The 219,340-nt window shown below is 43.5% G+C and overlaps 6 protein-coding genes across 14 annotated transcripts; 4 read left to right on the top strand and 2 right to left on the bottom strand.

Moving 5' to 3' along the window:
* Positions 1–24,344: 24,344 nt before the first annotated feature.
* CLIP1 (CAP-Gly domain containing linker protein 1) lies at positions 24,345–147,114 on the top strand. The gene is given in 26 exon segments (XM_067700999.1): positions 24,345–24,502; positions 59,244–59,438; positions 62,968–63,539; positions 77,994–78,118; positions 80,187–80,409; positions 84,057–84,254; positions 84,883–84,986; positions 87,071–87,131; positions 95,567–96,511; positions 98,068–98,184; positions 100,545–100,602; positions 101,126–101,209; positions 102,118–102,274; positions 104,145–104,310; positions 104,409–104,624; positions 107,088–107,510; positions 107,512–109,356; positions 110,519–110,635; positions 112,753–112,859; positions 117,473–117,593; positions 135,495–135,547; positions 141,453–141,570; positions 141,648–141,798; positions 142,334–142,383; positions 144,486–144,610; positions 145,403–147,114. Coding segments are annotated over 25 exon segments (6,447 nt in total). The 5' UTR covers positions 24,345–24,502; positions 59,244–59,353; the 3' UTR covers positions 145,629–147,114.
* A 1,821-nt stretch (positions 147,115–148,935) lies between these two features.
* Positions 148,936–174,492, top strand: VPS33A (VPS33A core subunit of CORVET and HOPS complexes). 3 transcript variants are annotated; one of them, XM_067700982.1, is made up of 13 exons: positions 148,937–149,131; positions 151,604–151,669; positions 152,272–152,399; positions 153,280–153,466; positions 160,177–160,307; positions 161,195–161,403; positions 165,006–165,199; positions 166,624–166,750; positions 167,633–167,700; positions 169,021–169,158; positions 171,588–171,725; positions 173,597–173,765; positions 174,160–174,492. In XM_067700982.1, the coding sequence occupies exons 1-13, from the start codon at positions 149,030–149,032 to the stop codon at positions 174,339–174,341; spliced, it is 1,839 nt and encodes a 612-aa protein (XP_067557083.1). In that variant the 5' UTR covers positions 148,937–149,029; the 3' UTR covers positions 174,342–174,492. The 3 variants fall into 3 exon arrangements, with proteins under 3 accessions (XP_067557085.1, XP_067557083.1, XP_067557084.1); XM_067700983.1 differs by having other exon boundaries at positions 148,938–149,131; positions 160,177–160,293; positions 161,229–161,403; XM_067700984.1 differs by lacking the exon at positions 151,604–151,669 and having other exon boundaries at positions 148,936–149,131.
* Positions 174,493–179,163: 4,671 nt separating this feature from the next.
* On the top strand, positions 179,164–179,597 carry LOC137203922 (uncharacterized). Its single transcript, XM_067700998.1, has one exon. The coding sequence runs from the start codon at positions 179,181–179,183 to the stop codon at positions 179,313–179,315; it is 135 nt and encodes a 44-aa protein (XP_067557099.1). The 5' UTR covers positions 179,164–179,180; the 3' UTR covers positions 179,316–179,597.
* A 93-nt stretch (positions 179,598–179,690) lies between these two features.
* Positions 179,691–195,772, top strand: DIABLO (diablo IAP-binding mitochondrial protein). 5 transcript variants are annotated; one of them, XM_067700996.1, is made up of 6 exons: positions 179,691–179,811; positions 180,661–180,787; positions 183,919–183,960; positions 185,794–185,838; positions 186,023–186,119; positions 194,964–195,772. In XM_067700996.1, the coding sequence occupies exons 1-6, from the start codon at positions 179,762–179,764 to the stop codon at positions 195,158–195,160; spliced, it is 558 nt and encodes a 185-aa protein (XP_067557097.1). In that variant the 5' UTR covers positions 179,691–179,761; the 3' UTR covers positions 195,161–195,772. The 5 variants fall into 5 exon arrangements, with proteins under 5 accessions (XP_067557097.1, XP_067557096.1, XP_067557095.1 ...); XM_067700995.1 differs by having other exon boundaries at positions 185,728–185,838; XM_067700994.1 differs by having other exon boundaries at positions 183,829–183,960.
* Positions 195,773–195,869: 97 nt separating this feature from the next.
* B3GNT4 (UDP-GlcNAc:betaGal beta-1,3-N-acetylglucosaminyltransferase 4) lies at positions 195,870–200,340 on the bottom strand. 3 transcript variants are annotated; one of them, XM_067700992.1, is made up of 2 exons: positions 200,250–200,340; positions 195,870–197,217 (listed from the first exon to the last, which is right to left on the bottom strand). In XM_067700992.1, the coding sequence occupies exon 2, from the start codon at positions 197,207–197,209 to the stop codon at positions 196,136–196,138; it is 1,074 nt and encodes a 357-aa protein (XP_067557093.1). In that variant the 5' UTR covers positions 197,210–197,217; positions 200,250–200,340; the 3' UTR covers positions 195,870–196,135. The 3 variants fall into 3 exon arrangements, with proteins under 3 accessions (XP_067557093.1, XP_067557092.1, XP_067557091.1); XM_067700991.1 differs by lacking the exon at positions 200,250–200,340 and adding an exon at positions 199,736–199,935; XM_067700990.1 differs by lacking the exon at positions 200,250–200,340 and adding an exon at positions 198,418–199,879.
* On the bottom strand, positions 200,238–215,781 carry LRRC43 (leucine rich repeat containing 43). Its single transcript, XM_067700989.1, has 13 exons — positions 215,663–215,781; positions 214,359–214,619; positions 213,633–213,743; positions 209,916–210,055; positions 207,635–207,873; positions 206,758–206,945; positions 205,817–206,040; positions 205,463–205,604; positions 205,130–205,297; positions 204,859–205,044; positions 204,521–204,557; positions 204,353–204,400; positions 200,238–200,368 (listed from the first exon to the last, which is right to left on the bottom strand). Exons 1-13 carry the CDS (start codon positions 215,756–215,758, stop codon positions 200,265–200,267), a joined length of 1,944 nt encoding a protein of 647 aa, XP_067557090.1. The 5' UTR covers positions 215,759–215,781; the 3' UTR covers positions 200,238–200,264.
* Between the last annotated feature and the right edge of the window lie 3,559 nt (positions 215,782–219,340).

Here is a 219,340-nt window from a genome sequence, read left to right as displayed (position 1 = left end):
AGCAAAGGTATTGTAACAATCGTGAATTTGTAAGGTAGGACTCAGTTCCCAAGAACTCGTGTCCACACAGGCTGTGTTTTTCTTTAGCATTTAAGAAAATTATTTTTTCTTCAACTTAATATATTCGTTTGATTTACTGGTATAAACTCACTTTTAAATGTTTAGGATTAAATTATTTGGTTAAAGGGTTTCTAAATAGTTCTTAATTACAGAGCCGTTTCTATAGTCTTAATAATGTGGAAGTCTCTGAACCAAGCATGTTTTGAAAATCAGAAATCTAGCTAGAATGTTTATATTGAAATATTGGAGTGGAGGGGTAAAAGTGAAAGCTGTCTTAAAGGAAATATCTTTTTTTGTCTCCTAAAGAAATAGCTACATTGGAGAGGAACCAAGATGGCGGAGTAGAAGGACGTGCTCTCGCTCCCTCTTGCGAGAACACCAGAATCACAACTAGCTGCTGGACAATCATCGACAGGAAGACACTGGAACTTACCAAAAAAGATACCCCACATCCTAAGACAAAGGAGAAGCCACAATGAGACGGTAGGAGGGGCGCAATCACAGTAAAATCAAATCCCATAACTGGTGGGTGGGTGACTCACAGACTGGAGAACACTTATACCACAGAAGTCCACCCACTGGAGTGAAGGTTCTGAGCCCCAGGTCAGGCTTCCCAACCTGGGGGTCCGGCAATGGGAGGAGGAATTCCTAGAGAATTAGACTTTGAAGCCTAGTGGGAATTGATTGCAGGACTTCAACAGGAATAGGGGAAACAGAGGCTCCACTCTTGGAGGGCACACACAAAGTAGTGTGCGCATCGGGACCCAGGGGAAGGAGCAGTGACCCCAGGGGAGACTGAACCAGACCTACCTGCTAGTGTTTGAGTGTCTCCTGCAGAGGCGGGGTGGGGGTGGCTGTGGCTGTGGCTCACCGTCGGATCAAGGACACTGGCAGCAGAAGTTCTGGGAAGTAATCCTTGGCATGAGCCCTCCCAGAGTCTGTCATTAGCCCCACCAAAGAGCTGAGGTAGGCTCCAGTGTTGGGTTGCCTCAGGCCAAACAACCAACAGGGAGGGAACCCAGCCCCACCCATCAACAGTCAAGTGGATTAAAGTTTTCCTGAGCTCTGCCCACCAGAGCAACAGTCAGCTCTACCCACCACAGTCCCTCCCATCAAGCCTCTTAGATAGCCTCATCCACCAGAGGGCAGACAGCAGAAGCAAGAAGAACTACAATCCTGCAGCCTGTGGAACAAAAACCACATTCACAGAAAGATAGACAAGATGAAAAGGCAGAGGGCTATGTACCAGATGAAGGAACAAGATAAAACCCCAGAAAAACAACTAAATGAAGTGGAGATAGGCAACCTTCCAGAAAAAGAATTCAGAATGATAGTGAAGATGATCCAGGACCTCAGAAAAAGAATGGAGGCAAAGATCGAGAAGATGCGAGAAATGTTTAACAAAGACCTAGAAGAATTAAAGAACAAACAAACAGATGAACAAAGGATACAATAACTGAAATGAAAACTACACTAGAAGGAATCAATAGCAGAATAACTGAGGCAGAAGAATGGATATGTGACCTGGAAGACAGTATGGTGGAATTCACTGCTGCAGAACAGAATAAAGAAAAAAGAATGAAAAGAAATGAAGACAGCCTAAGAGACCTCTGGGACAACATTAAACGCCACAACATTCGCATTATAGGGGTCCCAGAAGGAGAAGAGAGAGAGAAAGGACCAGAGAAAATATTTGAAGAGATTATAGTTGAAAACTTCCCTAACATGGGAAAGGAAATAGCCACCCAAGTCCAGGAAGTGCAGCGAGTCCCATACAGGATAAACCCAAGGAGAAACAGGCTGACACACATAGTAATCAAATTGACAAAAATTAAAGACAGAGAAAAAGTATTGAAAGCAGCAAGGGAAAAACGACAGATAACATACAAGGAAACTCCTATAAGGTTAACAGCTGATTTCTCAGCAGAAACTCTACAAGCCAGAAGGGAGTGGCATGATATACTTAAAGTGACGAAAGGGAAGAACCTACAACCAAGATTACTCTGCCCAGCAAGGATCTCATTCAGATTCGATGGAGAACTCAAAAGCTTTACAGACAAGCAAAAGCTAAGAGAATTCAGCACCACCAAACCAGCTCTACAACAAATGCTAAAGGGACTTCTCTAAGTGGGAAACACAAGAGAAGAAAAGGACCTACAAAAACAAACCCAAAACAACTAAGAAAACGGTCATAGGAACATACATATCGATAATTACCTTAAACGTGAATGGATTAAATGCTCCAACCAAAAGACACGGCTTGCTGAATGGTTACAAAAACAAGACCCATATATATGCTGTCTACAAGCGACCCACTTCAGACCTAGGGACATATACAGACTGAAAGTGAGGGGATGGAAAAAGATATTCCATGCAAATGGAAATCTAAAGAAAGCTGGAGTAGCAATACTCACATCAGATGAAATAGACTCTAAAACAAAGAGTGTTACAAGAGACAAGGAAGGACACTACATAATGATCAAGGGATCAATCCAAGAAGAAGATATAACAATTATAAATATATATGCACCCAACATAGGAGCACCTCAATACATAAGGCAACTGCTAACAGCTATAAAAGTGGAAATTGACAGTAACACAGTAATAGTGGGGGACTTTATTTTTTATTTTATTGTATTTTTAAATTTTATTTATTTATTTATTAATGACTGTGTTGGGTCTGTGTGTTGCTGCACACAGGCTTTCTCTAGTTGCGGTGAGCAGGGGCCACTCTTCATTGTGGTGCATGGGTTTCTCATTGCAGTGGCTTCTCTCATTGTGGAGCACGGGCTCTAGGCGCGCGGGCTTCAGTAGTTGCGGCACGTGGGCTCAGTAGTTGTGACTCACAGTCTCTAGAGCACAGGCTCAGTAGTTGTGGCACACGAGCTTAGTTGCTCCATGGCATGTGGGACCTTCCCGAGCCAGGGATCGAACCCATATCCCCTGCATCGGCAGGCGGATTCTCAACCACTGTGCCACCAGGGAAGCCCTACTGGGGGACTTTAACACCTTACTTACACCAATGGACAGATCATCCAAAATGAAAATAAATAAGGAAACAGAAGCTTTAAATGACACAATAGACCAGATAGATTTAACTGATATTTATAAGACATTCCATCCAAAAACAGCAGATTACACTTTCTTCTCAAGTGTGCATGGAACATTCTCCAGGATAGATCACATCTTGGGTCACAAATCAAGCCTCAGTAAATTTAAGAAAATTGAAATCATATCAAGCATCTTTTCTGACCACAACGCTATGAGATTAGAAATGAATTACAGGGAAAAAAACGTAAAAAACACAAACACATGGAGGCTAAACAATACGTTACTAAATAACCAAGAGATCACTGAAGAAATCAAAGAGGAAATCAACAAATACCTAGAGACAAATGTCAATGAAAACACGCCCATCCAAAACCTATGGGATACAGCAAAAGCAGTTCTAAGAGGGTAGTTTATAGCTATACAAGCTTACCTCAAGAAACAAGAAAAATCTCAAGTAAACAATCTAACCTTACACCTAAAGGAACTAGAGAAAGAAGAACAAACAAAACCCAAAGTTAGCAGAAGGAAAGAAATCATAAAGATCAGAGCAGAAATAAATGAAATAGAAACAAACAAAACAATAACAAAGATCAAAAAAACTGAAAGCTGGTTCTTTGAGAAGATAAACAAAATTGATAAACCATTAACCAGACTCATCAAGAAATAGAGGGAGAGGACTTAAATCAATAAAATTAGAAATGAAAAAGGAGAAGTTACAACAGACACTGCAGAAATACAAAGCATCCTAAGAGACTACCTCAAGCAACTCTATGCCAATAAAATGGACAACCTGGAAGAAATGGACAAATTCTTAGAAAGGTATGACCTTCGAAGACTGAACCAGGAAGAAACAGAAAATATGAACAGACCAATCACAAGTAATGGAATTGGAACTGTGATTAAAAATCTTCCAACAAACAAAAGTCCAGGACCAGATGGCTTCACAGGTGAATTCTATCAGACATTTAGAGAAGAGCTAACACCCATCCTTCTCAAACTCTTCCAAAAAATTGCAGAGGAAGAAACACTCCCAAACTCATTCTATGTGGCCAAAACCAGAGAAAGATACTACAAAAAAAGAAAATTACAGACCAATATCACTGATGAATATAGATGCAAAAATCCTCAACAAAATACTAGCAAACAGAATCCAACAACACATTAAAAGGATCATACACCATGATCAAGTGGGATTTATCCCAGGGATGCAAGGATTCTTCAGTATACACAAATCAATCCATGTGGTACATCATATTAACAAATTGAAGAATAAAAACCATATGATCATCTCAATAGATGCAGAAAAAGCTTTTGACAAATATTCAATACCCATTTATGATAAAAGCTCTCCAGAAAGTGGGCATAGAGGGAACCTACCTCAACATAATAAAGGCCATATATGACAAACCCACAGCAAACATCATTCTCAATGGTGAAAAACTGAAAGCATTTCCTCTAAGATCAGGACAAGACAAGGATGTCCACTCTCACCACTATTATTCAGCATAGTTTTGGAAGTCCTAGCCACAGCAATCAGAGAAGAAAAAGAAATAAAAGGAATACAAATTGGAAAAGAAGTAAAACTGTCACTGTTTGCAGATGACATGGTACTATACATAGAGAATCCTAAAAATGCCACCAGAAAACTACTAGAGCTAATCAGTGAATTTGGTAAAGTTGTAGGATACAAAATTAATGCACAGAAATCTCTTGCATTCCTATGCACTAATGATGAAAAATCTGAAAGAGAAATTATGTAAACACTCCCATTTACCATTGCAACAAAAAGAATAAAATACCTAGGAATAAACCTACTTAGGGAAACAAAAGACCTGTATGCAGAAAACGATAAGACACTGATGAAAGAAATTAAAGATGATACCAACAGATGGAGAGATATACCATGTTCTTGGATTGGAAGAATCAATATTGTGAAAATGACTATACTACCCAAAGCAATCTACAGATTCAATGCAATCCCATCAAATTACCAATGGCATTTTTTACAGAACTAGAGCTAATCATCTTAAAATTTGTATGGAGATACAAAAGACCCCAAATAGCCAAAGCAGTCTTGAGGGAAAAAACGGAGCTGGAGGAATCAGACTCCTTGACTTCAGACTATACTACAAAGCTACAGTAATCAAGACAATATGGTACTGGCACAAAAACAGAAATATAGATCAATGGAAAAATATAGAAAGCCCAGAGATAAACCCATGCACCTATGGTCAACTAATCTATGACAAAGGAGGCAAAGATATACAATGGAGAAAAGACAGTCTCTTCAGTAAGTGGTGCTGGGAAAACTGGACAGCTACGTGTAAAAGAATGAAATTAGAACACTCTATAACACCATACACAAAAATAAACTCAAAATGGATTCGAGACCTAAATGTAAGACCGGACACTATAAAACTCTTAGAGGAAAATATAGGAAGAACACTCTTTGACATAAATCACAGCAAGATCTTTTTTGATCCACCTCCTAGAGTAATGGAAATAAAAACAAAAATAAACAAATGGGACCTAATGAAACTTAAAAGCTTTTGCACAGCAAAGGAAACCATAAACAAGACCAAAAGACAACCCTCAGAATGGGAGAAAATATTCGCAAAGGAATCAACGGACAAAGGATTAATCTCCAAAATATATAAACAGCTCATGCAGTTCAATATTAAAGAAACAAAAAACCCAATCCAAAAATGGGCAGAAGACCTAAATAGACATTTCTCCAAAGAAGACATACAGATGGCCAAGAAGCACATGAAAAGCGACTCAACATCACTCATTATTAGAGAAATGCAAATCAAAACTACAATGAGGTATCATCTCACACCAGTTAGAATGGGCATCATCAGAAAATCTACAAATGACAAATGCTGGAGAGGGTGTGGAGAAAAGGGAACCCTCTTGCACTGTTGGTGGGAATGTAAATTGATACAGCCACTATGGAGAACAGTATGGAGGTTCCTTAAAAAACTAAAAATAGAATTACCATATGATCCAGCAATCCCACTACTGGGCATATACCCAGAGAAAACCATAATTCAAAAAGACACATGCACCCCAGTGTTCATTGCAGCACTATGTACAATAGCCAGGTCATGGAAGCAACCTAAATGCCCATCGACAGACGAATGGATTAAGAAGATGTGGTACATATGTAAAATGGAATATTACTCAGCCATAAAAAGGAACGAAATTGAGTCATTTTTTGAGACATGGATGGATCTAGAGACTGTCATACAGAGTGAAGCCAGAAAGAGAAAAACAAATATCGTATATTAACGCATGTATGTGGAACCTAGAAAAATGGTACAGATGAACCAGTTTGCAGGGCAGAAGTTGAGACACAGATGTAGAGAACAAATGTATGGACACCAAGGGGGGAAAACCATGGTGGGGTGGGGATGGTGGTGTGATGAATTGGGCGGTTGGGATTGCCATGTATACAGTGATGTGTATAAAAGTGATGACTAATAAGAACCTGCAGTATAAACAAACAAACAAACAAAAAAAAACAACTAATACTAAGGTTTCTTTGGGTTATTTGTATGGAAATATGTTAATATAAATGTTTCAGACATTACATGAAATTTCTAAAAATCTTATATGTTCTGGTGTAATGTTATAAGTCATAATTCTAGTTATTACTTTAAAATGTATATCTCAGAAATAACTAAATTTCCTTGTCAATTGCATTATTATGAACTTTCATCAAATCTTTATCTGTGGTCATTTTTAAGTCTTTTGTCATTTACAGACAGTTCTGGGTGTACTCTGATGCTTTCGCAAAAATGTTCCTATAAAAGGGTTTCATCTTCAAGGAATTCATGGAAAAGACTCTGACAAGTACAGGTTTCTGGTAACTGACTATACTGCTGAACTGAATGAATAAGCATTTTCAGAACTCGAATGGAAAACTGATGAATTCATAAAAGTGCTAACAAAAGATCAAGATGAAAAAAAATTAATTACATGGGACTGAGTGAACTGATGAAGATGATTATAATTTTTGTGACTTTCTGTTTGAATAAAAAAAAAAATCCCACAAGGACTCAGAGGCAAAAAATATGCAAATCGGGGCTTCCCTGGTGGCACAGTGGTTGAGAGTCCGCCTGCCGATGCAGGGGACACGGGTTCGTGCCCCGGTCCTGGAGGATCCCACATGCCGTGGAGCGGCTGGGCCCGTGAGCCATGGCCGCTGAACCTGCGCGTCCGGAGCCTGTACTCCACGATGGGAGAGGCCACAGCAGTGAGAGGCCCACGTACTGCCAAAAAATATGTATACACAAATCAACTTTCACTGCAGAGTAAAGGAGCTGTTACAGTGGAGGATCACTGGACTGAATGTCAATATTATGACATGTATGAGTGTGTTTCGTGTTTGGTAATTGCAATCATTGTTGCTTTCGTTGTGGTCATCCATTTACAATGCTTGGTGTCAGTTTATTTATCTCTTGTAAAAATAAAATACAGTGTGTGTGAAAAAAAATTACATTTATTGTGGGAAAATACGTCACATAAAATTTACATCTTAACCATTAAAAAAAAAAAAGAAATAACTGCATTTTGTGGGAGGGAGCTGGCGGAAATGGAGTGAGGCCGTAAAATGAGATTTAGCTAAAAGTTCTCCCTCTTATCGATGAAAAAAGTAATCAATAGTCAATCTAAGAAAGAAATGGAATGTTTTATCCAAGCCAACCTGAGGACTGTAACCTGGGAGACAGTCTTTCAGAAAAGCTCTGAGGACTGTTCTAAAGAGGTAAGGGGAGAGGTCAGAATGTATGTGATTTTGGTGAAGGGGTATGTGCACACATCTTAGTAGAAGTTTCCTGCTATTCGAAAGGCACAGATACCTTAGTTAATGGTTTTAGTGCTTTTCTAAGTGTGGGAAGATGCAAGAAACTGGGTTCATAACATTTTCTCCTGAAAATCCCTATCCAAGAGCTAGTTTGGCCAGTTTTTCCAGAGCGCAAAGTGTCTCATCCTGATCTTTGCCCTGAATTCCTTTCAGGGTATATTGTAGGTCGGTGACTGCAGTGGCCAATGACTTGGTCCTTGTAGAACTGAATGGTGGGCAACATTCTTTATTTTACAATCCCCTCCCTGTTGGTCTTAATTTTGACTAAGGTTTTGGGGGGCATTTTTTGACCACTTTGTCCCATGGCACTAGGAATGCTCATTTCCAAGTCAGGTGAGGATTTCGTTGATAAGCCACTCGATGTGCTATTGCTGACCTAGGCCCCTGTTAACGGTAACCAAAGGCCTCTGGACCACCTGCCTTAGTGGTCTGTTATGGTCCAAGAAATGGTTCCTTCCTGTTGCTTCTTCCTATATCTAGAGCTACACTATTACAGTCATTGATCTTATCAAACTATATATTTGATTAATCGTTTCAAGTCACCTAGTCATTATTTTTATCAGAGGCTGTCACACATTTGGTAAGGCAAGAAACAATAATCTTATAAAATAGGCAGAATATAAATAATACAGCTTATAACATTAATAAGGTCTTCAATAAGTAAAGTGATCTAAGGAGTTACATGTTTGGAGCCAGAAGAAGAAACACTGATCTTTGTAGTCGAGCAGGTATTTTTTGTCATTGTGAAGGCCTGGTTAATACACAATACGGATACACAATACACACGAGAGGGGAGGGAGGAGACCCAAACCAGCAGAGAAAAATTTTATGTTTAAATTTTTCTTGTCTTGCCTTAAAATATGAATTTTATTTCATCACTCCCTATTCATACTCTGGCTGAGCATGTCTTTGTCATCCACCCTTGGAATTAGAATTTGTAGATTTTATAATTTAGAAAACAGCCTCTCTGTAAAATTCACCTCCCATACCCTTCTATTAGCTGGCCTTCAGTGTCTGCATTAGATCCAACTTCTAAGACATTTTTACTTGCAATTAAATTAGATCCTTTCATAACCATTTAAAGAATAAAATAAAATACTTGATTTCTCTGTTTAAAATGTTTACTTTTGGAACTTCTGTGGCAGTCCAGTGGTTAAGACTCCACGCTTCCCCTGCAGGGGGCATGGGTTCGATCCCTGGTCGGGGAATAAGATCCCACATGCCATGCAGCACGGCCAAAAAAACAGTTTACTTTTAGAATGGTAAGCAGAAGGAATAATAAAGCCATAAATTTGAAGGAAAATAACCCATAGAGAAAGCATACAACATTTTTTCTTCATACTGCATAGTAATGTATCTTCTCACCAGATAATTTTCTAAACCCCCCGGTTTTTTTCTTTCCCAAAATGGAAATTCTTGATTTTGTTGTGGATTATAAATATAATACATATTTGTTTTATAAATTCAAACAAAACAGGATATTATAAAGTGAAAGTCCTTTATAATCACCACTTTCAGAGAAAACTGTGTTCAGAGTTTGGTATATCTTCTTCCTGAGCAAATACATGTAACTAAGAATTTTTTATTAATGTGTTATATATATAAATGTGTGTTTTAACAAAAGTGAGATTATACTATACTTTCCTTGTCAGTATTTAAAATCTAAATTTTTATTATTAATGGATGTGTAGTAGTATACTATATTTTATTAAATACTGTTTACAATATTAACAATGCTGCAGTGAGCACTTTTAGAGGTAAATCTTTGAATATTTATGGAAATATATGCATAGGATGCATTATTTCTGGATTATAAATCTGATTTATTCTCAGTTTTTATTTCTTCTGTGAAATGTCTATATCTTTTATTCATTGTTCTTTTTTTTTTGTTTGTTTGTTAGTGTTGGGTCTTCATTGCTGCACACAGGCTTTCTCTAGTTGCGGTGTGCGGGGGCTACTCTTTGTTGCGGTGCGCGGGCTTCTCATTGCAGCGGCTTCTCTTGTTGCAGAGCACGGGCTCTAGGCACGCGGACTTCAGTAGTTGTGGCTCGCAGGCTCTAGAGCGCAGGCTCAATAGTTGTGGCGCACGGGCTTAGTTGCTCTGGGGCATGTGGGATCTTCCCAGACCAGGGATCGAACCCGTGTCCCCTGAATTGGCAGGTGGATTCTTAACCACTGCATCACCAGGGAAGTCCCGTGATTTTTTTTTTTTTTTTTTTTTTTTTTTTGCGGTACGCGGGCCTCTCACTGCTGCGGCCGCTCCCGTCGCGGAGCACAGGCTCCGGACGCGCAGGCCCAGCGGCCAAGGCTCACGGGCCCAGCCGCTCCGCGGCACGCGGGATCCTCCCGGACCGGGGCGCGAACCCGCGTCCCCTGCATCGGCAGGCGGACTCTCAACCACTGCGCCACCAGGGAAGCCCCCGTGATTTTTATAATATAAGGAATTACTGAAAAAGCAAGGGTCTAACCCTGACTCAGGTTTCTATCACTGTGGACAGCTGAGATTGCTCCTCCAGAGTGGTGACATCATGCTAGAGTGAGTCCTTAAAGTTTTTGGTGGAGGCTAGTTCATGAGTCATAAGTGAGAATGACAAATGAAACTGGATTACGACAGGTTGTGGGATTAGACCTGGGGCAAATTTCTCACAGGCTTCTAACAAGTGTACTTTGGTTCCTACCTTGAGCCTTTTATGCCTGTCCTGATCTTTGACTTTCTGCACCAAGTACAATTCTGTTTCTTGTACTGGTTCAGTTTACTTTAATGTTTATTGTTTTGGTGGGGAGTGCACCGTGTGGCTTGCGGGATCTTAGTTCCCTGAGGAGGGATCCAGCCCATGCCCCCTGCAGTGAAAGCACAGAGTCTTTTTTTTTATTATTATTTTGAATAAACTTTACTAAGGTATAATTTACATGCAGTAAAACACAGCCATTTTGAGTATACCACTCTGTGAGTTTTGACAAATGTATACACTGGTGTAATCAAGACATGGGACATTTTCAACTCCCAAGTTTCCTCATGCCTTTCTGCAGCTGCTCCAGCCCCTGCCCCAGGCAATCGCTGACCAGCTTTCTGTCACCACAGATTAATTTTGCCTGTTCTAGAATTTCCAACATAAAGCATAGAGTCTTAACCACTGTACAGCCAGGGAAGTCCCTCTGTTGATTTTTTATTTTATTTTTTTGAAGTATAGTTGATTTACAATGTTGTGTTAATTTCTGTGGTACAGCAAAGTGACTCAGTTATACATATGTATATATATATTTCATATTCTTTTCCATTATGGTTTATCACAGGATATTGAATATAGTTCCCTGTCCTATACAGTAAGACCTTGTTGTTTATCCTCCTTTAATGTTTTTATATGAGAACATACGGCACAATCCTGAGGCCCTACTATGTTAGGGTGGTTGAAACGTAATGTGCCCTCATGACTTAGAGAATCAAAGGTCAGGACAGGCACAGCAGGCACTGGTAGGAGCAGAAAGTGTTGCCAGCGTTCATAATCGAAAGAAATGTTAAGTTTCCCTGAATTCTATCCAACAGGTGTGCAGACTCACAGTTAAGAACCTCACGTTAGAGCAATCAGAGGAGAGGTGTCTCAGGCCTGCCTTAGGGAATTTGTTCCGGCTGTTTCCTCTGCCTGGAGTGCTTTTCCCCTGAAATGCAATTGGCTACGTTCCTCAGCTCCTTCAAGTCTGTGCTTAAATTTCACCTTCTCAGTGAGGCCACCCTGACCACCGATTTAAAAGTCTACACCCACTCACACACACACCACCCAATTGTTCCCAATTTCCCTTGATTTACTCTCTTCTCTGTAAGCATTTTTCACTTTCTAACGTATTATACAATTACTTTGGTTATTGTTTACTTTTTATACATTTATTTATTTTATTTATTTATTTTTGGCTGCGTTGGGTCTTCATTGCTGCGCACAGGCTTTCTCTAGTTGTGGTGAGCGGGGGCTACTCTTCATTGAGGTGCGCGGGCTTCTCATTTCGGTGGCTTCTCTTGTTGTGGAGCACAGGCTCCAGGCACACAGGCTTCAGTAGTTGTGGCTCATGGGCTCTATAGCTCAGGCTCGGTAGTTGTGGCACATGGGCTTAGGGCTCGAACCTGTGTTCCCTGCATTGGCAGGCGGATTCTTAAGCACTGCGCCACCAGGGAAGCCCTTGGTTATTGTTTATTGACTTCCATCTCCTATTAGAATTTAAGTTCCACAGGCGCAGGGATCTTTTTTCCACTGATATGTCCCAAGTGCCTAGAACATTGCCTGGCACATTAGTAAATGCTCAATAAATTCTTGTTGGTTAAGTGACTAGATTTGGAAGTTGAAATATCCTACCTGTTTATTACCTTTTAGAGATTGGCTGGCATCTTGGCAGAGAAGTGGATTCATGCACAAGGTAAGAGTTTAAACTCTGATCTCTAAGGTCCCTTCCGAGTCGTGAATGTCTGTGTTTTGTCCTCACTTAGGCTTCCTTCACCATGAACTGTGTTTCATTTTTGAGGAACCAAAGCAATCTCCTAAACTCATTCTTTATTTAGAGCAAAATTACCCTCATGTTTAATATGCTTTGTGTGAATGATTCACTCTCAGTTGTATGTAGGGTGTGTAGGCAAAGATAGACCCTATTGTGCTTTGAAGAAGTTGCAACCACGTGTATTTTACAAAGGAATACGTGAAAAACTGCAGGCACAAAACAAATGATCTACTGAAAATTCATCAGTTATGGTGGGATGGGTTATGTTGATTTCCTTGTTCATTGAATGTTTTCTCATGAAGCAGTATTGAATTTTGTCAGATACCTTTTCTGCATTGAGATTGTGTGGGGTTTTGTCCTTTATTCTATTGATACAGTGTATTCCATTAACTGATTTTCAGATGTTAAACCAACTTTGCATTCTTGGGATAAATCCCACCTGAACGTGATGTATAATCCTTTCAATGTATTGATAGATTCAATTTGCTAGTATTTTGTTGAGAATTTTACATCTATATTTATAAAAATATTGGGATGTAGCTTTCTCTTTTTGTTGTACTGATTTTTAAAGTACAGTGAAGATTAATGAGTCTGTGGGTAGTAATCCAATCGTCTAAGAACTTACATCCTTGAATTATTATTATTTTTTTTAATGTCTGAAACATTTATATTAACATATTTCCATACAAATAACCCAAAGAAAGTTTAGTATTAGTTGTTTTTTTGGTTTGTTTGTTTGTTTGTTTATGCAGCAGGTTCTTATTAGTCATCAATTTTATACACATCAGTCTATACATGTCAATCCCAATCGCCCAGTTCATCACACCACCACTCCCACCCCCCGTGGCTTTCCCCGCTTGGTGTCCATACGTTTGTTCTCTATATCTGTCTCAAATTGAATAATTTTTTTTTTTTTTTTTTTTGCGGTATGCGGGCCTCTCACTGTTGTAGCCTCTTCCGTTGCAGAGCACAGGCTCCGGATGCACAGGCCCAACGGCCACGGCTCACGGGCCCAGCCGCTCTGCGGCATGTGGGATCTTCCCGGACCGGGACACGAACCCGTGTCCCCTGCATTGGCAGGCGGACTCTCAACCACTGCGCCACCAGGGAAGCCCCGAACTTTGTTCTTTTTCAAGATTGTTTTGGCTGTTCAGAGTCCTTTGCAATTCCATATGAATTTTAGGAACAGTTTTTCCATTTCTGAAAAAAATCCCGTTTGGATTTTGACAGGAACTGCGTTGAATCTGGGGAAATTTGGAGAGTTTTGCCATCTTAACAATATTGTCTTCTGATGCATGAATATGGAACATCTTTTCACTTATTAGGTCTTCTTTAATTTCTTTTAACAATGTTTTGTAGTTATTTAGTGTATAAAAGTCCCCCCTCCTTTTTTTTTTGGCCAAGTCATGTGGCATGTGGGATCTTAGTTTCCCGACCAGGGATCACCCCCTGCATTGGAAGCATGGAGTCTTAACCACTGGACCACCAAGGAAGTCCTCCCTCTTGTTTCTTTTTTTAAAATGCCATTGACTAGTTGAAAAAACTGGGCCAGTTGTCCTATAGAATGTTCCACCTTCTGAATTTGTTATTTAACTTTTCCTCTATCTCCTAGATTTCTTGGAAACTAGAAGATAGCCCTAAAGGCCGGATTAGGTCCAGGTTCAATTATTTGGGCGAGACTACGTCATAGATGGTGCTGTGTGCTTTGTGTTGCATCCCATTTAGATACACATAAAGGCTTGTTGTCCCATGGAAAAGTTTTAAGTAAGAGTTATATTGACTTTGCCTTAGAAAACGACCTCTCAGGGGTCTTCCCTTGTGGTCCAGTAATTAGGACTCTGAACTTCCAATGCAGGGGGTGCGGGTTCGATCCCTGGTCGGGGAACTAAGATCCCACGTGCCGCGCAGCGTGGCAAAAAAACACAAAAAACAAAAAGCAAAAAACCTCTGTGATAACAAGGCAGGGATGGGATTGCAGAGCAGTAACACAGAGTCAGGAAGACCAATAATCATATGTATTATTTTATCCAGAGGAAAGGGCATCATTTTTTGTGTTGCAACAATCCGAAATTGATGGTGGTTTAGACTAGAGTGGCAGTAAGTATAGAGAAGGCTAGATGGATTTACAACAAATTTGATAGAATTGGCAGAACTTGGTGACTAACTGCATGGAGACAGGAGATAAGGAAATAAGGAACCTAGAGGAGGAATTAGCAGTTCAGTATTGAGTACATGCCGTTCGTACCCATGACACAAGCAATAAATAATTATTGAATAAATTGAAGTGGAGATGTCTAATATTCATTTGTATATACTAATTTGAAAGTCAAGAATTCTGGGCTGGAGATGTAGATTTGGGAATTATTTGTATATAGGTAGTAACTGAAGACTAGTGAACTGGTGAGATTATCCCAAGGAAAATGATGGGTGAGAAGAAAAGAGGGAACTCAAACCTAAGGAACATCAATATTAAGGGGTAGATAGAGAAAGGCCTGCCAACGAGATTGAGACGCAACAGCCAGAGAGCAAGGACTGAGAAGCAACAGCCAGAGAGGAAGGAGGAGCATAAGAAAAGTGTGATGTTATAGAAAAGAAAGGATGAGAAGGGGATATGGAAAGAGGATGTACCAGTTAGCTGTTGCTGAGTAACAAACCACCCCAAAACTTAGTGGATTAAAACTTCAGCCATTTATTTAGCTCATAATTCTGTAGACTTAGACTGTGCTTAGTTATGTAGCTCTTCTTGTCTCAACTGGCTCCCTGATGAGTCTGAAATCAGTTGCAGGTTATTTAGGTAGCTCTTCTAATGGAGTTTGGCATGAGTAATTGTAGCCACTTTTTGCAATATACCACAGAGGGAATAGACAACAGTGAAAATGCTAAAATGTTGAGTAGGTCAAATTCTTGCTTCCACTGCTCAGCTGAAATGACTGTTGCCAAAGTCATCCATGAGAGCCATTTCACTAAGTTCACTAAATGACATGGCTGTCATGGATGATGTTGGCAGTAACAGTTTCCCAGATCGAAGTGGGAAAACAGAGACCTCGGGCATAGAGAACTTGTTCAAAAGCTTGGCTGGGAAAGTGAAGATGTGTAAAGGGAGTCCTGCTGCTCTGGGTCTTCGCTGCAGCGTGCAGGCTCCAGAGCACGCGGGTTCAGTAGTTGCAGCCTGCGGGTTTAGTTGCCCTGCCGCATGTGGGATCTTAGTTCCTATATCAGGGATAGAACCTGCGTCCCCTGCATTGGAAGGTGGATTCTTAACCACTGGACCACCAGGGAAGTCCCTGTTTCATTTTGTTTTTAAGAGAAGCTTGAACATATTTACATGATAATGAGGAACTGGTAGAGAGAGACAGGTTGAAGATGCTGAGGAAAAAAGTGGATAATTGGTGGGGGAGGGCAATATGAGGGGAGAGTGAGAGGTACAAACTATTGGGTGTAAGATAGGCTCAAGGATGCATTGTACAACATGGGGAATATAGCCAATATTTTGTAATAACTGTAAATGGAAAGTAACCTTTAGAAATTGTATAAAAATTGGGGAATTCCCTGGCTGTCCAGTGGTTAGGACTCCGCACGTCCACTGCCAGGGACCTGGATTTGATCCCTGGTCAGATAACTAAGATCCCACAAGCTGTGTGGCATGGCCAAAAAAACCACCATATAAAAATTAAAAAATTGGGCTTCCCTGATGGCGCAGTGGTTGAGAGTCCACCTGCCGATGCAGGGGACACGGGTTCGTGCCCCGGTCCGGGAAGATCCCACATGCCGCGGAGCGGCTGGGCCCGTGAGCCGTGGCCGCTGAGCCTGTGCGTCCGGAGCCTGTGCTCCGCAACAGGAGAGGCCACAACAGTGAGAGTCCTGCGTACCGCAAGAAATAAATAAATAAATAATAATAATAAAAAAATTATTTTAAAATGGATAATTCATGGACTTCCCTGGTGGCGCAATCGTTAGGAATCCGCCTCCCAATGCAGGGGACATGGGTTCAATCCCTGGTCTAGAAAGATCCCACATGCCGCGGAGCAAATAAGCCTGTGTGCCACAACTACTGAGCCTGCACTCTAGAGCCTGCGAGCCACAACTACTGAGCCTGCATGCCACAACTACTGAAGCCTGTGTGCCTAGAGCCCATGCTCCGCAACAGGAGAAGACACCGCAGTGAGAAGCCCACGCACCGCAATGAAGAGTAACTCCTGCTCACTGCAACTAGAGAAAGCTCGTGCACAGCAGCAAAGACCCAACACAGCCATAAATAAATAAATAAATAAATAAATAAATAAAAATGGATAATTCATACACTTGGCATCAGTGTTCAACCTGAGATCTACCTAGGTATGCAGAAAGTTAAATAAAAATATGGTAAACTACCTTATCTGGCAAAGTCCAGACTAATGAGAGGATTTATATGTGAAAATACTATTTGTGCTTGTATTCATATATGGATGATATACATTACAGACCATGCAAGTGTCATCTGAGGACTCTTCACTGAGGAAAATCTCCTATACGTAAATTTTGGTTTCCCCTGAACCCACGTCTACATTGGAGAACGACTCAGGACTACATGGCTTTTCCCTAAAAGCAAATTCAAACTCATAGAGACATACATTTTCTTAAAAAGTTGGAGTAATACACAGCTACACACAACATATAGTAAGACAATAAAAATCCTCAGTAGCCATTTCTGTTTTCTTCACAAAGTTCCTTTTCAACAAGTCTGTTAGCCTTCAAGTATTTATTTTATCATTCTAAGCAGCTCTATTGTTTTTTTTTTTTTTTTTGCGGTACACGGGCCTCTCACTGTTGTGGCCTCTCCCCTTGCGGAGCACAGGCTCCGGACGCGCAGGCTCAGTGGCCAAGGCTCACGGGCCTAGACTCTCCGTGGCATGTGTGATCTTCCCGGACTGGGGCACTAACCTGTGTCCCCTGCATCGGCAGGCGGACTTTCAACCACTGCGCCACCAGGGAAGCCCGAAGAAGCTCTATTTTTGTTCTTATCAAATATTTGCCCCAGATAAACAGTTCTTTTTCTAGGAGAGGAATTCTGTTCTTTCAGTCTTTCTTCTCTGTCACCTTGGCCTGTTGGTTTTTGTCTCCATGTTCACTACCTCGGCATGACAACATAGCTGCTTTGGCTCCAGACAGTACATCTGTGTCTGTCTCCATTTATCGGAGAAGCAAAAGCTTTCCCAGAACCACCTCTAGCCGAATTTCCTAGGAAAAGCCTGAGTAAGTGAACATAAATTGTTGGGCACATTGTCATGTCAAGTATAACTGGGGTTTGTTAAGTCAAAGGAAGGGAGAGGATCTCAGGGTGGTAATCAGCAATGTCAGACACAGCTGAGTTCTTTGAAGGCAGCCGTCCTGATTTTGTGTCTCAGTGTTTGTTTGGAGTCTGTTCCTAACATATGCTCTTTCTTGGCTCAGAGCCTCCTCCTGCTGACTCAGCCTTCCCTCCTCTTTCTGGCACAGCTGGCACCTCTGAGTCTCTGCCATGATGCTGCCACAGTGGGTCCCAGAGCAGGTGCACAAAACTCTTAACCAGCCGTTCATGTCTAAGGGAGGCTCAGAAGTGCAAACTAGATCTTACCTATGCCTGACCTTGCCACCCATCTTCCTAACAACGTTGGCATAGAACAACCACCCTGGCTAAGGGTTTTCTTCCAGACTCTAAATGTGGAGTAGGGACAAAGAGTCTAGTTCTGGGGGCCACCCGCCTTCCCTGCCCCAGATCTCAACTTGTAGATCTGCCTTCCTTATCTGCTCTCTTTTTTTTTTTTTTTTTGCGGTACGCGGGCCTCTCACTGTTGTGGCCTCTCCCGTTGCGGAGCACAGGCTCCGGACACGCAGGCTCAGCGGCCATGGCTCACGGGCCCAGCCGCTCCACGGCATGTGGGATCTTCCCGGACCGGGGCACGAACCTGTGTCCCCTGCATCGGCAGGCGGACGCTCAACCACTGCACCACTGGGGAAGCACCACTTACCTGCTCTCTTGATCTTTTCCCTCCATCAACTGCCAGGCCTGGAAGTACAGCATTTTCTCTTATTTCTTTGATGCCATCTTTCTTCCCATGTCCAGCCTCCTAAGTCTTAATGTTGGACAGGAGTTTCTTCTGTACCTCATAGCAGAAACTCTGGTCTTCCAGGCCCTTGGTCCGACAAATGGGAGCTAAACAAATTTTTAATAATCCTTTCTTGCTTGACAGTGTTGGAATACCAAGCCATTATTTTTTCTCTACAAAATTCTATTTTAGGTTGCATGACATTGTGAATGCAACTAATGCCACTGAATTGTACACTTAAAAATGGTTAGAGTGGCAAATTTTGTTATATATTTTTTACTACAATTTAAAAAAGTTAGTCATGTAACATACCAAAAACCATTGATTTGTACACTTTAATGAGTATGTGAATTTTCAAGACATCTCAACAAAGCTATTAAAAAGATCTTATTTTTTAAAAAATATTTATTTATATATTTATTTATTTGGTTGAATCGGGTCTTAGTTGTGGCATGCAAGCAAAGATCCTATTTTGAACATCAAAACCTGCATATAAACTTCTTTTCCTTTTCTCTTCTTGGGCAACAACCCAACCTCACTTTCTCTCCCGCCTCCCAGTCATGGCAAGTGGATGCCTTGCGCTGTTTAGGGTCAAGGTCAGGTGTGAGGAACATGACAAGAAATGTGCATTAATATTTTATTTAAAATGAATACTTCCAGAGACTTCTCTGGTGGGCCAGTGGTTGAGACTCTGCACTTCCAATGCAGGGGGCGTGGGTTGGATCCCTGGTCGGGGAACTAAGATCCCGCATGCCAGCGCGGCCAAAAAAAAAAAAAAAGACAACTTCTATTAAACAAGTATGTATGTATCTCTCCCTTGCTTATTTAAGGAAAAAACATAGCATATTATGCACACTGTTTTGTACCTTCCTTTTTTTTATAATGATAAAATATTAATTTATATTAATATTAATATATTTTCCACAGAAAATCCTGAGTCTCATTGACAACCATTAAACCCAAGTGTATCCAATCGACCTCTTCACATGTAATAAATGTATACTCAGAAAGACATACACACATACCCACACAGACTGTGAGGCATGAAATCAATTATGTTAATTTAGTACTAATGAGTTAAACTAGTTAATCTAGTATTAATTTTTTATTTGTTTTTTAAAAATTAATTAGTTTATTTTTGACTGTGCTGGATCTTCATTGCTGCTTCCCTAGTTGCAGCGAGCGGGGGCTACTCTTCATTGTAGTGCGCGGGCTTCTCATTGTGGTGGCTTCTCTTGTTGCGGAGCACGTGGTCTAGGCGCACGGGCTTCAGTAGTTGTGGCACGTGGGCTCAGTAGTTGTGGTGCACGGGCTTAGCTGCTCCGCAGCATGAGAGGGACCAGGGCTTGAATCCGTGTCCCCTTCATTGGCAGGCGGATTCTTCACCACTGTGCCACAAGGGAAGTCCCTTAATTTTTTATTTGAAATCAATTAAAAACTATTTATTATTTCCAAGATGTAAGATTGAGGATAGTATTAAATCTGCCTATTTAGTTTGAGCCTTTCCTTCTAGAAGGTGTCTAAATGAGATGTAGTCATTTTATTTGAATACAAGCCCTGGCAGAAGCTGACAATTCCCTGTACACATTTCCTTAATTTATAGTTCAAATTTAATTTTTATCTCTTTTGTACAGTTAGACTTTTTAGAGCTAATATGGTTGTGATTAAACACTAAGGAAGAGCTCAGTCTGTGAAATAATAGACTCTTAGAGTTGGGAAGGACTTTAGTCCAAACAGCCTCCCAATTAAAAAATCTCTTTTCCAAAATCTCCCACCTACCTGGTTATCATCCATTCTCTACTTGCCTTTTTTTTTTTTTGAGTGTTTATTACTTTCATTTATTTATGTATTTATTTTTATTGAGATAATATTCACATAATATAAAATTAATCATTTTAAAGTACACAATTCAGTAGCATTTAGTATGCCACAACTGCCTCTATCTAGTTCCAAACTTTTTTTTTTTTTTTCCGGTACGCGGGCCTCTCACTGTTGTGGCCTCTCCCGTTGAGGAGCACAGGCTCCGGATGCGCAGGCTCAGCGGCCATGGCTCACGGGCCCAGCTGCTCCGTGGCATGTGGGATCTTCCCGGACTGGGGCACGAACCTGTGTCCCATGCAACGGCAGGCGGACTCTCAACCACTGCGCCACCAGGGAAGCCCCAGTTCCAAACATTTTTTCACCCCAAAAGGAGACCTGTTGATTCCAACTTCCCTCTCATTAAACTGTTGATTCCAACTTCCCTCTCCCCCGTGTCACTGGCAACCACTATCTATGTTCTGTTGCTATGGCTTTAGATATCTCTGGCTAGCTCATATAAATATCCTTTCTGGATATTTCGTATAAGTGGAATCAGACAATACATGACCTCTTGTGTCTGGCTTCTTTCACTCAGCATAACATTTTCGATGTTCATCCAGGTTGTAGCAGGTAGCAGTACTTCATTTTTTTTTTTTTGACTAATATTGCATTGTACGTATATACCATTATTTGTTTATCCATTCATCTATTCTTGGGAATTTGGCTTGCTTCCACTTTTTGGCTGTGAATAGTGCTGCTGTGAACATGTATATACGTGTATTTGTTTGAGTCTGCTTGATTTTTTGCTGAAGGTAGAATCAACTTTTCATGCACTCAACAAATATTTGTTGCATTAGATTAAAACTGCTGCAACAACCACTGATTTCACAAATGTTTTGCTTCACTGGATAAAAGTCACAGAATCTTAAAAAATGTTTGTGGTAGGAACTTCATAAGTCATCTTGTTCAACCCCCTCATCATGAAAGTACACGCACTCAAAGCAGTAGTGTATTTAGAAGTCCTTAAATACAGTTTACATCATGATGTGTGGTGCCCTACTGATATTGTTCTTTGTTAACTGAATGTGTACAATACGGCTTTTGTTGTCATAAGATGGGTTCTCCTTGAGAAGTGATCTATGCATTTAAATTTAGTAGCTTGTCATTCTTTCATTGTTTTGCTTCTTGAAAGAATCCACAAAACCACCACCGTCAGCATTGTTTTTATAAAGTAGATATGGCAGACAGTCTTAATTGGTTTCAGTGATAAAATTAATTTTTGGTCCAAAATAGTCTGAATGCTTCATGCTGTGTTGTGGGATTTATTTTTGGGTTTCCTTTCTTTGCATTTTAAGACACTGTCTTGCTCTGGGTTAGTCACTTGTTGATTAAATGAACCAGCACTAGCTCCTTACCTTTGCAAGGAAATGTTAGTATCTCCTTAAACACCAGAGTTAACTTAAAACATTTTTCTTGTATCTGACTTTATAAATCTCTCTCTCAATTTTTAGCAGAGTTGAATGAAATTGACAAGGAGTATGGTCTGGTGCATTATATCCACCGTGGGCATAAAACCAGTGGAATTCACGGAACAGAGATTATCCCACCTTGATTTAGCAAAGCACATAGCAGTAAAAGTCAAGGTTGGAGGATAAGTACTTGATCTCCACTGCGTGCTCTCCTAATACCTGGAACAGTGCCTGGGACACAGCAGGGGGCCAGTAAATATTTGATGGATGAGTGAATGAAATTAATTTGACTCTAGTTTCTGAAACAATGCTAATAAAAGTAGATGTAATTTTAAAAATAACAGTGAAAATGAATTCCTATGTCTTCTTTATAAAGATTATTTTAATTATGGACTATCTCTTAGGAGTTACATTAAACATTTTTATTGAGGTATAATTGACATATAACATTATATTAGTTTCAAGTGTGAAACATGATTCAATATTTGTTTGTTTGTTTGTTTGTTTTTTGCCGTATGCGGGCCTCTCACTGTTGTGGCCGCTCCCGTTGCAGAGCACAGGCTCCGGACGCGCAGGACGCGCAGGCTCAGCAGCCATGGCTCATGGGCCCAGCCGCTCTGCGGCATGCGGGATCTTCCCGGCCCAGGGCACGAACCCATGTCCCCTGCAACGGCATGCGGACTCTCAACCACTGGGCCACCAGGGAAGCCCCAGTAAACCTTTTTTTTCTAGCAAAAAAAAAAAGTATTTAATGACTTCCCCACTTTGTAAAATGAAGATTTGGAACCTCTACTGGATTTCAACTTCTGTTACTTCCCTCCGTCTTCCAAAGTTTTCTCCATTGAGCTGTTCCAATACTTTTACAGCAGATATACATTTTAAAAAGCTCAGTGGCTCAGCTCTAAAAACGGAATGTGAATGCTAATTTTGAAATAGGACTGAGCAACTTCTTTAGTCCTAACACCAGCCACACCGTGGGACTGAACACAGTCAATGCCCTGGTTGTAGGACAGGGACTAGGCCTTGGTCACAAAATTTAAGTGGGCGCTAAAAACTCAGTAGTCAAGAAGAATACTATTTTAATATAATATTCTAAAAATCAAAAATAATGCAAAAAAGTCCATAAGGAACAAAATATAATTTAGAAATAAAAATAGGCTCGGCAGAATCAGTAGAAAAGAGAAAATCGGAAGTGTTTATATTTGCACCCCACGTTTAACAGTGGTCTTTGCCTCTTTCTACGGCATCTGTGATTACACAGGTTGTGTACGAGAGCTGAAAAGTGTTTCAGATGAGAGGGTGAGGTGTGCCTTTCAGATTAGGAATATCGATACTGGATATCCGGGTGCCACCACACTTTGACCTCGCAACTTGCAAGCTAATGTTGAATTAGGAAACAGAATTTTTGTGACTTAAAAGGTGAATCGAGGGGAGGGGCCGGCAGATAACGTTACTTATTTGTTCAGAATTCCATGCATTTTCAATGTCGTTTGCTCCCCCTGCTCTGTGCACGCCTGTTGGTCCAGGCAGGACGGTGCTTTGAATAAAGGTCAGCAAAGGGGTCACCCTCCTGATTATTCCCTTCTACCGGAGAGGAGGAGGAAGCCCCGGGCCCCTTATCCACCCCTGAGTCGCTGCAAAATCCTGGGCATCCCTGACAGCTGCAAATTCCTCCCAGGAGCTGCCAAGCTTCTGGGGTTGCCATGGTCCATGGGAGTGAAATGCTGGCCGCCCTCGCTGCACCAGCCCGGAGCAGGCTGTTGCTGCCTTCCCTTCAGTCCCTTTCAAAAGCTTTTAAAGGAGATCCCTGGGGGGAGGTGGGAGGACGGGACATCAACCAGGGCTTCCGTCCAAGCGGCTGGGGCGAATAAAAGAGGCTTTTCTCAAACTAACGGTGCAAGTGCTGGGCTTGTTTCACGGGATTTTTAACCCTCGTTCTTTCCCTGGTGGGAAAGGGAGAGCAGAGATGGTTCTTCCCAAGCTTCACTTGCTGTAGGCAGCGCCTTTCAGCGTTTCCCCCAGGGATTCCTCACTCTGGAGGGCGAGGAGGGCAGAGAGGATGCTCCCTAAACTTAACCAGCTGTGAGCAGCTCCTCCTAGCTTGTTTCAAAGGGTTTCTCACCCTGGGGATTTGGGGTGGGGGGGGAATCGGCTCCAAACTAACAGGCTGTGTGGTCAAGACTGAATGGAGCTATCGGGTGTGACTTGCAAATTTGGGGAACACTTTCAGAAAATGGGGAACTAACCGTGATGATGAGAAGCCCCTTAGTCCAGGCCTCTCGGGTTTCCCTAGCACCTTCCTCCCCATCCCGGTCCTCGTTAGGGTCTGAGGGCCGGACGGCGGGCGTGCCGGCGGTCTGGGGTTCGCCTCCCCCGAGCCGCGGCGGGTGCAGACAAAGAGGCGGCGGTGCAGGGCTCGGGCCCGACGCCGGCCGCGGGGTGCGGGCCGCGAGGTTCGGGGCGCGGGGCCGACCGGGTTGGGCGCGGCGGCCGAGCGCGCGGGGAGGAGTCGCCGCGGCGTCTTCTCCAGGCGGCGCGTGCCCGCCCGGCCCCGCGGCGGCGCGTCACGCTCTCCCCCGCCCGGAGCAGACGAGCCGGGAGGCGGGAGGCGGTGGCGGCGCGGCTGCTGTTATTGCTACTGCTGCTGCTGCTGCTGCAGTGGGGCAGGTGGCGGTGACTGGCGGCGACCGAGGCGGCGGCGGCGAGCGGTGAGCGGGGCGCGGCGCGGGCCCTCTCCCCTTCCTCGTCCCCTCCTCACCTTTCCCCTCCCGCTCCGCCCGGCCAGCTCCTGCCCGCCCGGCTCGGGGCCGGGGGCCGGGCCCGGCGTCCGAGAGGGGGACCGAGTCCCGCGCGCCGGGGCGACCCCGAGGGGCCGCAGGGAGCCCCAGGGCGATGGCCGTGGAGGCCGGCGGTCCCTGGGGTGCTCCGCCCGGAGCCGGAAAAGTGGCCGGCCCTGTCAGCGCCGAGCCCGGCCTTCCCTTCCTCCGCCCGCCTCAAGATGGAGCTTGGACTCCTTGCCCCTGCGCCGCCCCAGGCGCCGCTCCCTCCCCGGCACCCTTCTCCGCTCTCCTCAGCCCCGGAAGGGGGTTGTGGGGGGCGGACGCCCGGGGGGCCGAGGCCCGGCGGGACCTGTTGCCCCGGCGGGCACCTGAGTGTGCCTCGGGCCCTTGGCCGCGGTGCCCGCGAGCCGGAATGGAGGGCAACCTGGCCGTGGCCTCCGTGGCGGGCGCCGGCCGGCGGGCTGGCCTTGCTGGCCTGGGGCCTGGGCGGCCGTGGCTTTTGTCCCCCAGCCCCACCCCCTCCTCCGAGTGGGACTGTGATTCTTGGAGAAGGTGGATGACAAGAGGTGACAGGGATTTCTGAAATAACACCGCTGCCGCGTAACCCGAACCTTCTGCCTCGGCGGGGCATTGGCTCGGAAGACAGATGACACTTGTTCAGAGGTTATTTTAAAAGCAGAGCCTTCTGATTCCCCTCCTTTGGAGGTCCTGTGCTTCAGAAATCTGATTTTGATCTGGGGAGAAACCTTGAACTCGGCTGTTTCTCCACTTCATGTGGCTTTTCCATCTGGCAGGAGCCGAGCACCACTCCCTCCCTCCTCCCTTCCCAGCCCCACCTCTTTGATGTGAAGAAATTGCACGTTAAGTCTGTAATCTTCAGTTACCTGCTTTTAGCAAAACCTGGGCGCCAATTACCGTTTTTAAGAAGGAGGGTGGGGAAAATGCTGCTTTTTGTTGTTATTTTTGTTGGATTCAGCGGCCTTGCCTTCTTCCTGTTTCAGGTTAGGACAGTGCCTGGCCAGTAAGAGCTCAGCATTAGTGTTACTGCTGCTGCTCTTATGGTTCTGGTTCTGGTGGGTGTTACTGGGTTTTATTTTATTTTATTTATTTAATTACTACTGTTACCTATAGTATGCACAAGTCCGGAGACCAAATGTGTTAGAATTTTGGGTTTAATGATAATCTTTTGCAAGAATCCTCAGGTATGTGGCTCCTCAGCTTTGGGGCATTTTTCTCTGGAAATATTAACATTTATTGAGGGCTTCCTGTGCTCATGCCCTGGGCAAGTCTCTTATATGTTTTATCTCATTAATTAACCTAACCCAGTGATGGTGCTGTTATTATCCCCATTTTACAGAGGAGACGTGGAAAGGTCAGGAACCTTGCTCAGGGTCACACAGCTGATAAGTGGTGGTGTCAGGATTTGAGCTCAGGTATTCTGACTCCAGGTGCTGAGTAATTAAATTAGTATAGTGCCTCTCTGGCAAGGAGCAAGGCTGGCCCTTTTTATAGGGTCTTTTTAAAAAAAACTTACATATTTTTGGTTGCCTTGGGTCTTCGTTGCTGCGCGGTGTGCGGGCTTCTCACTGCGGTGGCTTCTAGTTGTGGCATGCGGGCTCAGTAGTTGTGGCGCACAGACTTAGTTGCTCCGCGGCATGTGGGATCTTCCCGGACCAGGGCTCGAACCCGTGTCTCCTATGTTGGCAGGGGGATTCTTAACCACTGCGCCACCAGGGAAGCCCAAGTCTGGCCCTTTTAATTTTTATTTATTTATTTACTTTTTTGCGGTGCGCGGGCCTCTCACTGCTTGTGGCCTCTCCCGTTGCTGAGCACGGGCTCCGGATGCACAGGCTCAGCGGCCATGGCTCACGGGCCCAGCCGCTCCTCGGCATGTGGGATCTTCCCGGACCGGGGCACGAACCCGTGTCCCCTGCATCGGCAGGCGGACTCTCAACCACTGCGCCACTAGGGAAGCCTGTGGCTGGCCCTTTTTAAAGCAAAGAAAGTGGGTGATTGCTTGGCCAAGAGCTTATCCTAGGTTTTTGAGGTTCAGAGAAAGTGGTAAAGTACAGCTTAGGCTTCCCCACTAGGCATTGTTTAAAAGGGTAAAAAACGGAACTGGGTGGACCTTGCAAAGGTATTTTGTCTAAAGATAAAGATCAGCCCTTCCCTCTTTTTTTCAGCAATTGCTTAAACTCCTAATTGTGCTTCAGTATGACGTAGGCAGATCTGGTTTCTGTTCTTTAGGAGTTTAGAATTTGGTGCTTCTCTTACTTACTTTAAATTTTTTTTTTTTTAGCCTAGTGTCTAACGTTGAGTCTGTCGCGTGCTATGTGACTCATTAAGTCAGTCATGTTTGACTCTTGCTTTTACGTGCTGTCTCTTTTGGGATTCCAAACCCAACTCATGGGTGTGTAAGAGATGACTTGGGCCTCTTATACTCCATACAAAGGTAGGCACATTTGAATTTGTCACATATTGGCTGCCAGATGTTCTTCATTGTTTTTTACAGATGTATTTTCTGTTCTTCCCAATGTGTGTGTGTGTGTGTGTGTGTATGTGTGTATATATCTCAATGATATGTGTGTGTATATCTATCTATCTATCAAGGACCTTGTATTTCACTTTATAGCACCCTCTACAGAATTCTGCAGAGTCCCATGTGCTCAGTAAATACTTATTATTTAGTTAATTGAAAGTATGAGGTCCATAAGTTTCAGGACTGGCTTTATAGAAGTTAAAGCTAAAGAAAAAAACTGAAAGTAGTGTAGTAAAGTCACAGGAAGACGGCTTAGTATTTGTTAACATTAAAAGAAGACTTTGTGCAGTGTTAACTAAAGTGAGACTTTTCACCTCATATAATTTTCCACTTTATCTGAATTATCAGCTTCTTTCCCTCTCTTCCTTGTACAAATGAGGTGAGAGGTTGAGTGTTTTTCTCTGATATAAAGAATGGACACTGTTGTTTACTAATCATTGCAAACCAGTAGTTCTTTTCAGTAATTTTGAAATCTGTGGGAGTCTTCCCAAAGGGAGCTTGTGGGGCTATGGTGTACTTATATGTGGGCAGTACTTAGGGTCTCATTTGGTATTCACTCAACAAATATTTATTGAGTACCTACTGTGTGCCGGGTGCTGGTGATACAACAGTAAATAAAACAGACAGAAATCCCTGCTCTCTTGAAACTCCCCTTCAAGTAGGGGAGGCAGACAATAACCATATTAAAAATGTTGGAGAGTGGTACATGGTAAGGAAAAATAAATCAGGAAAGGGGGAATATGAAGTTTGGGGGACAAGAGTTAGGGTAATGGAAATTTTAGATAGGGTGATAAGAAGAGACCTAGCTGAGAAAATGACTTTTAAATAAAGATCCAGAATAAGTGAGGGAATGTAGATCCCAGAGGGAAGAGCATGCTAAGAAGGGGTAACAGCAAGGACAAGGGTCCTGAGGTGGGAGCTTGGGAGGAGACAGATAATTTAAGGCCATGCAGGTTGTAGCCCTTAAAATATGTATTAAAATATTTTAAAATAGTGAAAGATGAAGAATTTTGTGCCATGTTATTAGTGATTTTGATGAAGAAAAAGTTAAAGATGGGGCAAGTAAGGCTTAAAGAATTTCACTAACTTCCCTAAAAGGCCGCACAGCCAGTGAATACAGAGCTAGAAATTGAACATAGTTTATATTATTTTAAGCAATGCACAGAATATGTTGGCAGTGGAACCTTGAGTAAGTGGCTGGCAGAAAGGCCAGACCAGTACTTGATGTTCAGACTTGCTGTTAAGTGTATACTTTCCTGTTTGTATGCAGGATTTTTGCTCAACCCTGGGAGGCCTTGTAACTGACATTTGCAAATATAGCTTTTTCCTGGAATTGTGCTCCTGGCAGTAAAGCCTTCCTTTTTAGTCTTAAAAGCTTCATGGTTCAAAATCTGTGTTTAATATAAACTTTTATTTAAGTCTCTTCAATCTTAATTGGAAGGCAGTGACAGTATTACTCTGAATATGAATTTTTTAGAGAACTGTTTAGGCAGGCTTTAAACTAATATAGCATCTTATATATTTTTAATATGCATAGTATATGTTTCCCATGTAGATGGAACTCAAGGAATCCATATGCTTTAAGTCAGTATTTGAATTACAATGCACTTTTAAGGGAAAACATATTGATGGTGCTGTACAAGAATTTCAAGAGTGACTTCTTCAGATTTCAAATCAGGGGAACAGAGAAGTTGGTTTTTTTTTTTTTTTTTTCTTCCCCGGTGGGTTGGCAGACTGTAATTAACCAACCTTGAATTTGGCTAGGACATCTGGGTTAATATCCTGGCCCTGGCACCAAGTACCAAGGAATCTTGGCCACAATTAGTAAAGAGCTTTTTTTTTTTTAATCTCCATCTGGCACTTCCAGAAGGACAGATTCCACTAGCACTAACTCAGTGGGTGAGTCTGTTTTTTAATTGTCTGTCTTATGGTGGTTCAGCAACAAAATCTTAAAAGTGTTCTTTGCAAAATCTTAGGAAAGAAGTACTCCTATTACAGAATCCCTGTTGGGAACCCTTTCTGCTGTCTCTTTCCTCGGGGAGTTGTATTCTCATTTGCCTCTTAGGAATTCCAGTGAGACTACAGACAGACATTTTGCTGCCCTAATGTTTTATATAAGCATAAGGTCTAATATATTATTCTTCTAACTTGAATTAAGTAGTTTGATATTTGTATTCTCCTTTGCTTACTTATGTCTAAGTATAGCTTGGGTTAGATCCCAGTTTTAACTCTGCCCATTTTTTACTCTTAAAATTGCCGAGTCCTTGATTTACTGTATCTTCTCTGAAGTTAAAGGCCTGAAGATCCGGATGTTCAGGAGGTGCAAATCATCCAACATTTGTGTTTGTTGTAAAAGGGAAGACAACTTTAATGAGTTTTTTTTTTTCCTGATTCTACAGATCCCTGGTCAAGTAGTGAGCTGAAATATTTGGCATAATTTTTCCCTGTCTTCTCAGGAAAAATAAGAGATATTAGGGAAATTTCCCTAAAAATCTTTCAATCAAATCATTTTATCTCCTGCCTTCTCTCTTTATCTGGTTTCCTCCATAGAATGATTTCTTACTGGAGACATTGCCTTCTAATATCGTAAGGCAGGAAGTAACCTATTTAGACTTCTCTTTTCCACACTATAGAAAAATAAACTTTATAGGCAGGGTAATTTTTTTTTCTTTTACAGCTTAAGTGAAAGAAAACTTTTATCACTAAGTTTCTTTCACACATGGGTGACTGGAAAAAAGTATTGCTAATTTCTGTTGTAAGGTATACGTGGCTTGCTTCGGTTGTGACACTGAGAATCTAGTATCAGAGTCAGATTCAGATTTTAGAAAATTTTTTCTAGTGAAGTTGTTACTTTTTTAGGTTCTCAGGTTTATTTTCCCCTTATGTACCAGTTTTACAAGGGCTCTTACATTTTAATAACATATATTGGTTATCCTATAATATGTGGTTTCAATGAGTAAGATATAAAGCACACATATTAAAAAACACAGAAAAAAGCAAATTATCCATAATCCTATTTCTCAGAGAAGATTATTTCAGTGTTCTAGAGTATGTCCTTCTAATCTTTTTTTCTTTATACTTAAAAAAATATATTTATGGCTGGATCTATATTTCTATTTTGAAGTAATTAAAAGTGTAATATTTTCACTGGAAATATTCTGGGTAAACCAACATGGGGAATCAGAACTACTGTTAAGAAGTTTGAGGGACTTCCCTGGTGGTCCAGAGGTAAAGACTCCACGATTCCAATGCAGGGGGCATGGGTTCCATCCCTGGTCCGGGAACTGAGATTCCGCATGCCACGCAGCTCGGCCAAAAAAGAAAAAAAAGAGAAGAAGTTTGAGGTCCTGGATTTGCTTCAGCCCCAACTCCATGAGTCATGTGAAGTTGGGCAAGTTGCTTGACCTCTCTCAGTCTGCTTCTCACTCTGTCAAGTGGGGTAACACCTGCCCTATCCACCTGCTGGGGTTACTCTGTTAATGTAGGGATTCGGTGATAGTCATAGTGCTAAGGGAGTCGGCGCTTTCAAATACCAAAGAGACCGAGGAGACAGAGGAAAGACTAGTCCGGGATCACTAGTTGCCTGTGAGTCACCTGGCTTATTTTGCGAATGGTTACATTTTTAGTAAAGCTTTTCAGATGAATGTGACCAATAGAGAGTGTCCTGTGGGGTGGGCGAAAACCCCAGAAATACCGATTTATCAAACATTTGTTGAGTGCTGCAAAGACTCTGTCTCACTAGGTGAGACAGCTAACTGTGGGCCAGGTGGAGGCTAAGGCGGAGACGTGCTGGGGCCCTGGAAGAGGGTCCGCTCTCTTGGCATGGGTGTGTGTGTGTGAGAGGGGATTAAGGAAGCTTCCGAAGTGGGAATTAGCTCTTGTGTTTGGCATTGATGGAGACGGAGGGTGTCTAGGCAGGGGTGGGTTAGAGAAGACATTCTAGGCCGGATTGAGCAAAGGCATAAAGGTAGTGTGTTGAGATGATAGCAGACAGTCTACTGCTCTGAAGTTTGAGGGCAGGTAACAGGAAGTAGAGCTAAGATGTCTGGGTTTATGTCAGGCAAAGGCTTCCCTGTCCTGAGAAGGAGTCCCTCTTACTGGTCTCTAGCACTTTATAATCATTAAGTTTTTTGGCAAGTTTTTTTTTATGATGTTTGGTCAAAAATTTCTGGTTGTAGGTGGTAAATAGGAAAACTTCTGGGTATACCAATTATCTTTTTTTCCCCCAGTTATCTTTTTTGCATAGAGTTGTGCAGCCATCACCACGCTCAGTTTTAGAATATTTTCTTCACACCAAAAAGGAGCCCTGTACCCACTAATAGTCACTCCTCATTTCCTCCTTACTCTCCCAACCCCTACTCTCTATCTCTAGAGATTTGCCTATTCGGGACATTTCATACAAATGGAATCATACAGTGTGACTGACTTCACTTAGCAAAATGTTTTCAAGCTTCATCCATGTTTTAGCATATCAATGCTGCTTCATTCCTTTTTATGGTTGAATCACATTCCACTGTGTGGATATACCACATTTTGTTTGTTCATCAGCTGATAGACATTTGGGTTGTCTCTACTTTTTCCTGTTAGGAATAATGCAGCTGTGAACATATGTATATTAGTTTTTGTGTGGACATATGTTTTCATTCATCTTAGGTACACACCTAGGAATAGAATTGCTGGATCATGTGGGAACCCTACCTTTTGAGGAACTGAAAAACTGTTTTCCAAAGTGGTTGTACTGCCAGCAATGAGCGAGATTCCAGTTTTCCCACATCGTCATCAACACTTGTTATTATCTTTTTGGTTACAGGCATCCTAGTGAGGATGAAGTGTGATATCTCATTGTGATGTGATTTGCATTTACCTGATGGCTAGTGATGTTGAGTACCTTTTCATGTGCTTAGTTGTCATTGTACGGCTTCTTTGGAAAATATCCCAGTTATCATTTTTTTTCCCTTTAAAATATTAAGTATAAAAGCAAACCGCAGAAAAATAGTATGTTACCATTTAGGATAAAAAGGGCGTACAAAGGCATACCGGTTATCTTTTTTTTTTTTTTTAATTTATTTATTTTTCGGCTGCGTTGGGTCTTCGTTGCTGTGCGCGAGCTTTCTTTAGTTGCAGTGAGCGGGGGCTACTCTTCGCTGTGGTGTGTGGGCTTCTCATTGTGGTGATTTCTCTTATTGTGGAGCATGGGCTCCAGGCATGCAGGCTTCAGTAGTTGTGGTCCATGGGCTTAGTTGCTCTGCGGCATGTGGGATCTTCCCGGACCAGGACTTGAACCCATGTGCCCTGCATTGGCAGGTGGATTCTTAACCACTGAGCCACCAGGGAAGTCCCCAGTTATTTTCTTTAAAATTGTTTTTATTGTGGTAAAACATACATAACAAAATTTACCATCTTAACCATTTTTAAGTGTACCGTTCAGTGGCATTAAGGACATTCACGTTGTTGTGCAGCCATCACCACCCTCCATCTCCAGAATTCTTCTTATCTTACAAAACTGAAGTTCTTTACCCATTAAACAGTAACTCCTCATTCCTCCCTCCTTCAGCCCCTGGCAGCCACCATTCTACTTTCTGTCTCTATGATTTTGACTACTCTTAAATACCTGATATAAATGGAATCATATGGTATTTGTCTTTTTGTAACTGGCTTATTTCACTTAACATAATGTCCTCAAGGTTCATCCTTGTTGTAGCATGTGTCAGAATTTCCTTCCTTTTTAAGGCTGCATAATACTCCATTTGTATGGTTACACCACATCTTGCTTATCCATTCACCTCTCAGTGGACACTTGGGTTGCTTCCACGTTAGCTATTGTGAATAGTGACGCTGTGAACATGAGTGTATAACTATTGCTTCGAGACCCTGCTTTCAGTTCTTTTGGTTATATACCCAGAAGTGGAATTACTGGATCATATGGTAATTCATAATTTTTTGAAGAACCACTAGAGTGTTTTCCACAGAGGCTGTACCATTTTATATTCCTATCAACAGTGTACAAGGGTTCCAGTTTCTCCATATCATTACCAACACTTTTTCTTTTCTTTTTTATAGTAGCCATCTTAATGGGTGTGAGGTCTTATTTCAGTGTAGTTTTTTTTTTTTTTTTTGCTGTATGCGGGCCTCTCACTGCTGTGGCCTCTCCCGTTGCGGGGCACAGGGCTCCGGACGCGCAGGCTCAGCGGCCATGGCTCACGGGCTCAGCCGCTCCGCGGCATGTGGGATCTTCCCGGACTGGGGCACGAACCTGTGTCCCCTGCATCGGCAGGCAGACTCTCAACCACTGTGCCACCAGGGAAGCCCTCAGTGTAGTTTTGATATGCATTTCTCTAATGATTAGTGATGTTGATCATCTTTTCATGTGTTTATTGGCCATTTTTGTATCTTTGAAGAAATGTCTATTCAAGTTCTTTGCAGAGTTTTGAGTTGAGTTTTTTTTTGTTGCTGAATTTACCAATTATCTTTTTTTTAAAAAATTTATTTATTTATTTATTTTTGGCTGTGTTGGGTCTTTGTTGCTACACGCAGGCTTTCTCTAGTTGCGGTGAGTGGGGGCTACTCTTCGTTGTGGTATGCGGGCTTCTTATTGTAGTGGCTTCCCTTGCTGCAGAGCACGGGCTCTAGGCGCGCAGGCTTCAGTAGCTGCGGCACGTGGGCTCAGTAGTTATGGCTTGAGGGCTCTAGAGTGCAGGCTCAGTAGTTGTGGCGCACAGGCTTAGTTGCTCCGCGGTATGTGGGATCTTCCTGGACCAGGGCTCGAACCCATGTCCCCTGCATTGGCAGGCAGATTCTTAACCACTGCACCACCAGGGGAGTCCTACCAATTATCTTTTAATTCATACATTCATCAGGCATTTTTGAGCACCTGCTGTTGCGAGGCACTAGCTCAGCTGTTGGAGATACAAAGTTCAGTAAAACAGGCATGCATTCTGCTCTTGGAGAACCCAGAGCTGTTAACGGAAGTAAGGTTAAGGGCAAGACTTCAGTCCTTGCCTGACAGCAAATCCCAGCTATGTTACTTTATGGAAGATCCTGTACAAACTGCTTAACCTTCTGGAGCTTAGTTTTCTCATCTCTAAATTGGGGATAATAACTATTTCACATAGCTGTCGTGACTATTAAATGAATTAATGTCTGTAAAACTAAGTGTCAGAACTCTTCTCTCCCCTTCCCTTTAATCCCTTGCGTCTTCCCGCCCTCCCATCCCTAAAGGAAGTCGGGGTTCAGCACCTCAATTTTCTTCTTTCATTTAAGTCAGAATGGGGGAAAACCCCACTTCTACTAGTCTGGGAAATGAAAACCTTTTTTCTGTCATGTTTTAGAAAGTTAATTTGAGGAGGAACGTCTTGCCACTATTGAAGGGCACATTTTTAAAAAATATTTTATTTATTTATTTATTTTTGGCTGCGTTGGGTCTTTGTTTCTGTGCGCGGGCTTTCTCTAGTTGCGGCGAGCGGGGGCCACTCTTCATCGCGGTGCACGGGCCTCTCACTGTCGCGGCCTCTCTTGTTGCGGAGCACAGGCTCCAGACGCACAGGCTCAGTAGTTGTGGCTCACGGGCCTAGTTGCTCTGCGGCATGTGGGATCTTCCCAGACCAGGACTCGAACCCGCGTCCCCTGCATTGGCAGGCAGATTCTCAACCACTGCGCCACCAGGGAAGCCCTAAAGGGCACATTTTTAATGAACAGCTTTCCCTGAAGAACTTGAATTTATGAGGAGCTAAATATCCAGCATGGAAAAGGAACTCTCGCTCCCCATGTCAGAACTTGTACCTTGCTAAACCTCAGGCCCTTTGGTATATTTGTCAGTTTTGTTTCCCACAGTTTAATTAAAAGGGGTTTCTTTCTTTCTAAGGTCTGATAGAACTAGCTGTGTGTCTGTGTAGAAGATTACCTAAACGGGTAAAAAATAACCAACAATGAAGTTGGGTGTTAAGATCCAAATGAAACAATTCCTAGTCTCCTTTGACAGCATCTAGGGTGGTTGTACGGAAAACTGTCGTAGGGACTTATGAATAAATTCGAAGTAGCCGAGTATCCTTCAGTATTGTGAAAACAGAAATGTGGTTGTTTTTTCCATTTGCTCTAAAGACCTGCAACTATTTTATTTTTCTTTTTTGGCCACACTATGTGGCTTGTGGGGTGTTAGTCCCCTGACCAGGGATTGAACTCAGGCCCTGGCATTGAGAGGGCCGAGCCCTACTCACTGGATCGCCAGGGAATTCCCGACCTGCAACTATTAAACTTGCTCATTTGCAAAGTAAAAGCAAGAAAATTTTTATAAAGAGGCAAAAAAACCCAGTAAGGAAGTCATTGATTCTTCTTTGTGTTGTCTTTGTGCCCTCCCGCCCCCCCCCCCCCCCATCAGAACAAACAGTTGCGAAGTGTTTGCTTTTGGTATGGGCAATGTGTGGCTGTTTCAGGGCAAGCGAAAATATGCTTACTTTTATTCCTTTGTGAAGACTGGAAAGGGAAACGAGTTTTAACTTGCCTTGAGATTGACTCATCTCACTGCTGTTTATAACAGATCAGAAACTTTTATTCATCAGTATTGTTTAGCGTCAGGAGTCTTTAAACTGGGGACTGGGGTTTAAGTCCTAGACTCTTAAGTAACTGTGACCTTAACAAGTGATTTCACTTTTTAGAATCAGTTTCCTCAGTGGTAAAATGAGGAAGTTGAACTAGATTGCAGGTCTCTTCTGATTCTAAAATTTTATGATGCTATATTAAGCACATTTGCTCCTTTTTACATATTAGTATAATTGACTGCTGCTGACCTATTAAGTTCTTCTGGGAGATACTAACCAGGCCTAGTAATTTCAGTTCCTTTCAAGATCCCGTCTCTAAGCTGGTGGTATTAGACTTACAAAGTCACAGGAATTTTGTCAAAACTTGTGTAAATGAGCAGAATAGCTCAGCTTTACATTCCCCTCCTTTTTTTTTTTTTTTTTTTTTGCGGTACGCGGGCCTCTCACTGTTGTGGCCTCTCCCGGTGCAGAGCACAGCCTCTGGACGCGCAGGCTCAGTGGCCATGGCTCACAGGCCCGGCCGCTCCACGGCATGTGGGATCTTCCCGGACCGGGGCACGAACCCGTGTCCCCTGCATCGGCAGGCGGACTCTCAACCACTGCACCACCACGGAAGTCCTCCCCTCCTTTTAAAAAGAACTCTTTTGCAGATGGAGGAACTTTGGGAGGCTGCTTGTTATCTGCTTATCTAAGTAACAGGAACAGAAAATAAACCTTCACTCAAACTGAGCTGTACAAAGACACTCATAATGGCAGGCCGATGCATCATGGCTCAGTGTTCCATCTTGAAGAACTTGCCGAATGCTCCAGCTCCTTTTGCTTTGGTTGGGTTTTGGCACCCTCCCCCTCCTTTTAAAAACTGCTGTAGACTTCGAAACTGTGGGTACGGCTTGTATTCGGTACTGTGTCATATACACGTCAAGTTTTAAAAACATATGATTTTCGAGCACAGAATAATTTTTCAAGGGGTTATGTCTCTCTGTTGACATCCAATTCTGACTTTATTTGGCAAACATCCTAAACTGAGTCTTTAATCATTTAACATTCTACTTCTGACTTTGATGGAAAGATGTAAAACTTTCTGTTTACCTTCAGCACCTTATTGTGTGATATGCTCAAATGAACACTTTGAGAATATTGTGTGATATTCTCAGACGAACACTGACTTTATAAATTGCCCTGTAAGGGCTCTACCAGTTAGACATTGGAAGTGCAACTTCCTTGTAGTACCATTTGAATTGAGCCAATTCATTTTCTGACCCTTCCTGGCTGTATCGCCCTTTAGTGTCTAAATGTGGGCTTCTCTCTCTTTTTTTTTTTTTTTTTTTTTTTTGCGGTAAGCGGGCCTCTCACCGTCGCGGCCCCTCCCGCTGCGGAGCACAGGCTCAGCGGCCATGGCTCACGGGACCAGCCGCTCCGCGGCATGTGGGATCTTCCCGGACCAGGGCACGAACCCGTGTCCCCTGCATCGGCAGGCGGACTCTCAACCACTGCGCCACCAGGGAAGCTCTTGTGTCATGCTTTGTAATGATTTCTGAAAAGTATAAACTTAGCACTCCAGGAATATCAATTATTGCTAGCTCTGTCTTCAGCTTGTGGATTAACTATAAATTTATCAAAAGCAGTACCAAAATAACGTGAATGAGTTGTGAGAGAGATATCAGGCAACTTTCAGTCCTTAGAAGGTTCTGTTTCTTTAGCCAGGTGATTGTTGGAGAATGCTAGTAATCTTTAGGCTAGACTGAGATGCTGCTTTTTCCAGTGTATACAAGAAATTAAATAATGAACAGTGGTTTTCTTAATTTCATTTTTCACCTTGTATAGGGCTTCTTAGTTTGTCTTAGTCTTCCGCTGCTGTGGATACATTTAGATGTTTTAGACTTTGTACTGTATCTCAGTATTTCATGGTATTCTCTTAAGAACACCACTGTTTCCAGATGCCCTGGCCTCCTGAACAAATTTGACACACTGCCCCACCCTTTTAGGCATAGCACGCAGAAGGACAGTCACCTCTCTGGAAGATGGAGTCTCTCATTTTCTCTCTTTCACTTCTTGTGTATGTTTATTTCTGAGAGGGCTGTATGACCTTTTCCCCTGGCTAATCTCTCCGTTATTCCTGAGTATTGGAATGCTCTGCTGAAGATGGTGGAATAAAGAAACAGAGGGGCCGTCTGGATTTTCCCTCTCTGTCATCAGCCAGCCTCAGCAGACTTACCTCTCGCTTTTTACCCTTTAAGCCAACCACTTAGTTGCTGCTAAAACCAAATGGCTCCAATTCCCTGCTCACTCTTCACTTTAGTTTATCTCACTTGGTATCACACTAACTTGAAGCAGTGGCTCTTTGGTGGCCTGTGCCCTAAACTGTGTTTGTGACATCACACACATTTTCTGTGTTCAAGGGGCAAAGCTTCTGGGAGACCCGGACCTTAGGCTGACCTTAGGTGGCTTCACGTCACTCATCATCGTTCCCTCACACTGAGCCCTCGCCCTGGAGGAGATGCTCCCCTCTTCATCCCCCAAGGAGTGTTCTGTGTCTCCATTAAGTAGACTGACATGTATCCCAGATGTTCAAACTTGGGACATTGCTTTTCTTCCCTGGGTCTTATATTTTAAACTCTAGCCATTAGACTGTTTCTAAGTCAAAGCCAATTTACTAAAGTTTGGGGGAAAAAAATAACAAATTAGTAAGAAATGAATAACTGACAGTGTGGTTTCATCCTGAGCCCCTCCTTCTCTCCTATAGTTTTCCCCCCAGTCTCCAGGCCTGTCTTTCCACATGTTCTTATTTTCACCCTTCCTTGACTCCATGTTGGTTTTCTGCAATCAGAAAGCCAGAAGTAGCTGAGCGTGATGCCACTGCAGTAGAACGATGCTTTCATGCCCCTCTTCGTGCTTGAAACGCTGCCTCCTGCTACATCGCCCTTAAATCTGCCAGTCACTACCTCTCAGATTCCTTTCTTGTGTCTTGAGACACACTTATTAAATTTTCATCTGTAATTTAATCTCTGTACTTTGCTTTGAGTTTTGTATGGGTGTGTTTTCAAACTGTTTGCATTGAGCTATCAGTTTTACTGGGCAGTGCCTTGTGCTATAAGCAGGGCTTCTTTGTACATCGTGTATCCCTGTCAAATAGATATTTTAAAGGTCCTCTTACAAAAAAAAAAAAATTAAAAAAAAAACAGGTCCTCTTACTAGAAATGTTATTTTTTCTTTTTTTATCTTAAGAACAATTAAATTATTCAGTTTTACATTCAAGAGTTTACACATTTTGGGCTTCCCTGGTGGCGCAGTGGTTGAGAGTCCGCCTGCCGATGCAGGGGACACGGGCTCGTGCCCCGGTCCGGGAAGATCCCACATGCCGCGGAGCGGCTAGGCCCGTGAGCCATGGCTGCGGAGCGTGTGCTCCGCAACGGGAGAGGCCACAACAGTGAGAGGCCCGCGTACAGAAAAAAAAAAAAAAAAGAGTTTATACATTTTTTCCTTTTCCTCACCTGTGTGTTGTAATGAGATAGGAAAGACGAATGTTGCATACCCACGGGGACTTGGGGTATCTGATTGGCAAGTTCATTATCGATGTCAAGAGGAGAGCTACCTTATAAGCTACCTTAAGCGTATGTTCTAGAGCTGCACCGTCCAGTACAGTAGCCATAAGCCACATATGGCTATTGGCAAGTCCAAGTTGAGATCTGAGTATAAAATACACAACTGCATTTCAAAAACCGAATAGGAAAAAAAAATGTAAAAATAGCTTATTAATAATTTTATATTGATTACATTTGAAGTAACATTTTGCATATATCAATATTTGGTTAACAAAAGTAGTTTATTAATTTCACCTGGTTTTAAAAAAATTTTTAAACATGGTTATTAGAAAATTCAAAATTACACATTTGCCTCGCATTGTATTTCTGTTGGACAGAGCAAGTATCTCTGTGTCAACAAAGGTAATCTAATTTTAGAGACTTACAGCTCTTACATAGCATTCACTGGAGGTGGTAATTGAACAGTTTGCCCATAGCCTCATTGGCCTACTTTTTAAAGGAGGTTCCAGGCTTGGGAAACCTTATAATATTGTCACCTTCATCAAATGCGTAGAAGATGATGCTTTAGTTTGGAAATTGCATCATTTTGGGGGTTCTTGTTTTGTTGAGTCAGTTCAGGACTTTTTTGAACTCTTGCTGAGTATCAGATACTTTTTTTACGCCCGTTGGATTCAGAGGCAAATTTCATCCCCAACCAGGAGAAACTTAGTCATAGGGTGATGTGCAAACCAAACAGGAGTGAGTATGATTCATCATTCAATTATAGCTGACTGCACGGTGGCTAGAGCAGTCCTGAGGAGGAGATAGGGCAGGAAGCGCGGTCAGAAAAGACCTCTGAGGAGGCGACGTGTCTGCTTGTATTCTTCTAGAGTCATTCATTTCCTGTGTCCCCCAGAAGCCCTTACACGTGGGGGGGGGGTGCCGCGTGGAGCAGTGGAATGTGGGCCTTGGGTGTATAAATAGGCATGACTGTGCAGTTCCCACACGAGGACTGTCAGCTCTGTTCACCTAGGAGATGAGTTATGTTTAACTTGGCCCCAGGCAAGCCTGCCAGCTTATTGATTGTGCTTTGCTATCCTGTGAAGTTGAAATACTTGACCTTCCTTGTTTTACTCAGAAATTGAAGAAAATACGAAAATGATCTTCAACTTTGTGTTTTACGTGTGTACAGAAATATCAATGTGAATGAAACTTGAAAGATGGGAAAAAATGGAATAACTTGGCTTTCCTTAGTAAAAGTACAAGTCGGTTTGGAAAGCGACCAGGGTGTTGTGTAAGTGTTTTCAGTGACTGAAGCAGAGGAGCTCAGGTTACAAGGCGTCTCCTGTATTGGGGGTGGGGGACAGCAAGTGACACAGCAGGCAACAGACACTTATGTAACCGTGACTTCAGGGGAGGGGATTAAGCTGTGAATGAACTTCCCAAATTCAGGAACATGATATTAGAACACAGCCTTTGAGTTTTTCTCTCTAGCTTGACTTGAAAATCAGCTTCAGAAATATCTTTCTCTCAACTAGACTTTCCATTAAACCAGAACTTCTTTCTCCCTTCCTTTCTATTATAAAGTGCGTGGACTTTTAACATTTTAGAAATAGACAGGAGTTCAGAAGTCTCAGAGTGCAGCTGTCTACAGGTAAGTCACTTAACCTGTCTGATGCCCGGTCTCCTCGCGGGCACCCAGCAGGGTCGAGCAGAAACCTGAGCATCCAGGAAGGTGCTCACTCTGCAGTCGGGGGCAGCTTGTTTTTGGAGGCTCACTGTTAAACTCCCTCTCCTGGCAGATTAAATTCATTGCAAATTCTTCAACTGTCCTTTGCCTCCAGATAGAATTTCCAGATTTAGTAAATAGAGGAGTATTTTCATTTAGCTGATGGGGCAAAATGGACTGTGAAGGGACTGAGGGGGAATGTGGAGATGTGATTTGCCTCGGAGGATGCGGTGCCGAGCTGGAGAGCAGCAGGAGACTCTGCGCTCGTTGGAGGCCGATCTTATCAGGTGTGGTTCTTCCTTCCCTCATGGCAGAGTACTCTTACTTTGGCAAAGTTTGAGCCACAAGTCCTTTCACTTGTGAATCCTTGCCCTTTCACTTAGGGAGTTTGGATTTGAAATCTGAAACAGTGGAACTACGAAAGGACGGAGTTAGAAACTGATCTTATGTAATGAGTATCCTTAGGTTATATAGATGAGAGTGCCGAGTTCCAGGAAGGGGTTAAATACTAGTTTAAGGTCATCCAGCTGAGACAGAATCCAGGTGTTTCATTTCCTAATCTAACCCTCTTCCTACTTTTTTAAAAAAACACATTTTTTATAACAGTAAACAAAACCCACAAAACAACCAAAGTAAACAAAACCTTAGGAAATCAGAGAAGAATTATGAAGACTATTATTTCTTTTCATTTGGACGTAATTTATACCATGCTTGTTGTGGGGAACTGCTTATTTTGAGGAACCTCTCATTTCTGTAAACTGCTTAAGCTTTTTTTAGGTTACAAGGGGTGAGGAAGAAGGTGGAGTTTGGATTTCACTAAAATATCTTCTATAATAGAAACTTTTTATTATGGGAAATTTCAGACATTTACATAAGTAAAGTGAGTAGTACCATCACCTAACTCTTGAACACTTATCAACTCATCATCAGTCTTATCTTACATACAGTCAGACTTATGTGATGTTTAAACATATTTTGCTCTTGCCAGTAAAATGTCTGGGTTTTTTTTGGCCGCACCACGCAGCAGGCAGGATCTTAGCTCCCCGACCAGGGATCGAACCCTCGCCCCCTGCAGTGGAAGCACGGAGTCTGAACTGCTGGACCTCTAGGGAAGTCCCAGTAAAATGTCTTTTTGCTTTAAAAAAAAATACAGTACATTTATTTATTTATTTTTAATAAATTTATTTATTTATTTATTTTTGGCTGTGTTGGGTCTGCATTGCTGTGCGCAGGCTTTCTCTAGTTGTGGTGAGCAGGGGCTACTCTTCCTCGCAGTGCGTGGGCTTCTCATTGTGGTGGCTTCTCTTGTTGCAGAGCACAGGCTCTAGGCGCGTAGGCTTCAGTAGTTGTGGCACACGGGCTTAGTTGCTCCGTGGCATATGGGATCTCACCAGACCAGGGCTTGAACCCGTGTCCCCTGTATTGGCAGGTGGATTCTTTTTTTTTTTTTTTTTTTTTTTTTGCTGTACGCGGGCCTCTCACTGTTGTGGCCTCTCCCGTTGCGGAGAACAGGCTCCGGACGCGCAGGCTCAGCGGCCATGGCTCACGGGCCCAGCCGCTCCGCGGCATGTGGGATCTTCCCGGACCGGGGCACGAACCCATGTCCCCTGCATCAGCAGGCGGACTCTCAACCACTGCGCCACCAGGGAAGCCCGGCAGGTGGATTCTTAACCACTGCGTTTATTTATCTTTCATATAATTATGCTTTTTGTGATGTGAAGCATTTCTGTCTCAGGTGCTTATCCTAAAATATTCTTTGAGTTTACTTAGCTGAGATGATTCCAAAGCTCTTAGCAAGAGTTTTTATCTCATTGCCACTGTATTAGGTAAGAAAAGCTAGCTGCTGTAGCAAACTCCATTAATTTTAATGACTTAAATGGATGAAAGTTTATTTTCAGTTATGGAAAAGTCCAGGGTAGGTATTTTCTGATGGGGGAAATGAAGAGAAGTGATACAGGGATTCAAGCTTCTTCCGAGTTGTGATCACATTGTCTTCCATCCATGCTTTTGAGGTTGCCCTGCTCATCTCCATCAAGCCACCGGAAGGGCCAAGAATGGGAAGATATTATGGGGGAGGCCTAGAAGTGCACACAGCCCAGGCACTGCTCTCATTCCATTGGCTAGGACTCAGTCACGTGGTCACCCTGAACTGCAAAGGGAGCTGGGAAACGAGGTCTGTGACTCCTGGAAGAGAAAGAAGTCGGCTTGGTGAACACCTAGCCTCTCCCCATGGGTACCCACTTCTCACTGCTGACACTGGCCTGTTGGTTTCATGTTCCTGTGCACATAGCACAGTAGAGTCTGCTTCCTCACTCCCTGGTTGCAGCCCATTTTACTGTGGCTCCAAAAAAGTCATTAAAATTTTTTTTCCTGCTTCAGAAACAAAGATTAAAAGCTGCCAGTAATCCCATCACCTAGAGATAATTACTGTTAATCCTTTATTACATTTCCTTCCAATTTAAGAATGTTTAACCTCTTAGAAGTAACAATAAAATGTCACTAATTCTTATTGTGTGCTGGCTTGAAAATTCCAGAACTCATGGGGGTGGGGGGAGGGAACCACAGCAATGACAACAATCTGGCGATTTTGACTTTCTCAGCAAAGATACACTATCGTGGAGCTGTGGTGAGGCTTTGTACTTGTGGCATTTTTGAAATGAACCTCTAGCTTACACATTATAATCCTTATTCCTCTTAGTCAATAAATGTTGGGATCGGTGAAGTTAGCGATGTGGTAGAGTGGCAAGACCAAGGTGATATCTTAAGTTTATGATTTACATCCTACTCAGTTTTCAGAATTCTTAAATATAGCTTAATTTTCCAGGACAGAATACTAAGGAAAGGTGTTTGAAACTGAACTGAAATAAAAACTTGCAAACTTGAAGTATATAAAAATACCTTCCTGGTGGTGAGCTGGATACTTAACTTTAGGTGGATGAGCTTTTCTCTGCTCACCTGCATTGCCTGTGCTGGTCAGTAGTGGAGAATGATGCTGCTTAATTTTACATGGGAGGATACTTTCTTGGGAGAAGGTGCATGTTTGGGGTCATCAGCTCCAGGTTCAGGATTATGGAACCTTCTGGTTTTTCTTTAATGTGGTGAGGTTGCATCCTAGAGGCGGACAGGCATCAGAATTGCTGTTTGTGATGCCGGCATTGTGACCTCACAGCCAGGATTGCTCACAGTGTTTGCCCAACTTCTGCCCGGTTATGAGGTGAGGCCTGGCAGACAGTGTGCAATTCTGCAGACGCCATGAGGTACCAGTTTGTCCCATTTTGCTAGATTTGTGTCGACTTTTCTGCAACTTCACTAGATAAAAAGTAAAGATATGGACATTGGGCTCTCTGTATTTTATTGAAAAATAATGTATAATGATAAGAATATCACTGTTTTAAAGTATCCTCTGGCAGGAGATTTGAAAATAGAAAACTCAGCAGTAGAGCAGAAGTATTTTGCTGTGTGAGTAGGTATGTAGATAACCAGTGGCTCAATCAGCTATGAAATTTGCTGTCAATTTTCCCGTTCCCTGCAAATAAACATAATATTTTTGCTCTGTGAAAATGTATATATAGCACTAGACAAGTAACAATTTGGAATGATTAGACTTGGTTTGTCAGTGGTATAAATTAATCACCCAGAGGCCTAAATTCTGATATATCACAATTGAGAGGTTGTCACCATTTGGTTTTGAATATATTGTTTTGCTCTTTTTTTTTAACTTTTAATTTTTATTTATTTATTTATGTTTGGCTGTGTTCGGTCTTCGTTTCTGTGCGAGGGCTTTCTCTAGTTGCGGCGAGCAGGGGCCACTCTTCGTCGCGGTGCGCAGGCCTCTCACTGTCGTGGCCTCTCTTGTTGCGGAGCACAGGCTCCAGATGCACAGGCTCAGTAGTTGTGGCTCACGGGCCTAGTTGCTCTGTGGCATATGGGATCTTCCCAGACCAGGGCTCGAACCCATGTCCCCTGCATTGGCAGGCAGATTCTCAACCACTGCGCCACCACGGAAGCCCCTGCTTTGCTCTTTGTACTTGTTTTAGTGGAAGTTGGAAGAAGAGGTGTTGGTTCACACAGATATCCAGAAATCTAGTCTCTGAGGGTTAATACATAATATAATTTCTTAAGGATTGTCCTCCTTTAAACAAATTTCAAGGACCTCTGTGTTCCTGTGTGCTGGGTGCAAGCACTTGATAAATTATTCCCTCCTTTTTTTTTTTTTTTTTTGGCTGCACGGCATGTGGGAATCTTAGCTCTCCGACTAGGGATTGAACCCGTGCACCCTGCATTAGAAGCGTGGAGTCTTTAACCACTGGACCGCCAGGGAGGGCCCCCTCCTAGTTTTTTATTTAAGTAGATATTGGACCCTTTTCCTAAGTTTGATTCCCATGAGTTGAGCGATGAAGTGGGCAAAATCTTTTTGTTGTTGTTACTGCTTTTTTCCCCGAAAAGCATGTCAGTATTCGAGAGACTCAACATCCCGGTTTCTGAAGTAGACCTCTTTTTTAAAGCATTGTCCTATGTATTCCCTATTTTTTCCCCTCTGTAACAGTCACATGTCCCTATTTTCCTAAACACACATGACCTAGAGTCTTAAAACATTTACTTTCTTTGAGACTAGGAGGCTTTTGTAGATGTGCTTGGTGTGTTCCCTTCCAGATGTGTCGGATAAGTCTCTTTCAGTTCACTTTTCAGAAATGAGTCGTCCTGTACACGTAGGTCATAGACACTCAAAATTGCCAATTTAAAGTCAGTTTTATCTATGGGGACAATATTTAACTGCTTTAGATCAGTTTTCAATATTGAAAGCATTTCTGTGCTTTCAGCATATTTTTAAAAAATAAATTTATTTATTTATTTATTTTTGGCTGCATTGGGTCTTCGTTGCTGTGCGTGGCTTTCTCTAGTTGCGGCGAGCGGGGGCTCCTCTTCGTTGCGGCACGTGGGCTTCTCATTGCGGTGGCTTCTCTTGTTGTGGAGCACGGGCTCTAGGCGTGTGGGCTTCAGTAACTGTGGCACGTGGGCTCAGTAGTTGTGGCGCACGGGCTTAGTTGCTCTGCGGCACGTGGGATCTTCCCGGACCAGGGCTCGAACCCGTGTCCCCTGCATTGGCAGGCAGATTCTTAACCGCTGTGCCACCAGGGAAGCCTTCAGCATATATTCTTATGCAGGGAGAATAGAACTGAATCTTTAACTTTTGAATTTTCATTCACTTTGCAAGACCTCTTCATGTAAGGGTTATCAGGATGGGGTCTGAATGGTGGTGGGTGTTAGCAGACGGGGAGTGATCCCAGAGGCATCTTGAAATGACACTGTGGCAGTTTCCTGAGGTGGCTGGAGCAGTACCTGCTCTCTGTGTCTTGCATAAAGTGTTAGGTGGCAGTAGCGTCACCTCCAAACTGGGGCTTCATTAGTAGGGTCTTTTCTCCCTACTAACTAACTAACATCCTAACTAACTAACATCCAGTTAAACTAACAACCAGATAAAGTAAAATTTTTCTTTATCTGGATGTTTTCAATGTTCTTACCTTTATGAGGCAGATGATAGGTGATTGCTTATTAAACTGCTTATTAAAAGGGATAACCGCAGTAAGCATATATTCTGTGTTTTGAGAAGGTTATAGTCTTGAACAGTATCTTTGACCTCTGAAAATTTGTTTGTTTAGAATGGGAGAGTGATTTGTATGTAATTTCCTGTCCAGTGATGGGTCGTGAGAGAGGTTCTTTCTGAGAGGAAAGTGGGGTGCTTGGACTCTTAGAAATAGTAATAGCTAGTATCTGTGGCGTTTTCTGTGTCGCGGCATTGTTTTAGTCTCATGAAACCTCCCCAGATGCCTGTATTTTCTAACACACTAGACAAATGTGTACCTGTCCTTGACTTCATAGAGGGTAGAAGAGGTTTTTTTTGGCCACACCCCTTGTGACCTGCGGGATCTTAGTTCCCGGACTAGGGATCAAACCCGTGTCCCCTGCAGTGGAAGCTCAGAGTCCTAACCACTGGACCGCCAGGGAAGTCCCAGAAGACAATTTGTTTGTTGGGTGGAAGAATAGTCCTACTTCCTGAAATCCCAACTTTGAGTAAAGCTGACATTCTCAAGAAATACAACGCACATTTCTTTTTAAGAAATACCAAAGAGGATAGGTCTTTTAAGGTTATTTGCTTCCCTGAAATAAATATCTTGCCCTTTTATATTTGTTACTTAGATCAGATCTCGGAGTTAAATCACAAACAGAGGCTGTTACTCTAGTTCAAAATTTTTGCTTATTCCAGGCTTGGCTTTATTGTCTTCTTAAAATAAACCTGTAGGTTACACAGAAACAACAACAACAAAAACTGTTCCTCTGGTGTTGATGTTTGTCAACAAAGCTTCCAGTTTTTAGGTGGAAATGTAACCCTTTCACTGAGAGGGGAGGGAGGCAGAAGGGACTGTGTAGCTGAGCTGCCTGTGGCCTGGGGCTCTTCTCCCTGCTACATAGTTGGCTCTTGGAAGTAGGTCTCTCTCTGTCTCCCATTTGAGAATGTACAGAGCAAAACAGTAGCTATTGTTGACTATTCAGAAATGAGTTGTTAAGTTCTAGAGATGAACATTTTACAAACGGTTTTTGGCTTGAAAAATATTAGAACTATGGCATCAGTCAGTGGTGTAAATAAAGGATTCTGGGGGTTCGTGTGTGTGGTATATGTTGCAATATTATAGTTTGGAAGGTGGGATAATAAAGTGCTGTGACTGCCTTAAAAATAGATGAAAAAAATACACCAGAACTTAGTTTTTTCATTTAGGGAGGTGTTGTTCATTAATTATAGTGATAAGCCATTCATGAATTCTTTTTCGAACTGTTGGAATTGGCCCATATGCCTTGGATAAATTTTTGCTGTGTTCAGTAGCTGCACATCATTATATTTTTGAGGTTATTGGATTCAAGTTTTGGAAACAGCTAGTAGTGTTTTAAGAGCCAAGTCCAAAGAAGAGTTTTGAGATGGTCACTGTCGCCTTGGTTCACTAATAAAGTGAAACTTATAAACTGTCTCTGAAGTTATTTCTAAAAGAAGAGTTAAGGGGGCTTCCTTGGTGGTGCAGTGGTTAAGAATCCACCTGCCAATGCAGGGGACACGGGTTCGAGCCCTGGTCTGGGAAGACCCCACGTTGCCGCGGAGCAACAAAGCCCGTGCGCCACAACTACTGTGCCTGCGCTCTAGAGCCCGCGAGCCACAACTACTGAAGCCCGCGAGCCTAGAGCCCATGCTCCGCAACGAGAGAAGCCACTGCAGTGAGAAGCCCGTGCACCACAACAGAGTAGCCCCCACTCGCCGCAACTAGAGAAAGCCCGCCCGCAGGAACGAAGACCCAATGCAGCCAAAAATAAATAAAATAAATTTAAAAAAAAAAAAAAAAAAAATGAGAGTTAAAAATATTTTGACCAAAGCAGTATTATTCAAATAAACTTGCCATTTCCTCAGGTGGTCACTTTGAAGGACACTGTTCATTTGGCAGTAGAGGGTTCCTGGAGGTTCTAGCACAGTGCTATCCATTAGAACTTTCTGTGATGGTGGAAATTATTCTATACGTTGCATTGTGGCTCTTGAGCACTTGAAGTGTGGCTGGTGTGACTGAGGAACTGAATTTTTAACTTGATTACATTTTAAAAGAATTTAAAGTGGCTAGTGGCTCCCATATTGGAGAGTGCAGACCTAGAATATTTAGCTTTCAGCCTGACTTGTAAACTGGGGTGAGCAGCTTATGCTAAGATACCAAAAGTTATCGAGGCAAAGTAGGCTGTGGAATATCTGATCCCCCTCCCCTCCCGCAGTGCGAAGAGTAGTAGAGAAGTCTGCAATTTGTCATTTGTGTTCAGTGGTATCCAATCTTTACAGCCTCTCCAAATTTATCCTTGCTAAGGTGTTATCCGAAGGGTTTTAGATGAGAACCTTTCTTTGTATTTGCAATTTAATTATCGTCTTCTGATGCTCATGGTTCTTCCCTGAAATTTAAGACCTACCCCCGCAGCCAGCCCCCGGCCGTTACAAACAGCCATGGTTGGAGTGAATAAAGACTCGGCATGCCACTGGAAAAGGGGCTGCCAACCTTCAGTTTAAATCTTTGCTTGGTAATGGTGGTTAGGTTAAGATAACTGAAATGGACAAATGGAATACATATAGGGCCTAAAGGGAAACTGTAGACATCTTTTATCTTGTACCAGTGGAGTCTTAAAGGTTTGTTTTGGTTTTTTTTTGGCTGCACCTCGTGGCTTGTGGGGTCTTATTCCCCAACCAGGGATTGAACCCCGGCAACGGCAGTGAAATCTCAGAGTCCTAACCGCTGGACTGCCAGGGAATTCCCTCTAAGGCTCTTTATTTATTTATTTTATTGGAGTATAATTGCTTTACAACGTCGTGTGCATAGTGAAGCAACCCAGCCATATGCATACACACATCCGCTCCCTCCCCACCCCCCCAACCCACCCGACTAGACCATCACCCTCTAAGGCTCTTTAAAGTCTCCTTTTCATTTAACTTTCTAAATTGATTTCTTACAAGAATCTAATGTTAGCCATGCTGAGCGTCTCATTGTCTTATTCACATGCTTTATACCTTTCCTCTCCCTTCCTCGGTCTTTTCTGAAATTTTTCTCTCTGCCTTTTAAAAATTCCTGACTGCCAACAGCTGTTGCTTTCCTTTGACACACAAGTTGCATTGTGTTCTTAGTTATTTTTCATATATGTGGGTCTTTTCTCTCCAACCGCATCATAAATTCTTGAGCTTATGCCTGTGTCATATATTTTTCTGTCACCTGTAGCAAGCACCAAGAATAACTTTTTAGAATATTGGGGAAGACATATGGGAACATATGTATATGTATAACTGATTCACTTTGTTATAAAGCAGAAACTAACACACCATTGTAAAGCAATTATACCCCAATAAAGATGTTAAAAAAATATATATATATTGGGTATATCCCAACTGGTTTGTAAACTCATTTAAACAATTGAGACTATTTTTCTCATTTTTTTTGTAGTGAGCATAGTTTATAAAGTGTCATGAGGGATATAATGACTAAAATACAGTTTCTCCCCCCAGGGCGTTTGTAACCTGTAGAATCAATAGGCCGTGTACAGCCAGCTCAATGTGCTAGGTGATAGGAAAGAGATACAGACTCAGCTCTATGGGAAATTGAAGGAGGAACACATTTTCATTGGAGAAGGTTTTGTGGGCTGGCTGTATCCCTGAATTTGCCCTTGAGTAAAGTTTCAGCAGATGAAAATAACTAGGCTTGGAAAGGGCATTCAAGGCTGAGTGAAAAACCTGAAACAAAAGCATAGAGTGAAAGCACCAGGGCTTCTGTAGGGGTATTTGCCAAATCGATCATGTGGGTGATTCATGTGCATGTAATTGAGAAAATGAACCTCTGATCTTATCAGTTGTTCAGCAGTGTTTCTCCAACGTTAGCCTCAGAATTACCAGAAGGGCTTAAAATGCAGATAGCTGGCCCCCCCCTCCAGAGTTCGTTTCAGTAGGTTTGGGGAGGGTCCCCAATTATTTGCATTTTTAGTAAGTTCCCAGGTGACACTGCTGCACATTTTGAAAAGTGCTGATTCAGAGCTCCGGTCCATCTGATATCTGCCTTAGAGAAATGTCTGTCTTACGTATGCAAATACCCCAGTGTCAGTGCATCATTGTGTTCATGTTGCTCTATGTACACACATCTGGTCTTCCTGTAGATTGTAAGTTCAGGCTCCTTACATCACTCAACCCCTAGCACAGTGCTGTATCAGTGGTAATACAGTAGTAAATCCTGTGCTTGCTAACTTGGCATCCAGATCTAAAATTATCCGAACAAGAAGCACATGCTTTTGGGAGGCCTTATAAACTGGGAAGCCCTTTGTGACTCAAAATGTAAAGCAAAAATGCCTATAGCAGCAGTTCTCAAACTTCTTTCCTTAGGACCCCTTTACATCCTTAAAAATTATTGAGGTCTCCAAAGAGTTTTTATTTGTAGGTTTTATCTATTGATATTTACCATACTAGGAAGTAAAACTGAAAATATTTTAAAGTATTTATTAATTCATTAGACATAATAATAAACCCATACATGTTATATTTCTTTAATGAAGAATAACTATTTTCTAAAGTAAAAAATTTAATGAGAAGATGGCATTGTTTTACATTTTTGCAAATCTCTCTAAATGTCTGGCTTTAACAGAAGACAAGCTTAATAGAAGTGAACTCCTGCATTTAATCTGTAGTGATACTTTTTTTAAAAAATAAATTTATTTATTTATTTTTGGCTGTGTTGGGTCTTTGTTGCTGCACGCAGGCTTTCTCTAGTTGAGGCGAGCAGGGGCTACTCTTCGTTGTGGTGGGCGGACTTCTCGTTGAGGTGGCTTCTCTTGTTGTGGAGCACGGTCTCTAGGTGTGTGGGCTTCAGCAGTTGTGGCGCACAGGTTTAGTTGCTCCACGGCATGTGGGATCTTCCCGGACCAGGGCTCGAACCCGTTTTCCCTGCATTGGTAGGCCGATTCTTAACCACTGTGCCACCAGGGAAGTCCCTATACATTGTTTTGATTGAAGTACATGAAGAAAATTGGCCTCACAGATTTATAGGAAAGGAAGAGCATTTTCAGATAATTATGGATTTTCTTCTTTAATACTACTCCAGGGCTTCCCTGGTGGCACAGTGGTTAAGAATCCGCCTACCAATGCTTCCTGTTCCAGGAAGATCCCACATGCTGCAGAGCAACTAAGCCTGTGCGCCACAAGTACTGAGGCCCACATGCCACAACTACTGAAGCCAGCACACCTAGAGCCTGTTCTCTGCAACAAGAGAAGCCACCGCAATGAAGAGTAGCCCCTGCTCGCAGCAACTAGAGAAAAGCCTGTGCCCAACAATGAAGACCCAACACACCAAAAATAGATAAATGAAATAAACTTATGTATAAAAAAATACTACTCCAAAAACTTGATAGTCTGTAGTTTCTTAAAGGTGGCATCTCAAACTGTATGAATGAACTTTTATTGTTACGTAAAAATCCATTGGTCTAATTTGTGCTTTGAATGAACCCTTAACCCATATGGGATTTTGTAACATTATACATTTCTGGTTGGAAAATATTGATTTACTGAGTTATGAGATCTTCCAAACATTGGCACATTAAAAATTATGTTTGTTAACACCATCGATCTCATCAGAAAAATCTGTAGTATTGCGAAGCTCTCAAGCTCACAGCAGAGGATAGGTTTTCCAAAATTCTTTCTCTTGAAAGCTTAAATTTTATCATTGTCAACAAATAGTTGTTTTCCTTGAAGTGACAGGCTCACATAGTTCATTTTCAAGAAAATGTCTGCTGGAGATACCGAGTCTGAGTAACCACAGCTTGTCAGGGATTCTTTCAGGTGGAAATGGTGTTCCGTGAACAGAGTGGCTGGTTGAGCTTGCCCCTCAGTTGCACGTGTGCTTTTTATTGAGACGGTCATTGTGCAGGGGTGTGCAGCAGAAGTGGTTCACATGGACTTCCCATTTTGTTACTCAGAATATTAAAAAGGCACATATTCAAGGTTGAAATTTAATAAAATTATTCATTTTTATGCTTTATCAAGTGCTTTATCACATTCTTACGTGAAAGTAGTTTTTTTTTTTTTCCTGGAAGCACTGAATACAGAAAAGAACAGTACAGTGTGCCTCTACTGCCTTGCTTATGGCATCTACACTTTTTACCCACCATTGCTTCTGTAAATGTCAACATTGCAGGAGAAGGCAAGTCACGTCTTAGCAATATTATGAAAATAGTTTTGACTCCCTGAACGGGTCGCTGGGTGCCCTAGGCATGCAGGGCTCACACTTGGAGAACTGCTGCGTTAAAGTAACAAAAATCAGGGTTGGCAGGACCGCCTGTCTCTGTGTCACTCCTGTCTTAGAGATCTTACCCTCCACTTTGTAAGCTCAGAAACTCTTTTTTTTAAATCCATATAGTCAGAGATTAGACTCATACTAACAAATTCAGAGATTGAAGTTTATAAAATGTAACTTTGTGTATTTATAATGAGTGAAATGCCAAAAGGCACAGTTCCCTTTGGTCGCTCTTAGAAACCCAGCCCACACGTGAGCAGAGGATTTTGGAGCACTGTCTCAAATGTCCTTCAATGCTGATTTTCACCCAGCTCTTCCAAGTCTGCTCCATAGACGCCCTATGTTTATTTTCCAGAGAACCTTTTCCCAGGGTGAGTAAAATACACATTTTCTTTTTAACTCTTTCTCTAGACTTCTTGGGCTGTGCCTCTTTTTAATTTGGCAATGCACAGTCACCTTTATTCCTCCTTCTGGTGTATTTCACGTTATGTTCAATTACTCAACATGAAGTGTATGTGTATACGTATATAAGAATCTGCAGTTCAACAAGATCCCCAGGAGATCTGTGTGCACACAATGAACAATGGAGTGAATACCCATGTACACCCCACCCAGTTTAAGACATTGAACATTACCATTATGTTGACTTTCGATGTTGTTTTTCTAACTGATTATTACAAAACATAGCATCATTTTTTGGTTAAATTTTAGGTTCATCATGTTTAGGTTGCTTTCTTCACAAATCCACTTTTTTTTTTTTTTTTAAGTACACTGCCTCTTAACTACAATGTAAGACAGATAATTTTATACTTAACTATTCATCTCTGTACTGCTGGGTTCATCTGCTAATGGAGCCCAATTCCAAACTCTTTAACTTGGCCTTCTATAGTTCATGTTTGTGATTATCAGTCTTCTCTCTCTGTCACCAGCCTCTTCTCTGAACAGTCTCTTTCGCTCCTTGCCTTGTGTAGAACTTGGCTGGTCTCTGAAGACACTGTTTCCCCTGCAGCCCTCTCAAGGGCCTACCTCAGACTTGACCGTGTTGTTTGATGCTGTAAATTGCTGCTTCTCAGGCCTTCAAAAACCGCAGCCCCTTCGAGGCTCTACCATGCTGATATCCACTGGCCTCCGCCTCTTCCCTTCACTCCTTATAGCTTCTGCCTCCTTCTTGCTATCCACGTCTCCTCCTCCAGTCCCTGTATTTTAGACTCCCACAGTCCTACCAGTAATCCCTTCAGCACTCAGGCCTCTGAGTTCCATCCCCATGGTCAGAGCCTTCGAGCTTCTCACTCTAAACACCACCTCTGATCCACTGACCCCTTGCTACTCAAAGGGGAGGGGGTGTCCTCAAAATGGCAGGATTAATATCCTCTGGGAGTGTTGGAAAGCAGAATCTGAGGCCCCGCCCCAGAGTTACCAAGTCAGAATCTGCAGTTTAACAAGATCCCCAGGAATTCCCTGGTGGTGCAGTGATTCAGAATCCGCCTGCCAACGCAGGGGACATGGGTTTGAGCCCTGGTCCGGGAAGATCCCACGTGCCGCGGAGCAGCTAAGCCCGTGCGCCACAACTACTGAGCCTGCACACCTGGAGCCTGTGCTCCACAACAAGAGACGCCACCGCAATGAGAAGCCCGAGCACTGCAACGAAGAGTAGCTCCCGCTCGCCACAACTAGAGAAAGCCCTCGCGCAGCAGTGAAGACCCAACGCAGCCAAAAATAAATAAAATAAATACATTAAAAGAAAAAAAAAAAGATCCCCAGATTTGTATGCACATTTGAGTATCCAGTGTCTTCATTGTGACAATCCTTCATCCTCTCTGAGACCTCTGATCCCATTTTTCACTCTGACCCCACGCTGTCTTCACTTCCCTTTTCACTCATCTCAGATTCCCAGTGCCATTTTAATCACTCCTAGAAAACACTCCTTTAAAATCACCATCACCTCCCTTGCTTTTCCCTTCTATTTTAATTTAACTGGCAGAATTTTGGTTGTAGTTGAACTTAGCTATCTACCTTCCTCATATCTGTGCCTGAGCAGAAGCTTGTTATTAGAGGAAAAATAACGGGAGACTGGTTTCACTTTAAATTCATGACCACGAGCCTCACGTGTACTTTGGGCTGCTTGGCGCTCCTTCTACATTTCCCTAGTAAGCTCCTGTTTCTCTGCTCAAAGACAAATATTTTTGTGTGTTCAGCACTCTCTCTGAGCCTCCCAGCGGTTTCTCCTTTCCTGCTTACCCCACCGGCCAGTGAGAAAATGGAAGAGTACCTTTTACATAGTAGTTTCTCAGGAAATATTTGTTGAATGAATGGATGACCATCTTGTGGGAAGATTTCCTTCAGAGAGTGAATCTGTTCAGCAAAGTACCAGGTCCCAAAAGCGCCAGCACTAATTTGATTGACCTTGGGAAAGTCACTTACCTTCTCAGACCTTAATTCTCTTTGTCTGTGAATGGGCATAAAGATATTTGTTCACCTACCTTCACAGCTATTTTGAGACACAAATAAGGCAGGGTTTTTTTTTTTTTTTTTTTTTTGCAGTACGCGGGCCTCTTACTGCTGTGGCCTCTCCCGTTCCGGAGCACAGGCTCCGGACGCACAGGCTCAGCGGCCATGGCTCACGGGCCCAGCCGCTCTGCGGCATGTGGGATCCTCCCGCACCGGGGCACGAACCCGTGTCCCCTGCATCGGCAGGCGGACTCTCAACCACTGCGCCACCAGGGAAGCTCCAGTGAATTGATTTTTTAAAGCAAGCCTGACTTGGCATTCATTAATAATGCATGAAGAAGAAACTTAAATTGGAAGATTTAAAAACCAACATTGTTGGGTTTTAGTTTTATTTATTTTTTAAATGAAGAATTTTTATTCATCAAAAAACCATGACGAGAAAGAAAAATAATCAGAGAAGGAGAGGATATTTACAACAGATGTAACTCAATAATGATTAGTGCCAAGAATATATACAAATCAGTGAGTAAAAGACAGCTGACATGAACACAACAGAGACAAGTTTTGAATGGGCACTTTTCAAAAGAAGAATTGCAGTGACCAGTGAACGCAGGCAGATGCTCAAATTTGTTCCTAATTAGAGAAATGCAAAATAAAACCACAATGAATGTCTCAACATCACACTGGCCAAAGTTATTAAAGTCTGGCAATATCAAGTGTTGGTGAACTGGAACTCATACACAGCAGGGGAAAAGGAGAGGGATATTAAATGTTAAAGATGTGCCTACCTCATAATCCAGCAATTAAACCCCTAGGTAAATGCCCTACAGAAATGTGTTTATGTGCACAAAGATGCTCGTTGCAGCATTGCTTACAATAGCCAAAAGCTGAAATCACTATAGAAGTATCCGTCGCAGTAAAATAAAGTGGTACTGAGGAAATGGCACATCATACAGTAATGAAAATGAATAAATCACACCAACACGCAAATTGTATAAGCAATGTTGAGTGAAAGATACCAGACACAACGTACAGTGTGATTCCATTTTTATACGTCAAAAGTAGGCAGAACAAACTAATCATATTGTTGCACAGATAACCGGTAAAACTATTTTCTAAAAGGGGAGTATTGCCATAAAGTCAGAATAGTAGTTACCTCTGGGAGACAAAGGCGAGGCTGGAGGGGACACACAGGGAGATTTTGGAGTGCTGGCAGTGGCTTTTCTGCATCTGGTTTGTGATTACATAGCTGTTTGCTTCACCCATTAAACTGCATATCTGTTTTATGTACATATCTGTTTTATGTACTTTTCTGTATATTTTACAAAATTTAAAAGAATGAGAGAGAACTTGTACTATGAAATATTAACAGTGATTAGAACCATAATTATTAAAATAGTGTGGAAAACTAGAAGGCCCAGAAATAGGTCCAAGACACAAAAAACACAGAGTGTTTTTTTAAATTGCTCCTAATTCTTTTATTGAGACAGACTAGATTTTTCTCCTTCATTAAATCTTGGTCACAGTTCCCTGCTTTGGGATTCAAGTAGCTCAGATGGACCAAGAGCTAGAGGCATGAAGATTAGACAACAGAAGACATAAGACTTTGGGTTTATGACCATTCCTGATAACCACACACGCCTCTGTTTCTTAGGCCGAGGCTTTAGGTTGGCCAGTGTTTTGTGAGCTTAGCATGTTGAGCTGCAAGGTTTGAAACTGGCTGAGCCTGGCTTAGTCGCTAGTGGCAGTTTTCGGAATTTCTCTTTAGGGAGGAGTGCTTGACCTGAGCCCAAGAATTCACTGTTTAGCCCAAGTGAAATATTTTAAGGAGTACTTCATCCTCTCTTCTCACCGCTATAGTAGCTTTTCCAGGACGATCGTGCCTCCTTTGTTCTGTTCTTAACTACCTGACCCTTGTCACTTTATGATATTGGACCAGGGTGAAGAGTAGCCAACACACAAGACCCCGTGGTAATCTCTGCACTTAGCTTGTCCCCAGCCTCCTCAGATATTTTTGCACGAGTAAATAGCCTAGAGGAGACTCAGCGAAACCCTCCACCTGTCTAAGGCAGGAGCAGGAGCAGGTAGCTCTGCTTGCGGCTTACACGCTGTGTATGGTGAGGGTCTGGCAGTGAGGCATGTGGTTTCAAATCCGACTCTGAGTTAGAACCACCTGGCCTGGCACACAGACTCCCAGCACACTGCCACCGTCCTGGCAGTGAGGGTGATGGTGGTGACAGGAGCCCAGGAATTTTGTATTAATACCCAGGATCGGCAACCCCTGTCTTCAGGCACACAGCAGTGCTTTCTCTGTTAATCCCAGTCTTCCCCCAAGCCACACGGCTTACCTTTGACTTTGTAAAAAACACTTTGTGCTGTTTTGGACCCTCTTGAGAACCATGGGGAGTCTTCAGAGTGAGCCTAATGAGGCTACTGTCTTGGTTTGATTTCCATTCAGTCTGATTATCTTTGGTTTTTTTGTTTGTTTGTTTGAAGATATTTTGATGTGGACCATTTGTAAAATCTTTATTGAGTTTGTTACAGTATTGCTTCTGTTTTTATGTTTTGGTTTTTTGGCCTCGAGGCATGTGGGAATCTTAGCTCCCCGACCAGGGATCGAACCTGTACCCCGCTATTGGAAGGCAAAGTCTTAACCACTGGACCGCCAGGGAAGTCCCAGTCTGATTATCTTTGAATAGAAAAACTTACATGGCTATATTAGTTTCCTGGGGCCGCCATAACAAGTGACCACCACAAACCAGGTGGCTTAAGACAACAGATTTGTTCTCTTACAGATCTGGAGGCCGTAAGTCCGAGATCAAAGTATCACCAGGGTTGGTTCCTTCTGGAGGCTCTGAGGGAGAATCCGTCTCATGCTTCTGTCTTAGCTTCTGGTGGCTGCTGGCCATCCTTGGCTTGTAGTCACATGGCTGCAATCTCTGCCTGGGTCTTCACCTGGCTGTCTCCTCTGTGATCTCCTCTTCTAATTAGGACACTTGTCATCAGATTTAGGGCCCAGGCAGGTGATCCAGGACGAGCTAGCTCATGTCAAGACACGTAACTGAATTAACGTCTGCAAAGACTCTTCTTTCAAATAAGGTCACATGCATAGGTTCCAGATGGACATATCTTTTGGGGAGGCCACCATTCACCTCACTACAGGGACCATGGCAGCTCCTCTGTTAGCCCTGGCCAGATTGTTTACTGATGCTTGGCATTGCTTGTAAGAGAGCCAGAGTGAGGTCTGTGCGTCATCATCCAAGCTCGACTACCAGAAAAAAATGCAAAATGCAGCCGTTTGAGAGAGTCAGTAAATAGCATTTTTCTCTTTGAATTTTGTTTTATTGGGTATTACGTCTAGAAATATTTTTCTGTATTCCAAAATCCCAAGGTCTTCCTCCTCTCTTAAAGAGCAAATGGCAAGGTACTGTTTTGCCTGAGCCAGAAGTTGTAGATTCATACTTGGTCTTGAGTAAATCAGAAGTTCATTGTGTTTCTGTAGATAAAACAAAGATAACTTCCTTTTAGTACTTTCCAGGTACGGCTTTTTCTTACAGAGTTTGAATTTGAACGTTTCTCTTGTTTAACATATACTTGGCTTTATACTGAGTTATTGTATAATTCTGTGGATTAAACAGTATATACAGTTAATACGGGCTTGTGGTCATAAAACTTAAGCAACATAGAAGTCAATGAAGTGAAAACTGAAAACTCCCTTCTCTTTCCCCCATTTAGTTTGGTGCACATTTTTCTGAACCCTCTTCTATGGATTGTGTGGTTTTTAGGCACTGTACTGATCTGGTATTATTAGATACTATAAAGAAAAGTGAATATATTGCCAGCCTTAGCTACTTGTCTTTAGGATAGTAAATTGCTTTTAAATCTATTTCAGCAGCATCTTCATATTTTTGATATTTGGAGTTTTCTAGGTTCCTAGGTTCATTGTGGAGATGGTTATCATAAGGAAAAGTTTAGGCTGTGAAAGCTACTTTCGTTAACTCTTTCTACTTTGTTTCTCCTATAGATTCTAAACTCTTTTTATATTTTTCTCTTTGCAGATTTAACCCAGAGACTGACTCCACTATAGAAACACCCACAGTTCTATCAATGACTGGGGAAAGATAGTGGCAACAGGCAAAGGAAAAACAGCTCTGATATACTAAGGACAATGAGTATGCTAAAACCAAGCGGGCTTAAGGCCCCTACGAAGATCCTTAAGCCTGGAAGCACAGCCTTGAAGACACCTGCTTCTGGTAATGCTTTATGTTTCTTATTAACAGCAAGTTTTTCATCATATGTGAAGACTTCTATTTGAAAAATTTAAAAAGACAATCTTATAAAACTTCATATTGTTGAAAATACTTGAAAAAGTTTCAATTAAAAGACATAGAATTTTATATTTAGTAGTCTTAATCAGTGAAGAGTCTATTTCATTGATTCAGTGTAAGGTTCTGAAATAGTTGTCAAGTTAATTTCAGTGTTTGATCCTTACAGTGTTAAAGTGTTTCTTCAGTTTTTCTGCCCATGTGTCTTCCTGAACTCATCAGGACCTTTCTCTTGGGGTTTAGGGATATATAGAGAAAACAAAGACTAATCTGGCTTAAAAGATATGATGACAGTCACTGACCTGAAATTGGCCATCATCATCAAGGGAGCAGGTAGTACAGTAGCTCAAGTCTGGCTCATGAGGGAAAACCTTCCCCATTTTATAGATGAACTTGTGTCTTTTATAATCGTTAACAACCTGTTCCTCATCTGTTCTCCATCTCCTCCTTCAGCATTTCCATTTCCATCCCGTAACGATCACCTAAGGTCTTTAGTAAGAGAGGCAGGAGAGAAGCATCTGATGCTTGCTTTTACCATCTTTTTATGTGATTTGTATACTATTAGATCTTATGTTTTCAGCCTTTCCAGACAGGTGCCCACCATAATCTATTAAGTACAACATTGTTTCTTCAAGTTCTTCCATAAAGACATTCATAGGTCTTCCTTGAGGGAAGGGATCTTTGGGTTTGCTTTTTTTTTCTTTTTTTTTCACTGCTGTATTCCATCCACACACCTAGAAAATTGCCTGGCACGAAACAGGAGCTCAGTAAATATGTGTTGACTCATTGGAGATCCTGAGTTATTTACATTTTATGTATCAGGATAAAACCTTTTCAGAGAGGCCATAAAACATTGTAATAGGGAAGAACCTTTTGTATTCTATTACAAGTTACTCACTAAAGGGATGTTGCCTATAAGTTTAAATTATACATAATGGCCCATCTCTTGGAACCCTGCTTCCCAGGTAATGAGCATTAAGCTAAAATACCTTTGTGTTCAGCTCACGGGAAACATCCTGACCAGGCCCACCTGTGAATGACTGCAGGGAGGAAGAAATTAACCCATGCCCTCCGGAGGCTGATGGGAACCAGGAAGTGTTTGACTTTACCCCCCTCCCCTTTTAGTATAAAAGGAGCCCGAATTCTAACTCAGGCAAGATGGTTCTTTGGGGCCCGAGCCCGCCATCTTGTCGGTCTGCTGGCTTTCCAAATAAAGTCGTTATTCTTTTGCCCCAACAATTCGTCTCTTGGTTACCTGCCTGTTGTGTGGTGAGTAGTACGAGCTTAGACTTGGTAACAACATCTTAGAGGAAAGCTTTACTGATAAAGCAAAGGACTGTGAAGAAATGGGTTTATTTAAGGACTATTTAGCTTTGGGGAAGTCAGTCAAAATTGGCATCCCCTTCTCCTCAAAATCCTTCCTCTTTTAAGACCCCTCCAAATGCCAACCCTTGTATAAGGCCTTCCACTGTTATATCTACCCCTGTTAGAATTGTCTTTTTCACTTTTAGTATTTTTCGTGCGTACCTTTTAGCACTTGAAGTCCTTGAGTCCAGGGATCATGAGTAATTCAACTTGGTTTCTCCAGTATTACTTGGCACACGTTAGGTTTTTTAAATTAGGATTAAAGCAGCTTATTAATACTAAAACTTACACGCTTAAAAGGAAGTGATTGCCAAGGAATTCAAGACACTTTTATGAACATTGTTTTTCAGAAATTCATGCTTGCAGCACTCTGGGAAGAGTAACTGTTGATGTGCAAAGCCAGAACTGATGCTAAAAAAAAAACTGGCCCCTGTCTTTGGCAGATTATTATCTGTTCTATCTGAGAGCATCCACTGTCTTCTAAACAAACAAACAAGCAAAAAAACCCTCCACAAATGGAAACTCCACAGTCCCCCTTTCTATGTAGGGTAAAGAGATGTTCAGCACGCACTCTCGCTCCACTGGGCCACTCTGCTCCCCAGTCTGTGTGATTCACTCCTGTCAATCAGGCCTCAGACTAGATATCACCTCCTCCAGGAGGCCTTCCCTGACTGCTCTGCCCAGAGGCACTGTCTCCTTCACAGCACTTACACCACCTGAAGTTACCTGGTGTGTGCCTTGACTGTCTGCTTTTCCACCGCTAGACTCTGAGCTCTATGAAGGCATGAACTGTGCTGTCTTGCTTTGTCCCTGGTGAAGAACGATGCCTGGGACTAGTTCCAGAGTGGTAGGAACTCAAGAAAGATGCGTAACTTGGATAAATACATTATTTCATTTAATCCTCATTCAAAGAAAAAAATCCCTCAAGATAGATATTACTACTTTCCCCTTTTACAGATGAAAAAACTAAACTACGAGAGGTCATGGAACATCCTGAGATCACGATATGCCCAGTAAATGGCAGACATTAAGAATTCAGGCTCTCTTTGCCAGTTCACGCTAAATATTTAATAAACGCTTGCTGGGTGAATGCGTGAGTGTATTTCCAGTGTAAATATCACATTCCTGGCAGAATTTAACTCTGTCTTTACCGTAGGGTAGAGTTTGCCAAGTCGTCTTGCCTTTACAGGGAGTCAGGCCATATGCTCTCTTTTCTTCCCTGCTGTGATTTCCATTTCTGCTAGCAAAGGAATAGTCTTGGAATAATGATGGTAGGGACTGCGGCACTGAATCCCCTCCTGCATCAAGTTAATTGCGAATGTGTGTGGTTAAATGGGCCTAGTCCTGTCAGCTTTAACTGACCACTCAAATGGGGGAATAGAGCCCGTCTCAGTGGGTCTGAATGGGCATTTGCTCATCATGTGCAGGATACAGGGTGAAGAATGAAATCGGACCTATATTATGAATTCTGGGAAAAGGACTCCTTTTTTCCCCAGTTTTGACTTCTTCCAATCTTAATTGCAGATAAGGACTAAGTCTTATCAGCTCATTGAGTTTTGACAGCATTGAAAATGGTAGTGATGCGGGACTTCCCTGGTGCTACAGTGGTTAAGGATCTGCCTGTCAATGCAGGGGACACGGGTTCGAGCCCTGGTCCAGGAAGATTCCATATGCCACGGAGCAACTAAGCCCGTGCACCACAACTACTGAAGCCGGCGTGCCTAGAGTTCATACTCTGCAACAACAGAAGCCACCGCAATGAGAAGCCTGCACACTGCAATGAAGAGTAGCCCCTGCTTGCCGCAACTAGAGAAAGCCCGCGTGCAGCAATGAAGACCCAACGCGGCCAAAATAAATAAATAAATAAGTTAATTTAAAAAAAAAAGAAAATGGTAGTGATGGGTCAAGTACTTTTTGCCGCCTTGCTAAAAAAAAAAAAAAAAGAAAAAAAAGATAAACAGAGTACCTCTTGAAGAGTTGTGGCTACTTCTGTTGCTTTTGGCCCTTTCTCTAGTTTATTTTCCTTTTAACTTAGGGGTTGTCTGCTTAAATATGAAATTGAATCTTTTCTGATCCTTTCTTCTGTTTTCAGTTGCAGCTCCAATAGAAAAAACAATATCCAGTGAAAAAGCATCAAGCACTCCATCTGCTGAGACACAAGAGGAGTTTGTGGATGATTTTCGAGTTGGGGAGCGAGTTTGGGTGAATGGGAATAAGCCTGGATTTATCCAGTTCCTGGGAGAAACCCAGTTTGCACCAGGCCAATGGGCCGGGATTGTTTTAGATGAACCCATAGGCAAGAATGATGGTTCAGTGGCAGGAATTCGGTATTTCCAGTGTGAGCCTTTAAAGGGCATATTCACCCGACCTTCAAAGTTGACGAGGAAGGTGCAGGCAGAAGATGAAGCCGACGGCCTGCAGACAACTCATGCTTCCAGAACGACTTCGCCTCTGTCCGCTTCGACAGCCAGCATGGTGTCCTCTTCCCCAGCCACCCCCTCAAATATTCCCCATAAATCGCCCCAGCCAACCGCAAAGGAACCTTCAGCTACGTCTCAGATCAGCAACCTTACAAAGACCATCAGTGAATCTATTTCCAACCTTTCGGAGGCCGGCTCAGTCAAGAAAGGAGAAAGAGAGCTCAAAATTGGAGACCGAGTATTGGTGAGTCCATGAACCTTCCAAGGTCGTTACGTTGACCTGAGTGACGGGTTGAACTACACACATGCGGGCTCAGAATCTGTTCTGTAGGGATGACCATTCATTTATAGAGTAAGTAATCAGCTTTTCTGGTTCCTTTTATGTGTAAATATACAACAGATTAGAAACTGGCTACACAGTTTGTGCGTAGTATAAGCGTAGGTTTGCAGGGATCGACTCTAGTTTTATCTTCGTTTAGTCAAAAGAATATTGAGTTTTTAGCTTGTAAATATTAAGGTAACTTTACTTGACAAAACAAGCTGAGAGGTGGACTTAGAGGTTTTTAACAAAGGTTTTTTTTTCTTTCTGGTTTTTAATTTTTGCTTTAAGGATAGTGTGTGGGTAAATATGAGATCCTGTTTCTTTGAGTGTCTTGGAAAACTCAGAGATCACAGGATGTTATTTCAGAATTTCTCTGCCTTTTAAATGATCAGGTTTAGGTCTAGGAAAAGAAAGGAGGGACTTCCCTGGTGGTCCAGTGGTTAAGAATCCACCTTCCAATGCAGGAGATGCGGGTTTGATCCCTGGTCCGGGAACTGAGGTCCCACGTGCCGAGGGGCAACCAAGTCCGTGCGCTCTGGAACCTGTGCGCCACAACTAGAGAGAAGAGTGTGCGGCAGCTAAGACCCGATGCAGCCAAATAAATAAATAAATAAATATTAAGAAAAAAGAAATGTACTGTAGTTTCTTTTTTTTTTGCTAATAAGCAGGAAACAATGTATAAGGTCTACATGCTGTACATTCTAGAACCCCCGAATGACACAGTGACTGATTTTTTTTTTTTTGTTTGTGTTAAACGAGAGGCAGTGTAGCAGTGCTAAAAACACAAGCTGAGTCCAGCTCTGCCTTTGTGACCGTAGCAAGTTATTTAACTTCTTAGTTTTCTCATCTATGAAAATGAGGTTGAATAATAGTGCTAACATCTAGCATTGTTGTGAGGATTAAATTAGCTGATGCATATGACATTCTTAGCAGTGCCTGGTATCCAGTTAACACTCAAGACATGGTAACTTTTTTTTTTTTTTTTAAACAGCAGAACCTTATTTGTTTATTTATTGGCCACACCATGTGGCTTGTGGAATCTTAGTTCCCTGACCAGGGATTGAACCTAGGCCCTCGGTAGTGAAAGCACCGAGTCCTAACCACTGGACTGCCAGAGAATTCCCAAGAAATGGTAGCTGTTTTTCTCATTGATGAAAATTTAAAGCTATTTTCTGACTTTTTCAACACTTTAGTCAGTTCAGTTCAAGGTATGACGTTTGTCTGAAGTCTTTGACCCTGTGCTCTTTAGTTTCCTTTGTATCCGTAAAAATTCCATCAGTCTTGGAGGCTTACAGTAATATAATGGGAAAAAAAGAATGGCTGTTAGCCTTTAGAATGTCCCGTGCATCTCGTTGAATGTGTCAGCAGTATATGGAGTAGCCCCCATAGAATTGGTGAGGAAACGGAGGTCCTAAGAAGTACAATCACTTGCCCAAGGTCATACAACCTGAAGAGTGGTGCTTCTGCAATTAAAATTTAGGTATTTTTACTCCAGAACCTGTCATGGAGAGCTGATGATTGATAGTATAATTTTGAAATTGGAAGTTTTTGTGATTTTTTTTGTCCTACAGACAAGAAAACTTAAGCCCCGAAAAAGGCAGTGACTCCCTGTAGTCATATAGTACATTCATTATAGGTTTTAGATTTAGAACTTGGGACTTCTGTCTCCCAGTCCTGTAGCATCATGAATCTAGAAGGCCCCATGCACCTGTGGGAACCCTTTAATACCTGTTACCTTCAACGGGGTCCTTCTGGATCTCTTAGTTTCAAGGTCAGTAGGTTCCTTCTTCTGGTTATAATAGTCATGAGTTTTAGCAGTGGATGCTTCAGAACTCAGAGCATCATTTCAGTATGTCAGTGCTCTGCGGCTCAATCTGTAACTTGTTTGTTTAGCTCATACTCACTTGCTATACCAATTTTATTTTATTTTTATTTTATTTTTTAACCACGCTGAGCGGCTTGTGGGATTTTAGTTCCACCACCAAGGATTGAACCCGGGCCCTCGGCAGTGAGAGCATGTATCCTAACCACTGTTGCAGTGAAGGTTTTTTTTTTTTTTGCGGTACGCGGGCCTCTCACTGTCGTGGCCTCTCCCATTGCGGAGCATGGGCTCTGGACGCGCAGGCTCAGTGGCCATGGCTCACGGGCCCAGCCGCTCCACGGCATGTGGGATCTTCCCGGACCGGGGCACGAACCCGTGTCCCCTGCATTGGCAGGCGGACTCTCAACCACTGCGCCACCAGGGAAGCCCAACAGTGAAGGTTTTCTGATGCTTACTCTTCTTTGCATTTTTACTGATGTTTACTTCCCCTCCCCTCTCCTCCACTTTTTACTGTATAGATATTGCTGCCATGAATGCCATTTAAAATTTTTTGTGTGTATCTCTCTTACTTTCCTAGGATAAATTTATAGTGGTGGAATTACTAGGTCAAAGGACCTAAAAATATTTAAGACTTATGGTACCTATTTATCTAGTAAGCTTTGGTTAAATCAGAATCCTGTTACCTTAGCACAGGACAGCTTTGTAGGTTAGACTGCAGGTTGTATGCAATTCCATTCTGAGTGCTTAGCTGTAAATGAAATGGGGTAGCGTATGGCACGCTTTCAAAACAAGTAGCTCTCCTGTTCCACCAGAGTAAGAAACAGTTGATTAAATTTCTAGTCAAGTATTGTGCTGCTTGGCTGATAAAACAGACAAAATGATAAGGTCCGGATGGTTTAGCTTACAACAGAAGGCTTCCATGAGGATGTAAGGATTAAAGTGGACCTGAAGGAGAGTAGGAATTGGCCAGACAGAGGAATGGTAGTGGCAAGAGGGAACATTCTAGCAGAGGGATTGGCAAACTCCCCACATGGGAGGGAGTTGGCACGTTTGGGGAAGTGGCCAGTGTCATTCCGCACAGGCGGAGGAGCCCCTAGGGGTAGGAGATGAGACTCATTCACTAGGTGGTGTCTGTGGGGACTGGTGACATAGGGCCTGTAAGTTTAGGCCGTGTTAAGGATTTTGATTTTGACCTTAAGAGCAACAAGAGTGATGAGTGATGTGATTAGATTTGTAGTTTGGAAAGATCGCTCCAGCTGCTTCGTAAAGAATAGATCAGAGGTGGTTGAAAGTGGGTTTGGGGTGACCGTTCTTTGAAGAAGTCGGATGTTGAAGGAGAGTAGAGTTGTCAGGCTGATGCTGGAGGAGTATTGGATCTAGGGAAGATGTTTTCTAAAGATGGCAGAGTCCGGGGTGTTTACATCCTGACTAAACTGATCTGGACTAGAGGAACAGGGTGCAGATACAGTGGTGGTGGGGGGAATCAGTGTTGGGATGAGGTTCCTGGGAAGAGGTGGCACCCTGAGCACACACGGGGATTGCTTTGCCTTCGATTGAGACGGACGGAGATTTCCTCCATTTTTATAGTAAGGAAGGAGAATCTGCAGGTGCAGGGTGGTTTGTAGAGGCTTGAATGGTGTATTTGTAGGAAAATTTTAATTACATGTTCAAACCTAGCATACTTGGAACAGAATTTGAATCTCTAAGAGTCTTAAGTCTAATGAGAGTGTTTTTAGAGGCAGTAAAATTATTTACTGTTTTGGTTAGTATTTCTAGGAGAAATTAAAGGAGTACCTTAGAATCCCAGTATTTCAGATCTGGAAAGGCTCTTTTGAGATCAACAAATGCCTCTTTTTGCTTAGAATACTGAAGCCCAGAGAAGAAATGCAGCTTGCCTCAGGCCATATGTGATGTACGTGTATATGTATCATTATGGCCTCTTGTTCCCAGTTAGTATGTTTTTTCTACTTTTTTTTTTTTTTTTTTTTTTTTTTTTTTGCGGAACGCGGGCCCCTCACTGTTGTGGCCCCTCCCATTGCAAAGCACAGGCTCCGGACGCGCAGGCTCAGCGGTCATGGTGCACGGGCCCGGCCGCTCCGCGGCATGTGGGATCCTCCCAGACCGGGGCACGAACCCGCGTCCCCTGCATCAGCAGGCAGACTCTCAACCACTGTGCCACCAGGGAAGCCCTGTTTTTTCTACTTTAATGTGCTGCCTTGTTTAATAGAAATCTTTGATTTAGGAATGTAAAACATTTTTACTTCAAAATTCATGTATAAAGGGAATTAGATTTAGAAATCTGAAATATTTGATTGGAATTCCCCTAATTAAAGAAAACTTCTGTTGGCAACCTAAATGTACATCAGTGGATGAGTGGATAAAGGTGTGGTATATATATATACAATGGAATATTACTCAGCCATAAAAAAGAATGAAATCTTGCCAGTGGCAACAACATGGATGGACCTAGAGGGTATTATGCTAAGTGAAATAAGTCAGAGGAAAGACTGATATCATATGATTTTCCTTGTATATGTGGAATCTAAAAAAATGAAACAAACCAATACACATAATGAAACAGAAACAGACTCATTCATGGATACAGTGAACAAACTGGTTCTGCCAGAGGGGGATGGGGGGGGAGTGGGCGAATTAGGTGAAGGGGATTAAGAGGTACAAGCCTCCAGTCATAAAATAAGTAAGTCACAGGGATGTCATGTACAGCCTAGGGAAGGTAGTCGTAATATTGTAATAACTTTGTATGGTGATAGACAGTTACTAGAATTTTCCTGGTGATCATTTCGTAACATATGAGAGTATCAGGTCCCCACGTTGCACTCCTGAACTAATGTGACATTGTAAGTCAGTTATGCTTCAGTAAAAAACTTCCAATAGAACTAAGTTCGTTAGGTCACTGTTACGTGAGGAGCGGTATAGAATATTCCCAGTCCCGCCCCCAGTGCCCTCGTGGAGCCTTCCACTTGGAACGAGCGCAGAGAGGGCAGGAGTGGAGGCTGCCTTCTCCACGCAGCTCTCTCCAGTTCTTGCTCTCATCGCGGGAAGAGCAGGAAGGGGGATTTCTGCATCAGGTGTGAGGTTTAGCCCAATGACCTCTTGAAGATCCAGGTGGGAGCTCCTGAGCTATGACTGTATTGGGCACTCCCATCTTGGGGGAGGCAGTCCGGGCCTGGGGAAGCCTGTCCTTGCCCCCCTCCACGCTGGTGGGCCTCAGTGGGGTAGATGAGCTGGGTCAAGGAGGGTCAGTTGGAGCTGCTTGTAACAAACCCATCTGCCTCCTTCCCATCTCCCTCTGGCCCCTCTGTTTTCCCATTTGTCCTCACGAATATTCCACAGATCTCCTTAGTTGAAGATGGCTTTCATCTGTCTTGTGGCATGAGCTGCTTTGGGCTGATGCTGCGGTCCAGCTGACTCTCAGACTCACCTCTTTCCAGACTGAGAATCCCTGGGATGACCAATTACTCGGAATATTTTGGAGATGGTCTTGCTGCATTTTCGGGTGTAGGCACTATTTCAGGGATGTGATGTCAGGTTCTCGAGAACTTGACTGACTTCCAGCCGTTCTGTTTCAGGATGGTTGTCTCCATGTCCGGTACTGTATGTTCTATGCTGAATTCTTAGCTTATGACCAAGTATGAGAAGGAGACTTTTTACGCTTTTGTTTTTAAAGTGACAAGCTTTATCTTTCTACGAGCTGCTCGCAGGGCTCTTAAACTTATATAAGAATCCTATAGTGTAAATCTGTAGGTCTTTTGGATACTGTGAAAGGGAAAAACATCTTCCTGAGATGAAAAAAAAAATCTTATTTATAAGTTATTTTGCTTGTGTTTGAGCCTAAATAACTACAGTTCATTTAGTATGTACTTTTCTGTGTGTCTTCATTTGTTCAGCATTTGTGAGACTTACTATAACATGTAAATTTAAAACACACATATAGTGGGGTCATATCATATACACACCATTTTACAGTATACTTTGATAGATTGGGGGCATTTCTATGCTAGTAAATAAATACAACTCTTCATTTAAAATAATAAGCTGCTGTTTGATATCACACTGTTTGGGGCACCTAATTTAATCATAGACATTTAGATTGCTCCCCGCCTTTTTTCCCTAGAAATGAAATTTCTGAGTCAAAAAATACATAAATATTTTAAATCATAATAAATATTGCCAAAGTACAGTCCAAAAAGCCGTTAGCATTTTATGTTCCCACAAAGTGTGTACCAGTGTGCCCTTTGTAATAATTTGATTTCTTCTGTTTTTCTCAGTCTTCTTACCAGTGACTTATAACCCCCAAATCTACAAGTCTCGTTGTGATATTGCACTTATATTGGGCGTTTGTTCATCATCTACCTGGGGGGTTCTTGGGCTCTTTTTGGGTGGGGCGTTTGAGCTCTAGGGAAGCTGTTCTTTACACAGTGACCTCTCCTTCCCTTGATTGCTGATAGAGTAGTTGTTAGTAGAAGGATCGGTTATTTTGTATGGCCCAAGGTTGAGAAGACTCCAGATGTTCACATTATGGTAACTCTTTCTGGACACCTTGGCTGAATGTTGAGATCTTTTCCAGCACCACAGTCTTAGCCTAATTCCTTTGCAGTGAGGAATCATTTTTTCTGATTTTAGTTTTCCTTTTTTTTTTTTTCTCCATTTTCAATTTCCATAAGCCTTAAATCTTAGTCAGCACAGCCTTGTAGGGTTGTCTGGGAAGGAGCGCAGAGAATCACACTGTTGATGAGAAGCTAGATCCGGCAGCTTCCTCCTCTCTGTGCACAGCCGGGCGCAGGAGAGCCGCTTCTTAGTTCATAGTTGATAGCGGGGCTCCTCTTCCTGCTCGTTGCTTTCAGCTGTGAGAGGGTAGGATTCGTGTGCTTTTGCCATTTTCACTTTTGAGGCTTGGGAATGCATAAACTCATCCACCTGCCCGCTGGATTTCATGTCTTTGGTTTTACTATCCGTCCTCCTCTCTGCAGCCCCATTGTCCTGCGCTGCCTTGCATTAAGCCATCATCCTCTTCACCTGGACCCCCAGACGGCTGTCCATGCTGCTAGCCCCGTCTCTCCTCGGTTCTGGTCTTCACACAATTACGGAGTGATGCGCGTGACGCGTGGATCTCATCACGCTGTTCTCCTGTGCGGTGGCGCCCTGTCTGCCTACACCAGTGCTGTTTTCACAGTGCTGGGGGTTTTCTGCGGGGCTCAGTACCTGGGCACTGGCTGGTCGGTGTGAAATTAGGTTCTCTTTGCAAACCTAAGCCGGTATCTTTACGCCAAACATGTCAAAGCTGGTACCTCTGCCTTGAGGACTCTGTGTAGGCTCTTGGGGCTTGGGAGTTTCTGGGTTGAGGAGGCACCTTATGCTGTCTAGCTTTGGGACTTGAAGAGAGGAAAGTTGGACCACTGCCCGGGCCAGAGTCTAATGTTGAAATGCCTGTTGCTAGATCACATCTTCTAACTTTTAATACTGCTTCTGTGAATTCTTTAAGCATACTTACGAAAATATCTTGAGGCTGAGCCTCTTTGTAGCTTCTGACACATATAGATTAGAAAAGCAAACTTGGCTAATACCGTTGTGGTCAAGTGGGGTACTTTTTGATCTCAGTGCTTTAAGAGAGTGTGACTCTGGCAACTAAATATTCTGCTCTTTTATAAGCCTCAGGGATAGTAGGGGTTTTTTTTTTTTTTGGTTCCTATTAAATGTTTAAACAGTTACAAATGGATTCTTTTAAAGATTCATTTATTATTTATTTTTCTTTTATGGCTGTGTCAGGTCTTTTGTTTTAATAGCAATCGTTTAATTAATTAATTGTTGGCTGTGTTGGCTCTTCATTGCTGCGAGTGGGGGCTACTCTTTGTTGCGGTGCGTGGGCTTCTCATGTGGTGGCTTCTCTTGTTGCAGAGCACGGGCTCTAGGCACACAGGCTTCAGTAGATGTGGTGTACAGGCTCAGTAGTTGTGGCTCGCGGGCTTAGTTGCTCCACAGCATGTGGGATCTTCCCGGACTAGGGCTCAAATCTGTGTCCAGGTTCTTAACCACTTAACATTCTTAACCACTGCGCCACCAGGGAAGTCCCCCTCTATGTATTTAAAATGATCTTTTCATTTATTTATTTGTTCATTGCCCATCTCCCTCTGACCAGAATTTAGGCTCCATGAGAGTCTGGAAACTTTCTGTCTCATTCACTGTCTTTTCCCAAGCACTTAGAACGGTGCCTGGCACACAGTAGGTGTTCATAAAATATTGTCAAAAGAATCAAAGGGTTTTAAATACTGTTGTCACATTATACCCTTAAAGGGGAGGAGTAACATTGTAAAGTATGACAAGAGATGCAATTAGGACCAATGGATAAAAACCGGACCAGGCGAATCTTACCTTTCTTGCAGGAGTTGCCCAGTGGAGCTGCCCTAAGCTGGATTGCTCTCTAGTTGAGGTAATACGAAATATGGACGTCATCATCTCACAGGTGATTAAGTTTTAAGTCAGGGCTAAATCTGTATGGGTAAATACCAATTAGCCATAGTTACCTTTTTAAATTAAGCTGCTTAACCTACAATATGGCAGATAAGAAGCCACCTCACGAAATTCAGTTGCTCACGAAATCCCTGTGGAACAGTCCCTCATTACCACCCACTGGACATTTTATAGCTTTATAAATTGAGGCACGGTGAGGTTAAATGGCTTGTTTGAGATTTGATGAATAGATGGGAGAGTTGAGAGAGGATGAAAGGTTTCCTGTTTCCTGTTTGTGGACCCATTCATCAGCCCAGCAGAATGTTTTCTTTTTAAATATTTATTTATTTATCTATTTGGCTGCGCCAGGTCTTAGTTGCAGCACACAGGATCTTTTTTAGTTGTAGCACGTGGAGTCCTTAGTTGTGGCACACGGGCTCTTAGTTGTGACATGTGGGATCTAGTTCCCTGACCAGGGATGGAACCCGGGCCCCCTGCATTGGGAGCGTGAAGCCTTAGCCATTGGACCACCAGGGAAGCCCCCAGCAGAATTTATCAGTGTTCTTATTTTTCAAAAGAGTTTACAAGAAGGGTGTTTGTCTCTGTTCCCACAGCATTTTGTAGAAACCTCTTAAAGTGCTTATCACTTTTCACTAGAAATATTTGCTTGAATTTTTCTGTCAGTGACCAACACTGTATTCTGTTTATATTTGTATCCTCAGGGCCCAAGCACTCAGGAAATATATATTGAATGACTGAATGAGAGCTGAAAAACCTGAGATTTGCTAAAGCCTGACCACAGCTAGGTTTTCCTTTAGCTGAGTTTCTAGTTTAAATTAATTTGGTCTCCAGTAGTGACTTCTAATTTTGACTTAGGTTGACCACAGTGTTATGAGTTATGTGTATATATTCTGAAAGTAAAGAGAATGAATGGTAGTTACTTGTGTTTGCCGTAGGGATCCATTTTTTTGTTTCAATGTTGTAAAATTTTTTATCTTTAATAATCTTGATATCTGGGACTTCCCTGGTGGTGTAGTGGTTAAGACTCCGTGCTCCCAATGCAGGGGGCCTAGGTTCGATCCCTGGTCAGGGAACTAGATCCCATAGGCATGCCGCTACTAAGAGTTCCCATGCCACAGCTAAGGAGCCAGCGAGCTGCAACCAAGGAGCCCACCTGCCACAAGTAAAGAGCCCGCCTGCCACAACTAAGACCCAGTGCAACCAAATGAATAATAAATAAATAAATATTTTTTAAAAATCCTGTTATCTGCCCCTAAAACATAGATTTGAAAATTGTGGCTTATACTTAATGTAAGTGCACGTGCTATAATACTCTGGGTTCTCTGGAACACATGAGAAGTAAAACTTAACTTGATAAAACCGTGTTTAAATGCTTAGAAAAAGATTTGACTGTAAAATGATTAAGTAGAAAAGTGAGTGATTTTGGATGTGACTTTCTGTCTGTGTTAAAGATATTTTGAATAATTACTAAGGATCTTTCACAGGGGAAAGGAAAGCATATTATGTTATATGAGTCAAGAATTTCCAGTTAGGTGAGAGAAAAAGTATAAGAAACTGCCCATTCTAGGAGCTAGTAGTCATCCATTTGAAACAAACTTTATGGCTTTTTTTTTGGCGGGGGGTAGATGTATGTTCTGTTACCTGCATCTAGAGAAAAAGTCGCTGATCTGTTTGTGGTAATTTGTTATAAAGCTTCTGATCTGAGTGAAGCCACGGTTTGTTTGGAGAATTTACTGCCCACAGCCTGTTAGACGCCTCTTGGAAAAACAGTTGTCATAACAGTAACTTAGACTCACCCCCAAAGAATTCAACAGATTATCTGGAAAGATTGCATCATCTTTAGCTAATGTGCTGTGTTCTGCTCATGTGATGCTGGTTAGTCTGCTGCTCTGAAAGGTGTGTAAGAGGACAGAGAAAACAGAGGCCAATTTTATATAGGTTACTATTCATACATTCCATGGTTACCAATAAGAGTGCTAAAAAGTCCCATTTGCCAGATCTAGAACTAGTACTTTCCTTAGCATGGACACACTGGCTGCTAACATAGCAGACTCTCACACTATCTGTCAGACACTGACTAAACAGTTTTATGTGGATTATTTTATTTAATCTTCACAGCAATCCTGTAATTATCACCATTTTACTTATGAGGAAGCTAAGATTGATTGATTGATTTATGGCTGCATTGGATCTTAGCTGCAGCACTTAGGCTCTTTGTTGTGGCGCAAGGGCTTCTTTCTAGTTGTGGCACGCAGGCTTAGTTGCCCCGCGGCATGTGGGATCTTCATTCCCCAACCAGGGATCGAACCTGCGTCCCCTGCATTGAAAGGCAGATTCTTAACCACTGGACCACCAGGGAAGTTCCGAAACTAAGATTTAGAAACTAAGCAACTTGACTAATTCATAGACAGAGCTGGCATTTGAATTTGTTCAACTTGGAGCCCATGCTTACTTAGTCTGTGTTAGCATATTTCTTCCTTTGCTCTCTTCTGAGCCATCAAATTCAGTCTCAGCCACTGGATATCTTTTTCCTTTTGTTGGTTTACATGGAAAAATGGCCTTTTCTGTGTAGTTCCCTACGGAGAAGGTCACCTTTCATTTCTTCAGCAAATGTTTGTTGAGTGTCTCCTGCTGTGCACTGTGGATTGCGGTGCTGGACACAACGGTTCCTGCGTGGAGTTTTCTCCAGCCTCCAACTCCATCTTTCCTCAGTGACACCTGTCATGACACCAGGATGTTTCTGAACTGTCCGGGGACTGCCTGCCCTCTGTCACCCTTCACATGCTCTCCTGCCTAGAGTACCTTAAACTGTAACTGCTTTGGTTCCTTAAATCAGTTTCACAAAGAGTTTGTCTTTCAGAGGAAAAGTATATAGCTTTGAGACTTTAACATTTTCCATTTTCAACAAAGCTTAAATAGAGGGGCTTCCCTGGTGGTGCAGTGGTTGAGAGTCCGCCTGCCAGTGCAGGGGACACAGGTTCGTGCCCCGGTCCGGGAAGATCCCACATGCCACGGAGCGGCTGGGCCCGTGAGCCATGGCTACTGAGCCTGCGTGTCTGGAGCCTGTGCTCTGCAACAGGAGAGGCCACAACAGTGAGAGGCCCGCGTACTGCAAAAAAAAAAAAAAAAAAAAAAAGCTTAAATAGAGCTGGAAAAAAATGTGTATCATCCCAAACTCATAGAAAACTATATTCAGAGAAAAATTAGAACAAAATAGCTTTGGTATTAAAAAGCAAATTAGTATTGGTCTTAAGAAGTTAGGAAGGAAAGAGTAATAGACAACAAGGAAGTGGGAAAAAAGGAAATAGTGAGATAAAAAGTGAATTAAATAAAATAGAGAACATTATAAACAAAAAGGAAAAACTTAAAAGCTGGTTCCTTGTGAAGATCGATAAAATAAGTTACCTTCCCAAGGTAAGTCTACATTTAACACAATCCCATTGGACTTTTTTTTTAATTAACCAAAATGATTTTTAAATTTATTAAATCAGTAAACCTACATAACCTAAATGTCTCCCAGTGGGGGCTGATTTAATAAACTGGAGTGAATCCGTATAGTGGAATGACGTGCGATTGTAAACACAAGGAGGACGTTCTCTGTCTTGATGTGGAATAAAGCGAGGTGCAGGACAGCTCATGTAGTACAGGTGCAAGACAGCTCATTTTTTGTATGTAAAAATGAAAGGGAGGAGTAAAAACATGAATTAACACTTCCTTTTTAAAAAGAAATTATTTATTTTTGGCTGTGTTGGGTCTTTGTTGCTGCACATGGACTTCCTCTAGTTGCGGCGAGCGGGGGCTACTCTTCATTGCAATGTGCGGGCTTCTCATTGCGGTGGCTTCTCTTGTTGCGGAGCACGGGCTCTAGGTGCGCGGGCTCAGTAGTTGTGGCACACGGGCTCAGTAGTTGTGGCTCGCAGGCTCTAGAGTGCAGGCTCAGTAGTTGTGGCGCACAGGCTTAGTTGCTCCACGGCACGTGGGATCTTCCCGGACCAGGGCTCGAACCTGTGTCCCCTGCATGGGCAGGCGGATTCTTAACCACTGCACCACCAGAGAAGCCCCAACATTTGCTTTTATATGCATAAAGAAATGCTGGGAAGAGGATACACTCTACATCAATAGCAGTGGCTACCTGTGATGGGGAGGGTGGGATAGTTAGGGACACGAGTTTAGTAAGAGAGGCTTTTCCCTGGATACATATATTTAAAAGTTTTTGAACCATGAGAACGCATTGGCTATTCACGAATTAATTCATGGGCTTCCCTGGTGGCGCGGTGGTTGAGAGTCCGCCTGCCGATGCAGGGGACATGGGTTCGTGCCCCGGTCCGGGAAGATCCCACATGCCGCGGAGCGGCTGGGCCCGTGAGCCATGGTTGCTGAGCCTGCGCATCCGGAGCCTGTGCTCCGCAACGGGAGAGGCCACAACATTGAGAGGCCCGCGTACCGCAAAAAAAAAAAAAAAAAAAAAAAGAATTAATTCATTATAAAGAGTTACCTTTTTAATCAGTAAGAAAAAGGCGAACATCCCAAACGAAAAATGAGTAAAGTACACATTGTGATACATCTGTACTGTGGATACTAAACAGCTGCCATAAAATAGCAGGGAAAATGGACCAAAATGTCAGCAGTGAGTGTCCCTGGGTGTTGAGATTACAGGAATAACATTTATTTTTTGTTCATAATGTTCTTAATTACCTGCGGTGACTCGCCTCTTGTATAATTGGGGAATTTTTTTAATTAAGGAAAAAGAGGGAATTCCCTGGTGGTCCAGTGGTTAGGACTCTGTGCTTTCACTGCTGGGGCCCAGGTTCGAGCCCTGGTTGGGGAACTAAGACCCCGCGAGCCTGAGGCTCAGCCAAAAAATTTTAAAAAAAGAAAAAAGAAGCTTAGCTAAAAGTAAGAAAATCAGTATTCTGAAGAATAATAGTAATAAGGGAAAGCCAGCCACAGGAAATATCATGCAGGTTGTGAAGTAGCAGTAATCAAAATGCCATGGCAAAAAAAAAAAAAAAAAAAAAAATGCCGTGGCAGTAGCACAGATACTGAACTTTTGAAACTGTAAAAAGACTCAGATCTGTTCTTATGTGCATGTGAGAGAGGATATGATAAAATGAGTATTTGAAATAGAAAAATAATGGCAAAGGAAGAAATAATAAATGCTGATGGGATAATTTTGGAAATAATTAATGTTTGCATGTTATGTCAAACAACAGCTGGGACAAAGACATTTAAAAAGATTCACAGCTTTGAACAGTTCACGTAAAATGTGAAGAACAGTCATTTTAATAGTTGTGAAGAAATGGAGAGCCTCACAGTGGAAAATATCAATATTTACAATATTTTAAAGAGGACTTCCCTGGTGGCGCAGTGGTTGGGAGTCCGCCTGCCGATGCAGGGGACGCGGGTTTGTGCCCCGGTCCGGGAGGATCCCACATGCCGCGGAGCGGCTGGGCCCGTGAGCTGTGGCCGCTGAGCCTGCGCGTCTGGAGCCTGTGCTCCGCAGTGGGAGAGGCCACAACAGTGAGAGGCCCGCATACTGCAAAAAAAAAAAAAAAAAAAAATATTTTAAAGAATTTACATTTCATGTGTGTGGATGTGTGAATATTTGTCTTTAACATGTACATGTTATTGCTTTACCTGGATAATGATGTAAAGGACGTTTGGGAACATAAACACAGCAATTGTTACGGTGGATTATGCATGAATTTTGTTTTTCTTTAAGGACGTGGGGGTTTTATTTTTGTAGCAAATATTTATTTTGAAGCAGAAACCTCCCTCCGGAGTAATAAGGTATTTTTTTAATTGGACTAAATGTTGATGACTGCGCATCACCTAGGCGAGTTCATTATTGGACTATATCAGGTATCGGATCACTCTGGTGACTGAAGTCACCCAGATGAACTTTGCTAACCTTTGGAGAGAACTCTTTGAAGAGTTGGAGAGGAGGTTAAGAGAAGAGCTGCTTGGAGAAATGATGGAACACAGTATTGGCTGCAGCTGCAAAGGATTAAGCTGTGAAATTGTAATTATGTTCATCTCTTCCTTTTAACGTTCTCTTCTTCCAGGTTGGTGGCACGAAGGCTGGCGTCGTCCGGTTTCTTGGGGAGACAGACTTCGCCAAGGGGGAGTGGTGTGGTGTGGAGTTGGATGAGCCTCTTGGGAAGAACGATGGGGCTGTCGCTGGAACAAGGTTTGTTTGCAGTTGGAATCTCGTCTCCCTCTTGCATGTAAAGGTGCTGAAGCCAGTCCCACCAACCGTGTATAGTAAAATGGACGTGAGTGTTTTGAAGAGCTGCACTTTTATTTCCTAAGACTCATCTACAGGTTTTTCCCCCCACTAGAATCAGAGTCTTTCTTTTGACTGTCTGTTTTAGTAATATGTGCAGTGCGTCTGAGTAGATTCTGAGCAAGTATTTGGTTTATTTATCTATTTATTTTATTTGAAAAATTTATTAATTTTATTTATTTTTGGCTGTGTTAGGTCTTCGTTGCTGTGCGTGGGCTGTCCTAGTGGATCCTTAGCCACTGCACCACCAGGGAAGCCCTATCTATTTATTTTTAAGGCTTTTTTTTTTTAGAGCAGTTTTAGGTTCACAGCAGAATTGAGAGAAAGGTACAGAGATATCCCTCCTCTACCCCCTGCCCCACATATGCACAGCCTCCCCCATTATCAACATCCTGCACCCAAGTGGTCCATTTATGACAGCTGGTGAACCTATATTGACACATCATTATCCCCCAAAGTCTGTAGTTTATATTACAGTTTATTCTTGGTATACATTCTATGGATTTGGACAAGTGTGTAATGACATGTTTCTACAATTATAGTATCATCTATAGTGTTTTCATTTTATTTTTCAAAATAGAAAGGAAATACTATGTCATCCTTTTGGCTGCTCTCCCTTTGATAGCAGTCAACGTCTGAATGAGTTTCTGGGCGTTGGAGGGTAGGGGGAGTGAGGAGAAGGAAGCTGCTTTTGTTAGGACGAGAACGCAAAATGTGTCTTTATATCTGGTGACAAGGATTCCATCCTGTGGCAAGAGGACTGACGGCAAGCACACCTATTCCACTGTGAGGATAACCCCACTCTCACCTCACAGGGATAGGGTGGGAGTTGAGTCATGCAGACGAATGCAAGAGGCGTTTCCCACATTTCAGATGCTTTGAAGGCCTTGGGCACAGTTGTGGTCTCTGATGCATTATTGTTAGTAGTATAAAGTGTTGTAGTTAACATTTTACTTATAAAATGTTTACAGACTGATTATAAGCATATAGGTCTTATGTACCAAATACAATAATAATGCCTCGAGGAGATTAAAAAAATCTCTTGGTGCTGCAACGATTATGAAGCCATATCATTGATATCCTTCATATTAAGTTGTTATAATTCGCTAGAGTCGTGAGATCTCCAAGTGTCAGTACTACTCCACCTTTACTTGAGTGAATCTGCCAGAATTAGGTGCTTGTTTGATTTCTCTTGCCCTTTGTTTGGCAAGGTTTTATTAAGTGGGATCACTCCTCTGCTGTGTGTTTATCAGATAGTAGAAATACCTTCCCTTTGCGTAAAATCTTAGTAACAGATGAGTGATTCCATCTCTGTGTATCATACTGTTATTTCCTAGTGTGTTTTCTAAAACATTATTGTGGGGCTTTCCTGGTGGTGCAGTGGTTAAGAATCCGCCTGCCAATGCAGGTGACACAGGTTCGAGCCCTGGTCTGGGAAGATCCCACATGCTGCGGAGCAACTAAGCCCGTGAGCCACAGCTAGTGAGCCTGCGCTCTAGAGCCCGCGAGCCACAACTACTGAGCCCACACGCCACAGCTACTGAGCCTGCACTCTAGAGCCTGTGAGCCACAACTACTGAGCCCGTGTGCCGCAACTACTGAAGCCCACGTGCCTAGAGCCCTCGCTCTGCAACAAACGAAGACACCACAATGAGAAGCCCGCGCACTGCAACGAAAAGTAGCCCCTGGTCACCGCAACTAGAGAAAGCCTGCGCGCAGCAACGAAGACCCACTGCAGCCAAAAATAAATAAATAATTTTTAAAAATAATAAATTAAAAAAAAACTATTATTATGGTTATTTATCAGCTTGCACACCAGTGAGTGCCACGGGCTGGTGCACCACCCCAGCTGGTTGGTAAAATTCACAGCAAACCAGTCACGAGTTACGAGTCAGGAGAGCTTTTTGGTTATAGTTGTATTTCTTGTAATTAACTTGCTTCTTGTTACTGTTCCTGTTGTTGTCCCCTAAAGGTATTTTCAGTGTCAACCCAAATATGGCCTGTTTGCTCCTGTCCACAAAGTGACCAAGATTGGCTTCCCTTCCACCACACCAGCCAAAGCCAAGGCCGCTGCCGTGAGGCGGGTGATGGCGACCACACCCGCCAGCCTGACGCGCAGCCCTTCTGCCTCTTCTCTCAGCTCCATGAGCTCTGTGGCCTCCTCTGTAAGCAGCAAGCCCAGTCGGACAGGATTGGTAAGCCTCCTGCTGCGTGTTTCTGCGTCCCAGGCACTGTAAATGCCCCCCAACCCCACCCCGTCAGTGTGCCTGCTTTGCTTTAGGAGATGTTAAGTCTTCTCTTGCCCTTGTACTAAATGTTCTCTGTAGCTTGTGAATGTCCTTACAAATTTTGCAACAAAACAAAAACCTCTAGCAAGAATACAAGTTAGAAATAAAGAATTTTTTTAACAGCCCTTTTCAGCTTCCTTAGACTTTAAGATATAACAGTTCTTGGTGAATCTATAGTAACTACTACTTAGTCTAACATATGGGATGATTGAGTATTCTGAAATTATTTTGGCATCAGAAGGACAGGAGAATTGGAGGGATCCTTTTCCTCAAGGACCTGGGTCTCTTTCTCTTTGACATCAAACAATTTTAGGAACTACAGTCGTTTGAGAAAAGGCATGTTCTTAGAATTTTAGTGTTATGTTCATAGTCTAACCCGCTGAAAGCAGTTGGTGTGTGGAGCGTTCCTGACTCAGGCCAGAGGATGCAGAGGGGAACTTAGGGAACTTGAAAGGATGCTAGGAAAAGCCATGTTTTGTTTTGTCTCCATATCCCCCTTCCCCCACTCCCTCTTACTTTCTCCCTCTCTTTCCCATTTAGATCAGCAAGAGAAAATCATCAGAATCAAAATAGGCAGCATCTCATTCTGTTTGTTAATGTCATGCTTTTTTTTTTTAGCGTCAAAGCAATGACTTTTTGGCTTTGCTCCCTCCCACCCCCCACCCTTTAGTTTATTCACTGGAAGTGAGGCAAATACTGTTTAAATTTGAAGTGGCAGTATGAGGTTGTACCCCAGACTGAATTCAGGATCTTGCTTTATGACAATGAACGACAGACAGGAGTTAGAACGTGAAGTGTCATGATCGGGCAGTAAGGCTGCTGGCCCTTGATCTCGTTTTGCCTTCTCTCCATTGACCTTGGGCAGGGAAGGCTACAGCGGAAGCGTCTTTCTTTAAAGTAGGGGTTATGCTTCTCTGGACTTTGTTCCTCTTATGTTCAAGTAAAATAAATACCTGTTTGGACTATGTCATTTTGCATATAAAAGTCTGCATCTTCAACAGAAAAATTACAAATGGACTTATGAGAAAAGGTTGTCAAGAACTTTTTGAATGTTTGAGTGAAATGGATGAAGAAACCCCTCTGTTTGGATGAAGCCTTGTTCAGAGTGGGTCAGCAAACTCTAAAGTGGAAATCGAGTTTACTAATCCAGGAACAATTCCGTGAAAGTATCTACCCTGGATTAGGAATTATTTCTTGTGTAATTTTTACTACGTTGTAATTAAGTGTCCGTTTCTTTGGAGATGCCCAAGCGCCCCCGCTGCTCCCCCAACCAGTCCTCTTACTTTTTAGAACAGTTCTGATTCCTCTTAGTTCACCTCATTTTCTTTTGAAGAAAACTAGCAAAAGAGAAATGAGTCTCCTTGCCTTGTAAAACAGCTTGTTTTTGTACCTCTTTATTTAGAGTGGCTATAGTTTCTAAACCAAAAATCACCATAAAAGAATATACCAAAAATACAGAGTAATTGAAAGCGTGACTTCTTAAAAAATGTGGGGACATTCCTTAATGCACAGCGATCTTCTGAAAGAATTGAGTACAGAGGTGCCCAGCCTTTCTGGTTCCACAGAACCTTTAGTCTCAGTTATTTTTTCACAGTGCCCGTAGGCCTAAAGAAATAGCTAACAGTTCTGTTTATTAAGTATTTAGGTCCAAACAACTTAATATTTATGTCCTAACAATTCAATAGCTCTTCAAAAAAAAAAAAAAGGTTCACATTAATTGAAAGGAAAAAGAATATTTTTAATTCATTCTTGAATAACCACAGTGAACTAGTATTAGGTTGCACGCTCTTCTTGGGCACTGCATATCCTGTCAGACCTTGGACTCTTCCTGGACACTGCCACCCTCACTTCCTGTGCCACAGTGGTTTTTGCACAGTACTTGCTTTTGGTCTGGCAGTAGCCAAAACCCGGCTTCGGAAAGACGTGACGTTATGGAAAGGAATGTAGTACAGTCCAAGGTTGAAACGGAACCCCCTCCAGCTGGCAGTTTGCATGGCATCCAACGGGTGTCGCTCTGTTTCCTTGTGTTGCCCTGTGAGTTTGCTGCAGTACCCTGGGGTGTACCTCTGCGCGGGGTTTGGGAACCTCAGATTTAGTGTGTTCAGGAAGAAACGTTAGTACGAGAAAGTATCACCACATAGTAAAATTGGGAGATCAAGGTCAGATGGTTAAAAGAGAGACTAGGAATTCCCCGCCCCCCCATATACTTAAGTAATTCAAGAAATCTCACTAAATAGAAACAGCGAAGGACAGTTTGGGTGTACTTTACTCTCATAGCTGTCAAACTGCCTAACTCTGAACTGACGGCAGATCCTCACTGTCAGTCTGCGTCCTGGCCGGGGGCTCAGCTAGACGGAGGACGAGGAGAGCCTTCAAGCAGCAAGCGAGGCTTTGACTGCAGAGGGTGAAGTCGAGCGGCGTCGACCCGGAGCCAGTGATTGCCAAGTAAATGGCCGTGGACAGACGCTCGCCAAGGGATGTGGCCTCTTCTGGACCACCTCCCAGCCCCCGGAGCCCAGCTTGGAAGAGTGTTACTCAGCTTGCCCACATTACGTATGCACATTTAATGGAAGGTTACGTCCTCTGTGTTTTTACATGACGATTAGCCATCTTGAGGAGGTATCGGGTGTGTGAAGCAGCAAAGATGAACGGGTGACAGCGCTGAAACACGTTTTCTCCACGCCTCAGCCCACCACTCTTCCCCCCTCCCCTCTTGTCCCCCCCCCCGTTCCCTCTCCAGTCCCCATTTTTTCTCCCTCCTTCCTTCCCCTGCTTCTCTTTCTCCACAGGTTTATCTCCCCCCCCCTTTTCTCTCTCCCATGCCCTTTTTCCTCCTTTCTCTTACGTGTACTTGCACTCTCATTCACCCACTCACACATGCTTTTGAAGGCACGTACAGGTTTCCTTTTAATCTTGTGTCTTTATAAGTCTTTCTGGTGACTGGGATTCAGGTCCTCATGGCTGGATTCCTGGGTGAAATCACCTCTGCCTTTCATCTTGAAAGAAAGATGAAGAAAATCCTGACAGAGATCCAGCTACGTAATCAATTGAAAGAAGGTTTGTGACTCCAAGCGTGACCTCTTGGTCACGTAATGGTATTTAGAAGCTTGAGAAGTTGAAAAACAGGTCTAATCCCGAACTCTAAGGATCAAAAGATTGGCCAGACTGTCATAACAAGAAGATAACTATTCATGAAGCTCAGGCCGAAACGGAGTCTAGAGAAGCTTGTTACCTGGGTTCTGAGGAATTTTTTAGATTCCTACCCGGCCCCGTCAGCCGAGCTCAGGGCACCTTTGCTTTTGAGCCACTTCTTCTAAACATCTTCCCGGTTGTTCCATGGCTTCTTTACATTGCTGGGTTCTTTGTGAAATTGGCAGACAGGAGGCACACGCTGTCTTGTTTCCTCGATGAAAAGCCTTTCCTAAGCCTCGGCAAGCCTGCGAGCTGGGGCAGTGCTTTTGCTTTGCTGAGGAGACACCTGCCTGCATGCATCGCTCCCTCCTTGCATCCCTGATAGCATCATCGCCCTTCACTTCTTTAACTTTCCTTTGCAGTTGACCGAAACCTCCTCCCGTTACGCCAGGAAGATCTCCGGCACCACTGCCCTCCAGGAGGCCCTGAAGGAGAAGCAGCAGCACATTGAGCAGCTGCTGGCTGAACGGGATCTAGAGAGGGCGGAGGTGGCCAAGGCCACGAGCCACGTGGGGGAGATAGAGCAGGAGCTAGCTCTGGCCCGGGACGGACACGACCAGGTGAAGTCTGGCACTGACCTTGTTGCAGAGATGGTGACAGGTTCTAAGCTGATCTTGTTGCAGAGACTGTGATGGTTTCTAAATTGAGGGAGGAGGTTGAACAGTGTACTTGGTGCTTGGAGCCGGGGAGCTGGTCTCGAGCGCACTGGAAAGGAGCATAGATGTCTTTGCTGGGCTTGTTTGAAAGCTGTGCCCTGGGGTACCAGTTTGCATCATCATAAAGATGAAGTTCTGTTCTTCTCGAGTCTGTTGCACTCTTTTGGTCTTTACGTCCAGGTCTCTTGGCCTGTCTGTGTCAGGTGAGCGTGTGTACTAGGACCTTACCAGTGGCGACGGCTCCTGTTTTGTACATTATGCTTTGTACGAGTTTCAGCTCAAAAAAGATGAGCGTTGTTTTAACATTGCCCCCTTATTTCTTTAATGGTGTGGTTTTTCATCATCTAGCTCCCAGGAGTGCTGCCGAGAATAACCTATCATAAGAGATCATAGAAAGCATTTTAATGCGAAAAGGTTTTTTGAGTAATGCCGACCCACAGTGGTACCATTTAGCCGTAGCTCTTTGGAGGCATCCCTGGGCATGCATCTGGGTCAGAAGGAGGCCACTCACCGACACCCTTGCCTTCCCCAGCATGTCCTGGAATTGGAGGCCAAGATGGACCAGCTGCGAGCAATGGTGGAAGCTGCTGACAGGGAGAAGGTGGAGCTTCTCAACCAACTTGAAGAGGAGAGAAGGTGATCCTGAACTGTTCTCCTTTTAAACAGCCTTCGGGAGAACTCCCCCATCAACAGCCTTGTTGGTGTCAAACCCTTAGAACCAAAGGACTCTCTCTGTGTTCAGTGGAGATTGAACTCCTCGTGCTGTGTGAGGAGGGTTTGCTTTGATTTGACTTTTTTGAGAAGTTTGGAACCAGCTAAATGTGCCCTGGTTAATTTAACAACTATTTATTGAGCACCTGCTGTGTGCCAAACATCCTCTAGAGGATGGCCTGAGTCAGTTAATTCAAACCCAGCTTCTACCTAGAGCCACTCCTGGAAAAAGGATTTTCTAGGCCCAGTTACCTGGTATTTATGAAACGCCTTCTGCATATCTAATGAAATCGTATTGTGTCTGGGGGGTGACAGAGGGGCCCTGACCTCAGGAAACTCATTACCTTTATAGGAAAACAAAACTCTCAATTAGAGAATTATCCAGGTCAGGATGAAATCAGGTGCTAAACTGTGTGAGACAGAGAAAGCAAGTTTGATTCTTATAAAAGGTCTTTTGAGACCATTAGCGAACAAGATCTCTGGGAAAAGTGTCTGCGTGGAAACGATTTGACTGTCTCTGGGCTATGGGACGTTGTTTGTCCTCGGTTGCACTTAATGCCATCTCCTGTCATTTCTGATCGCAGCGATGTAATGCAGGGCTCTTTAGGATGGTCACGAGCACTACTGTGCTGGGGGATACAGGGGGATAGTAACAGTGCCTTACTAGGGAAATGGCTGTCCCACTGGAGAGAGAAGCACTATACACAGGAAGTTCTCCTTGCATCCTAAAAATGGCTACGAGTGAACGAGACATAGTGACAGGCCCTTATGAAGGCCAAGGCATCTGTACCACTTGCTTCGGTTTTTTTTTTTTTTTTGCGGTACGCGGGCCTCTCACTGCTGTGGCCTCTCCCGTCGTGGAGCACAGGCTCCGGACGCGCAGGCTCAGCGGCCATGGCTCACGGGCCCAGCCGCTCCGCGGCATGTGGGATCTTCCCGGACCGGGGCACGAACCCACGTCCCCTGCATCGGCAGGTGGACTCTCAACCGCTGCACCACCAGGGAAGCCCCGCTTCTGTTTTTAAACCGGCTGTTGCTCTGCTGACTTCTGGGCAGTAGAAGTGCCCCCCAGCTCTCCAGTAAGCTTGAGGGCTTTAACCTATGATTGTATTTCTGACTTAACCAAGTAGAATTTTTTTATTCTTAATTTTGTTAGAAATGCTAGTGAATTTGAAAGATTTTTTTTTTTTTTTTTTGCATGTAGATTTGTCCTCCTTTTCTTCTCTTACATCCAATTTTGTAAAGATTCACAATGTGGGTGTTACCCAGATTTTGTAGATCTTCCTAGTATCCTATTTCATTGACTTTGTGATGGCATTAATTGAAACCCACGTGCCATATCAGAGATTTTTAAATGTGAAAAAGAAATGTGCATTTTAGAAGCAGAGAAATAGGATCCTTGATTGCCTCTCTCCCAAATTATTCACAGCCTTATTCTCCCACTCTTGGAACAGGTACTCGTGTTGTCCTGGGGATCTCTGCATGGGTAGCATCTCTGCTAACCTCGCGCTAGAATGCCTGATGTGGGGTGGTATAGAGAGAGATTTGTTTTCTGTACCATTTTCCCCTATGTTGTGTTATTGGAAAGTAGAAATTATAGACTTCCATTCTCAAACCGGTTTCTGTGGTAATCAAACCTTTTCCTTTCAGGCTGATCTTGTCTTTTTTTGTTTTTTTTTCTTTTTTCTGGGAGGAGGGGGTGGAGGAGGAGAAGAGATCTTGCCTTGATTAGATCCATTTCTGGCGGCTGTGACCTGGGGAACCAGTTGCTTTTTCTCATCTCTACCTCATCCCTTCTGGAATCCATACCTGGATAAAACTTTAGAGTTTCCCTATAAACTAGAGGCTTAAAGATGCATTTCTTTATTTTCTGTGTCTCTAAGGCATTTCTTTCCATCATCATCTGCTACATTCATCAGGACATTGATTATATATATATAATTTTGGGATAAGGCAGAGGTGTTTCTTAGTTACTTTCTTACGTGTTTTGTTTTGATTTTATTCCACAGGAAGGTTGAGGACCTTCAGTTCCGGGTTGAAGAAGAATCAATTACTAAGGGCGATCTTGAGGTAAAACCCCACCAGCTCTCTAAAGCCTTTATGGGTACAGTATTCAGAAATACGGATGAAATCGTTGTGGTCAGAACAGGCAGCAGAGGGGGGCGGCAGGAACCCCGGCCTCTGGCCTGTGGGCTGTGGCTGCCCTCGAGCCTGTCACTGTGCCGTCCCAACTCCAGTGGCCGAGTAAAATTTTTACTACCCTTTTCTCATGCTTCAGAATTCAAAACCTTGAATTGGAGTTAATCAAGTCATAAATCTGGCAGTGTGTCCTATGTGAGACTCTACACCTTCCTCCAATGATCAGAAATGGCATTTTAAAGAACATTTTTTATTTCATCATGATAGTTCAGAACAATCTCAGCTTTGCTTTTCAGTTGAGCAGGATAAATCCTTTATAACCCTATAGACAATAAATGTATGTTCTAGTAATTGATTTTTTTTTTTTTTTTTTTTTTCCTGTACGCGGGCCTCTCACTGTTGTGGCCTCTCCCATTGCGGAGCACAGGCTCCGGACGCGCAGGCTCAGCAGCCATGGCTCACGAGCGCAGCCGCTCCGCGGCATGTGGGATCTTCCCGGCCCGGGGCACGAACCCGTGTCCCCTGCATCGGCAGGTGGACTCTCAACCACTGCGCCACCAGGGAAGCCCTGATTTTTTTTTTTCTAGTCATTACCAGAAAAAGAACAATTTTATTTCAACTTCTTTATTCCATGGCGTATTTTAAATTCACAGAGATTTTCCTTTAGCATCAAGTTTCTCTCTCTTAACAGTCATTCGTATTAGTTTTTTAATAAGACACCAGAATTAAATGGTTCTGATGCTTTTCAAACCACTGCTAGATGTATGACAAATATAAAGTTAAAAATTTTCAAATTTGCAGATTTTTGGTACTTTAAGCTGTAATATTTTAGTAGAAGTTTCACTTGTCTGTGCAGTTCTCAGAATACACATTTTTGCTACTGTTGCAATTTTAGTCTCTTGATTGCCCACACCATGCTTCAATTTCAAGAGCCCTTCCAAATAAGACTGATTTCTTTGGGAATAAATGTATCTTTACAGTCAATGAAGAATAAGGGAAACGTATTCTGAGTTCTAGCTTTATAAGGCCCAGAATTTATTGGATTATTAGTAATTTGATGGGTATCTTCCTCCCTCATTTCATGTAGAGTCGCAGTCCTTTAGCTGACTTTTGTGTTGTTCTCATCCATTTAAAAACACCCCAAAATCTCATTAGAAGTTTCATATCATCATCTAATTCATGTCAAATACAGCCTATGATGTTTTGAGGAGGGGCAGTTAAAATATTTACATCAGCACTAGGCTAGGATAGTCTGTCTGGTAAACTTGTAATTAATCAGTTATTTTGAAACCCTAACACATATTGAAACTTTAGTTGAATCTCTCTTTTGTTGTTAATTATCTTATTTTTTTACTGATAGCAAAAGAGCCAGATTTCTGAAGATCCTGAGAATGTAAGAGGGCACTTAACTGTGTGGATATTTCCCTTGTTAACACAGATCGATTACAGATTAAAATGCTTATTGATATACTCAAATACTAACTGCATAATCTGATCTTGAGACATTGTCCTTAATATTTCTGTGCATGTGGGCTTTCAAAGCAGTTACATTTGAATCCTGAAGAAATTGTATGTAATGACTAAGTTCTGTAAACCCATTTGTTTAACACACAGGCACACGTTTCTTTAAAGAATTTCGGCAAAAAGAAAGAAAAGAATTTTGTATGGGGCCCGGCCTTCTTCCCTTAATTCATAATGCCTTCTGGTTTTAATAGAATTATTACAAAATAGAAGATACCTGACTGAAACATAAAACATATTAGATGAAGTTGTTACAGAAATTTTGGGGGAAAGTTTCCCCAAGTTTAATTTATTCCCATAAAAATAAAGGAATGGAGTCCCAGACTGATTGCCTTTTGTGTGAGCTCCCACTGCTGGCCAATGGCTGCCAGTGCAGCTGACGAGAAATTCAAACTTCAGTTTGTTGGGGCCGTGTTTTCCCTAGTTTGAGGCTAGAGGCAGGCATTCTTCAGTGAAGACGTTGTGTATTTTAAATTTATTATTCTTGAAGAGAGATTTTTCTAGTAGCAGTGCCACTAGGCACGGAGGTGTATTTTTTTTCCTTCCTCCCTCTGTTTAGGATCAAACACCCAATTCCGATCGTACCAGAGTGGCCTCAAAAGCATGGCTTCTCGGCGTACCCTGCCAGCTGAGATGCCAGTTGAAAAAAACCTAAAAACTTCTTCCTTTGAGGTACCACCACAAGAGAACAAGATTAAAACAGAATTTTTCTTCCCACCACCTCCCGGCAGCTGAACTAGACAACTCGAGACTGAACTTTTTAAAAAGCCTCCGTTCTGAAGGTCTCCTTTTTGTGAAAGCTCCTTCAGTGATCTGGGTCTCTTCTCTGCTTCCAAAACAGGCTCCTGCTACCTCCGGAGCCAGTCTGCATGGGACTCCCTCCCGCCTCTCCTGTGCGCTTCTCGCGGAGCCTTGGCTTTCTCTCTCAATCCCCTGCCCCAGGGCTCTCCTCTTGGGATACTCTGTCCTATTCTAAGAAAGGAATAATTTTAATGGGAGGGTTGTCCTGTTCAGCATAACGTTTTTACCACATACCGTGGAAGGGAAGCGGATCACTAGCTTCCTTGCTGGTAGTTGACCAAGTACAGCTGTGGAGCCCAGATCATTCGTGTGCACTCTCACCAGTCAGGAGGCACCTGGAGGATCTCGGAATGGGGAGAAGATCACATTCAGTGGGTATTTGCTTTTTATCTGGAAGTAGTGACCTTTCACCCAGAGGACACTGAACTCAGTGTCAAGGGAAGAAAGGTTCTGTTGCCTTTGGTTTCTTCCTGTTAATTTTGGATTTCTGTTCTTGAGGCTGTGACCCCAACTGTGTAGATCTGGATTAGATTCTTTTCTTGTAAAAGCAGGTAACTTGAACAACCTCTGTCTAAGGTACATATGGACGAAGGGGACTACCCAGACAATTAGGTTTTGAATTTTATTTCATTATTTTTCTTGAATGTAAAGAGCTGAAGCAGGTGAAGAATTTTTACAAAAAAAAAATTTATTTACTTTTTAAATATTCTATGATGGTTTTTTTATACCTGGTTCACAAGCAAACTGACCTCTTGAATGCACTGAATCCCCAGAGTACCACTGGAGTGAGCAAAGATGTTTATAATGTAAAACATTCCACCTTAAGCTTTGCACTCCTTTCTGTCAGTTTAGAGTTTGTTGTCATTTCCTTGTTGCCCTTAATTGTCCAGACTGATAGATCCTACGGGTTGGAACCACAAAATAACTAGAAGCTGCTGGGAGCAGCTCTGTCAACAGGTTTTATCAGTTGATTATGTTGATAACCTCTTGGATGGGAGAGGTGAGCGGGGAAAGACGTTCAGACTGATCTAGGTTATTTCAAATTGATTAAGATTCTGATGCACTTAAGCCTGTTAGAAAGAGGTCGCCCTCTGGCTCCTCCATCAGCTTCCATGTAAGTAAGTGATGATGGGCAGTCTGAGGTTTGGAAACATGTGAAGACCTTACCGGCTCCTTTTGCATGGAGTTGAAACTCATGCCTTTCTGTTGAGTCACTGTTTCTTACCTCTGAACTGAGAAGAATGAGTTGTCTTAGGATCAAGATTATGAGCCCCTTACCAGTTGCAGTTCAACTTTGCTCCTGCTTTGAACCTTAGGGATGGAGGCCCTCAAGCACAATTATTACTGAATTTTCTCTTTTAAATCTGATCCCCACCCCCCACCCCCCGCTTTGTTTTCTGGCAACAGTCTTTGGAAAGTCCACCCTTGGAAGGAAATGAGAGCTTTAGTGACTCCTCACCTGTTATATACGGGAATGTTGCTGAGAATCTCAGACCCTTCTCACTCATCTCAGCAAAAGGCCACTGGTGTGATTTCCTTAGCTCTAGGTCCTAGATTTCCTTCGTTAGGTTTAATACTTGACCCTTGCTCACGTCAAATTGTACGCCAAAGTGCAAAGATCTGCTCTAGGGACTAACTGAACACTTAGAGACTTATGACGTTATCTTTTCCATATTTGGGTGATAGTGATCATTTTGACGGTCAATTCACTTTTTAAGTCACGAGTCAGTTACATACACATTAATGTCAAGTAGCTGTTGTGGGGAGGAGGGAAAATGATAGATTAGGGGAATATTAACTATTCTAATTTGTGCTGATAAACTTCACTTATCAATATAACATATTTGGCTGCATGCATCTGACACCTTTCACCTTGCCTCATGTGTTTTCCATTTTTTCTTTCTCAGTAGACTAGCCCATGTCCCCTGCCCACCTCATCCTCTTGTCCATAGTGTTCATCCTCACCCCCAGCCTCTTCATCTCGGTCCACCCTCATCCCTCCTCCATCACCCTTTCTGTTCATCCTCCGGCGGAAGGTACTGCCGGCTCAGCCTGCATGCCGCGCCCTCTCCTCCTGTGCTGGCATGTCACGGTGGCACTGTTGTGTTTCTTCCTCTTCCTTTTTACTGACAGACGCAGACCAAACTGGAGCATGCCCGCATTAAGGAGCTTGAACAGAGCCTGCTCTTTGAAAAGACCAAAGCTGACAAACTCCAGAGGGAGTTAGAAGACACTAGGGTAATGGTTTTCACTATTTAATGAAGCAGACCCATGTTTGCGAACGGTGGACGCCGCGGGTGACGGGCCCTGCAGTTGGCCTAAGCCTTGACCCAGTGGTTCGACTTGAGTTTGGCCTTGGCACCGCCCAGGTGCTCGTGAGTGTAGGTTGATGGGTGGGCACAGGTGTTTTATGTGGAACCTTTGGTCCAAGGTGAAGATTCATTCCTTTGGTTAACTCAACCAAGATCAAGATCCGAAACTCAGCGACTGTGTAGACTGCGTGGACGTCCACAGATGCATTTGAGGTTCTTTGTATTAATCCCGGGAAATACCTTTCTCCAGTTTGCACCAGCAGTCAGTGGTCCTCTTGTTCTCATATTCCTAGTGGGTTTTCTAAATAATTTTTTGTTGTTTCACTTTAGCTCTCTTTTCCTGCCTTCTTCCCTGGCCTCTTAGGCAAAGGGAATTGAAACGTTGGCTCTTTTTTAATGAGAGTTAGGGACTTTCACCCCAGCTATCTTTTTTTCTTCGCACCTGATCTCTTTGAATTTCTGTTACCCAGTAGGTTAGAATCTCAGTGGTCAGGAGGAAAAAGTGTGTTGGGAACAGAATGTCTTCTTACGACCCCCAGCTCACTGCGTTTGGCTCTCGGAGCCAGTGCCTTAGTCATGTTCTCACTTACTTATGTATTTAAGCACCCATATAGTGCTTACTTTATGCCAGGCACTATTCCAAGCACTTTACAAGTATTAACTTATTCAGTCTTACCACAACCCCAGGGGAGAGGTAGTAGTATTGTCCCCATTTTACAGGTGAGGAAACCGAGGCACGGAGAGGTTAAATAATATGTCCAAGGTCACACAGCTGATAGAGATAGGGGGGCCAGGATTTCTATTTGGGCCATTTGACCCCAGAGTCTGTGCTCTTAACCACTACAGGATGGAGTCTGTCTATTATGGAAGTAGTTTTGTGGTAAAAGATGTAAGAGCTAATCTGAGTCACATATAAGAAAACACGTATGTATTATATACCTCTTAAATCACGAATTTGACTGTTAACAGCTAAATCAGACAGATCCTTAATTTTAACATTTCAGAAATGATTCTGTCTCTGATCAAATTTGGTATCCTGATTTTTTTTCCTTTTGAATTATTAGTATTTGTAGAAATTTCTCTTCTTGAGAAATCATTGATCTAAAAAATCTAGAAAATCGAGTAATATTTCTTCCTCTAAGTCACGAGTTTTTAGTTTTTAAGAGAAAGAAAATGTTCTCAGTCGGCCTCAAAACTAACGATATCGTCTGTGTATTTGGTAAGAAAAAAAAAATCCTGGTAGTTTGGTGCCGTTTCTTTGTTACCCGAGAGCCAAAGACTTGATCTGGGAAATACAAGGGACTCATAGTAAGACTGAGCTCCCGTGGTGTGGCTGGCTATTGAAGTAAGGATGTATTTTTTTACTTCTGAACAAATCTCCGTTACAGCTTTGTCAGCAAACAGTGTTGATTTGTTTTTGTTTTTGTTTTGTTTTCTGTGGAAAAGAAGGCATCCATTGACAGCATGGTTTATTTAAGTATTTCAGATTCAAGCAAGCTGTCATCTTCCTATAACAAGCCTTGTCTCCTGTTGATCCTCGTTCTTGGTTTGCCAAGTGTGAAACTAACCACTGACCCATCTAAGTTTCCCATCACCTACATTCCCTTTTGGGAAGTGCTTCAGAATTCCTCTAAGCCAGTAAGCCCAGTTTATAAACAGTGTGCTTGGCGCTGTAGAAACATTAGCAAGAATAAGAAATGATACCTGACTTTTATGGTGGGAAAGGCAGACACATAGATAGTTTTGCCTGAGGGCAGATTTTGGGAAATAAAATTAAAAAATGGAACTGCTGTGAAAATGCTGCATAACCACACTATTATTTTCCCTTATTTTTTACTTGGTATTTCCTCAGTTTGACGGTTTTGTTGTGACTGATTAAGAATTAGTGCCCTGTTGGATTAAATTTATTTACGTTATGGACCTTGTAGCAATGGGGTTTAATAATGCACCTTATCTGTGGATTCCCCACCTCCCCACTTCCCCCCCAGAAAAAAAGTATGTAAATGAATTAACATCTTGGAAGCACCTATAGCCCTGAAACAACAATTATAGCCAGCTCTGAAATACTTAATGATTTGATCATGCAGTTTTGGAGCCCCAAGTGCTTTATTTTCTTGTTCTTCGTGGACACTTCAGTCCTTATCCATCTCACAGCCTGTAGGTGGACAGAGGGGCTGAAGAAAAAACATACCCATTACCTTCTGTCCCGATAAAGGCAGTGAGGGAGGAGAGCCTTCACTCCGGAGGACTTTTGATCCATGAAATTTGGGATTCACTGATGTCTTTAAATCATTCAAGTTCCCTTCTATTTCCCAGGTTAGTCCAATAATTAGTTTTTATGCCCAAAGCTACCATTTCCCACATATTTTGTGTACTAAACTTACTGCGTAACAGCAGAGGGAAATAACTTCCTAAGAACAAAAGGACGCAGGTTAGGAAAGTGTTTTTCCTCGTCCTGGGGGTATGAGTTTAAATAGCAGCGTATTCCCGGGTTCTGTCCCAGAGCTCAGGTAGAATCAGCACACGTGGGAGGAACTGGACCTGCACTGTAGACACACGTCCCAGGCAACTCACACGCACACTAAGGTCGGAGAACCACTGGGTTAGGGGAGCGAGACATGTACGTCAAGATGGTGAAGGAATTACAAAATCTAAAAGCGGGGAGGGACTCTGTATAAGATTCTTAGGTATCATTGCAGGTAAGTAATCATTCTTTCTTTGTCCTTTTTAAAAAAGGTTAGTAAATTAGTTCTTTATCCACTTGAGGCTTTTATTCTACAGTTGTCGTGGTATTCACTGAAACATTTCATAGATATTTTTACACCTTTAACACCAGTGCTATCCAACAGAATTATGACATGAGCCACATATATATAATTAAAAATTTTCTGGTACCCACATTAACATACTTTTTTAATACGTAAAAAGGAGCAGGTGAAATTAATTTAGTCATATATTTTATTTATTTAAACCAATTTATCCAAACTACTATCACTTCATCATGTAATCAGTATAAGAAATTATTGGGAATTCCCTGGCGGTCCAGTGGTTAGGACTCTGCACTCTCACTGCTAAGGGCCCAGGTTTGATCCCTGGTCAGGAAACTAAAATCCCATAAGGCACGTGGTGTGGCCAAAAAAAAACAAAAAGAAAGAGAGAAAGAAATTATTTACAAGATGTGTTCTGTTTTTCCCGAGTCTTCATTATTTGATGTATATTTGATACTTGGAGCCACGTTTCAAGTGCGAGTAGCCATGTGTGGTTAACGGCTGCTGTACGGGACAGCACGCTTCCGTAAAGTCACTTCCATCAGATAGACAAACGTTTATACACCTTGGTTGAAGTAGGCAACATAAGGATTCTTCTTCCAAAAGGCAGATGTAGGGGAACCTTGAAAGGTACTGTTTCTATTAACTTACTACAGTTAGTGGGTACTTTCCTGATTAAGGTTCTTTAAAGGGAAAAGAAATATTTTGGGGGTGAGTCAAACTCAATATCAATTTTATTTTCCTTTAGCATCTCAAAATGGTGAAAAGTTTGCCAAAGACTCTAAATTTGATTTGGGGCTCCCGGAACTGGGCTTAAGCCATTATCACAACTAGATTCACACATAGAAATTCTTGGTGGCTTGACTGCTCCCTGAGCTGGGGTAGTTACTGAAGATCTTCAAGGTTAAAGAAAATCATCAGTGATTTGTTATTTAAATGATCTCTCTCTCTCTGCTGATACTAGGTGGCCACAGTGTCAGAAAAGTCCCGCATAATGGAACTAGAAAAAGACCTAGCGTTCAGAATACAGGAAGTAGCTGAGCTGCGAAGGAGGCTGGAGTCCAGTAAGCCTGCTGGGGATGTTGACATGTCACTCTCCCTTTTACAAGAGATAAGCGCTTTGCAAGAAAAGTTAGAAGCCACCCATACTGACCATCAGAAAGAAATCACTTCTCTGAAGGAGCATTTTGGAGCCCGGGAAGAAACGCATCAGAAGGAGATAAAGGCTCTTCAGGCCACCACAGAGAAGCTTTCCAAAGAGAACGAGTCATTGAAAAGCAAGCTTGATCACGCCAACAAGGAGAATTCGGACGTGATAGCTCTGTGGAAATCCAAGCTGGAGACTGCCATCGCATCCCACCAGCAGGCGATGGAGGGGCTGAAGGTGTCCTTCAGCAAGGGGGTCGGCGCAGAGACGGCAGAATTTGCCGAGCTAAAAACGCAAATAGAGAAAATGAGACTAGATTACCAGCGCGAAATAGAAAATTTGCAGAATAAACAAGACTTGGAAAGGTCTGCTCACACTAAAGAGCTCGAAGCCCTAAGGGCTAAACTGATGAAAGTCATTAAAGAGAAAGAGAACAGTCTGGAAGCCGTCAAGTCGAAGCTGGACAAAGCGGAAGACCAGCATCTGGTAGAAATGGAGGACACCTTAAACAAATTGCAGGACGCTGAGCTAAAGGTAAAGGAGCTAGAGGTACTACAAGCCAAATGCAATGAACAAACCGAGGTTATTGATAATTTTACATCACAGCTCAAGGCTGCCGAAGAAAAGCTCTTGGATCTTGATGCTCTTCAGAAAGCCAGTTCCGAAGGTAAATCGGAAATCGGGAACCTTAGACAGCAGCTTGAGGCAGCTGAGAAACAGATTAAAAATTTAGAGCTCGAAAAGAATGCTGAAAGTGGCAAGGTTTGTATCAACATCCTCCATCTTTTTCTTTTCCATTTCTTGTTCTTATTTTGCATTGTATCTTATTTTTCAGTTGAGGTAGTTCACCCTCCAGATTCTTGACTTAGTTAAAACTGGTGCTGACGAATTTCCCAGTTGAGTGTAGTATCTTCTGAGTATTTTGAGTATGGTTTCATCCGAGGAGATTAGAGAAAATAATGGCTCAACTATGTGGCTTGATCCTGGTTTCCTAGTATCTGATTACTTTAACTCTGGGCTTGCTGTGATCTCCTGTTTAAGCTTGGTTCCAGTCTGTAAACTTTTTAAAATAGAGAACTCCCCAAAAATGATGGCATTGAGGTGAATGAATTGAAAGAATAAGATAGAAACTTGTAAGATCCTCTCCTCCTTTCCCACCTACATGACTGCCTTGTCCGTAAGGTTACATGTAAAACAGAATGTGAACTCCGAGAGCACTTGACTCGTGCGAATTAACATGCTATGATAAATGACGTTCACGGCAAAATGAAGGTGAAGAGCCTGGAGCCCTTTGCGTTGCTACTTATGTCTCATTGGAGTTTTTTCTGTGTTGCAATGAGAACGTGATCTAGTCCCTGGTTTTTTGAGGAAAGACTGGACAAGTGTGCTTTTGATCAAGGCATAGGAAATGATGTGAGACATTGGCTGGCTATCTTTCTTACTAACTAGCCTTGCTAAATGTCATCTTCATGTTTAAGGATTGTTCAAGGAAGGAGCCCTTTTTCCCAGTCCTCCTGACACTAGTGGAGGTGCTGGTATTGATGCTGAATGTTCTGAGCTTTTTGCGGGAGAAGCTGCTTTATTGGCAAAGAAGGAAGGGTTGTGATGGTTAAATGGGGAGAGGTGAAGACAGACAAACGGCAAAAATTGCTAAGTAACATTAGTTGAAGATGACAGTCATAGGAGATTTTTCTCAGATCTCCTCACTTGGTTCTGAAAAACCAATCAAAACACAAAAATTAAATTAATATGGGATATGCAGCTAATGTGTTGGTCTACTTTTTTTACATTAAGATTTAATGAAAGCCAATTTCTGACGACAATTTTTGTGTAGTACATTTTTAAAATTTTATTTTTTATTTTAAATGTTGAAATACTTTAAGCGTGTACAAAAATACAAAAAATGAAACACAGTCCACATGAATCCACCATTCCTGTCTTAAGGTTTTCCAAAGTCCAGAAGATGAAATTGCTCAACTGTCTCATTTAGAAAGTAAGCATCTGTACTTTCTGCTTTAGAGCATGCTGACAGTCCAAATTCAGGTATAGAAAAATACTCTTTTGATTATTTAAAATTAGCCATTGGACAATCTTATCTAGAACTGATTGTATGAAAAGTCATTGGCTTCTTAGAATTAAAGACAAAAAAACAAAAAAACACCAAAACGACTTTTTACCCATGCCTTTATTCCTTTCAGTTTTGTTTGGTTATGTTTGTATCTCATACATTTTTTTATATTTGTTTTATGTTTTCTTTCTCATTCTTTTTTGTTTCCTTTTGTTCACTGGTTTCTGTACCATGTAACTCTGTATGGTAGGCTAGTAACATCACCAAAGAGCTGCAGGGAAAAGAGCTAATGCTTAATAAACTTCAGGAAAACCTGAGTGAAGTCAGTCAAGTCAAAGAGGCTTTGGAAAAAGAACTTCAGATTTTGGTAAGTACCTGTTGGGAATCTGAATCTCAGGGTCTCTGGCCATTCAAAAATTGTTCCTGTTTAAAAAACAAAAACTTCTATAAAGAAAGACGTATTGCACCTATTTCCTTTCTCTTGCAAAGTATTGATTGGTTGATGAATAACTTGAGAGGAACTGGATCAAACCCAAACTAGCAATAAAGGTAAGTATTACTTTTTTTTTTTTTTAATCTGTCCTTTGCCTTTGGTAATGCATTGCTTTGGCACGTTATTGACTACTTAGTTTCACCAAACACAGGAACCTTCCAAGTTATATACCCAGCACATTAGGTTTCATATATAGTGAGGTCTTGCCCTATGCCTTGTCCTACCTGCCCGGTGACAGCAAGCCAGCAAGCTCTCCTGGACCATCGGCACCCTCTGTTAGCAAGGCAGGGTGCTGTCTAATTAACAAGTTCACAGAATTCCCTCTTACATCTCAGTTTATTCCTCCTCAGGAAATTACTTTTCCTTTCATATATATCCTCTTTGCTTAATCCCAGGTTGTAGGACATTTTTTGTCTTTTTCTCAACTGTTCTCCCTTCTGCCTTGCCTCCTACATCAAAAACACAAGCTTAGTCAAGGCTGATGACCACGGGCAGGTGCCGGTGATGCCCACATGTCATGGGAAAGGAGAGGCGTAGGCTCATGGAGAAAACTTGATAAGAGAAACATTAGCTATGAAGGGTCAGTTGTCTTGGGCCTTACATGCACCTTCCTGTTCTCCACGTTTTACACTTCTCTGCTAATACCAGTGGTGAATAAAACTGTTTGATTTTTGGACTTCCCTGCTGGTCCAGTAGTTGAGACTCCGTGCTTCTAATTTGGGGACATGGGTTTGATCCCTGGTTGTGGAGCTAGGATCCCACATGACACACGGCCAAAAATAGTGTTTGATTTTTTTTCTTATTTAAATGCCAATATTACATATTTCTACTTTTTAAAATGTTAACTATATAGCCGCACTCTTCATTATGGTAGCTACTGTCTATATATATGGCTCTATAAATTTAAATTAATTAAAATTAAATAAAAAAAAATTAAATAAAATATAAAATTCAGTTCCTCAGTTGCACTAGCCACGTTTTAAATGCTTAGAGGCCCCACGTGGCTGGTGGCTGCCAATTGAACAGCACAGTTTCATCGTAGAGAGTTTTATCAGACAGTTATGATACAGCATATTTCAGCTACATATTGAGAAAAGTTGACCTGGAAATTACCATTTTTCACTATGGTGTCCTTTAAGAAAATGTGTTTTGAGTTTCATGTCGTTTCTCTGCCCTCCTCCCCAAACTTTCAGGATGCCTTACTTTTTTTTTCTAAGTTAGAGTATTCCTCTACGTCCTCTGAAAACATGCCGCCTGAGGTCTGGCTTTGGGAGTAACACAGGTGGACAGCTTGTGGGCTTTGATGGACTTGTGGCTTGTGAGCCCATTTTTAAACTAAAATATTAATTAATTAGAAAGACTCATTTAAAAATTCACTTGGTGTATCTACCTCAAAGTTCGTCGCAGGAAAATCAGGAGAGTGGTTTTATCGTGCCCCCCTGTCATGTTTAGAAAAGATAGTGAGTGAGCGATGGACTTTTTGGTTTAAGGTAGTTGACACAGATCCGGTTTTAAGATACTAGGTTCTGACTATTCTTAGATGTAAAACATTTCAGAACTCAGACCCACAGACATAGACAACAAACTATGGTTACCAAAGGGGAAAGGCTGGGGGGAGGGATAAATTAGGAGTTTGGGATTAACGTGTACACACTGCTATGTACAAAATAGATAACCAACAGGGGCCTACTGTGTAGCACAGGGAACTATACTCAATATTTTGTAATAACTTATTAGGGAAAAGAAGCTGAAAAAATATATATGTATAACTGAATTACTTTGCTGTACACCTGAAACTAACTCAACGTTGTAAACCAATTATACTTCAATGAAAAAAAGAAATATTAAAAAACAAATTTCGGAACTCTGTTCACTGTCTCAGGCAGATTTCTGAAGAGAGGTTCTGCTACTTGAGGGCAGCAACATGAAAAAAAAGCATACATGTGGCACCACATGTGTATCCACACATGCATATACTGACATAAGTGTGCACATCCACACGTGTACAGACATACGTGCACACCCACGCATGCAGCACACATGCAAACCTCACTCGTGTGTACACGTGCACAGTATGCATATGGTTGTAATTGATGCCTACATGTTTTAAGCGTAAGTTAGCTTTAATGAAACAAAGCTAGCAACAAAAAATAGATAATGTTGTAGTCATAGAAACTTTTTATTTTTGTAATCTGAAATCTTTCTATTCTGAATGTCCACTTCTTTTTCTTTAGAAAGAAAATTTTGCTGATGCTTCAGAGCAGGCAGTCTCTGTTCAGAGAAGTATGCAAGGTATGTCTTAGCAGAACATGAGCAGCTCACTTGTTCTCAAGCTGGAGCTGGCCTTGGGTGCATAACAATAGATGCTGCCTGTAGCCTGATTTCACCACCCTGGAAGTTCCTGCAGCGCACAGTAATACTGGGTTCCCTTGGCTTCCTGAGGCCTCAAGCTCCCATTCTTTCTTCTTTTTGACTTAAAGCTTGTTCCGTATTAAAATGTAGGTGTACTTGGGAAAAGTATTGTCTTACTTAAGCTTCAGTCATCGATAGCTCTGTTGAGTTTTAAGTGGAAGGAGGGTGCCTGGAAAAGGGATGCCCGGTGCCTGCCAAATCTACAGATTTGGGGAGACAAGAAAGAGTTGCTTGCTTGTTTCTTTAGGTTCGTTATTCAGTGGTTTGATTTGTAATGGGACTCTTGAGTATTCCCGTGATCCCACATCGCAAGCTTTTGATTCGATTTGGTTTTGAGACAGTCAGGCTTTAGATGGCTTATTAACTATGAAATGTATTAAACTTTTAACTTCATCCCAAATAGAAACTGTAAATAAATTACACCAAAAAGAGGAACAGTTTAATATGCTGTCTTCTGAATTGGAGAAGTTGAGAGAAAATTTAACAGGTAAGAAGACGTCTCTACACGTTAAATGTAGTAGGCTTCCTAAGATTTGAGATAATTTTAGTGTGTTGTCACAGCATATCTACTATTCAGGCATAAATTCTTCACTCGTGTTATATTGTGATAAAATACTTGTTTGAGGTCTGTAAACCTTAGCGAATTCTCTCTGCCTCATTTTCAAACGAGTCAGAATCCACCCCATCTCACTACTCCCCCTGCTATCCTTGATCCGAGTCAACCAGCATCTTTAATCGAAGCTGTAGTAACAGCTGGTCACCTGGGCTGCCTGCTTCTGCTCTTGACCCCTGCAGTCTGTTCTCAGCCCAGCAGCCAGGGGGATCCCTTCAACATCAAGTCAGATCAGGTCGCTTCTCTGCTCGGAAAGGCCCAGTGGCTCGCGTCTCGCTCACATTAAAAGCTGTGGCCCTTACTGTCATCAGGTCCTCTTATCTCTGCTCTCCTCCTGTACTATTCTTCCCCTTGTTCCTTCCACTGCAACCATATTGGCCTCCTTGGTGATACTTGATTGTCAAGCATGTTCCTGCCCTGGGGCCTTTGCACTTGCTTTCCCCTCTGCCTGCATTCCTCTTCCCTCACTTCCCTCAGGGTTTTACGTAAATGTCACCATCTCAGAGAGGCTCTGTCTAAGGTTTTAACCTCCCGACTCCTTCCTGACTCCTTTCTCCGCTTGTATTTTTTTCCCTCTTGGCACTTAACACTATCTATTGTACCATTTATTCTCTTTATTTATCTTGTTTATTGTCTGTCTTCTTTGCTAGAATGTAATTTTCATGAGGGCAGGGATCGCTCTATGCAAATATTCCCAGAGCAAGGCTTGGCATACAGGGTGTAGTTAATACATTTTTGTTGATTATAACACAACAGTGCTATTTTTTTCTATATATATTCAGATATGGAGGCAAAATTCAGAGAGAGAGACGAAAGGGAAGAGCAGTTGATAAAGGCGAAGGAAAAGCTGGAAAACGACATTGCAGTAATAATGAAAATGTCAGGAGACAGTTCTTCTCAGCTGACAAAAATGAATGGTGAATTACGTCTGAAAGAAAGGTACGTATGAGTATTAATAAGAGCGCCTGCTTTGGGTTAGGCCCTCGAGCAAGGTCTGGGTGGGAGGGGAGCCTAAATCTTCAGGACTGTTAGGTTTTAAAGTTGCCTGAATCTCATTCTTTCTCTGTTATCGCAGTGTATCGCAGACTTTCTGGTGACTTGTAAAGAAAAGGTAGTAGTTTACCAACGGCAATAACATCTTTTACAGGCAGTTAAAAATATTTTTAACCTATTTCAGTGTAATGATAGATAACACGTGTGAAGGGCTGACCACGTGTCACACACTATGCTGACAGCTTTGTGTAGAGTATATTTTCTGGTTCTCCTAATAATCCTCTCAGGTGAGTGTATTATTGTTCCTATTTTGTTTTTTTAATTTATTTTTACTTATTTATTTTTGGCTGCGTTGGATCTTCGTTGCGGTGGGCGGGCTTCTCACTGCGGTGGCCTCTCGTTGTGGAGCACGGGCTCTAGGCGTGCAGGCTTCAGTAGTTGTGGCACACAGGCTCAGTAGCTGTGGCACACAGGCTCAGTAGCTGTGTCGCATGGGCTTAGTTGCTCTGCGGCATGTGGGATCTTCCCGGACCAGGGCTGGACCCCGTGTCCCCTGCATTGACAGGAGGATTCTTAACCACTGAGTCACCAGGGAAGCCCCTATTGTTCCTATTTTAAAGAAAAGGAAATTGAGGCTTAATGAGGTTAAGTAACTTTCCTGAGGTTTCAGATCTAGGTGGTCTGGTCCCAGAGCCCTTGCTGCTCTTCATCTCTACACCCTGCTTCCTCAGCGCTAAAGCTTCTGTTATCGTAATCTCTCTTCTCGTCTTTATCCTGAGGCTCTCGTTGCTTTGATTTCTTTTTTCTTTTAATGGCTGCCATATAAAAATCAAATGTTTATTTTATAAGGCAAAAACTTTTAGAGGACATATTAGCCCCGGTAGACTTCTGATTCTGAAAGCATTAATACTTGGCAGAGGGCTTCCCTGGTGGCGCAGTGGTTGAGAGTCCGCCTGCCGATGCAGGGGACACAGGTTCGTGCGCCGGTTTGGGAAGATCCCACATGCCGCGGAGCGGCTGGGCCCGTGAGCCATGGCCGCTGAGCCTGCGCATCCGGAGCCTGTGCTCCGCAACGGGAGAGGCCACAACAGTGAGAGGTCCGTGTACCGCAAAAAAAAAAAAAAAAAATACTTGGCAGAGTTAGTTTACGTCCAGCCGTGCACTCACGCATGGCCCAGTCTTGGTGGGTGATGGGCAGATGGGCCTTGGTTGGCCGACTGTGGCAGTCCTGCTGTGAGGTGGGCACAGCTGCCCAGGCGGTTGTGGCACAGAGCCTTGGAGAAGTTCCATTTCTATCGCTGCTTATCCAGAGGCACCGTCCAAGTTTCCTTCCTGTTCTCTGGTCCATGAGCCAGCCTTTTCTCCAGGTTGATGGCCCTCTTACATCTTTGTGGGACCACGTGGTTCTCTTTGAGCTAGAACATCACATTACTGTTATTTTCGTATCTTCTGTTCTCAAGCGACCCCAAAATGAGTCTTTGATTATCTAGTCTGCTAAAATTTGGAAACCTCGAAATACTTACCTCCTCTAATGTGCTTACTTTTCACTCATTTTTCCTTATTGATCTTCTGACATAAAATAATAAATGTTCACAGTTAGAGGAGTAGTTACTCTAAGGTATTTGTAACCATCACAATTGTTAAAATTATTCTTCAGGACAAGTCAGTTTTTGTTTTTTGCTTATTTCAGATGTTATTAATTGCTCATAACATTTATAATCATTAAGACAATTATTATTAATATTTTAAAGTACAACTCTAGAATTTAAAGTACTCTTTTGAAAAATCTGACGCCTTGTATTGAAACTTGTTCTAGAAATGTAGAAGAATTACAGCTAAAACTCACCAAGGCTAATGAAAATGCAAGTCTTCTGCAGAAAAGTATTGGGGAAGTAACTCTCAAAGCTGAACAGAGCCAGCAAGAAGCAGCTAAAAAGCATGAGGAAGAAAAGAAAGAACTGCTGACAAAATTGTCAGACCTGGTAAGGAGAGAATCAGTGGGACTGTGGGCTGGCAGGGGAGGTTGAGGGGCAGAATGGACATGACCAAATGACTCACTCCTGACTCGGGGTGTCTGCAGGAAAAGAAGATGCAAATGAGCCACAACGAGTGTCAAGAGCTGAAAGCCAGGTATGAAGAAGCCAGTTCTGAGACCCAGGCCAAGCATGAAGAAGTTCTGCAGAACCTCCAGAAGATGCTGTTGGACGCAGGGGAGCGGCTGAAGGCCGCACAAAAGGAGAACAGCGACTTGCTGCAGGAGACGGAGGAGCTGAGAAGGCAAGCCGACAAAGCCAGAGTACGTGGTGGGGAGAATCCTGTTGTCGAATTACGGTTTGCTTGCGTTCCGCGTCAGGGCTGCAAGGGGGCTTGGAAAGCAGCAGCACGTGGGATGTGTTCAGTGGCCGTTACCAGTGTCGGCCCTCAGGGTGCGTGGCAGGAGGGCGAATTACATTTCCTGTATCTTCAAGTGCTTTATACCAGCCGCTCTTCCTTCTCAGGGAGGGTGATGGCTACAGGTCTTTCCCCCGAATGTACTGTGTGGCCACCACCCCCTGCGCTGCTTGCTCCCCAGCTGTCACGAAGAGTCTGCTGCTGCCTGACCTCTGTCTGCCTGCCTGTAGTAGACTCTTTGTTGCGGGAAGGCATGTTCCTCTAATCTTGGCCATCTTGCTGCCACCTTGAACGAGGGTTAGGAGAGACATCTTGCAGAAAAGCAAGAGGCAGAGGCCACATGAGGCAGGTGGGCAGGGAATGGAGCCTGCTTGGAGGAACAGAGCTCTTAGAGGATAGAGTAGAAAGGAGAGCTCTAGAGAGGGCTCTCGCATGTCCCCAGGAAGGCACTACGAGCTCATTAACAAGGAAGCTGGATTTAAGGGCTGTAAGAAAACATCCTACTGCTAAGTAGAGTAGAACTTGATACACTGAATTTCATTTTATGGTGTCAGGATCGTATCAGTGTCCCAATATGTTTTTTTGACTCTGGTAACGTAATGAAGTTCAACCCTCCTACTCCCATCTAAATTGCTCAAAGAAAAGCAAATACTTGTCTTTAATTGTTTTAATGTGTCAGAGAAATGTTTATTTTTATATATATATATATATATATACACATACATATATATGAGTTTAGTAGGAAGAAAATAGAAAAGAGCATACATAGGACTTGAAACAGAGCCCATTTAAAACTTATAAATTGTGTAGCATGGCATGTAATATATGTCATGTATAAGATGCCTAAATTTTCTTTCTTCTACATGCTGTCCATCAAAGCTTTCTCTTTTCCCTGTGATGTGTCTCCAGGTTTATGAACCATTTAACAACTGGATATAATTTCCAGAGTTTTTGTCTTCGTGGTTCCCTTTATCTGGACAGACTCTAGTTTTTTAGTGTTTCCCTTAAAATGTTGCAGCCTGACCAAACCACAGCATTCTAGTGGTTTGTGTAAGGGCTCATTAATTTTGTTTGTTGTTGTTGTTGTTTTTATAAGGATCATTTGGTTAAAATGCTGGGATCGTTCCCCCTCCCAAGTTGTCTGGATATCCGATTTCTGTGAATCTCAATGTTGTCAACAGCAGGGGCTCAACAGACTCTTTTGAGAATCTGATGAAACCTTAAGATATTTTCCCCAGGAAAGCTGATATATACACTCAACAAGTTTTAGATGAAATCTCAGGAGATTCATGGAGACCACAATGCTCCCATGTTCCCTAGTTTAAGAGCCAATGAACTATAGCTGTGCCGTCCAGTACAGTAGCCACTAGCTACATGTGGCCATTTAAATCTAAATTAGTTCAAGTTATAAATTCATCCTCTCAGTCGCAAGCACCGCACGTGTGGTTAGTGGCTACCACAATGGACAGCGCAGATAAAGTCCATTTGTATCATTGCAGAAAGTTCTGGACAGCACTGGTAGAGACATTGTGGTCAATTTACTTTATAAACCAATACACTTTTTTTTTTTTTTTTTTTTTTTTGGTACACGGGCCTCTCACTGTTGTGGCTTCGGAGCACAGGCTCCGGACGCGCAGGCTCAGCGGCCATGGCTCACGGGCCCAGCCGCTCCACGGCATGTGGGATCTTCCCGGACTGGGGCATGAACCCGTGTCCCCTGCATCAGCAGGCGGACTCTCAACCACTGCGCCACCAGGGAAGCCCCCCAATACGCTTTTTTAAAGCCCATTTATTTGGTCACCAAAGACTAGCAAATTAGTCTGTATTTTTACTAAGTTATATGTAATATTGAAGCTAAATCAGTCTCAGGCCAGGTCCTTTAGTAAGTAAGGTTCTGCATTTAGTTTGAAAAGCAACAGTTTATAATACCTTGCCCTTCCTCCTCTTTTTTGGTTAAAGTATACTCACTTTTTGTAGTTCTTTGGATTGTGTTTTAAAAAATTCTATGAATCCCTTCTACAATAGAAACAATTGGATAATTGGAATGGCAGGAAAGAATTTCATGCCCTGACGTCAAAGTCAAACTACTGTTTGTATCTTCTAGGTGTCTATCAGGAACACTTCAGAAGTTTTTTCAAAGAGAAACCAGTAGATACATCAGCACTTTGCGAAGCTAAACTTGCTTTGCGTTATCCTTTTATGGGCTCTGTTCATCGAGTTTCTTCCCCCTGTCATCCAGATAGTTTCTATGACAGTTATTGTAAAATGTTTTAACTTTTATGGTTTAGGTTACATTAAGTTATTCGGGCTTGCATTTGTCTGCTTGATTTCATTTTGTTTCCATTCTTTCCGTCTTTTGTTTCTGTAGTCGCTAACTTACTTATTAACATCAGCCAAAAAAGAAATTGAACTAATGTCAGAAGAGCTGAGGGGTCTGAAATCAGAGAAGCAGCTTCTTGCACAGGAGGGAAATGCCTTAAAGTTAGAAAAAGGTTCACTTTTGTCAAAGCTTGTAGAGGTGGAGGCCAAACTAACTTTACTTCAGGAAGACCAACAGAAGCTATGGTCAGTAAACGAAACTCTTAATTTAGCAAAGGAGAGAGTCTTAGAGGAAAAGCAAGATGCTGAAAAGCTTTATCAGCAGGAACAGCTCAATAAAGCAGCTTTGGCTGTTGAGAGAGAGAAATTACTTAAAGAAATCAATAACGCACAGGAAGAAGTCTTGAAGATGAATATGGAAAATGAGTCTTTGCAGGCTTCCAAAGCAAGCTTGCAGGCACTCACAGCGGAACCTCCAGTTCAGCCAAGGTATTCTGATGGCTGAGTCTAAGAAGAATCTGGAAGAAAAAGGTCACCTGGAGGATCATATCAAGAAGCTTGTAACTGAAAACCTTGCGTTGGCTAAAGATAAAGATGAAATTATTCAGAAGCTTCAGAACGTCTATGAGGAGCTACTGAAAGATCAGAAAAGCTTGGTGCAGGAGATGGAAAATCTCACAACTGAGAAAAAGTCAGCTTTGGAGAAACAGTCAGGTCTTGATAACATGTGCATAGCCTTAAAGGTCGAAAGAGACCATTTCCTCCAAAACAGCAAAGATCTGCAGTTTGAGAAGGACATGCTGCTTCAAGATCAGGAAAAGCTGAATGCCAGCCTGGAGGCTGCCCTCCAGGTCAAACATCTGCTCAGCACGGAAGCCAGTGGGCTCCGCGCGCAGCTGCAGGAGGCCAGCAAAGCTCTGAGGGAGGCCGAGCTGGAGACTCTGCAACTTCAGGCCACAAACACAAGCCTTACCAAGCTGCTGGAAGAAATTAAGACCAGTCGGGAGATCACAGACTCCGAGTGCATCCAGCTTCTGCATGGAAAAGAAACCTTGGCCTCGTCTGAGAGAAGGCTCTTGGCCAAAAAAGAAGAACCTGTAAATGAAAATAGGCTCATCACTGAAAAACTCAACAAATGCTCAGAAGAGGCTGCCCACATCGAGATGAACCTGAACGAGAAGATCACTTACCTAACTTCTGAGAAGGAGATGGTTTGTCAGAAAATCACTAAGCTCAAAAAGCAGCAGGATCGTCTCTTGAAAGAAAAATCTGTACTGGAAACGCAAAATACAGATTTACTTGCAGAAAGAGAGAATTCCGTCAAAGCCATAGAAGACCTGAAAAAGAAATACGATCAAGAGTCTGCAAACAGAAGAATCATTGTGCACGAGAAGATGAAACTGCTCCGTAATCTTGATGCTCTGAAGAAAGAGCTTCAAGAGAGAAAAAACGAAAACCAAGAACTCGCAGCCACCAAGTGTGATCTCGCTTTGATGCTGAAAGAGGCTCAAAATGCCAAAAAGACTCTAGAAAAAGAACACGCTAGCATACTGCAAGCAAAGGAGAGTCTGAACGCTGAACTCAAGGCTTGCTGTTCCGAAAAGAACATCTTGCTGAAGGATGGGTTGAACCTGCAAGAAGAGTGTCAGAAGTTAAATGAGAAGATCCACATGATGCAGCAGTCCCTAATCCTGGAGAAAGAAACCAGGACCCAGGACAAAGAGTCATCCTTGTATGAAAACAACAGACTCCACGGGAGAGTGGCGCTCCTGGAGCAGGAGGTGGAGGCTCTGAGAGTGCGCACCAAGGAGCTCCAGTCCGAGAACTCTGTGCTAATCCAAGACAAGACCAACTCAGAGCAGAAAGTGGTGGAGATTGTTAAGGAGAAGGAACTCTTGAGTGCAGAGACGGCTCAACTGGCCACCAACATAGAGACTCTGAAGAGCGATTTTGCTGCCTTATCCAAATCCAAGCTGGAACTGCAGGAGCTGCACAGCTACCTCACCAAGATGCTGGATGACCTGCGGCTGAACCACGAGGTGACCCTGGCCGAGCGGGCCAGGGTGATGCAGGACAACAAGAACCTCCTGGCTGAGAAAAGAGAGATGATGCTGAAAAAGGACGAGCTCCTGAAGGAGAAGGAGAAGCTGGCCGAAAGCTACTTCATCCTTCAGAAAGAGATCAGCCAGTTGGCCAAAACCAACAGCCATATCTCAGTCAACCTCCTAGAATCTCAAAATGAAAACCGTATTTTGAGGAAAGACAAGAGCAAGCTCGCTCTTAAAATTAGAGAGCTCGAGACTCTGCAGTCCTTTACGGTAAACTGGGAGGTTCAAGTGTTGAGCACCTGGCCTAACCCTGTGCACTAACCCTGCAGTGGCTGAGGGATTTGTCTTCATTTCTGCAGAAGGAAACCCACCCCATTTAATCACTGGCTTAGATATCTCAAGCTCTTTGTCACCACCTGAAAGGGCAACTCTTTACTAAATGTCTAATTGCAGTTGTCCCTCTCCATTAGAAAAAATTCCAAACTGTGAATAAAAAGAATAGTTTTTTTTAATGTAGGGAGAACTTTTTGTGGAAAAGGCAACCGTGGTTCTTAAAGGCTTAAGAACAATAGTAAAATGGGCACATGTTAAAACAAAGTATCTTCTATGTGACTTTTAATTGTTTCATTGTGTCTATTCCTTCCGAATTGGAAGATTCCAGGGAAACCTCCACAGTTGGTAACAGGGAAGGTATAAAGGCAGAATTCCCATAAACTTTATTAGACCACATGAAATTGTAAGCAAGTGCCTAAAAAGATTTTAATTCACTTAGGTGATTTTCTTCAGTATCTTATCAGCTAAGGCTTTGTTTCCATATGCATGTTATCTTTTTTATTCACAGCCATGCTTATGTTCATTACCTACAGCTTCTCATCGACTTTGTCATTCAGTGCTTCTCATTAAACACTTGAGCCTTACACTGTAATTGCCCAAATAATTTTTATTTTTGAGAAGTTCCCAACCTAAATTCCAAGTGATCTCAAAAGCCCCAAATTTGAGATAGCAAGAATAGTATTTTAAATTTTTAACAATAAATATGATGAAGAGAAAAATTCGGCCACATAAGGATGTTACTCTTTATTATTGCTAAGCATTTCTCTCCAACATGAGTCAGAATAGTGAGCACTGTTGTTAGTGGAACTTGGAACTTAGAAAATGTAGGTTTAGAGGGGTCTGAAAATACACAAATTGCATATTACAGTTGGCCTGTTGAAAACATGGCACAAAAAGGGTCTATAACTTTGTTCTGCTTCAGAGTAAAGACCTTTGATGTCTTGGTCTGTCTGCTTCGGCATGGGATCAGTGACTGGCTCACCGTCTCTGTGTGATTCCCTTCACCACACAGACCCTGAGCCCTATGGCCTGAGTGTTAGTCACCTCCCCAGGTTGGTGAGGGGTGCCCTCATTTCTCACAGTGCTTTCTCATATTTAGGCTGCTCAAACAGCAGAAGATGCCATGCAGATAATGGAACAGATGACCAAAGAGAAGACGGAAACTCTGGCCTCCTTGGAGGATTCCAAGCAAACAAATGAAAAACTGCAGAACGAAGTAATCAGATTTAAATGGCTTTTTGTACAAAGGACAGCTTATCGACTTCATGGAGTGTTTGATCACTAACTCAGGATTGTTTATTTTTTGAAGTGTGGCCTTACACAGATTTGATCTATGTTAGTGGAGTCGAACGTACACCCGGATGATAATATTAAATACAGTGTATTACTTCATTACTTATTTAGTAGGATCAACCTTTAAAAAAGGAGGGGAAAACCCTAACAGCGTGGCTTTCTGTGATAACTGCTCAGTGATAGAACTAATGAGAGGAGGTACCGATAACATTCTCTAGCTTTTGTATTTTTTATCTTAAATCACATATGCTTTTTTCCTCAACTGTCTCCCAACTTTGAGCCACTGAATTCCATCCCGCAGCCCTGAGTTTGACATAGGCCTTTTTCTTGGCCTAATTCAGTACTGGTTCCCTTTTGTCTCATTTTGAATCAGTCACTTCTGGGTCTTGGATAGATTTGCGGCCTCAAGATAATTTTGATTCTGTCCAGAAGTAGCACTTCTTATTCTTGCACCTTCCTTTGATTCCCAGTCCCCCCACCCCCAGCTCATACCAACCCTTTCTTTCTTTGGAAAGCTGTTACATAAATCTCAAGCAGATTGCTTCGCCGAAATAGTTATGTGAAGTTCTGTAGAACTTGAAATGCTTTTTAAAGCGAGAGTCAGGTAAGAGGTTAAGAAATTAAAGCCAGGGAAAATCCGGATAGCCGCATTGAATAGCTACTGTAAAGATCAGGCCTTCTCACGATGGAAGGTCAATGATTGAAATCCATAAAGACATGAACATTTTGAGATAATTATAGGGTAAATAAGACTTGACATAGAAAAGGGTATGTTTATAAACTTGATGACTAATAAGAACCTGCTGTATAAAAAAATAAATCTAAAAAAATTAAAAAAAAAAAATTTTTAAAAAGAGTACGTTTAGGAATTGACAGTCCTAATAGAAGAGGACTTAAGCTGAAAATATAAAAGCATCAAAAATAATAGATGATAACCAAAATTAGAAGCTAAAATAAATGAGAAGATCTTAGGGAATGTCTCTAACCTTTGAAGATAGATTCAGGGAGAATTGTGTGCTTCTAAACCATACCCCTTGTTACAGCCAGAATACAGACTGGAGGAATCAGTTTTTGGACCCACTGAACATTCCATGAATCTGGAATGTTAGGGAGCATTAAAAGGGAGATGGTGGTGTTAAAACTAGCAAGACACTTTCTAGGGCTCCTGACTGGTAGCAGGTGACAGGACAGAAGTACCTTTGGCTGTAGGAGATAACTATACAAGTCCTAGAAAGCCAGCGCGGTGCCAGAAGCACACCCTGTGTAATGGATTGCCTGTGATGAGCTCCCCATCCTTGGGGGATGCACACCTCGAACTCCAGCCACCTGCCAGAGCCTGTGGTTGGACATCCCTGCTCATTCTAGTAATGTGTCTGGCTTTCCCACCAGGGCCCAGGACCTAGGCTGGCTGTGTCCCCCATGGGCAGGTGATAGGGCTGAATGTGAGTGAGTGGTTTTCAGTCTCACTACATGGCCTTTTCCTTTTTAGATTGAAGTTGAGATGAATAACTAAATCTTTTCCCATCTAAAAATATCCCAATAATTTTTATAATGAGGACCATAGAAGTTTGGTACTGACATTGAAAAATATCTTATCCTAAATGGCTAGTCTTTGGGGAAGAAAGGGGTTTATTTTCATTACAGAGAATTAATCCTTGCTGATGACATGCCTTTGCAATTTCCTTTTGTTTTTTTTTTAAGATGGATTATACATGAATAGCAAGTTCAATGATAAATTTTGAGAATTGTATACAAGGTGAAAGAAAACTTTTGCTTTAATTTATGTAGCAATTTAGTTTGACGTTTTGGCCAGGTGTACAGGACATGTCTGACTAACGTAAGGGGGAGGTTGCAGTTTATAATAGACTTGATGATTTATAATCTCTTCACCCAGGTAATCTTTTTGTTTGTTTGTTTGTTTGTTTTGCAAATGACTAATTTCACCTTTCTAATGCACCTTTTCATGAATGATTTGTCTGTCCAGTCATGTGATTGGAAAATGAAATAATTTCATCAAGTTTTTTTCTCTTGGTGTTTAAGTTGGATACACTTAAAGAAAACAACTTGAAAAATATGGAGGAGCTGAACAAGTCAAAAGAACTTCTGACTGTAGAGAACCAAAAAATGGAAGAATTCAAGAAAGAAATGTAAGTTCACCTCCTCTGAGGGAAATTACGGCACTTACTTAAAATTGCAAAAGGGAAAGCAATGCTAATTATTTTTAGAATACTTGACAAGTACGTAGTCAAAAGCAATAGTCTCCCTCCTGCCCCCCAAACGCTGTTGCAAACCCTAGAAGTCACCCCTGTAACGTTACACTGAGAAGTCAGAACTATAGCTAAGTTACAGGATCAAAATGAAATGTGTGCTGGCTGATGAGTTAGGGCAGCTGGAATTCAAATGTGACTTGGTAAAGCCTTATGAAAATCCAAGGGGAATCAGAACTTTTTAAAGTAGTATGCTTACATGGTAGCTAATCTCAACATTAGGAAACATCAGACCCTTTATTAATCAATCCCTCAAAACTCTTTCTATAGGGAAAAAAAAAAGCATGCACTTTTGAGATGATCAGTAGTCTTGATTTTAAGAGTAATCTAATCTTCTGGCGTGGAAATTAAAAGAGCAGAATTTTGGGAGACTCTTTCCAATCAAGGTTTACCCATCAGTCTGCTGCCTAGATTTCAGGCAGACAGGCTGCCCATGTTTCCTTTGTCAATACCACCTTTTGAGTTTGGTTCTTATAATCATTGCAGGTGGTTATTTATCTGCCATTGTAAGTGACAGTTACAGAGTAGATTTCATTTTGCTTACCTGTTCTGAGAACTACACTGTATCAGCCATGTGAACCTAAAATTTAAAGCCAACAATCTGGTGAACATTTGAGTATGTCCTTTGTTCTAGGTACAGTTAAGCTAGGAAGGATACAAAGGTGAATTGTTTGTGGACCCTGCCCTCCGAGGGTTTGTATTATTTATTTCCAGTTTTGATCAAACGAATAGATGAGATTCAAACACAAACAAAAGCACCAGTTCCAAACTGCTGTTCCCAAGTCACCATCCTCAGTACTATGTGTTGATTAAATCAGTATACTATGTCTAGTTCTTCTGAGAGTTCTTAAAATCCTCCTAGAAATGATCTCATCTGAGCTGCTCATCTGAGGAGATGGACAGCTCATGACGCTGGTGATGGATCCTTTTGTCAGTCTTAGTTTTAGTGATGTTTCTCTAGGTGGTGTTTAAACAGCTCCCAACAGTTCCTTTTGCACGGATGTGTACATGCACAGTTGTGGTGATTGGCCACCAGGAGAGGCTTGAATCTCCTGGTCTGCCAAAGGCAAAGATCACAAATAGAAACGGTCACTGTGATAGGAAAAACGAATTCAAATCAGTTCAGAGAGGGTGGGTTCAGCTACAGTTCAGGGTCACCCCCCCCTACCGTGACAAAGTAGCTCTGCTCACCTGAGTGTCTGGAGCCCATCATCTGCATCACAAAGGCAGCTGTTGAGGGAGGATCTGAGCGTAGGGAGAAGATACCCTCACCACGCCCCGTCTGCCATCACCCGCCTCTGAGCTCTCTGGGCCGTGCTGGGTAGTGGAGGGGCGGGGCCAGAGGGGACCCAGCCGAGGGTGGAATTCCTGTTTCCTGCAGAGCTATCTGAGAGTCTCCCGTAAGGGTCGTCGCACTGGTCTAGCGTTAAGTGTCACCCTCCTCAGTCTCTCTGTCATGTCCCCCATCCCCTCTCAGTGTGCGGTGATCTCACCTCTGCCAAGAGGGAAACTCTTTCTGCGTGCCCTTTGAACGACCCCATTGAATAAGGAAAGCTCAGCCTTGTGCCCGCGGCCGCAAGGGAGCTGGAGCAAAAGCCTGTGGGCTGCGCTGCCATCCACGTCGCCTGCACCTTCCTCCCCGGGCCCAGTTCCCGGGTCTCTGATCCCTGAGGGAGGAGTTCGGGCCAGGGGGAGCCAGACCACAGGGCAGACAGTGCCTGTGCTGGTTCTGATTGTCCTGGCCCAGCAGGGCTGCGAGAATTGTGCCTTGTGCCAGTAACTTGGCCGGTCAAGGCCGGGACTCTTAGCAGGACGGAGGGGCAGTGGGAGACACAGCAGTGACGTACGTGGGAGGCTGCTGGAGGGAGGTGTGAGGAGTGGGTTGAAAGCGCCCCCCACCCCCAGTGACTCATTGTTCCCTGCCTGAGACTTGGCCGCATTTCAAGGACCAGCTGATATAAATGTACTGTGTCATGAGAACAGTGCTTCTTAAAAAGAAAAAAGCAGTCATTTTACTGTTCCTTAGTCTGTTCCCCAGTGCTCCGAGCTAGGGGAGGAGCAGCTGTTTGTTTTTCGAGGTTTAGCACATACTTGGGGTCTTCATGGCCTCTAGAGCTTTTCAGGTGTTTCTCTTCACCTGCCAGGACACCGATGCAGACCCAGGAGTTCTAACGAGAACCACTTCCTCCAGAAACTTGCCCTCGGCCCTGGAATCCCGGCATTTGCAGCTAAATGTTCCTTTTCTTCTATGTCACTTACTCAGCTGGTTTTAGGAAAACTTGATTTTGGTGAGCCAGCTCCTATTTTTAGTTGGAGAGAGAGAATAAAATGGTTTCTCTCTGGTGTGTAATTTTTGACTCTCAGGGAAAACGATACAAGCCATCTAATTTTTGCCTTTAATTACTCACCGGGCACAGTAATAAATCTAGAATATATTTAGCATGGTAATTAATAGGTTTATGATAGATCCCTAAGTAGAATGTCTGCAAGTCAATATTAGCAGTGTTTGCCTCTCAGTTTTAAAACTGTGACAGTCTCCTTTTCTGTTGCAGGGTATCTATCTTATAATGTAGAAAGAAAAGCATCTTTAAAAATTGGGAGAATTACATTTGTAGGTATTTTTAGAATTATTCCTTAGAGTATGTCCAGAAGCTAGGCTGTTAGAGCCTCCTTCTTCAAGAAATGTACATATCCCCTCTGGTCTGAAGAAAACTTGAAAGAGGTGTTTCTATATTCAAATCACAACTGAGGTGTGTCTGCCAGTTTTACTTCCAGTTCTCTTGGTTCTACAGCTTACTTGATTTGGGGCAAATCTTTTCACTTACCTGAGCTTCAATTTTGGCATCTTTAAAATATAAATAATAACATTCACTTCCTTGGGCTTTGAGGATTAAATGTACATGAAATCGTTTTGCAGGTTTTAAAACATTGAACCAATATCATTTTTATAAATCTTAGGGCATCTTGATATTTCTTTGACTCCTTGTTTTAATTTTCTCTACTGTGGGCTCTTAACAGAAACCAAGGATTTAAAAAATTTTAAAGCATGAAAATCTTTAAAAGAGAACAGGATCTTGAACTTATCACTGACAGGCCACACAAATGCTGAAACCAAATAGCCCCTAATGAAGGTAGTGACCACTTGGGAATAAAAGGTTTGGCTTATGATGATTTCATCATAAGTAAAATCTTCTGATTTGTCAAGAGCTGATGGATTTTGGCCAGAAGATGAACTTTAGCTGTAGTGCGCGTGTGTTTTGATCCATAATTAAAATCAGGCCTCCCAGCTTTTGAATGACTAATTACCTGAGGCTAAAATTCCTTCTCAGTTTTTCTTCACTTGCTAAATAAACATCTCTGTAAAATGCCAAATTTAATGTGCTAAGAGGATTTTTGTGTAGACATCTTCCCCTGTATCTTCATGAGGTCAGCCCCATAGGTATGTTATAGGTACATGGAGAATTAAAAATCAAGAAAACTGAAGATGCCAAGCACTGCCACCCATTAGACAACTGAAGTTAAAAATAGATGTGTTCATGCATCAGCAGATGGATTCATAGCCAGATGACTTGATTCAGAATTCAGCCACGTATGATAGCTCCCTAAATGGAATGTAGCCAGCACAGACTTAAAATTCATAATTGCATCAGAACCTTCTATGGTATAAAACTAAAATCCAACAATCAAATCAACTATTTTCAATGTCCACGTATAAAGGATAATTTGGGATGTATATTTGCAATTAAGCTTAATAATGGGAAGATGTTTAATAAATACATTTACCCTGTTCACGTTTTATATGCTGATATTCATGGTATAATATGGTTAGCAAGCTGTATTTTTATTTGCTTCTTTTAATTTCAAGTTAGCAGTATGGAAAGAATACAATCAAAACAAAACACTTGTTATGTAATTAGAAAACTGCATTTCCTTTGGGCATTTCACCTCTGATTGTCCTGAAAATATACCCAGATTCCCGCCAGCACTTGATTCTGACAGATACTGGCAAATGGAACCATCAGATGTACATTTCTGCCAGAAAAAAAAAACAAAAACAGATTACAGATTTGTACAGTTGGAACAGTGCCGTGGCAGCAAAGTAAATCACTTTATCAACATGATAGGTTTAAGTATAATTTTCTAATGGAAGTAAGGGGAATAATGACCATTTCATCTGTCATTTATTTTAGAGTGACCCTGCTTTTTGTATGGGGAGTATTTAGAAGTGGGGTAAGTGTGGGTGATGAGAGAGTGGATGTAGTGTTTATCAGGTTTGAAAAAAAATGGAATACATGCGAGCAGCAGTCCTCCTCCTGAGAGGTTAAAGCCACTTGGCCCCTCCTGCACGTAGAGAATGCTGCCTTCTGTTGTTATAGAGCCTATCAGGCACGTGACCCAGATATATTTTCCTTGGTGCTGTGAAGCTGGTCGTCTCCCACAGTTTCCTTGCCTGTCTTGTTTCTATGGTAACCCTGCACTCACTGTCCTTGCAGAGAAACCCTAAAGCAGGCAGCAGCTCAGAAGTCCCAGCAGCTTTCAGCCCTGCAAGAAGAGAACGTGAAACTTGCCGAGGAGCTGGGGAGAAGCAGGGACGAAGTCACAAGTCATCAAAAGGTCAGTGGGCGTTGGGTGGGCATTCCCAGCCCGGCCACGCAGGTGTCTGCTGCTGTGGGCAGGGCGCTCGGAGGCTCCTCAGAGAACGTGCTCCATGTGGTGGGGTGGTGCAAATGGGATTTCAAGTCACCTGTGTTCTGTGTCTCCTGGTTTTCAAGCGTGCTGCTGTAGGACTTGGGTAGGAGTGAGTTGACAGGTCCTTTAAAAACAAAACCAAAAAAAGCGCTGGGAACTTGCAGGCAAGTAGAAAATAAGATCTTTATCAGATGATCTTATGGCAAAAATGTATTTAAATGGATAGGGACAGTATCTCTTCCCTACTGCTTGGGTTTCAAAATTTTTTTTTCTCGAAGGTTTTTTTTTTCTTTCATCAAAATTGGTTTTAAGAAAAAGGTTCCAAGAAGACAGATTTGGTGTGAGGGTTGGCAGCTGTTTTTAAATAGGACTCTGCTTTCCTTTAAATTAAAAAAAATGTTTAAGCATCTCCTAATGGAACTGTGTCTACATGTGCACTCGTGTGCATTGGTGTACGGGACGTGTGTTACACCTGGAATGAACGATAAGCTAACCACAACCCACTTGTTTCCGTATTTAAATTACAAAGGCTTCTGACAAGTTTATTAAACAGTGAAGCAAAACTGATTTTAAAGAATGCTGTATTCTGCTTTTTATTCTTGAATCAAAACGCTAGACTGTTAGTCACGTCTGACCTCAGAGCAGAAGTTCCAAAAAATGACATTTTTAAGAGAATTTTACTGTGTGGTTATTATTTCTTGCTTTGCGCGTCAAGGGGACAAGAATTTTTTCTTCACAAGCATACTTTGCAAGTACTAATTCTCATTTGGATGGAGTAGGTTGAGTGTCCATTGTCGTGGTGCCATTTGTAGTGAAAGCGCTCTTCAGAGAGTTGATTTCATACTTGAAAGTCTTCGTTAGAGCTTTCCACAGCTGCCTCACTTCACTGGAGAAATGGCCCGTGGCTCCAGACTCCAGGCCAACAACGACGCTCCTGGTGATGGCAGCTCACATTCAGTGGCTCTTATTTTACTGTGTGACAGGCACGAATACACGATAGCTGTCCTCTCAGTCTTCACAGTAGTTCCATGAGATGGAACTCTGTCCTTACCCCCACGTGTAAAAGAGGAAACGGAAGCCCAAAGAAGGTAGTAATGTGCTCAACCTCGTTCAGCCAGTAGCATCGGGAGACATGCGTCATTTTCTGATTTGGGTCAGGAAAAGGATCAAAGGGGGTTGATGTAAATAGGGTTGCTGCACTCTGCTTTGGTCACTGTGTGAGAAAGCGGGGTTCATGGAAAACAGAAGCCCTTTGACCAGATGAGGTTCTTTTTTTCCTGGTACAAACCAGAGCGTCTGAAACCCTGTGGGTGCCTCTGACATCAGGGTGTCTGTAAGGACTTGCAAGGGAAGGATCTCGGCCAAGTGCTGAGTCTGTTCGTCTCCTTTTATCTCATCTCACTGAACGTCTTTGACGGAGAGCGTGGAATCCACCAATGGGAAGAACACACAGAGGTCAGCCTCCTGTCTCACGTTTTGACCTTAACCGGACTGTTGATTACATTTCTTGTTTCTGTCACTCAGAACCGGAAAGACTAAGGGGGAAGCATCACGATTCCTTGGGCAGAGGTTTACAGGGTTCCTCTCCATCCTCCAGCCCTTTCTCTTTTGCCTTGGTATTTGAATTACCTTCTTTTTGAAAAGGTCTTAGGACTAAACATTTGAAGCTCAGTGACTCTGAAGAATGTTAGAAAACAGCACCTGCAAGAAACAACCAGGGCAGTGACTTCCCTTAAAAGCAGGGGTTGTTTGGCCCTTTGTAGGGCCCTGTGTTTACTCTGGAGAGAGAAGCAAGCGGCTGTGAACTAAACCATGATAGGCTGCGACACTAGAGATTGTGAACAGTGACGGTGGACACCAAGGAAGACTGCAGATACTGCTTCCCTTGACGTGTACACGTTTCAAAAGAGTGGAGAGAATTCCCCCACTTAAAATAACTTAGAAGCAGCCTTAGGCTAAAGAAGACTGATTAATTCATTGGCTTTTATTACTCTTCCTACATAATCTCCAAGAGTCTAGGGTGCTGCTTACTTATGTAAGATCACGAATTTCCACTTTGTTACTTGCTGCAGTTGAGCCGAACTATTGATCAACTTTGTTCAGAAATATACTACAGAGTTTGGCAGAAACCCTATTTAAAAAAAAAAAAAAAAAGAATTTTAATTGTAGTACTATAGACATAGTCAGTGTTTCATTTCTAAAGTGAAGACAGTGGAGGACTGTGGTCCAGTGGGTGAGACTCCGCGCTCCCAACGCAGGGGGCCCGGGTTTGATCCCTGGTTGGAGAACTAGATCCCGCGTGCCGCAGCTGAGACTTGGCGCAGCCAAAATAAGTAAGTAAATAAATAAATATTTAAAGAAATAATAAAGTGAAGACAGTAGAGACTAGATTGACGTGGGACAGACCCGGGACCCGAGTTCCATCCCGGTCCCTTTGCTCAGCACCACATTCGCTGACCGTGTACTGAGCGGATTGCTCTGCCGCTGTTTCACAGAATCGTCACCACATACCTGAGACAGTAAGGTTATCTTGTAAGACAAAAGGAAGCTGAGGCTGAAAACTGAAGCAGTTCACCAAGGACACAGAGCTAGGCAGGGGAGGAGCTGAGATCAGAACTCGTGTCTGACTAACTCGTAAGCCTGTTTGCCTGCTCCTGTCCCTTACTGAGAATAAAACTTATTTCTATGTACTTCGTAATTATTGTTAAAATTAAAAGAAAAAAACCTTCTGAGCTAGGAGTGGGGTAGGTGGGGTCAAACAGTACTATAAAAATATACTTTCAGTTCTACTGTTACTTTTTTTCTGCCTCAAATATTTATTTTGCTTAGAAAACCCACGAGATTCCAGAATCTGTTCTGCATTTTTTTTTTTTTTGGCCTCGCCGCGTGGCATGTGGGATCCTAGTTCCCCGACCAGGGGTCGAACCCACGCCCCTTGCAGTGGAAGCACAGAGTCTTAACCACTAGAGTGTAAGGGACATCCTATCCTGCATCTTAAGACTCTCACTGGGAATATGGGCTAAGGATTTTGATTTCCTTGAGAAGCCATCTTCATGAAGAGGGCTATTTCATTTCCTGTTTGTCATTTGGAAGTCAGATTATTTGTTGAAATAAAAGAATCCCTGCTCCCCTGTGACAGTGGTTTTGTAGAGCATTCTCTCTATCACCTTAAAAGGTGATGAAGGAGTCCCGAAATTAAGAGGGCTAACAGTGAGCAGGACAGGTTGGTCAAAGGCGTGGAGAGTGATGATAGCTTCTGTGCTTTCTTAGAAACCCTCGTCTGCCTTGATTGGCAAGCGGGTGCCATGTCCCCCGGGAGGAAGTGTTTGAACAGTTGTGGGGCTTACCTGCTCGCTGGCAGCCCTCCAGGGTGGAGCTGGCTAAGCCAGAAGCAGAGCCCCATGTGTGCACTCCTCGCTGCCTGCCCCATCAGACCCTCTCCTTTCCTCTCTAAGTCCCCTTTACCCAGTAGGGTTTTTCATTTTAAGAGGGGAGGGGAGTGACAACCAGGGTCAGTTAGGGTTGTGAGAAGCAGAAGTGTTGGAGTTAATCTGGCATCGCCTGTGACAGAAATCTTCATAAAATGTTGCGTAGGGTGCCTCGTCTTTTGAAAGAGTCTGTATGAGATTGAACGTATGAAGTAGCTGTTGTTCTGCAGTTTCATATGGTTCAACCTAATAGCTCACGTAATTTAGCCTTTCTTATGACTGATGGTTTTGAAGATTGTCATTATAATTGCTGTTGACGGTTTGCTCTCACACTGTTTCCTTCCTGATGTCCTGACTGGTTTTATGCTGCTTTGGGTTGGTTTTGGGGATGTGTGTGTGTGTGTGCGTGCGTGCGGTGTGTGTGTGTGTTCAAATACACATAACATAAAATGTACTGTCTTACCCATTTTACAGTGTACAATTCAGTGGCACTTAGTCCATTCACAGTGTTGTGCGACCATCACCTCTGTCTAGTTGCAGAACATCTTCATCACCCCAAAAGGAAACTCCACTTAAGCAGCCACTCCCCATCCCTCCCTCCTCCCAGCCCTTGGCAACACTAATCCGTTTTTTTTGCCCCTGTGGATTTGCTCATTCTGGGTATTTCACGTAAATGACATCGTACAGCACGTGTCCATCTGCATCTGGCTTCTTTCACTGAGGTTAATGTTTTCGAGGCTCGTCCACGTTGCAGCCTGTGTCAGAACTTCATCTTTTCGTGGCCGAGTCGCATTTTATTGAAGGGATCGACCACGTTTCATGTATCCGTTTGCTTCAGGTGTCTCAGTCTCTTTCTCCACTCAGACCCCCCCCCCCCCCCCCCCCCCCCCCCCCCCGTCCCTCCTGAGCCTCCACCCCTGCCTGGAGCCGCTGCGTCTCATCGCACCTTCGGGTCTTGGGTCTTCCGCTGGGTTGGGAGATCCTCCTCAGGTCTGCATCTCGCCACACCCTTCACGCTTGCAGCCCTATCTTCTCAGCTTATCTTTACTTCCAAACTTTTTAAGTTTGTTTTCTGCCTTATTTCTCACTCCCCTTTCCTTCCCCGTCCCTTGCAGTCGGCTTCCTGCCTCCCCAGTGCACGCCGGCAAGGACTCTGGCTTGAGCGGTCGCTTCCCTGCGGCTGCACGCGCGTGGCTCCTTGCACGCTCTGTAGACGGTGCGCACCACCATCCACGTTCCGACGCTCCTCCCCTGGCTTCCTCCACACCTCACGTGTCTCCTGCATCTCCCACCACACCCCGTCCCTGGCCGTTTGCGTGTCTGCTTGTCCGTCTCTCCCCCTCCCCCCGACTCGTGCCCTGTCCCTCACCGCTGGAGGCCCGTGCCGCGTCGTCACCTCTCGTCCGCAGGTGGCTGCTTCCTTCCCCGGTCCAGGTCGCAGTCTCCTCGGCTCTCTAAGCGTGACCCTCGGAGCCGGGTATGTGGTCCACTCAGGTTCTCTCCCCGCACAGCTCGGAGACAGTGGGCCTCCTAGAGCAGGACATGCAGGTTTAACGAGTGAATGAGTGATGAAATGACTATCTCATCTTTAGCCAGGCCCTCAGGTCCCGTTTTACAGCGTAAGATATGGAGACTGTGTGACTGCTCTTTCTGCTTTCTTCCAGTCCACTTACTTCCAGTTTCATGGCTCCACTGCAGAGCTGTGGTTGCCAAAAGCCAGTCACCACATGAGCAGGACATTTGCTCTATGTGTGGATGGTGGACTGTACAGTGAATTCAGGCAGGGTCACGTGGTGTCAAGATTAATGGAAACCGTGCAGAGCATTATTTTTTCTCATAGAGAATACTAAAAATAATCAGAATGATGTGAGTTCTTCTACAGAAACAGTCACCTTGGGGAGTCAGTTTTGAAATGTCTGATGTATCGTTTCTAAACCTCACATGTATTCTCCTCTGTGAGGTTGCAGATACACTGAACTATCACTATGGGAATAGTGCTGGTTTTTCCCCTGGTTATTTGCAAAATGAGGTCATAGTTGGCTTATGGAAACTGGACAGATATGAGATGACTCAGTAACTGTATTTCATCAACACCTCTTCCTAACAGAGGTTATAACAGATACAGTATACAAAAAACTGGGGTTATCATCTAAATTGATCCATGAAACACTGCCTGCCTTTTAAATAAACCTGCATTCCCAGACCTGAATGTTTAGAAAGGAAACGCTGTTTTTAGCTTGTCATGTTTTGTTTTGGAAAAGTAGTGTCGTGGGCCATCAAATTTTAATCTGGAGTTGAGGTGGGGTGGCCTCCGGGCGAGTAGGGCCGAGTGAAGCTGGGTCACAGAATCTCTCTCCCGCTGCCACACCTCGTGAAATGAACACACTTCTTCACCTGTTAAAAACACCTTCAGGAAAATCCAGCAAAGCCAATCAGGTTCACGCTGTAAACGTGGAAACTGACAACCAAGAAAAGAAACAAAATTGTCCTGTGACTCTGTTTGAAACTGTTCACAGTGGTAAGGGAAAGGAAAACTAATAGCAGAATCCCCAGAAATTTCCCTCTGATTCTCCCCATCCCCTTGCCCAACCCAGTTTGGAGGAAATTAGGCTGAAGAAGTGAGTAGGCAGTCAGGGAAAAATCTTTGAGGCCAGCGCTGCTTCTGCCACCCAGCCCTCTACCAGAGCAGGACAAACGGCTAGTTGTCATTTTCCATAGCCCGTCTAGCCGACAGGGTGGCTTAAGTAAACAGGGGTGGGTGGGAATGGGTGGGTTTTTACTCAAATGATGAGAAGTTCACAGGTAGGTAGTCCCCGGGGGTCCAGCCACTCAAGAATGTCCTCAGGGAACCCTGCCCCCGCTCTCTGCTCTGCTGCTCTCCTCAGCAGATAGTTTTCATCCTCTCAGTCTCAGTGGCTCTTACACCCCCAGGCACTGCGAAACTTCCCGGGAGGAAGCAGGCGGAAGGACAAGTGGGGAAGGGCAGAGGGCTCCTCTTCACATGGTTTATCTTTTCACTTGGAGAGGACAGTTCAGATCTCTGTAATAGTGTCACCTCCAACCACGAGTGAGGCTGGATTCCTCCAGGAAGGGAAGGAAACAGAGGAGGTGAGAGTAGACGTTGAAAGAGCCAACTTGTAATATCTGCCTGGAGCTGAAGCTGAGCACACACTCCTTCAGGAATAGAGTTGCCTCTTTTCTGATGCAGTAACTGAGATGCAGGACACTAAAGGGAAAAGCTCAGAGAGACACCTCCAGCAGATCCTATAGTCACCCGACAGCACTCTCCCCACCCTTGCCCCAGGGCCCTCTGGCTACAGAAATATATAGACTGCAATGCCCGATTTTTCAGTTGTAGCTTGGAGGTCTCAGATAAAGTAGGAGGGGCATAAAGGAAAATTCATTTACATTACATGTGAGCAAATAGAAGGTCTAGGTAGAGCAGCCCAGGGTAAGATGAACAAGTGACTCCATACTGTACCAAAAGAGGAAAGAACAAAAGAAAAGAACCTAGGAATCCAAAGAGAGATGAGGGATTCAGGTCATAAGAAAACATTACCCAGAGTAAAATATTGCTTTGTGTTATATAAAAGCTTAAGTGATGTAAATAAAACAACTGTTCAGAGAGAAGATGGTAAAATGACACAAGCTGAACAGAGAGAGGAAAGAGTTAAGGAAACAAATTGAAGACCCAAACCACACCATATCAGAACTGGTAAATACATCAGAAACAGGGACCTAATGAACGTTTCTGAAAATATACAGAGAATTCTTCAGGTCCCCAGGCAGAAAAAGCAGATTCCTTATAAAAAGGAGAAAAAATAGCCCACTGCAGCCGCATTCAAGGCCAGAAAACAAAAAACAAAAAAACCCATAGTGCACTGTTTCCAGAGTCCTAAGGGACAGAAAATATGATCAGGAACATCATATCCAAGCGATTATTATTCAGGTAAGAAGACAGGTGCTTCCAAACTTGAAAGAACTTAGAAGCTATAGCATCTATGAGTCCTTCTGGAAAGTAGCTGCTACTTGCTGGTCAAATTTGGCCAAGCAGGACATGACTCAATATACAGGACTTACTAGCTCAGGAGAAGCCTGGCAAAGGGACTGGAGGTGAGCACTAAATCCAGGTTAATAGACAGCTAAGCTAGCAGTTTAGGGAATCACAGATGAGGAACAGAGTTGTGATTTTAACTTTTTGTTTGGAAATCATTTCAAGCTTTGCAAAAAGTTGTAAAAATAAAACACAGAATGCTCATGTAGGCTAAGGATTTGTTTTTACCTAACCACAGTGCAGCTGTCAAATTCAGGAAGTTGAACACTATTATCTAATGTATGGGCCCTATTCCTGTGTAGGCAGTTGTCGGTGATATCCTTTATATCGATAGTTTTTGTGGGGGTTTTTTTCCCCTCAATTCAGGATCTAGTCCAGGATCATGCGTTCCATTCATCGACTCAGGTCTCTTTAGTTGTCTTTATCTGGAATGGTTCTTCTGCCTTTGTCTTTTATGACTTGACTTTTTTGAAAACAGGCCAGTTATGTTGTATAAAATGCTTCATTTTGGGTTTGTCAGGTGTTTCCTCATGATGGTATTTAGGTTATCCATCTTTAGCAGGAAGACTATATAAGTGATTACCATTTCCTGGCCAGAGGCAGGTGATGTTGCTTTATCCTATTATTGGTGATGTCAATTTTGATCATTTAGTGAAGCTAAGCTTAAAGCATTTGCAAGACAAAAAACAAATCAAAGACAAAGGAGAAAAAAGAAAAATATACAGAGAGAATATAACTAACAAAATTTGAGGTGACAGAGTTAAAAGAACGTGGAAGTATGCAAGCCTTCTCATTTTTATATCAGGGTGATTGATATTATTTAAAATTAACTTATACCTAAGAAAATGATACTAACATCTATGTTTTTAAAAAAATATATTCTACTTAAAAATTTTACAAAATAAATGTATAAGCCTAGTGGGAGTTCTTAGAAAGGAATATATCTTTGTGGTAAAGAACATTTTTCAGCCCTCAGCCATTTTCTTTTATTTACTTTGATTTTTCTTTCTCCTGTTAAATTCAAGTCAAATTAAATTTGCTTCTTTCTCCCCTCTCTGTCCTTCTTGCTCTGTGTACATGGAGAAGTGTGTCTGGGTGTGCGAGGCGAGACAGCTAATGTTCATTGTTTCTTCTCTGAAAGGGCTTGTCCACAGAATTGACCAAATCCTCCTCTCCTCTCTCCCCGTTACCTTCGCCACTTCCAAGAGCAGGAGTCTGTGTGGGAGGCGAGACTAGAAATCCGCAGACACAGGGGATGGGGATGTGTCTTGTGCTGTCAAGGTAGCGCCGCTATTTTGGACCTCAGAACACTTGCTCAGAGAAGAGGCTGAAGTCGCCCACACATGAACCACTTCCCTGGGGAAGTCGGCGAGAAAAGCAGCAGCTGAGTGCCAGCTCGCTCAGACTGGCTGAGCAGAGAGTTCCTCCTGTGAGAACCCTGGTTCCTCAGTGTCACTGCCAACCCACACCCGAGGAGAGCACCAGCTTACCGGCTCTCTGACCCAGTCGTTTACGCGACACGTAGTTACTGAGTGCCTACTGTGTGCCTGCCCGTGCTCCAGAAATGGAGGAGACAGTGGTGAACAAAACAGAAAACTGCCCGTCCTCCCTCCGTCGAGTGGTCTGACTGTGTAATGGTTCCGAACTTCAGCACATCCTTCACTTCACACAAGCTAGTATTTTTCTTAAGTGATAGATTGAAAACAAATTACCCACCATGTTTATTGTATTATAAAACAGTTTTGTGGCTAGATCAGCTGTTTGAGATTTTCTGGTCCAGTGTTCCCCAAATCATGGTCACTTGTATACTGTCTTCACCGTAATGTTATCTTCTTAATATTTTTCTGTAAAATAACCCTCGCTTTTATTCAGCCTTTTATTACAGAAAGTTTCAAACACGCACAGAAGCAGAGTGAGCGGAACAGTGAATCCCCATGTACCCCACTCCAAAGGCAGTCAACTCTTGGTCACTCTTGTTTCTTTCTTTTTTTTTTTGTTTTCTTGGCCGCGCAGCCTGTGGGATCTTAGTTCCCAGACCAGGGATTGAACCCGCACCCACTGCTGTGGAAGCGAGGAGTCTTAACCACTGGGGTGCCAGGGAAGTCCCAGTCACTCTTGCTTCAATTCTACTCTCACTCACCCTCCACCCCATCATAGATTAATTTGAAGCAAATCCTAGAATACTGTCATTTTATCTGTAAATATCTTTGTACCTCTAAAAAATAAAATTTGCCCCCCCCCATTTTTTTTTTTTGGCCATGCTGCATGGTTTGCGGGATCTTTGTTCCCAACAAGGGATTGAACCCGGGGCCCACGGCAGTGAAAGCGCCGAGTCCTAACCACTGGACCGCCAGGGAATTCCCTATTCCTTTTAAATTGTAATGTTATTTTATAGTGTTTATTTATTTTTACTTGTTGACAGTTTGCTTTATTTATTTATTTATAGCTGAGTTGGGTCTTTGTTTCTGTGCGAGGGCTTTCTCTAGTTGTGGCAAGCGGGGGCCACCCTTCATCGCGGTGCGCGGGCCTCTCACCATCACGGCCTCTCTTGTTGCGGAGCACAGGCTCCAGACGCGCAGGCTCAGTAATTGTGGCTCACGGGCCCAGTTGCTCCGCGGCATGTGGGATCCTCCCAGACCAGGGCTCGAACCCGTGTCCCCTGCATTGGCAGGTAGATTCTCAACCACTGCGCCACCAGGGAAGCCCTGTAACGTTATTTTAAAATTAAAAATAATCATACGTGTTTGTAACATGAAACAATACAAATACATACCATTTCAAAGTTATTACTCCTCCCATTGTTGTTTCATGGAGGCAACATTATAAATGGTTGGGTGTACCTTTCCATACTTCTCTTAATGTGTGTAACAGCATATACATATAGTTTGTTTTTTACAAAAACAATATTGTATACACTACTCAAACTCGCCTTTTCCCCCGAAGTTATATTTATTAAGGTATAATTTATGGGCCTCCCTGGTGGTGCAGTGGTTAAGAATCCGCCAGCCAATGCAGGGGACACGGGTTCAAGCCCTGGTCCGGGAAGATCCCACATGCCGTGGAGCAACTAAGCCTGTGTGCCACAACTACTGAGCCTGCACTCTAGAGCCCAGGAGCCACAATTACTGAAGCCCGCGTGCCACAACTACTGAAGCCCGTGTGCCTAGAGCCTGTGCTCTGCAACAATAGAAGCCACCGCAATGAGAAGCCCGCACACTGCAGCAAAGAGTAGCCCCCACTCGCTGCAAGTAGAGAAAGCCTGCGCACAGCAACAAAGACCCAGCGCTGCCAAAACATAAATAATAAATTTATAGAAAAGAAAAAGTTATTAAAAAAAGGTATAGTTTACATAAAATTCACCCTTCATAGGTATATGGTGTGATGAGTTTTGACATATATGTATATAGTCATATAATTTACCCCAAAATCAAGATTTCCTTCACCCCCAGAATTTCTCTCATGCTCCTTTTATAGTCAATCACTTCCCAATCCCTGAAAACCATTTCTTTCTTTTATGGTGCTATAGTTTTGCCTTTTCTAGTAGATAACGTAAGTGGAATCAAAATAGTATGTAACAACAAAATATTAGCAAATTAAACCCAACAATGTTTAAAAGGAGGAATGATAGATTTAAAACAAATTGCTAGCTTGTGTGAAGAAAAATACTAGCTTGTGTGAAGTGAAGGATGTGCTGACGTTTGGAACCGTTACACATACTCCTGCTTTTGTAGGCTCAGTCAGACCACTTGACTGAGGGAGGAGCAGCAGTTTCTGTTTTGTTCACCGCTGTCTCCTCCATTTCTGGAGCACAGTATACAATTCCACGACCCAGTAGGATTTATTCCAGAGATGCAAGGCTGGGTTCAGCACTTGAAAATCAAATAATGTAATCTATCACATCAACAGACTAAGGAAGAGAAGCCACAAGATCATATCAGTAGATACAGAAGAAGCATTTGAAAAAGCTAACACCCATTGTGATAAAATCTGTCGGCCAACTAGGAATAGAGGGGAACTTCATCAACCTCATAAATAATACCTACAAAAACTACTGCTGACATCGTACTTAATGGTGAGAAGCTCAAAGCTTTCTTTCTAAGATAAGAAACAAAGCAAGGATGTCCCCTCTCACCACTGCTTTTCAACATTCAACTCCTAGTCCTTGCCAATGCAGTAAGAAAAGGAAATAAAAGGTATACATATTGGGGAGGAAAAAGTAAAACTCTTTGTTCACAGATCACGTTACATAGAAAATCCAAAAGAATGACAGACTCCTGGAACTAGTAAGTGATTATAGCAAGGCTGCAGGATACAAGGTTCAGTGTACAAGAGTGAGTCACTTTCTTATGTCAAAGCAATGAACAAGTGAAATTTGAAATTGAAAACATAATACCATTTACGTAAGCAGCCCCCAAAATGAAACATGTAGGTAAAAATCTCACAAAGTATGTACCAGGTCCATCTGAGGAAAACTACAAAACTTTAATGAACAAAAGCAAAGAGCTAAATAAATGGAGAGATATTCCATGTTCACAGATAGACTCAATATTGTCAAGATGTTGGTTTTTACCAACACGATCTGTAGATTTAACACAATCCCAATCAAAATCCCAGCAAGTTATTTTATGGGTATCGACAAACTGATTCTAAAGTTTGTATGGAGAGGCAAAAAGACCCCAAATAACTCAGTATTAAAGAAGAGTGAAGTTGAAGGATTGACACTACCCAACCTCCAGATGTAGTATAAAGCTGCGATAATCAAGTACAGCAAAAGGGTAGACAAGTGGATCAGTGGAACAGAATCAAGCGCTCAGAACTAGACCCACATAAATATAGATGGTTGATCTTTGACAAAGGAGGAAGGGCAATACAATGGAGCAAAGATCACCTTTTCAGCAAATGGTGCTGGAGCAAGTGGATACCCACGTCCCAAAAGTGAATCTAGACACAGGTGTTATGCCCTTTATAAAAATTAAGTCAAGATGGATCATAGACCTAAATGTTAAGTGAATAACTATAAAACTCTTAGAAAATAACGGGAAAACCTAGATGGCCTTGAGTATGGAGGCGACTTTTTAGATACAACCCCAAAGACATGATCGTGAAAGAAAGAATTGATAAACTGAACTTTCTTAAAATTAAAAACTTCTACTCTGTGAAAAACAACGTGAAAAGAATGAGAAGACAAGCTGCTGACCGGGAGAAAATTTTTACAAAAGACACATGTAATGAAGGACGGTCGGCCAAAATATACAAAGAACTTGTAAGACTTAAGAACAAGAAAATGAAGAGCGCAATTAAAAAATGGACAAAAGACCTTAACAGACACCTCACCAGATAAGACATGTAGATGGCAAGTAAGCATATGAAAAGGTGCTCAGTATCAGATGTCATTAGGGAATTATCAGTTCACAGTGAGATCATACTACACACCTGTTAGAATGGCCAGAATCCAAAACTCTGGTAACACCAAATGCTGATGGAGACGTGGAGCAACAGAAATTCTCATTCCCGGCTGGGAATGCAAAACGGTGCAGCTGCTTTGGAAGACAGCTCAGCAGTTTCTTACAACACTAAACATACTCTAACCATATGATCCAGTAATTGGGCTCCTTGGTATTTACCCAAATGAACTGAAAATCTATGTCCACACAAAATCCTGCGCATGGATGTTTACAGCAGAGTTAATCACAATTGCCAAAAACTTGGAAGCAACCAAGATGTCCTTCAATAGGTGAGTGGATAAATAAACTGAAGTACATCCAGATGATGGAATATTACTCAGCACCAAAATGAAATGACCTATCAAGCCATGAAAATAGATGGAGGAACTTTAAATGCATATTACAGAGTGAAAGAAGCCAATTTGTAAAGGCAACATACTGTATGGTTCCAAAGATATGGCATTCTGGAAAAGACAAAACTATAGGGACAAAAATATAGTGGTTGTGAGGGGCAAAAGGGGGAGAGAGTGATGAATAGGCAGAGTACCAAGGGTCTTTAGGGCAGTGAAACTATTCTGTACAATACTACAATGGTGGATACATGTCTTTATCCATTTGTCAAAACTCGTAGGATATACAACACCAAGAGTGAACCTAATGTAAACTATGGAAATTTGGGTGGTAATGATGTGTCACTGATTGTAACATGCACCGCTGTCCTGTGGGATGTTGATAGTGGAGAAGGTTGTACATGTGTGCGGACACAGAGTTATGGGAAATCTCTGTACCTTTTGTTTGATTTTGCTGTGAACCTGAAACTTCTTTAAAAAAATAATTGAAAATAAAAGTATGTAACCTTATGCATAATAACATTAAATGTAAGTGAGTTAAACACTGATTAAAATGCAGACATCGGCAGAATTAATTTTTAAAAAGCATCATCGGGGCTTTCCTGGTGGCGCAGTGGTTGAGAGTCCGCCTGCCGATGCAGGGGACACGGGTTCGTGTCCCGGTCTGGGAAGATCCCACATGCCACGGAGCTGCTAGGCCCGTGAGCTGTCGCCGCTGAGCCTGCGCGTCCAGAGCCTGTGCTCCGCAACGGGAGAGGCCGCAACAGTGAGAGGCTCGCATACCGAAAAAAAAAAAATTGTTACTAGAAACAGGAAGAAATTTTATAATGGTAAAAAGATCAATCCCTCAAGAAAATACAATTACAAATATATATGCAACTAATGGCAGAGCCCTAAAATACAGAAAGCAAAAACTGACAGAATTAAAGGATGAAATAGATAATTCAGCAATAATAGTTGGAGATTTCAGTATTCTATTTGAGTAATGGATAGAACAACTAGACAGAAGATCCGCAAGGAAGTAGGAGACTTGGACATCAGCTAAGCCTAACAGTCATCTTTAGATCACTCCATTCAACAATAGTAGAAGACACATTCTCCTCAAGTGCACGTGGAACGTTCTCCAGGGTAGACCATATGCTAGGCCATAAAACAAGTCTCATCATATCCTGCAAAGTATGTTCTCTGACCACAATGACATGAAACTAGACGTGATAACCCAAGTATCTCAGGTGTAGTTTTAATTTGCGTTTCCTTGATGGCTAATGATTTTGAGCTGCTTCTTTGGTCAAGTGTCTGTTCAGATCTTTCGCCCATTTTAAGGTTTGGTTTGTAGTCTGTGTGTTATTAAGTTGTAAGAGCTCTTAATATGTTCTGGATACAAGTCCTTGATCAGGTTGAGTTTTGCAAGTGTTTTCTCTCAGTCTGTATTCTCATTACACTTTCTTAACAGTGTCTTTTGAAGAGCAGAAGTTTCAAATTTTGGTCAAGTCCACTGACAGGGCTTAGAAGTAATAACACTCCAATATCAGTGAGCATACCTAACTACCTAGATTTTGGTTTCTAAATACTCTTCCCTACTAAAAGGTCCTTAGAGAAATGGCTGATTCCAGGGCTGGGACAGAAAGACTACAAGATGAGCCTGGAATATCTTGTGTACCAAGAAGCAAGGAAGTGCTTAAAGAACTGGGGATTAGTCAGAAACCTATCAGAACCATGTTGGAGGGGCTTCCACTGGCCAAATCTGAGATAATTTGAGCATCAAAAGAAATAATGAATGAAAAAAAAAGAAATAATGATAGTAATGGATTATAGCCTATTGAATAAAATAAGAAACCATGATATATAAATATGCCATGGAAACAGATATAAATAAGTAAATGAGGGAAAAATGAAAGCCCTTCCTGGGACTTCTCTGGTGGTGCAGTAATTAAGAATCCGCCTGCCAGTGCAGAGAACACGGTTCAATCCCTGGTCTGGGAAGGTCCCACATGCCGCGGAGCAGGTAAGCCAATGCGCCACAACTACTGAGGCTGCGCTCTAGAGCCCGCGAGCCACAACTACTGAAGCCCGTGCGCCTAGAGCCCGTGCTCCACAACAAGAGAAGCCACTGCAATGAGAAGCCCACGCACCACAACGAAGAGTAGCCTCTGCTCGCCGCAACTAGAGAAAGCCCGTGGGCAGCAACAGATACCCGACACAGCCATAAATAGATAGATAGATAGACAGAAAGATAGATAGATAGGAATGCCTTTCTAAAAAAAAAAGGAAAGCTCTTCCTTATGGTAAAATGCCAACTGGTAAGAACGTGAAATGATGGAATTAGAAAATCACTGTTTGGTATCCATCGTGGTAATTATTTCGGCAAGAGTCATCAGTTGGTGCTAAAACCAGTGGGTGAAATTTTGTTAAGGAACAGAATGTTTACATAGTTTCAGAGTATCTCTCCACAAAATAGTAGTATTTTTACAGTGGAGAAACATGGAAGATTCTTCTTTAGCCAAGTGATTGAAGTTACCCTCACCGAAAATCGACATTGTGTGCCTCTTAATATCACACACTGAGAAGGACATGGGATCACTTCTGTGGTGTTTCTGCCAAAAAGTGCATAGTCTGACTCTACTCACGTGGGAATATCAGGTGAATCCAAAGTGACGGACATTCTACTCGCCTCTGTGCTCTTCAAAAATGTCAAGGTCAAAAAAAACTATCAAGGTCAGGGAATTCCCTGGCAGTCCAGTGGTTAGGACTCTGAGCTCTCATTGCTGAAGGCCCTTGTTTAATCCCTGGTCAGGGAACTAAAATCCCACAAGCTGCAGCCAAAAAAAAAAAAAAAAAAAAGTCAAGGTCACAAAAGACAAGGAAAGAATGAGGAACTAGACAGTCTAAAGAAATTTGACTACTAAATGAAGCTTGTTATCCTGGATTGGATCCTGGACCAGAAGCAGAAAAAAACATTATTTCCTATGAAGAATCAGTACAATAAGTATCCTAAACTTCTGTTCTGTGGAAATTCAGGAACAAGAAATTCAGCCTCCAAGAAATGGGGAGAATCTCTGCATACTTATTCTTTGCAGTGTTGAATGATTTTCCAAGTGTTTATTAATTATTTGTATTTTCCCTGTTGTGAATTATCTGCCATGTCATTTATCCATTTATAGCTTTTTTTTTTTTTTTTTTTTTTTTTTTTTGCGGTACGCGGACCTCTCACTGTTGTGGCCTCTCCCGTTGCGGAGCACAGGCTCCGGACGCGCAGGCTCAGCGGCCATGGCTCACGGGCCCAGCCGCTCCGCGGCATGTGGGATCTTCCCGGACCGGGGCACGAACCTGCGTTCCCTGCATCGGCGGGCGGACGCTCAACCGCTGCGCCACCAGGGAAGCCCCATTTATATCTTCATTGTAGTCATTTCCCAGTCTTGTTTATTTCTTTTTAAATTTTTTTAACTATAAAAGTTAAACAGCTTCCTTGTTTAAAAAATAAATATAAACCATATAAAAGGGTACAAAAGAAAAGAATGAGAGCCCCTCTCGTCTCCACATCCCACTCTCCAGATGTTCTCCCTCTTGTTTCATTCCTTTAAAGTTTGCCTCCCACTGTTTTTCCTTTCTTTTACTCTTTACAAATTTCTAAATATATCTGTGAATTACTCATGCAGCAAAAGCATTTATCTTAATGGACTAGGAAAGGAGAGAGTCTACAGTGGAAAAAAACTGTGTGTTAACCTCTATAGATTTCTTGATAAACTTATGTTCAAAACATACATGTTTATATTTAAGAACTTTTAAAGTATAAGAGACCTTTATAGCGAAGCATGTACATAACTGACACATAATCAGAAACGAGACCACGACTACTTATCGTGAATTAGTGACTTAAATTCTGCCACTCCCAAATGGTTGGAAACCATTACGTAGTCTTCGGTGTTATCCTTTGATTCCAAAAAACCATGTAAGAGCTTTTGTCACCTCTTTGTTTTATTAACAGTGTGAGTTAAAATTGGTACTGTATTTGGCTAAACTGTATGTGGTACAGATTGTGGGTAGAGGTGAATCTTTTCTCACAAGATTGACTAGCTGAATCTCTTGTTTTTTATCCTTAATAGAATAACAGAATTTTAGAACTAAAGGGCCACTGGAAATTCTTCTGTAACTTTCTTATTTTATAGGTGAGAAAGAAATGCCTGGATATAGCAGGCATAAGATAAGGCCCGTGTAGAATAAATTACCTGTTCCTAGCCCTACACAAGTTAGTGACCTTTGACTCCTTTTGTTTCAGTAAAGGAACCAGAATGTTAATAGTGAAGTTTTCACTCATTCGTCTAACAAATGAAGGAAACATTTATTGAATGTCTAAGATATGGCATGTACATGGTATTGTTTAATATTTTAACTCTCAGGTCCCTGATGTACACTTGGTCCTTTTTCACTGCCTCTGAGGAAAGCCCTTTGCTTTAGCGGTCCTGGAGCATGGGAATGTGACCTGGGGGATGAGAAACTGGCCTGTCTGTTATGAACTGACCTTTTTGTTGTGTGTGTGTTTTTTTTCCCAGCTGGAAGAAGAGAGATCTGTGCTCAATAATCAGTTGTTAGAAATGAAAAAGAGGTAGGCTTTCTTTTTTTATATATTGTTTTGTGTGTGTGTGTGTGTGTGTGTGTGTGTTTAATAAGGAAAATGTTAGAACACGCTGTGTACAGTGACTTGTAGAAAACATACGACCTTCTTATATTCAGAAAATTGCATCGTGATCGTTTGGTACTCACAATTGACAAATTTGTAAGAGTTTCAGTATGAATTACTGAAAGAATAGTTCGATTTTTAAGCCACGTTCAGTTGCGTTTGTCCAGAAATGTTCTAAATTAGGTTGTCTCGTATTACACTGTTTGCCTCCTAGTTTCAGTAACTAAAGTGCTATAATGTTACCTAATCTGCAAATAAATTCAGTTATATAAAACTTTCATTTTCTCAGTAATAATGGGAAACATTTTAAATGTTTCTACTAACTTTCTTAAAAAGAGCTTTGTTATTTGTTATTCTTCAACGATGATCGAATGCTGTTCACATGGAAGCTTCCAGTACTTTGGAGTAAGGATAAACGGGCCCCCAGGAGTCATCACTTAGAAGCCTGGTGCTTATGCTTTCTGACGGTCTCTTGTCTGCTTTTATAAAATGTGTAGTTTGTGTCTAGAGAAATTCTCTGCTTTACTCTGCATGCCAAGTAGGCATAGTGTGTACCGTTGCTAAGAGCCACAGCCTGTACCGTGGTTTGCTGTAGAGTACATCACAACAGTGACAGGCGTTTTTTGTCTTATTAATTACAAAAAGAAAAATAAACCTTTAGGAATAGTATAATCAAGAATTCTTCTATACCTCAATTAAAAAATAATAAGAAAATGAAATAGAAAAGAAAAAGAATTCCTTCATGGTCTTGCAGAGCATTTTATTCTTACTTGTCAGAGCAGAGGAAGTCTCCCTTACTGACCACTGACGCATGCGTTTATGCTGACGTTTGTCCCTCCTGCCAGCATGGCGGCTGCTTCAGAGTCGAGGGCTGTATTTAGCCCACAAAGATATTTGGGTTCCATAAGCTGCCTTCTAAAGGAAATTAGGCCTCAGTTCAGGGGTGCCTTCCTCCTTTCTTTTTTTAAGACATCCTTAGACTCATTGTTCTTTAAACTTTCACATCAGAATGCATGTGTGTTTCATAACTGCCACACCCCCGGTCCAGCCAGGTGTTCGCCCAGTGCCTATGAGCTGCGGTGACTGGCCTGCCGTGCCTTAATCTGGGGCCCAGGTACAAGCACAGCTCCCCCCCCCCCCCCGTGGGGGCCTTGGGATATTTAATTTTCCATGAATAAGGCTTTGTTTCTTTAAAAAGAACCCCATGTATGCAGTTGTCAAGGGTGTGTGAACAAATTGATAGCACTTATTCCTGAGGCATTCTGACAAGGGAATGAATAGAAACAGGCTGGTGTGAGTACTGATGTAATCCCTTTGCATTTATGTAGCCCTTGAAATTCACAAATTTCTCATATCTCTAAACAAACCACTGAAATATATGGTGGGGCTTGCATTGAAAAATGATGAAACTAAAACCCCCCAAGTTAGGCAACTTGGCCAAGAGCTCAGATGCAGACACAAGGCCCAGGACTTCAGATGTTTACAAGGGCTCTTTTCTCACTGTACATCTATTTATGTTTACTTTTTAATCTCTTTTAAAAATAAAGATGCTATTGCTTTGTCAGTCCTTTTCATGTGACTTTGACTAAATTACATGCCTCTCAAAATGTGATTAGACATGTGACTTTTTTCACGGCTTAAAAAGATAGAACAAATTTGGGTACTTGTCCATTCCTCTCTTCTTATCTCACCCTGCTCCCATTTTAGGTCCTGGATAATTATTACTCTTAATCAATAAACGCAGATAAAGATGATATTTTTTCTGGGAGTGAAAAATGTTAAAACTTAGTTTCTTATATTTAGAACTTTTTTAATCAAATTGTTAATTAATCCTCATGGAAAGTTATGTCTCTTTCAGAACTCTGAATGCAAAGATATTTTAGCTAATATTTTGGGGGCCTTAAATAGCTTCTGAAGGTCAGTTTGGTAAAGGATTCGTATGTAGGTCTATGTGTGTAATAGTTAAGTACCTGTAGCATAGAGTACTAAAAAGAATTGGATACTTTCTTAATTTACGAATCTGGAAAGTACTTAAATCATGAAGATATTTGAAATGTAGTGGTTCATGCAAGAACTGATCTTAGCCAACAGTTTAATTTAGAGGTGAGAACTGAACATACACAGTCAACATAGTATATGATTGCTTCATTCAAACTGTTGTTCATTATGTTGAAGTGCAGTACTTACTCCTGATGTAGGGTGAAGCTACTTATCGTTAGGAAATTAGTATCACCCTTTTGTACTTCGTCTTTTTGCTATCTAGCATCGAATTGCAAGCAACACGTAGTATAAGTTTTTCTCTTAGCTTAAAAATGTAATTATTTCTTTGGGAAAGTGGTCTCCAAGTTAGGGAAACCTCTTTCAGAACAGGTTCCAACACGTCTGGTAGATAAAGCAGAGCCAACCTGGACCGCTGTAACGGATGGAAGTAGAGACGTGTGTCCCTCTGGCCAGAGAGCCTACAGCAGATTTGGGAACCTGTTTGGCTCCCCTCCCTTCTCTAGGCTGTTTGATGTCCTAGAAGGAACTCCAGAGCCATCATCTTAGCTGTGGACTTGTAGAGTCAGGATTAATTCTGTGTGTGTCAAGGCAAGATTCCTGTCAGGAAGGAAAACTGGCCGACGGTCCCCGTCCACCAGTCCTGAAGAGGTCACTGCCACTCCAGCTCATTCAGCTCACTGTGGGTTGCTAACTGTCTGACTGTCTCCAAGCTTGCGCTACTGATCAATGCTCATCTCACCCCTCTCTTTTCCCTTTCCTACTCTTGCTTCCTTTGCTATATCTGTGTGTCTTTAATGGTAAGACTAAAGAAAGTCTATCCACGTTATAATAAATAAATTTCATATATTTTTAGTAAACAAAATTGTTGTATATATTTTTTGGCTGCCTTTGTCCCTCTGTGTCTTGCTTTTGTTTTGTAAAATATTCTCAGCAGTATATACATACACACACACGCACACATATCTTTTTTATATCTATATACAGCACAGAACTTCAGTGCAAATTGAGTTCTCCTTACTGCATTTGCAGTTCTCTTCATGTTCCTAATATTTGGTTCTTGTTATCTTGCATTTTTAAAGCTTGCCCAGTAACACTTTAAGGTATTTGCTTCATTACTGGAATTTCTTTCTTATGTAAGTAGTAAGGAAAGAATCTGGGTAATATGTTCCCTTGGGGGAAAGATTTCTGGCCCCTATAACCCTTCTTTCATGTTATGTTTATCTTCCCTTCTTGACACTTTTAGTAACGCCAAGTCACTGGGGCCAGCATGGCTTTAAAGTAACACAGGCCTTACTGTCAATGCGATGTGTGACTCAGGTGTCAGTGATGCTGGCATAAATGGTTTAATTTAGCCCCTCTTGGTTTGCACGGTGGGATTTGGGCTTAGAAATCACCTAAGATGGTAACATTGAAGACCTGTCACAAAGATGAGCTGCCAGGGTCTATTTGTCCCTTCATTTGGTGTACACAGCACAAGTCAGGTCCCTTTTTTAACCACGCATCTTTTGACAACTTTTGTATGAGAAACATCTGCTTGCCATCTTCTTAGAAAGCAGCCTCACTTAGAGGGTGGACGTGTGTGGCGATAAGCAAAGATACCTGCTCCTTTTTCCTTCTGCCGGCTGATGACGGCCTCATCCCTCCCTAACACGAAGAACCTGTGAGAGCTTGACTAACTAGAGTCCTGATTACAGAAGAATCTAAATCCGTTAACCCCCAAATCCTGATATTTCTCAGTAAAAGCATTTAAAATCGCATCTTTCAAATTTGAGTTGGATTTACAAGTGAATCTCTTGAAACGGTTTTTATAATAGAGTGAACTACCAAATAAGTTTAATAGAAACTTAAAGAGCCCAAGAGTTATTGAATCTTTGGATAAAATCAGATATTTACTTCCCAGGTGGAAAAAATGCCTGTGTACATTCCTTTCACTTAAATCTTTGGGGTTTTGTTTGTTTGTTGTTGTTGTTGTTTTTACTTAAACAGGATCCTATTTCCTAGCGAGGTGTTATGCAGTTAGTAATTTAACAGCACCAAGTGTTCATATAATGCTTGGGTGTTGAATTCAAGACATTTTCTGTAAGTCTCAGATTCTTTTCTTACTACTTATTCTGGGGTGGAAGTGTAAGCCACACAATGAGAAAAATACAACACTTATATTTTTCATCTTTGTGTAGAATAGAATTTCAGTTTACCATAAACCATGAGAATTCTGTAATTCGTGTGCCGGATATCTTGGGTCTCACTAACCAGACAGACATTCTGCCATTTCTAACCTGGGCCTCAGTTTCCAATCCCTCCAGTTGGTTCGAAGACATACTGAACCACTACATGCTCTGCATTCACCCAGTTACTTCTAATAGAACCGGGAGTAATTTGGTTTGTTGTGGTTTAAGCCATGAACTCTAACTGATGATTATCTACGTGGATGCAAATGAGTAGGTTGTATGGCCTGAGGGCTGGCCAGGAAATTTTTCTCCAGCTGTGTTTTCCCCAAATATTTTTGTGATACAAGGTCTTTTTTCCTCTTGTTTCACACTGCATGTCATTTTTTAAAAACTTATTATTTCAAAATCTGAGGTTTCCAGAAGAGCTGCAAAGGTCGTACCTGGAGGTCCCACATTCCCTTCACCCAGCTTCCCCTCACGGGCACATCTTACATCCCCTGGTCCTTTGAGCCAAACTAAGAGAGTAACATTGGTCCAGTACTCTTAGCCAGCCTCTAGACGTTGTTCATATTTCCCCAATTTTTCCATTCATGTCTTTTTTTCTCTCCCAGGATCCAGTCTAGGGGACCACAGTGCATTTAGTTGTCCCATCTGTGACAGCTCCTCAGTCTTTCCTTGGCTTTCGTGACCTTGGCACGTTTGAATTTTCACCACAAAAATTTAAATACACTCACACATTTATAAACACATAGTAGCCTGCCCTCTGGGGTTGTCTCCATTGTGTCTTGCCCTCTTCCCCTGTCTTCCCTTCATCTTTCCCTTTCTTTTCCCACTCCCCTGACTCCAAGATAAATGTTCTCGTCTCCTGGAAAGCCCGGTCCCCATCCCTGTGCTGATAACCAAATGCTGGGTCGGCCTGAGAACATACATCCCGTGTGCTGACCTTCTCCCTCCAGATGCCCCTTGGCTTCCATTCTACACCTGGAAATCCATCTTCACATTTCCGTTCTAGCCTTTATGTCATTACCTTTGATTTCTATGAGCAACTTAATGTCTGTCCTCTTCAGAGTCTATGGACGAAAAGTAATAATCCTTCCGTTTGAATAGTGGTAATAATCTCTGCTACTGTTTTGGCCCAGAAGATCTCCAAAACACACTCTTGGAACTTGCTGAAAGTTACTGAAATTAGTGAGAACCAATCGATACTTCCAGCATAAAACTGCTCTGCATGACATCTGTATAATCGCTTTGCATGTGTGTATTTTAATTGTTGGTATTGCTTGGTAATGATTTATTCAAGAAGTAACAGAATTCATCTGGGGGGGTTAGATTTTTAAAGTAATTCTTTGGGGGTGCAACAGTCTTGTTTTTTAATTCTGCGTCTTCCAAAGTTATTAACTTGTTTCTTTAAATTCATACGGATACAATGATATGCAGATTCTGGCATGTCTCTGCATAGGTAAACTTTTTCTCCCCTCACAGTAAGTAAAATTTCAAGTAACATTCTGCAAGCGTAATAGCCTTAACCCCCTGTAAAACTTCCCCGTGATACTTTATCCCTGTAAATTAGCTAAAGTTAATTGCGCGTTTGTTCTAGGACAGTTGTCCACTGACCGCTCTCTCGGTTGATTTCTGGAATTTTTAACTCTTTGGTCTTTTAGAGAATCCAAGCTAATAAAAGACGCAGATGAAGAAAAGGCTTCCTTGCAGAAATCCATCAGTATTACTAGTGCCTTACTCACAGAAAAGGATGCAGAGCTGGAAAAGCTGAGGAATGAGGTAGAGTACCACCTCGGGGACCCTGGCGGTACCCGTCCGTGTTCCGACCGGAAGCTAAGCCAAGCCGTGTGTTGCAGGTCACAGCGCTCAGGGGAGAGAACGCCTCCGCCAAGTCCTTGCGCGCAGTCGTTCAGTCTCTAGAGTCCGACAAGGCGAAGCTTGAGCTCAAGGTAAAGAACTTGGAGCTTCAACTCAAAGAACACAAGAGGCAGCTCAGCAGCTCGTCAGGTAAAATGGCCACGTGCTTCCTCCCGACACCGCTGCTTCCCGCAGACGCGGGGTTCGTGGCGGGCGCACCCTTTGTAGGCGGCTGCTGCGCCGCGCCGACGGGGCCGCTCTGTGCCGGGCCCGCCCGCCTGTAGTCGGATGAGACCCCACGCAGAGGGGCGCGCCTGCCGGTCCCCACTTCCGGACCTTCCCGTGGTCCTGAGCATCGGCAGAAGTTTGTATAAGACAGTGGGTGATAACTGCCACCCCAGCAGCAGCCGCGGCTTCTGCAGGTGCCCTGCCGGGGAGGAGGAAATGACGGCCGTGACCGTGACCGGCGTTCCTCCCCGCAGCGGGCCGGCCTGAGAGAGGACGACCGTGTCCGAGGGGTCCAGAGAGGAGACAGGAACTTCAAACGTGTTCTCAGAGAGGCGCATGTGCGGATTCCACATGAGAATGTGTTTCTAACACTGGCCCTTTCAATGCAGTAACAAGGAAATAAGATTGCAATTTTTAAAAAATCCCCCCTCCACTTTTTCTTTTTTTTAAATATAAGGTAATACTGATACTCAGGCAGAAGAGGATGAAAGAGCCCAGGAGAGCCAGGTAATATTCCTTCCTTTTGCTTTGCTTACTTGCTATTTTTAAAATATAATTTAATCTTTTGAATAGGTAATGTATTCATATGTTCTAAACATTAAACAACGTTAAAAATACGTACAGTAAAAAATAAAAAAAAAATCTCCCTCCAAACACCATCTCCTGCTCAGTTCCCAGCCCCCCAAACAGGTAATCAGGGTTATTAATGTCTTTTTTATTTTTTCAGAGATTTTTAAAATGTACATACAAGCCAAGATTAATAGTCTTTCCACCTCCTTTTTTTTACACATATGGGGGCATATTACATAAACTGATCTGCACTTCGCTTTTTATAGCTGTATAGTATTCCGTTATGTGGGTGTACCGTAATTTAATCAGGCCTTATTGGTTGACATGACATTTGGGATGTTTTCTCATCTTTTAGGTGTATTATAAACAATGCTATAATGAACTGTCTTGAACACCTATCATTTTACAGATATACTAATATTTCTTTAGGATAAATTCATAGAAGTAGAATTGCTCCATAAAAGGTTCCTTCCTCATCTTTACCTTAAAAAGATAGGGCTCTTGAAAACTGTTTCCTAAAGCCAAAATTATCAAAATAGCCTTAGTTTTAAAAATGGTATTATATGGAGGCAAACTATTCTGTTTTTGGAAATGTATAGCCCACAAGCAACAAACATCTATTTTCAATTTTTATTATATATTTTGGACATACTTGTCTCATTCAAAATTCAAAGGTACAAAAGCCTTCTTTCACTTTTAAATAAAAGAGAAACTCAGTGCATTAGTGATTTGTTTTAGTTATGACATCTCCTTTGAAAGGCATGTAAGGATTCAACGCACAGCCTAATTTACCCTGAATAGCATTGTCTCTGCTTAGTTTGTATGTCTGATGAGCACAAACTTAATTCACAATGTTTTCTCTTTCCCCCTTCCTTTCCGCTTCCGTTTGTTTCATCTGCCACTGCCAACGCTTTTCTTCCAATCAGCAAATGGTTTGTTTTATGTTTCCTAATTTGTGAGCACGTGTGTGTGTGTGTGTGGTTTCCCACTGTACTTACATCCATTTTGTGGCTTTTTCCCCCCTTTCTGATATGTATCTGCTAACAGGGTAAAGTCTTTAGAAAATACAGTTTGAGAAGTGAGATGAGATTCAGTGGGTCTTGCCTTCAATGGCAGAAGGGAGATTCTGCAGAGAATCACAAAGCTAGTGATTTCTAGCTTTGTTTCATAACTGCCCCAGCAGGAGAAAAAGGCCAGACATTTCCTTAAAAAGTGGATGTGTATGTATGAGTATATACACACACACAGACGTATTTTTTAATACTGTAAAATGGGATTTTTTTCCCCAATGGACATTTAGAGAAATGAGACCTTTGTATCTGTGGAAGAAGGAAGAAACTTACGGATTTTTTTCTTTTCTTGACTGCACCATGCGGCATGTGGGATCTAGTTCCCTGACTGGGGATCGAACCCTCGCTCCTTGCATTGGAAGCGCAGAGTCTTAACCACTGGACCGTCAGGGAAGTCCCGAAACTTACTGATTTTAAATTAAAGTGCCCTTGCTTTGCCAGGTTAGGACAAGAGCGTTTCCTCCTGGTGGGCAGTCATCTCGTTATCCCACTGCCCCAATTCTGGGCCCAGGTGGCCTGAATGCTGCCCCTTCAGTGTGTGGCCACACCTCCTCAGGTGAAAGAGAGCTTAAGCCTTCTCTTTAAAACGCCTTCCTTTTTCTCTGAAGACCTATTTACCATCCCACCATGACTAATAAGTGAGTGTTAAGTCGTAGTTGGAGGAGAATTTCCATGAGCTTTTTGAAATCTACAGAACATAAAAGTCCTGGCTTAGTTGTAGTTTAGTGTAATAAGTAACTGGTTACGCTTTCTGTACAGTGTGTGTGTGTGTGTGTGTGTGTGTGTGTGTGTGTGTGTGTGTGAACATAATCTAAAACACGGTTGAGTCATGGCTGCTGTGGGCCCCTGCGACTCCAGCATATACGCTGCAGCCACAGCCTGAGAGTGTACTTGTAGACTTCTTGATGCTCCAGCGGACACATTTCAGACATTTTACACATCTGCTTCTGTTTTTTCCTAAAAAATCAGATTGATTTCCTAAATTCAGTAATAGTGGACCTTCAGAGGAAGAATCAGGATCTCAAGATGAAGGTGGAGATGATGTCGGAAGCAGCCCTGAATGGGAACGGTGACGACATGAACAATTATGACAGGTATTTCTCGTCCAGCGATACTGAGCAGAACCTTAGTTCCATCTAAATAAATGTGTGTTTTTAAAGTTAGGTTCTCCAGACAGAGGACAAATATCGCATGATATCGCTTCTAGGTGGAATCTAAAACAATGGTACAAACAGAAATAGAGTTACAGATGTAGAAAACAAACTTACAGTTACCAGGGGGTAAAGCCGGGGGAGGGATAAATTGGGAGATTGGGATTGACATATACACACTACTGTATTTAAAATAGATAACTATATAACTAATAAGGACCTACAGTATAGCACAGGGAACTCTACTCAGTACTCTGTGGTGACCTATATGGGAAAAGAATCTAAAAAAGTGGAATTATATACATGTATGGCTGATTCACTTTGTGTACAGCAGAAGGTAACAACATTGTAAATCAACTGTACTCCAATAAAAAATTTTAAAAAATAATATATATATGTATAACTGAGTCACTCTGCTATACAGCAGAAATTAACAAAACGTTGTAAATCAACTATACGTCATCAGTAAAATTAAAAAAAAAAAAGGCTCTCCAGTGGATTGGAGAAACAGTTGCTTTGTGGTCATTTGGCCATAAATTGACTTCCACAAATCTGGCAGGAGAGTGAAAATGGTTTGATGTGAAAATTTAAAACGTGGACCGTAGTACTTAAACACTTGAGGCTCCCAGACTTGGCCATAATTCTTGCTTATTTTTTGTTCATTACAAGTGATACTGTCTCTTGAATTTCTTCTGATGGAGATGAGTTTCTGATTATGCACATTAACATTTGTAGTGATGACCAGGAGAAACAGTCCAAGAAGAAACCTCGCCTCTTCTGTGACATATGTGACTGCTTTGATCTCCACGACACAGAGGATTGTCCTACCCAGGCACAGATGTCTGAGGACCCCCCCCATTCCACACACCACGGCAGTCGGAGCGAGGAACGCCCCTACTGTGAAATCTGTGAGATGTTCGGGCACTGGGCAACCAACTGCAATGACGACGAGACTTTCTGATGAAGCCTCACATCCAGAACTGGGCTTTCTCAGATGCACTAGCTTAGGCAACTGACCACCAGCATTGTGTGTGCAGACTTCAGGAGAACTCATGTTATTTTGGACCCCCCATCAACAAATCTTAGAAAATAATTTGATCTTCAACAAATCTCCCTTTTAGTCTCCCCTTATAAGTTTATCAGTTAGAATAATCAATAGGTGAGTTTTCACCTCTGATTTTGTCTTCTTGAATTTAAAAAGTATTAACAAGACATTGCACCAGATGCCATTACATTAATTGTCCCTAGGGAGACCTCAGAGAACGACTCCTACCCTCACAATACCTTATTTAAGTAACTTTAAATTATGCTGTTACTTTTCATATTTGCACTAAAATATTTCCAGGCTGCGTTTGTATATTTAGATGTTTTGGTTAAACTTTGACACTGGAATGATTTGAAAAAATGTGCCACTTTGCATATTCATCTACTCATTTAAAGTATTTTATACTTAAAGAAATATCTGAGCTCTTTGCACTACCTGATATCAGTAGTGCCTTTATTTCAGGCTTGATGATACTTAGGTGTGATTATAAAATCATGAAACAGGTAAAGGGAGGGGGAAGCCCCCAAACTGCTGTGGGGACATTTTATAATCTCTATGCTGCACCCACTTACTCTTCTATGGTGTTTTTTGTTTATTGGTTTTGCATAATTTCAGCTTCTATATATTATATGTATATATTTTTGTAAAATCTCTATTTTGGGAAAAAACATATACAATGTGTCTTTCTTTTCAGATTTTTACCTTTATGAAAAAGAAAACACTTAAAATGTTCATCAGGACCTAACAGACTAGGCCAGAAATAGCATCACGTGGCTTTGCAGCTCCTTGTTCTTTGTGTTTTCATTCTATTTCTTTATCAGATATAAATAACTGGGAGAATTCTCTCCAGACTTTTTTTTCCTTCTCCAGCAGATAGCCCCAGCAGTCAGTTAATTAGATAATAAGCCACTATAAAACACCTAAATTAACCAATCTACAATCTTTACACTTTTTTTTTTACTGTGTTTTTAGATGAATGTACGATGAGAAATTCAACATTAATAATTTTGGATTTTCTTATCACAAAAAATAAACTGAAGGACCTCAACCACAAGAAGTTTATCAACCAGTTTGAATCTATTTATCTTCATTTGAATGTCTCCTAGAATATGTAAAAAGTAATAAATAAATGTATCTTCCATGAGACATGTATAATAAGAACTTCTATAATTGTATATATGCCTTTGATGTATTTTCCTCTCAAGATTATCAACTATGTGTTTGACAAGTGAAAAATTCTGTAGTCAGTTGAAATTTGGGGTTATAAACATATTATAATAGGAACTGTTTCACAAACACAATATGTAAAGCAATATTAAAATCTGAGCAAACAAGTGTTCTGTATCTACTTTAATAAATGGTTATTCTTTTTGGCCAGTGTAGTAAACTGGTATTATTCTCAGGTTTATTTGTCATAATGGTTTTTCTTTAAGTGAGCGAGCACTAGAGACCCAAATAGCAATTTCTGCTGCAGTCTGTTGATAAACTGCTTTTAAGAAATTATCTCAAAGCATTCTATGACCCATTCAGCATAAGATCAATACCCAAGGTGGTTACCCGTTGCTATGTCTCACTACGTTACCTGACAGAAATGTAAGTGGCACCAGGTAGTACCCACTACCTATTACAGCATGAAGTTTTGGAAGGAAACTCTGTGAAAGCTGTTGTGGTATTTTCCAAAATGATAACTGAACCAAGCAATCTGTTTTATGAGCTCTGACCCCCCCACACACACAGGTAGATATTTCCAAAGCAGAGTTACCAGCTGGACATTATTCTGACCTAAAAATAACCCCGACAGTGGTCCTTGACTTCAGCTTTGACCGAATTGATGAAAAGACTCAAAACTATGAACTACATTTGTTGTGGTGACCATTTCACAACATATACGTATATCAAATCATTATGTTGTACACCTAAAATTAATATTAAATATCCATTATATCAATTAAAAATACATTTTAAAAGGAAAAAAACTCGAACACTAAACAAGTCTGTGATATTTATAGGGCAACTGCGGTAGTACTGCAGTATCACCAGTTGGGTCTTTACACAAATAAAACACCTCTGTTGATCGTTTAGAATCCGGGTCCTGTTTGCAGAGGATCGTTTATCATCCGAGTCTTGCTCGTTTGCACCCACGCATGCCTGAGAGTTCGCTAACCGTGGGTGTGCCCTCATTTACCAGTTCAGGACATGGCCTGCTGAGCTCAACATTTATTCTCTCAGATGGTGCTAAAATAATACATGTTCTCCGTTGAGCAAAAAACCTGCGCACGTGAGAAGAGTTTGTGGTACAGGTTGAGAAGAATCCCTGTGAACTAGGGCATGGAACAGTCTACACGTGTGGAAACATGTTATTTTAAAATTAAATGTCTTTGATAGAGTCAAGAAGTTGAGAGTGGAAGTATGTAAACATGTATAGTTGATTACTGTATCATCTCCAAATTCCGCTCTTTGCTTATTCATACTCCATGGTAATTGCTTAGCGAGTCCTTTCTTAGTAACAGTGTATAAAGGGTTGAAGGGAGCCAGGCAAGACCAGACATTTTCAAGCCCCTTTCACCAGATCCCAAATAGCCAATTTTACACCTCAAAGTACTGAAACGGATATATCTTCCTAATAAGTTATTTATTTAGCAATTATTAAATAACAGGCACCCTGCTAAGCCTTTTACATTAAATCACACGATGTAAATTACATCCTGTTTCACTCGCAACTCACGAGGTAACATGCAAATTTTACCTAGATTCCACATCGAATAGTATTTGTGTGAAATACCATGTCGCGTGAATGTCTACTAGGAAGAGCTGAACAGACAAGTCACTCAAGGTTCCCTTAGCCCTTAGCCATCTTTGTAGATTTTAGCCGACAAACCGAAAGGGCAAAGCGCAGGACCTTTTTGATCGCTATAATTTAAAAGATTTCCATTCAAGTTTAGCTTCGTTACCACCTTACAGCGAGTATGCTTGCTGCTAAGATGAAAGTCTCGATTTTTAAACGGGACGAGTAGGATCCGGTCTCTGCCCTTAAACCCAATTCTCAGCGCCCAACTGAGGTGCCCTGGACTGAGGCGGGGTCTGGACGGGTCTGTCGCTCATGGGGAGCCTCGGAACCCACGCAGTGGAAGGAAGAGGCGGGCGCTAGGGCCTGGGGAGAGAGCAGCAGACACCCACCGATTCCGGTTTCCGGGTTTGGCTTGCTGTCAGCGGCCCTCGTCACGTGAACATGCCGTCACGTGACAGCGTCTGTGGGCCTCGCGTCGGGGTAAAGCCGATCCGGTTGGATTGCAGGGAAAAGAGAGCGGTGGGGCAAGATGGCGGCGCACCTGTCCTACGGGCGAGTGAACCTGAACGTGCTGCGCGAGGCGGTGCGTCGCGAGCTGCGCGAGTTCCTGGACAAGTGCGCGGGAAGCAAGGTGAGGGACAGTGCGCGGCGACACCTCCCTCCGGCGCCGTCCGGCCTGGCCTGATCAGGTCCCTGACCGCCTGGGCTTCAGGTGTACGAAGTTTCCTAGGGCTTCCAGGAGGAGAGCTGGCGGGAATGCTAAGTCGGGGAGAGGGGCCCGCTGCTGGGGCCTGGGGCGTCCAGCCCGCAGTCCGCGTGGCATCGTGATTGTTTCATGGCAGCAGAATAAGCCACCGTGCTGTCTCAGCCTCTAGTGAACCAGCTTGTGGTCAGGTCGAGGGGCGGATCTGGTGCCCCCGAGCTCCCACCCCAGACACGGGAACTGGTGATGCGGGCCCGGCCCAGGGACGTAGCTGGTCCGGTGTCCATTCATTACAAAGATCATATGTGTCGTTACAAATCATACCCTCAAAAGTATGAAGCACCAGCACCTTACAACCTGCTGCTCCCTCGGATTATGAGAAGTTGTAGCTATTTAAGGTTTTAACGTCGGCTTCCTTAAATAGTATTGTTCCTCTTGTTAGACGTTTATTAGCACCCAGATCACAATGGAATCAGAAACCGTAGATTAGAGACTTCATAGGATTTCTTTTAAGTGGTATTACCTCTCCTCTCTCCCCTTAGGATTTATCAGTCCCTCTAAGTAACTGGCAATACAACTCTGAAGAGAAAAGGAAAATTGGGGAAACTCAGGAATCAGTATTAGAAAAAATAGGACCTCAAGAGGTAGAGTGGATGCTAGAAGCAATTGAAAGAAAACAAAAGCAGGCTAAGTCCTACGTGCCCAGTTCAAGCTCAGGAAATAAATGTGAAATCTGAATGAGATCACGGATTGTATCAACGTCAATATCCTGGTTGTAATACCTATTGTACTATAGTTTTGCAAAATGTTTCCACTGGGGGAAACTGGGCAAAGTGTACTAGGGGGTCTCTGTGTTGTTTCTTACAACTGAATATTAATCTACAGTTATCTCAATAAAAATTTCAATTAAAAATGAAAGAAAAAGAAATCACACTGGAGTTTAGCAGTGGTAGGGCCCCAGAGCACTACCCTGTGGGGTCATTAAGTCCTAGGTTGGAGTCCTGACTCCCTTATACTGTGTACGTCCAAGTTCCCTATATGGCCTTGGACGTTACTTAAACTTTCTGAGCCTTTAAAAATTTCCTCTTCTGGGACTTCCCTGGTGGCGCAGTGGTTAAGAATCCTCCTGCCAATGTAGGGGACACGGGTTTGAGCCCTGGTCCGGGGAGATCCCACGTGCTGTGGAGCAACTAAGCCCATGCACCACAACTACTGAGCCCACGTGCCACATCTACTGAAGCCGGTGCGCCTAGAGTCCGTGCTCCGCAACAAGAGAAGCAGCCACAATGAGAAGCCCCCGCACTGCAACGAAGAGTAGCCCCTGCTCGCCGCAACTAGAGAAAGCTCGCATGCAACAAGACCCAAAACAGCCAAAAATAAAAATTAATTAGTTTAAAAAATAAAGTATACAATTCAATTTTTAAAAATTTCCTCTTCTGTCAAAATAAGATTTGTAATACCTATATCAGAGGTTTTAATTTTTATAATTCGATTATATGATACTTATATATAAAATACAAGTTGAGGACTTCCCTGGTAGTGCCGTGGTTGGAATCCGCCTGCCAATGCAGGGGACACGGGTTCGAGCCCTGGTTCATGCCGCAGAGCAACTAAGCCCTTGTGCCACAACTACTGAGCCTGCGCTCTAGAGCCCGTGAGCCACAACTACTGAGCCCGAGTGCCACAACTCCTGAAGCCCGTGCACCTAGAGCCTGTGCTCCGCAACAAGAGAAGCCACCGCGATGAGAAGCCGTAGCCCCCGCTTGGGAGAAAAAGCCTGCGTGCAGCAAGAAAGACCCAATGCAGCCAAAAATAAATTAATTAATTAATTAAAAAATAAGATAGGGCTTCCCTGGTGGCGCAGTGGTTGAGAGTCCGCCTGCCGATGCAGGGGACACGGGTTCGTGCCCCGGTCCGGGAAGATCCCACATGCTGTGGAGCGGCTGGGCCCGTGAGCCATGGCCGCTGAGCCTGCGCGTCCGGAGCCTGTGCTCTGCAACGGGAGAGGCCACAACAGTGAGAGGCCCGTGTACCACAAATAAATAAATAAATAAATAAATAAATAAAAAATAAAAGTTGAGTTGTTGCAATTGGCAGTTTCCATATGGTTCAGTCTAATAATAATACCATGACACAGATACACAGCAAAGTACCGTCCTTGTTTCCTTTGAGGACAGTGACTAGGTCTTAACTTTCCCACTTACCACCAGTAACATCACTTACCCTGATGCTATTTTTTTAAGACCTGTAGGATATGAATGTGGCCAGAGCCAGTTAAAATCTTTGTTAATTCAGACCTTGAGGCCAATAGTCCTACTATGTATGACTGCTATTTTCTGTTGGTATTGTTGAAATTCCTGATATTAACTGTAATGAGAGAATGTTTCTCCCCTCTTATAGGCAATAGTTTGGGATGAGTACCTCACAGGACCATTTGGCCTGATTGCACAGTATTCACTACTGAAGGTAAATGAGCTATTTGGGTTTTGTTCAGGGATTGATAATTCTGTACTTTAGGGACCTCCCTGGCAGTCCAATTAAGACTCTGCGCTTCCACTGCAGGGGGTGAGGCTTCAATCCCTGATCTGGGAACTAAGATCCCGAATGCCGTGAGTTGCGGCCATAAATTTAAAAATTAAATTAAATTTAAAAAAAAAATAATTCTGTACTTTAGTAATAATAATAAGTTTACATTTCCTCCTGAGTAGTTGGCTTGCAAGGCTGTTTGGTTTTTATAAACACCGATACCAATGCCTGGCTAACATTTTGTATACAGCAGTCCTTCGGCTGATGATTCTATACTGATCCTAATTACTAGCATTGTATTATGTGACTGTTACCTGGTGTCTTTGATAGTGCATCACGTGAGAGTCATTTAAATTCAGATACAGTAGCAGTGACTTCGTCCTGAAACCTTGTCCTTTACACAGCTGGCTTTGGGAAATCTAAATTTTGATAACAGAGTATTGATGTACATTTGACTGGGAGTGTTTATGATGTCTGAGTCTGGATACCATACGTAAATTTCAGGGGTTTTGTTAACCTTTTGTGTGTGTGTGTTTTCCTAGGAACATGAAGTGGAAAAAATGTTCACGCTTAAAGGAAGTCGTTTGCCAGCAGCTGATGTCAAGAATATTATTTTTGTTGTCAGACCCAGGCTAGAATTGATGGATATAATCGCTGAAAATGTGCTCAGGTATCTCTCAGAGCTCTTGTTTGGGCCAAAAGAAGTTAATCCTTCTCGTGGTTTTAATGTCCTGAGCTTTTCATTGTGAACCCCTTCTCTTGCCAGTACTTTGGAAAGTGGTCTTTTGGAAAAACTGGGACAGGCACGGAAGAATACAATTAAGAAAAGTGGGAAACTTGTGACATTGTTCAAACAGTTTGAGAGGGCGGTTATCATAAATCCCCATTCTTTCAGGACAGCTAAAAGTTTGGACGTGTATCAGTAGAAAGGACACTGATTTTAAAAACAAAAAACAAACAAAACACCTCTAATGGTTATACTGAATATAAGGTGCTTGAATTTCATAAGCAAAGTAAGAGCTGATTAAAATTTTATTTAGCATCCAGTCTAGAGAGAGGAAGTTCTCTCAGCCCAGTCTGTACTCTGTGGTATAATCGATTGATGTGGCCCCTAAAATCTTAAAAGCATATGGGCTATTTTGAGAAGTCCAGTGTCGAGGAGAGATAGGAGTCAAGAGTGATGTTTCGTTTTAATATGAGACGCTGTGCCTGCATTGGTTTGGTTAAAGAACAATTTGTTTTCAACAAGACACAGATATCCTGCTTCAATAAACCTGAGAGCTTTAATGCCCCCATAAATAGTTTAAGAGAAAGCTAGAAAATGCAAATACCGGCTATGAATCAACGCTTTCCTGTCAGGGAAAAAAAAAGAGAGAGAGAGAGCGAGAAAGCGACTGTTAACAGTTTGGGTCTGAAAGTCAATGTTCATTTGTTTATCTAGCCAGCATTTATTTAGTGCCTCCTGTGTGCCCGGCCGTTTGAATAAAGTAAGTGAAAGAGTCTGTGACTCTAAAGAGCTTGTAAGCTAACAAATGTTCCTTCTTTTGCAGTGAAGACAGACGTGGCCCAGCAAGAGATTTCCACATTTTGTTTGTGCCACGACGTAGCTTATTGTGCGAACAGCGGTTGAAGGATCTGGGTGTTTTGGGATCCTTTATTCATAGGGAGGAGTACAGCCTAGACCTCATTCCATTTGATGGGGATCTCTTATCCATGGAATCAGAGGGTGCTTTCAAAGTAAGTTTGGCGTTTTCTTTTTTAACGTCAGGCTTTAATTTTTGCCAGATTTGTGAACATGATGGTCATGTTAATCTCAGGTGTACAAGCAGAGTGATTCAGTATTTTTTGCAGATTATATTCCATTATAGGTTATTACAAGATATTAGGTGTAATTCCCTGTGCTATACAGTAAATCCTTGTTGCTTATCTATTTTATGTATTCTAGTTTGTATCTGTTGATTCCATACCCCTAATTTGTCCCTCCCCCCTTCCACTCCCCACCAGTAACCGCTAGTTTGTTTTCTATGTTTCTGTGTGTCGGTCTCTGTTTTGTGTATACATTCATTTGTATTATTTTTTTAGATTCCACATATGAGTGATGTTATGTAGTATTTGTCTTACTTCACTAAGCATAATATTCTCTAGGTCCATCCATGTTGCTGCAAATGGCAATATTTCATTCTTTTTAGTTTTTTGAGGAACCTCCATACTGTTTTCCAGTGGCTGCACCAATTTACATTCCCACCAACAGTGTAGCAGGGTTCCCTTTTCTCCACACCCTCTCCAGCATTTATTATTTGTAGACTATTTTTTTAAATTAATTTTTATTGGAGTATAGTTGCTTTACAATGTTGTGTTAGTTTCTGTTGTGTAGCAAGGTGAATCAGCTATACATATACATATATCCCCTCTTTTTGGGATTTCCTTGTCGGTTCTCATTAGCTATCTATTTTATACATAGTGGTGTATATATGTCAGTCCCAATCTCCTAATTCATCCCACCCTCCCTCCCCCCACCTTGGTATCCATATGTTTGTTCTCTACATCTGTGTCTCTGTTTCTGCTTTGCAAATAACTGATGGCCATTCTGACCAGTGTGAGGTGATACCTCATCGCAGTTTTGATTTGCATTTCTCTAATAATTAATGATGTTGAGCATCTTTTCATGCGCCTATTGGCCATCTGTGTGTCTTCTTTGGAGAAATGTCTATTTAGGCCTTCTGCCTATTTTTTGATTGAGTTGTTTAGTTTTTTGTTATGGAGTTGTAGGAGCTGTCTGTATATTTTGGGAATTAAGCCCACGTCGGTCACATCATTTGCAAATATTTTCTCCCAGTCCATAGGTTGTCTTTTCGTTTTGTTTATGGTTTCCTTTATTGTGCAAAAGCTTATAAGTTTGATTAGGTCCCGTTTGTTTATTTTTGCTTTTATTTCTATTGCCTTGGGAGACCGACCTAAGAAAACATTGGTATAATTTATGTCAGAGAATGTCTTGCCTATGTTCTCTTCTAGGAGTTTTATGGTATCATATATTATATTTAAGTCTTTAAGCATGGCACGTTTTTAGAACTGGGCATTTATCTTTTCGTTATAAGAGTTTTAAGAATTCTTAATATATTCTGGATGCAAGTCTCTTACCAGATATTTGATTTGCAAATATTTTCTCCCATTCTGTGGGTTCTTTTCACTTTTTGGTGAAAGGGATATCTCAATGCACCAAAGATTTTAACTTTGATGAAGTTCGATTTATCTTTTTTTCTCTTGTTGCTTATGCTTTTGGTGTCGTATCTGATCTAAGGTCACGAATTTACTCCTATGTTTTCTTCAAAGAATTTTACGATTTTGGTCCTACATCTAGGTCTTTGATGGGTTTTGAGTTTATTTTTATCTGATGTGAGGTCGGGGTCCAACTTCCTTCTGCATGTGCAGATATGCATGTGGATATCCATGTGTTCCAGCACCATTTGCTGAAAGAGTATATTTTCCTCAGTTAATTGTCTTGGTACCCTTGTCGAAAATCAGCTGTCCCTAAATGTGTTTATTTCTGGTGTCTCAGCTCTACCCCATTGATCAGTATGTCTGTCCTTAATGCCAGTAACACACTGTCTTGATAAATGTAACTTTGTAGTAAGCTGTGAAATTTGGAGGTATGAGCCCTTCAAAGTAGTATATCACTTTTTTTCTTTCAGTTTGTGTTGTTTTAGTCTTAATAAATCCTTCTCTACCTGTAGACATAGAAAATCTTGTATTTTCCTTTAAAAGTTTTAAAGTTTTGCTTTTCACGTTCAGGTCTTTAATTCAGCTTGAACCATGTGTTTGGAGTGTGTGGTGTGAAGTAGGGACTAATTTATTTTAATCTGTATTTTTCCATATGAGGCTTATTTATTTTTTCCATATAGTGCCAGTTGTTCCAGCGCAATTTTTCCCCACTGATTATTTTCGACGCATGTTTGTTAGCAAATATGCGTGTCTTTGTTCCCCAGTTCTGGATGGTTTTTCCAAATGTAATTTTATATATTGGTTTTGTTTACAACTTTATTTCAAAGAATGCTTTCTCTCATAAGAATATTACTTTATGTTGAAAAAAGTAATTTGAAAATCTTTCATAAACATAATCTGTGTACATGAAAATTTTCTTTGAGTAAGAAAGGGTACAGAATGAAAAGTAAGCCACTCTCCACCCAATTCTCAAAATGCCATACCTCCCAGAAGCAATCACTATCACTCGTTCTTTTTTAATTTGTTTTTGGAAGTGCTTTAGGCAGCTACAGCTCATAGTATATATGAGCTTTTATTCAAATGGTAGCATATCCTATATAACTTTGGTAACTTACGTTATTCTCTTAATAATATATCTTGGAGTCATTTTCTACCATCTATGAAAATACTTTTTTATTCTTAGCTGAAGCTGCATACTGTTCCATTGTTTGGATGTACAATGATTTATTAAGTCAGTCCCCTTTTGAAGGACATTTTGTTTTTTCTCATCTTATGCTTTTAGAGGCAGTGCTACAGTGAATTACCTCATGCATAGATCACTGTACACGTGGGCCCTGTATCTGTAGGCTCTTTTTTTTTGCGGTACGCGGGCCTCTCATTGTTGTGGCCTCTCTCGTTGCGGAGCACAAGCTCTGGACGCGCAGGCTCAGCGGCCATGGCTCAGGGGCCCAGCTGCTCCGCAGCATGTGGGATCTTCCTCGGCAGGAGGAGTCTCAACCACTGCGCCACCAGGGAAGCCCTGTATCTGTAGGCTCTTTACCTGCCTTTGACATTTGTCTATTGACTTAGCTTATGGTAGTTTTTGCTATGCGTACTTTCTTAGTGTAATCATATTTATCTGTATTTCCTTCTTTGAGTTATGCGTATGTGACGTTGATGCTGCTGGTCTGGAGACTAGAACTTTTGAGAACCACTGGTGTTGTGCAAAAAATTATTTGAAACTCTTTCTTCCCTAGTATGTTGTTACAGTGACCACTGCTTTCAAAGAGTGAACCTGAGGAAGAGCTCAGTGGCGCCACTGATGAATTTTATAACCAGGAGAGTTTCTTGGCTCTTCTTTTCAGCCATGTTCCCCACTGATTTGCTTACAGTAAATCTCTTCCAATGATGGTACAGATTTCCCGTCCCCCAACATTTTATATGAAAATTTTCAAATATACAGAAAAGTTGAAAGAATGGTACAGTGAACACCCGTATGCTCATCACCTAGGTTCTGAAATTAACATTTTGCTATATTTGCTTTATCACATAGCTATAATGGTATACCCTCATGTAATTAATTCATATCCGTGTAATTAATGTGAATTGGTAGCAGCTGAGGAAAACCTGTCCTGGCATGACAAAACCTGTCCAGAGGAGAGATTTCCTGTTTATTTAACCTCTGGCTTGCAAAAAAGAACAGAATTCTTTTCTGCTGAGAATTTCAAGCCCTTGGCTTACATATGTTCACTTAAGATTCTATTTTAGAAGTCAGAGATTTCGCCTGGATAATAAAGCTGAGAGTTCTACCTAATGTTAAATTCAAGCCCGATTTCTGATAGAGTTGAGGTCATTTTACTTATTTATGTGATTTTAAACAGTGAGCATAATTTAGCTTTTCGTGGCATCAGGAGGCACGTGTAGATCTCTCTGTGCTTTGGGGCTGTGATTATGACCGTATTGCACTGCACAAAACGTGGGAATTAGAGTTCAGCTCATTGAACTCTAATGCTCAGTCACAGGGCTTAAACTATTGGGGCCTCAAATGTATATATAGAAATCAGTATACATAAAATCTACCTACCTCCTTTGTAAAAACTGCAAGGTAGGGCTTCCCTGGTGGCGCAGTGGTTGGGAGTCCGCCTGCCGATGCAGGGGACACGGGTTCGTACGCCGGTCCGGGAAGATCCCACATGCCACGGAGCGGCTGGGCCCGTGAGCCATGGCCGCTGAGTCTGCGCGTCCGGAGCATGCGCTCCGCAACGGGAGAGGCCACAACAGTGAGAGGCCTGCGTACCGCAAAAAAAAAAAAAAAAAAAAAAATGCAAGGTAGCGGACGGTAGAGGCCTCCCTTCTGAGGCGGTGGTGCGGGCGCTACTCGCTGGGAGCCCGCGCATCCTTCCCGTCGAGGTCCCCGCGTGGCGCGACCAGGCCCGGTGGCACGGATGTTTCCATGCAGGCGATTTTGACAGCAGTCATCATACCAAGCTATTATGAAATGTGATGTCAGTCTGGAGGACGGATAATATATAAGCCAGTTCTTGACACGTTGTCTACACGGAAACATCTGAGACCATCAGTCCACTTCACTTTGCCATTGAACACGATCCCTATAAGCATATAATACATAATTGTTGAAATGTAACTAAAATGTGGAAAACATGTATATCTTCTTCTGGCTCAAGGAATATTATTATAAAAGAGTTAAAAACTGTGGCCTCTCATTTATACAAATGGAAAATTGTATTGACTTCTCTCAAGTAGTAAGGGAAGGGAAGAAAAATAAAGTTTTCTCCAGCCCGTGCCCTAGTCACAGTACCATATTTTTTTCTCCTTAAGAATTTCAAAGCAAAGTTTAAAGGACCTGCATGATTGAATGAGTTTATGTTGTCCTTTTAATAATTTTAGAATGTCAAGTTTTCCTTGAAAGGTCTTACTTCTTACATGGTGTGCTAGACTGGCTGGTGTTACGTGAGTGAAGCGCTATAATTTTAGTTAAAATCAAAACCGCCTGCCCTTTTTTTCCCCAACCTGAAGTAAGAATTGCCTACAGTTAAGTCACGAAAACAAACACATTCCAAGTAGTTACAAGTACACCTGTTTAAAATTCATTTTCATTGGTTTGATAAACATAGAAAAACAAAACAAAACAAACAACAAACAAAAAAACTGCCAGGTATTCTATCGTGTAGGCATGTGGGACTTTGGGGTCAAAAAATATGTGAATTTGAATGTTAATGGGTATTAGCATTTGTCCCTCCAAAAATGTCCTCATGGCTTGAAATACCAGGTGATTCCACAAGCACAGAATACAGGGATATTAGTACAAATAATCATCCCACCACCAATTATAATAGAGCAAAAAATTCAAGATTAATATGTCATCAACTTTTAAATTTTTTTTAAAAAGAATTACAAAAAGAATGTCTATAGTAATACAACTTTTTAAGTTTAAAAAAATGAATACGATTTTGAGAGATATTCCCTAATTTTTTTTTCTTGAATTTTTAGCTTAACTCTGCTCTGATAGGGAGTTTTAGGTAATTTTTCAAGAAAGTATGTCTTCAGACATTCTTGAGTTGGACATGTCATATGCAGTGAAATGTTAAAACCATCAGACTTAGAAGAGCCGCCAAGCACTCTCCCCAGGCTCTTTCCAGGCACAGCCCTCCTTCCTCCCTGGGTGGAGCACACGAGTCCCATCCCCTTGTGCTTACTGCCTCCAGTGTCCCCTCCCTCCTGGCTTTGGAAGCTAGAAGCACGTTGGGAGGGTCGGTGAGGGGTGTCTGGTACAGTGTTCCATTTTGACTTATGAGTGGATGATGATTGTAAAAAAAAAATAATAATCCAAACAATTTCTAATAATAAAAGCTAACATTTGTTAAGGACTTACTATATGTTTCAGGTACTGGGATGAAATGTTTTACATGCAATTACCTCATTTAATCCATATACTATGTTGAATATACTCCCTTCTGCAGACAATAAATAAGGCACAGAGAGGTTACCTAAGTGGCCAAGGGCACCAGTTGGGAAGTGACACAGTCAGACAACCAGAGTCAAGAACCTGTGCTCTTACCCATGTCAGAACTGCTGGAGTCTCTCTTCTCACTTCCTAGCTGGTTTTGTGTATATTTTTGGTCCCTTTTTCTACGCAGAAAAGTATAATTTTGTCTACTTTACAAAATATACCCTGTATATTTTATAAGGTAAAATATATTTTCTGAAAATGAGATCACTCTCTAAAGATTCTTCAGCCGCCCCTTTCTCATTTCTCAAGACGTTATGGCCTTCATTTGCTGTCGGTACATATGAAATTGGCGTCATGTTGTAAAAACTGCCAGGTGTTCTGTTGTGAGGTCATCTGGGACTTTGGGGGGTCAGAGAATATGTGCGCTTATGTGGCCCTCCCACGGTGTCCTCCTAGCCTTCACACTCACAACGGTGAATGAGAAAGCCCAGTCCCTGTGTCAGTCTTTCTTAATCAGTAGCTTATTCCAGAGCTGATAAACTAAGAGGAGTGCCTTCCAGAAGGCTCTGCCACGGGAGAATTGCTGCCATAGCTGCCCCCGACGGCAGAGCTGTTGGCCTCCTGGCCTGGGCTGGACCCGAGTCTGCAGCTTCCTGGCAAAGCGGGGAATTAGTGGAAACGGTCTTACCCAGTGGCTGCGTAGTCCCAGCGCCAGACAGAGGTGGGTGCCTCATGCACCCAGATGACCATGACCGTAACCGGCCCTTCCTCCCCGCAGGAGTGCTACCTGGAGAGCGACCAGACCAGCCTGTACCACGCAGCCAAGGGGCTCATGACCCTGCAAGCTCTGTACGGGACGATCCCCCAGATCTTTGGGAAAGGAGAGTGCGCCCGGGTGAGAAACGGCAGGTGCTTCTGGTGGTGGAGGAAGGGTCCCCTGGTCCCCAGGAAGGGAAGGAGTGGGAATCTGTTTACAAATACAGTCAGTCCTTTTTATTTGGCAATTCACCTATTTACTGAAATTTATTTGTAGCCCCCAAATCAGTATTCACAGTGTTTTGTGGACATGCTCAGAGCGGCAGTAATTTGAGTTGTCCAGTATGCATGTTCCCAGCTGAGGTCACTCAGAGCAGCCCTGTGCCTTCAGCTCATACCATAAACAAGTGTCCTTTTTGCCGCTATATAATGCCATGCGCTGCTCAGTGCCACTTTTTTTTTTTTTTTTTTTTGCATTTTTGTGCTCTTTTTGATGGTGATTTTGCTGTTTAAAATGGCCCCCAAAGGTGGTACAGAAGCACTGTCTAGCGCTCAGAGCGCAGGGAGGCTGTGATGGGCCTTAGGGAGAAATCTCGTGTTAGATGAGCTGCGTTCAGGCCTGAGTGATGGCGTTAGAGAATCAACATCATATATTTAATGTGTCTTTAAACAGAAACACACATAAGACAAGGTTATATATTGATCAGATGACAAAAATGTTATAACCAGAGGTTCGCGGCACCCTAACCCTGATTGCCCCTCGGGGCAGTGGTTCGGTATTTGCTGGTTCAGTATTCACAGCAACTTTATAGAACAGAGCTACTGTGAATAACAGAAATAGACTCTCTGAACTAGGCCCCGTTGAGAAGTAGCTGCTGCCACTGGCTGAAGTGTAAGTGTTGGGACAGGCAGCCAACAGCGAATGCTTTTCTGTAGCTGCTTATTTCTTATCCATCTCACTCTTCCACCGTTTTTCTCCTTTTTTCACTTTTTTGATTCTTTCCATTTTTAGCCAAATTTTTTAATCTGCTTATTCCCAGGAGGGTCCCACCTGATCCCATGTTTTGTTTCCAGCAAGTGGCCAATATGATGATCAGGATGAAGAGAGAGTTTACAGGGAGCCAGAACTCAATATTCCCTGTTTTTGATAATCTCTTGTTGCTCGATCGGAATGTGGATTTGTTAACGCCTCTTGCCACTCAGCTTACGTATGAAGGACTCATTGATGAAATTTATGGCATTCAGAACAGTGAGTAAAGTAACACCTACTTTTACTAATAGGTAATCTGATAAAAATATCCAAAAGGCCGTTTTTTTAGAAGGTGCTTCCTTTTCAAGTAAATCAGAGAATATTTGAAAAAAATAAAAATGCTGACTTTAGACCTGCAGACGCTAGGATTAAACGACATCTGAGGGACTTCCCCCGCAGTCCAGTGGTTAAGACTTCACTCTTCCAATGCAGGGGGCATGGGTTCAATCCCTGGTCAGGAAACTAAGATCTTGCATGCCGCACGGTGTGGCTAAAAAAAAAAAAAAAATTAAACGACATCTGAGCAAACTACCATTGTCCGTCACACAAGGGCTGGCTGATGTTTACTGCACAGGACTGTGCTTGCCCGCTGTGAGCAGAGGCCAAGGGCTAAATAAACAGATGGCTCTGCAGTTGGAGAACATAGATGCCGTGGCAGGCAGTTGTTCAGGAAAGCTTCTGGAAGAGGTGGCCTTGGTACTGGGTTTGGAAAAAGGGGTAGAGTTTGGGGGGGTTGCTGGCGAGGGGCAGGTGGCATAATACCTGCAGGGAACCATGGGACGACCAGCTTGCTGAGGCAGAGAGCACAGCTGGGACATTCTGGGGAAAAGGCTGATACGGGAGGTTGGGACACTCCACGGAAGATTTGAAGGCCTGCTAGAGTTTAGGCCCGACAAACTGTTGGGGTCAGAGGTCACAAATGTCTTATTTGGTTTTGGTCCACATGATGTTTGTCTGTTTGTTTCTGTCAGCATTTAAAATTGGAGAGAATTTTTAATAATAATCCTGATGGATGCCATGTCTTTTTTTGTTTTGTTTGTTTTGTTTTTGTTTTTGTTTTTGCGGTACACAGGCCCCTCACTGTTGTGGCTTCTCCCGTTGCGGAGCACAGGCTCCGGACGCGCAGGCTCAGCGGCCATGGCTCACGGGCCCAGCCGCTCCGCGGCATGTGGGATCTTCCCGGACCGGGGCACGAACCCGTGTCCCCTGCATCAGCAGGCGGACTCTCAACCACTGCGCCACCAGGGAAGCCCTGCCATGTCTTTTTTTTAATTTATTTTTATTTTTTTGGCCATGCCACACGGCTTGCGGGATCTTAGCTGCAGGGATCAAACCCAGGCCCTCGGAAATGAAAGCACGGAGCCCTAACCACTGGACCGCCAGGAAATTCCCATATATACCATGTCTTTAAAAACATCTGAAGCTCTGGCGACCCCGAGGTCACATTCCCACATTGCAGCTAGTGCCCAGCGGAGATCCCGCTTTAGACATGCCCCTGTCTCCAGTTTACGACAGGTCCCACCACTCCCTCTGTCCCATCCAGGCCCCCTTCTCTGGTTTCCATCAGCCCCTGACCTCTATTGCCATCCTGAATTACATCACAGGGAGCCAAGGAACAGCCTAGAAGGAGAAAACACAGAGACAGAAAACAGACTAGTGGTGGCCAGGACTCGAAGAGGTTGGGGAGTGACTGCTTATTGGGTGTGGGGTTTCCTTTTGGGATAAAAAGGTTCTGGAACTAGGTACTAGCTGTGGTTGTACAAAGTTGTGTATGTACTAAATGCTACTGCACTGTTCACTGTAAAATGGTTAAAATGGTAAATTTTATGTTATGCGTATTTTAACCATAAGGATGGATAGATAGCCGAGGGAATGGGTGAAGACACAGCCATGAAGAGGGGTTTCCACAAAACAAAGATTCTTTAGTGATAAAGTTATAAAAAGTCTTATTTTTAAATTATTTGTTCCAAAAGATGACATCTTAAATACTTTTTAAAACTCCATTTCATTGACAGAGGAGTTCTGTGCTGGATAGTAGGTGGGAGTCAAAGAAACGAGGTAGCAGGGCTGTTGGAAAAAAAAAAAAAAAAAAACAGAAGGAAACAAGGGTGCCTCTCCTCTCATGGTCCCAGAGAGTGAAACACCCAGGAGACCATTAAAGGGAGCTAGAGTTTAGAGCAGGGAGATGACCTGTGAGGCAGCCTCAGGGGGCTCTGTCTAAGACAGGTGAGAGGTAGGAGGGGATTCTCCAAGAAGAGAAGGAATATGTATAAATTCCCAGTTTCTCTGCAGCAAGTTTTTTCCATAATATGAGTCAAATATCAGTTAAGGGAAAATTGGAAAAATAAAGAAGGAAAACATAGATCTCCCGTTATCCCTGAAGCCCTACCCCCCAAACCTTGGGACAGCCAATGTTAATATTTTGGTGTATTTCCTTATAGTCTTTTTCTGTGCAGAGTTTATTTTAGTTAACAAAAAATAAATAGTATCAGCTTGTCCAAATTATTCTGAACCTCTTTTTTTGTCGTTTTTTTTTTTCACCTCGCGGCTTGCGGGGTTCCCCCACCAGGGATTGAACCCTGGCCCTCGGCAGTGAAAGCATGGAGTCCTAACCACTGGACCGCCAGGGAAGTCCCTGAATCTCTTTTTTGATTTGGTATAATATGAGCATTTTCTCAGCATATGCATAATTTTAACAGCTTAATTAAAATCCATAATATATATTATACCGTGATTTGCATAATCCTTCCCCTAATGTTGGGCATTTTAGGTTGTTTGGGGGTTTTTTATGGTTATAAAAACATCTGTATACAAAAAATTTTTTTCATATAGCATATTACTTTCTTTCGCTACATTCTCTGATGTGGGATTTTGGGGTCAAAGGTGTTAACGTTATAAGGCCCTTGATTCATATTGCCAAGCTTCTTAGAGTTAAACCGGTTTATAGGCAACTCATAAGGGCGTGTGGGGTGTTCTCGGAAATGGTGACTAAGTTGGTTTGGGAGGAACAGAGACGGGAGAAGAGGGTTAAGGCTACTTAGTGGAGGGACTGGATGCTGTGCTGAGGAATTTGGGAGCTTGTTCTAGAGCGGGGTGGACAACTTCTGTAAAGAGCCAGATAGCAAATATTTTAGGTCATGCAGTGCCTCTGTGGAATCTCACTTCTCCTTTATAATGTGAAAGCAGCCCCAAATGAGACATAATGAAAAGGCATGGCTTTGTGCCAATAAAACTTTATTTATAAAAACAGGAAGTGGGCTTTCAAACTATTTTCGACAACAACCTATAGTAAGAAATATATTTTATATCATGACCTAGTACATGCACACATATGTGTCTGTGAAACTGAAGCAACATTTTATTTAAAAGAAAAACCACTCTACTTCATGTGATGCACTATGGTATTTAATGTTTTGTTTGTTTATAATGCTAATTGCAACCCACCAACTTGATTTCATGATCTACTAATAGGACATGACTTACAGTTTGAAAAATGCCGGAAGATAATGGGGAGAGCCTTGTAATTTTTTTTAAGTGAAAAAGTAACGTGATCCCTGAATAAGTTCAGGAACTGGTCATTGCTGCAGTGCTTCAGATAGGTGCCCCCAAAGAAAAGTGGAACCATGATATGAATATTCAAGAGTCACTACATTCTGTACTTTGATCGTGGAAAAATCAGAACCTCAGTGATATACTCCAGTTTTTTCTAAAGCCGGCTTCCATCCTCTCCTAAGTTGGAAGATTCTGTTTTGTGCCTGAGCACTTGACTGGTTCTTCCATTAAATGCACGCAGAGCCTTGTTCCCTTCCACTGTTGTTCAGGTTACGTGAAATTACCTCCGGAGAAATTTGCACCTAAGAAACAGGGCGATGGTGGTAAGGACCTTCCCACGGAAGCAAAGAAGCTTCAGCTGAATTCTGCGGAGGAGCTGTATGCTGAGATCCGAGATAAAAACTTCAATGCAGTGGGCTCCGTGCTTAGCAAGAAAGCAAAGGTGATCTCTGCAGCATTTGAGGTGAGACGGTTTGGTTGTCATCCTGATTCTGGCTAGACTGCCCACCCCACGAAGGAAGGAAGAGCTGCCAGAAGTGCAGCCACTAAGCAGAGCTGCAGTTCTCATCCTAAGAAACTGCGGACTCAGCCATTGGAGGACCCAAGATTTTCTTTTTAAACTTCTTCCCAGATCCATGAGAAAAGGTGTTAAGTTTTTCTCCTTTTGGGGGAGAAAGGGGTAGTGTTTGCAGTTTACAAGCTTTCACCATAAATATTTGTTTTACCTTCCTTTTAATTATTTCCTATCTCACTTAAGAGGAAGGCAGCTGTAAAAAAAAAAAAAAAAAAAAAGGAAGCCAGCTGTACTCTAAATAAAATATCCTCTGTAATAGAACTTGCAATTTGGGCCAAAAGCTCCCAGTTTAGCCAACATGCAGGGGACCCTGCAGATAAGATAGGTGATAATAAGAGTGAAATCCCAGCAGCCCAGAGCTTTTAAATTGGCGGCTTCATTATCACCTTCCTGCCTCCTCTTGTCCCACCACTGATTTATTCTTGGTTAAAGCTCATTTTTGAAACATGAGAATTCAGTAAGATGCTGAACTCTGTGTATTTAATCTTTGGAAACTTATTTGGGAGAATTTTTGAAGGCTGATTTTTTTTTTACTGAGTGTGTATTCCAGGTTTCATCTTTCTTAGGAATTGTGTTTGCTAATTGATTTTCTTCAAATTTCTGAAGTTACTTTTGGCTTAAATTACTAAATTTTGCAAAAAAAAAATTTTTCTCATCACCCAGGAAACTTCTCTTTATTCATGGACAGTATTCAAGATTGAGTTCAGCAGTAAGAATGGATTTTTTTCTATTATGGAGGAAATGTTTTGCCATTTATGTTCCCCTCTTAACATGTCTTTGTTTTAATTTTTTTACTCAGAAATGTTTGTGGACAACCTAGTACTGTCCCCCACAAATACTAATCACAATATGATCTGATGCCTGGAAAGAATAAACATTAGGCATTTGCTCCCTTAAAAAGTACTAATGCGGGCTTTCCTGGTGGCGCAGTGGTTGAGAGTCTGCCTGCCGATGCAGGGGACACAGGTTCGTGCCCCGGTCCAAGAAGATCCCACATGCCGCGGAGCGGCTGGGCCTGTGAGCCATGGCCGCTGAGCCTGCGCGTCCAGAGCCTGTGCTCCGCAACAGGAGAGGCCACGACAGTGAGAGGTCCGCGTACCGCAAAAAAAAAAAAAAGTACTAATGCAGTGAACGGGAACAACGAGCCTATCTTTTCTGTTTTTCTGGGTCATGTTGGAGGTGGGTTTGGCCTGATTTATTTGTATTCTGTTCTTTCTCATTAGTATAAATTAAAGGTCCTCTAAGCAATACAAAGAACAGAGCACTTAAAATATTTTCCCCGCTCAACGGTTCTGCTGTTTTCCGTGTTTCAGGAGAGGCACAACGCCAAGACCGTTGGGGAGATCAAGCAGTTCGTTTCGCAACTGCCCCACATGCAGGCAGCAAGGGGCTCCCTCGCAAACCACACCTCGATTGCAGAGCTAATCAAAGATGTAACTAGTGAGTATCCTTGGGAATGATCGTGCTCACCTGGGGCTGACTTGCACGCACTGTGACTGACACCGTGATCATTGGCACCACAGTACTCCCTTGGGAAGGTCAGCTCTGTTTTAACACTGTATGTTATTCTCAGTGTTAAGTATTCGAATGTTTATAGTCAAAAATGTTCCCTTTGTGGTTAACTCAATTTTTTTCATTATTAAAATCATGTAATCATATGATAAAATGTTTGGAATGTCAAAAAGAGAAAAAAATTCTTCCCATAACATGAGGCGGTTAATTTTTCAGTCTGGTTTTTTTCCTGTTGTTAAGGATTACTTAATTAGAGCAGCATCATGTTTCTGTTTTAGTTCTTGTTTTTCTCTTGAAGACTCTCTGCAGAATTGGTAGAGAGCATATGTTAAGTATTTTGAAAGGGCTTGGAAGATGTGTTTACTCATTAAAACACAGGCTGTAAAAGCTGAGCTGGAGATTGTTCCATGCCCTGTTTTATAAAGTATACTTTGAATCTTATATAAAAGTGTTGGAAAATCAGTCCATTGTTTTCATATTAATAGAAGTGGAAATCAAGTGAAACTGGGTTGGATCTGATGATGCAAGTAAAATGCTCTTTCAAAATTAGCTTTCATTGATACTGAGAAAAAATTCTTGAGTCCTTATTAGCGTCCTAAGGATAGCAAAGGGGTGCAGTGGTCGACTGTTTCTAGATGTCATTTAGGAGCTCAGGGTTGAAAGGGTTTCCATGTTTCTTAGAAGATTCTTTTCAGGTGACGATTTGAACTTTTTGCTTTCTTTTGTGTGTGTCTTGTTTCTTAATCATGCTCTGTGTATAAAAGGGTTAACATTAATTTCTTAGTTACAAATTTGCTAATTCCATTTTAGCTTCTGAAGACTTCTTTGATAAATTAACAGTGGAGCAGGAGTTTATGTCTGGAATAGACACTGATAAGGTATGTGTACAATAAAACTGTTCTAACATAATTGATCCCTTATCAAACATAAGATTATACCTAGAAAAGCAATTGCTTTGATTCCCATGCCTTGTCTACATTTTTTTTTTTTTTTAAGATGTTGGGGGGCGTTTCCCTGGTGGCGCAGTGGTCGAGAATCTGCCTGCCAATGCAGGGGACACGGCATGAGCTACTGAGCCTGCGCGTCTGGAGCCTGTGCTCCGCAACAAGAGAGGCCACGATAGTGAGAGGCCCGTGCACTGCGGTGAAGAGTGGCCCCCGCTCGCCACAACTAGAGAAAGCCCTCGCATAGAAATGAAGACCCAACCCAGCCAAAAATAGATAAATAAATAAATTTATAAGATGTTGGGGGTAGGAGTTTATTAATTAATTTATTTATTTTGGTTCACGGGCCTAGTTGCTCCACGGCATGTGGGATCCTCCCAGACCAGGGCTCGAACCCGTGTCCCCTGCATTAGCAGGCAGATTCTCGACCACTGCGCCACCAGGGAAGCCCCTTGTCTACATATTTTGAAGAGCAAATGCAAAATGTGAAAACAGAGATTTTATCAAGTATCATATATTTAACGTTATCCTATGCAAGGCACTTTCTGCAGTGCATGGAGAGGTGAGACCCAGCCCCTAAAATCAAAGACCTTTAAGGACTATAATAGATAAATGAATAGATTTGCTTTCTGAGAGGATTGATCATATAATTTCCCTTAAATACTCACTTCTATTACTAAATTTAAAATTATTCGATTTATGAAAATTCCCATCTTCTAAAAAGATTCCTGTCACTTTATGCTGATAAATTGCTGCTGTTATGGTCACACACCCGGGACATGCAGCAGCCTCTCCCAAGGTTGTCCGTGGAGACAGGTGAGTCCAGACAGGCTGCTGGATTGCCTGCGTGTGCCCTCACTGCCCTGCACTCCCCATCGCTGGTGTGTCTCCATGGTGACGGGGATGCGTGTAGCAGGGGCAGAGGAGCTACTTCGGAGGGGGCTTAGGGACAGTGAAAAAAAGAATGAACCGTTCTCCCACTCATCTCCTCTTTTTTTGTTTTCATTTTTTATTTTATTTTGGAGTATAGTTGATTAACAATGTTGAGTTAGCTTCAGGTGCACAGCAAAGTGATTCAGATATGTATATACATACATATACACACACATGTATAGGAATAGATTATGGTATCTTTTCAAATTCTCTTCCCATCCAGGTCACCACACAATATTTGACTTTGAAAAATAATAGTAAATATCAAGTTCTTTAGGTCCCCAAACCAGATGCTGGTACCGGTATATATTTTGTTTCCAGGTCAACAGTTACATTGAGGATTGTATTGCCCAAAAGCATCCGCTGATCAAGGTGTTAAGACTAGTTTGCCTCCAATCCGTGTGCAATAGTGGACTCAAACAAAAAGTTTTGGATTATTACAAAAGAGAAATCCTGCAGGTCAGTATAGTTTTAAATTACTAATTTGCCAGGGGAGAAAACATCTTTTTAAAAAAATACTTCCCAAAGCTGCTATTTTGGTATAGTGTTTCCACTGTCTTTTAAATTTTTTAATACATGGAGGGATTGTCCTTGGTATTCATTGTTTACTGTGTTTGCATAATAATAACAATAGTTAATGTTTATTGAGCTTTCACTATGTGCCAGGCTCAATTGGAAGAGCTTTATGTGTATTCATTTGTTTAATCCTTACAACAGTGCTGAGTTGTATACTCTTACCATCCCCATTTTATGGATGAGAAAACTAAGGCACAGAGTAGTGCTATAACTTGCCCAAGGTCACCAGCTAGTATGTGGCAGAGCCAGGGATAAAACCCAGGTAGCCAGGGTCTAGTGCTCTTGTTGTTAACCCAACTATTCGATGGAGGAAGGGGACTTTTTGCACATTTCTGATGATGATTCTTTAGCCAACTTACTTAAATCAAGCCTGTTACTTTATAATAAGGAAAAGCCCACCCTTGTTTTTAAAATTCTCCCTTCTGTTTAAAAATGTCTCAGGCACTATTTATTTGCTATTACTAGTCACAGTTAAGTATGTTAGTGTTAAAACTAAATACTCATTCAGGTTGGGTTTTGGGGGGTTTTTGTTTGTTTGCTTTTTGCCTTTTAAAAAGTTACACAAATGACACGTGCATTCTCATCATATAACGTTCAAACAAAGCAGAAGTACATGGTGCAAACCATGACCCTCCCCCGCCTCCCCCCATTTCCCTCCCTGGAAGGGACCAATGTCAGCAGTTTGGTTTGTGTACTCCCAGATTCCTGTCTTTGCATCTATGTACAAAGAATGTTTACATACACAGACCATGGGGCGAGACCAGCTGGATCCACGTCCCAGCTCTGTTACTCATTAGCTGTGTGACCTTGGGCAAGTTATTTAAACTTCTCTATAAAATGGAGATAATAGTGGCTACCTTGTGGGGTTATAATAAGAATGACTGAGTTAACATATGTAAAGCACTTAGAACACACCAGTGCCCCCCGCCATAGAAAGTATTATATAAGTGTTAGCTATTATTATTACTTACTATATCTTTTTTGACAAAAATAAAATCCTACTATACGTAATAGTCTTCTTATATTTTTTTGTCCTTAAGAATAAATCCAGAAGGTCTTTCTTATCAGGATGTATAGATCTGCCTCTTTCTTTTTTTAATAGCTAATTATATCCCATATAAAAATATATGATAACTTATTTGATGCTCACTTAAGTTGGGTCCATAAATTGTGACTTTAAAGTAAAAAAATTTACATCATTCTTTGAGTGATCCAGTGAGCTGGATTTGCTGTAATGGCAAGCAGTTTTGGGGCAGGCTTCATCCCTGCCCTGCACCTGTGCCCATGGATGGTCGTTGCCTGGACTTCAGTAACATGCCCCAGAGTACAAACCAGTGGATTTGTTGCAAGTGCTCTTTTTTTTTTTAATTGAAGTAGAGTTGATTTACAATGTCATACCAATCTCTGCTGTACAGCACAGTGACTCAGTTATACACATAAAGACATTCTTTTTTTCATATTCTTTTCCATTATGGTTTATCACAGGATATTGAATATAGTTCCCTGTGCTCTACAGTAGGGCCTTGTTGTTTATCCATCCTATATATAATAGTTTACATCTGCTAACCCCAAACTCCCAGTCCTTCCCTCCTCACCCCCCTTTCCCCTTGGCAACCACAAGTCTGTTCTCTACGTCTGTGACTCTGTTTCTGTTTTGTCGATGGGTTCATCTGTGCCATATTTTAGATTCCACATGTATGTGATATCACATGGTATTTGTCTTTCTCTTTCTGACTTACTTCACTTGGTATGATAATCTCTAGTTGCATCCATGTTGCTGCAAATGGCATTATTTCATTCTTTCTTATGGCTGAGTAGTATTCCATTGTATATATGTACCAGATCTTCTTTATCCTTTCGTCTGTCGATGGACATTTAGGTTGTTTTCATGTTTTAGCTATTGTAAATAGAGCTGCTATGAACATAGGGATGCATGTATTTTTTGAATTATAGTTTTGTCTGGATCTATGCCCAGAAGTGGGATTGCTGGATCATATGGCAACTCTATTTTTAGTTTTCTGAGGAACCTCCATACAGATTTCCATAGTGGCTGCACCAACTTACATTCCCACCAACCGTGTAGGAGGGTTCCCTTTTCTCCACACCTCCTCCAGCATTTGTTATTTGTAGACTTTTTAATGATGGCCATTCTGACCCGTGTGAGGTGGTACCTCATTGTGGTTTTGACTTGCATTTCTCTAATAATTAGTGATGTTGAGCAGCTTTTCATGTGCCTACTGGCCATGTGTACGTGGAAGTGCTCTTTTTTGAAAGTCGCAGAAACCATTTTCCTGATTCAACTTCTCTTGCAGACATACGGCTATGAGCACATATTGACCTTATACAACCTAGAGAAGGCTGGCCTGCTGAAACCACAGACAGGGGGCAGAAATACTTACCCAACCGTCCGGAAAACGTTACGCCTCTGGATGGATGATGTAAACGAGCAAGTAAGACGCTCCTGCTCCTCACCTCATTTGAGTTCCCAGTTAACAGGTTATTGCAACGACATACGCTACTTGATCTCCGCATCCACCTTGTTTTCTAACGACAGTTTTCTAATGCTTTGGAGAAAGTCGTGCATTCGTGTGGATCCCAGCAGGAAGCATAGGGTGCTCTGGCACTGGGTAGTTTGAGGGAGTTTCATAAAGACGGGGTGGACCAGAGAGAGGCAATGCAGTGGGGAACCCTCCCCAGCCGAGGCCTGAGGGCAGGGGAAGGGGACTGTTCCAGAACTGGGAGAGAAGAGCTGTGTGGCCAGGCCGTCTGACAAGCCGAGGGACACAACCAACCTCTGGCAGCACCACAGAGGGGAAGTCAGGGCAACAACTCACGCTGCCGTCCTCTCTCCAGTTTCCAGCTGGTGCAGAGCCCACGGGGCCGCCTCTGGGGCACAGAGCACCAGGGAGAAATGCGGGAGGGTCAGGCAAAGATCCAGTACAGGGAAAGCAAACGGTGAGAAGCAAGGCTCCTCCCACTTCCAACCTCAGTTTCCTCTCAGAGGCGAGCACTGTAACCAGTTTGTAATCTATCCTTCCAGAAAGATTCTGTGTACAGACAAACATTTTTACATAAATGGTGCATATTCTATACCACTGGTCTCCAAAGTAGGGTGCGCTTTGCTTTATGTTTATTGTTTACTCCAATCTTTCTAAGTTTCATTTTTCTTATTTTCTTTTTTGGTTTTTCATAAGGGACTTTATTAGGCTGCGTCTTGCCGCAAAAGCTAACAGTCTCCTGCCTCAGTAGCAAAATTGGATTGTTTTTGTCCAGTGGGAATATAGATAATCTTAATTCCTGTGTTGTACAACGTAAGTCATAGATTAGTTCAGCTCTTCACAACGCTGACCTCTTTCCCCACCCCACCCACCACTTAACACTGTATCTTGAAGAGCCTTCTGTGATCTCATTCTTTTAAGTTCTTTTTAATTGCTACATAGGGACTTCCCTGGCGGTCCAGTGGTTAGGACTCTGAGCTTCCACTGCACGGGGCCTGGGTTCGATCCCTGGTCGGGGAACTAAGATCCCTCAGGCTGAGTGCCAAGGCCAAGAATAAAATAATTTTTTTTTTTTTTTGCGGTACGCGGGCCTCTCACTGGTGCGGCCTCTCCCGTTGCGGAGCACAGGCTCTGGACGCGCAGGCTCAGCGGCCATGGCTCACGGGCCCAGCCGCTTCACGGTATGTGGGATCTTCCCGGACCGGGGCACGAACCGGCGTCCTCTGCATCGGCAGGCGGACTCTCAACCACTGCACCACCAGGGAAGCCCTAAAATAATTTTTTTAATTAATTGCTACCTAGTGGTTTTTCAGATACATCTTATTTTATGATTTATCAGATTTCTACTGATAGAAATTCAGGTCGTTTGCAGTCCTTTGCTAGTTCGCACAGTGTTGCAGTTAATATCTTTGTGCTTTGGTCTTTTGTCCTCTAGAGTACAAGTCCCTCTGTGGGATAAGTGTCTGAATGTGGAATTGCCGTGTTCAAGGGTTATATTCTCGCCTAGGGAGTTCCACTTTACCGTCCAAGAAGTTTCTTGCCAAACCAAGTAACAATTTTTCATCTTCAGTACCTATAGATGCTTTGAGTGGCTGTTGAAGATTTGAGTCAAAAGTGAACCTTTGGCTGCTAAGAACAGAGCCCAGCAGGGGTGGATTGGAACAGGATATTTCAATATTGGAGCAGGCTATTTCGGGGGTTTGTGTTTCTGCCTTCAAAGCCAAATCAAATAATTTTGGGTTACCCCACAAGCCACAGTTAGGCGGCTATATGTCTCTCTCTCGCTCTCTCTACAGGCCTTTTTTCCTTTAATTATTTAACAGAATCCCACGGACATATCGTATGTGTACAGTGGTTATGCCCCTCTCAGTGTGCGCCTGGCCCAGCTGCTTTCCCGGCCCGGCTGGCGGAGTATTGAGGAAGTTCTGCGCATCCTCCCAGGGCCCCACTTTGAGGAACGGCAGCCGTTGCCCACAGGGCTACAAAAGAAACGTAAGTCCACGGCCCGTATCCACAGATGATTATGTAGTGTTAGTGTGCTTTTCACGTATTATGCAATTGCTTTGTAAAATACATTTGTAAAGTACTTAGGAGTCAGAGTCCGATATATATACCTCTTTTGTTAGTTGTGAATTACATTGTAAGCGCTAGAACCCATTACTCCCTCAGGAGGAGCCGCTTTCAACCTCTGAACTGAGGATCTCAGAAGTTAGAAAAAACATAGAGATCAAAATCATGGTCCTGAGTTTCAAATGAATTGTCTGTACCAAGACATATATGACTACTTTTCCTTAGGAATGGTGTAATTTTTTTAAGTGGTGGGGAGAGGAGCATCAATAATAATTCTGTAAGCATCAATAAACATTCTGAAATGTTTATATCTTAGGTCAACCGGGAGAAAACCGCGTCACTCTGATATTTTTCCTCGGGGGTGTAACCTTTGCTGAAATTGCTGCCCTGCGATTTCTTTCCCAGCTGGAAGATGGAGGTACAGAATATGTCATCGCCACCACTAAGCTAATAAACGGGGCCAGCTGGATAGAGTCGCTAATGGAAAAACCTTTCTAGGGCGTTCAAAGGAGACTTACCGGTGAACTGCAGAATAAACGGCTCCTTTGAAGAAGTTGCTGGAAGGAAGTACAACCCCATGGAGGAATAATATGAGAATACAGAATTTACTTTGGGGTCAGCTTCTTAAGTTATGCTGTTTTCTCCTTTCTGCTTGTCTTTTGTGTTCCTAATTTCTTAAAGAAAGAAGAATGGAAGAGAATCAGCCAGGGTAAAAGACATAACAGTTTTTAATGTTCTGAGCTCAGGATCTTCATTGGAGACCTCTGGAAATATATTAAGGATGGTGGGATGGATAATCTATACAGCCACACAGATGGGTCCAGTTCTTAAGAAAGCAGGGACCAAGCAGGTAAAAATGAAAATAAAAGTGGAAGGTCTGACCGCTAATAAATAGTGCTGAATTTCTTAAAGGTGCATCATGCCTAGGGCAGTGGCCGAGTGTTGGGGGCCTAGGGCTAGTATTATCACTGAGTTGAGATTTCTTTTTCCTGCAGAACATGGCACGTTACATTCAATGTCACCAGTCTCTACCTTATCCGGTCAGTAAGGCAAGTTGTGTTCCTTCTGTTTTTGATTCCTCTGCTTCTAAAAAGCAAAAGGTTTGGAAGAGCTTCTTTCCCCAGAACAGCTTTATGATCTGCCTGATCAACTAAGTCAACTAAGTCAGTATGGGTCCCATACTTATCAAGGGCTTTTTACATTGAGTAACATAATAATTAGGGAGCAGCTTCCTGAGAATGTAACCATTCAAAGACGCATTCTTAGTGCACGTGTTATTAACTCTAAGACAATTTCAATGGTAGATGCCTCCAATTTTCTTCCCTGCCCACCGTGGGCTGCACCATCCATCCAGTCCCACTGTGAGCGGTGGCAGCTTGGCTTCTCCAGCATCTGGCAGCTCCCCCTCCCTGGTAAGTGCCACACGTGCTTTCCCAGCAGCCTGCGGACACACCTATTCGGCCTCAGGCATTTATTTTGCTAGAAAACACCCAGCCCCCTTTCAGTCCGTGGTCCGGTGACTTCACCCCCCTCTGGTGCAGCTTGTCAATGATCTTGGAGTCCAGCTGCTACCCTTCCTACAGGAGACTGCTAGACTGCAGGACAGAGGAGCTTGGGTGCTGGTGGCGAAGTTGGAAATCTTCCTCCTGCTCTATCCCAGCGTCTGGAGGAGTTAAGGCCAAGAAGGGGACCAAATTGACGGTTTCACAGCCTTGCCTGAGTCTCCAGCCAAATTAGCTGATCCCCGTCTTTGCTGGGGGCCAAAGTCAGTGTCCTTCCCCAGCTGTCATTTCTACTGTTAATTAGTACCCGTACATGTCTTCCTCACTTTCTTTCGCTAGTGGACGTCTCTTAGCACACTGCATGTTATGAGTGAAGGAGAAATTCTGTACTTTTAAAAAATCTCCTTAATGTAAGAATGAGGGGTAGAAGAAGGAATATTTAAAAGATTAGCTACTCGAGGATTTAACTTGGCTTTGACATTCAGTATTTGGAAAGGTCTTAAAATGATTCCTGTTTTAGGAATCCTTTTTCAGCTACTTGTTATCCCAGGGAGATTAGTTTATACCTTCCAGCCCCAGCGGTTGTGAGTCTCAGCTGCTTTAGAGAATGAAATCCACCTTGTCTGTAAGTGTTTTCGGCTCATGGGATTCAATTTAAGTCCAGTCAAGTTTCCTTGGCTGGGGCTTTGTCCTGTGAACAGGTACTCAGTTGTGTCTCGTGTGTCTGCATTCACTGGTGACTCTATACTTGCTTGCTCCGAGCATAGTTAGGTCAGCTCCTAAAAATGCATTCAGCAGAAGACTTCAAAACATCAATTGCTTCATTTGTATGCAAATAGAAAGTGGTGGATAATTATATATTATACGCCTTTGTGTAAGTTCATTTAATACTTGAAGCAGTCTTTGTCTCCAAGGAGTGTGCCCTTACTGAGAAAAAGGGTATGTGAATGGTACGTTTATTCTTGGAGAGGGTGGATTGTTCACATCATGTCTGGACTTTTGTCTAGTTGGGTAGACGGTTCTACACCAGCAGTCCCACCAAAAAGAAGTCTACGTAGACAAAGAAGTCTACATAGACACTATTTTGTGTCATACTGTACACTTTTGAATTTTAGCCAACAGAAATAAGTATTTGAACTGTAGCTTAACGGTGGAGCAAGAGACTAATGGTTAAAAGAAGGAGGATTAAAAACAGCACATTTAATTCTTGAAGAGAACTGGGAAGGGGGGATCTCCATGCGATAGGCCACTGCAGCTCTGCCCTCACGGCAAGGATTATGATTAATCCGGCATGGAGTCTGTCTCTTGTTCTCAGTTGTATGTTAAAGACTGGCCTGTCACCAGGAGGCAGTGTTTGTATTCAGCAGAGCTGAACTCAAGAAGAAATACTTCTTTAAGAAAAACAACACCAGAACAAACAGAGTATCTAAAGCAGCCAGGAAGAGGGGCTGTAATCAAGATGGCAAGGCAGAGAAATACCGACATCGCATAGACTATGAATTACGAACAGACTGTGAATTATACTCTAGAGCCTGGTGTATTATATTCAATCATATGGTTTAACGATGACATACTGTAGAAAATAGAGGATGCCGTTTTGTCATCCAACAGTCAAAGGCAGTAATGTAAAATTTCTCAGATTCTCTTCGAAATGAATGCACATGAACTTCAAGCTACATGATGTTTCTCAGCTCCAGTTACTCTGTTGCTGTAAAATACCCCCAAACTGGGTGGTGACTAGAGTCTGCAGAGGCTGGGACACATAACTGACTTGAGACATCCATTTGAAGCTTGTGAGAGTTAAAGGGGAACAGAACCAGGCCTATTTTAATAGCCCTTTTCATGTTACTTTGGTGTGGGATGAGGGTATAAATCTCAGCTGTACTTTCTCTCCTGTGACTCGGCAGGACACAGAGCCCTCCAGATGACCAGCTCTCTGGGGTTGCAATTACTACGCACTGGCTTCCTGCGCAGCTTGATAATGTTCTGCTCCTGTTTCAGCCCGGCTGCGGCGGGGCAATGATTTGATAATAAGAGATCCTGATCAAATCAGAGAGCCATTTGCTTCTGGACGAGGATGTTAATAAAAGGGTTGATGTCCACACTGCCTGCTTTTTTTTAAAGGTCAAAACATATTCTTACTACAAACTACTACAAAAAGCAGAATCAGAAGCAGCATAAAGTTTGTGCTTTCTTTTCCCTTCATTATTACATCTGGGAAAGGGTCTATTCTTTATTGGCTGAAATCCTGACTGGTTCTTTTTGCCTTACATTTGGAGGAGTTGAAATTGGAAGTGGGCACATTGGGAAGGTGACTGTATAATGAGTCTCTAACCTGCTAAACTCTGTGAATTAGAATCAAGCACTTGGGAGCTCTTGATTCTCTGAGCTGGTTCTCACACACACACACACACACGCAAATGCTCAAACTTGCATATGTTTTAAGACAACAGCTTTTGCTTTAGTTGGGCAGTCATGAGTGTTGTATGTACAGTGGTTCTTCTTGTCTGAGACTCAAGAGTAGGATGGGACTGCTCTCGATGGGAGTTTGTTAGGATTTGGACTGTATCCCACCTGCAGTGTTTAGAAAAGCCAGACAAGAGGGCCATGAAATCCCCCCTAGTGTACCACTTGCCCAGCCCATCTAAGTCAGGAGCTTTGCAGGCAAGTTCAGAGCTCTGTGGGCCGTGGTGGTGACATAAGCAGAGGATGGGCAGAGTTGCCAGCGCCCCGCCCGGTCTGGGATCGCCTGTGCGCAGCTCCGTGAGAGCTCAGGGACCACGTGAAGATTGTGATTGGTCTCTAGACCACACCTAGTTGGTGAGTGCAGCTGCTGCCTGAAAATCCCTCAGCTCTGCTGACATCGCTGGAGTGCACGCAAGCCTACCTTTGGACACCAGACCAGAGAGGGACCGTGGAGCTGCTGCGGTGGACGAGTCGTGGAAACTTTCCTGAGTGAGTGAAATGGGGAGAAAGGGAAGCTGGTGGTTGGCACTGAGGGGCGTTGCTGGGCAGGGCAGCAGTGGAGGTAAAGAACTGGTTTGTGATTGTTACCATATGATTCCATCTGTGGTGGAAGGTAGAGTGCTGGAGCAGATGCCAAGAGCACGATGGGGAAGGAGATTAGTCCAGAATCAAATTCATACCCACCTCTTGGCACTCCTGCTATGCTGGCTGGCCAGAAGGGCAAGCATGCCTGGTCACAAAGCAGGGATCCTCAAACTCTTGTGTACTAATAAGCCTTGGGGCCAGAGGAATTGCAGAGGGGCTGCAGTGAGGGTCTGCTGCTTTCCCCCTACTCAAAAGGCTTTCTTCTCTTCCCCTCCCAAGTAGCGCTGACAGCCAGGGCTGCAGCTTGAATGATGGCAAAAGAAAGCTTTACTTCACCAGCCCATTAGCAGCACTCACAACATTAAAAATGAATGAGGTGGATGGGAGGAGAGGGCTGGGGGTGAAGACCAGTGCAGCAGCGGGGTCTGGGAACCGCAGGCTTCTCTCTTCTCTGAGCCCAGATCCAGATCGGGAGCCTAAGAATGAGGGGAACTTTCGGTTTAAAAGAATTCTGTAGTGTCAGTGCAGAGTGTCCAGGTGGTTGTTAATGGAGAAAATCAGCACTTTGGGCTTCCTTAGCTTTAGGAAAGTATGTTCACTCTGTAGAGGGCCGGGACCTAGTCTAGACCCCTGTGTCCACGCTGCCTATAACAGTGCCTGGCTCAGCAGCGCTTGCTTAGGGTCCAGCGGAGGTTGGTCAAGGGGGGAGAACCGTCCTCTTTGCGTGCTCAGGGTCTCCCGGGTGCCCTTGCCCCGCAGGTCCTCGGGCCTCCCGCGCAGGGCGATGCCGGCCTCGACCACTATCCACGTGCTGCAGCTGCTGCGGGAGCTGCTGGCCTTCGTGCTCCTCAGCTACACGGTGCTCATCGGGGCGCTGCTGCTGGCCGGCTGGACCACCTATTTCCTGGTGCTGAAGTGACAGCGCCCCTGGCCCGGCTCCCGCCCCTCCCGCCTCCCGCCCCGACCCCCGCCCCAGCAGCAGCCTGCCCAGCAGATCGCTACTCCGCCTCCGACTTCTGCCCTGACGGACCCGCACTGCCAGCTAACGAGAGAACTCTCCCGAGGTGAAGGGCCCCAGTCCAACCACCCTCCACGACAGCCGACTTGGCTCCGCCCGCTCCGCGCCCTCACACGGCCCGCCCCGCCCCACGCGGAAGCTCCGGCAGTTGTGTGTCCGGCCAGGCTGTTATAGCCGTTACCTTCAGCCCCGCCCCCTCTCTCCCCGTCTGTCCAATCCCGGCTGCGCTCTCGGGCGGGGGGCGTGGTCATGCGAAGAGGCCCTCTCATGTGGGGGCCGTGCCCCGCCCCCCGCTCACGAAGTGGCGTCACTTCCGGCGTTTGCGTGTGGGGTCCGTCAGACGCGGAATGGCGGCTCTACGGAGTTGGCTGTCGCGGAGCGTAGCCTTCTTCTTCAGGTAGGGCTTCAGGTCGTGTAGGTCAGGGTCGGACAGAAGGAGGGGACGCTGAGAGCGCTGCACTCGGGCCGCAGCCCCGGCCTTGCGGGCGCGCGCTTCCCTTCTCGGCCGAGAGGGTCACGGCGTCCCGCCCCTCTCGGAGGTCTGAGGACGTCCCGCCTCTGCCTCTGGCCAGAGGCCTCCCGCCTCCTCGGCCAAGCCCGGGCTTCGTGTCTCACTGACGGCTTTTCCGTTTTCCCACCTACCGAAAGCGCGTTCCCTCACCGTCGGGCTGTCTTTTGAAGGGCGCTCGGCCTGCCCGCGAAGTGACTCTCGTTGGCCCATTGAAGTCACTGGGGAGAGTAGGGGAAGAGGCCCGGGCAGGCGGCGGGTTCCCGGAGGAGGTTTTCCGTGAGGGCGGAGGAGCCCCAGGAACTTGCCTGTCTCCCCGCGGGCCCTGCTCCCTCGGCCTCTTGACGCCTGCGGGCTCCAGGGGACCATCAGAGCCCTTGCAGCCTAGGCCAGAGGGCCAGCGCTAAATCCTGCCTGCAGAAGCGTTTTATTTTGGCCTGAGTTTTTAAAAAGCTTTGAGACCACCTCTTAAACGTCCACACCTGGTAACTCTTAAACTGCGGCACCATCGGCCCGCATTCCCGCGCGGGGAGCCAAGTAGCGGTTTCTTCGAGCCCGGGCCTTTCCAGTCCACGCAGCTCCCCACAGAGCCCTGTCGTGTGCAAGGCCACTCTACGTCGTCATTTGGGTTCCAGCGTGGCCCGAGTTTGAGTCTCCAGCCCCTGCAAATATCAGTAAATTGAAGAGGCTTTTACAGGTTGGTGGTTGTGCCTTACTAAATTTGACTTCTGTTTCTAGGTACAAACGGTGCGTGCCAGTCGCGGCTAACTGTGAGAAGCGCCGTTTCTCGGAATTGATAAGACCATGGCACAAAACTGTGGCTGCCGGATTTGGGGTAACCCTGTGTGCAGTTCCTATTGCCCAGGTGAAGTACTGTCCTGTCACTCCGTGTTGTTTGTCTTTGTGTACTGTGTCCTCTTGAAGTCCCAGGTGGGCAGTGAAGCATCTGACAAGCTCTCATGGTTTCACCCCGCGCCCCTCCTCACCCGCATGTGATGGTATACTTTCTAGTGTATCGGCATCTTTTCAGAGCTGAGCAAATATAGTAATGTTTCCATTTTAATAGTATTATTTGGTAGGAACACTATGTCAGGTAGGTCAGATTGTATAAAGAGGGACGAAAGAAAATGTATTACAGTATCAACACAATAGTGTTTCATTCAATAAAAATTTATTGGGCAACTTTTATGTGCCATACACACTGAGACCGTATGAGCAAATCAAACGAAGTTTCTGCTTTCGTAAAGCTTACATTCTGGAGATACGGAAGAGGAGAAAGTGGAATGAGAGGGGGAGAGAGAGAGAGAAATAGATGAACTCAGCTCACAGAGTTAGCTCAGGACCAGAATGTGCTTCGACTTCTGTACTTTGTGGGCCATTGTAGAGCTTTGGATTTTATTATGGAAAAGAAGCCACAGAGGATTTTAACATAAGATTATTATGATCTGACATAAGTTTTTAAAGGTTGCTGTGTGGAACTAAAAAGACCAGCAGGGGTCCAGGCATGAGATGATCACGGGCTTGGCTCGGGTGGGGGAGCGGGCTGAATGCCATCAGCAGGAGTTGCCGATGGGTTAGGTGTGAAGTATATAACTTCGCTTCCAGTGCTTTAAAAAGGCCTAAGCAACGGAGAGAATGGTGTTGCTGTATACTGGGATGGAGGGGAATGGGTTTTGGGAGGAAGAAACCAAGAGTTCAGTTTTGGAAATGACATCTAGGTGGAGTTGTCAAGTAGACAGTGATATGAAAGTGGTACCTTATTAAAAAACGGTTGGTTATATGCTTTATCAGGAAGAGCTAAATAAGAAATCGGCAAACCCCATTTTGGCAAAACGTTCCTGATACTTAAATGTGTGTTTATCACAGCAACAAGATTAATTCCATCTATCACAAGTATTTTCAGCATCTTCTGAGGCTCACTCATGAGCCTTTCCCTTTTTGTGCCTCACTTCAGCCCTCATCTCTGTGTACTAATGACCCTTTAACCCTAAAATCCTTACTTGAACACCAAGCCATTTTCAGTCATTGTTAGGACAGCCTTTTCTTTCTTCCTCCAAAAGATTTTTTGTGTGTTTGTCCTTTATATATTTTTTAATGTTTACCTATTTTATTTATTTGTTTGGTTGCGCTGGGTCTTAGTTGTGGCTCCCCGGCTCCTTAGTTGCGGCACGCATGTGGGATCTAGTTCCCTGACCAGAGACAGAACCCGGGCCCACTGCATTGGGAGCGCAGAGTCTTAACCACTGTGCCACCAGCGAAGTCCCCTGTGTTTGTCCTTTCTAGTTCGTATACTATTCTTAAGCCCTAGTTACCTCAGTTCTAGGCCACATGCCAGGAGCCTCTGGTTGACAGGAGCCTCTGGTTGACAGGAGCCTCTAGTCATTCTCCTGCAGGAACAGCAATGCCACTTCCGTTCTTCAGAGCCTGCAGTGGCTCCCCGTAATGTGTTACAGAACTAAAATCCAGCGAACTCTCCCCGCACTCCAGTGCCCTAGCCAGTCTCATCTCCCTTGTGCCATCCACTCCAACCAGGCTAGATTCCCGACAGCCCCTGCATACATCATATGTATTCTTTTCCTCATTGTTTCTTCTAACCCAGGACGCATGTCCATTCTAATCCTAGTTGTCTTGAGACCCAAATCCCACCTCTTTTTAAAGCCTTTCCTAGTTCCTGACCAACAATGATTTCCCTCTCTGACCACTTATATTGTCTATTTTGATATTTGATGATAATCTGTTTGACTCCCGAGTCAGCAGAGCATAATGGAAACTTTGGAGTGAGAAGATTTGGTTTGAGGTCTACATGCGTACTTTTGAGGAGAGTTACATAACTATTCTGAGCTTCCGTTTCCTCATTAAAAGAGAAGTGCTAATACCTAGACTGTTGTGAGGAACAAGTAAACGTGCATTGTAAAATGGAGAGCATTATGAAGACACAAACTATCAGAATAGGTCAAAATTAGCTTCTCATGAGCAGAGATGATATTCTTTCCTTTCTAGCCCCTCAGTGTGAGGTACATAATGAATACTTACTTAGTTGATTGAATGAAATATAAATATGATAAAATTCATGATTTGTTCGTGTATCAGAGATATTTCTTGATTGCTACTTTCAACAGGCAGTGATTCAGGGTGCTTATACTTTAAATAGCAAAAAGACAACAGATGATAGAGGGATTGGTTTGTTAGTTATGATACAATAAATCCTCTGCTATGGGAGAAAAAGGGAGAGTTAGGGATGACTTGTCATCATAGTTGCCAATATTTAATCAGGGTGGCCACCACATTCCCTTAACTCGTGAGATAGTTATACTGCCCTTTTTTTTTTTTTTAAACATAACAGCTGAGGTCAGAGGGAGGCGTCTCCTCTGCCCTGCATCAAGACTGTACAGCTCATTCTGCAGATTTGCCCTCTCCACCATTTACTTTCTTAGACTCAGCTTAATCCTTATTACCTCTCTGAAGCCTTTTCTAAGTTATTCTCATTCGATGTAGAAGTGATTGCTGTCTTACGTGTGCCCCTCCAGACTTCTTCCACAGCTCCCATGGTACTTGATTGCATTAATTTTCTAGTTTATCTTTATATCCCAAGCATCTAGCACTGTGGTAATGAATGAATCATAACTTCATGAAATTTGTTGATTATAAATACTAGCCTTTTATTTGATAAAAAGAAATACTTTGCTTTTTGGAGCAGAGAATAAGCAACAAAAGTAGGTAGAAAGCATATTCTAGAATTATTTTCATATGTTGTCTTAAATAGCGAAAATAAAGCTTAAAAAGAAAAAGTTAACAGAAGCATCATAGTGCAGTTGCAGTGTGAGAATTACATTTTTCACTTGGCTGTATATGATCTCAGCTGGAGCTTTAGGTTCGAAATTGACTAAAAATGTTTGTGTGTTTCAGAAACCGGAGCCTCATTCTCTTAGTAATGATGCATTAACGAGGAGGGCTGTGTCTTTGGTAACAGATAGCACCTCAACCTTTCTCTCTCAGACCACATATGCATTGATTGAAGCAATCACTGAATATACTAAGGTAAGTGTCCTCTTGTTAAGTCTTGGTCATCTAAGTCAGTGGTTAGCAAACTATGGCTCACAGATCAAATCGGGTCTGATGCCTGCGTTTGTAGTTTGATTGGTACACGGTCAGGCTCGTTTTTTTGTGTATTCTCTGTGACTGCTTTTGTGAGTTGAATAGTTGCAAACAGAGACTGTAGGGCCACTCTCTGGCCCTTTACAAAAAAAAGTTGGTTGAGTCCTGACCTAAATTACTGGTTTTTAGACTTTCTCCATGAACCCTTTTTATTATTTTATTTAAAAATTTTTTTTTTTACTGAAGTATAGTTGATTTACAATGTTGTGTTAATTTCTACTGTACAGCAAAGTGATTCAGTTACACATATATTCTTCTTCATATTCTTTTCCATTATGATCACAGGATATTGAATATACTTCCCTGTGCTATACAGTAGGACCTTGTTGTTTATCCATTCTCTGTATAATAGTTTGCATCTGCTAATCCCAAACTCCCAATCCATCTTTCCCTCACCTCCTTATTTATTTATTTATTTTTGGCTGAGTTGCGTCTTTGTTGCTGCGCATGGGCTTTCTCTAGTTGTGGCAAGCGGGGGCTACTCTTCATTGCGGTGTGTGGGCTCCTCCTTGTGGTGACTTCTCTTGTTGCAGAGCACGGGCTCTAAGCGTGCAAGCTTCAGTAGTTGCGGCTCGCAGGCTCTAGGGCAGACTCAGTAGTTGTGGCGCACGGGCTTAGTTGCTCCGCAGCATGTGGGATCTTCCCAGACCAGGGCTTGAACCTGTGTCCCCTGTGTTGGCAGGCAGATTCTTGTGCCACCAGGGAAGCCACTGTGCCACCAGGGAAGCACCTGTTCCATTCTTTTTTATGGCTGAGTAATATTCCACTGTATATATGTACCACATCTTCTTTACCCATTCATCTGTCAGTGGACATTTAGGTTGCTTCCATATCTTGGCTACTGTAAATAGTGCTGCTATGAACATAGGGGTGTGTGTATCTTTTTGAACTAGAGTTTTGCTTCATCCTCATTTAATGTAGGGCCCCTGCAGGTGGGACACTCACCCTCTGGGAAGGGGCTGTGGTTGGCCTCACTGTCCAGGAACCCTTTTTAAAAGAAAAATCTTAAATATAGTAGCCCAGTATATAAGACAGGGGGACCATGCTGATCTGGTTCAGTTGGGGGTACCAGGGGCTTCTGTGTGAGGACAGTTTAAAAACCACTGATCTAATAGAGAGTATATGGATAATCAGAATCATTTTTAAGAGTCTCATTTATATGTTTCTTTACCTTCATTTTCCAGCAGCTTTATTCCCAGTTTTCTGAGTTTTCCATCTGCATTATGTTCTTTTTGTATGTCTAAATTGCTAAAAAGTGTTTTTTTTTTTTTCACGGTACGTGGGCCTCTCACTGTTGTGGCCTCTCCCGTTGCGGAGCACAGGCTCTGGACGTGCCGGCTCAGCAGCCCTGGCTCATGGACCCAGCCGCTCTGCAGCATGTGGGATATTCCTGGACCGGGGCACGAACCCGCGTCCCCTGCATCAGCAGGCGGACTCTCAACCACTGTGCCACCAGGGAAGCCCGCTAAAGTTGACAAGTGGAGATATTGTTGTTCTAGGATAATGCCTCTACTTCATACAATAGTGCAGGTTCAGTGAAGCAGAAGGACTGAAGAGTCAGTTTGCTGCAATGTGACTTAACCTTGAGGTGTAAGTCTCACTAACCCTAATATGCCTCACTTATTTTACTCATTTATTCTATATTTGTAGGCTGTTTATACCTTAAGTTCTCTGTACCGACAATACACAAGTTTACTTGGGAAAATGAATTCACAGGAGGAAGACGCAGTGTGGCAGGTGATCATAGGAGCCAGAGTTGAGGTGAGCAAAGTTACTTGGCGTTTCTGTATTAGTGCTCCTGCCTCATTGTGGTTATCTAAATGATTGAATGAAGGTGTTTTACCAGTAGCTGTTCTCTCAGTCTACTATTGAATAAGTCCATTTAAATGTGCTTAATGACGTAATGCAGAGTCATGTTGTCTGAAGTGCTTTGTTTAATTTATAGATGACTTCAAAACAGCAAGAGTACTTGAAGTTGGAAACCACCTGGATGACTGCAGTTAGTCTCTCAGAGATGGCAGCAGAAGCTGCATACCAAACCGGTAGGTTACATTTCTTACTATGGAGGTGCTCTTTGAGTTTTCATCTAGCTGAAAAGTGAGGGATATTGTGGCTATAACCTTGTGGGAAAATGTTCCCATTTCCAATATATTAACCAATATTTCATCTGCACAAAGGAAAAATTAATGCCCTTGTAGACCAGACCCATAGAAGCTAGTTAATATCTAGAAAATGAGAAATGATAAAACTACTGTCAGCTGGAAATTTTGATTGCTTCCAAATAGGTGTTTGTTTTTTTTTGCGGTACGCAGGCCTCTCACTGTTGTGGCCTCTCCCGCTGTGGAGCACAGGCTCCGGACGCGCAGGCTCAGCGGCCATGGCTCACGGGCCCAGCCGCTGTGCGGCATGTGGGATCTTCCCGGACCGGGGCACAAATCCGTGTCCCCTGCATCGGCAGGCAGACTCCCAACCACTGCACCACCAGGGGAGCCCTCCAAATAGGTTTTGAACATTTATTTTTTAATAACCTGGATAATTTATGAATAGTATCTATATTTCAGGCTTTGTGATAAACATTTTATAGACCTTTAACCCCCATAGTTCCTTTAAAGTAGGAGTTACTATCATCATTCCCACTTTATAGATGAAGAAACTGGCAGATAGAGGGGGTTAAGTAATTCACCCAGTGTGCTGTGGTACACAGTAAGTAAGCAGCCAAACTGGGATTCAGCAAAGTAGGTCAGATTCTAAAGCCTTTGCCCCTGGTAGCCAGGGCTTCATCCTCTGTGCCTTGGTGCCTGAGTATAGAAAATGCAGTTATTCATTCACCAGGTGTTTTTAAACCATCACTATCCATCCAGTGGGCTTGAGCTGAATGGTTTTCTAATTAAATGTATTTGAGGGAACCCCTCATTTGACATCTTACCTGGTTGGGCCCAAACTATGTCACCACAGAAGTTCTTATTAGGAAACTGGTTTGTTAAAGTGCTATTGTTTTCTGAAATCTTAAAGATATAAAAGATTTTTTAAGTAAAACCAAAAAATTCTTAGTTAACTAATGCCCTGGGGAATAAGAGATTCTGAAAACAGGATTGGGATGAACAGCGAAACAGAAGTATAAAAGTAGCATTTTAGTAGTGGCACACCAAAGGTGGGAGCAGGGTTTCCAGGTGCAGTGAACAGGGAGGTTTGCTGAGGGTTCTACAGCAGGAACAGTCCCAAGCAGCCCTCACCACTCACTAGGCTTAGATCTAGCAGGAGAAAAGAGGGAGAGTAAATTATAAGCATTATCTGAAAAAAGACATTTTCCCAGAACTGATTGAAAGGGCTCACAAAGGTTCTGAACAGAATTTAAAATATAAATATATCTCATATGGTAAAAAAAAAAAAAAAAAAGAAAACAAACTATACAAAGAAAAATCCTAAAAACTATAAGAAAAAAAGTGACTTACAAAGGAAGTATAATCAAACATTAATCTTCTTATCTGCAACCCTAGATGCAAGATGACAAAAAATAACCATCCAGATATCTTTAAAATGTGAGAATAAAAGATGTTTTCAGACATAAAGGCTCAGCTTACCAACTGCTTATACTTTCTGGAAAAACTACTCTGTAAAGAAAAATTAGTTTAGAAAGAAGCAACTGAGATACAAAACTAATGAAGAAAATTTAGTAAAACTTGTCAAAAGCTCTGAGTGTTCTTTTTTTTAAAAATAAATTTATTTATTTATTTATTTTTGGCTGTGTTGGGTCTTCGTTGCTGTGCACGGGCTTTCTCTAGTTGCGGGGGGCTACTCTTTGTTGCAGTGCACAGGCTTCTCATTGCTGTGGCTTCTCTCATGGAGCATGGGCTATAGGCATGCAGGCTTCAGTAGTTGTGGCACACAGGCTTAGTTGCTCTGCAGCATGTGGAATCTTCTTGGGCCAGGGACTGAACTGTGTCCCCTGCATTGGCAGGCAGATTCTCAACCACTGTGCCACCAGGGAAGCCCCCTGAGTGTTAAACTTTTAAGTAATCAAATCAGTTTGGGGAAGAAGTGAAAGCATGCTAAGCTTTCTTGCTCGAGAAGAGAGACAATGGCTTAACATTAGACATTGTTAAACACTTCAAAAAGAATTGGGGGGGGAGGGGCTTCACTGGTGGCGCAGTGGTTGAGAGTCCACCTGCGGATGCAGGGGACACGGGTTCGTGCCCCGGTCCGGGAGGATCCCACGTGCTGCAGAGCAGCTGGGCCTGTGAGCTGTGGCTGCTGGGCCTGCGCGTCTGGAGCCTGTGCTCCGCAACGGGAGAGGCCACAACAGTGAGAGGCCTGCGTACCGCAAAAAAAAAAGGGGGGGGGGGAGTTGATAAAATTCAGTTAAGGCAGGAAAGGTTTAAGAAATAAAGCCTGTTAATTAGAAAATGCAAACTAAAATAGAACACATTCAAATATCAGTAATCACAATAAGAATAAATTTACATATTAAATACTTCCTGAATGTATTAAAAAATAATTCTAGCTAAAACTGTTTACAGAGGCACATCTAAAACAAAAACGCATAGGAAGGTTTAGAATTTTAAGATAAACTGAACCATTACTAACAAAAAGAAATCTACCCAAAAAAAGGTGGCAGAGCAATGTCAGAATCAGAAGGGGGATTCAAGACAAAAAGCATTAAAAGGGACCGAACAATTCATCAAGACATCAATCATGAAGTGCGTGTCTAATGAGGCAAAAACTGATAGATTTACAAGGAGAAATGGAGCTTTATACACATCTCAGGCTCACAGGTCAAGACCAAAACAATTAAAACTATTAAGTGTTGGAACAGAATGATTTTTAAAAGCTTAACCAAATGCATATACTGAATACAAAATTTTGTCCTCCCCCCCAAAAAAAATTCTCTTCAAATTCAAATAGTATACAACATGTACAAAAATTGATTTTTATGCCAAGTGACAAAGACTCAGCAAATTACTGATACCCCCCCTTCCTCACCAAAAATCAAAATGGAAGTTTAACCCATACAACTCAATATCAAAAGAAACCCCTGATTTAAAAATGGAAGGATCTGAATAGACATTTTCCAAAGACAACGTACAGATGGCCAATGGGTGCATGAAAAGATGCTTGACATCGCTAATCATCAGAGAAATGCAAATCAAAACCACAATGAGATATATCACCTCACCTGTCAGAATGGCTATCATAAAAAGATCATAAATAACAAATGTCGGTGAGAATGTGGAGAAAAGGGAACCCTAGTACACTGTTAGTAGTAATGTAAAATAGTGCAGCCACTGTGATAAACAGTATGGAGTTTCCTCAAAAAATAAACCCACACACCTATGGTCAACCAATCTATGACAAAGGAGGCAAGAATATGCAATGGCGAAAAGACAGTCTCTTTTTTCAATAAGTGGTGCTGGGAAAACTGGACAGCTACATGTGAAAGAATGAAATTAGAACACACTCTAACACCATACACAAAAATAAACTCAAAATGGATTAAAGACCTAAATGTAAGGCCAGACACTATAAAACTCTTAGAGGAAAACAGGCAGAACACTGACATAAATCACAGCAATATCTTTTTTGATCCACCTCCTAGAGTAATGAAAATAAAAATAAACAAATAGATCCTAATTAAACTTAAAAGCTTTTGCACAGCAAAGGAAACCATAAACAAAACAAAAAACCTATAGAATGGGAGAAAATATTTGCAAACAAAGTGCCCAACACGAAGTGCCCAACAAGGGATTAATCTCCAAAATATACAAACAGTTCATGCAGCCCAGTAACAGAAAAACAACCCAATCAAAATATGGGCAGAAGATCTAAATAAACATTTTGCCAAAGAAGACATACAGATGGCCAAGAAGCACATTAGAAGATGTCAATATCGCTAATTATTAGAGAAATGCAAATCAAAACTGCAATGAGGTGTCACCTCACACTGGTCAGAATGGCCATCATCAAAAAATCTACAAACAATAAATACTGGAAAGGGTATAGAGAAAAGGGAACCCTCCTACACTGTGGGTGGGAATGTAAATCGGTACAACCATTGTGGAGAACAGTATGGAGTTTCCTTAAAAAACTGAAAATAGAACTACCATATGATCCAGCAATCCCGCTCCTGGGCATATATCCAAAGAAAACCATAATTTGAAAAGATACATGCACCCCAGTGTTCACTACAGCACTGTTTACAGTAGCCAAGATTTGGAAGCAACCTAAATGTCCATCTACAGAAGAGTGGATAGAGAAGATGTGCTACATATATACAATGGAATATTACTCAGCCATAAAAAAGAACAAAATAATGCCATTTGCAGCAACACGGGTGGACCTAGAGATAGTCGTACTGAGTGAAGTAAGTCGGAGAAAGACAAATATGATATTGCTTATCTGTGGAACCAAAGAAAAAAAATGATACAAATGAACTTATTTACAAAACAGAAATAGTCACAGATGTAGAAAACAAACTTATGGTTATGGCGGGGGAAAGGGTGGGGGGATGGATAAATTGAGAGATTGGGATTGACATATATACACTACTATGTATAAAATAGATAATTAATAAGGACCTACTGTATAGCACAGGGAACTCAATACTCTGTAATGGCCTATATGGGAAAAGAATCTAAAAAAGAGTGGATATACATATATGTATAACTGATACACCTTACTGTACACCTAAAACAAATCAATTATACTCCAATAAAAATTTTTTTAAAAAGACGGTAAAAATAAACAAACTGAAAATAGTGGGAATTCCCTGGTGGTCCAGTGTTTAGGACTCTGCATTTTCATTGCCGAGGGCACGGGTTCAATCCCTGGTTGGGGAACTAAGATCCCACAGCTGAGCAGCACAGCAAAAAAAAAAAAAAGAAAAAGAAAAAAAAATAGAACCACCATATGATCCAGCAATTCCTTTCCACTCCTAGGTATATCTCTGAAGAAAATGAAACTGAATTCAAAAAGAAATATGCACCCCAATGTTCATAGCAGCATTATTTACAATAGCCAAGATTTGGAAGCAACCTAAGTGTCCATCAACAGATGAATGGATAAAGATGTGGTGTATATATACAGTGGAATATTACTCAGCCATAAAAGAATGAAATTTTGCCATTTGCAACAACATGGATGGACTTGCAAGGTTTAGTCTTAGTGAAATAAGTCAGACACAAAGACAAATACTGTATATCACTTATATGTGGAATCTAAAAAATAAACTAGTGAATATAACAAAACAGACTCACAGAGAACAAAGAACAAACTAGTGGTTACCAGTGGGGAGAGGATGAAGAGGTATAAACTACTATGTATTAAATAAATAAGCTGCAAGGATATACTGAACAGAAAACATAGCCAGTATTTTATAGTAACTATAAATGGATTAGAACCTTTAAAAATTGTGAATAACTATGTTGTACACCTAAAACTTATATACTATTGTAAATCAACTATACCTCAATAAAGAAAAATGGAAATTTAAAAGTATTTAGAACTGTCATAAGTCTTGTATATAGCAGACCCAGAGAGTTGTATACAAAGTAGCTCTTAAATAGAAATTGACCCTTATTTAAAGGCACATGTCATAAATAAAAAGAACAGCAGCCATAAGTGACAGGTAATGTTCACTGTACTAAGAAGAACTGAAAATAAATTAATTAAACTTTTAACCCAGTAAGTTAGAGAAAGCAAAATAAATTCAGACAATGTGGAATAAAAGAAAAGGTATAAGAAGACTAAAAAGAAATAGGGACTTCCCTGGTGGTGCAGTGGTTAAGAATCCACCTGCCAATGCAGGGGACACAGGTTCGAGCCCTGGTCTGGGAAGATGCCACATGCCGTGGAGCAACTAAGCCCGTGCTCCACAACTACTGAGCCTGTGCTCTAGAGCCCGCAAGCCACAACTGCTGAGCCTGCGTGCCACAGCTACTGAAGCCTGCACGCCTAGAGCCCGTGCACCGCAACAAGAGAAGCCACCGCAATGAGAAGCCCACACACCATAATGAAGAGCAGCCCCCGCTTGCCACAATTAGAGAAAGCCTGTGTGCAGCAACGAAGACACAACGCAGCCAAAAATAAATAGTCAAAAAGGCAAACTCCGGTTCCTTGAAAAGAATTTAAAAATTAGGTTTGGAAAAAAAAAAAATTAGGTTTGGTAAGTATAACTTTTTAGAGAGCAAAAGTAACATCAGAAGGAGCTATTATAGATATGGAGGGTTTTTTTAATCATACGAGAATATTATGATCTTTATGTAAATCCTGAGTTGGCCCAAGAAGTAAAGAATCCAAGTAAGATCACTACCCACAAAAGTTGAAATAGTATTCACAAAGAATCTGTTCCCCCAAAGTAGACACTAAGCCCAGGCAGTTTTGTGGGAGAGTTTTATTAAATCTTCAAGAAACACAATTCCTGTGTTACAGAAAGTATACCAAAAAATGATGACAAGCCTCCCAACTATTATAATTGTCTAAAACCAGCATAGGCCTGATCCCAAACTGGACTTGCCCAGCACCAGAACAAAAAAACTATAGTTCAGTATCACTTATGAATATAGATATAAATCAAATATAGCCATTTATCTTCAAAATAAAATGATAATTCAATATTAAAAAACCTATCAAGAGAACATAGACACAACATTCTCTGACATAAATCATAGCAATGTTTTCTTAGGTCAGTCTCCCAAGGCAATGGAAATAAAAACAAAAGTAAACAAATGGGACTTAATCAAATTTAAAAGCTTTTGTACAGCAAAGGAAACCATAAACAAAACAAAAAGACAACCTACACAGTGGTAGAAAATATTTGCAAACAACGTGACTAACAAGGGCTTAATTTCCAAAATATGTAAACAGCTCCTACAACTCAACAACAAAAAAGCAAACAACCCAATCGAAAAATGGACAGAACATTTAATCAGACATTTCTCCAAAGAAGAAATACATACAGCCAATAGACACATGAAAAGATGCTCAACATCGCTAATTATTAGAGAAATGTAAATCAAAACTACAATGAGGTACCACCCCACACCAGTCAGAATGGCCATCAATAAAAAGTCTACAAATAACAAATGCCGGGGAGGGTGTGGAGAAAAGGGAACTCTCCTACACTGTTGGTGGGAACGTAAGTTGGTGCAGCCACTGTGGAAAACTGTATGGAGGTTCCTCAGAAAGCTAAAAATAGAGTCACCATATGATCCAGCAATCCCACTCCTGGGCATGTATCTGGACAAAACTATAATTCAAAAAATACATGCAAAAAAAAAAAATACATGCACCCCTATGTTCACAGCAGCACTATTCACAATAGCCAAGGCATGGAAACAACTTAAATCTCCATTGACAGATGAATGGATAAAGAAGATGTACATATATACAATGGAATACTACTCAGCCATAAAAAAGAACGAAATAATGCCATTTGCAGCAACATGGATGCGACTAGAGATTATCATACTAGGTGAAGTAAGTCAGAGAAAGACAAATACCGTATGATACCACTTATATGTGGAATCCAAAATATGACATAAATGAACTTATCTATGAAACAGAAACAACATCAGGGACATAGAGAACAGACTGGTGGTTGCCGAGGGCATTAGGGGAGGGATGGAGTGGGAGGCTGGGGTTAGCAGATGTAAGCTTTTATATATAGGATGGATAAACAACAAGGTCCTACTGTATTGCACAAGGAACTCTATTCAATATCTTATGATAAACCATAATGGAAAAGAATATTTTAAAAAATGCATATATATGTGTAACTGAATCACTTTGCTGTGCAGCAGTAACTAACACAACATTGTATATCAACTACATTTCAATAAAAATAAAATTAAAAAAAAATCTACATATAGCAAAACAAAAACCCTATCAACATTTAATTCACTACTTGAGATTATCTACAGTAGATTATAGGAGAAAAGCCACTTGTGTAATCATATCGGTGTATGCCCCAGAAGCCTTCAGTAAAATGTAGTGCCCATTTCCGATTTAAATCTGAGTACAATTATAGAGAGAATGTTCTAAACATGATGGTTAAATAATCCTATTTCATAGTGAAATGTGAGAAGCATTTCCATCAACGTCAGAAATAAAAGGGCACCTGCTATCCTCCACTGTCTTTCTACATTGTACTAAAGGTTCTCATTAATGCAATAACATAGAAAAGAACTGCTTGAGTGTTCTGTAGATGAATTAATAAATACGGATATCTATATTATGAAATACACTAGCAGCAGGTAAAATGATAGCGCTCAAAAACAAAATTGCAAAATATGTTCAATAAATACTGTTTGTGCCATTATGTAGATTTATAGTCATAAGATTTTTTTCTGTGTATTCCATATGAATGTAGGAACTTTTTTAAAAAGATCTAATTGGCTTTATTCAACAGTTCATGAATTGGACAGCAGCCCATCTAGTAAATAGATGAAATGTTACTTTATAGTAACATTTTAAAGGATGAGGAAGGTGCCCTTTAAACTTTTAAAAGGTGTTATCTCTGAAGATTGGGTAGGGTGAGGAAAGAGATGTTTGACAATTTTATTAGTGATCTCTTCATTTGTCAAAAAGAAATGTATTGTGCAGTTAAAAAAATTAAAATCTTAAAACATCTATACTAAGAGCTGAGTAGCTATAAAGATGATTGTGGGAATTGCATTTGATAATTATAACAATGATGGCTGCTGATAGCTGGAGGAAAATGCCAGGGTTTTGACAATAAAGAGTAAAATGCAGACCTGGATGTGGAGGGTAGAGGGTTCTCTGCTTTGCAGGGAGGGCAGGGGAAGTGGCCCCAAGAAAGGCTCAGATGACAACCACAGAGCCCCCAGGCTCTCCTTGTGTCCACTCAGCATAAGTGGCCTATCTTTTGGCAGGAGCGGACCAGGCCTCTGTAACCGCCAGGAGTCATATCCAGCTGGTGAGATCGCAGGTGCAGGAGGTGCGCCAGCTTTCCCAGAAAGCAGAAACCAAGTTGGCAGAAGCACAGACAGAAGAACTCCGACAGAAAACACAGGAGCAAGGGGATGAGAGGGCTGAGCCGGAGCAGGAGGCCTACCTGCGTGAGGATTGAGGGCCTGAGCTGCTGCCCACATCTGCCCACTCGGCCTGGGGAAAGCAAGGGCAGACGCCATCCAGCCCCAGGTCAGCACAGCTTTCTCTGCGCACAGAGGCATGGCAGGCAGGTCCTGCCCTGGCCCATCAGACCAGAGGTCATTGTGAGCTGTGAGTGCCTGACCCCTATCTCCACAGTCTCAGGCTTCTACTGGACCTGGTTCTTAGCCCTGCAGGGCACTGCACCCCGTTTAACATTTCACCCTGCTCAGCAGAGCTGCCCTCTCACCCATCGATCTTTTTACCTCCCACCCAGAGCATCTCACCAACCTGGCCAGAGAGAAGGGGCCTTCTCTGTCATGTCCACTAGTAGCTGTTAAATTTCAGTTTCCCATCTACATTTTCAAGTATGACTTAGTATTTGCTCCCTCCATAGGGATGAGTTTTTTGGGGCAAGGGGAGCCTGTGTGTTTGTAAGATTTCTTTTTGGTAAGTGTTTCTAATGCCTTCTGTGACCTGGCCCCATCGCCCTGTAAGGACAACTCAGGCCAAGGAGCCAAAAGCCCAAAAGCCCAGGGACTGGAGCAGAGTGTTTACCTGGTGCTCTTAACAGGACTTATTCCAACACACACTTCTCGTTTCCTTTTTTCCTTGGAGTTTCTCGTTGTATCTAAAGGAGAATAATTTTTTTTTGCATTTAAAAAAGATGTTTGTGTGTGTCTTTTGGAGCCCTAGGCAGCCTCCCTCCTTCACCACCCTCTCCAGACTGGAAGAGCCCCAAGGGGCTCCAGGAGTCCCCCCATGGAGTGATGGCAGCATTTGCCCATTTAACACATACTGGGACAAGTTAGCCAGGTTTCAGTGTTTTAATCAGAGTTAGCAAGGTTTGGGAGGAGGTTACAAAAACAAAGTCAGCATTTCTTGTAGACCCATCAAGGGCCAAGTTTCACGGTTCGCGATTTCTCATCATGATTGCAAAATTAAGTCTACTCGCTCAACCCACCCCTCGAAGCTGGGACAAGGGGGCAGCTGCACACTTGAGCCCCTCATCTGTTACCAGTGCCCACATGGTCCACATCTCCAGGGGGCTGAGGCGGTGCACCAGAAGGAGCCCTCTGTACAGGCAGGGGTCCCGAGGGTCCAGGGGCCGCCTTATTCCAAATGTCTTGAAGCCAGCATGGTGCATGGGGCTCACCCCCAGCTTTTTCAGGCACATCCCCACAAAGACGTCATCAATGGGGAAGAGTTCAGCCTCTTCCACGGCTGCTTGGAGGTGCTGCACAGTGGCTCTGGACATGACATACCCTCCACCCCCAGCATAGGGTGGGTAGTGGTGGGCCCTATACATGGAGGGTGGGATGAAATATTTGACCTTGGTGTTCCTGTTGGGCAGGGCCTGGCGGATGACATCTCCCACCAGTAGGTCCTGGGCTGGGTCCCAGCCATCCAGGAACTCCAACACATTGGGGACATGGACAAAGACATCATCATCTCCCTTTAGCATGAAATGGGCCTGGGAGCAGACAGCTGCCACCCAGCGCTGCAAGTGCAGCTCCTTGAGTGTCAGGTTGAAAAAGTCCTCAGCAAAGTCCCACTGTAGGATATCATCAAACTCCCGACTCTCGTAGGCCAGCAGCTGGGCTGGGGGCACAGATCCCGCCACCCCCAGGAGGAACACCAGCTTCAGCTGCCGGCCCTTAGCCCAGCTTCCTGCGCGGCCCCACGTGCTGCGGATGGCCGCACGCCGCTCCACATGGCCAGGCTGTGACTTGATGGCCAGGAGCAGAAAGGTGTCCTCGGCACAGCCCGAAGGCTCCAGCAAGATGGAGAAGTTGCGGCAGTGACGATAGGTCAAGAAGAGGCGGTGACGGTTAGGCAGGAACAGGGAGGCATTGGCCACCGTGTGGTTGGGTGGACACTGGCTGCGCCGGGGCCCTGGGGGAGCCCAGAAGGGCTGTCGGGCCATGGGGCCCCCCGCTGGGTGGGCCTCCTTCTTCAGGAAGAACAGGCAGCTGAGCAGCAGCACAGCAAGGCTGTACAGGACCAGCCAGCCTACCCTGCGGAACATGGCAGGGCCTGCAAGGAGAGAGCCGGTGAGCGGACTGAGCCCGGCGCCGGCCCGGCCTCCACCTCCCCGGTCCCAAGAGCAACCCACAGCCCAGCAGCTAGGTCCTTTTATCTTCTTCAGCGTGTCCTCCGGCTCTTTCCAGAGTCCCTCTCCCAGAGGACAGACCAAACACACCTGTTATGCCAGCCCTCGCTTCCCTTCTGCTGTCATTAGGGGACTCTTGGGTCAACTTTTTCTCCAAAAGGACTTGCAGCCACTTTAAAACTGAGGCACAAGTGTTTTCAGCATTTCCCACGAAACTCAAGTACCTAATGAGCTTTAGTGAAAGTGGCACAGCTTATTCCCCCCCCCCCCCAAAAAAGTCTAGCGTGGTGGCAGGCCCTGCGTTTCATGTCTGAGAGATGATAGCCCCTGGCACTGCCCTTAGGGAGTTTGCTCCTCCAGGGAGAGGAAACCACTGCAGGGCGGCAGCAGGTGGCGGAAGCCACCACAGAACACACCCAGTTAACACATACTGGTACAAGGTTTGCCTGAAGTAGTTTGAGTTTCCTGGGGAGTCGTTTAAATGGAGCTTTAGGAAAAAAACAAAAAAACAACACGCACGGGAAGAGCATGAAAGCAAATAGGAAAGCCATAGACTTGTACCAGGATGGCTCCCCTGCGGCCACCCCTCACCAGTTCTACCGCTTACTGAGTTCTGGTTTTCTCTCAGCAAGTCTCCCAGCAATACAAAGAGAAAGCTGAGAAATGGTAACTTAGTACAGTAACCTGCCCAAGAGCCACAGTAGCCAGCCATCAGTCCCCTCCTCGTCCCCTCCCCCTGCCGTGTCCTGGTCCAGCTGGCCATCACTTCCATCCGGTCTACCCGCATTAGCCTCATCCCAGTTGTCCCTGCCACCACTGCCACAAAAGCATCTCTTCTAGCTGCCAGGGATGCAGTGGCAGGCAAGACAGACAGGTCCCAGCTCTCACAAAGAGACCGAGAAACCAGTACGAACTTCAGGGAGTGCGGAGAAGAAATTAAAGCAGTGTGATGGAATAGAGTGACCGGAGAGGCTCTTTGAGCGCACGGTAGTTTAGAAAGCCCTCCCTGAAAAAGAACACTTGAGCAAGACCTGAACAAGATAAGGGACCAAACCACATAAAGACCTGGTGGGGGCGGGGGGGGGCGCGGTGGGGAGAGTGGGCCGGGCAGAGGGAATAGTTACGTGCAGAGCTCCTGAAGCAGGACAGGAGGTGTGTAGCGTGGCTGGACCGGAAAGAACAAGGAGGAAAGTGCTAGGTGGTGAAGCGGGAGCAGTAGCCTGAGGAGGGTCACGTGCAACATCCATGGGGAAAGTCTGGGGAAAGAGCCTGTGTTTTATTGTAAGCACCACGGAGATACGTCGGAGGATTTAACAGAGGCAGTAATAATAATTTACATTGTTTGGAAGGTCACTACTGCTGCTGCTTAGATGATGGATTGTGGAAGCGCAAAAGTGGTAACAGGAGACCAGCTAGCAAACTCTTGCATTAGTCAGTAACCAGCCGCAGCTGAGACTAGGGTGCGGGCCATGGAGCACGTGAAAACCAGATGGATTTCAGGTGTGGAAAATGGATTTCAGGTGTGGGAGCTACGCCTGCTGTGGGTGAGGGCACCCGGGGAGGGGAAAGAGTGGGGGGCGGGTTGGTGGTGCCACTTACCGAGAAGGGCGCAAAGCCAGCTGTTTGGTTTTGACTTGTGCGTTTCAGAGGCCCAGGCTGAGATGCGCCGTGGACCTGATTTCCCCTTTGTCCTCAGCGCTCCCAATGCACCCAATCCCTCAGGCGCTTCACTGCGGCAACTAACCCGAAGCTCCCCACCGCAGTGGCGGCGGCCGTTCCTCTGCTCCCCACTCCACACACCTGCTTGTGATTCCCATTCAGTACCTGCTAAGCGTAAGCCTCCCTCCGCTCTGTGAGCCCCCAAGCCTGGTCCTTAACCGGCACGGGCTTCAGCGAGTGCACGCCCCCCTCCAAGTGGGTGCTGAGCCCTAAGGGTCTGAAATTGCTTCTGGGGTCCTCACAGGGCTCGATGACCCATCACGCTTTGATGAGGGAAAGGGTCAAGGGCTGGTTCATTCTCTCCACACGACAGCCTCTAAAGGGCTCTTGTGGAGGCGCAAAGGCCCGTGGGGTCGCCAGAGCAAGGACCAGAGCCCCGCGGGGGGACACCCCTCCGGGCCTGAGCACAGCGAGCGGCGCTGCCCGTCGGGGACTCCGGAGCAAGCGCTCCAGGCTGCCCCGTCCACAACCCGCGGCTCCGGCCATTCTCGCCCCAGCGGGGCGAACAGAAGCCGACAGGCAGCACGAGGCCACCTGGCCCCGACGGTCCACCGCAGGCGGGAGGCCGCTCCCGCGGGGCAGTGCGACCGCGACCCCGCTGCTGCCAAGTCGGCTCCTCCCGCCGGGGGCTCGGCGTCCCTCCGCTCACAGTGGACAGCCCCCTCCCAGCAGCGGGGCTCCAGGCGCCCCAGGCCAAACACCGCCCGCCCCTCGCCTACCTACCTGAGCCAAGACGCCGAACGGACACAAGCGAGGAGCAAACGCAGCGCAGCCGCGTAAGCACAGCTCTCTCCGCTGGGCGCGGAAGGTGAGCAGGGCTCAGCGCCCACCCTTGCTCGCTGGCCACGCCCCCGCGCGGCCCACCAACCCAGCGGCGAAGGCCGGGCTTGAGGGCGCGGTCTCTGGGGGCGGGCCCGGGGCCGCCGCGGGTCCCCGCCCACCTGGGTCTGCGCAGCTCCCCGCGCACCTGCCGGCTGAGAGGCCCGGCCCTGCGGAGCCCTCCCGGGGGAGGCCGACCCCGCTCTCCCCGGCCAGCCCCCCGCCTCCTCCGGCCAGCTTTCCTCTCCTCCCTGGCCAGCTCCACCCCCCTCCCCACGGCCAGGCTCCCCGCTCGCCACGGCCATTCCCCCGCTCCTCCCGGCCAGGCCCCCTCCCCGCTCCTCCCCACGGCCAGCACCCCGCTCCCCGGACGCGCGGCGGCGGCTGGACAGACGCGGAGCCGCGGTGTCAGAACAACCTTTAATCCCGCGCCCTACGGGACAAGCATCCGAAGCGCCTCCTCCGTCGAGTGGCCCTGGATCAGCTGGATCTGGATCTCCACAGTCAGGGGGTCGGGGCGGTAGTCGCTTTCGTACACTAAAACCAAAGATTTTCTTATTTCTGAAGAAATATGAAAGTGTGAATCCGGAGCGATGAGCGGGCTGGCAGTGCCGGACCATCCCGGGCCAGCTCACGACACGTCCCGGAAACGCAGATGTGACCTCCGCCGTCCCGAGGCCAGCACGGTTTCAGAATCAGATTCCGCCCTCGGGTCTTCACCGTAATAAGGAATAAAATTAAATCACATCTAACTAGATCATTTAACACGTCTCAGTTTGAATTACAAGATGAACTAGCTGCTTTTTCTTGGAACATCTTTTTCACTTGAAAGTACGCTGACAAAATATGGTTATTTCGACGTGAATATTTGTCAGATATTTTCTAAAAAAAGAATGAAGCCTGGCACTTCAGGGAAAACAACTGAAAGCATTTTGATAAATACATTTATAACATTTGAACTTTCAAGTAGAAACTAGAACTTTGTAACACTGTATCTGCCACCATGGACTTAACAGTTTTCCAATACTCAAAAGACTTTTCTGATGTTATGGTTGATGATAAAGAACGCGATTTTTGGATAATGGATTTAAAAAAAATGTGTCAACAGTTGGAAGATCTGCATAACTCAGTGAACCAGTACTTTACCAATAACAATTGCCAGATGTTAACAATTGTGCATGGGTAAGATAGCCATTCAAAATGCAATGTTAAAAACAAAAAAGGCAATGTAGACCAATGGATTAATTTAACATAACTGATTATGAAAAAATTCATCCATATAGATTCAGTTTTCACACTGTAACAACCTTTAAAAAACTACTAGTTGTCAAGTCTCATGCAAAGAGGAATATCCACAGTTATTTAAAAGCCTATTAAAATATTTCCCTCTTTTCCAAGTAGATGTCCACGTGAGGTTAGATTTTCTTCATACACTTCAACTACAGCAACACATCACAGAGACTGACTGCAGAAGCAGTTATGCAAATATGGCTTCCTCAATTAAGCCAGACATTAAAGAAATTTGCAAAAATGTAAAAAAAAAAAAAAAAAAAAGTTTTGTTTAAAACCATTTTAACCCAAGGATTCAATCACAAATCTCATGTCCATATTTGTCTGGGTCTTCAATTCCAGTAGTGCTAAGTCCTTTGTTCTTTTTCAAAGTTGTTTTGGCTGTTCTAGATCCTTTGAATTTCTATATGAACTTGAGAATCAGCTTGCTGATTTCTACCAAAAAAAAATGAAAAAAAAATATCCCTCCAGGGTTATGATTGAGATTTTATTGACTGTAGATCAATCTGAGGAAAACCAACATCTTAACAATGTTGAATCTCCTGATTTATGTACATAGTATATATCTCCACCGATTTAGGTCTGGTTTCTCTCAGTAACATTTTATAGTTTTCAACATATAGAACTTCTATTGATAATGCTGTTGTAAATGGTATTATTTAAAATTTGTGATATCTGATTGTTCATTGCTCATATATGGAAACGTGTTTTGAATACTGACCCTGTATTCTGCAACCCTGTTAAACTCACTTATTAGTTTTAGAAGCTTTTCTAATATACGCATTTAGTGCAATAAATTTCTCTCTAAATACTGCTTTGTTATATCCTACTAATTTTGGCATTTTGTATTTTTATTTCCATTCAGTTCAAAATACTTTCTAATTTCCCTTTTGATTTCTTCTTTGACCCATAGCTTATTTAGAAGTGTGTTATTTAGTTTCTAAAAATTGGGGGATTTTGCAAATATTTTTCTGTTTAATTCCACTGTAGTCATAGAGGATACTTTATATGACTTGAATTCTTTTAAACTTATTGAGACTTGCTTTATGGCCCAGGTTATAGAATATCTCAGTTCTGTGTGCACTTAAAGAATGTGTGTGTGTGTGTGTGTGTGTGTGTGTGTGTGTGATTGGATGGAGTGCTCTGTAGCTGTCAGTTAGCTCAAGTTAATTGGCAGAGTGTGATTCAAGTCTTCTACATGCTTATTGATTTTTCTATTTGTTCTATCAATTACTTATTTGTGCTGAAATCTCTGAATATAATTTTGGATTTGTCTCTTTCTCCTTGTACTTCTATCAGCTTTTGTTTCATGTATTTTGAAACAATGATTAGGTGCATACACGCTAAGGACTGTTACATCCTCCCAATGAACTGACTCCTTTATTATGAAATGACCCTCTTTATCCCTGGTAATAGTCTTTGCTCTGAAATCTACTTTGTCTGATATTAATGCAGCTACTCCCATTTTCTTTTGATTAGTGTTAGCATGAATATCTTTTTCCATCCTTTTTATTTCTTATATTTTTGTATCTTTATATTTAAAGAGGGTTTCTGATAGGCGGATAGCTTGGTCTTACTTTTTTATCCAATCTGATCATCTCTGCCTTTTAACTGGGTGTTTAGACCATTTATATTTCATGTGACTCAATATAATTGGGTTTAAGTCTACCATCTTGCTGTTTTCTATTTATCCCATATGTTCTTTGTTTTTTCTGTTTCCACCTTCAGATTAACTGAATATTTTTATAATCCCTATTTTCTCTCCTTTGTTGGCTTATTAACTATAACCCTTTGTTGTGTTTGGTAATTGCAATCATTGTTGCTTTTGTTATGGTCATTCATTTACAATGCTTCAGTTTATTTATCTCTTGTAAAAATAAAATACAGTGTGTGTGTGAAAAAATAAAAAAGGTACAGTTCAGGGGCTTTTAGTATATTTACGATGTTGTGCAACCATCACGGCTCATTTCAGAGCATTTTCGTCACCCCAAATGGAAAACCCGCACCCACTAAGCAGTCATGCCCCATTCCCTCCTTCCCCTGCCCCCAGGCAACCACTAATCTACTTTCTGTCTCTATGGATTTGACAATTCTCCACATTTCATATAAAATCGTTACGTGGTCTTTTGTGTCTGGCTTCTTTCCCTTAGCATTGAGTTTTCAAGGTTTATCTGTGGTTTAGGACATGTCAGTGCTTCAATCCTCTTTGTGACGGAATAATATCCCATTGTATGGATGGACCACATTTTGTTTATCCTTTCATCCACTGATAGCCATTTGGGCTGTTTCCACTTTTTGGCTGTTCTGAATCGGGCTGCTGTGGACTTGCTTTAGACTTTTGCAGCAGTCTCCCAGCTGAGTGACCTGTCTCCTACCTCTCCCTCCAAGCCAGACAGTTCTAAAAATTAAATCTAGGGACTTCCCTGGTGGTCCAGTGGTAAAGAATCCGCCTTACAATGCAGGGGACACGGGTTTGATCCCTGGTCAGGGAACTAAGATCCCACATGCCACGGGGCAACTAAGCCCACGCGCCACAACTACTGAGCTTGCGCGCCTCAACTAGAGAGCCTGCCTGCTGCAAACTACAATGCCCACGTGCCCTGGAGCCTGCACGCCACAACTAGATAGAAGCTCATGCACCTCAACGAAGATCCCGCATGACTCAACTAAGACCCGATGCAGCCAAAAATAAATAAAATAATAAATAAATCTTAAAAAAAATTAAATCTAAAACTTACCTATTTCAATGCTGCCACTGCCCATACAACAAGTCCAGGCTCCTTATAAGGGAGGGCTAACGTCCTGCAGAAGCAGGACCACCGCTGAGCCAGAAGGACCCTGGACACTCCCAACCCTGGGCCTCCCTACTCATTCCCTCCTGGCCCCTACCCCAGAATGCCTGTCCTGCCCATGTCATGACCGCAGCAGGCAGGGAAGACACAGGGTTTGTTCATCAGGGTAGACATGGCCGTCCCTCCCACCGGCTGGAAGATATGATTCTCCATCCTTCCATTCCTTTGGTCCCCAATCAGGCTGATCCCTCAGCAAGTCCTGCTATATTTGTGCCCTTCCCCAAATTCATATGTTGAAATCTCAGCCCCCAAAGGTGATGGTATTAGGAGGCGGGGACTTTGGAAGGCGGTTACATCATGAGGGCAGAGGGAGACCGCTGGTCCCTTCCGCCAGGTGAGGACCCAGGAAGAAGGCGCGAACCAGGAACAGGACTCTCACCTGACGCTGCTGACAACTTGGTCTTTGACTTCCTGGCCTCCAGAGCAGCTGGAAATAAATGTCTGTTGTTTACACGCCACCCACGCTGTGGAATTTCACAGCGACCTGAACGGACTAGGACTGGTCCTCAGTAAACACCCCCTGCCCTGTTACCATCATCGGTCTTACCATTTTTAGCTTTCTCACTCTTCTTCTTCTTTGAATCCTGAGAGGAAGAACCACAAAATAAGTTCCTTGCTGGAGTGGGGGGATGCTGGGGAAAGGGTGGGTGCTCTCACCCCCGCCAGGGCCTCTCCTGGTCTCCTGGGGAGCAGCTGCCCGACCTGCCCGCTTGCCTGGCCCCTCGCACTCGAGAAGGCCGCCCACCATGCAGGTGACCCTTGCTGCGTCACCCCTCCAGCGCCCCCGTCCTGTGGTTCTGGCCCCCTCCCCCTCCCCGCCTCCCCCTCCCTCCCACAGCCTGGCCAGGCTTCTGTGGGCAGGGGAGGCCAGGGGCACTGCTGTACCCTGTAAAGTGTCAGCCTGTCGGTCTCCAAGGTACGGACCACCCCGAAGTTGCACACGGTGGACACGAATGGCTCCCCGGAGAGCAGGGGCTCCAGGTCCACCGGGCCACTGCCCAGCACCCGGAGGACAGGCGGGTCCTGGCGCAGATCCTTACGAAGCTCCTTCTTCTTGCTCCCCTTCTGCTCCTGTGGGGAGAGGCTGGGCGAGTGGAAGCGGGGAGCAGGGGACCGAGGGAGCAGCCCCGCCCCCGGCCACCCCACACAGAGGCACCTTGGCTGGTTCTTTCTCCCCTTTGCCTGCTTTGTCTTTCCCATCTTTTCCCTTCTTGTTTTTCTCTTCCTTGTCTTTCTCCTTCCCTTTCTTGTCCTTCTCTCCCTTTCCCTTCTTAGCAGCCGAGGGACTGTTGGGGGAAGGCGGCACCGCAGGCCAGGAGAGAATCTAGGGGACAGAAGCTGGGTTGGAGCTAGCCAGGATCTTTCTGGAAAGGCACCGAGACCCTGCCAACAAGGGAGCAGGGCTACAGATGCCCGACAGAAGAGCGGAACAGAGGAGAAGTGGGGCAGAGAAGTCAAAGACCACCCCTGGAGAATTCCAGCCTCCCACCTTCTCCTCCACGATGGTGACGGTGGTCCCTGAGAGCAGGAAGGCCTTGAGCCACACCAGGTCCTTGAGCACGTGCTGCATCTCGTAGTTGCAGGGGATGACGTCAGACCAGGGCTTGCGGACTGTGCTAAAGAGAACTGTCCTTGGGGAGGGGAGATGGAGACATGGGGGCCATCACCCAGGGGGCTGTGCTGGGGACCAGGGACAAGGCTGGGAGGGCACTTTGAGAAGATGTGCACATGTGGGCACAGCGTGAGGCTGCGGGGTCAGGGAGGGCAGGGGACAGAGTAGAATGCAGAACGATAAACGCAGGTGTGGTCTGGGCCCTGTTCCCAGCCCGGTGAGCATCCTTACCCCGGGGATGGCCAGAGCCGGGGATCCAGGCGCGGCCGCAGCTTGGCCTGCTCTTCCGCAGAGTCCATGGGCCGCGGCAAGGGCGCTGAGGCGCCGGACTCCTCCAGCTCCCTGGACTGGGACTGGGAGGCCAGCCCAGACCCTACAGAGTCTTCAGCCTCTTTGATGGGCTCTTTGGGAATGTCCTCACCCAGCTGTTCCGTGCTGGGCGGGGGCTTGACGATCTGCCACAGAAGACACGAAAACACGTCCAGCGCCGCTGGCCTCAGAGCTCTCACCTGACACTATGCGAACGTGGTGTAAATGGGCACCAGTGTTTGATGGATGTGAAGCAAAGCAAACATGTGGACTTAGGAGGCAGGAAGTTATAAAAAAAATTACCAGTCCTGTTTTTTCCTGAAAGTTCTATGTTAACAGTAAAAATAGTAACAACTTCCACATGAGCTGGGGACCCTCGTGTATTTTTGGTTCTTTTGGCCACGCCCTGCGGTACATGGGACCTTAGTTCCCCGACCGGGGATCGAACCCGCGCCCCCTGCAATGGAAGCGCAGAGTCTTAACCACTGGCCCGCCAGGGAAGTCCTGGCCCCAGGCATTTCTCCTAGTGGGATGACACCGTTGGGTTTTCTTGTGACAGGAAGGGAGCCGGGAGGTGTAGGGGCAGCTGGAGAACGTGGTGGGGAAGCCAGCAGCCTAGTCGCGAAACTCTGGGCTGCTCCCTTGTTATGTCCTTTGCTCCCATTTCAGGGGGGATGGGAAGGGGTGAACACGGTTGAGAATTACTCCGGCTGCAAGAAACAAGCTGAGCGGAAGCCAGTTTCCTGCTCAGAGTAGGGTATGAATTGGAAAGATCCACGTTAAGGGTTTTCCTGGGTCCCCAAAGCCGTTGTGCCTGCACAGGAGCCCCTGAGGACCCGAGAGCAGAGCCCCCACGGACACACCTCAGCCAGCACGCGGCCGTATTCATCTCCTTCGCCTTCCTCATCTTCCACAAACTCGTATGTTACATAATAGCTGTAAGTGATGAAAGGGCCTTGGGGCCCTGGTTCCGGGTCCAAGACCGAGGAGTCCAGAACCCCTCTGACATGTCCAACAGTCACCACTAACCGCGCCTCATGCACCAGGAGATCTGCAGGGGGGAACGGGCAGGGGTGAGGGGAGCTGCGGGGAGGGACTGGGCAGGCAGACAGCAGGGGAGGGCAGGCGAGCTCAGCTCCTGCCTTCTTTCCTCCGAACAGGGCTGAGCCTCACTCTGCAGACTTGGGTTCGAATCCCAGCTCTACCAAGTTCAACACACCCGTGATTTGGGGTAAGTCTCTTTTGGGCAAGAGGCCACTCTTAAGCCTTGTTTTCCTGACGTGTAAAATGGGAATGGTAGTAGCCTCTTTGCAGGAGAGTTACAGATGGGGACTATGTTACCTTAGCCCGTGCTGGTACTCAGTAGGCGTAGCTATTTTTATCAATGTTTTGTCACCCTGACCTTGAGAAGGCTCTGGTGCAGCTTGTGCTGTGAGCCACAAGGGGGTGATCTCAAGCCACCACGGACGCCAAGAAACTAATTTAAAGAATGTTTCCCATTTGTCTAGGAAGGGAGGGGACTGATGGTCCCAGCCTCCCTACCGTTTCTGTCACCAAATCTCAATCACGACGACCAAAATCTGGGAGAGAACTCTGACCAGGCAGGCGGCCTACACCTGACCAGGGTCTGGGTCAGCCAGGGAGCTGGATGACAGACAGACACGTGCAGCCAGTAGGGTGATGGTCGGGCCAGCAGGTCCCCCTAGCCCCCCACCCTGCCCTGCACATCGGCTCCCTCACCCCCGCTGTGGCTGAGCCCACGGAACAGATGCTTCTCGCTGGGTGCCACGGTGACGTCGTCCAGCACGCAGAGGCCAGACAGGCCGTCGATGATGAAGCCCCGGTAGCAGGGCACCAGGGCCAGCGGGTTCCCCTGCAGCACGAGCAACCTCAGGCGCTGCAGCGTTCGGAGGCCGGACACCATGCCCTGCAGGTCCGTCAGGTCGTTGAAGCTCAGGTCCAGGGAGATGAGGTTGGGCCTGGAAGGTGAGTGGGACCGCCGGAAGTCAAGAGGCCAGGTAAGCAAAGGGGTGGGGACAGGTAGCTGTGATCTTGCCACGGCACCTGCATCCCCCAGCACCCCGAGTCCCTGATGGACAAGACCTGGGGCTGAGGACGGGATGGGAGGCTGTGCCCATACTCGACTCTCAAGCCTTGTGCTGCCCTTGACCTGGGTTAGCCCCCCTGTTGGGAAGGGGTTCCTGGTTCTCCCAGTGGCCTCCCTCCTTACTGTGGCATAGAGGTGGCCGCCGCCACATCCCGCCTCCACCGGACTTCTACGTATACAGACCTCTTCTCAGTTAACCGTCTATCTCCCATAGAGCCTAATGCGGGGTTGTGCATCTAGAAGGCTCTCAGCAGAGAGGGACAAACTGGCGAGGAAGGTGGAGGGGAGCCTCTGAGCGGAGGAGCAGCGGGTGGGGGTAGGAGAGGTCGGTAAATAGGGGGGCCTGGGAAGAGGGTGCATGAGGCTCGAGGGGTCTAAAGCTGGAGGACGCTCTCCAGAGTCAGACCAGCGCATGACCACAGGAAGCCATCTGGTTCATTTCCTGGGGGACGTGGGTGAAGAAGAACTGGCCGGTGAGGACAAGAGGAGGTGCCCTGCACCCTGACCTGGAGGAGAGGGCCTTCCTGCTGCACAAAGCAGAAAGCAAATCAATTTCAGCCCTGAGAACAGAGGTGCAAAAACAAACAAACAGAACCCAAACCCACGAGGCGACTAAGCATCACACAATCCCGCCATCACGTGTGATGGCCTCCCAGCTGTGGAGTTCAGGAACTTCAACTCCCCTCCCTCCCCCCTCCCATCCTGCCCGCGACGTTGGCCAGCCAGTGACGAAAACACCCGAGAAGACCGTTTTGTGCTGACCGGCACACAGATTCTACCCAATATCAGCCTCCTTCAAGAGAACTGGTGGAAACCTCAGCAAAATTGATTCGCAGGAAGTGAATCCTTTTAAATTCAAAACAGCAAAAGACGGAGGTTTCACACACGCATGTGTTGCTATGAGATCCATACTCAGCATGAAGCAGGTTACGTTACCGGAAGTCTGTTTTCCAAATCAAAACCCAGAACACTTAGAACTCTGTCCATGGTACAAGCCTGAACTCAGCTGTCACACGAAGTCCAAAGTGTATGTTTCCTTCCTGTGCTACACACCCTGACGGCTGAGGTCAGTGGAGGGAAGGGATCCGGAATTGTACACGGCCAAGGCTGTGAAGAGGCAGCTTGGCCAAGAGTAGGGAAAGGGGAGGAAGGAGGAAATTAGGGTCAGAGAGACGGACCTTCCACGAGCACGTTCCCAGGAGGCCTGGGAAACAGGGCAGCGATGTTGCCCTGCGCCTCGTGCCCCTTCTGGGCTGTGAAGAAAGGAACAGTCATGAACGTCAGCCCGGGGAAGTGCTGCCCAGGATGCTGAGCCCCAGGAATCCTCAGAGCTTCTCTGACAGGCCTCCCTGGCCCCGCTTCCTCTGATGGATTTTCACGGATGGTATCTGAGGCCCTGAGACTCCTCAGATCCAGCGTTTCAGTTTCCCACTGCTCACCCACCAAGAAGACAAGGTCTAACCGAGAGCTGTCTGTAGGGCAGCAGTTCTCAGCTGGGGGTGGTTCTGCCCCCCAGTGGACACGTGGTGCTGTCTGGAGACCTGCTGGCTGTCGCAGCTGGTGTGGGGTGGGTGCTACTGGCATCTGGTGGGTAGAGGCCGGGGGTTCTGCTCCACCTACGGCAGTGCCCAGGACGGCCCTCACAACCAAGAATTAGCTGGCCTGAGTGTCAACAGAAACCCTGAAGCAGAAGGTCCCACTCATTCCCACTACTTCTTGGTGTCCTTCCCTGGGCCTCAGGGGGTTTTTTGTTTATGGGGTCAGAGAAATAAATCCTAGGTCCAGACTTAGCAGTCAACCAGGAGTTATTATAGAAAGGAGCAAAGCTGAGTTCTCCAAGTCACCAGCATAGAATGGCCCAAATCTAATGCTCAACCCCTCCCTCCCTCTTTCCACGTGGGGCTCCCGAGTTACCAGTAATCACTGGTGACGTATAGACTCTCCAGGGGGCCCAGAAGCTTGTTGTGACCCAACCCCAAGTGCTGGAGCCTTGGGGGCGGGCGGGTGCACAGACACTCCATGCTGGTCATCTTGTTGCCGTAGAGCTCCAGCACCTGCGACGCGGGTGGAAAGACAGCCCATGAGCCCAGACAAAACGGAACCCACTCCCTGCTTCCACCCTGGGCAACTCAGGAGAGGAATTACGAAGTACTCATGCCTCGTCTCCCTGTGCCCACCTGGACCCCCTTCTAAGAATCCTGGAAGAAAATATTCCCGCAGCAGGTGTCAGAAAGTTTCTTTTCAGATGAAAAGACAACCCTCAGAAAGGGAGAAAATATTTGCAAATGAAGCAACTGACGAAAGATTAATATCCAAAATATACAAACAGCTCATGCAGCTCAATATTAAAAAAAACCAATAACCCAATCAAAAAATGGGTGGGGTGGAAGACCTAAATAGACATTTCTCCAAAGTGAGCGTACAGATGGCTAAGAGGCACAAGAAAAGCTGCTCAACATCACTAATCATTAGAGAAATGCAAATCAAAACTACAATGAGGTATCATCTCACACCGGTCAGAATGGCCATCATTTAAAAAAATCTACAAACAGGGCTTCCCTGATGGTGCAGTGGTTAGAAATCCACCTGCCAATGCAGAGGACACAGGTTTGAGCCCTGGTCCTGGAAGATCCCACATGCCGTGGGGCAACTGGGCCTGTGCGCCACAGCTACTGGGCCCGCGCTCTAGAGCTCACGAGCCACAACTGCTGAGGCCCGTGCGCCTAGAGCCCGTGCTCCGCAACGAGAGGCCGCCGCAATGAGAGGCCTGCGCACCGCGATGAAGAGCAGCCCCCACTCTCCACAACTAGAGAAAAACCCGCACGCAGCAACGAACACCCAACACAGCCAAAAATAAATAAATTTAAAAAAAATCTACAAACAATAAATGCTGGAGAGGGTGTGGAGAAAAGGGAACCCTCTTGCACTGTTGGTGGGAATGTAAATTGATACAGCCACTATGGAGAACAGTATGGAGGTACCTTAAAAAACTAAAAATAGAATTACCATACAACCCAGCAATCCCAGTACTGGGCATATACCCTGAGAAAACCATAATTCAAAAAGACACATGCACCCCAATGTTCATTGAAGCACTATTTACAGTAGCCTGGACATGGAAGGAACCTAAATGTCCATCAACAGAGGAATGCATAAAGAAGATGTGGTACATATGTACAATGGAATATTACTCAACCATAAAAAGAACGAAACTCGGTCATTTACGGAGACGTGGATGGACCTAGAGAGTGTCATACAGAGTGAAGTAAGTCAGAAAGAGAAAAACAAATATCATATATTAATGCATATATGTGGAATCTAGAAAGATGGTATAGATGATCTTATTTGCAAAGCAGAAATAGACACAGATGTAGAGAACAAATGTATGGCTACCAAGGGGGAAAGGGGGGGTGGTAGGAATTGGGAGATTGGGATTGACATATATACACTATTGATACTATGTATAAAATAGGTAACTACTGAGAACATACTGTAGAGCACAGGGAACTCTACTTAATGCACTGTGGTGACCTAAATGGGACCAAAATCCAAAAAAGAGGGGATATATGTATACGTATAACTGATTCATTTTGCTGTACAGTAGAAACTAACACAATATTGTAAAGCAACTATACTGCAATAAAAATTAATCTTAAAAATTAAAAAAAAAGTTTCTTTTCCTGTTGTGAAGGAAACTTTAAAATATGGAGTGGAGGTGATGCCGGAGAGAGTGGGAAAGGAAATGAGTTAACACTTTTTAAAAATTTATTTATTTTTATTTTTGGCTGTGTTGGGTCTTTGTTGCTGCGCGTGGGCTTTCTCTAGTTGTGGCGAGCGGAGGCTACTCTTCATTGCGGTGCGCGGGCTTCTCATTGTGGTGGCTTCTCTTGTCGTGGAGCATGGGCTCTAGGCGCACAGGCTCAGTAGTTGTGGTGCACGGGCTTAGTTGCTCCACGGCACGTGGGATCTTCCCGGGCCAGGGCTTGAACATGTGTCCCTTGCATTGACAGGCAGATTCATAACCACTGCGCCACCAGGGAAGCCCCGAGTTAACATTTTTGCAATTTCTCGACTCATGGCAGTTGTCTCTGGCAAAGCCAAAGGGCCCCTGGCTGGAATAGGGAATAAACCCAAAGATTACAGAGTTCTTGTATTTCTCCTCCAAGGCCTTGCCCGCTTTCTTCTTGAGCCCAGTACTGAGCCATACTTCTGAGCCTCTTCTGCCACAAAATCTACTAGTCTCAGCATTTAATTTAAAATTGAGACCATTTTGATATGCTCAGCTGAAGACTCGTAATAAAGCCTGGCCTACCTCTTTTTGGGGCTTCCCTGGTGGCACAGTGGTTAAGAATCTGCCTGCCGGGCTTCCCTGGTGGCGCAGTGGTTGAGAGTCTGCCTGCCGATGCAGGGGACACGGGTTTGTGTCCCTGTCTGGGAGGATCCCACGTGCCGCAGAGCGGCTGGGCCCGTGAGCCATGGCTGCTGAGCCTGTGTGTCTGGAGTCTGTGCTCCACAATGGGAGAGGACGCAGCAGTGAGGGGCCCACGTACCGCAAAAAAAAAAAAAAAAAAAAGAATCTGCCTGCCGATGCAGGGGACACGGGTTCGAGCCCTGGTCTGGGAAGATCCCACATGCCGTGGAGCAACTAAGCCCGTGAGGCACAACTACTGAGCCTGTGCTCTAGAGGCCACGAGCCACAACTAGTGAGCCAGCGTGCCACAACTACTGAAGCCCGTGCGCCTAGATCTCGTGCTCCACGACAAGAGAAGCCACCACAATGAGAAGCCCACGCACCGCAACGAAGAGTAGCCCCCACTCGCCACAACTAGAGAAAGCCCACGCGCAGCAGTGAAGACCCAACACAGCCAAAAATAAATAAATTTATTAAAAATAAAGTATTCTTAAAAAAAAAAGCCTGGCCTACCTCTTTTTAAAACTTTTCTATTGTGGTAAAATGTATATAATTTGCCATTTCAACCCTTTTTAAGTGGACAATTCAGCAGCATTAAGTACATTCACTTAATGTACAACCATCATTACTATCCATTTCCAAAATTTTTCATTACTCAAACAGAAACTGTGTACCCATTAAGCTATAACTCCCCAATCCCTCCCCCTGGTAACCACTAATCTACTTTCTGTCTCTATGGATTTGCCTCTTCTAGATATTTCATGCAGTGCAATCATCTAATACGTGGCCTTTTGTGTCCGGCCTCCTTCACTCAGCATCATGTTTTCGAGGTCATCCATGTTGTACATATGTCATTCCTTTTTATGACGGTGTGGACAGACCACATTTTGCCGCTCCATTCATCTGCTGATAACAAGCGGGCTGTGTCCACCTGTTGGCTATTGTGAATAGCGCTGCTGTGAACACTGGCGTACAGGAATCTGTCTGATTCCTGCCTTGTATTCTTTGGGGTGTATACCTAGGAAGGGAGTTGCTGGGTCACGTGGAAATTCTAGGTTTAACTTTTTGAGGGATCAGGCCTACCTCTCCAAAGCCTGAGGCTGGCCCTTAGCACAGTCACGATGGCCAAACCTTCTGTGGGGGTGGGGGGGGCAGAGGAGGGGCAGGGCCTCTGGGTAGCATTGGCTCCAAGACCTGGAATGGAACCTGGGCTCCTTTACCTTGAGAGTTGGGGGCACGTTGGTGGTGTCAATCTCCTTGATTTGATTAGCACTCAGCACCAACTCTTCAAGCTTCACAAATTTCAGGAGGTCCTTGTCCACCAGGCTCACCTGGAAGGGAGGAAAGGGAGCACAGAGCTCCAGTGCGTGAGGCAGCACTGGAGTGAGGATGGCAATGGCACATGCATCTGCAGAGAGTGACCGCCCCACACCCCAAACCCTTTCTTCTCTTGCACGCCTTTCCTGCCAGGATTCGAGTGCCTCGGCCGCCACAGTGGCCTGTCACCTCTCAACCCTCACCCCTCCTCTGACTGTAGGTGTTGGACAACTTCCAGCTCATGTCCTGTGTCCCTTGTTGGACCGTCAGCTCCTGAAGCCAGGAATCCCATCTTCTCCACTGTCCACCCCAGAGCCACAGTGAATCCTATGGTCTTAAGGAATCATTCTAGTTTACACCCAGCAGCATCAGACCAGAAGCTTCAGGGGTCTGTCTGTGAATCCTCAGTTGACTTTGGCTTCAAGGACATTAGGGGCCCTTCCCGGCTGGGCCTCCCTTCTCTGGGGTAACAGACTAGGCCAGCTCGCCAGGGTTGTTGGCCCTGCTCTGTGGACAAGCTGGTGAGATTAATCAGGGGAGGGCAGAGCTAGGTCTTACCACCAAGGCCTGTAAGGGGAATGGCCCCCCCAACACCAACCCTGTACCTGGTGTTCGCCCCCAGTGCTCACCTGCTTGTCCACCACCCGTAGCGACCTGAAGTAGGTGTAGAAGAAGCTGTCTTTGAGCATCAGGGGATTCTGGATGGCCAGCTCTCTCAGAAAACGGTCCTCAGCGCTTGAGCCCTCCAGCAGGGCCCAGGGTGAGTGGGGGCTGCAGACCAGGCCCAGCAGGGCATCCACCGTCTCCTCCCCAGGGCCCACAGCGTCCTCCTCTCGGGGGATCAGCTCCCGCCATGCTCGGTAAGTTTGAGGAAGAAAGCGCGACTTATTCTGCAGAGGTGGAGGCAGAGAATTTCTCTCGTTATGACTCAGCCCCTCTCAAGGACTCAAAACTCTCAAAATGGAATCGATTGTTAAACAGGACAATCAGGGAGAGTTTAGAAGCCAGGAGGTGCAAAAGGCAATCTGTGGGCTGTAACGAGCCAAGGAAAGGTTTTTGAAGAACAGGCGGCAAAGCCTGAAAAGGTAAATTCAGAACCTTTAGATGCCATAAGTGGAGGATGAAAGACTTCGGTCCTGGAGTTTACTCTCTCCCACTCCTTCCTCTTGAGAGACATCTATGTATGAAACCCCCAAGTTCAGCACAATGCCAGGCACATAGTAGGTGCCCAATCCATGTTTGTTGTTGAAACAAATAAATTAGTTCCTTGATTGGTATCTCAGTTTTCTCTTCTATGAAACTGGACACCAGCCGACAAGAGTAGGTGGGGCCCCAGCTTCCCACCAAGTCCCCGGGAACCCTTCAGGACTCAAGACTTCCGGGCACACCTGGGAAGCCCCGGGTTCTCAATGTCATGCTTCTTGTGCACTTAGGTGATGAGGATGCCCCTGTGGCCACAGCACAGCAGGGTCCTAACTGCAAGCCTTGCTCTCAGGATGAGCTTTTCACCCCAAAGGAGCCCGGTGTCTTTAAGACAGCCAGTCGCCTGCCCCAGATCCGCCTGATGCGCTCAGGATGGGGTCCTGCTCTGGTGGTGGTGGGGGGGGGGGGGTCCCTGCCCTCCACCCTGCGTCAGCGCCCACAGGCCCCGGGGGGCCTATCCCGTCCACCCCTGCAGTGTCCCTGTTCCCACAATCCATCCCCATCCCCCCACCACCCCGGTCAGGACGCTCCCTAAACGCCCAGACGCAAACATCCTCTCAGGTTTCTCCAGACCAGCCAACTCCTGGGGCTGGCGGCCCGCTCAGCACCCGGGGCCAGCACCACCCCGACCCCGCTCTCCGCCCCTAGGCCCCGGCCTGGCCCCTGGTCAGTCCCCTCCGTCCCCCAGAGCCCCGAGCCCCTCCTCCAGCCGCCCCGCCAGCGCCCGCACCCAGCTGCCCGTGCCGCACGGGAACTCGTGCAGACACAACTTCCGCAGGTGCTCCCGGACCGCGGCGCTCACTGTCAGGGCGGGCGTCTCCATCATCGCGCGTTCTCCACGCCACCCGGTTGCTAGGCAACCGCCAGGACGCGCGCGTGCGCCAGGGCCGGGCGCGTGCTCCAGCAAGCGGGGGCGCGCGCCCGCGCCGGCCCTCGTGAAACCCACTTCCTCCCCTTGCGGGCGAAATTTTCCCCAGCCGGGAATCTGAGACCCCGACTCAGCCCCACGTTCGCTGGGTTAAAAATACACTTCCCCACCACAGCCTGGGGGTTATAACCTTGGGGGCCCCCAGCAGGTACTGAGCGCTTCCCAGTTGTTAATCTGTTTCTATTTCTACTCCGAACCCCCTCGGAATAAAGTGTTAATTCTCATCCCTGTTTGGCAGAACTGGAGAGGAGAAATGAGCCCAAGGCCAAATAATCTGAACACTCTCATCAGTGGATTCTAAGGTGGATTTCTTTAATCCCTGAGTTAGGGGTTTTAATCACTGCCCAACTATACAACCCGTTTAGCACCAAGGCCCCATTTCAGACTCGTCCAATCTCATTCGTCTCTCCATCCTCCCAGCACCTAGCCCACTGCCCGACATTCTAGGGACTCCTGGGCACCGGTTCGTGAAATTAATGGGGTAAGATGATTCTGGTTCCTATAATTTGGAAAGGCAACTTCTTGATTGAGATCTAATTTACATAACTAAAATTCACCCGTTTAAAGTGTACAATTCTGGGGTTTTTAGTATATTCACAGGGCCACTATATTCATAGTGCAGCTGTCACTGTAATCTAATTTTCAACGTTTTCCTCACCCCAAAAGGAAGCACCACCCATTAGCAGTCAAGCCCCACCGCCCCATTGGCCCAGTCCCTGTCAACCACCAATATGCTTTCTTTCTCTGTAATTGCATCTTCTAGATATTTCATGTAAGTTGAGTTATACAGTATTTGTCCTTCCATGACTGGCTTCTTTCACAGCATAATGGTTTCAAGGTTCATCTGTGTTGTAGCATGTGTCAGTACTGCATTCCTTCTTATGGCTGAATAATTTTCTATATATGGGTAGAAGGCATTTTGTTTATCCATTCATCAGCTGATGGACATTTGAGTTGTTTCCACTTTTTGACTCTTACGAACAATGCTGCTGTGAACATTTGTGTACAAGTCTGGTATAAACATATGTTTTCGTTTCTCTTAGGTAGATACCTAGGAATGAAATTGCTGGGTCATATGGTAACTCTATGTTTAACTTTTTTTTTTTTTTTTTTTTTTGGCTGCATTGGATCTTCGTTGCTGCGCACGGGCTTTCTCTAGATGCAAGCAGAGGTTACTCTTTGTCGCGGTGCTCAGGCTTCTCCGGTGGCTTCTCTTGCGGAGCACAGGCTCTAGGCGCGCAGGCTTCAGTAGTTGTGTCACGCAGGCTCAATAGTTGTGGCTTGGGGGCTCTAGAGCGCAGGCTCAGTAGTTGTGGCACACGGGCTTAGTTGCTCCGCGGCATGTGGGATCTTCCCAGACCGGGGATGGAATCTGTGTCCCCTGCATTGGCGGGTGGATTCTGAACCACTGCGCCACCAGGGAAGTCCTATGTTTAACATTTTGAGGAACTGCCAAAGTGTTTTACACAGAAGCCGCACCATTTTACATTTCTACCAGCAATATACAGGGGTTCCAATTTTTTCATATCCTCACCAACACTGATTATTTTACGTTTACAAAAACTATAGCCATCTTAATAGGTGTGAAGTGGTAGCTCATTGTGGTTTTTATTTGCAGTTACCTGACTAATGATGTTGAACAGCTTTTCATGTGCTTATTGGCCACCTGTGTATCTTCTCTGGAGAAATGTCTATTCAAATACTTTGGTCATTTTTAAATTGGGTTGTCTTTGTACTGTTGAGTTTTTATATATTCTGGATACTAGCCCCCTGTCTTGTCCATGATTTTCTCCCATTCTGTGGCTTGTCTTTCACTTTCTTGGTAGTGTCCCTTGACAAACAAAAGTGTTTAATTTCGATGAGATGTAATTTATGTTTTTTCTTGGTTGCTTGTGCTTTTTGTGTCATTTTAAGAAACAACTGCCTAGGAACTTCCCTGGTGGTCCAGTGGCGAAGACTCTGCGCTCCCAATGCAGGGGGCCCAGGTTCGATCCCTGGTCAGGGAACTAGATCCCGCATGCTGCACTGAAGGTTGCACGCTGCAACTAAGACCCAGTGCAGCCAAATAAATAAATATTTTAAAAAATAGTAAGAAGAAACCACTGCCTAATCCATAAAATTGAGTTTTGAGCATCCTTTATACATTCTGCTCACAACTCCTTTGTCAGATTTGCGTTTGGTAAATAAACATTTTCCTCCTAGTCTAGGCTTGTCTTTTCATCCTCTTAACAGGGTGTTTAGAAGAGAAAAAATTTTTTTAATTTTGAGGAAGTTCAATTTGTTGATTGTGATCCTTCCAAAACCACCCACTCTTGTGGACATCTGTCATTCTTTTTGACTGTCCTATATTAGAACACCTTTACTGCTATGAGAAAAAATTTCCAGAACTGGGAAATAAGACAAAAAGGGATCCACACATCATTTTAAAGAATAAAACCAATATCCAAGAATCTACAGTGATATAAACACATCAAAGAGATGAACCAGGGAGGACTCCTGGGGTTTTGGTAACACAACTGGGTGGTTTTAGTTTTTCCTCAGTTCCAAAATCACCACAGTATGGCTTCTGCCCCCCCAACAATTTATTCAAACTCCCCTAGCAAAGTTCCCAGTGACCTCATGTTCTCAAACCTAGTGTATCTCTTCAGCCTTTATCTTATCTGACCTCTCCGCAGCTTTTGCTGGTGCCAATCGTTTCCTCCTTCTTGAAACCCACTTCTCATCTTGTTCCATGACCACATGTTTTTCTAGTACATTTCTTTCCCTCTTGAGGATGTCTCCTCCGTGTTTTAGACTAAATCCTCTTCCTGTACCTGTTCCGTTAATGGAGGTATGCCCCAGGGCTCTTGACTTACACAACTCACACTGGTCCCGTCTTGTAGGCTTATAGTTTTATCAACACAATATACAGGTGGCACCCAAATGGATGTCTCTGATTCCTTCCTTCAAGCTCCATATCCAGATGTCCAGTGGCCTGCTGTACATCTTCACCTGAGGGTTCCATAACGCTTCCACCTCCCCATGTCAATAACTGAATTCTTCACAGCACCCGAGCCCTGTAATCCTCTCTCAGTTTTGAGCAACACCATCTATTTAGTTGCCCAAACAAGAGACCTGGAAGTCGTCCTCAATTCCTCCCTTTCCATTCTCCCTAGATCCAACCAATCACCTCCTAAACACTGGATTCTACCTCTTACAGGTTTCAGCAATCTGTCCACACATCTTCATCTCCACTCTCACTATTACCCTGGTTCAGATCCTGGTCTTTGGCTATGTCGAGTGTGAGGTCCAGGTGATATCCATTGGGCAGTTGGACATTTAGATCTGAAGGAGAGAGACATTGAAGTGTGAGGAACAGACCAAGCGTGGGGCCCCTGGAGGCATGTCCATTAAAGGGCCAAGCAGGAAGATGATTCAGCCTCAGAAGGCACTGTCTGAGGCTGATATCCAAAACATATCAGGAGGGGACCTCCCTGGTGG

This window comes from Pseudorca crassidens, chromosome 12, assembly GCF_039906515.1.
Source record: "Pseudorca crassidens isolate mPseCra1 chromosome 12, mPseCra1.hap1, whole genome shotgun sequence".
In the NCBI taxonomy this organism is placed as follows: domain Eukaryota; kingdom Metazoa; phylum Chordata; class Mammalia; order Artiodactyla; family Delphinidae; genus Pseudorca; species Pseudorca crassidens.
The sequence above is the reverse complement of the archived record's forward strand: the minus strand, read 5'-3'. Positions and strand labels throughout refer to the sequence as shown.

Coding starts and splice junctions, on each gene's coding strand:
- VPS33A (XM_067700982.1), top strand. CDS start 149,030: ATGGCGGCGCACCTGTCCTACGGGCGAGTGAACCTGAACGTGCTGCGC. Junction 149,132..151,603: donor ACAAGTGCGCGGGAAGCAAG/GTGAGGGACAGT, acceptor CCCCTCTTATAG/GCAATAGTTTGGGATGAGTA. Junction 153,467..160,176: donor AATCAGAGGGTGCTTTCAAA/GTAAGTTTGGCG, acceptor TCCTCCCCGCAG/GAGTGCTACCTGGAGAGCGA.
- LOC137203922 (XM_067700998.1), top strand. CDS start 179,181: ATGCCGGCCTCGACCACTATCCACGTGCTGCAGCTGCTGCGGGAGCTG.
- DIABLO (XM_067700993.1), top strand. CDS start 179,762: ATGGCGGCTCTACGGAGTTGGCTGTCGCGGAGCGTAGCCTTCTTCTTC. Junction 179,812..180,660: donor AGCGTAGCCTTCTTCTTCAG/GTAGGGCTTCAG, acceptor TTCTGTTTCTAG/GTACAAACGGTGCGTGCCAG. Junction 183,961..185,727: donor CAATCACTGAATATACTAAG/GTAAGTGTCCTC, acceptor CTATATTTGTAG/GCTGTTTATACCTTAAGTTC.
- B3GNT4 (XM_067700992.1), bottom strand. CDS start 197,209: ATGTTCCGCAGGGTAGGCTGGCTGGTCCTGTACAGCCTTGCTGTGCTG.
- LRRC43 (XM_067700989.1), bottom strand. CDS start 215,758: ATGATGGAGACGCCCGCCCTGACAGTGAGCGCCGCGGTCCGGGAGCAC. Junction 213,744..214,358: donor TACGGGTGGTGGACAAGCAG/GTGAGCACTGGG, acceptor CCTCCCTTCCAG/GTGAGCCTGGTGGACAAGGA. Junction 210,056..213,632: donor ACGTGCCCCCAACTCTCAAG/GTAAAGGAGCCC, acceptor CCCGCGTCGCAG/GTGCTGGAGCTCTACGGCAA.